The following is a 288358-nucleotide window of genomic DNA, read 5'->3' as shown; positions in this document are numbered from 1 at the left end:
GACTAAGGGCTTATCACACAGCATCTCTCTGTCTCCTGGAAAAATGGGGCATGGGAAGCCAAATAGGCCAGAAAGTAGTAGCTAATCCTAGCTGAACATCTGTATTATCGTTGACCCAGTGCAATTAGCTGAGAGGGACAAGTAAAGCACTGCCTGTTAAACAGAAGAATCCAGAGAACCCTTTTATTCTCCTTGTCCCTCTATCATGACTGGTGGACCTAACATGCCTCCATTCCTAATGCTGAGTAGTCTCTGCCTTCACTGAGCTGTACCACTGACTTTGTGAGGATGACAGAATCCCTCATTTTTCTGCTGAGCAAGACTTCACTCAGTTGGTGGCCCTACTGATTTCAGTGGATCATTTAGAGAGAAAAGTACTGGTCTTTGGGGTTTTTTTTTTGCTGCGTACAGGGGTGCAAGAAGCTAGTGTGCCAGGCCATCTGCACTGCTGCTTCATTAGCTTTGGTTGCAATGCAGGTTGCTATCCAGTCCTTTCTCCTTCACTGGAAGGATTGAGGAGAGCACCACCTGGGTCCCCATGCTCTTTAACCTCTCCTTGAGACCTTGGTAGTCACTCTTGATATACCCAAGGTTTCCTCTGGCACTGTCATCGGTGCCTACCCGGATGAGCAGCAAGGGGTACTAGGCAGAGGATGTGCCTTGAGTGAGTACTTGAGTGAGCCCAGGATCTCTGAACGGTCAGGATCTGCTGGGACCCTTCCGCCTTTAACTCAAAACCACGAAAGGGACAACATCACGAACCACCAGGAAAGCAGCAGTGCACAAAGGCCCTTCAGTACCTGCGAGCCTGAAAGAAGTGGAATTCACAGTCACTTGGAAGGTACTTGTATCCTCCGTGTCCCAGATTTGAAATTTGTACCCCACAGCACATTTATATATGATGCTCAGACCAAAAGGAAGTACTGAAAGTGCTTTATATGTCCTGGACTTTTCTGCATTTGTTGTCTTCTTGGGCAAGAATGAAAATTTCACATTTTAAAGATGTGTTTTCTGAACTACAGTAGAGTGTTCAGAGCACTTCATAAGAAATGGGGGTCCTGCTTTAGGGATTTAATGACTGGATGGCAGGGAAGATTGGGATGGAGAAATTTCACCCTGTTCTGTGACATTTTTGAGACAGACATGTTGAGAAAAGAGGGGACCGGGGGGGAGAAAAGGAGAGGAATACTGTAGAGCATGCGGTACATAAAATGTGTAACATTAATGAAAGAGAGAAAAAAAAGAAAGGGAACAAAAAAAGATGGAATTCACTTTTCATGTAAACAGAGAATTTCATTTGAACTATTCCATTATTAAATTTTAAGGCACAATTTCTATGTATGACTTCAGTACATTAATTTTACTTAAATGTTCCTCTTTACTCTTTCAAATTCTCCCCTAATAGCAAATGCTCCCCTGAACGGCATAGCTTCCAGTATGTTTTTCAGAGTGGGTTTGGGTGTGCCTGGCTGCCCAGCCGTTCTTGTACCACCCTTCCTAGAGTAAACATGACACATCATCTTCTTTCCCTCTGATCTTAATAGAGAATGGTCCTCAGATCAGCAAACAGTAACAATGCTTCCTTTAAAAACAAAACAAACCAAACAAAACAAAACAAAACAAAACAAAACAAAAAGCAGTCCCTGCAAACAACATTAAGCATTTCCTCATGAGAAGAAAAAAAGGTATTATTTTAAAAGCTAGAAGCGCAAACAAACATCCTCTACTTACAGATGCCGTAGGGTGGCAGGCAAAAGTTTTACCAAATTCACTATTCTTTCTCCACAGCGCCGACCAAATCAGTTGCCTAGGAGAGAGTATAAGAACAGGGTAAGTATATATGAAACTTCCTTTAATATTTTCCTAGCCTTCAAACATTTGCAGCCCAGAGACTTACTGGATTGGAGTCTCTCTGTATTTCATAGTTCAGTTGATTTCTCTTCCATATAAACTTTTAGCACTCACAGTATCCCCTAACAGAAAGCTCTGCAGGTTAATCGCACACTGTGAGGAACAACCTCTTTTTGTTTGAACTGTTAGGTCTAACGTCCTGAATTAAAAAAAAAAAAAAAGTCTTCTGTTTTTCTCACAATTAGTTTTACAAGGGCATCATAATCATAAATAATGTAATACTGCTTTTACCTTCTGACAAAAAAGAAGGATGCCCATATCATCTATGTTGCTCTTTTTAATTCCTATTCAAAAAAAGTTGTTTGATTTTATTTAGCTTTTCAACAGCTCATAGAAGGCCTTGCAAATTCCTGCCAGTGAAAAAAATGCATACTGTTCTTACAAAGACATTTGTATCAAATAATATAAATCCTGCAAATACTGATATATCAATGTCGTTATCTGTTATAATGGCTACTGTACATACCCCTTGTGTGAAAGCTATCAAAGATCAATTCATCTTTAAGCGTTTGCTTAAAATTAGCAATTGCCTTGTCTTTTAATAACACACAGTTACAGAACTAAGGGTAATTTACAGCTCATCACATACATGTTACCATAATGTTTACAATTCTAGTATAGAACCTTCTAACTAATTTATTTGTTAGAGTCAAGGGAAATGTTTCTAATATATCTGACCTATAGAAAGCAGATGATGATGATAATGGGTATGATACTTTCTCCATACTACAGTATCTATATATAGCTTTCATACTGCCTTACCTATTTATTGCCAGGGTCCAGTTATGGAAAATCAATTTGCTTTATCTTTGCCATTACTGGATTCAGTGCAAGCGATTTTGTTTTGTTTCGGAATGATAAATCAAGGATACGAGTTAATTTGCCTGTTCCACACACACTTTAAACTTTTACATACATCTTCAGCAAGTGACACTACATCAGACACCTGAATAGCTTATGCAGTCAGCATTAGGTGGAATGACTCAGACTCACTTTTTGCAAGAATACTTTATTCAATCTCTTCCAACCGAATTTGAAAAGACTTTCACTTTGTTACAAATTCTGTTTCCTTGAATATGTTTCTGAGGATAGAGCCAGGATGTGCGTGCAAAATATATCTACCCACAAAAATGTCAATAATCATATTTTTTAAATCCAGCCATACATGTGTACTAGAATGGTTGAGAGCAATTGTAAGTTACTCTTTGTCTAAAGCCTTCACCTCCACATTCCTCTTTCCTCAGGCCTTTCCAAAAGAAATAAAATAAAGGCAAAGCCATAGTTAGACTCCATAAATTCATCCTATGTGGACATATGGTCTAAAACTACACTGCTAAATAAAACTGGGCTAAGGCACAAGCCTGAACATTTGACCTCTGAATGTCCAGACTGCCTGTGAATTGACTTCCTGGCAGTTTTTGCCTGGGCCAAGTAGCACAGTTCAGGAACAGTTCCCACTGGGCACTATGGACCCAACCTGTTCCAAACCTGCTCCCCACAGACTCCTTCAATGCTATCACAGCAAGCTTTGCAACCTCAAATACTGCATGCTCTCAATAACTTGTCTTAATTGTACTCTTTTTGAAAAGGTGTGGGTAAGAAAACTACGGAGTTGAAAGTTTTAGACAAAAGGTAATAAATAGTCACTTTCAAACACAATGAACAGCAAAAAAAACCCAGACATAAATAACTACTGTGTCTGAAGGCCACAGGATGTTGAAGGGCCCAGAGGAGCTCCGAGGCCAAGTGCTATGTTGTGCAGATTGGCCAGTCTGATGTTAAGGGAAATACAGTCCTAAATAGTATGGACATGAGCTAGGCTAGGCCACGGGGCCTTAGGGCCAGAGTTTAGATCCAGGGCAGCTTCAGTCTAATACGGATATAGTCAAAAATGCCTAAGATCTTTGTGTGAAAGAGAATCAGAAATGAAATTTCTTGTCTTTTATCACTAAAGTCAATAGGTAACTCCAGCTATGGCAAAGGTGGTTCTGTGGAAGAAGAAAATGTATTTTGATAGACCAAAATTATTGAATATAATCTCATTTTAATAGTAGTTTGCAAAGACAATTTTACGGCTGTTCAGAAAGTGCCAAATTTCTTCTGACACCTTTTCAGGACAATTTCAGCACAAACTAGCATTGAACAATTAGATCCTACACGAAGTCTCACATCATCACATAAAGCTATTCTACAAACTTATTGAAATCATTAAGTCCGCAGCAGACAATGCTTTATGAGAAATATTGAGGAACTTCCGCCCTTCTGGGAATTCCTGGTTCCCATAATGCCTCAAGTGTTTTACTATTTCATTTATTGTTACAGACAAATTTAAAAGAAGGGAAATGAATCATATAAAATCTTGTATCACATTATAATCAAATGCCTACCTTTGTCTGAGGGGATGAGCACACTTAGCCAGATCACATATGTGTGTTAATTATAGTAAAGGAGACAAAATGACAATAGTGAAAACAAATCCTAACAACAGGAAATGGTTATCAAGCTGTGATAAAATGTTTATCAGGAAATGTTGTTGAGCTATCCAAAACATTTCCTGTCTGTAATATTTTTTTGTGGGGAAAAAAAATGTCTGTGGTGCTAGAAATAGCATCTTTGCAAGGAATTAAATAGAACTTTTAGAAAATTGCAATAGTTAAAGCTCTAGTTAGTGTCCTGTTTCTTAATTATTGTTCTTTATGCATATTACAAAGTAATTTAAAAAGAGAACTGCTTTCAGAATTTACATGGGCATTTGTTGAAGTTTGAGCTTCAAACATTGAAATTGATAGTAAAATATAATTTATGTTAGTATATTTTGAAAAGATTGAAAAGGTTGAATTAGATTGAAAAGCAATAGTTATCTTTAATGATATCAGAAGAGCTATGCTCAAGGGAAAGAGTCATGGATTTTCCATTGAAATGTTTATTCAAAACCAAAATTATGAAGAATTGTATCTTCATAACCGTAATTTTCAATAATACGAAAAACCTGATCGGTTGTAAAAATAACGGGTAATATCACAAAATAAGTGAGGAACCTCCTGGGAACAGTGCTCCTTTGAAGCTTTATCACTATCAAGGAAAGGGAAAGGGTTACTGCTCTGTCTTATTCCATATTCTTTTCATACATCCTAATATGTTGTTTCCTTGTTTTGCAATGACATGATGTTACTGTACTAGCTAAAATTTATCCATCTTCCAGTGCACTGGCAATCCTTCCCAGCTTCATATCAATTTAAAATGTAGTAAGTATCGTCCAGGTTATTAATGAAAATAATTGAAAGAATTGGACCCATGACAGACTTTACAGAGGCCTATTTAATACATTCATTTGGATAGAAAACCATTGCTAACTACAATGAACAAAGTTGTCACCACCATAAGGCAAAAAATTTTGCCCTTTTATTAATTCAGTAAAATATACAGCTATGAACCTCTGTAATGAAAAACATTTTGATGTGAAATGTCCAACCTGCTATGAAAGCTGGTGTAGCCATCAAATAATCTACATCTACCAGCAACAGCAGCCATATAGTAACATAGGCGAAATTATAACATTAGAAGCAAGGTTAAGAGCAAAAAGAACTCAAGAAAGGCTGGCATTACTAATTTCATGGATGCAAACTATTAAGATTTTTGCTAATCGTATTGTAATTTATAGTAGTAGCCTACTAATAAAGCATAGATTAACAAGGCAAGTAGCAGTGAACAAAGCAGGGTAGAACTAAGGTAATGTAATTAGAGTCTTAAGGATTCCTTGGATATTGACTGATTTCAGAAGAAAAAACATATCAAAAAGCAAATGGTCAAGATAAAGTTACTTAACCACTGTAAACTATTTTGTTACAACAAAGTGATCGTTAGATACACAGAGACCATAGGTACTCTTTGGTTATCACTGTCAACTTTTCCAGTTAAAGGTATTTTTTAGGCTTTAAGACAAGGTTAAATTTATAAATGCAGAAACAGATAGTAACTACCTTTTCTTCTTGCTAAATCTGATCAATGATTCTGCCTCAAATAAATTGTGTTGCTCAAATAGTCACACAATTCTATCCTGTGGGAGGAGAAGCTGTGGAAATAGGCTACGTGGCCTGAAGTATTTGTATGACAGGAGACTGATTTCTACCGTTACTGTACAGTTAGCTCTGGGAAACAGAACCAAAAAAAAAAAAAAAAAGTCTGTTTTGTGTCTACCTGCTGTGCGAAACAAGAAAGCTGATGGTGAGATTCTTGCCAATAGGCAGGCAAACATTAAATTAAGGGAAAAATCAACATTAAATTCAAAATGGATTTGGTGATTTATCTAACATTTTAGTACCTAAGTGAAATTGTTAAAATCTTTAGATAATACGAAAATAAGAACACAAGTTTATCTGAAAGTTATTGAAATTTGGACAGAAGTAAAGCAGCATTTTGCTGCTGATGCCGGTGAAGCCAAGATTTCCCTCTGTAATGATAAGACAGAGTTACTAGTGATAGCAGGTAGGTGAAGACTGTTAGAGGTAGCTGAACTGGCTGGCCTGACAGATGCGAGGGTGCTGCAGCTCTGTGTCCCCCCGTTCAGCCAGTAGCAAGGCTGAACGCATATTCCCCATAGGCATGTGCACAAACACGCATGTACACACGCAATACACACACATGGCCAACCACACAGACCAATCCAGCTGGTAAACAGGCAGCTCCCAGCACTCACACAAACACGAACAGCACAAACTGCCCAATCCTGTTGCTTCCTCTGGCTGATCAGGATTGAAGACCAGTAGTGTAACACATATATTTATATAGACTGTGGTCCTCTCCAGTAGCTGGCCTTGCATACCCAGTCTATGCAGTAGCTAGTCCCCAGACCTATGGTCTTTCTGGCAGCTGGCTCCCAGCTCTTACCCTACGTGTAGGCTACTAGGCTTGAAGTTCGCTAGCAAATTATACAGATGCACGCGCATGCGTGCACACACACACATACAGAGAAGACTGAAGCTCCCTAGGGAAACATGACATAGCCCCAGGCCCCCCTGCTGCTGGCCCTCAGGCCTATAGGCCCCTATAAGCCATGGTACCACCTAAAAAAGGCACCTAAATGATTCAACCAAAGACATCATTCTGTCAGAAGGTCCACCTATGATTTATCAATTTCAGCAAGTTTGCATAACTCTTTTCTTGGAATGATCCAGATTCCTAGATGCATGAATGTCTTTTAAGGGCAGCAGTTCTGTCCTTTCTTCATTTATGATGCCCATATTAGAAATGTAGACTCGGAAGCCAGTAATTTGGCTTTTTGTTGCTAGAGAAGAGAAGCTGAATTCCAGTCCTTACCTCCTAGGATGGGTTATCCTGTGAGAGATACTAGACCTAGTCCTTCCAGTACCTTAACCTGATGCTTTCCATTTCAAGCTGCGATTGACTGTAGCTATTAAAATTTCTCAAAAGATTTTTGCATCATTGAAGACTTGGGCAATTCAGACACACACAGCTATTTACAAGGGAATCAGATCAGTCCAGAATTCAAAGCCATTGCAAAACAAAATAATAAAATATTAATTGTTGAAATACGCACTAACAGAAAATAACATAGAAATAACCCCTCAATAGGTCAGCAGTACGGTGATGTACATCCTTCAACACCCTGTGTCTCATCACCTTCACTTTAAAAAAATTCACACTCAAATGGACAAATGCCCCTTACTTTTCCACATACAGTGACAATGTAATAAACTCACAGTAAGAAACTAATCCAGGCAGATCTGGCTATAGGTCATGAATTAAGTCCTTCACACTGTGCTTTCCATAACAGTCAGAAGCAGCTTATAAATTCTCAGATCATCTCAGAAATAAAAAATAAAAACTCCCTGCAACCGACAGAAAGTTGGTCCAAAGACATTTCTCGACACCCACTGGGGCCTGCTTGGTCCCAACATCACTTGAGGAACCAACTTCACAGCCACTCTTTCTCTAAATTGCCTGCTGATAAGAAAATGCTCCACAGTTTCCGTTACTTCAGGGCAAAAATCCTTGCTTGCTCATATGGCTTTGTGCTGTGAAGTATTCCAGTTACTCCTGAAGGCAAACCTTCCCTGAAACACCACCAAAGCTGCAGGGTTTCCTGTTTTCCAACAGACTCCTAAACAAAAACAGGCTTATATGCCTGGTATTCCACTATCTGCTCTGTTTTTGGCAGATACACTTCCACTTGCCACTATATTCATCTATACAGACAGTTATGCAGATCCACAGGTACTTTGGGGACTTTTTTATTCTCCTCTAGTTACTTTTCTGTGCTGATGCGCCTTACCACAATGTCTTCTTCTTTCTTAAGGGAAACCGTAATGTCAACATCTGGTGCATCTTGAGACTCACTGAGTCTGGTTATTGCTACTGCTCCCCTTAAAATCTTCAGCTAAGGTGACGCAAATGACAGACCACAGGACGATGCATGATCTTTATCAAGACACCACCCACTCCTTTTCAGAACTGCAGACCAATCTGGCTACTGTAAGCATTTAAGACAGTGAAAGCTCAGCATGAGCCAGCAATGTGCCCTTGTGGCCAAGAAGGCCAATGGCATCCTGGGGTGCATTAGGAAGAGTGTTGCCAGTAGGTCGAGGGAGGTGATCCTGCCGCTCTCCTCAGCCCTGGGGAGGCCACATCTGGAGTTCTGTGTCCAATTCTGGGCTCCTCACTATAAGAGAGACATGGCACTCCTGGAGAGAGTCCAGCAGAGGGCTATGAAGATGACTAGGGGACTGGAGCATCTCTTCTCTGAAGAAAGGCTGCAAGAGCTGGGCCTGTTCAGTCTGGGGAAGAGAAGACTGAGAGGGGATGTCATCAATGTGTACAAGTATCTGAAGGGAGGGTGTCAAGAGGATGGGGCCAGACTCTTCTCCGTGGTGCCCAGCGACAGGTCAAGAGGCAACGGGCACAAACTGAAACACAGGCAGTTCCATCTGAAGATGAGGAAGAACTTCTTGCCTGCGAGGGTGACAGAGCACTAGAACAGGTTGTCCAGAGAGGTAGTGGAGTCTCCCTCCCTGGAGATATTCAAAACCCAACTAGACGCGATCGTGGGCAATGCGTTCTAGAGGACCCTGCTTGAGGAGGGGGGTTGGACTAGATGATCTCCAGAGGTCTCTTCCAATCTCAACCATTCTGTGATTCTGTGAAAGGATAAATAAAGAAAAGCAGCTAAGGAAGCCCCTTTCCCAGACCATTGTGGCTACATCTGTACTGAGTATCAGGTGTACCTGCAGCACATTCCAGAATAACAATCTCCCTATTTTCCTGATCAAAGACTTGATCAGAGCAGGCTGCACTGCACTCTAGCCTACAGGCTATCCTGCTCTTCTAAACCGAGGCATGGAGTGGCAGGGAGAGAAAGTAAACCAAAAGGGATGCAGGTTCATGCCTAGGTCTTGCCTTGAAATGGAGTGTAGATGTGCTCAGGGTGCAAAACCAGACTTTGGGAGTTTGAAAATTCTTGGATCCACAAGTTTAACTGTTGCTTCTGGGATTTACCCACAAAGACTCTTTTTATGATCAAGAACATAATCTAACCCAAAACACATTAAAATGTTTTAATTGCTTTTTGGACCCTTGTGCGAAAGAAGAGGGCTCTTGTTAAGTATCTACTTTTTGGAAACCAGGACTCATTGATTTCTCTCCCTTTCCTAAAGTTGCTCTTTCATCTTCAGTTGTAATAGCTTCATATAAACCCAGTCCTTAATTTCTTTAACTTCCTCTTGCCTTGCATCTATTGACAGAACTTATCAGCCAACAGTTGCCTCCCACTCCCATTATTTTGCTTCCTCAAAAGTTAAAGTGGGCCTCTAGTGCTAATAACTCTGTAGATGAAAGTCATTTCCTCCAAAGTCATGATCATAACTGAAATGTCATTACCCAAAAGCATAACGCAGGTAATGGGAACCCTGTTATTGAGCTCAGAAGCTGATCTTAGTTTGACATGAAAGGACTCCTAGCTTTCTCACTTCCCTCCTACTGATAGATTCTCTAAGGGGAAACACAACAAAAGGCTTAGTGGGCATCTTTATTTTGCAACTGAGTTTAGCAAACACATCTCTATCTTTGGCAACCCAGCACACAGTAGTTGAGTTTAAATACAGAAATTGTACCTACTGAGTGACAATCTACAAAACCTCATGTTTCTCTAGTAAGTCCACAAATAAGCATATGACAGTCCAAAACTTTTTTGCCATCTAGGAAATATGGAAAGCCTTTCCAACGCTTCAAAAACTTCTGGAAGATCTGAGTGCAAGTTTAGTCTGCTTTTAACTATATTTGACTGAGCTGGATGGGTAACTGCAGGCAGCATTCGAGACGGTATGCTTTGAAGTACTCCAGAGTTGTAGCTGATTTTGAGCATCAGATTATCATGAGTTCAAGATGACGGGGGTGGTGGGGGGGAGCGAGATGGTGGTTCTGGATACTACTGTGGGAGGGCAGTTTGGAAGCGAAAAGAGAAAATATGGAAAGAAAATAGGAGCTACAATTCAGATGCTGCACTCATTCTATTAAATGAAAGTAATTTTGAAAGTAATATCATCACCTCAAATACCCCTAATCTTCACTGAGTCTTTAAAAAAGCCTGTTCCTCTCTCTATTTCCTCCTTTCAGCTTCCTCTGGCCCTCCACAATAATTCCTCCATCCTTCTCCTTGTGGTATCATGATTACACCAAGATGTAGCAGGTTGAGTACTATAAGCCAAGTGCTTGGATGCAAATTCTCTTTCGGCCTGAAGATGTATCTGAACTAAGCCCTTCCTTTTCTCCCCCAAGCTATATAGCCCCACAGAAGAACATAGCTATTACCTGTGCTGCTTCTGCATTTTGTAGTCATGGAAAAGCATAATTTCCAAAAGCACCTGCGATGTATCTGTAACCTCCCATCTAGGCCAGGCTAGCCTACAGCTAGCCTAGCCCCTATGTGACCCTTGGGTGGATGGCTTGAATAGCACACATTCGGTGTGCTATTTAGGTGGACCCTGCCTGGAGAACTTGCATCCCAATATGCAACTGCTGTATTGAACTGGCACTTAAATATCAAAAAAAAATTTTTTTTGAATAGAAGTAACTGAAATCTTGTGGCTTTGGAGTCCTTTGGTGCTTGAACTGTAAGTTAGTTCACTGACTAGCTACTCTATTTACAGTCCCTGCTACATTCTCATTTACTTTCTAATTACATTTTTTTAAGTGTACAAAATAATCCTGCTGAAGTAAAGTAAAATAAACATCTGATTCATCAGCTAATCAGATAATAAAATTAGGTCAAATTCTATCACGTATTATTCCTAAGACCAACTGGAAGAAAATGACATGCACAAATTCAAATGGTAAATAAAATAAGAAAGGATCCAAAGCTTAAATTGCAGACCTCAACAATATATTGGAAAAAAAGGAAAATACTAATAAGAGTGTTGTACGTGAGATGAGAGAGGTAGATATCCCTTTTCACTGAGTGCTGCTTAGTTCTAAATCTGGCTTCAGACATTATGTTTAGGAAAAAAAGAAAAACAAATTGGAGGCAGCCCAAATGAAAGAAAGAAAATGTGACAGCTGCAGAAACTCTGTCATATAAGAAAAACTTGAAACGGCTGGATCACTTTTTGATTTGAAGGCATCAATAAATGGAGACCACCTTCTACTTGCACTGTCAGGGATTTGCGTTCAATTTCTGAATTGAATTTCTGTGGCTTTAATTTCTCCCCAGTGCTGCTTGTTACAGCTCTCTCCGTTCAATTAAAATGCCACTCAGTATCTAATATTTTCTTCTTGTAAGGAGCCTACAAACTGCAACCATCTTTGAACTGGGTTTTTAATAAACTTAACAGATCATCTTTTTGCAGTTTATTCCATTTTCAGCTTCTCTATCAATACATACAATAGCATTACACGTAGTGTCCCACTAGATGTCTCATAACACTAATTACTAGAGGCAAATTATCTCTTAATTACTATTCATCACTCTTCTCTTTATACATTCAACAGTGGCTTTGGTGTTTTTCACTTTTCCATGCCTGGCATCACATTTTCAGTTATGTTGACTGACCTCTATGCTTCAGTAAGATTTTCCAGAAAGCAGTTTCTGTGCTTGTAGATCTACATTTATTGCTTCTAGATTTAAGCACTTCACTGTATTAAAGTGCACTTTGCTTGAATAGATGAAGTACACCACCTGTTTCACAGATTCTAAGCGTGACCTTCAGCCTAACACATAGCACTTCCTTGCATTAAATTGAGCGTTACTTTTTAGAAAAATATCCAATACTCTTTTAAAATGTGTACTGAAGAATCAGTAGCAGCTCACAGGCCAAGATGAAACTTGTTCTAAGGGACAATTACTCTTACTAAAAATATTTGTCTTATTGCTAGCCTGAAAATGAATAGCTTCAACTTCCACTGGGAATTGTTACACCACTGTCTGCAGAATTGAAATTTTCAGGCATATTGTTATGTTTACACACATATGTCTGAGATCCACCAATTTTTTCCCCCGTGGACTGGGTTTATTCAGTCAAGAAAACAGAAAACTGAGAAGGGAACACATTAGCAGAAAACAAATTTATTTGTGTTATACAATGATCATTTTACTTTACACAAAGAGAAAACCAAACTATAAGGCACAATATATTATCCTTATGAGTCAAGTGCCCCAAAATTTACTGTTCTCCTTCCAACGCTTTATACAAATCATTATGGGTATCTTTCAAACGAAGAAAACTTTCTTAGCTAAAAAGACTTTCTCTCAATTATTGTGAAAGAACCAACTGAATGAGCCAATAAATATACGTTTTGCACATTATAATGCATTTGGGGTGCATGCATGGGATACATTTCTTCACTTCCGACTGACAAGCTAAGAAGAGATAGTGACTCCACGGAGCATTACATAGTGCAAGCATTAGGGGAGCACTTTAGGAAGCAGCACCGGTAGTCAGTGCAGAGGTACAGGCACTTCATGCATTATATATTTGAAGAATGGGATGCAAGATAGGCTAAAAAAGCATGTGAAGTATATCATATGAGACTGTCAGACAATATGGCAAGTATACAGAATGTATTGTCTCTATTCCTTTCGTAGCTATAAAGAAAAGGTCCTACTACTTTATGTGCTTTTACAAACCTCATTTTTGGACATAATCTTGTATCTAGGTACATACAATTGTTAAAATAACGCAGTATCCTCATAAGACTGATTCCTACATGAAGACCTGCCCCAGGCGATAAAGGAAGATTGCTTTCAATAGAAAGCTACTTTCTTAGGCACAGGGCAAGCTTTCTTCTGAATAAGGTTCCCACAGCGATAACCTAACAATATAATTCAAGACAACAGCAAAAATCTCCGAATATGTATCACAGCAAGATGACAGGGCATTATCAGGCCCAAGGTAAGAGACATAACCTGACCAAACAGCAAGGTTCCTCAGCTGAATATTAGGAAAATGCTTTTCAAGGGTATCCTGTTTGGGAGGACTTAATTTTAAAGATTAAAGCATATGAGAAAAATACCAATGTCCTCTTCACTTCACTTTCAAAAAAAGCAGATTGCACATCGAAACAGCTCAGCAACATTGGACATTCCCATGGCAATCGTCTTTGAGCACGGGGCTCTCACTACGCAGTTTTGCCACCTGCCTTCAGGCCCAGCCATCAGCTTAGGGCTTGGTGGGAAGTGCTATTAGGCTGCCTCCCTCAGCACTATGCTCCCTATGAGCATGTGTGTCTTCCTGAGGTGGCCGTATCGTCAAAGGAGACGTGCCTCGGTGCAGGGGACACAGGTGCCGTCTCAGCCTCCCCCTGCTTGAACTCGGAGAGAACTGCTCTGCAGCTAGGGCCAAGCCCCGCGGGGCCAGCCGCCTCCAGAGCCCCGTCAGCCGGTGGCCCCCCGTTTTCCACGCTCTTTACGGCAGTAGGTGGATCCCTGGGAGGCTCTAACCCCCCTCCCTCCCTCCCTCTCCCTCTCTCTCTCCCGCCTCCCTCCCTCCCTCCCTTCGCGGTTGAGGAGGCGCCTGAGCGCGGCGGCATCTTCCCTCGCCTCATTGGCGGGAGGAGGAGCCGCCGCCGCCGCCGCCGCCGCCTGCGGGGAAGGTAAGCTGCGAAGGAAGGGGCTCGCCGCCGCAGTCGCCACCTTTTCCCTCCCTCTCCTCCAGGGCGGCGGCGGCGAGAGCCCCGCGCCCCTCTCCGCTGAGGAGAGCGGCGGCAACGCCGCGGCAGAGCCGCGCTCGGAGCCGTCACGCGCGGCTCTAACGGACGTTCCCGCCCCGCGCCGGCCCCACCGAGCCGGGCGGAGGGAGGGAAGGGGGGAGGGGCGCCCTGGGGCGCGCGCGCGCTTCCCGCCTCTGCGCCAGCGGCCGTTGGCCGTGCGCGTGCGCGGGGGGGCGGGGCGGGGCCGTGGCGTCGGCCGGCATTTTGCGTGCGGGGGAGCTGCGGAGCTGTGTGGGGGTTTGGTGTGCTCTTTTCCTCTTGCCCCGGTTTGGGGGCGTGGGGGCTGTCCCTCTCCCCCCGCAGCCTGCCTGTTAGCCGTCCCGCCTCGCGGCTGCCGGTGGGCAGCGCTGGGGGCGGGAGCCGTTGCCCGTTTTGCCTGCGCCAGGCGGGTTTTGCGTTTGCCTCCCCCTGGGGTCCGTTGGCAGGGCAGGGTGCGCGGTGTGTAGGCGCAGTTTCTGCTGCAGGGCGGGTTTGTAACCCGCGGCGCGATTTTAGTGGAGCAAGGGTTAAATTGGAGTAGCGCCGGCGAGCTCTGTCCTCCGGTGCGTAGAGGGAGTATGAAGCGTGCGGTGGGTCAGGCAGGCTTAGCTTGATGCCCAGCTACGGTTTAATGCAGGGAAAGCGACTAGCTGGGAAATTTAAGATTTAAGGATAGATAAAGGATTATCAGTGCTTGAGGGTTTGGGTGGTCGCACAGAGGGAAGTTCTAGTATTGATGGGACAGAAGGCAGGGCACAATGAGCAAAGGGACCTTTGTTCCTACCTTTGTTCCTAGGAGTGGAGTGAGGTGTGTGGGCAGTTACCTTTGTGCATCACTGTAATCCACCTGGGCAACGAACGAGATGGCGGGGAGCGTGCAAGCGGACACAGCTAAGGGAAGCACTGAGAAATCATGGCCCTGCTGAATAGCAGGGAGGAGAGCTAATGTTGTCCAGGCGTGAGAAATAAATATGATGGAGTAGCATTGGATGCTAATGATGCGATGAACTGTAAAGTAGTAGGGAGAAGTTGTGTGGGTAAAAAAAGAATTAGCTTAGCATTGCTTTGAGGAAGTAAAATTCTAAGAGCTTTTAATGCTATCTGCGCTAGACTACCAGAGTTGGATTTGGGTAAAGTTATCACTTACCACAAATTATGTCATGACTGGATTTTCTTTTTTTAGATACAGACAATGGCATCATTTGGGAAGGACATATAACAGTTATATTTACATACAACAACTCTGAGCTTACCAAACAGACGCTGAATTAGTAGACTTTAGACTTGCTTTCAATGAGGAGCGTGAGGAAATTCTGAGAAGAGCTGGTTTAATAAGTGGGTTACATTTTTAATTTGATTAAATAAATAGAAATTAAGTAGAAGGCTAAACAAAAATAAGTTTGAAATTCTTGGTTTTGGAGGGGCAACCTTTGAAAAACTGGGGAGATGAATGAGTGATGTCAGTTGTCCTGGAGTGCCAAGGGCTGTAGAAATGTAATGCAACTCAGTAATGCAACATTTTTACAGCTGAGACTTCTTACCTGTAGGTAGAAGCCCATATCATGGACCAAGGCTCCATTATGCAGAAAAACTGTACAAACTGTACAAAGTGATCAGGGAATGTAGAAAATAAGGCCGGATGTGATTTAGTAACGCTTATAGGCTTTTTTAGGTCTGTTATTAAAATTTTAGAAGATACACCTTATAAATTGTAGCTTTTAGCCAAAGTTAGGCTAGAAAGACCTTCCTTAAACATCTAAGGGTAGGATTATGGGTTAGAGCTGTAGAAACTGTGAATGTTTGTTAACAGCAAGAGTTGACTGAAGTAAAAGATCCATCAGTTAAGATATTATGTAAGGCACAGAATTTGGCTGAATCATATAGCTACAGACTAATAACAATTTAGCTTAGATCTGCTTAGAGGTGGCATAACAAAACTAGTACGTTTGCTTACTGGTTTTATGTTAATGTAATTTAATATTTATGATTACATGTTAAAAGAGCTAGGCTCTTGCCTAGCACGATGTTTTTATGGCATTGAACTGATGTCCATTTTGAGAACGGTTCCTGCTTGCAGGTGCAGTGCAGCTTAACATCTGAAGCTTACACACAATTTATCCTGAACAACCTGATAACCTGTTAGTGTTCCTTAAATTCTTAAGGCTTAAACGTTTCCATATTAAGATTCTATAAATGTGTAAAAATATAATATTCATCAACTTATTTCATATACTTACTCTATTATTATATATTACAGTATTAATTTGCTATGTTGTGTGGTTAATATTTTTAAATAAAGTTCTTCTAAAACCAGATCTTTGGAATACTTTTGTTTCCCTTAAGCTGGTTCCTTGAGCTCTCCTGTTTTATAGCTTATGTCTGAAGGTCAAAATGAAGAAAAAAGAATCAATATAAATTTCAGTTATACCAAATTAATTGCATTATATGGTATATTAAATTTTATCCAATGTTTAAAATAGGAAAGAGCTATTAAACTAAAAATGGAGTAAATGCCACAGTTGTTAATATTTTATTATGTTTACATGTATGTATGGATTACAGGAACAAAACACAAAGTATGTTTGGAATTTGGCTAGCAGTTCAGCGAAGAGAGAGCTTTTCAAGATGATTCTCTGAAAATCTGAGATCAGCCACACTGAAAGCAATGCTTTCCCTCAACAATAAGGTATTAGATTTAGGTGTAGGAATGACACTATTCCCAAAAAACTGTTTAACAAAATGTTTCCTTATGTTGATACACTGAAAGATCTGGAGAAAGTGCTCACAGTATTTTTTTTTTCTTTTACTGCAGAAGGAAACCACTAATTATGTGAAAATGACCCCAACATCCTACCATACTGCTTTTCAGCATTGCGAGTAGTTGCATTCAGCTTCCATCATCTGAAACACTTCATTGCTTTCAAAAGGTGTTTTTGCATCTGTAGGAAGAAATGTAAATATTTTGTAAGTGAAAATCTTTTTGATTGACGCTTTGTTTTGTGAAGTTTAATTCTTTTTATGCTGCTGACCTTGACATTTCAGTAAGTCTATTTAGGGATGCGTGTTTTTAATATAAACTTTATTACTACTTTCTAATCTTTGTACTTTTGCCTTTCATTAGTCTGTTATGCAGTTACTCTTTTTTATCAGTTGCTACTCACTTCATTCAAGACTATATTTTTTGCAATCAAGTAGATGGATACCCACAGCATTTAAATGATTTTTTTTTTCCAAAGTGACTGGAGAATTTGTAGAATGAGAGGAGAAAAAAAAAAGGGTGTTTTTTTTTCTTTTCCTTTAATGTTTTCCCTCTGGTAGATGATGCATTTTTTTGTAGTTAGTTCCACTCATGTTGCTTGCTAGCAAACAATACACCATTCTACAGCAGTGAGCGGTTCTCAGGGGGGGAAAAAGGCACTGGAATAGGGATGGAAGAAGCAGAGTAACTGAATGTGAGCTTTATGCCATACCACCTCTGTTTTTTATAGCACTTTTTATAAAAATCAAGTTATTCAATTATCTTACTCGCCTGGAGCCCCAAGGTTTTTCTCGCAGTGGCGGAAAGGTGTTCCAAGAGTCACTGTAGGATTTTTCAAAGCAATTTTGTCACTTCAAGCAGAAATTTCATACCAGATCCTGACACTTCTTTTTAAACCACAGAAAAGCTGAAAGAACAAAACCTAAACTTCCATAATGCTGAATTGCTTTCAAACCATATCCTCTGTTTTCTTTCCTGTCTTCTCACTTATTTCAGAACATTTTTCCCTGATGTATTTCTCTCTGTCACAGCAGTATTGAAGCTATATTAAGAGATAGTGCTGAGCATGAGTTACAAAATACTGTTCCCACTCTCTTCCTTGTTCTTGGTGTGCTAGTGTTTCCTTTTGTGTGTTCTCTCTTCCTTGTTCTTGGTGTGCTAGTGTTTCCTTTTGTGTGTTGTTTCCATCTTCTCCTTCTGTGCTTTAATTCTTCTTGGTAATTAATTTCTTTTTTGGGGGATGATGTTACTACTGAAAAAAGATCTTTGTGAATAGGTTTAAAACATTTAGCTCTAGTACAACATACTGCATATAGGATGAACCTCTGATTAACTTTGTTGGGGTCGTGCTCAGATAGAGGAGGTCCATCTCTGGAGCCAACAGTTGCGACTAAGCATCACCTTTTAAAGAGATCTGGCCTGCAACAAGATGTTTATGGCTGAAGTTTTGCCCCTGGAGAGTGAGCCAATAAGGCTGTCTTATCTGAGGTCATTTCAATTTGAACTTTTCTGTAGCACGTAGCAGCCTTGCAAGGTCAAAGATGAACATGCAGTTTTTCAACATGTCCTGGATCTAGCTTATAAACTGCCTGTACGTCTGATCTTGAAATAAGTAGGCAGCCACTAGAGCTTGCTTCTGGAGCCAAGAAGTCAGTCTGGTTTCAAGGAGCAAGTAAGGAAAGAGAAAAGAACCTTGATCTCTTACTGCATGATTAGTGTTTGAATACCTCTGTCAGAGGAGGATATTTTTCTTGTTAGTTTGTCAGGGCTTTTTCCTGCTCTTTCTTGTGCAACTTGATATGATTTAGTTTGAATAGCTGCTCTTCAAACAAGTATTTGCTGTTTTTCAGGGTCTGGTAATGAAAAAATGCTGCCTCAGTGGAGGAGTAAATGAAGAGCTGAGTTCCGTCAGTTTTACTGTCAGCACTGGATGGCATAATAAGATTTCGATGTTTGTTCAAGCTTTGTAATGACACATACTGAAGAAAGAATATAACATTAATGAGAGAAACCTCTATATGAGTCTTCCTAGAAAGGAAATGTGACCTTTGCGATTCCTCATAATCTGTTCAATAGGAATAATTGTAGCCAATATTACTGTTTTGTCCTCTCCTGCAAGATTGCTTGGACAAGTTAGCATCATTTCATGATCACTACTGTAGGAAACTGCTGAGAAATTAAGAAGATCAGAGAAGATTAGGACCTTTCCATAGAGGTGAGAGTAAGTCCTTTTTCTCTGTGACGTTTTCCTCCTGATTTTTCCTTAGCCAGTTGTTAGAGGCCTAGGAGGAAGAAGCTCCACACGTGCCTTTGGTTCAGTGGATGGGATTCATAAGCACTCAAAATAAGTGGGAGGAGATACTAAGTGGAATTAAAAAAAAAAAAAATTTACTTGCTTGCCAAGTTGCTAGAGAGAGAATCTACGAGAATGTTACATTCAAATGAACATTCAGTGAACCTGTTTAAATATTTATGATTAAATGGTCTTATTATCCTAATCAGACCTCAGTCGTATTTGTATTTCTTAGCTCAATCTTACCTGTACCACAGGAGCATACATTGCTTGTCGAAAGACAAAGCACCATCAGGGGCAAATCCAAGGTCAGAACTGAAAAACTCCGTAACCTAAACTCAGAATGCCAGAGTATGCTCTCCACATTTTTAAATTGCAATTGGATTCCAGATATGAGACCTGTAAAATATTAAATTTAATATAAATATTTTTATATTAAAATGCTGTATACTTCCTCAAAAAAATGGTTGTTTACAGTAGAGTTAGCTTTTTTTTTTAGATCTGTACTTCAGAATTTTTGGAAAAACAGCTAGTGAAAATATATATCAAGTTTTAATACATGAGAAATATCTCTTAGCTTTTTACTTTTTAAAGTAAGTGTCAAGATTTTTTTTTTTAATTAATGGATACCTATTTTAAAGTAAGATTCTTCAGCAATTATATGCCTGTGTTAAGATTTAGTAGATGAACAGCCCCAATAATTTATCTCTAATAGCTAAGGCTCTGTTTTTCTTCTATACTTGAAGTTCTCAAATATTCAGATTTTTCTTTTCAACCTCTGATGAAAATATTATTTTTTCTTTGCTTCAGGCAAATATGAATCATTGCTAGTATTTTAAAGCTATACAGATAAAAATAATTCTTAGGCTTAGTGATTTTTTTTTTTCTTTTTTTGTTTTCAGAATCCAAGAGTGCGTATGTACTCTTAAATCAATTATAGGTTTTTTGGAAACAACATATTTGCAGTTGCAGACATGTGGTAATTAGTATATATTTTTATTAGAATAAATGAATTTGAATAAATTAATAAACCTATGCAATTTGAAGCATTCCATGTATTCCTGTAAGGCTTCTCAAAAATAAGGTGTCTGTATTTGTAGAACAGGTTGCAGAACAGCTTTCTTAGTTGTATTTCAGATAAAACATGTTGTATCTTTTGAGTTGTGAAGACAGGTAAGTGTGTATTTTCTTGAAAAAAATCAGTGCAAAGCTGTCAGCGTGTTTCTTAGTCAAGCTCTTTGAAAAAGGAGAGGGATAGAGAATCACTGAAATGAGCCATGCTAAATTGGTATATGGGTTTGTATTAACAAGTATAACTGCCTTTAAAGACAAACTATGTGCTTCAGTCTAAAAAGAAGCAACTGAATTGAAATAATAGAACTTGAGGAGTTAAAAAATGTCAGCTGTATTTCAAAACTATTGAAGAAAAAATGTAGACTTCTGTGTTCACTTAAATCAGAAAATTCATAATTAATAACTGTTCTCCTGGGGAACCTCTCAGCAGTGCGTGGTTAGTGTTTAAGCTAAAGATGGCCAAGAAATGGGTTATAGCATATCAGCATTGCTAGGGAGCACTGGAAACTGATGCTGTGAAATACTTTAAGGCCTTGATATTGTACCTTACGGGAGGACGATTCACATACTTGAATGTAAACATTTCAAAACTACGGTCAAGTAGCATAGTCCTGCTCAGACTGTGGTTATACCAAAGGCCTTCATTATAGTAGTTATTTCAAATAGAGATGGATGCGCGTAAAATCAGCTGCTTGCATTCTTGTTGTTTAAACAAATAACTATAATTGAAGAAAATAAAACAGTAACAAATTGCATCACAGCAAGCAGCTTAACAAGTTACCCTGTTAAGTTGCAAACCTTGATTAACTGGCCATGTGTGCTCATTCAGGGCTCTCCAGTTGCACAGACATAACTGTAGTGCTGTGTGGTTCCTAGATGATGCTCCAGCACAGCGTGGATTCCCTATAGGTCCTGTATCCTGTCTGCCAGCTCCCTTGGTGTCTTGGATCCCTAAGACTATGTCAACTAGCACTAGGTGCCTGCATGTGGGCAACTGCAAGAATCCTTCAGTCCATCCTGGTTGAAAGGGAACATGACTTAAGTTCGAGTTCTTTCAGCTTGGTTGTGCGTTTCAGCCTTATACTCAAAATTAGCGCAGGCAGGAGAGTAGCTGGATTAGAAATGAGTTGAATTTCTTGTTTAGTGTCTCAGACTAACTGTATAAATTGCACTATGTGTACGTAGATTTGTGTTTTGTACTCAAGCATATACTTAATGTGCATATTCGGTATAGCTGAGCTGTAGTGACTGCTCAGTTTTTTTATTCATTTAAAGTAAATAAAAAGAACTCTTGTTTGATCGTTAGATTAAATCATATTTATTAAATCATAGAAATTGATAATATTTAAACCATACGAATTTCATGTGGTTTGGGTCCTTGGCCTAGATCATAGTGCCCAAAATTTAGTGAGAGGTTAGCTAGGTTTATAAAGCTACATTGGGTACTACTTCTAAAGTGCTGTAATCTTCTGAGAAGTAACTTAGTAAAATGGTAGCTTCTTGTTTTTTGGATGTTATTCTGCCTGTAGTCAGAATTTTACAGACATTTAATTTTCGGTGAAACGTGAATAGATTTTTAGTATTGCCTGAATCAGTGCATCGCCAAGAAAATGATGTGTACTGCTTTCTTGCTCGTTGAGTAAAATAAGCTTTCATAGCTTTAGAGCTGCTTATTCATCTGTTCATTCTTACTGAAAATGGATTTGCATGGCTTTATGTTTGGAAATAAGGATAGTAGAGTTGTGCATATTCTTCTGGGAAAACATCTGATTAGAAAATCTGTTTCTACTGATGATGCACATGTTGGAAATGACTTGAGTCATTTACAGGGCTGTCAGTCTTTTCTGTAATGAAGTGAATATTTTAAGAATTCTCAGTAAACCTGAAAAACTCAAGTGTTTTTTCTGTCATTGGTTTTTAGAACAGAACTGGAATAAGAAAATTTGAAGGCTTAAGCTGGAAATGGAAAGCTCTGTCCCAAGTGCTTTTTCTTTGCTCAAATAAATGCCTTGGAAAACTAAGTCAGCAAACTTCTAAATTTATTTTTATTCGAATAAAAAGACTTCAGAGTATAGTATTTAATAAAACTTTTTCCTTTTCTATTACAGTCTGATAAAAATTTTACTACTTGTTTAAAGAAAAAAAGTTTTATCCAAGAATTGCTCTTTTGAGTAAGAATACAGAAGAGCAGGGTCTCTGTCTGTTTGATCACTCTGTAACTCAGTGCAAAACCAAAATTGTTGGAGCTTCATGTTTTTTATTTTTCTCAACTCACACAAGCAAATAGTTCCAGTTTAATATGAAGCGTGTGTAGTTCCATAAAATATTGTTGCAGCAATACTATATGGTGATTTTAACCACGGTCTTCTCTCCGCAGAGGAACGCAGGCACAGATCCGTATGGAGGATGAATCTCCTCCTTCTCCAGGAGTCAGTGTTAAGGTCAGAACGTGAATTTTGTATGGAGAATTCTGTACTGCTGCCCTTCAAGAGGAAGAAGTTTGATTCCATTTAGTAGTAGCGTAGTCAAGGCTAGAAGATAAGCAGAGAATCAAAACTGTGGATAGAAAAGTAATAATTGCAGAAGAAATATTGCTTATGTAATCCACAAAAAATGGAAGAACAATAGATGCGTTTTAATTATGTTGATTTGCTTCTTTGACTTACAAGATGGATTTCATTTAGTATTAAGTTCCAAAGCTACGTGTTCCAGTTAAGGTTTCAAAAACATAAACTTGTAAGAATTTACTTCCATAGCACAATATGATGCAAAAATTTCCTCGCGTTTTTCTCTTTTGTTTTAACACTGAGTGTAAAACTTAATTGAACACTTCATTTAGATTTGGTGCTTAGTGATGGTGCCTTTTTAAGATAACCTGAATGACAAAGAAAACTGAGTAGCTGGCTATCACACTGGTTGCTGAGATCAGACAAAGCTGAGGGCTTTTAGGAATGCTTCAGGCATAAGTGATACACCTTTGGGATAGGTAGATGGGCAAATCTCAAATTCTTGTGCAACTCTGTCTTTCATGGTTCTATGCAATATGAGGGAACTGATCGCTTACGAGACAATAACTGTGAAAAATTTAGGTTAAAACATTGGCAGGCTGATAATTCAAGCAGTCTTAAATTTTGGGGCAAAATATGATGGAAAGTGTGGGAGTGGAGAAAATATTAATAAGTGAGAGAGCAAGTCTCTTACTGAGTTGAATATAACTGACAGTTCCAGAGAGAGGAGTTGGACTATGGATAGGTTTTAGTCGTATAAAGTTCTGTAACAGGCTGTATATTATATCATGCAATATGTAAGCAAAACTGTGTTCCGAAGGACATGGAAAGATAGGTTTGGGTGTCCTTCCTTCTTATTAGCTCTACTGTAAGTTTAGGAAAGAGTGGGTAGGTTGCATCAGTGACTATCATATAGAAAATCACCTTGTTATTAAGTGGTTACAAGTTGGCAGTAATTGATTATAGTCAAAAAACAGTATCCTTATGGTAGAAAAAATAATACTCTGTTAAAAATCACCTTGTAAATATGCCACTTGGTAGAAATAACGTAATGGCACAGTCCTCACTGTTACCTGGTGAGTTACGTACGCCTATGACAGGCAAAAATCTCTTATTTATCTCTTGAGCTGTCCATTGATGCTACAATTCTTTCACATCCCCAGAGCTTGTTTTAATTTTGCTAAAGAAATTTGATACATGATCCATGCAAAATTTGCTGTTAAATTTTGGTATGGCAACATTTTTTCTGACTTATACTGAAAAAATAGAAATGTTACATGAGATTCAGACATTAGCTTGGATTTAATGTCTGGAGAAAGCTGTTTTTCTTTAATCTTATTATTTGTCCTTGGGTAAACAGGAGACGTTTCAATTATGTTTTTATTATATGTCTACTTACATAAAATGAAAAATTCAAAGATTCGGTATTTAGGAAACTGATACACTGGTGAAACAGATACAATTTCAGAAGTAAACAATAAAGGAAAAAGAAGTTTCCATTTCCACTGCTTGAAAACAAATGTGTATATTTTTCAAGGACAGGTATATTCCTGGGCAGATTTTTTAAGGTCTCTTTCTTTAGCAATAATTTTGGCACCAGAGGGAAAGGCACAAATTATTTTCTGGTTTTGAGTATATACTTTACACCCTGTATTAGTGCATTTAATCCGACAAACTAGGAGTTACGCTATATGAATATAGTGAAAATATGACCTGAGCAATTAATTTCTTATATGGTACTTTACGTATACTCCTTTCTTTCTGGATCGTGGTATGGTTTTGTTCGTTTGTTATAACGGCTTCCTTCCAAGTGTCTTTCTGAAGTGAAATATTGTTTTGGCATTGAGAAAGGAGAGAATGCTGTTTCTATGAATTTATACTTCGCAAAGTTATACACATCCCTCTTTTTATGTATTTGGTATCTTTTAATAATACCAGGTTTTGGAGGCAACATTATTGTCAGCCCTGAAGATGCTGGATGTTGGGAAATGGCCAATTTTTTCTCTCTGTTCCCAAGAGGAGCTCAAATTAATTCGTCAAGCCTGTGTGTTTGGCAGTGCTGGTAATGAAGTCTTGTATGCAACTGAAAATGATGAGGTAATTGTCCAAAAGTGTGTGTGCGAGCATGGCATATTTGGTCATCCGTGTGTCAAGCTATAATGAAAGCCGGAACTATGATAGTATATCTATGAAAGGTAGTGCAGAGAGTCAGGAAAATATTTGACCAATTCATATTGAAAATATTTTAGTAGTAATAGTTTTCTACCATGATCGGAGGATAAAGAGAAAATTAATTTAGGCTTTTCTTGCAGGTGTGTGGTGACAGGATAAGAGGCAACAGACACAAATTGAAACATGAGAAATTCCAATTAGATAGTAGGAAAAAAAATTTACCATGAGAGTGGTTAACTCCTGGAACAGGTTGTCCAGAGTAGTTGAGGGGTCTCCATCCCTGGAGGTGTTCAGGACTCAATTGGATCTGGCCCTGAGCAACCTGATCTAAGTAGATCTGTTTTGAGCAGGTTGTTGGACTAGACGACCTCTGGAGGTCTCTTCCAACCTAAATTATGATTCTGTGATTCTTTTATAACAGGTTTTTGTGCTTGGCACAAACTGCAGTGGGTGTTTGGGAACAGGTGACATGCAGAGCACTATGGAACCAAGGAGATTAGATACTTTATGTGGCAAAAAGATAGCCTGTCTGAGTTATGGAAGTGGCCCTCATGTTGTTCTTGCTACAGAAGGTAAAGTATGATTGTTAAAGAATGTTACTTTTTCAGATAGGTCCACTTTAATTAGCGCAGCAGATTGTGAAAGATTTGTGCAGGAAAGATAAGAAATAGCCCAGAATGTCTGTACCAGTTCTATCAGGTTCAACATGTTTTCATGGGCCAATGTGTCAGCTAGCTCTTTTCATAGCCAGTTCTTTTCATAAGGCTTTCAACCTCAACTTTGTTCTTATTGCTGCTTCTGGAAAGTTTTTCTCAATTCAGTTTTGAGCTTCTGATTGCATTCAGAATGTCTCAGTGGCTACATTATTCCCATATGTTCTTGTGCTAACAAGAACATAATGCAACACAAGAACAAAAATGCATCTCTTTCGTATATTTACTTCTGGACGCGTTTCAGAGATTGGTTGTGTTGCCTCTTGGCTGTCAGGCTAAACAAGTCAAGCTCTTTTATTTTCCCTTGTCTCATTGGTGTTCTATCATCAACATCATGCTAGCAGCCTTTCTGTGTATCTATTCGTTACGTACGTTATCCTTGAAAACAGATGATTGTGCTCCCAATGAGGTTCCATCAGAGCCTGACTTATGGTATTATTATTTCTCTCACTCTCAACTGGAGAAAATCTGGCTGAGTAGTCTAGATTAGATGGTTAAAGGTAGGTGAGATGAGCTTTGTTATAAATGTGTGACTGCTCTTTATACTCAACTACATTCCACCATTTTCTCCAGTCTTCAAGGTCACCCATCATGGGTTCTTCTTAAATGTACCTCCATGTTTTATTCCCAGCTTTGTTGCTGGCAGGTTTCACTGACACACTCATATCTCTTATCCAGGTCATGAACTGAAGTATTGCACAAAACCAGATCCAGAGCTGATCCTTGATGATTTCTGCTAGTAACTCCGTTCTCATGAATAGTTTCCATTCAGCAAAGACTCTTTTAACCTACCTTTCAGACAGCCCTTACCTATTTCACAATTCTTAATTCCTGTCATTTCCAGCTTATGGTATATGGTTCTATATGGCTGTATTTCATGTATTTACTGAAGTTTGTATCCTCATGGTGGTGATACAAGAAGGAGGTTGTTTACTTTCGGCAGGATAAAGTCAGTGGATACAAGCTGTTGTAGAAAAATAGTGAGTTAGTGTAGCACATACTGCCTTTGCAGTTCTGAAGGAGAAATGGGCACCCTTCTTCTTAGTGAAAATATCGGATAAGGAGTTTGGTGGTCTCTTTAGAAATCTGAAGGAATTTTTGTCAAATGTTTGCCTCGTTCTCTTGGAATAACGGCATAATTTAGGTTTAGAAAATCATGATGGTGGTGGACAAGATGAATGTAGAACTGCTGTTCACCAAACACTGCGCTACTGTACCTAGAGGACACTTAATTTGAAACGGATGAAAGTAAGTTATTTTTTACATAGTGACTACAAAAAGGTGTTAGCTTCGTGGATAACAGGCCCGTATATGTACATTAAAGGGAATCAGAAGGATTGTACCTGATAATGTCTGTAATCCGATGACTGTAGATGCTTGGGAAGTACAAGGGAAGTGGACTGCAAAATGTGACCAGGCTCACGTTTCCTCTAAAGAGCATCTTTCTTATATTGCACAGTCAGAGACAGAATTCTGCATTAGATGGGCCATTGGTCTAACCCAGTCAGACATTTCTTACATTCTCAATAACGTGTTTCTTGAAGTGCAGGGTATGCACAGTACTTTTGAAAAACATTAGCATCATATAACTGCTTTTCATTTGAGCACCTTCATGTATATGGCAAATGAATGAAAAGTTTATTAGTGTTTCAAAAATAAGAAACACAAAGCAGAGAAATCTTGTTTGATTGGAGTCACAAGTTGGTTAGTAACGAAGATAGAAATTGAAATGGGGACTCCTGACAGTAATTTCATCTTTTGTTCTTCTGTACTGCACTATCTCCTTTCTTTTAGCTATCTAATTTGTTTTACTGAGATTATGGCATTGATATGTGAGATTAAGAACCAAAAAGGTAATATAAATACTTAACTGCATACTCTGTTATTGAATTTGACCTTTTAGTTTGTAATTTTATGTTTTGTAGCCATCGAAAAAGTAGATTTTAAAACAGCTTTTTACATTTTTATTATAGAAGGAGAAGTGTATACATGGGGTCATAATGCTTATAGTCAGTTGGGCAATGGTACAACAAATCATGGTTTCGTTCCCTGTCAAGTCTCTACTAACTTGGTGAACAAGAAAGTCATTGAAGTTGCCTGTGGCTCTCATCATTCTATGGTGTTAACGTCTGATGGAGAGGTGAGAAGAGCTAGCATAAATCTCTCTTTTCTCTTAATTAAATTCAAATATGTGAGAAACAGGAAAACATGCAACACCAAGTGCACCCTGCTTCTTGCTATCCTCACAATGCTGATGCAACACAAATGTTGAGTAAAACTAGAAAATCTGTTTGGGTCTATCCGCTTGGAAGTGCAGGACACCGATTTTTGTGTGGCATCTGCTTGTAATAAGGGAGTATTGTTTCTTTGTAGAGGCCAGCCAGTCACTTCCTACATTGTTACCCAGTGTCGTCTCTTAACGGCATTAAATCTGCCGTTAACTAAAACCGTGCTCGCGTAAGGAGTTCAGCCCCCTGAAGTGAAAAGTTTTTCTGTGACTTACTTTGAGGTGCCATTTGTGGCCAGTCAGCCATTCTACTTGGGGTTCTGGAAAACTAAAAATGTGGATTCTTCCAGTGCCTCTGTCAACAAATGTTTTAAAGCACACTCCCGGAGTGAAAAAGTGTTAATATAACTGTCCTTTTGCCTCTGACTGGAAGAGCATAACGGAGTGGAATATATAAATGTCATATTTCTGATAGAAACAATTAAATCATAAACCTATGTGTTTTCCCACATCTTTGAAAGATCCACACAAACTCAACATATAATTTTTTTGTGTATATAACTTCTTTCTCTCTTTGGACTAGTTAGAAGTGTATTATATGGCCTTTTTTATGATGATTCTTTTGCAACAGGTATATACGTGGGGGTATAATAACTCGGGCCAGGTTGGATCTGGTTCAACAGTTAATCAACCAATTCCTCGAAGAGTTACTGGCTGCCTACAAAATAAAATAGTCGTTAATATAGCCTGTGGACAAATGTGCTCTATGGCTGTAGTAGAAAATGGAGAGGTAAGAAATCTTAAGTGAATCTTTCCGATTTTGTTTTCTTTTATATAACATTGCAGGATGTACATTATTTTAGTACCTGCCAGTAATGTGCTACAATAGTAAAAACCACTGAAGAAAAGAAATATTATCTCCAGGTTCCCTCAAATCTACCTGCTTGTACTATTTGTAAAAATCTTTGTCGTAAATTGTCCTAAATATTCCTACATATATAAGCACATCTTCCTCTCCATATTTGTTATAGTTTCTTTAGAAAGAAGTCTGAGCAAAACAGGGAAAACTGTTCACTAATATTTGTTTTTTGAGAATGGTTTATGAGGTTGCACATGAAATTTATCAGCTATTACTTTAAATCAGCTACTGAAGTTGGCTTTTAAGCTGAAGAAATTCAAGTATTATACCCCAAATTTACTTGTAAATATAGTTCTCCTTTGAGAGGAAAAAAAGCATTGTGAAGTTCAGGAGACTTTTACGAATTTTGGGATTAAATCATATAGAAACTATCTTATGTAATTTATTTATTTATTTATTTTACTTAACTATCAGTCCTACTTCAAGTACAAGATATTTGGAAGTCGAATTTCCTAACTTGGCTTGTGCAACATTTCTAGCCATGGTTGCATTTGTGCTTCCAGTAAACTAAATAGGTACAGTGGATGACCAGTGATGAAGCACTAATACTTGCGAAGTTGTGTTTGTAGTAGTAGTAAATTCGTTGGACGTTTCATGTTAGCCTTATTTTCTCAAATGTAAAGAGAGAAACCACCTTCCTGGTGCTGGGAATATTATAAGGATATGAAAGTGAGGTAGTGTTCCTATGCTTTAGTTCATCTGAGCTGAAGATTTTAAGTAGACTAGATCCTCTTCAGATCCACTGCTCCAAGCATTTTAGTTTATACCTAGACTGTTTGCATTAGAACAGAAGATGTGTCACTGAAATTATTAGAGTTCAATATTTCCCTTTTTTCTTATATACAGTATAACTTTGTTAACAATCTACTCAAACTGCTTGACATAGTTTCCACTATATAGTTATTCTTCTGTTTACTTTTGTGTTAGAGGATTTTTGCATGAGAAACTAGCCCTTTGAAAAAGGGAAGTATTTGGCTGTTCCCCAGGACACAGAGCAAATTCAGCACCTGTGAGGCATTTATTGTCCACTCTTCATATTAAAGAATTGCAGTTTTAAATAATCTAACTTTTACAGAGGAAGCTGAACATGAAGGAATAGAATTTTAGTGGAGCACACAGTTTGTGTTATTAACAGATGCTGCATCAGAAATTTGTCATTTAAGTGCAGAAAAGACAAATATATATATATATTTACACACACACACAAATACATACGATATATCTGCATTTGAAGTGCAGTTTCTAAGGAAAGGGAACAAGGAGGCACTAAAGAGAGTTATTATTGCAACTATGAAGTACTTATATTTATTTCTAAATAAACTGATAATAGCAGATAGTTAAATCCTTGTCTTTGTTTTTAAGGTTTATGTCTGGGGTTACAATGGTAATGGCCAGCTTGGACTAGGCAGCAGTGGCAATCAGCCAACACCATGCAGAATAGCAGCTTTGCAAGGCATTCGTGTACAGCGGGTATGTGTGATATCTATACGTCAAACCCTTTATGAACAACTAAAAGTACAGGGTGTAGCTAGGGCATGTTTTCCATTTAAAGGAGGTAGTCCTTTATCTGTTTTTATTTTAAAGCACCACTTGTTGGAATAAAAATGCTTATCTTAAAATGAACCTCTGTTAGCAGGGGAGAAGTTGTGACCTGGTAAAATTCAGTGGGAGTTTTGCCGCTGGCTTCAGTGAGGCCAGTATTTTACCTAAACATGACTAAGGAATTGGAAAGGCTTGGTCTTTTTTTTTTTTTTTCTTCTCTGAAATTTAATAAATATTTTTATTCCTATTGATGTAATAAAAAGAAAGCAGTCTTTGACTATCCTACTCTTCATTAACCCCTGTCTTTTTCTGGGAAAATGTTGTAGTTTAGCATTTTGGCCTTCTGGCAGAACTGAGTATCATTTCTAGAACTGCATACTCCAACCACAGTGACTAACTGGTGTTTGGAGCCAGAATGAATTGTAAAATTGATACTAAAAGTTTTAGACTGGTTTATCCAGAATAGAGGATACAGTTAGGAAAATGACACATTCTGCTAGAAATCATTGTTTTTGTAATCTAGTGAAGATTTATAAGTGTTTTGAACTTTGAATCCTAATTAATACATTTACTCAGGTAAGCAAAGAATTTTTTTTTTTAATCTTTTGAAATAAACTAGGTGGTTTTATATTGTGTTTCCAGGATACGGGCAGTGGCTTTGCTGGGAACAATGGCTGTTGGAGATTAACATAATAAAGTGAATATCATTTTAACCTGTTCTTATTTTGCTATTTAGAGAATAGAAGTGCTCCAATAAGCCTGACTTAGATCCTGTTTCCATCCAGTTCGTTTGATGTTAACGGCTATCAAGCAAGCTGTAGACCGCCAGTTAGCAAATCACTTAGACACATGTTTCAATTAAAGCCCATCACATGCTTCATGGAAATCAGTGGAGCTATACACGTACTTAGGGTCTGCTTTGCAGATTATATAGAGATACATGAGCTAGTTTTGAACAAGCTAAATTGGCTGTTGATAGCCATTTAGCTCTAGTAGGTCACGTTAACTCATGCTGAGCAAGACTGCTGCTGATCATTTTGCTACTTTGTGCACCTCCATGAGGGGCGCTCTGCAGCATATATAGATTATGTAAAGTGACGATTTGGGCCACCTTACCCGGGGTACCTGAGGAGGTGTAGCTCAGCAGGGCAGAGTGTGGTTCCACAAGAGGGGATGAGCTGTCATCAAGATGGAGAGTTCTGTCTCTTTCTTCCCTGGCTGGCTGCTCCTGTTGCTGACAATGTTGTGCTGGTGCTGGTGGTCCTCAGGCCCAGCTGTCGAGAGGTTCCTTCCAGTGATGTAAATTGTCTCAGCAGGGGTCTGGTGAGCTCTGGCACAAGGGAAGGGGCACTTTGGTGTAGCTGGTGGTAAAGGAGGAGAGGAGCAGTCAGGGAGACTTTGCCTATTTTTACAGCTATAAGCTGTGTATGTTGGAGCAGTTGCCCTTAGAGCCGGCTTAACATAAGACTTACTCTCCCTTTTCCTCATTTTTCAACATACTGCTCCTATCTGTCATACAGATTTCCTTCTTTCTCAATTTCTAGCTATTTTTTTGCCATCCTCTTGAAATTATCTGATAGGTTTCCCCAGTGATACGTTTTTTCCTGAAAGTTGCTCATCTTCTTTGCTTCCCTTTTTAGTGAAGTTATTTGTATTTGTTAATTTTGTAATTTTTATCAGATGCTTTTGCACTGCTGTGGAACCAGTAATATTAATGTACAACCTCATGTATATCTGTCTATATTAACTTAATGTTACATAAAAATAAGATTTTTCTTTTTATTATTCATTATAGGTTGCCTGTGGCTATGCGCATACGTTAGTGCTAACAGATGAAGGTCAGATATATGCCTGGGGAGCCAATTCATATGGCCAGTTAGGAACTGGGAATAAAAGTAACCAGTCTTACCCCACAACAGTAATTGTGGATAAGGACAGGTAATACCTATGTTCTAGCGGTCAGATGTTGGTCAGTGTACTCTCAGAAGCGCTACGGAAAATTATGGCTCTGTTAATCTGGTTTTGGAAGAAATAGCCTGTAATTTTTTACAATAGTTCTTTCACAGAATTAAATGTGAACAGATTATAAATTTGTCTGACATATAAAATCAGTGAATTAAGGTTTGACTTTCCCTGAAAGTGCTTGAATCTGCCCCATAACCACCTTTGTGAAAGAGAAACTGAATGTTCTGAATGCTGTTTCCTGCTTCAGCTCGCACTGTATGTTACAAGTCTTAATTGCAGTTTCTCTTTGGTAGTATAGTTTCATTGTTTGAAGTCAGCAATAAAAGCTTTATTGTCTCTAATACAAACTATATTTAAATATGATGGTTTTGACAAGGAGTATACACAGAAAAAGTGAAGAGTGGTCACTGGCAATTTGTGATAGTTCTGCTATTGATCCTGCTCATAAAGTGAGGGGGAGAGAAGATGAGGTGTTCTGTCTTGGTATTGCTGTCTGAAATTGAAGCTTAGATTTTTACAAGTTAAATATTCTCTTGATAGGTAGTGGCACAGTTATTTCTGCTGCTAATGCAAAGCTGCATATTTATGTGGCCAGAAATTTAAATATGTTCCTTACTATTGAGGTCTCAATTTTGATGTCCTATTGTGAATAACTAGAAAAGTGTGATATCCTGTTACATTTGTGTCTGTATGCCTTATTTTAAGGAAAAGGCATCTCCTCTCTGGTGATGAGACATGGCCTGTTTTTGAATGTTGCTATTTCTTTGTGTGCGTTTGTACTTTTACTTAAGATGTAACTGAATTTTTTCCAGACACTTTGGCTGCAGTTGAAACGTGAGCACATTTTAATACAAATTGTACTATTTTATTTTGCCTTTCCCTTTTGTTGGCCCGAATATGCATTTCAGTGAAAATATTGCCTCACTAAAGCCTGCAATATTGGCATATGCAGCTTTAAAAAAGTTTCCCTGCTGTTTTCCCCAGGCAGCTAAGAAAACAAGTAAACAAGTAGTACTTCAGAATGCAAAACCGTGGATTGCGTAATGTTGTACACAGTGGGAATTTGGAAATCCTAAATCAGCTTTAGGATTAGTGAGCTGGCTTTAGTGAGCTAAAATATATTTAGAAATAACATTTAGTGCTCTATTTAGTTCTAATTTTTCGTTTTGAAAATGTTCTAAAAAGGTCAAGTCCATTAAGTACAAGTAATAATAATGGTATGGGTAACGACACGTCAGTATTTTAATTTAAGGAAATTGTTGGTTTATATTGTTGGTTGTTTAAATTGTTGGTTTATAACCATTACCAATAAATAAATAGGGGGGAAAAAAAAGCTTTTCGTTAATTTTCTATTGTAAGCCGAAATGCAAAATTACTTACCCAGCCCGTTCTACTTGATGTGCCACAGCAGGTGTAATGCTCTACTGCAGCAGTGTCTCCTCACTCCCAAGATGCTTTTTCACCAGTATACTTTCTGAGTGCACGCTATGTGGAGAAACATTGATAGCTGTTTTAATTTTGCCGCTTATGGTAGGAAAACATTGCTGCAATCTGAAGTGTTTGCATGCTTGCAAGCATGTTTTCTATGAGAGAAAGAGAGGAGGCAGTGAGATTCTTCATTGTATTTTGTTCTTATGACAGTGATTTGCTTTTGTTATTTGTTTGCTTGTGAATTCAGAGTCATAGAGATTGCAGCCTGCCACTCCGCTCACACTTCGGCTGCCAAGACCCAGAGTGGCCAGGTGTACATGTGGGGCCAGTGCCGTGGTCAGTCTGTGTTCCTTCCTCACCTCACGCACTTTGTCTGCACTGATGATGTATTTGCTTGCTTTGCTACCCCTGCCGTTATGTGGCGTCTTCTATCCATAGGTGAGCTTCAATATTTTTGATTGTAGCACTTTTAGCTGTGCTTGTATTTCAAGGAAAAACTTAGTTTATTGTAAAAATTTATACTGGGAAGCACAATTTTAAATATGTGTAAATAGTAATGTTAATGCAGAATTGTAAAATTTGCTAAGGCCTGATGGCAGTGCTAAATGACTGTCTGCTTTATATTGAAGGGATGTATTTCTATGGGGAAGTGCCTTCTTTTGTGTGGGAATGATGGTCTAAATAGCTAGTTCACACAATCCTCTCTGTAGCTGCTGAGTGTTATTGTACAATGGCCACGATGGGTGAAGAAACTGAATTGGAATTTGGAGACATGAGGGAAACATGAGGAACCATTTGATAACCTTTCTGAGATATCCTCAAGTAGACTAGTAAGAATGAGGGAGCCAAATTCCCATGTTCAGAAGCGACCGTGAATATTTAGAAGTCAGAGTCTCATCACGAGTGATCATGACCTGGGCTTCTGAGGAGACTGGTTACTGGATCTCAAATACTTGATCAACGTTAAGATCTGTCTTCCTGGCTTTGACTAGAATAAGTTAAGCATCATCACTAGAACAGGGCGTTTATAACATCCCTAACAGAGAGTTAATTCTTCAGCTACAAATTCTATTCCATTTTTGTGGCTAATAAAGTTATTAGCTTCTTTGGCCTAATCAAAGATGAGACTCCTGCGTTTGTCTGTAGATGTCACCTGGGAGCTTAAGCTAGGAGCTTGAATGCAGCAACTTGTTTATTTGTAATTTGAACTGCATTGAGTGCATCACAGTTCTATTCTGCTTCTGTTACTGTCTTTGTAATTGCTTTTTTGTTGCTATATGCTTTGCTCTGACAACTTTGTAGAACACTCTTTGCTCCCTAATGCCTTCCAAATGCTGAGGTAAGGCACTTTTGTTAATAGTGCTCGTATTTCAGTTTTTAGAGACTAGAGGACTAAATGGAGAGTCCTGCCCTTAGGAGTTTGTTTTGTCAAAATGCATGATTTAGGGCAAAGTCCCCCATTTGATCAAAATAATGTCTAGGAAGGATTATAGCACTGAGTTCGGAAGTCAGTAGTGTTTTCTAGAGTGTCTTGTTCAGAAACACAATTTATATGCTTAATTATTGTAGATATCTTAAAACACTATTTTACTTTTTTTCCCTAAAAAAGAAAAGCCTTTCCCCCCGTTATTGCCAAAACACCCTTGCTTGGTCTGCTCCTTTCCCCTAAAACTATTCCTTGATTGTTCTGCTCCACTTTTGATTAAAATAAATAAATAAATAAGCAAAATAGGTCAGGTTGCAAGACTGTTCTGTTATCTTATGGGCCTTACAAAGGAAAAATAAATCTTATAAACCCTTATGAAACTGTAAAATGTGTGTGACCCTAAGAGGAGCCATGTAGGACCAGAGAAGACCTGGGCCTTATCTTATGAAAAGGCTTTATAACTGCAAAAGTTTTCCTGGATAACCGCAGGGATACAGCTGGGCAGATTTGTATGTACAGTTCAATCTGTAGTGCTACTTGAAATTTGAAAAGCACCTAAAAGTGTCCTACACTAAGGTCTATACTGAGAACTACTGTGACTGTGTGATATTCATGGAGCAGATGTTGCATGTAGCAGTCAGCAGAGTCATCCTCTGCATGGGAGACTGCAATGGATGACAAGAGTCGGTGTGAGACTAGGGACTACACTGGGTGCTGTGCAGCGAGGATGTGGCTCACCTCTCTAAAAGGGGTGCTACAGGAACAGGGTGAACGTGAGCAGTCTAGGTCTGTTGGCCAAGGGGACAATCCCTACTCCCTGCACAGATCGTAAGGATAATATAAATGGGGCATATGCTCCCACTGTAATGCCGCATTAAAACTTGTAGTTCTAAGTTTCTCTACCTTTTTGCACTGTGGGTGTCTTGTCTGACAGAGTAGGAGAACAGCGTATCTTGCTTTCTATAAGTCTTCAGGTTTTATATTTACTTCTTTATCTACTACATCCTCTGCGTTTATAGGGTTAGATTTGGCTGACACAGCTTCAGGGGCTGACACTGTGAATGTGTTGCTCTGGATTAATCACTTTGCATTTTCTTTTGTAGTCAGCAGAGAGCAATAGCCAGTTCTTTGTTGTGATTCATCTGACTCGTTTTAGACTTCTAGTTTAGGTGAGATGGATCATACCCTAAAAGCATTAATTTCTTCCCATTAACCATACAGGGAGATGAGGGTGATAGGTTTGATAAAAGTGTCTTGAGTGGGATTGTCTATGATCGTGAATGTAATTATGATCGTTATGCTGAAGACTTGCGAGTATCCAGGTTATTAATGAGTGTATTGCTATATGCAGGCATCCATGCTCTCTCTTTAACACAGCCTTATCAAGACTAAGTTCGTAACTGTTTTCCAGCACATCTTTTATCTCCCCCTTGGTTGTCACCATGGACCGTTACAGTAACCGTTACATGTAACAACAATGTAGCAAAGCTTAAGGTGAACAACCTTACAGGAGGGAAAGATCGTTTTATTTTTAAACAAAGCCAGTTTCGCACACATTCTCAAACCCATGTACTCATATGCAGCAAGTGGTCCGAATAGTCTGAGCTGGAGTCCTTGTGATGATACAGAGGATAAAGGATGCTGGCTCTCAAGTCCTCGTCATGTCTTCGGGATTCCTTTTAGTTCGGTGAATATGTGCTGGTTTTGGATGTGCCTTTTTTGTACACTTTAGGAGCTGAGAGTCTCTCCATCCTTTCCCACCTTGGTGAGTCATCAGGATTTACTCACTGTCGTTTGTCTCCTGATATAAGTGTGCAGCTTCATGCCTAGGATCTTAATACCTGCTGATCTAAGGGCGACAGACACCTGCTTACAGCCCTTCTTTTATTTTCGGGTGCTTCCACACTCAGACATTCCCATCCATTCCCTATTCATGGCAGTTTTAACATTTCTATAAAAATTCTCAACACTGAATGCTGAAGAGTTTTCTTGGCTTCTTGCATTACCCATGTTAACTGCCTCTTCGTTTCCTTCCACTGGCTCCCCCTTGACTGCTATAACAAGTAAATGCACCTGTTTTCCCTCTGAGACTTTCATAACTTAACCCCACTTTATTCAGCAGACTTCTGATAGTAGAAGTCATCTGGTAATGCCCTAATGACGTATATCTGAATTGTCAGTTGACATTGAAGATAAGTTTCACAACAAAACAGTGCAGAATCCTTTGGCCTATTGCAGTCTTGCAGTAGAGCATAAATTTTCCATTGGTTGTTAAAATTACTGTACTTAACTCAGCAGAGGTCTGAATAAACAAACTATGTCATATGGAATAAGAACTAACGAAGTATTTTGCCATACCACTGTTTCAGAAGGATTTTTTTGTTAATATATTTTCATTAGGATTTGTTGTCCTCATCCTTTCACCTGAAATCCAAAACATTTCCATAATTATTTCCCTAACTGGGTATAATTGGATATAAATAACATTCTCTAAATGTATTTGAAAAAACTGTGCTAAACAAAGCATGGTAGTATCAAATGACATGTTTAAAGCTTTTCTTTAGCTTGTGATAGGGATCTTTCCGTTTCTAAGAGGATAGTATTCTTCCTTCTAGCTTGGTAGCCTGCAAAATGTCAGGACCTATCATTGGTGTAATTTTCGTAGAGAATGGCTTATTCCTGACCCACAAAAGTTGAATAAACCAATAATAGGTATTCATATGGTAAGGGGAAAAAATATTATCTGGATTACAAATGAGGTTTAAGGGTTTTAATTTTTTTTATTAATATTAAAGAAAATAGTTCTTTGAGGCTACCCAGTAAGATGAAGAATTGGAAACAATTCAGGAGATAAAATTTGAATGCAGACAATGGGTGACTTGTCAAGGCTGAGCGGTAACTTTATCATGCAGGTGTCATGTCCACTGTGGCATGTACGTATACGTGATACAAACAGGAAAGACATTCACACAAAGAATGCTGTTAACACCATAACCCTGGGGAGAACACTGCCAAACATACCTGTTACTGTTAGAATTTACCTTTGAGGGTAATGTACTGAACAATTTTACATGTATTGATTATGTAATCACTTTATTTTGGCTGTAAGATTGTTTCCTCATGGGAGTCTTTTAGCAAATCTTACTGTGATTTTTATTGAGCTTTTATGTGTTTTATAACAAGCAACATTTTTTAAATAATGATTTAGCCAGTAACAATTAATGGTATTTGCTACAAGATGCAGCGTTAAACTTCTGAGACTGACTTTTTTTTTTTTTTCTGGCCTCATCCAGAGGAGTTAGAGGAGTGAGACTTATTTTTAATAGGGATATTTGGAGTAGGAAACTAGCAAGACTGAAGAAAGCTGTGCTTTATTTGCTTTTCTAGAGGTTCATACTGAGCACAGTTTTTTTGTTACTGACCTTAAAGGGAAGCTGTATTTATTAAGAGTGTTAATTGCTGATATAAACCCAGGAAGTTATTGTAAGTGATACCTATACTTATTTATTAGTCACCATTCCTCTTTTTGTACTAGAGCCTGATGACCATCTAACAGTAGCCCAGTCACTGAAGAAGGAATTTGACAACCCTGAAACTGCAGACCTGAAGTTTCTAGTGGATGGAAAGTACATTCATGTTCATAAAGTTCTTCTCAAAATTAGGTAAGGCATAAACTATATAGTTTAGTCCACTGTGCTGAGTAATTACTGCCTAAAAATCTGGAGTTCAGCTTACAAACTCCCTTTTCTCCAAGTTATGAGATTAATTTGCTTTCTTAACTGTTAACCATTTTCCTGATTTCCTCACTGCTCAGAATTGCCAAACATGCTGCTTACTACCAGCCTCTTTCACGTTTTCCTCCATCTGATGTCTCTCTTCCTTCATACTACCTAAACTGTCCCAATTACTAATGACCTTTTCCTGATGAGGAAAAGGCTCAGTTACATATCTTCTTTCTGCTGCCTTCCCACTAGTTAAGCAGTTTCTCCTCTTTTCTTTTCTTGGCTTCCTCTACTGGTATCCTCAGTTCTATTGTTTTTCTATGTATTCTTGCCTGCCTTTCTTTACTACCACAGGGCCCTTCACTTGTTTAAGCAATTTCTGTAGATGCTCTTCAAATTATTTATGTTTCTTTTCTGTCAGATCTGTCCTTTTTGTTTTAAACCTCCTTATCAGTTAATTTGAATTTAAGATGGCTTCTCTTTTTGTTTTTACAGCTTTTTGCAAGTTAACACCACTTCGCAGTGAGATTTGACATATGCAGATCTACTGAGTAATCACTTTGTTATTAACATGCAGAGATCAGTTTGTTATTGCTGGCACAGTTTCTAAAAGGATATACTAGAAACACTGCTTCAGATCTCTTCTGTCTTGTGAATTGTTTCTGCTCTATCATCTTTATTACAATAACTTTTTCTTTTCACTATTTTCTTTGTCAAAATGTTTGGCTACCTCTTATTCTGAAGAGGTCCTGCTTTTGATCCTGAATCCCTTTAGTGACTTCTTGTATTTTACTGCATAACATTAAAGTTATGTGTTAATTCTTGCTTTTTTTTTTTTTTCCTTTTCTGCTCTCCTGTTACTGCTTCAATTGCCTGTATTTTCTTCCCTTTACTGTTTTCATCTCTTGTATGTCCCACGTACTGCTTATAGTCTGTCATTCTTGCTCGGACTGCCTTATTGCCTGTCTGCCAAGTGCCTTTCGTCAAATACCACTTCAAATCTTCTGTCTCCCCAAAGTGTTTGAGGTGGTTTTTCTTGATAATTAGATGACATGTAACTTAACCTTAATTCTTTATTATTGTTTCACTTTTCTTAGATTGTATGGCATTCTGGGAACAAAATGTGTCCAATTCTTTAAATGTATGGCAATATCAAAGAAATTTTCAGGAGTAATAGAGCATGAGGCATAGTCTGTAGAGTTAATGCCTTCTTTAAGCCTTACAGTCTCGTAATGCAACTGGTTGAGAGGATAATGTATTTAACATGGTATTTTGCAGGATTCATCCCTTCCCAGAGCATTGTCATGAGTCCCATGCTGGTAAAAGTTCCTTTTTTATTGTCCAGTCTTTTTTTTTTTTTTTTTTTTTTAACCACTTGAGAAGACTTTTTTGCCATCTTGTGCTATAGATATTGTTGAACTAGATAATATTGTCTGTGATTATTAGTTTGTAATGGTGCTGAAATGGGAGGGCAGCCCCCAACTCAAGAGTCTGGCTAGCAGCATACCGCCCGAGATGCGTATGGGTGTGTGGGTGGGATTCATCTGCTCTGCCTTTAGCCAGCCAAAATTAGGCATTCGATCTCCCTTTATTGAGGGAGAGAAAGGCCCTCCAAAGGATGAGTCACTCCAAGGTGCTTTGGAGATTGAAGGATGATACTCCTTATAAAAAGGAGCAATGTACACCACCCTCCTTATGTATTTTTTTACTTTCATGAGTAAAAAGGAGCTGAGGGGTCAATTGGCCATATCCAAGTTCTGTTCCACAGCTGGGTGGTAGCTGTGGTTGCCACCATCAATACAGGGCCTGGGGAAACAAAGCAGTTCTGTCTGCCCCTTCTGATTCCAGAATGCAATACAGGAATGTGGCAGAAGCTACATTATGACTTTTTACTTCTTTATGAATTTGACTTGATTTTTGTGTACTTCATTAGGAAAAAATAAAATATCAAGGAAAAATTCTATAAATAACAAAATTGAATGCAGAAAAGATGAAGTAAGTGGTAAAATAAATAATTACTTTTCATTTGTATCTAAGTTATGCTATCTTTATGATACAGACTCATCCCAGAGACATTAAAAGGAGAACAAGCAACCTGCTATAAAATATTTTCAGTAAAAGAAAAGCAAATTCAGGTGTGGGACAGTTATAGAGAAAGTAATAGAATATGAAAGTATTAAATTAAATTTTGGCTGTTCTAGGAAGTCATTATGTGAGGTGGTGATGTTCACTCCCATCTGCAAAAACTTCAAAAAGTATCAAATTCAAAGTTACGGAATATTTTTTGAGGGAGGAATAACTTAAAGTTACTATGAGCTTGAAGTTATAAAGTACAACTATCAAAGGCAAAGCTTTTTGCTTGTTTGTAGCTTGTCTGTCCTGAAAATATTCAGACTTGTAAGAAAAAGATGATGAATGATCTGGGTGGGAGTCTCTCTTAATTTTTAAGTATTTTCATACCCGAGAATAAAGATTAAATTTAATGCTAAGATGTGCGTAGCATTAAATGCTGCATAGCATTAAGTCCACATACACAGACTCTGACACTGACTGTGACATTTTTATCTAAAATATTATTGATTGTTTCCCTCCTTACTAGGTCATGTTGGAGAAAGAGGCTGAAGAGTGAGAATTGTCTAACTTAATTGTAAACTTTATCTTTTATGAGGCAGGTAATAAAATAGATTTAATAGTTAATATATAACTCATATGATATCAAAAAATGTGTGGACCATCCTTAAAGATATTACAAGCAGAATACAGAACCTGTTGTAAATGAGTGGTAACAGAAATAAAAGAAAATTCTGACGTGTGAAGCTTATATAGAAAGCTCTAAAAAATTTAACATGTACAAAACCAAGAACTCATCTGACTAGATTTTTTGGTTATGTTTTTTGTCTGTTATGACTTTTTTTTTTTTTCCTCTTTTAAATCAGCATCTTGCTGTGGCTCATTTGTCAAGTTTAACTCTTTACAGTATGCAGCCCTTGTTCTTGTTTTATAGGTGTGAACATTTTCGTTCCATACTGAATAGCGATGATGAAATTATAGAAATGAATGAATTTTCTTATCCTGTTTACCGAGCCTTCCTGGAATACCTGTACACAGACAACATTAGACTCCCTCCTGAAGATGCAATAGGTAATTGCCATAAATGCAATAACTCTAGGTTACTGTTTCTGAAGTTACAGTTGTGTGTCATAACAGGATGAGGAAAAAGCAGAGGTTGATCATATTTAGTTTTATTTTTATTAGCACGTAAATCTGAGTTACTGCTATATATTCCGGGTGTTAGGAAGAAGAGATGCAATAGCAGGAAACATGAGTGGTGGGGGGTGAAATAAGATCAAAAGTTAACGTTCAGGAAGGACCCCAATTTATTTTGCCTTAAAAAGTCACTAATGGCATCCTAAGACTTTTCTGTTTGAGTAACTGCGACAATTTGATCATGAATGAAAACGAAGCGGTTCCCCACACGAATTAGGAGGACTTAGGTCACTAACTGATAACTTGAATAAGATTCACTATAGTGAACAAGATGATTATATTAATAAAAGTGCCTCTTTTTGATAGAAACCTTTTTTGAGAACTTTTAAAAGTAAGCACTTCATCTGGAAAAAAAAAAAAAATTGATCACGCTTTCAATGAATTCAGCCTAAAATAATAGACTTGATCAATATGAATAGAAATGTATGTGTTTTGCACAAGGATAGTTAAATACATTTGCATTTTCACAGGGCTGCTAGATTTGGCAACACTGTATAGAGAGAACAGACTGAAAAAGCTTTGCCAGCAAACAATCAAGCAAGGTATTTGTGAAGAGAATGCGATTGCTCTTCTTTCAGCTGCTGTAAAATATGAAGCTCAGGTATGGAGATTTTTCTGTTTAGGCAAACAAGTGTTTTCTGAGAAATGCTGTTTAATATAATTATTCACTGCATTTAACTTGTGAGACATGAATACTCTTAATTGCCCTTTCTGGCTTCCAGACATGTACTTTCCCCCCTTTTAAGGCTATAAAAAATGAAGCTGTTAATGTTATCTCTCTGGCCTGTTGTCTTGCGTCTGTGAGTCAAGATTTTTAATTTGCTTCCTGCCTTGTCATCTGGCCCAACCTGGTATGGGAATTCCTCATCACCTTTCACTTCCCCACCTTTGGATCTTGCAGTGCCTCTTGACTTCCTGAAAAAGTTCTCCACCTTCTCAGGTCGTCTGTCAGTGTCTTGTACAGTCATCGTAGTACTGCCTTTTACAGGCAGTGGTGAATTTACCTGTAAAGTCTTTCCCTGTTCACATTTGTGCTCATATCAAAAAGCCATTTGCGCCATGTTGTTCACAATGAATCATGCTAACATGCAACAAATTACCTATTGTTACTCCTCCGTCCATATCCTGTCATCTGGGCTGCCGTTGCTTGGCTCAAGAGCTCCTAGCCATAGGGAATATCTGGAATGTCTGAATAGCACTCAACCTGTTACCAGCAGTACTGCAAGCACTTTATTTGTAAACAGGCAAATACCTTGAAAGATGTTTTCCTTTTCTCAACTTCTTAGTTCCGCTTAGTTTCCGCTGTTTGCGGAAATAATGATGCAGTCATTTCTGTTGCTTGAGAAATCCACATATATATTTTAGACTTAGCAGCCATTGTTATAACTGAGCAGCTAAGGAGCTAAGGAGAAGTCCTGATCTTGTGTTCTGGATTCCTTTTGCTGTATGAGAATAAAATTAACATTGCCAAAAAGAGAAGATGCCATATTAGAAGAGCTAAAAGAGTTTTTTTTTAAAATATTTGTTTTGTATTGCTTTTGCCTGGCTGTGAGATGTAGGACAAAGTTTTAAAGCAGGAGAGTCTGGGAACATAATGAGATGGATTGATAGACTGTTCCAGGCACAGGAAGCAGTAAGAAGGAAGGGACAGGAATAAAAGTAGAGTTACGAAATGTAGAAGTCATCTGTGCTGTATGGTAGCAGGATACTAAATGAGATGAATTTGTGTAGGGATTGCAAAGAGGAAACCAGAAGTATACAATGAGTATGATCAGTGAGAAGAGGGGATGACATCCGATTAATAAATGAAGAGTTTATTAGCTGGAAGTGGAGCAGTAAAGACAGAGAGTTGTAACCAAGCTATCAGGACTAATAATTAGTAATGAATGGCATGAACAATTGGGGAGCAAAAAATAGGAATTGCATTTCCAGTGTGTTGTGGAGGTAGAAGTCCAGCCTATCGGGGAAGATGGGACAAGGAAGGCGGATCAAATGATCTGCGTTTCTTGACAGTAGAAGTTTTCATTAAAAGCTTACATTGGAGTTTCTCCTTTTATAAACTTTTCAGCAGTTTTGAACATTTCAAGAACAGAAAGACCCTTGGTTGACCTATGTCAGATGGAGTTACTACAGATCCATTTAGTTGTATTGTGAAATTGTAAAACTAGTGTGAACAAAGTACTAGTGGATTATAGTGACAGAAACACAATAAAAGGGGTTGGCTAGATAAGCAAATATATGTTACCCCACTCTTCCTTCTGTGATTCAGTGTTTTAATTTGCATACACAGTATTCATTCAAAATGTATGTAATATTTTAGCATAATCATAAAAAGATGGCAGGTTCACCTGCCCCCAGTGCAATGCATGTCAAACTCACGAGCAGATTGTTGCCTTCCTCCTCACACCCGCAACTCAGAGGCATATAATAGAACTGCTTCAGAGAAGTGCAGGAAGGGCTTCTAGAAATAGTAAAGACATGGAATAGCCTCTGTCAAAGGAATCACCGAGTAAGACAGTGATCTTACACTATACTATGCTAATATAGTAAAAATTGTTCTGAGAACCATCTGCAGCATATCAGCACTTTAGCAGAAAACTGAGTCCAAAACTCCTTAGGATAGAAATGCGGAGCATAGTATGTCTCTAGAAATCATTGGATTATAAAAGAAGCCTGATATTTTGGAAGCTTGGAAAGATGCAATTAATTCAATTTTTTTTTTGTCATTAAATAGCGAGCGCTGTTAGTGAAAGATTACAGTGCTGTGTTAATCTGCCATTAACATAGAAAGTTAACTGAAAACTGACTCGACTATTTACACACATCTTAGTATTAAAAATGCTTCATGATAGTTTATCCTAACTTCAGCAAATAGAAAGATCTGCTGCTACAGTTTATTTTTTTAAGAGTATTTCTGATGTACACTGGGGAAAATTTTAGATTAATTATCTTCTATATAACAGAATTAAAAGCCACTGTTTCTTGAAACTGCAAAATTAGTGACCAGGATTCTTTGATATCTGTACTCCTTTTCACAGATCAGTACCAGAAAAGGCAGCTGCTTTTTTTTTTTTTTTTTTTTTTTTTTTGTAAAGTATAAAAGTTGGCATTGACTAATGCAATATATAATTACCCAGATTCTGGCAGTGGCATTGCAGAGGTGTATTGAATTCTACACTGTCAGTGCCTTTGCTGTTCTAATCCTCCATTTTTTATTCTTCAATTTTCATTCCTTTTCTTGCTTTTCCAACACTTTCTAATGAGAGATGCAATTTACTTCTGTGCCTTTTTACTGCTTTATTTCTTTTTAAAGGATATTTTTATGCTTCTTGGCTTCTGTTAGAGCTTTAGTTATGTCTTGGCAGGGGCAATAGACTCCAAACGTTCATTCTAAAGAAATTGCTTCAAAGGGAAATGCGTGGGTATTCTGCTAAATTTCTTCCTACTGTTCAGCCCCAGCTGCAGTGTTTATGTAGGTCACACAGAATAAAACTGACATGGATTAAGAGGCCTCTTTTTGCTGTAACCTTTAAAGAGTTTATAGATCAGGCTTATTATGGCCAAATGAAGCTTGCCTTGCTGTTGGCCCTCGCCCCGCTTGTTGCAGAAGACGATTCATTTTTCTTCAGTACAAGTTGTTACATAGGAGCCAACTGCAGAGGGCACTGACCTAGTACACAGAGAGAAGGATTGACAGTGTTGTGAGAAGTTTAAGTGGGCAAAACTGCGTGAAACCACTGTTGTATGGCCTGACGGCCTGCACCTGTCTTATGCTGAATATCTGAACATCCTTTTGCTTTAGCACCAGAGTCAGCAAGACTAGGACAAGACAAAACCATTTTTACTATCTAGGAATCCCAATTTCTAGATCTCTGCTGCTAGTCTCACTGAACACAATTGGATATTAGGATATATGCATCTTTAATGGCCAACCCAATGCTTTCACTGCGTTATATCTTTTTTGCATTTGTTTTCAGCAAGACTGGGGAAAGAAGGGTATCTGTTCGTGTTCATAGGACCACCGCTGAATTCAGTGCAGGGGAGAAAAGGAAGGAGTCTCTGATATAGTAGACATATGTGGGGAAAATTGATGGTTTCACTAATTAATAACTTTTCTAATGAGCTCAGTGTATATGAAGAAGTTCTAGAGCCATTTTAGGTTGCTGCTCCTGTTTCCTTTTAGGAGATTTATAAAACAGGATGAAATTTCTTGATACAAACTATCATTTGTGATCTAATCAAACTGTTCAGCAAAGGGATTAGTAACCGAGCAGCATGTTCTATTGTCTGCTAATTAAATGACAGATTTGAAACGGGAAAATAATGATAATGGTTTTGCTGTCAGTCATTCATATTACGGTTCAGCAAGTCTGCAGCTACAAGGCTTTTTAAATATTCAAGAAATGCCCTTCTCCTGACTACCTGTGGAATAAAAGCAGCCTGCGTACCTGCAGAATCCATATTTTGCAAGTATTTCTTTATCTGTCTCTATCTGTTGCTTTCTGGAGGAATAGCAGATTCTCCTTTTCCTTCCAATTATCTTTTGCCCTAGTTAGGTATTTTTTATTCCTCCTCCACTTCCTGTCACATCTTGATTCAGTATGGAATTAGTTACATTACAGTATTAGATTTGACCACAGAAGATTCCATTTTTTGATAGACGAGAGGGATTTGTATAGAGCTGGCCTCAAATTTGACTCTGGGAAGAAAGGTGAGCCAAAGATCCTCAAAAACTGCAAGGGCTTTGTTGGAAAGTGGTTTGCCTTGTGCTGTGGTGTTGCTGTTGGCATTGCTGCAAATAGTAAAATGGAGGTTGTTGGGAAGAAGTGCAGAGCCAATATATAATGACTCAGTGTATACTGAAACACAGTACTGCCAATTTAACTAATGACCTCAATTTGTTCCTAGGACTTGGAAGAATTTTGCTTCAGATTTTGCATAAACCACTTAACTGTTGTTACACAAACTCAAGGCTTTGCAGAAATGGACCATGACCTCCTGAAAAACTTCATTAGCAAAGCAAGCAGAGTAGGAGCGTTTCGCAACTGAGGCCTGACTGCTACTGAGCTGAAGAGCATGTCCTCTTCCATTCTGGAAATACTCCTTTGCAGACCTCATCCATGGTCTGAATGTACGAAGGTTTGAAAGCAAAGGGTCAGTGCACATTGTCATAGGAAATGTGGAAGTCCGCTAGTAAAAAGGTTTTGTAAAGATGGCTATAGCATAGATATGTGGTGAGAATCCGTTTGCGAACATTCAGAATTTAACAACAAAAATTTAATACAGTAACTAGCATTTCCCACTTTAAATCAAGCAAACTAATTTATCTTTTACTTGCCTGCCTGTTTTGGATTTTTTTTTTTGTTTTTTGTTTTTTTAACCCACCTGCATCTGTATTTATGAGACAGTGACCTGTTGGCTGCTAAAACTTTCATAGTACCCTTGTGTCACTAGACTAAGTTAATGATGTGCTACAGTAGACTTCTTTGTGCCTAGTTTATGATCCAGTGACGATATAAGCTTGTTTTTCTGAATACATGATCAAGTAATGTAAATTTTTTAGGGTGAGAAGTTTTCTGATTGGTAGGAAGGTGTATCTCACTAGGTATTTATTTGGAGTGTAAATACTTAAACCGTCAAGAACGTGCATTGGAGATAACATTCATTGCTCTAGACAGAATGAAAAATTCTTCCTTTGCATTATACTGGGCACGTTCCCTGGCACCCCAGTGGGGCAGTAAACATTCATCGTATTTCTCGGGACATGGATTATTTTGCTGTGTGATTTCATACTCGGCAAACCGTCTTGTTGCTTGTTACCAAGAAAAAAAACAAAACAAAAAATCTGAAGGGAAATTCCACTTGAGGTTTGTGTTTGTTCCTGTGGTAAGAAAAGTGGAGAAAGAAGATCGTTTCGAAATGATAAAATGGGTGTTATGATTAAATCACAGAAGTGAAACTCTCACACATCATTTTCCAGACGGCAGTAAGGATACCTTGTCCAAGTAAAGTGCAGTTCTGCTTTAGTCAGTCATGGCTCCGGAAGGTGACCATACCACTTACCTTACATGCCAGTTTTAGATGGGAGGAGTTGCCCTGTGCACATACCTCTCTCTCACCACTGAGGGGGACTGAATGGCAAACTTCTAATTGGCTAAAGTGAGTTAAGATTAAATCCCAGCATGTGCTGCACAGGACATTTGCCCTGTTATAAAGATGCTGAGCTAATGAAATGTTTACTTGAATTTTCTAGCAGGGACAATTGTAAATTGTCTGATATGTTATTTATTTCTTTTAAAAGAAGGGGTGAAGTAGGGGCTTTAAGTGCCTTCTGCAGTATTTTACAAACGGAGAAGGCAAGATGTTGGCTGGCCGCACTCGGTACACTAATATAATTAGTCATGTGACCTTCAGTCAAGTACTTGCTCTGCCACAGACTCCTTCAATGACTTACTCCTCTAGTTGTAGTCCTCAAAAGCTGTTTGGATGTACCTAATTCCCTAAAATGATCCTTAAATGTGGAAGTAACAGTTATTTCTTGTATCAGAGAAACAGTTCCCAAGCAATTGCGTTCCTTTGGAAGGAGGGAGACGTCAGTCCTGGGAAAAGAAGATGAGGAAAAGTGTTTTCATGTCTGTCTCTGCTGGTTATGAGTGGAAGGCTGGGGGAGGGGAGGGTGCAGTCAGTAGAATTAACTACCTAACTTACTTACTTTTGGCTCTTTTCCTAAGTAATTTTGGAAGATGCTGCATTAAAACATCATTTGAATTTGAGGCATTTGCCTCAAACCCTCACTAGAAATATGTTACATCATCTACTTCTTCTAGGCTTTTTTTGCCACTCCCCCTCCCCCCCCCCCACATGACTTCCTCTACCAGCAGAAGTCTGTACTTCAGCTGCTGTGTCAGTGTTTGTTTTGTATTCACAGAGGAGAACTGATCAAAAAAAAAAAAAAAAAACTTTCCACTACATAATGCCATTTCATCAAAACTCAACTCAAACTTCCTTAGGAAAGAGAATTGTTTTGATAATTCTGGGTTGAACAGCACTTACTTAACTCAGGATCACAGATAAAGTTTAATGCAGACAGTAAAACAATATCCAGGTAGTGCCCTGAGTCAATGCTCTGATATGATTTGTGCCAAGTTAGCTAGGCCATTCAGCCAGCTGCACACGGATGCTATTTATAATGGACTTTCAGCCACTCTGGCTTTCCCAAAAAGAGACTCTTTTACCTCTCTCTCCTCCCTCATGCAGGCAAGGTGCTGCCCAGCACCTCCTGCTGCACATGTAGGCTGATGGGCTGCAACTCTCTTTGCGATCCAGTCTGCACAGTGCAACTCCCACCTACAAGCCCTGTCCTGGTGGGGCAGTGGGTGCAGGGCACCCAGCAGCCTGGACCTTGGTTGTGGGTGGGAATCGAGGCTGCTTGCACTGAACTGGGACAAACCAAGAAATGCCAGCTCAGGTCAGGTTTGTAAAACCTGCTGGTGACATCAGTGAGCACAAAGGCCCCTGTGAGTGCAGAGGAAGGAGCGGAGGCAGACAGGCACCAGCACTTCACATGGGACAGCCCTGCCCTCGTCCCCCTAAATGGGGCAAAAGACACTCTGCAGCCGGTTAAGGTGTTTGAGAAATGCTGAGTAAGTTCCAAAAGATATCCCAGAATGGTCACTGCAAAAAAGTCCTAGTGCCAGTTCCTGTGAACAATGTGAAATGTTCAATGTTCAACAATGTGAAATGGTTTTTGGGGTTTGTTTGTTTGTTTGTGTTTAACTCAAAATTTGACTAAAAGCAGCCTCTGCTCACTGATAAGCCTTGGCCCCCATTACGTTCTCCTAAACTGGCTCAAGTTCATAATGCAGTCCTTCAACAAACTGAGACCCTCAAAGGGAAAGTATTGCAAGCAAAATGGTTTATTATTTCCTTTACGAGGCAGTTTTGGCTTAATGTAACCAAAGGTGCCCTTTTTTTTTTTTCCCTCCCCCCCCTCCAATTTATTTCCTTCCTGCTCATTATTTCCCACCCACTGTGCAGATTATAGCCTGGTTTGAACTTGAGTCATGTCAAAGCCTGTAAGTTTGAGAAAAATCATCTCTGGCCTGAAGGGTGCTCTACCGATCACCTCTGTCAATGATGTCTGTTTATTCATAGAATATGTATTGTTTGACCTGGATGTGATAGTATTACATTCATAGAGACATTTATTTATTTTTTTAGCTTTTGTTTTGCATGCACTGTCCTTGGCAGTTAAAGGTCAATGCTTAAAAAAAAAATAAAATGGTCAAAGCTTACTGGTCAAATTTGGATACATATGCGAAATCTAATTCTTCAAATAGGCATAGGGCATGTCAGCAGAAATTAGGGATGAATTTTAGCAGTGTGAGATGGTATGCAACAAAGCTGTGTTTCTGGATCTTGTATTTTAAATACTTGATAAGAAGGTATTTTTAATTATTTTTTAGGGCAACACAGACAAAAAGACAAACAAACAAAATCAAATAATATTAAGTGCAAAATATGTCTGGGGACCCAAATAAAGGGGGCTCTTCCATTTAAAAGAAACAGAAAAAATAAGTATAACTTTCTGAATTAAATGGAATTTGAAAGAAAAAAAGTAACAGAAGTAGGATCATTTAAATGCTCTCTTAAGTGATTTATGGTAAGCTCCAGCATTGCATTGTCATCTAGTACCAACCTCCAGCGTTTTATTACAATGCCTGATCACTGTGTACATCACTGACTGTTTCCATATCTAAGTTTTTATATGATCTGAACACTTTCAATAGGCTTGTCTCATAAAACAAAGCATTTAATTGCCTCATAGAGACAGGAGTCATTGGCTACCACCTAATGATGTTTAATGTTTACAGCCTGAACATAAAAATATCCAATTTCATGTTTCTGTATGAACTTACTTACCTGGTTTTAATAGACCATTAATAAAAATGCTATAATATTTAAAAGTCCGAGAATTTTTTTCTTTCTTTGCATTACAAGTGAAGCAAGTTCTACATATGTTTGCTCAAATTTATAAATGAAGTTGACTATATAATTTGATACTATGTGAAAAAATACTATGTGAAAAAATAAATAACAGTAGTAATTCAGGGAGGTATTTTCAAGATCATCTGTTTTCTTAAGGAAATAACTGTTACCAAATAACCCATTTGTAACCAGAATGAAGACTGAGTCTGCAAAAAAAACAGAGCTGGAAAATTTGCATAAGAAATGGGTTTCCACCTTTCAAAGACAAGCTCTAATGAATTTAAGATAATTAATAAAATTGTCCATGTCCTCAGAACACCAGGAAGTTACCCTAAAGCAGATCTACCTTATGCCCAGCTTGTTTACGTTTTAAGATATTTCAACTTGTACTTTGTCACCAGTATCATACAGCCAGAATCTTCTCCAGCTGTCATTTCACATTTGGCACACACCTTTCTGCAGCAACTCTTATACGCAAAAAACATGCAGTTTGCACACTGCCATGTATGGCTGTGCCAGTATGTGCAAGGAAACTTGCTACAGCCTCTCTGGACTAGTATTTTGTAAGCAAAAAATTCTTCACCTGCAAGTCTCATGCACCAAGGAAGCAACTGAAAGGAACTGGAGAGATTTTTCAATAATAAATTCCTGTGACTTGTAAGAAGAAACAGCATTCCGAAATGGAGGACAGCAGCAAAAGATTAAGGTATAAAACTGCAAAGAAAGAGGCTGGGAGTCAACTCGCTCATCCAGAGATACCTATCCAGGCAAGCTAATAGTCTAAGTTCCCTTTATAGCCAATAGAGACAAAAAAAGGCCTTCCTGAGATGCAATTCACCTAATCTAACTTGACATGTCTAGCTTAGGATAAGGGAAATGGCTTCTTTATCAGCACAGGCTTCTCCACATGGACTAAAGACGTTTTAAGCAGTGGTGCAACTCCTAGCATTAGACACCCAAAAAGCCTGTCACAATTTCTGTCTAATTCTTATACTTTGAATTCTGATTTTCTTTTTTTCTGGAATACAGTTTCAAAACCCCATGCCATTGTGAAGAAATCAATGTCTTGCTATAAGAATAATACTCTCAAACATAGTAAGAGTTCAGAGTCCAATAAAAAGTTTCAATTTGCATTTATTTGCATATGTTACTGCTTAAAAAATAAGACTCTTAACAAAGTGTTTTAGAAGGCTAACAACTGCATTTGGTGCTCTAAGCAGTACGTCATGAATGCTGATTCTATAAATAACACTGAAGCTCAGCACAGCTGTGAGTCACAGCCACCTCTGGACTCTCTCAGGGCAAAGACAGGAAGCATGCAAGGCCGAGTCTGAAGCCAGATACCTGCCTGTGACAGCAGCTATGACTTACGGAAGGGTTTTGAGATACTGGGCTTTCTTCAGTAGTTCTGAGAGCAAAAGAACCAATTGTGAAGATGAGGGTGGTGAAGTCATGTGGTGACTTTTAAATATGGACTAGAAATCCTTTGGAGGATTTCTACGAGGGCCATCACAGCGACCCAGACCACGATACTGGCCTGCATGTGCAAAAAAGCGTTACCAGTGGTAACCTTGGAACAAAAACTATGATTAGAAGAACCTTTTCAGATCGAGTTAAACTGTTCCCAGAATGAACTCTGGGAACTTCAAGATAACTGCAAGTCCAACTGTAGTTGCATCTGGACCTCAGCACCAGTACAGAATCACTGGAGATGCAGTAACCTCTGCTGGCACCAGCAGCAGGATCACAGTGGAAGGACAGAAGGACGTCATTCCATATGAAACCTCCTTCTTGTCTAATAAAATCAGATTATCAAAATAACTATATCTCTTTTAAAAGCTATTTTATTTATCTGGAAAAGAGTGAAACTGATTAGGTGTACAAAATATTATCATACATTTGATGTAAAGCCTTCAGTCTGTTTGAACAAAAATACATTGTCACAGTAAGGAAATAAGAAATCTGTTTAGGTACTGGACTCTGCAATGTTACCCCTGCAGTTCTCTAGCCAAAGGACTCGGTAAGATCACGGAAGAACTTCAGCTGTCGTAACAGAACTTAAGGCCAGTGTACCCCAATGTTTACCATATATTGTCTGTAAAACTCTGCAAAAAGTGAGAAAATAAACATAAGGTACTCTAACACTTCTGTACATTTTTTCCAAGAACAAAGTTGAAGCCATATTGAGACTTAAAAAAAAACCCAGTTTTATTTTAAAATCCATTGACAAATCAGTGTGCTGTATGTAGAATTTTTAGTAGCTCTAGGATTAGATTCTGATCAACATAAGAACTGTTCTTTAAAAGGTAATATTGTAAGTATACTAGGTTCAGCTAAGCAATTTCTAAATAAGCTACCCAGAGATGTTGTTTTAAAATGTGCAATGAATAGCATGCTTTTCTACTGTAACTGCTTTAATTTAGGCAGTTGAAAAAATTCATTTCATAAAAACAGTTAATTTTAAAAGAGGACCTCATTCATTTACTTATGTTTTAGTCCACTAGAAATAAAATGTGCTTCCTTAACTGGCTATTTTGCAATCTCTTTACCATTGCAAGAAAAAAATCCAGTATCTGAATCAGTAACTTACAAGCACGTAAGATGAGAAAACGATTTTGTTTGTTTTCAGTTGTGACAATTCACAAGGAGCCTATTAAATAGTTCCTTTTGGTAAAACAAAGCAGACAGATTTTCCCAAAGCGGGCTCACGAAGTCAGGCTTTTGTGCAGATGCTGCAATAAGACCAACGGGAGACGCGCTGTGTTTTCAGACACCAGTCTACTCTTACCTGGAACACGCAGCTTTCTGCTCTAGGAAACAGGTTGTGTGCCCATTTCTCTAGCTATTTGGTTTGGCTATAGCCAGATTTAAGATTGAAGTCACCTCAAGAACATTCTATTATCAGGATTTTGGTATCTTATGTATACCAAGTGGAGCTGGGGTTTTTGTTTAATAGAATTTTTCAGTATTAGAAAGTGCACTTTGAGTATTTTACATATGGGAAGAAGCCTCTGTTTCTGGGACTCACGTAACCTCCGAGTGATTTGTCTTCAGTGAAGTTCAAACGGATGGACAGCGTAACTGTCCTCTCAAATTGCAGAAGGGTGGGACCTGGGGAGGGAGTACTACCAGATGCTAAGTATCTGAGGTATGGATTATTGGTTTCAGTAGTATGGCTACATAAGGAATTCACTTTGCTGTTAGGTTGTACTTGCAATGAGAGGCCCTAACCCAGCAACTTCTGCAACTGCTGTGCAGTTTAAGTTAATGAGAATTTGATGTGGTAATTATATAGTTAAAAAACTTTGCAGTATCTGGCCTCCGCTTCTCAAAATTTGCAATTAATGCATCAAGTTCCAATATAAAATGAAATCTAACAGACAAAATTAGTGCATTTCAAATCATTCTAGCTAACGTTTTGTCTTTAGACAGAAGAATTCAATCCAAGACGACTGAATTGGCTGATACCAGCAATGCTGCAACAGGAAACGAAGACATTTTCCAAGTCTGTTTTTAAAATCCTCAAAAAAATGTATAAATTAACAAATTCAGTGGCTTACGTTGTATACACGCTACATCATAAGGCAAAGTATCATGAAAAATATTAAAAATTAAAAAATTCAAATGTTTTCAGCTAGTAGTTGGGAATAAAAAAGCAACTAAAAAAGCAACTCAATTAATGGAGGCTGATAGATAAAAACAAGCTAAAAGGAGCCTGCAGTACAGCCCCTGGTCCTGAGAAGAATCTCACTTTTCTTCACTGGCTGAGGTATCATTTCCATCATTCAGTTTCTGCTTCTGCATTCGTGTTCGAGTAGATGCTACACATACACACAAAAAAAGACAGTGAAATTAAATACTTTCAAAAAAATTATTTTGGACATGATAATTTACTGTAAAAGTGGATAATGACACAAGGAATAGAAGCATACGACTCTCCTAAATAACAATTATCCTGCATTCTATTGTAAATGCATAATTCTGAGCAAACCTAAGCAATTTTTGTTCAATTTTACACACTTCCAGGAATTCGTTCTACCTATTTACTGAAGTGTTTGTTGCTTCTGAACTGAATCCTAATTTCTGTCCATTTTCATGCTCACGACCAGCAGCATCACTTAGGGAGCTTCTCGCGGCCAGGCAGACGCTACAGCTTCTGAGAAGTGCCATCACCCCCAAGCCAGCTCACCACCTGCCTGCCCAGAAAATGCCTTTTTGCTCCATCACACCCTAACGCAACTACACAGAAATAGCATCTCTTCTTAACGTCCGCCACAAGCAAGCACTGAAACATTTCCTCATACCCTAAAACAAATGAGAGGTGTCTGGCTCCGTAGTTGTGGCCATCTTGAAGAACATCACTTGCTAGGCAAGAAATAAGGGGCAAATCTACTCAGCTACAGAACTCGGGCTCCACCAGAGCGAGGAAGTCTGGTCAGACCCAGCATGTTCATTCTCAGGAGTGGGGAAAAAAAGATGAGGGGGATGGAGTAGTTTTGTTTTTCATGAGCTAGACGAGAATTTTATTTGAAAAACAGAAGAGTGATTCCCACAAAAATCTGAAAGAAACGTTGATCCACAGGAGTGGAAAAAGCAGTCTCTGGCATTCTAGTATAAAAGACAAAGCGCCACACAAAATTTCACACATTTTTTCCTTTTCCTGACTCAAAAGGTGTTCAACTAAATACTGCTGCAGCTACCACTGATCTATAGCTGCGAGCTCTCAGCTAAGGGGCTCTCATTGCAATAAACAACAAATGAGAAAGCGTTGGCAAGCACTTAATTCCACTTTAAGAATTCTAGTATTTAGGAAGAATATAGCATGCTCATTTTCCTGTTTACAAGTAGTAGCATTGTCTATGTTGCTATGCCATTTAATAATCCAAAAAAAGCTTTTCCATTTTAATCTGCATTTTCAAGATTAGATGGAGCAAGTATAAAAAAGTAAGCAAGCTACTGAAATGACATCGATGTTGAGCAATGTTTTTATCCAAGTTGCCACAAACACTTAACCAAGGCATTTCTGACTGTGCAGTAACTGAAAAAAAAAAAAATACTCACTCATTTCTGCAAGCTTTTGTTGAAACTTGGACTCCTGGGGTAGGTGTTTGCTGCAGACAGAAAGCGTTCAATTAATAGAGAATAAAATAATATTTTAAGCTTTTTTTTTCCTAATAAACTTGTCTATAAATTGGGGTTACTCCATTTCAGTGCTATTGCTTTCTCTTATAAAGATGCAAAGACTGGACTTGGTTTTTTTTTTTTCCTTTGTAATAAAGATACTGGAGATAGTTACCACTAGAGATGCTCTCCACTCAAGAGATGCCAGATTTTTTTTTTTTTTTTTTAAAGCTGACCAAAGGAAACAGCATGGTTTAGTACTTTGTAGTAACAGTGGGATGCTGGATATATAGGCATCAAAGATAAATCCTCACTTCTGCCATGAAAGTGTCTGAGAAGTATTACACTACCATCTCATTTAATATATTTATGAATATTCACAAATTAACAGAAGTCAGGCTATATTTTAAAAGTCTTGAGAAAAAAATAGATATTTTGTTTGTTTTACTGGAAAGCCAAGCACAATAATCTCACCTTCCATCTGCTTCGTCTTGCCCTTCTATATCAAAGCGCAGCCTCTTCAGTGGCTTAGGAGCAGTGCTTACTTCTGCGCTGCGCTTCAGCTGACAGTCACTGTTGCACACCATCTGGTTTATTTTTTGAAATTTTTCAGAAGTCTGGAATTACAAGAAAAGAGTAAACAAAAACTGGCAACCAATCCTGAAACTGCTCCAGCTTTCTTGGATCATCCACTTAAAACGAGTTCTAAAACTGCCAGTCTAAGAACTCTACCTTCTCTCAAGGCAGCTAACAAAATACAAGATCTTTTAAAGTGAAGTCTGAATATTTGAAAGGAGTTAAAGCACCCCAGGGGCCTTTGTGCTCACAAATTCCAGAAACATTACATTAAATTAGAGATACTCACTGGCCAACTCTACAGCTGTCAGAAAGCTATTCCCCATCCCTCCAAAAGTTACATGTATATAAGACCAGACATTAAAAATCTTAAAACTCACCCCAAATGATTCACCAATTGACACCAAAATTCTGCCAAATGAAGAGGAGAAACATTTAGGAGTAAGCCACATTTAACCATGTGGGACAGAAACATCCACTAAGTTAAATATATGACATAGCATAAGCCATTAACAGAGTCTCTTCCCACCTCTCTCTGTTAACAGCACAAACCCAGGCAGCACTTCACCGTGTGCTCAATGTCTTCAGACAGATCATGTCTCCACAAGGGCCAGTGAATGCTGAAATCACCAAATCAACTGTCCCATATAGAGAGAAGAGAAACTGGCTTGGAAAGACTCAGAGGCCCACACAGTCCACCCCTTCCCCAGGAAGGCACTTCAGTGCTGGGTACCCAGATAATCATCCTTTAATCATTACCTTTAGATGTTTGCTAATGAAAATCATGCAAGACTTCAACCAAAACATATAACAATATTTGTAACTTTTTACACAGAGGGTCATTTGACCCTAGTTTGAAAAGCCCACTGGAAATTTGCACAGGCTCTTCAAGAGTGAGATGGAAATGCTGTTTACAGACAAATGACTTTCATTTGCCATCATCCTCGTCTGCTGAAAACTAGTGACAAAAAGTCTGAAGTGTTCTGCTAAGCAAATTAAATTTTCTGAACCATCTTTCCCAAAAATGTATTTTCTCTTTAAACCAGTATACAAAAATGATCCGTCTCTTATAGAGACAGAGTCAAAACCAACACAAAATTTAAATAGCTAGGTCAGAAAAAAATCCTCCTGGATGCAACTGTTCTATTAGAAGAATCTTGAGCACTGACTAAACTGAAAGAGAAAAGGGCTCAAGGGGTGAAAAGGGGTGAATAACGACTCTAAATACAGGACACAGACCTTTTAATGAGAAAAAGTACAATAACCACAGACTATTAACAAACTACGAAGTGCAGTTTTTCAAACTTGCTTCCATTAAATTCTTACCAATAACTTTAATTTACTCAAAGAAACATTTGTAACCAACCTAGACCTCGGAGTCATCTTTGTGGGTGACTGAAACCCATCAGAGAATTTGTATGGGCTCTTCAAGGGCGAGATGTAGATGTTATTTCCAGCAGGGACACGCCGAGGAGAATTGGAAAACTGGTAAGGGCTGCGAGGAATGTGTGGGATAGGTGACAGAGTGGGAGGCTATAAAGATAATAAAATAATGAGATTTTATTCTATATTTATTCCTATTCTATTAAATAATACTGGACACTGCTAACATAGCTTACCCTGTTGGAGGCATACTGCAAAATATTCGTTTTCAGTTTCTGCATAAACACTAAATTGTAGAAGACTATAATGGAGTCGTACTGTTCTTCTCTGATAAGAACACGTTTGAAAGTCTCCACAAGGTGAGAAGGTCATCCATTGGGGGTGAGGGGGGAGAAAAGAAAAGAAAAACTTACATTTCACAAACTCATAAAGCTGCTCGTAAGTCTGTGTTAGATAACGAATAAGATAGCATTTGCATTTTCTACTAGTCACCACAATTGTTACTTAGAGTTTTGCTATATTGTTTTTTCAAATACATACATACAATCAGTAGAAGCACCTGCTCAATTAACTGGCCCCTTAGTACAGATGCAGTTCATCACTACTATAACATTTTCCAAATTTAAGCTTCATCTACTTTCACACAAAAAGTTGTCATAAAAAGGTCTGGCGACTGTGCACTCTTTACAAGGCTAATCATCTTCCTTACTGACCTTATGTGGATAACATAGTTCTTCAGGTTCAAGGACAGAAGTCAGGGGTTTAGCCAAAACTCACAAATATACAATGAGATTCTGCTACTAGAAGGACTGCTACAGTTCTATTAACTATTTTTAACTACTTAAGAGAACTAGTTTTAACTAGTTAACTTTTTTTTCTATTGATTTAATATGTTGTGCAAAAACCTGAGTTCAGCAAGTCCCTTATAAACACAGGGGCATCTTTACATTAGAATTAAGGCAGCAATTTTAATAAGCCTCCAAATATATAAACATTTGATATACAACCTTATTTCTAGCGAAAGCATCTATACAAAGTAATCTAAGTCATCTGCTCATCTCCCCTCACCTTCCCCCTAGGTATCTCTCACAGCAAAGTAGATTGCTTTTGAAAAATCCTATTAACATCTCATCTGAATCTCTTAACTGTTTAAAAACCTGGCCCATAGTCTCCAAATAGAACCATAAACCATTATTTAGTATTTCTAAATAAAAAGGCAGAATCAAGTTTGCTTTCTGAGAAGAGTTACCACACAATTTGTGCCAGATGTTAAAAAGAGGTATTTAGTATTAGAGTCAATTTTCCCCTCCACAAACGGAGGCACTGTCAAGCCAGAGAGCTTTTCTTTTGTTTGTGCATGGAGACAGAGACAGATAGACACAGAAACAAGCATTATAACATTTTTATGGAATGATAATGCTAAAGAATTTCCATACCTCCTGATTTGTATTTGGAAGCTCCTTGTAGGCTGAAACTATTATTTTGAATCTAAGATCTACATTCTTTACTTTGCATATGGCATACATGGAGCACATCATGATCTATTAAAGAAACAAGAGAAAGACCACTGGAAATGCAACAAATGAATTCAGGTTCCTCATTTCAAGTTAAGACATCTCTCTCCTATGTCCTTCTGTGTTTACATGTTTTTCTTTTGACAAAGAATACATTTTCAGCCTCACTGAGAACAATGTGAGCTTTGCTGCTAACTTTAAATAAAGAGTTCACTCACGGTCATTACGAAACAAAAGTAAAAACTCAATTTATGAGCTTTATGTTACAGGGTTGCACTCTGCAAACCGAGGTGCAACTCAACATCACAAAAACTTCCAGAAAATGAAATACGTCAACTGTTCCTCAGTTTTTGAAAGACCATCAAGAGCTTGGAGCTAATAATATCTCCTCAAAATCATATTTAAAAGCCCATTTCAAACTGCAGTTTTATGGTAGAACACCACCACATTTTGCCTTCCTAAAGGAAATCAGTATTTTCTAATACAAATTAACAGAAACTTTTGTTTTGCTTTACTATTTTGAAAATATTCGTTATGTTATATTTTAAAGATTTCAGAGTAACTAACTTCCAGTACCTAAAAAAGAGAGAGAGAGACAGAGAGAGAGAGATGATCAAATATGGGCTTCACTCTATCGCATTAACATCTAAAGGGAAATATAAACTCAGATTATAATTTGTAATCACAGAATGGTTCAGGTTGGAAGGGACCTCTGGAGATCATCCAGTCCAACCCCCCCTCCTCAAACAGGGTCCTCTAGACCACATTGTCCAGGATTGCACCCAAGTGGGTTTTGAATATCTCCAGCGAAGGAGACTCCACTACCTCTCTGCGCAACCTCTTCCAGTGCTCTGTCACCCTCGCAGGCAAGAAGTTCTTCCTCACGTTCAGATGGAACTGCCTGTGTTTCATTTGGTGCCCGTTGCCTCTTGTCCTGTCGCTGGGCACCACGGAGAAGAGTCCGGCCCCATCCTCTCAACACTTCCCCCCCGCCCCCCTTTCAGATACTTGTACACATTGATGACATCCCCTCTCAGTCTTCTCTTCTCCAGACTGAACAGGCCCAGCTCTCGCAGCCTTTCCTCAGAGGAGACATGCTCCAGTCCCCTCCTCAGCTTTGGAGCCCTCCGCTGGACTCTCTCCAGTAGTGCCATGTCTCTCTCCTACTGGGGAGCCCACCACTGGAAACAGGACTCCAGGTGAGGCCTCCCCAGGGCTGAGGAGAGGGGCAGGATCACCTCCCTCCACCTGCTGGCAACACTCTGCCTAATGCACCCCAGGAGACCCTTGGCCTTCTGGGCCACAAGGCCACATTGCTGCCTCATGCTGAACTTGTTGTCCACCAGCACTCCCAGGTCCTTCTCCGCAGAGCTGCTTTCCAGCAGGTCAGCCCCCAGCCTGTCCTGGTGCCTGGGGTTCTTCCTCCCCAGGTGCAGGACCCTGCACTTGCCTTTGTTGAACTTCAGGAGGTCCCTCTCCGCCCAGTTCTCCAGCCTGTCCAGGTCCCTCTCAATGGCAGCACAGCCCTCTGGTGTGTCAGCCACTCCCCCCAGTTTAGTATCATCAGCAAACTTGCAGAGGGTGCACTCTGTCCCTTCCTCCAGGTCATCGATGGATACATTGAACAAGACTGGACCCAGGACTGACCCCTGGGGGACACCGCTAGCCACAGGCCTCCAACTTGACTCTGCGCCACTGACCACAACCCTCTGAGCTCTGCTATCTAGCCCGTTCTCAATGGTTAAAGAATTTACCATAAATATTTTGTTCAAAAGAAAGATCTGCACATTTTTCAAGTTATTTTAAAACTTTTGTAATGTTACCTGGTCTAAGTGCCTGTCTCTCATAAGCTCATACTCATTTTGCAGCGTATGCTGGAAGAGGGTCCAGATCAGCGGTTCCAGGTCGGGATGGTCAGACAGAAGCCGATAAAACAGGGTATGTAATCGAAGATAGGCCAGTCGATAAACTTGAGAAAAAACAGAAGAAAAGTAAACTGCATTGGTAATAAGAGGTATACAAAATAAGAGGAATGCAGAGAGGACAGACAAGTGAATATTCACTGTATCCCACTACAGGAACAAAAGCCATCAAATGGAAGGTATAAAAGCCAAGTTCAAAATAAAGAGAAAAATTCTTCATATAACAAGTCCACACTGAAAGATGCTGCACATGCGGAAATTTACGTCGAGCCAGAGAGCCTGAACGAGTATTTGGAAGACAAATCCATGACGATTACTATGCAGACAAATTACAACAGGCTCACGAAAACTCCTGAGCTGAAAAAAAGTTAAAGCTGGGAAAGCATTCAGGGGAAGCATATATACTTGCCCTGTTTCTAAGTTTCCCTTGGCACCTCTTTATGACCACTGCTGTAAACAGGACACTGGACTAGATCAACAGTTCTGAACCAATATGGCCTTTCTTATGATATGCAGATAAGTTCTTGCTTTGAATTCATGGTGTGTTGAGTGCATGCATTTACCTGCTGGTATCATTTTATTACTGTTTCTTTCAATGGCAGCTGAAGGTTTGTAAAGCATGTTTATTATGGATTTCTATTTTATTCTTTGAGGAGATTTTGGGTTCTAAAACCCAAAAAGGATACATAACAAGAGTTCTAAAACCCAAAAAGGATACATAACAAGAGTTAACTCCGTAATTTTAGGAAGCTACAAACCTTTTTTGTAAAACAGTGACAGGGAGGTAGATTTCTGTGGTTTCTGTGTTTGGGAAGTCACAGTGACCTGAGCATCTGGAGTGGAAGTAGCATTTAGAGGGGGTCCAGATGCTTTCTTCTTCGGAGATCTCACAGGAGAAAGATACCTGGAGATTCAACATGTATTAAGTACTTCAGCATCACAAGATGAATAAATAGTTTTGTATTAATAATACTTACAAACTATTCCCTCTCCCCCATTTAGAGGAAACAAATCGCTACTATAACTAGCTATTCCCACATCGTATAAAGTTAGAGGTACCGATTAAATACTGGTCTGCATTCCCTGCTGATACAGCTCTAAACAGCAAAAGAAATAGGACAAAACGCTAGTGACAACAGGAAGGAGGAGCTGCACCACCAATTTCTCTCACAAACACTCCTCCACCCACCCCTCTTTCAAATATACATTCAAGTTAAACATTTTTTTAGTTATTTTTAAATAAGAGGACTTATTCCTAGGCAAGTAAGATAATAGTTTGCAATTATAAATTTAATGGGGCTGGAAAAAATATGTCCATGTTTGATTTAGTAAGATTTACACATACTAAAAGCAGCAGCAGCAAATACAATGCACTGTTCAACGTAACTTGTACCACGCTTAACAAGTAGGAAAAGAGAATACAAGTCAGTGAATTTAAGTATTAAGGAGGATACTAACCTCACGCTTCGCTAGACTTCAAGCTTGCATGTTACTTACAGGTCTGCTGCAGTGTGGTTATGCTGCAGAGGCAGATTTAGGGTGGAAGCAGGCTCAGGCTGATCAGCTTGGCCTTCCCGTTCCTTTGACTGCTTGATAAGATCGAACAGAGGTGAATCCTAGAAAAATCATAGTAACAGTACATTATAATGAGAAGAGATAATCACTTCAGACTCCAAAACATCAGTTTGATACTAAAAGATGCATTAAAAACAAGAACAAAAATTCACACATTTTGATTTCAGGTCGATTATCAGTACTTTCAGCAACGCAGCTGGAATAAGTCTGAACCTATTAAACACTAGGAGGCACCGAGTGATGAAGAGGATACAAGTGAAATGGAGAAGGACCTGACTGAAGCAACAATAGTACTACGGCTAACATTAGTAATGAACAGCAGTCCCACAGAAACAAAATCTCAAGGCTTTTACCATTTATTTGTCACATAAGGAACAGAATTATGCTGAGACAGCAGAACTGTATGGGAAAATACGTTTGCATCACATCTAGAATTAGTTTTGAAATCACAGGGTTGCTGGTTTTACGTTTTCTTTAAAGAGGGATTCACATCCTTGACCATAATGTTGCCTTCCAGCAATACAGTACCAGAACTCAAGAGCTAACAGAAGAAAAACTTATTTAAAGACAGCTGCCTTCTGACAGCAGAAAGCAGTGTTAATATGACTGGGAATGAAGTAGGCAAAGGTAGATATTCAGCGTTTTTCTCCAAACGATCCTCTAAAAAGATAGCAGTAAAACCAATCAGCTCAACGCTTTATACATAAGGAATGTATCATCCGATTGCCCAAAATCTATTTTCTCCTACGTGTTACTAAAATATTAGTGCCAGAATGGCACAATTCTGTAGCTACAACAACAAGCAAGAATGCAGCATGCACATAAATCAAGCTGCAGGCTGAGGCAGTAAGAGAAGGTCTAGTAAAACTAGTATTACGACTTTTCTCATTTAATCTTATTTCTTAAAAAAGAAAAAACCGTAGCACTATAAATTCTCGCAAACTTGCTATATATATATATCTCAATATATTTGAACTTTTCTATAAAAGTCTCAGCTGCTGAGGTCATAGGATTATGACAAATTCTCAGATTCCACTTTTCTTCTAAAAAGTCTAGCTTCCATGAACATGAGCAGCAGCTTCAAAATTCATCAACTAAAAACATGAAAATGACTTGAGATTTACAGTTTCTCATATGGTGCAATATTTAAATTATAATTCTGGCACCACTGGAGCCGTTTCATCCCTAATAGAGAAACAACAGTTACTGACTCATAACCACATAGCTGTTCCTCCATCATTTCTCAATCAGATCAGCTTTTGGACTTGTTTGCATCATCTTTCTCTGTATTTAGGAGTGCACGCGCATCTCAATCGTTTTGTTCAGTGCTGCCCTTCCTGGAAACGTGCAGACATGACTTTCTCCATTTCCCATTCTTCCAGCCACTCTGCTTGTTCCTTTTTATTATTCCCATCAGTTTTTCACTGTACTCTGAAGAATCTGTTTCCTTCCTAGAGCAATCACTAACTCATCAAACATCTCCTGACTCCTTGACTAAGAGTTAATCCAGTTCCATAAACAGCTAAAATGTGAAATGAATTACGACTGGAAAAATATTCTTCTCAATGAAGCATCAGTAACAGGAAAGGGAATTGATATAGGGGGATGAGAAATCAAGAAATGGAAGCAAGAGTTTCAATTTTTCAAGTTCTCACTTGAAACCAGCAGTTCCAGGTCCTCTCTCAGCCTTGCTCCAATTTTCACTACGAAGTGTGTGATAAGGTGAGGGGATATAACAGCTCACTGCCTATGAAAGAGATCTGCATGCTTTTACACCATTTTGCCCTCCTCCTTCTCCCCTGTTTGCCAGCTTTGACAATTTTTCAGCCTCTGCATAAGTCAGTGTCATGCACTAAAACAGCAGAAAGTTAATAAAGTGCAGATCTGAGTTAAATCTGCTCTGCAGAGAATCAAGCAAACATCAGAGCCAGAACAAGCATTAGAAGACTGGGCAGCAACAAGACTACGATTGGGAGTAAAGTGAGAAGCGGGAAAGAGCAGAAAAGGGAGTATGAGCTCTCCCACATTTAGTGGCAACAACCTGTTAAATCAGCTGATTTGCACATGAAACTGTACCCTCAGGAATTTATGAAAAGGTCCTGCTTTCCATCAGTTTGACACACTAGCAAGAGGGTAATTCTAGCATAGAAAAGCTACTCAATAACTGAGTAGTAAGACATAGCAAGTCCAACACATCCTGGTTTTTTTGGCTCCCCAAAATTTTAATTGACACAGTGGTTAGGAAAAAACATATCACAATAAATGAGCCAGTTTCAGCACTCTGGCTCCCAGCAGCACCACCAGCAGCGCAGTCAGGCCAGCACTAGCGATGGCGAGATGTGTTAAAACTTTGACTCAACACATCACCACGGGCAAATCAAGGGCCACTGACCTCTGACTGCAGAAGCTGTATTAGGGCAGGGGGGGAACAACAAAAAACACACTGTTTAGCTTCTAGACCTGGTAAAATTTCAGGTGAGCGTTCTGACAATACAGTTTCCACCTTACAGTTGACAGTGCTTTAGATAAAGCCATTTCTGTTCTTCTGCCAGTGACACCTACCAATATCGCGCCCGGTCAAACTTTCAAATGCAGGGCTACATGTGGCAAAGGAGAAGCCTGTATTACTACACTGGCAGAGCTGGTACCTCACAAAAACCAAGAGCATGCCGTAAAGTAGAAATATAGTTTTCTCTCGAGTACCTCCTCCTTCCACCCTAAAGAACTGATCAGGTATTGATGGGTTTAATTATATACTTTCTTCCTTTCCTTTACCCTTTAAGCATAAAAAAAAAAAAAATACTTGGTGGATCTGAAGTGCATTCTGCAGCTTGCAGCTGTTTTTCAAAGCAACATAGTAACCACAGAGCTTATGAGTGCAAAATCTGTTCAACCTCAGCTACATTACTGGGTATTCAACAATCTACATCTCTCTCCCCTAAATGAGCAAAATATAATACAGTAACCAGACAGTTACCAGTTCCCCAAGTAACAGTCATAAAAGAACTTTAACCCCGGTGCAGTTTTATCTGGCAGGAATGTTTATTCAATAACTTGTTTCTGAAGTCACATTACTCACATTATCTTTTACAAATTATATATTGCTTTTTTAAAGCTTCCAGGAGGCATTTCAGGTCAACAGGTCACCTCCAATGCATTCCTTTCACACTGATTTTGCACAGTTTATATTTTAATTTAATACCAAGTGATTAATATTACTAGATCTAGCCACAGAACAAATTTTGCTAGTAAAATTAAATACTGCTTTTCATCTGAGATTTCCATGTGACAGCTAAAGAAGCCCCAGTTTATTAGTGTGAAAAGAGAGAGGCCAGTTCAGACCTAAAATTTCTCCGGGCCTATTAGCATGGCATGAGATATATATTGGCTATTGGCATGAGAATTAAGAATAAGGCTGAAATTTGACTCAATTCTCTCTTATGCTAACCAAGGCTAATCATGAGACTGCAGCAGTAAGCAGTTCTGTTAAACTTTGGTAAATTATGCAGGGGTTAAATCAGGGAGCCTCTGCAAAACATTTCCCTACAGCAATACCTTCATCGCAAACATTTGCGGAGATTTTTCCCCACAATCTGCAAGCTCCTTTTACAGGCAAGAGAGGCTGAATCTCTTGTTGGTTAATCTTTATTTGGCTATGATGAAACTACAGGATGCAGAAGTGCTTCCCAACTTCCTGATCTTTATATCAGCTGTGTCCCAACTCTGTGTTTAATTGGGCTTTGGTTTCCATGAGAAGATTAAGTGAAAAAGCCTTAAGCATGGAGAACAGCTAACCTAGGGTTAAGGGGTTGGCCACTTTGACTACACAGTAAGTCCCTGAGCAACTTTACTCCTAGGCAATGGAAAGTAAATCTCTTAAACACAGTATTATATGATAGTTTACAATATTTTAAACACTGCTTCTGTCTGTATTTTTTATTGCTTTACACTTCCATGCTCTACAATAATTTCCTAATTAATTTCCCGCTGTGTTTCCATAACGACTTTTCACAGAATGGTTCAGGTTGGAAGGGACCTCTGGAGATCATCCAGTCCAACCCCCCCTCCTCAAACAGGGTCCTCTAGACCACATTGCCCGGGATCGCACCCAAGTGGGTTTTGAATATCTCCAGCGAAGGAGACTCCACTACCTCTCTGCGCAACCTCTTCCAGTGCTCTGTCACCCTCGCAGGCAAGAAGTTCTTCCTCACGTTCAGATGGAACTGCCTGTGTTTCAGTTTGTGCCCGTTGCCTCTTGTCCTGTCGCTGGGCACCACGGAGAAGAGTCCGGCCCCATCCTCTCAACACTTCCCCCCCCCCCCCTTTCAGATACTTGTACACATTGATGACATCCCCTCTCAGTCTTCTCTTCTCCAGACTGAACAGGCCCAGCTCTCGCAGCCTTTCCTCAGAGGAGACATGCTCCAGTCCCCTCCTCAGCTTTGGAGCCCTCCGCTGGACTCTCTCCAGTAGTGCCATGTCTCTCTCCTACTGGGGAGCCCACCACTGGAAACAGGACTCCAGGTGAGGCCTCCCCAGGGATGAGGAGAGGGGCAGGATCACCTCCCTCCACCTGCTGGCAACACTCTGCCTCATGCACCCCAGGAGACCCTTGGCCTTCTGGGCCACAAGGCCACATTGCTGCCTCATGCTGAACTTGTTGTCCACCAGCACTCCCAGGTCCTTCTCCGCAGAGCTGCTTTCCAGCAGGTCAGCCCCCAGCCCTGTCCTGGTGCATGGGGTTCTTCCTCCCCAGGTGCAGGACCCTGCACTTGCCTTTGTTGAACTTCAGGAGGTCCCTCTCCGCCCAGCTCTCCAGCCTGTCCAGGTCCCTCTCAATGGCAGCACAGCCCTCTGGTGTGTCAGCCACTCCCCCAGTTTAGTATCATCAGCAAACTTGCTGAGAGTTATGCTATGTTTATCACTAAGCTATACATATACATACATATATATGTGTGTGTGTGTGCATATATATATATATATATATATATATTTATTTATCTATGCCTAGCTCCTTTTTGTTTTTCTTAACACCACTACAAATTATTGTATCTATCAATCTAATACATAATATTATGGTTTTTCCCCCCCCTTCTCAGTAATACCCTAAAAGCTGGATGTGATTTTGCAATGCACAACAAAACTGATTTGGAATTGAGAACTCAAATGAAACTGCAAGGCCTGGGTTGGAGCTATCTATTCACATCCCACTTTCTCATGACAGAATTAAACACAAAGAAAGTTGATTTTTGTTTGCAATTACATTTTCAGAAGCATCCCACAACAATTAATATCCATAATAGTGGAAGAATTTAGGCCTGCCAAAACAAAATATACTTCAGTCTATATGTAAACAATGTTTACCATGGAAAAAACCGTAAGTTTAAGCACAATGTTTTAACTTTGTATGTATGTTCATAGCTTCTACTCAATAAGTTGCATTATGTAAATTATGATCTTATTAGGGCTTATTTTTATAAAATTTATGAGAAAAGAAGTGACAACTATAGTATTAGAGGTTTAATTCGTTGAACAATACTGTCAGATCTGTTTTTAACTCCTTAGAGCAAATATATGTTTTTTAACACGAGCCCTACTCCTGCTTTTCTGGCAGGATCCTCTAAAATCAAATGTAATGGCGATTTATAGATTACAATACTATCATTAAAGCTTTGTGAGAGCCTCCTTTTATCTAAATACATAATATGTAGAGGAAAAAAGCAGACATAAAACAATGACTGTTGATTAGATCTGATCATATGCGAGTGATATTTCAAAGGGGTTTTTCTTCACAGGCAAGAGGCTAGGAAAGTCAAACTAAGACAGAAGTGACAAAAGCACAAACTGAAGGTGTTCACAAGCCATGAAAACTCCAACTGTTTGTTTGAAGTCTTTGCTACAAAACATGCAAACGGCTGATCTGAATATGGGTGTCCTAGCCTAAAGGCTATTAGGAATTTTCAAATTCAGTTGTCATGCTCCACTTTTCTTCTAAAATACAAAAATAGTTACTAAACTAGAAAAAGAGGAACTTCTCTCTGGTATGGCACTTGGGATCCATCACAGAAATGGGAAATTGAATTAGAGACTCTGTTTTAGTGAATATATACGTATATATTAATATGAAATCACATATCTCTAACAGGTGAAACAGACCCCCTACTGTATGTTATTTGAAAGCCTAGTGGAAAATGATTTCAAAAAGCCCCTTCAGTTGCAGAACAAAAGCCAGGTATCCCACAGCCTGGATACATATCTTAAGCTCACGTTGGTTTAAAGAAGGCTGCAAATCCATTACCTTTACAGTTTTGCAATAATCTAGCCTTCCCAGCGAGCCGCCACACAGAACTCGGTGAACTCTGGTAAGAATTCATAAATTATTTCAGAGTCATCAATGGCAGAATTTTCCTCCCTTCCACTTCCAAATATACTCTTCCCCAGATGGTCTTGCATTAACCAATTCTCTCTGTTTTGCAAGTTTTCTCAGCAAAGGTTCATGGAGCCACCAAATTATAGGCCATAACAGCACCATCAAGATATACTTCCTAGCAAAGGAGCAGGGTGCATGTCAAGGTAGTCATCAAACTTCCGAGAGGCCCACCTCACCTGCATCTTCCCTAAAGATTTGGGGGAAAGCAGCGGGAGAGAGAAAAACAAGTCAAGAAGCATATCGCAGTAAGAGAAACTGCTGCAGTGATATTTGTTTAAAAAAAAAAAAAAAAAGTGCAACAACCCAATCTTAGCTAAAATTAAAGAGTAAAACAAATTCGGAAAGCTTTAAGGAGCCCCATACTCCAGCAACCTCTTTTTTCTCCCCAGTTTTTAAACTTTAACCACAAAGATACTAGAGTTTTTGTGTTAAGATAGTGACTAATTCTATTGGTATGCTCAAAAATATTACAAGGACTGAAGATAATGCTCTGCAAATAGGTAAACTACTGACACAGCTATTGCTTTGAAGCGCTGTAAACCAACCACCAGGTGAATACTGAGAAGTGAACCATGGTACTCGGGATTCTTCTTTTTTGCCCAGGCTGTGAAAATAATTTTTGAAAAATGACTTTGAAAAGAGTTTTGAGAAACAGTTAAAAAAAACAGAGCTACCTTTTTATTCAACTATTTTGTTTAAACTACTCAAGATGACACCAGGAAGCATTCCACCACATGGCTTGAAGTATGCACTTCCACCACTGTCTTCTATAGTTTTCCTGCTCAAGACTTGCACAATTTGTAATACTTTTTAATAGGAGAAAGGTCTGATGAGTAACTAAGGAGTTAACATTCAGCACATTAAAACCTTAGCTACACACATACTCTAAGTCAGTATTCCACCAAAAGGCACAGTCTCAAATGCCCCCAACAACCTACTCCCTCCTCCTCACCATCCCCTGCTTCTCTCGTGTCAGCAGAAACGTCTGCATGGCTGCATGGAGAACTGGATCAGGGTTTTTTGTTTATTTTCTTTTTAAAATACATTTTGGGAGGGAAGGAAAAGGGAGGGCAGGTTAATTTTATATTCAGATCAGCTCTCCCATCTAGCTCACTTTATGGCTACGTAGATTTTTTAGCCACGGGAAGAGGAGACAGAAATGAGCAGCTGGAGGATGACTGAAAGCATCTTTGAGGGGCAGTACCAGGGTAAAGGAAGGCAAGTCAGGGCTCACAAATTCCAAGGTTTCTCCTCGAAAGCAGTCGACGCATCTCTGAATGGAGTGATCCTACAGACAGCGTTATGTTCTGATCTCCAAAAAGTTTCTGACAGGTTCCTGCAGGAAAAGCTCCCTAACAAAAATGCCATCACAAGACGGATAGGAATGCAGTAACTGGTTAAAGACAGATATCAAAGGTATGAATAAATGGTCCATTTTCACAGTGGGGAAAGGTTATCAGTGAAGTCTCGCAGTCTCTGCTGGGAGAGCTGCTGTTTAGCCTTCACAAATGACATGGAAAAAGGGGGGAGGCAGGGAAGGAAAGTTTGCTAGAGGCACAAAACTATTTAGTTTAAGTTAAGAAAACTAAAACCCGCTGCAAAAAGAGCTCATGAAACTCAGTGACTGGATGTTAAAATGCTGATAAAAGCAAAAATAACAGATAGGGGAAAAATGACACTAGCTTTACATAAATAAGGGCTCTAATGTCAGTATTACTCCAAAAAAAGAGATATCTAGTGCCTCTAAGTAATTTGGAAAATGCTAACTCAAACGCTCAAAAGTCAAGGTGAACTTACTAGTAAGAATTACTAGCAAAGAAATAAAGCAAAAAGTTATTATGATGCCACGGTATATCAAACTGTCAAACTCAATTATCAGGCAATAGGATTAAAAGTCAAAACCACATAGTTTTTCATACAACGTAAGAGTTCAGTTGAGGAACTAATTACTACAAGAGGTCACAGACATGGAAAATATACCTTGTTCAAAAAAACCACAAACACCCTGCACATGTAGATCCACAGAGCACTACAGAATAAACCAATGGACTGTGTATTTCTGGCTGACCGTTATCTAACTAAGATAGTTTTAGATAACTAAGAACATGTTATCTAAGTGTTAAGAAAGTAACACTGCAGGCTAGCCCTGCACATATTTTTTTCCCCCTAAGCAACTGCAGCAAGCCTCTTCCAGATGGATCCTTGGGCTGAACCGGCGGCGCTGACGGTGGAACAATCTTATCTGAAGCCATCAGCATGTTTACTGCCTAGCTCCCCACTGCCACCAGGCCTCCATATGACTAACTCTTGGACAAAGCCGACTCCTCAAGATTCCTAAACTCAAGCCAAAGGCCTCAAAGAACTGGAATCAAGACCAGTTTGTCCCCCTCAGCACAGGGAATCACGTACGATACCGAAGCTGAGTCCCATCCAATACCAGCCATCTGACTGACGGAAATGTTCATGCACCAGACGGCAACAAAATGTCCTGCCAAAACTCTTCAGTGGGTGAGAATTACAACAGCCACCTTAAGCTGTGAAAACGCTACACAGTGCAAAAATGTTTTCAGTAAAGGAAGTAAAGAAGAGATGTTTTAAAAGACCATCAGTTTAACTGACATCACAGCAGTATTAATAATACTTTATCATTATTTGCACACATGAAAAATAATTCAACCTGGGAGTAACATAGCACACCCAGGCTCCTGATTTCATTCTCTTTACCAAAATAGGTATTCCGTGACCCCAAAATTGTTCCCAAAAAATGTATGTAGTGACTACAGATAACAATCATATTGTTACAGTAACATTATCACGCTAAGAAGTTGACTCTTCCTTAGCACTTTCATTTCTAGTTGACTTACACAGTCGCAATTCTCAGAATAACGATTGAGAGGGGCAGTTCCTGGAATTACTTTTCCAAATACAAGCGCAGACATGACATTCTCCTCAGATCTCTGATCTTCTAGCTGGCAAAACACTCTGGTCTGATTACAGAGAAGCATTAAACATGCAGATGAAAATAAATTAGCAAAGTGACACGCTGATGAGAACATGCAACTTTGCTTGCCTCTACTTTAGCCAGAAAAATAAAAAGTCTTATCTCATCTTCATTGCTGCCTGGCTGGAAAGCAGCTAAGACAGTGCGTGACCTCAGATTTTGCACGATGCATTGCAAAACATGATCATATCAAAAATGCCAATTCTTTGAACAGCCAAAGTTATGACCGGTAATGTGCATCTTTCAAGTGAAAAAACTTTTAACAACAGTTTCCTTCCACTACTGAAGATGTGGCGCCTCTTTTAGATTTTCGGTTAAAGCTTTCTAACCAGTAATTCAGTTTCAAGCTTCTCATTCTTTTCCAGGTTCTCATTAGCAGGGCAAATTTAGGTACAACACAACACCAACAATTCTCTTAACCCAGCTAAAGCAGTAAGTATGCTGGAAAACTTTGTAGGCAGCAGTTCAAAACAAAAAAAAAAAAGCAGGACAGCATCTTTCACCAACAAAACCAATACCCAAGGATTCATTGAATCATGAATTGAACAAAAAAGGATACTACATAAGTAAGCTGTAGAGAAGGCAGATCTCTAAGATGAGCTACAGGGAGACTAATTCTCTAACAAATGGGCAAGCTTCTTCCCCTCCTAGCATTAGGTTAAGGAAGTTAGGTATTCCAAAACCATTAAAAGTAGACTTCTGTAAAAGCAAAAATTACTATAAATACTTTGCAATATGCTTCATAGAGTCTAAAACCATTAAAATAGTAGAAATTAAGTGGACTTCCAAAAATAATCTGATATAATGCCATGCTTTACATCAAAATATGGCAATTAAAGTACAAAAAGTGCTCTATGCAACAGTTTTACAGTGACCCCTTTTAGAAATATTTCTATCTTAAAAAATCACACATGAAAATGAAGAGACAGACAAAAGTGAAGTTATAACAAAAGCATCAGCACAGCAACATTTTAGACATAAACCCATCCCTTAAAAAGAGTCTTGATCTTAATTTGATCCAGTATTTCTGTGTCTAATACTACAGAATATGTCCAGCTTAGTTATGTCAGTCTACACTTAGGATTTGCTCACAGCAAACAAAAGCTGGCAGTCATCATGTTCTGATTAGCTTTCAAAGTAGAAACATACGCAGAGCTCCTGACTGCTTTGTTGACAGAATTCAACAACTTGTCTGCAATTAACCATTTTGCCTTACAAGCAGCTATTTAACCATCAGATAAAATATAACACAATAGAGCTAGGGCATAGTACAGTGCAAATTAGATTAACAAAAGAGAATGGAACAAAAAAAAACCCCAAGTCTTGGCCTGCGAAAATATTATTTAGTCTTCATTAAAAATACATTCCTCCCAGTTTGAAAATAAGAAACTGAATTGGGATAGTTTGATGCAGAATTGTAACACACTTATTGCAGTAAAACCCAAACTTTTCAGTAACTTAAATCTGAACAATTCTGAAGCTAAAAACCTGAAGATACAGGATATCTATACTTTTGATATTATACCCATTTCATACTTTCATTTTAGATTTTTTTTTTTCCCCTACCAGATTTAGTATTTTAACATTTACTAAATATCTTTCCTACGGCACTCTCTCAAAGTTTATATTAAATTCTCAGGTGGATATCACAGTGGTGCAGATGACTGTGTCATAGATCTTTTCTTGCAAACTGAACCTTCTCGCATTTTTTGCTTTCTTCAAGCACGTTAAAAATTACACTGAGTTACTTATTTTTAGTTAGTTGTCTGAGGTATGTATGACCTTCCAGAGTACAGGGTAAAGATAAGCGACTTTAGAAAAAGCATGTTTTTGGACAGAAACACCAGAGTGCTAAAGTTTTCAGAAAAAAGCAGGTAGATCGTAAGTCCTAGCGAAGCCCATGGAACCTGCAGAAGTGCAGAAGGCTTCACCACTTCTATTTGGATGATTTCATATGGATTTGGAAAAGCAATTTTAATCTTATTCAAGTCCGAGAATCAACAGTTACAGAATAACAAAGATCATCTTTTTTTCCTGAAATACCACATACCCCGTTATGCCTCAATTCAAACGTGAATAGCGCCAGGGCAAAAAACTCCCCTTATTCAACAGGTGAAACAGCCTTTGCGCTGTATCCAGTGAAGGACCTGCACACAACATCCAATTTTTGAGTGCGCAGTCCCCTTCCCCACCCCGTTATGGGATCTAAAAAGAAGAGTTTGATTTCTAGGCTCCTTGTAAGATACACGAGGACAACCAGCTGCCTCAGAAGCAAGACATAAAAGAGCCCTGCTGGCTGAGACGTACCTAGAGGCAGCCAGCACATGTGTAACAGGTGGACTTCGAAACACAGATACTTGGCTGAGAGGTGGGAGTGTTGCTCTTGGGTCCTTATATGGCTAAGGAGGAAACAACCTTGCTTGTATTCTAAATGACAAAATTAAAAAGTAGCATATCTTAGAAAAATTTCAAAAGTTTCTGAACACATTCGATTTTTTTTTTCATGTTTAGATGATCCGAGGTAGAGAGGGAGCAGATGTGTTTATAAAAATCAAAAGATTTGCATGGCCTCTGTCCACTCCTTCCTCTGTGCAACACTTGCTTATTACCTGTTTATCTTTTAGCTACATTTCTACTGCCATATAATCAAAAACTGCAACACATATAGAAAAGGATGCACGTGATTTCCCCTAAAGTATTAGATGAATGACGTTTATACTAATACAACAACAAAGTAGCAAGATACACTTTATCTGATAAGGTATATTAAATTACCAAACAATCAACACCTATCTGCTTCCTGTGATCTCATGAAATTACAGATAGAACAATGCAAAATATTCAAGTAACAATGTGTTTTTCTATCAAAACTGTTCAGCTCTCAAAATTTCTATTCTGTGAGAAATTCTCAGTCATTTGTAAGCAGAACAACAACAACAACAACAACGTAAAGTTTCAATGTTTCTGATGAAACAACTACATTTTACAAGTCTTATACTGAGAAAACTGAAGTGTTCTGCTCCAATTTTTACTTTCTGAAATTTAAGGAAAATGAGATAAATAATTTCTCTAAAGTTCAGCTGGCCTTATGAATATTTTTGACCTGCTTTTTGGAAGAAATTTCACTGAAACATAATTCCAGAGAAAGCTTTGATTTGCCAAAATAATGTTTTCCAAAAAAAGAAAAAAAGCATTTCAAAGCCTTTCTGCTGGTGCTAGAGTCAAGTTTTGGTATCCCTTTTAGAAGTTTAAAAACATACTGATCAGTGTTTTAAAAGGCGTTACACTGATTTTAAAACCTGGTCATACTGTGCGTCAGCACAGTGCATGATTAAAATAAAACATCTGAACACTGTGTTTTACTGGAGTCGCATACAATCACGGCAAACTTGGTACTGTTTACTTTCTACTGGTGGAGAAAATCCTGGGAGGTTTGCATGCCTTGGAAGCACTTCTCTCGCTCCAAAGTATTTTATACTGTCAAGCATACAGAAGCCCCCCCAAAACATTTCACTCCAGCTCTCAAACCCCAGAGTGTGTTAAGTTGCCACATTCTCTTCGTAACGTGTGAATTTGAAATCTGTTGAATTTTACAGCTTCTTTTATTGTTTGCACTTAGAAAAAAAGAATCTCAACTGCAGCCTAGCAATTTCTCCTAAACCTACCTTTCAGACACTTTCCATTTTGATCATTTCCTGCCATAAGCGTGCTGCTCATTGTTGAAACCTAGCATGCTCAAGCTGCACATGTGTGAGATAAAACTTACCTCTCACAGGCCTTAAGACTTCAGAACACCTACGGGTTCTGGCACAGTTAGCACAGCTATGACAAAGGCAACTAAAAGGCATTTTGATTGACACGTCTATGCAGGAAAAACAGTGCAGATACACAGCACTGTCAGGTAGATTAACTGAGCCATTTCCAATCCCAGGTATACAGCCACCCCACACGTTTTACCTTCTCGCCAGCAGCTACAACTCATTTTTAAGAAACGCTGGAGGATGGGAACAAAGTACTCAACTTCTTTGAACAAAAATTCAACTTTATTAACTCTGCTCTAAATAAGAGGGCTGAAAAAGTTATCCTAAAAGCAGTAAAGTGTCCATGGAAGCCTACCATAATATTTTGTTATATCATGCCTACCATAATATTTTGTTGCATTTAAATAGGTTAAAAAAAAAAGTCTGTTCCAGGAAAATAAAAGAATAAGGGCAACACTGAGGAACACAAGTTGACCTTGAAACCTCAACACACTGCTTCTGGTAAGGAAACAGACTGCTTTCATGCTGACTCACTCTTAGATACATACATTTAAGTTGCTTTCCACATCTACACATTCCACTGTTTCCCTATCTCAAAGGAAGACGGACAGAGAACACCCGGAAACGGCTCTGCCAGAAATTCAGAGAGGAATCACTTTGTTTTGGACACAGCTTTACCCTGCTCTTTGCTCTCGCTGTAGGCAGCATGCCTACTGCTGCTTTTGGTTAGCGCGGGACCTTGTTACTCCATGATACCAGTAGAAATATGCCAGCATAAAACTCGCATACAATCCAAAGCAAGTATGCAAGGTGCTACGGTCCACTGCGTGTCCACAAGTACAGGAATACAGTAGGGAGAAGCTCTACATAGAAATGACCTTGTTTTTAAAAAAAAAAAAAAAAAAAAAGCGGCATGTACAAGCCACCTCAATTCAGATGCAGCAGTCAATCAACAGCTATTCTACCAAGCAGGGTGCTTCATTTCTCTGAACTTAAATATTTAAGAAGGTCCTTTTCTGTCATGCAGTGTGTATTTTCTATATGTACTCTGAAGCAGATACATCAACAATTAAGCCATAGCAAAAGCAGCTGACCTGCTTTTCCATTAACTTCCAATGAAATTAAACGCTAACTCAAGGCATTCCCGAAGTTAGACCCCCAAAAGACAGTCTCAAAGAACCTGAGTTTCCTTCTCTGCTACTTGACTTTCTGTTCTTTCTGTTTTTCCTGCAGGCTAGAGGAGGGACCTGTAGCATATTTATCTGTGGCTTTCTAACACTGTGGATTCACTGATCTGAATCTTTTGACCTCAACATGACAGAGGAAGAAGAAATTGATAGCAGTACTGAAGACAGTCAACCCAAAACATCTACCCTTCTGAAGTCAGTAAGAACACTTGTAGCATCTTCAAAGAAATCTGGATCAGGTCTTTGGCATACCAAGCAGTTCTCTTATATCACCCAGATTCATCCCTTAATAGCAAAGCAAAGCATGATTAATGCACAATATGTCCTTATTACTGCTCATTTTTATACTCTTTTGAGGAAAAGTTAGGCAGGCATATGTTGCTGTTTTTTGTCGTGTCACTATTTCAAACCATTTATACGGAATTAAATTATAAGGTGGTACTACTGAAGCACAGATCCTGATGAACTTTGCAGAGGCTTCTAAACCTCACATGGCCAAAATTAAGTTAATGCCAGGACAAGAGTCAAAACAATAAAGACTCGAAAGTCTTATAAGTTGAACACACTACCACAACACTTACAGTGAAGTTTCACAATTGGTTTAAATCAATTGAAATGCATTAGTGCTTCCCTAAGCCGCACTTCCTCAGATGCACTTTTACTCCCTCTCTTGCTTTAACATTAGCCCAGCTACGGCTGGGGAAACTCTACGTTTGTCGGAATTAGTTTTCAACCACATCATTTTCCTCATTCAACTGACTGCCTGTATACATACAACACAAGGGAAGAAGCAGGAAGGGAGGCTGAAGGCAGGGCTGTGCTATTACTTTGAGCAACAGCCCACATTTAAACTTAAGTTAATCATAAAAATAATGTCCTTAGTTGCCTGGTATGCAGAAATATCAGAACTTAATGGATTCAAAAAGTACAGGTAGAGTTAAGAGAATGTTTATAGAGCAGAAGTAGAACATTTTTAGTCTTTCTTAAATAATGGGTACCTTAGCTGCTCCCTCCTCTTTCTCCTCACCACCACCACTCCCTGATACCAGCCAACCCTTCTCTTTTTTTCCTTTCACAGATGATATAACTGCTAAGTATTGAAACTTTGAGAAGTTGTTCTTAGAGCTACTGCCTTTCAAAACTACTGCTTCCATTTCAGATTCGAAGGACTTGTGCAACCAAAAGTTTGCAAGTTGTTTTCATCTGTATCAGTGGACCACTAGACCATCACAGAGACCACCTGAGAAAGTTTGAACAAAAACTGGAAACTTAACTGGGTTGCAGGACAGTACATGCTGCGTGCCGCTATCTGGATCACTAAAATGACAACACTGAAATACCTGGAGGAATCTATACCCTATTGCACAGATAGCTTACACAAAACTGCAGAGGAGAGCTTCTGTTCCCAACGCACCGCCTTTTTCTGAGGGTGAACAACTTTTCACTTGCTGAGAATGAGACACGCTTGGGGTCCAGCCTCCCCTCTTCCTAAACAGTCAAACCTACATCTCTCAGAATAATGCCTTAACTCCTGCAGGAAAGTTATTCACATAGATTCAAGTGAAAATGGGTCTTCCATGACAAATGTTCTTTCGACCAAGTGCGAGACCTCTGAAGAACCTTAGCTAAAGAACCCTCAACGTAAGACACGATTTTATGCGGGTTTTGGATTCTTTAGTACTGGAGGCACAAAAGAGGAGGTTTGGGAGGTGTTTTTTTTGTTTTTTTGTTTTAAAGTGAAAGTGCTTTGGATTGAAACATTTCTACATGTGGACTGCAAAGCCACTTGCAAACTTTCCAGGAGTCTGCTCAATGAAAAAGAAATTTTTGGGTTGAGAGTCTTGCTCAGTTCCTTCCAGGATTTCAGCAAAGAGAAACGGGGGGGAAAAAAAAAAGTCTGAAGCATCTCCTTTGCCCCTCCTCTTGAGTTTTGTTTTTTCACCTTTTAAGTTTCAGCTGTTTACTACACTGAAAATATAACTGCTAGAAGTGGTAAGCAATGTAACAAGAAGTTCATGAAATACTGAATTTGTTTCAAAAAACTTCACAGTACAGGCTGAAATGAAAGAGCAGTGGTGAGGGAAGTCAGCTGAAATACTTTCAATGCTATTTACCAGCACTAATGATATGCTAAATAATCACGTAAATGATCTTGCAATGCAGAAGTTAGAGGTTATTTGCTGACTTACACTTTTAGAAAGTAATAGTTCTTCACATTAATCTCAAGTCCCAAGTTCTGCTTTTTGGCATCTGTTCTCCCTAGACAAGCATTTTCATGTTAGCATTTTATCTACACTAATTACAGCTTACCAGTTTGAACAACTCTGTACAAAGATTTTTTTTCTCCCAACTTCTTACATTCCACTTTTGTGAAGGAAACCAAATTAATATCAGAGTTTTGGGCTTTTTAAATTATACAAATTCACATAAATCTCACTGAATGATGACAGTAAATTCTTTCTATAGCTTCATAACGTTATCCCTTATAAAACCAGAATGACTGCGGACTTGGTGCTGTCTGACAAGTATAAGGTAAAATCCTCTCCTATCAAGTCAGGGACCTCTCTTCTTTCTGTCAGAATTACAAGAGGCTGCAAGCACTTGATGTAGAGGCTGCAAACAATTTGGCTTGAAAGTGAAAAGCATCTTTAAGAACTAGGTGGATGTATACCAGTAATCCTGACACGGAACCAGCCTACCTCAATCCTGGCAAGAGAAGAATACCCATTGGGCAGAAACTTAAACTGAAGACCTGAAAAAATAACAAGTAATTACCTCAGAACTAAACAAATTTATAAGTTTCTTTCTATAAGTTCGTTCTGTCCCCTTCCCATTCATCCCGTATGTTTGGAATAGCTTCCAAAATAATTCATGAAGCTTCTTCCATTTCCTTCCTATCATTCCTAATGTCTGCTTACTATGGTAGCTGATTGTTTAAATTTTTTTCTTAAGATAGTCATGTTTTTCCATTTGCAAAGTGTTTTGAGTACGAATTTACAGTCATGAAACATTTTGAAAATTTCTGCCAAGTCCAATTAAGCTTTGAATTTCTAATCCTATAATTTACAAAGCATAAGCTCAAGTAGAGCCAGAATTTGCCACAGTCTTAGGGAAAGCCATTTTACTTATTTCCTGTATGCAAAGGGGAAAGACATTTCAAATACTGCAATTATGCAATATTTGCAAATCATATCTGCAAAGTGATTGAATAAATGCAAATTTTTTTAAAGTTCAAAAAATGCAAGTGATAGTTGAAGTCGTCATATATTTTGTTCCAGTTAAGGCACCTCTCTTCCTACCTCTGTTTCTTTAGAAATTCATTTGATCCTACTCCTATCCATCCAAGACAGTGTCGCTAAGGTTGCTTGCCTAATCCTTTCTTCATTTTGCTTCCCTCAGAACAACGTCAACCTCCACTTTTCAACTTTGCTTTTATGGTCCTTTACTTTTTAGCCCTTTCCCTGGTAAACCATTAATTCCAAAGACTAAAACTCAGGAAGATTTTGCGTCATCTCTCCCCTTACTAACCTCCTGTAAGACCAACTCTTCTGTCATGTCGCAACTCTCTGGTATCTAAAACATTCTTCCAAAGGAAGATTTCACACTGCCCCTTCTCCAGGGAATCTACTGCAGTATACATGAAATAGTTTTCCTGAATTAATCTATAAAGCACAGCTCTGAATAGCTCCTCATAATAGAAAAGCTGGGGCCGCTTTTTTAAATGCATCAGATAACAAATAGACACATTGACATTATTTTATCAAATTATTGCTTGCTTCCTCCCTATATCTTTATAATCACGTTGTTAAAAAAAACAGGTTGTACATCAGAATTGTTTTTAGAACATAAGCAAAAACTTCTGCTACAATTTTCCATAAGTTACATGAAAGACAGAACTCAAACTTCGTGCAAGTATTTATCAGTCATCTGTTAGTAGCCTAAACCACTCCTGTAACTGCTCATGTGTATTTACAATGCAAACCAATCTGCATACTCTCTTACTACCATTTACATAATTATAAGGTAAGCCTAATATGTTCATTAGTAGTCACTGGAAATGTGAGATCTCAGAGCTTCTTCCACCACTAGACACCGCACACTCCTGCTAGTGCTACTACAAAACCTCTTCTCAGACTTGCCGTGTTGTGCTTTAAAAATTTAATCCTATACTTTTATTAAGTGTCTCAACTATTCTGCTGAACAGAAACATCAAATAATGCCCAGAATAAGCTGTAAAGTGTAAGAAGAGAATGTGTTTTTGGAGTATTTCATTTCAGAAAATATTATATACATATATATCTCAGAACTCATATGAGATTCTCCAACAATTCTGCACTTTTCTCCATCACTGTGTACAGGAAACATTTCTCAAATCCCCGCTCCAAAACATGTTTTTATACAATATCGAAATGAAATAAGAAAAAATGTCAAATTCGTAGTATTTCAAAGATTCTCCAACTTTCTCATGACATTTCCTAAGAAGTTTCCCTGTAAATTAGAGCATTTAGAAAGCCTCAAGTAAAATCATAAGTATTATGAAGGATATTACGTTAATGGATATTACGATGACTGAACACAGTCCCCTGTAACAGCACTTTGGATTTGAAGTTCCTGTTTCAAAGGAGAGGGTTCTAACTAGGAGAACTAAGCAGAATATACTTACTTACATCTTTATTACTTAAAAAAATCTAATCCACATATATTGCTTTTCTTTTCTGCCTATATCAGTTTTTACATAGCATTCCTCAAATAAAAATATGCTCTTCATAGTTTACTTCTCTTTATTGCATACAAAGGACAGTCTAGGAAACAGCAAGGAAGAAGACTGTATAGAATTAGCTGAAGTGGTTCAAAGAAACTGCTTATTCATATATGGACATACAATAAATATTGGAAAAGTATATTTCAGAACTAAATATACAGCCCTATTGTCCTTGAATTTGACTAGAAATGGCATTTCTTAAGGCCTAGTGATTGCCTTATTCATTGCACATATCTTCTTTTAAGAACAAAGAACCAAAACTATCCATCGTGCTTAAGTTGTTTAGAGACACTGCAACAACAAAACACCCTAGCTATGTATTTATTTGGTTTTGGATTAAAAACAAAAACTCCCAGCCCACGAATCCAAGAGGTGGGAAAAACAGATTAAAAAAAAAGATTCTAGCAGCCTAAATCTATACAAAAGGAGATAAATTGGCTTTTTTTTTTTTTTGTAAGCAGGAAAGGAGAAGTTGTGTTTACTATAAAGGAAATTCAAACAATTTAAAGAGAAGAGAGGAGAGTTCTTCATTCCTCTGTATTTGAAACGCTTATTCTATTTGGAACTTCCTTCTTCTTTTTTTTTAAGCAGTTACACATATACAGAAATTATTTTAACTTAAAGAACATAAAAGACTTGCAGCACAAATACTTTAGCTTCCAACGCCTTAAAAAAATTTGAAAGATTTTTAGCATCTACATATTGGAATATAGCTAGTAAAACAAAAACAAATCAAGACAACTCGTTTACAGAAAGAGTTAAAGTTTCAGTAGGAAATATTTGGAGTTCTTCTAATTTTCATGAGTAAGAGGAGTCTTATTTGAGATCAAAACATTAAGCTAACCAGTTTCCCGACGCCAAGGAGTCTTGTACTCCTCTGCAGTAGTTAGGCAGAATTATAGCTTCCTTTTTAAATCTGAACGGCTAGATAAAACTAGTCTGCTGGCCAAAAAAATTCTTACAGTGCTCATTTTAAGACTCATCTACATTGGAGGTTTACTAAGGAAGTAAGAACGTGAATTTTCAGTGCACCAAGTACTTTGCACCGTCTCTGTAAGTGGACAGTTACTGCACTTCAAGAAAAAGCAAGCCACTTACCAAAAGCGGTTTTACATGAAAGTCTGAACAGGCAGTTACTGAATGGTAGCTGAGAAGGTAAAACTTCCTATCCCTGCTTTCTCCGCAGCTACTTCCCCATATAATTAGTCAGTTAAATCAAGTGAAGTCTTTTAACAGATCCTTTTGCTTGGCAGGAATCTAATTTAAAAACAAAACAAAAAAAGAATTTATCTTCTTAAATATTTATCCCATTCTCTAGGCATTGTAATTCTCCCAAATCCGTATTTAATAAAGGGCTCTCCTCCATCCAAGGACCTCAGACTGTTTTTAACAATTAAGATGGCTTCACATCTCAGTGAGGAAGTGAACAATCTTCTACACAGCGGGAAAGCACACAAAAATCATAGAAAACTTGACCATGGCTGGAACAGGAAATCTGCGGCAGAGTCATAATAAATTCCTTCCTGTACATACATACACATGCCGAAACAGAAGCTCCAAAAACCAGCTAGAGTAAAAAAAGTTTTAGAAGCCATCACTAACCTGTGAAAAGGATTAGATAAATGATAAACAACAGTTTGGGCAAATAAAACACTGTCCTGTCAGGGTCTGCCTTCATTACCACGGATAGCACAAGTTATTTTGCTTAAGCTTGCTTAGCTGAAGTGAGCACAAGCAACTGGCCTGGGCTACAGTCAAGCCTCTGCCAGCAGCAACATCAGCCGAGTTACGGACTGACAAAGAGTTTTTATATATGGCGCTGTGCGCATCCCTGGCAAACGTCGTTTAACAGCGCCTGCTCTAGCTACCGCAGAAGCGCTGTAATCACGTGGCTATAGTAAATTTTTAACGATGAAGTTGGTTCTTCTCTAAAATAAGGTCAGAATTCATGTCTTTGACGACAATTTCTTTATGATTTCGGCACTGATCATTAGAATAACACTAGAGGAACACGCAACACCAGCCAAAACAACTCCAAAATTTGGAAAGCCTTCAAATACTTGTTTTATTTCTGTAAAATATTTCCTTACCATTTAACTCGGACTCCTCAATTTAAGGGGTCCTGCCCTTGCGTCCTAAATGAGAGCAAGCATCCAGCTCTGTGACATCTAGGGCCAAGAAGAAGGAACCAGCAGCTGAAGCAGCAGCTGTTTTGGCAGACGGACTTCGAGCTGCTCTAGTAGCAATCTGCTAGGGTTATGAGGAGTTTTCCTTCCGACCCCCTGCTCCACTCTGGAATACATTCGCCACACAAATCCAAGATCACTGCAGAGCGTATGGAGCGCTAGATATCTAAACTCGGATTATCTAAAGCCACATAAGCAGAGCTAAGTTGTAACCAACAGGAGAAACATGCAAAATCTGTTCACTGAGGAAGCAGGAGATGATTTCAAGCATTTCATCAGTTCTCATCTTAAAGAGCCCGTGCTCATTCTCTCTTCATTGCCTCTTCAAGAGGAAGAGGAAACCTGCTGATAGAAATGCAGTTTTTGCTAACCTAGCACTAGCAGTAAAAGGTAGGTCCTAACTTATCCCTGTCTCTAATTTAGAAAGGCAGACTTGCATATGCGTCTCCCTTCAGTGCCAGCACCATTTCCTTTACAGAAGGAAACCTGTAAACACACACTGCCTTTCCCGCAGCTGTTTCCTCCAGCCCCTGGGGCCAAAGGAAAACCTGCCAGCAGTGAAGAAGCATAGGCAAGGTCATTACCGGGGGAATTCCCTCCCCAAAGAAAGAAGCACTGGGGCTTACTTAAAGGCTTTCCAAATCGGACCGTACAGAGCATCTTGAAACTTGATCCAATAAGAGGAAAGCGTGCAAAGTTTCCCTCTTAGCTAGCATGGGAACTTTGCCAAAATGAAGGCTCCTAAAGACTTTAACAGTTACTGATCTGCTAATTCAAATTCTTCAGCATAGAAAACTACGCTAATATACTAGCATGCAAATTAAAATAGTACTTAACTATTATTGGCCTAAGCTAATCAAAGAAAAGGGGTCTGGAATTCTCCATTGCCATTCAAACTTCTGCAATTAAGAGAAAATGAGTCAGATTACCGACTCAGTCATAACTAATCACTAAAATACGATACAAAATTAAAGGTTGTCAGCTTGGGGTTTTCACATTTTTCTTCTGCAGGTGGAAAACCTCTGCAGCTGAATGCTGTTTCTGGAACGATATAAAAATCACTTATTTCTTGGACTGAAAGCAAGTATAAGGTGTGCACACTGCGCTGGACAAACTGCAAGTCAACTGAAAAGCTGCAGGGGCTAGAAAGAGTCCCAGGCTTAGCCAGACAGCAGGAGCACAGACCCAAGCCCCTAAAACACAGCTCTCAGTAATGCTCTTAACAAGGGCAAGAACACAGCCCTTGGCCACAGCAGAGCAGGCAGCTGACAGACAAAGCGATGTTCAACTTTTGTACTTTAGGGATTTTTATTTCAGCCACTGAACCTGCCTCACACTGTATTTTTTGCTCAGGAAAAACTACCTGGGGAAACCGAGCTCAGAGCTCCCTAGAGCCTGCCCCAGAAGTCAGGGACTCTCACGGAAGGAGCTTCCTTTAACTGCGCTTGGCTGCCGGGAACAGCAACGCCAAACTGAACCACGCGTTACGGCTGCTTTTGCGAAGGAAAGCCAGGTAAGGCGACTTCATGTTAAGCTGCAAAATAAGTTAAGACACAAAAGAGACAGTCCGCAAAGTTCACATTTTCATCTCTTGACGACTTAGAAGCGGCAAACGCACTATGCTTTAGCGTGAAACTCCAGCATAACCTCAAAATCTATATAGTCCTTGCAGTTATGGCCTTCTAGATAGAATTGGAACACCTTGATTTCCCATTAAAATCAAGGGGAAAGAGCTTCACAGAAGAAATTTGTGAAGTAAATCTGAAATAAAGTAAGACTCATTCTTACATGTGTCTGAATTCTCTTTGACATATCCTACTTTATGAAATGATGCCTAAGTATTAGCACTTCACAGGGTTTTCTGTCTTCTACAACAGACTAGCAAACTTCTGCCTAACAGACCCTTGCTAATGTACAACTGATTAAAATCTAGTTCAGAAGAACCATGCCACCCAGCCAGATATAAAGAGACTTGTTATTCCAAAATTTTGAAATACACTGGTTTTAGTGCCAGAAGAAAAAGTCTATCCAAGCCAATGCTAAGTAAATGGGTTTGTATAAACTGAGATTTATCTCATGCCTTGCCCTAAAGGGAGCAAGAGCTCCTTTCTTAAATTCACTTAACTATTCAATTAGTTACAACATGTTTTCATTGCATTAATCAGTGACTAATGGGAATATTTTGTGCATGTGCGATAACTGGCTCCTTTAAATTATCAGAACCAGTTGCATAGTGCAGTATTTATTTTGGTAAGCTATATTCATTTTGTGCTTTCCAAACTGAAGATGATTCTTCAAAATTTCAAACAAAGTTGAAATATTATGCAAATAGTACCATCTAACTGACTAAAAAGTGTTTGGGGCACGATTTCTAATACTAAACACATTTAAAATTTCTCCTTCCAGTGCAACATCTCTCAGTTCTGGGAATACCCCAGAGCAACCCACAGACTCAAAATCTTTATGCTTCTCCCCTTGAGTAAGTCAAGTAATTTCAGAGCAAATAAAATAATGTCCATGTTAAACTGTCCCTCATAAGGTGTGTACTGGTGTATTGATGGAATCAAGACAGAACTACTTAGCCAATTCCTGGTGCTTACTGCGCATTATCTCTTAAAAGCAAAAACATCTTTTCCCAAAACTGTAAGGTAAGGTAAATTCAAATGTAAAATATAAAAGTCTGCAATTACTATATTACTCAAAGGGGAAAAGAAGGAATTTTCAGATGTGCAAGTTATTCAGACACTAAAATGTTGACAAGGATATTGCCGTCAAACTGGCAAACGCAAATAAAAGCGATGCTTGCAAAGCACCTTTAACTAGCACAGAAAGAGTTAACAGGGGGCTGCAGCAGCACGCCTGCAAGGTATAGTCCCAGCAGGCACATTATCAGATTAAAGGAAGGCAAACAAACCGAACTGGAGCCAGTCTTAGCAAGTCCAACCTCTCCTTCCTGTGATGTCATGCTACAAATTGAGGGAGCGCTTTTTTCGCCCGCTTCAGAATGAGCCGCCAGGCTCGCTCGCTCGCTCGACCGGCAGCGCTCGAGGAGAAGGGCTATATCCTGCAAGAACAAACACGCTCTGGAATTTTATTCCCGGGCTTTCCACCCCGTGGGCTGAGCAAAGAGCTAAGCTGAAGAGCTCGTTTTGCAGCAAGAAGGCTGAGAGAGCAATGGAAGCGCCTACAGCTCCCAGAGCCCAGGAAATCGTTCTCTAAAGCACACGCTCCCAGTCACTTATACAGCTTTGGACGGACAAGACTTCTCAACATCGTGATTCGCAGCCAAGAACAAGGCAGAAAGTTCTACAGCAGCTTCATCAATTTGAGGAAGAAAAAAAAAAAAAAGGAACTAAGCAAGCTTCAGGATGACCTCATCTGCCACAAGTAATATGTCTTTTATTTTCCAAGACTGGCTATGTGATTACAGTAGCATCTGGGAGAAAAGAATGATCTCCTGGTGATTACAGGAGATGTACCTGGCTACTACAAAGCTTGTGTTTCTTCTCAGAAGCTTAAAAGTGAAACAAAAAATTATCAAAGCACAGGGGTCAAATACATCTGCAAGTCTTCCTGGAATTTAAAAAGTTACAATAAAGACACCGGAGAAAGCTACAAAGTCACAGGAATTCAGACTTTTATTTTACACAGATCATTATGATGGTAAGCTCTAACTGTTCCACTGAGGACTCCTTTAAATATACTTTATATGGGTATATATTCAGTATGGTATTTGTTCTTGGCCTCATAGCCAACTGTGTTGCTATCTACATTTTTACTTTTACATTAAAAGTGCGAAATGAGACTACAACTTACATGCTTAATTTAGCAATATCTGATCTGCTCTTTGTGTTTACATTACCCTTCAGGATTTATTACTTCGTAGTAAGAAACTGGCCATTTGGAGACATTCTTTGCAAGATTTCAGTCACGCTGTTTTATACAAACATGTATGGAAGCATTTTATTTTTGACTTGCATAAGCGTAGATCGCTTTTTGGCTATAGTACACCCCTTTCAGTCTAAGACGCTGCGAACCAAAAGAAATGCAAAAATTGTCTGTGCTGCAGTTTGGATAACTGTGTTAGCAGGAAGCACGCCAGCAAGCTTTTTTCAATCTACAAACCGCCGTAATAACACAGAACAAAGAACATGTTTTGAAAACTTTTCTGAGGCCACATGGAAAACCTACCTATCCAGGATTGTTATCTTCATTGAAATTGTTGGATTTTTTATTCCACTGATCTTGAACGTGACCTGCTCCACTATGGTCCTGCGGACTTTGAATAAACCACTTACATTAAGTCGGAATAAATTAAGCAAGAAAAAGGTACTTAAAATGATTTTTGTCCATTTGGTGATATTCTGCTTCTGTTTTGTGCCATATAACATTACGTTAATACTTTACTCTCTTATGAGAACGCAGACGTTGATTAATTGCTCAGTGGTAACTGCAGTCAGGACGATGTATCCCATCACTCTATGCATTGCTGTTTCAAACTGTTGTTTTGACCCTATAGTGTATTACTTCACATCTGATACAATTCAAAATTCGATAAAAAAGAACAGGTCCACTAGAACACGCGATTTCAGATTCTCTGAAATGCAAGTTTCAGAAAACTTCATTCAGCACAGCCTTCAGACCATAAAAATGAAAATATTTGACAGTGACTCAACAATATAAACTGTATTAAAAAGACAATTGGGACTAAACTGGAATTAGAAGCCTGCACACTTCTTCAGCTGTGAAAATATATTCTGACATGTTAACTCTTCTTTCACATCAGAAAAGTTTATGACAAAACTGTAAATAGCAGTTGTAAAAGTGTTAACAGTATACAGAAGAAAAATATTGTAAGAATTCATGTCAAATGTCTTTTTTGACTGGCTGCATGCCAAAAACACCGAACCTTTGGTTTCGGCTTAGGTTGTCAAAGTCCACAGGTTATTTGTCAAGTCAAAACCAAATAAAAAAAGCTCTTTCCCAAAGTTAAAATAAATACGCCTTTTTAATCGTTGCATCTGTTTCCACACTGTTGTGGACGAGGGCGAAACTGGCTCTCGCTGCAGAACCCAGTCGCTGAGGAAAACGGCCCCATAATGATCCTATCGCCGCAGCCAGGGTGCCTGCTTCAGAGCTCCCTCTTCTCTCGCACTCCTACTCCTCCTTCCTCCTCCCTTTCTCCCTGCGTCTTCCTCCTTACGGCCATTACGTTTACAGGAGGTTGAGATGTAACACGCTACGAGAACTTACCTTCCCCCACACCTCCCTGTCCCCAGCTAAGCGTGTTACACGAGTGATAAGTTACCTTGCTGTCACCTTTCCCAACCAACGGGTTAGCTATCGCCTCCCTCACTGACATCCCTCTGCTCCGCTGGTAGAGGCCACGCTTTCTCCCGGCTCATCTCAGTGAGTCACACGTCTACTCAGACTCAAGAGCAACTATTCTCAGCGCGCTTAGCTTTAAAGACCATCGTTTCTGCTTCAAATCTGAAAAAGGGCTACTCCGTTTGTGTTGCTTATCTGCTTAAACATATTCTCTTGCCACAAGCCTCATTCCCTATGCCCCATAAAGAAATTAAATCTTCTCGCAGTTTAGCGCGCCTGGAAACAACTCTGAAAAACTGGTTTTTCTTCTCATCTGTCTCAGGTGTCTGTGTAATTATAACAAAATAACCTCTGATGAGTGAAGTTAGTGCTTTAGGTACTGTAACACTTTAATAAACTCTTTTCTGAGAAGTTCTTAAACTCAACAGAGGTCAAACAATGTCCTCCGAGTAAGACAATTGGATCTCAAAGGAGTAGTTTCTTGTCAGAAAAACATGACCTTTGTTAACTACCAATAAGCACATGCACCAACCAGAATATCTATGTTTATGGGACACAAAATACTTCCCTAAAAAAATTACAAGACATGGTAATTTTTATAATGAACCTTCCTCTCAATATTTGTGTCACAGAAGTATTTGGATTTTTAACTTTAGCATTTAAAATTGCAAATGCAAGTTTGTCAACTTCAGAAAGTATAAAAATTAATTACTTGAAGCTAAGTGCCAGCAAAATTGATGTAGACATCTTGAAAAGTCAAAACTGTGTGAAAAGCAAAATCTACATATATACACAGGAGTAACAATGATATATTCTTGTCTGTATTTTAAAGAGTCCTTCTACGTATATATTTCTCAGCTATAGTGTATATTTTCTTTAAAATAAATTAAGGATCACTGTAAAATTAAGTAAGTATTTAAAAGGTAAAATTAAGCAGCAACAGTTGGTTCCCCCCACCCAAATGATAATGGGGACAAGAGGAAAACTGAACTAAAACAAATTTGCATTTTGGACTTAGGGCATTTGGTTGTGACACACAGATACGCTACTACTAAACGAAGCACTTTTACTTCAGGCTAGTATGCAGAAGTACGAATTAATTTGGAGAAAATGCATATTGGGATATCAGAGTGTATGTTACAGTAGCTGACTCGGTTTACCTCCCTCTGTAAAGCTTTTGCTTAATTTTTAGAACTCAATTGTATATTAACAGCTAGGATTGAAAAAATGGAGTTACTCACAAAAACTACTACAATTTCATATTGATAGACTTAAAACGCTGTTAAATTAAAAATTCATTCTGCACAAACCTAACTTATGAAAGAAAAATGCAAGTAACTTGAACTAAACTATGACAAAGATGGCATAGATTTAAACATCTAATATCCAAAAAATGATCAATGACCACAATGATCTTAGCTGGCAATCCTAAACTCCGATTCATATCTGACTTCAGAAAAATGTAGGAAAAAACCATTGCGAGTACAACTTCTATATGTTTTCCATATTAAAAAAGTACAAATTTGAAGTTCAAAAACTTGCTGCAGAATTCTGTTCTGTTTTGAAATTAAATGACTCCCCTTGCTTTCCCCAAAAAACTTTGAGAATAAAGCTCTTTATCTCACTGTTGGGCTATGTTTCAGCAGGACTTCTTTTCCTGAGCACGCCAACGCTGTTACTTGGTTGAGTGAGAACTTGTTCAACCATACCAGTGTATTACACGAGCAAATGCCACTGCAGCCTCACCCTAGTCAAGGGAAACTGCTCTTTCTGAGATTATGAAACTACCAAAAAAAAAAAAAAAACCAAAACCAAAAACACCCCCTGACTTAAAAGCCGAGCAAGCAGATGAAGGCACATGCCCTGTAAATCACACCTTCCTTAGTTCAAATTCATTCTTTGTAAAGTACTCTATTTTCCTCATCTACAAAGCGCAGATACTGCCGATTTACCACAAAAATAGAAGTAGTGAGCATTAATGAGCAGTTCCAAAAGATAAGGGGAAAAAAGAGCAAACTTGCTATCAAACTTGTCTGATTTACACCACTCTAACCTTACTTGACATCAGAAAAGCAAAAGACTTCAATTTGAAATTAAAACTTTTTGGGCAAGGAACATCCTTCTTTCAGGATCTGAATAGCAAGCACCCTGTAAATGATGGTCCTACATCTCTTAAATGTTCCAAGTACTACCCACAATTAAAATAAATAGATTACCCAACCAACAGATGAGATACTGCTTGAAATATCTTTCTTGCTTGAAGAAAGCAGTGCTTGATACTACCAAATCTTAGCAAAACACAGTAGTTTTACAGAGCTCTGTTCATTTTGACATAAGTGCAGTTATACATTAGTACACAGGATAGCTATGACATCATTCTAATATATGACTGCTAAAGTCCTCCAAATTAAAACGCTTTTATGATCAAGTATAAGCATCTACATGAGATGAATGTATTTAGCAATAACCTATGAAAAATTTCCAAAATGACGTGAGAGAACCTCTGTTCAGAAATAGCCAGTTATAAAGAGAAAAATATGGAAGATCAACCATTTGTAGCAATTATCTTGTCTGCAGTAAGCAAGTTAAATAGTTTGTATTTTAATTAATATTTTCATAATCAGCATTTTAACAACAAATGCTATAATGTGGTACCTCACTGGATGCATGCATACAATGCTGAGAAAAAACAGACCTAACCATTATCTAAGGGGAGTGTCCGCTTTAAAAACTCTGTTCAGATAATCTGAGCTTGAGATCTGACTTTTGAACCTATTTAGAAACCTTCTAGGGTCAAAGGAGCTCTAGATGCACGCACAAGTATACCCAAGTGCGTGCAGTCACTGGATCAAGAATCTATTCAAAGGAATTTGGTACAAAGGGACTTTATATACTGTTTTTAAATTCAATTTGAAATTTGAATTTCTGGCTTTCTTCGGAACAGAATGCAAGGCAAAATTTGCTTCATTTGATATAGGTCTTTGAAATTTACAGAAATACAGTACCAATACCAAGCCACATATGTATGTTGTTCAATTAACAGTGCTTATAAAACCACAGTAGATATTTCAGAGAGGTTAAAAATCCTTATCTAGAATCAACATCTGAACTTTAATTTCTTAAGAAAGTAACTTCAGTCATCAAAACAAAGATTGAAAAGGAACTCAGGAGATGAGGTAGAAGATACAAGTGGCTGCAGTGGATCAGACCCCAAACGTTCACCTAACCTACAGGCCCAACAGTGTGGAGGTGAGAGGTTCAGTAATACTTCCATGAACTTATCCTGCCTCCTTCTAAACTCGAGCTTTTAATATCCATATCGTTCTGCAGTAAGAAGTTCAAGCTCTGCAGGAAAAAAAGAACCCTAGCCTCATTTGTTTCAAATCTACTCATTTCATTATTGTCCCCTCCTTTCTTTTGGAAGGGCAAATGAGCTTCTGATTGCCAGAGTTTTCACGTCACTCTCAGTTCTATCGTCCTCCATCCTCTGTATCAAATTACACAATGTTTTTCATTTGCCACTTTAACCAGCATCACAGCCAAAGACAAGATTTTCAGAATTAGATTAAGAATTCAGGTAAAATTCCAGCGAACTCAATGAGGTTTGTATTTTGAGACTGGTAAATTTGAAAATCCCACTCAAAGATATTAATTCATTGCATTATTTATTCTTCCAAGTTATTTTCTAGGAGTTTGACAGACTAAGTGCATTTCATTCATACTTTTGCAGCAGTAAGTATATCTTACGATTCATATGCCTGCGTAGACCTGTAAATCCTCACAAGCTCCCTTTTTCGCCAGATTCTGTTATATGTGCTGTACCTCAGGGCAGGTGGCATTTGAGATTACTGACAAAATGCAAGAGGATACACTTCAAAAGCTAGGGCAAAATATAAATCAAAAAACTGAAGTTAAAAATATAGAAGCTAGAAATGTCTGGGCTGAATTAGTTATCAAATTATCAAAGCACTGAAAAAATAAATATAAGTACAGTTGACAACTGCTGACCCAGAACATTTTCAGAGCTGGCTCAGTCAAGTTAATTTAAGATGAATGAAAATTTAGAAAGCCGCACTTGTACAGCCTCATATTTCTGGGAGAAACTAGATAACTATATGAAATAAAAGTATCATATTGACACCACGGATAAGTTTGTTTTTATCTTCCTTTGACATTGAAGCTACCTGTAGCCTTTCACATTTTTCATTCCTCTCCCACCTCCCAGTTCCTGTTATACAAATGCTTATTAAACCCACTGCCTTTCCTGTTAGAAAACTAGACTTATCACAATATTAAAAAAAAAAAAAAAGGCAAGAAAAAACACACCCCTGCGTACATCATTTGGTTTACTATAAAGCTTACCATTTTTGCTGGAAAAACTGAAAATTCACAAACTGAAAACTCAGATTTAAAATTATTTTTTCTGTTTAAAAAGCAGTGTACAATCAGCTCTAGTTGCAACAAAGCTAAAAGCTGTCCAGCACCAAGAAGGGTAAGATTGTTTTCCAGTTTAAACATGAAAAATCAATCCTTAAGCAATAACAAAGGAAAGTCTCTAACTATACATTCCTAGCTTTTTAATGAAGTGACAAATCTTTAAAAGGATAATTTTCCACATGCTTAACTAAGTTCCCCTCACCCCCATCTTTTTTTAAACAGCAAGTTGCTACCTTAAAGACAAAAGAAATCCTTAAATGACAATGCTAGTTACAGGAAGCACCAGAAATTAATTCCATTATCTTGGGAATACAACATCAAGTCTACTGCACATGAGAACACCTGCAGCTATGCTAACTCTTTTTCTTTCCAGATAAATTCTGCAAAATTGCTTCTTTTTGAAAGAAAGACAATTGTACATATTAGTTGCAAGTCTTTATGCTCCTGTAAAATTATGCAACGTTAAACCTACTTATTTTTGGAAGTTTGTCCTAGCAAGCTTTTTCTAAAAGCATACTACTCATCTAATAGAAACTGAAAGAACCGATCAGTAAGGAGCGCACTGGTTACAAATAATTTACCATTAGCTACTGCATCAAGAACTGCTCTTGACTACAGTTGCAGGCATCTATAATAAAACCTTGATACTTTCATTATACCCACAGCATTACATGTATTTCTTAACCTAGACGTTAGTTATTAAGTATATAACAAAACACGGCAATACACTTAAAATACTGATGACCAGACAAGTCCAGGAATATCTACGTTCTCAGCCTCAAGAGAAATATCTCTTAAGGAAACCACATTCAAAAACTTCTGGTTTACATGTTGTCGTAGGGACTACTTAAGTTATTTAACGTTTTCCAAATGCATGAGAAAGCTTTATCGTATCTACTGCATACTCAAGCAAGACAGAACCAGTGCTTCACATGCTCCCATACTGCGGATACACTGGAGGGGAAAATCAGCAGCTAATTCTGCCCAGAGAAGATCTGTGAGTTTCTCCAAGCTATTCAAAAGTCAGGAGCAGACAAGAGCATGGGTATGTAGACACCATGCCACGTGCAGGCTCTGTTTTGCTCAGGCTAACTCCAGAGCAGGACGCGCCAGCGTCCAGGCCAGGCAGGCATCCAAGCCAACTTCAGACCAGATACAGTCTAACTGGGTAAGACATTAGTCACCCTGCACCTGTACCACAGGCACTTACCAGCTTGGGCATAACCCATTCTGACAAGCAAACCCATCCCTAAACAAAAAGCTTGAACAAGAAAAATTGTGTTTCTGGAGGGCCATGAACACTAGAGCTGCTCCACAGTTCTGAACAAGCCAAAATCCTTTTGTGCTCTTGGCAAGTTACCATAAAACACACACACAGTATAGCTACCTAACTTAAATACCACTCATTTATATAGCATGAAGAAGTAGACATAATAGCACCTTTTTTTGGCCTACAGAAAAACTGAGCCAAAACGCGCACGTATGCATGCAACAATTCATAAAGAAAATGCGCAAGTAGAGGGGCAAAACCCCACTTGAATAGCATATAATTTGGTAGTTTGAGTTTGACTAGGTACTGTTACCCCCTTGAAAGCTTGAGAACTGCGCACGAGGTGGAAAAAAAAAAGTCACATTAAAACGTTTGGCACCATATTTGGCACCATAGTCAGCTTACTACTGGAAACAGTTTCCTTCCACCACAGCAAAGTTAACTACAGAATGGCTCAAATAAAATAGCTGTAAGGAAAGACAGTTATTTAGGACTGTAACTCAGATAAAGCAAGTAACACTGTCAAAAAATTCATCTTCACACTACCAGTTACACCAGCTACAAAGATTTACACCTCAGTAAGAGTATCCTGTTCCAAGAAGGGAGTAGCACGGATATGGCTGCAGCACTCAATCCAAGTATTATTTACCTTTCTATTTCAGGAGATTGCCATATTAAATTTGCCCCAAATTCAGCAAGATTTAAAAAAAAAAAAAAAATTAAAGAACTGCAAATACATCTCCATGATTTTTAATACATTTTTCCTCACTGGCAACCTTTAAAAAAAAATTCCTACAACATATTTATGATACAGATATTGCAATATTGAAAAATGAAAAGCTGAAGTTCAAACAATCTAAAAGCAGACTAGGACTGAAAATGAAAGTTCGATAGCCAGGGTCTGACTGCCAAAGCATTGAAAAATACATAAAATATACTGAAAAGCAAAGATACCCAGAAAATAGTTTTACTATTTCTTGTAAAGTGTTACTAATAAACAGGACAAACTAAAGGAAAAAAGATCAAACACCACAGTATCATGTTAACTAAGCCTTATTTCTATGGCTATATCCTTATTTGGGACCACTCTAGACACGGCTAGATACTGCAAAATACCAGTGTAGCAGCATGCTGCACATAACACAGGCTACAAAATCCATTTGCCATGCACAGCTGTAAATGTATAGTCAGAATATACCCCTGCTTCTGGTCCCATGCTGGTAACAGTACTCAGCTTAATTTTAGCTAGGTGACACCTACGTGAACAGAAACCGCAACAGCAACTATAAGTGAGCTGCATTATAAGCAGCCACCTCAAGTAAAGTTAGATGCAATTAAAAAACTGCATCTTGTTAAACATTCTCTTAATGTTGAGAGGAAGGGGAAAACATAGTTATGAAGACTAATACTAAAAATATGATTTATTTCCCCTAACCTTAACTGAAAACTATTATATAGCCAGTTTAGGCTGGTCCTTGAGATAGGTGTCCTCTATAGTCAGTGGAGAGTGGTACCTTTAGAAAAGTAAGTGATCCCATCCTAAAATGTGTTTTTTTAAGATAAATAAAATGAATTCCTTTCTGGAAGTGCCTCTGTCTCTCAAGTATTGAGATGCCTACATACATAGGTTTTAGGAGGCTAAGAACATAGGATTCGTATCCCTAATAAGGGAAACTCTACTTCATTTACTGCTTTAAAATGTAGGGAAGAGTTTAAACCTTAATCAAGAACAGCATCCAAATTTCAGAGAATGAAAACAACTGCATAGGTGCTGTCTCTTAAGTAATCCCTTTGGTCATGTTCGTACTTGAATTAAGAGAACATCTTAAGGGTTGGGTTAACTTGGTATACCTGCAATAAATGAATGTATTGATATTGCATTAAGCATGACCAGCATCTTACAACTCCAATGACTGTTTTGTACCCTTAGTAAGTACCTATCAAAAAGTGAACCAACTGCTAATACTGACAGAAACAGGAAATGCCGGACCTCAACTTTAAAAGTGTTCTGGTCTCTTTTCCAGTAGCCTAGAGGATTTGGTTGGATGGTAACGCCCAAGCATGAGTAACAGCTTTAGTCATCTTCACCGTAAACAGGAGTGGCAGGGGAGATTTTCAAAGTGATGGTGCAGACACTGGAGTGAAGACTACCGTTCAGTGTTCTTTCTGGTTTTTCAATTTGCCTTCAGCTATTGGCCAAAAAAGTGCTCAAAAAGCACAATATAATTCCTACAAAAGGAAAATCTTTGAAAGCACTAGGAAGGTAAAAAGCATACTCTTATATATGTGTGTATATATATATTTGTGCATTTATTAAAAATATTATGCATAAACTCAATTTAAAAAACATACAAACATATATACACACATATACAAAAAGCAACTATCTTAGGCCTATTTATAGATGTTTGTAATATCAAAAAGGCAGGAATTATAAAGCTGGCATTTGGTTTAAAATGCCTTAATTCAGAAGACTTTTCAACTACAGTTGTGACAACTGGAAGTGACAGAGCTAATTCTTAATCTTACCAAAAAAAAAAAAAAAAAGTACACGCAGCACAACCAGCGTGGTTCTTTAGCACTATCACACTAAGCAGTAGTGACGGCAGTGACCTCTCTCTAATCGTGCACACTTCTGGAACACAATCACAGTGTAAGCAGAAATATATTTAGTACAGACAGACAGAAAACCTCAAATGAACTCTCAGTTCCTTCTGTAAGGTTCAAGTTGCACCACTCCTAACGTAATATTTTAAAAAGGAGCATGGCGAGCACGTGGAATTACCAAGTTTGGTAAGACCTAGCACACCGTATTTTTCCCCTGTAAGAAAAGCCCTATGAAATTCTAAATTACAAATCATAGCCCATAGCATCCTACACAGAGACAGAATATTAGGTGCCTAAAATCCAAAAGGACAAATGCAGAAGATAGATGATGGCTACAATCATCTATCAAGAACAATCTGATGCCTATGACTCTTGAGGCACCCATCTTTACACTAGTGAAGTTCCCCAGATATTTCATATTCTGCTAGTGAGCGTGCTCAGAAATGCTGCCATTCTGGATAAGTCAAGCATTTTTTGTGCCTACGGCTGTCCCCGATTCACAAATTACATATCTAAGGTCTTTGAAAAGCAAAATTTATGAAGGCATGAAAAGAGCATGTTGGACAAACTAGTTTTGCAGAGGGAAACCAGCCGGAAACACGTATGATTCATGGAGCCCAAAGGGGAGACAGGAAGAGAAGGCGTGACTCCTTTGCCAGCGCCCAAGTCGCTCTCCTCGTGGATCCCACAACTACATCTGTAGTCATTACCAGAACAAGCCATGGCCTATCCTAAGGCCTGGGGCGGGGGGCAAGTGGCAAAGCACAGCTTGCATCACACAGCTAAACTTTCTCCACCTCTAGTCCACACAAGGAATTGAAAATAGTCCCGGATCTGCATTACGCCCCAAGGCTTGCCTAGGCATTGTCTGCAGGAGTGCTGACAAGGGCCAAAGTGTGCCAGGAAACCCATTACTAAGGAAATGGCACAGACGACAGTGGGGCAGTACTTGGGCCTGAACCGCAGTCCCTTTTAGGCTGTATAGATGTAGCCCCAAACTCCAGGCCTGGCTGCCTGGCCTTCCTTGGCAGCCTGTTAAGAAGGTTTTAGGATCAGTTTTCTACTACAGCAGTAAACGATTTATCCAGTGATCCACTGTGTAAAATATCGACGGAATGACCGTTCCTACTTCTCCTTCTAACTTTAAAAGTAATGACTTAGATACTTAAATCAGAGAGTGCTCAAACTGCATGTAACCACCTACCTCCAGAAGAGGTACATGACTTCAGACACACACCGAACAGAAAATGCTAGAGAAGGATACATACCACAAGACAATCTACTAATTTCCCCTTCACTTAATTATGGCTTAATTCTTCCATCCAAGGAGCACAGAAACAGGCACTGAAAACTTAAAACATGGTGAGCTCCACAAAAATCAAGTCCTTTTCTGGATTTGAGCATACGCTGACATAGTTACAGTCGAACAGTCAAAGATCAAGAGGCTGTATAGTTAAGCTTGCATTATAACAAGTACTAAGGAGTATTTAACCCTACTCGTTAACAGTTACACCCTGATCTGGATTTGCCTAACACTTTTTAACACTGCCACACAAGCCCTTTTAGTATTTTTGTCTTTACTACACCATCAAGTTGGTCTGTTGTCATTGCAGCTCAGTAAGTTTGTCATACTAGTGTAACAAAATATATTCTTAGGGAATACATCATTCTCTTCAGGAAGGTTTTTCCACCATAATGAGCTACATCATTTAAATGATGGGGATGAGGCTGCCAAGTACAAACAATAACTACCTATTTAGTTGACAAACATTTATGGCAAACATCGAGTTACATTAATCAGTGATACACTATGCAAAGCAGCACTGTAGCTTTCATTGCAAATGATTAACGGACAATACAAACTACAGAGAGGAAGCAGCAGCTGATACAGGAGATGTGTTATGAAGCACAGTTTAGACGCTGCCACACTGAAGAAGTTACACATCAGAATAAGAGGTTTACAGAGTCCGAGGATAAAGCAAAGTACAACTGCCTACTTTTGATCGTATTTTTCCCATTAAGGGAAATAACTTTGTACAGACATCTTCATCCTGTATCAGTCATTGAAATTCTAGATCACAACACACATCAATTTTGGTGTTCTCCCTTAAAAAATAAAAACATCTGTTAGGGTAGCAAGCGTTAGAAGAACAACCTAGTCAAAGCAGGCTACAGTTTCAACAGTTGTAGTGCAATGCACTGCTACCTCAGTTCATCATCCGGTTTTCTCTCACACGCACAGAACCCCACCAACAAACTCAAAGCTATCTGACCAAATCAGCCCACAGCACAGGGATATACACAGCACACTTCCTCACAGCCTTCTGGGCTGCTGTAGGGGGGTGTAAAAGCAACACAGCTGCCTCTGATCCCTGCTAACAGCAGAAGCAATTGGTACCTTTCAGAACTGCAGTCCTACAGGGAATAGCTTTTGGGCACCTCATCATCATGCAGATGCACGAAAGGGCAAGAGCGGAACCGCCTGCCATCTCTAGAGCTGACCAGCAGGGCACGGACATGCTTCTTTCCAACCTGCCTTACTGAGCTAGAGTGAATTACCGTATCTTTTGATAAGGCTGCAGCTGGCCTGCAACTCCAGCACACAACTAGACTCTTTCACTACCCAACGTGGGGCAGCTGAAGCTTAAAGGAGCAGCAGTGCTTCGCACTTCTCACCTCTGGCCCACCAGCATCTGGCTTACAGAAATAGTATTTTGTAGTGTGGCCCCAACTATTTTACTATGCCAAATATGATTTGAACCATGTATACACTCGATCCTCTTCACTTACCCTACATGTGACAAGGCATTTATAGGAACTACATTCCCTGAATAGAAGTATTAACAGTATGAAAAATCTAATAACTCGTCTGCTCCTCCCGCTTGACAGCCTCTGAACAAAATGCCAGCTGCAAGGCAGGGAAGTACAACCGCATTGCATTGTAGATACCTACAGAGAATCTCTTTGGCTTTTTTTGTTGTTTTTGTTGAGTCATTCAAGAAAGTACACAGACAACAATCTAACAGATCACGTAAGTCACGCTATTCCCTGAAAGTAAATGCATTTCAGACATTAAAAAAAAAAAAAAAATCACCACATATAGATGTTTCACTCCAGATAAAACCTGAAAATTGATAGACTTGGCATTTGATTTACTTGCACTGAAAACCTGCTCTTTCGAACACACTGCAGCAAGCAGCAGCACGGGAGTGAAATATTTGGCAGTGCAGCTGACAGGGCTTTCTCTAAGGGAAGTTCAGAGATTCTAGAATTTGTCCACACAACCTTAATTTGAGATATTAAAAACAATTACTTTCTTGGCTGGCTGCAAAAAAGATCAATTTAACAATTCTGCAAAAGGCTGAGCATGAACTCCCAGGCTGGCAGATAACACGCTATCCCCATTTCATGGGAAACAGATTTTAATTATGCCAGGGTTTAAGTCATATTTATATAAATACAATAAAAAACATTGTATGATATATTTCTGTTTTTACCAATAGAAGTTTTTCACCATTAGTAACAGATTCTAAACTGCGGTCTACGTGATTGTATTTGGAAGCATCATAAACTCATTTGTGGATAATATTCAGAGCGGATAAAAGTGGTTTCTCCTTTCAGGGTCCAATGGTGTTTTAAGGAAAAGCAAAGCATTTTTCAAATAAATTAGCCAGTATAGAGGCTAACTCCTTGTTAAAATCAAGAGGTATTGAGAACAAACTCCAAATTTTTTCCACTCTTTATTTTGTCTGGCTATGCTTTTTTGTTAAAAGAAAGGATGACCTAGAAAAGTCTCATCTCCTTCCTAAAGTACAGATGACTAAATCAGCTAGCTATGTAAAAGCAATAAGCATATTCACAATGACTAGCAAAGGAGTAATATATTATCTTCCAATACCACTAAGAAACAGAATCCTTCACATTCATTCTACACAGCTTCCAAAGTCAGACAAAGGGCAGGTGCACTCTTAAGATTTTTCTTCAGAGAAATTAAGCAAAGTGGTTTCCCTCATGAAAGCTTGGTGACAAGTACCTCTACAATAAATTCAGCTATTCGGTATTTAATTTCTCAGTCCCTTTAAAATCTCACCTTGAAGTCCTATTTCCAAAAGCAGTCAACAGAACAAGACAAGACAGCACATACACAGCTGATACACCTGACACTCCAGAGAGCAGACCAACCTCGAAACGAATTGTTTTGCCAGAACCACCATTCAAAAAACACACGGTGCATTATGGAGCATCAGAGTCAGATTATGCAAGTTTTTGCAAAAAAAAAAAAAAAAAAAAAAAATTCAATTGGTGCTATTCTTACTTATCAAGCTAGACTTTTTTTGCACAAGCTTAATTCAGTCCATACTTTTCTTTAGAGTATAACTTTTTTTCCCCCCCAAAAAAAATTTGTATTCTCTAGGCACATAAGGAAACTTTAACCTTCCTCAGTTTCCACTGTTTTTTTGATTATTAGGTAACTTGTTTAAAATTAAGTCTAAGCAAACACTTAAGATATTAGTTATAACTAAGCAGAAGTCATCTGGCTTTTCTCTACTCCTTTAGCATGTTTGGTGGTAAGACACATTTACTGGTATGAACTGTTTTCCAAATTACCTATTCCCTTGACAGAATTACTAATTAAGCACACTCTTTCTAAATCTTGCACATCATTACATGGAGACAATATCCAAGTAATTAACTGCAGAAGAACACGATAAATAACCCCTTTATTCACTAGCTGAACCTTTCCAGGACGCTTGGAACAACCTTTAACAGACAGTCTGCCACAGAAGCATTTGCCCCTTTTGCTAATAAGTTTCACTTTTTCAGACTGAAGAGTCAATATGTACATGCGAGGCAACAATAGATGATCCATGCTAGAAGTATCAAGACTTCAATTTCTTGTGTGTGTAGTCTTAACAGCGTACAGGTCTCATTCAGATCCTGCACTGCAATGCTCCAGAGATGTACCAAGGCGTTGTGGCATTGCTGATGTTTCCCTGCTTCCAGTTTCCCGAGCCACCACTACATAATCTGCTGGTTAAAACTTGCAGCCTTTCCCTCCTGCGCAGCAGCAGCACTTAACAGGGTTCAGACACAATTCCCTCTTTTCTTCCTCCCTACTCTTCAGATGCTTACAGCACTCTTTAAAGCTTACTGACAACTTCAGATCACTTTAAGCTAACACAATACCTGTAAGAATTACAATGTTTATTCAGACATTTTATATAACGGATGAAGAAGAAACAGTACGGATCGCCAGCAGCAACTACCCTCAACATTTGAGGGGACCCAGTGTGCCCTCTAGTGATGAGCCTCCCAGCCACTAGGAGGAGAAACATCAGAAAACTGCACACTGAGTGTCCTCCGCTCTTAGAGATCCAGATGAGACCAGACAAGCAAAAGAGCATTTGCATACGGGTACTGCACATTTCTTTTTACTCCTTCCTCTGCTCCACTGACCCAGAACTCTTTTTTTTGTTCCTACTTTTAAGTGGCAGCCAAGTACATATGGGAAGGGAATAAAGGGAGTGCTTCTCGAAATATCGGTTATTTTACAAATACTTACTGGCAGCCGCTCAAGTAAGTTTTATCAGCCACCCCAAAACATCACCAAACATATGCTTCTGGCAAGTCAAGAAGATAAATTTAATGCATTAAAAAACAAAGAAATATCCTGATCATTCAAACAGAGGTCTCTGAAAGCTTAAAACAATCCTGCGTTGGTTGTTAACGTTATGATTCGTATCACAAAAGCTTGCAACTACACCCATAATTTTGGCAAATACAACATTTTGAGTTTTCCAGTCTGAAAGCCCAAGTCCAAATCAGATTATCTGCATGCTGTGCTTGAATTACTGGGTAGAGATAGGTAGAAGTGACTTGCTGCTGATCAGTACACTGACTTCAAATTGGCTTGCCGAAAGTAACAGGAGTCACTTCTTGCTTGTGGCAGGCGAAACCTGGATATCTGTACTTCTGTCTTTGTCCTCTGACCGATAACGCACTCAAATAAGCAATCTTTAAATGTTGCCTGCATGCTTCTTGAAATACTGCCTTATTTTCCCTGTTACAAGTAAACTCTGCTAAAAGGTTAGCAACCTCAAGTGCCCTCAAACAGTTTTACTCAAAAAAAGATAAAATTGTGAAGAAATTTAAACAGCAGTGGAGAGAGGCCTTATGCAATTCTTAAGGTACCAAAAGAAACATGCAAAAGCATTATAAAGGAAAAAAATTTACACCCTGGCACAGCAGCTGTAGCACTGTACCAAAAATTCTGGGGCACGTACAACATCCTAGTGATGAACACGAAGTCGGAAGCACAAGGATGTTGTGTCACCTAATAGAAATGTCACCTTCATAACAGGGCATATTCAGGAAACGGCCTGACACGTGCCTGTTGGATTAGGAAATCAAGTGAGAGCTGGCATTAGAAGTTCTGCCAGATGCTGCTTGAAGCGTAATTGCTTCCGTATAACCCCGAGGCCAGTACGCGTCACCTGATTTAGAAATTTGAATACATATGCAGATACTGCTGCTCAGACAGCAACATTGTCTCTGTTCCCAGAACCTGGGAATACAACCCCAACAAGCTGATAAAGTACCACCATTATTAAAGTGCAAAATTTTTACTTTAACGACTATGCAAACCAAGCACAGATTAGTCAGAAAATAAAGCTTGCTATCAACCATGGTATATTGTGCTCTTTAGACTTCCCAAAACTACATAATATGTGAGGGGTTCTTAAACAGCGTTTTAAGTCTCTCTTGTCAAAATTAGCAGTTTTTAATATTCTCCTACTCCATGGCATTAATGGCATATTTTTAGTTCATAAGTAATACACAACACAGAAATAATGTTTTATTTGCCGATATCCAGCCTGAAAATGATTGAACCTCCCAGCATGCATCTACTTTAACGGCATCCCAAAATATCAAAGTAATTGAAGTGCAAAGGAGAATGGAAATCAATATTTTAAGTATCATTAACAACCATACCAGATGCACAGAACTACAGCTCTAATGCCAAGTGGGGATGAATAACAATTAACTCACAAATAAAACCATCAAATTTATTACCTTTTCTGTTGTCACAAAATACCATTTAAGGGTAATACCCTTAAAAAGATCCATGTGAGACTTGTAAAGATTATTTATACTGGTTTACAGTTATGTAGATCAGCAGAGCTATACTGATTTCTCTTTGAAAATCTTTCTATAGCTTTTCTTTTTGTTTTTTAATCTAAAGACACATCAAATCTAATCTGGTTTTGCTCTTGTTACTCCACTAGAAACAAATCTTAGTAAAACTGCTACCTGTTTTCTAGAGTGGGGTGTAATTTCTTTTTCTAGGTATACATGTTATACGAGGATAAATATCATTTTAAAGCACTACTTACTGATTGCCAAGCAAGAGATTCCATAATTCGATGTTCACAGCGTTCCAGATGCTTTATCATGTCCCTTGTTAAGCTTGGCTCTGCTTTAATAAAGCTTTCAATCACCTTGTAGAAGTCGAAAGCTTTTAAATCAAATACATTGAGAATCCATGGAAAAGACAAGTCTGTTTCAGCACTGGCACCATCATTTTGGGACACGTTTCCTGCAGAAAAGACAGACTAAAATTATCCAAGTGCTATTTTCTTCCACTTCAGTCATTCTTCCCTTTTATATTTATTGAATCAACGCTAGAAATTTAGTGAGCCCTTTTCTCTTGTGATTGACTACATTCTCTATATTAGAATACATAACAATAACTATCCATAAATAACAACGTCATTATTCAGCATGTCTTAGATTCAACTTACTGCCATATGTAGCCATGACAACCTCAACAGCACATGCCAGAAGAGATGTGTGGAAGATGTTATCATTCAAAAGTTTGCTAAGGGGGGGAAAAAAAAAAAAAGTTACTAACACTTGTCTTAGCACTAAAATAGCAGTCTTTGCTCATGATTTAGGAGCACATACCTAAAATTGTGAACTGAGAGGCGTTCTTCTTCCTGGAACGTATAAACCAAATTAAAGTTACGAATATTTTTAGTATTGAAAAATGCAATGCCAACACTAATCTACCATTACTAAAACTTACCGACTTTAGCATGGACTCCATTACTCTGTAATAGAGCCGTACTCCGAGCTTATATCTCTGTTGAAAAAAAGAAATTCAAAAATATTGCAAGATGCTTTAACAAGCTACAGCAGGCAGATTCTCATAGCTTAATGATTTAGAACATTTCTTTTCTTTGCGAGAGCCACTGTAAAGAAGTCATTGGCCCCAGTCATGTTTGCCAATAGTAGCAGAGAAGCCTCAAAAGCTACTAAGGCTGCAGTTGTAACAAAGCCATAAGACGACTGATTAATGAGCTGTCAATTTATAGCAAACAGGATAAAAGAACAGGGCTGACAGAGACAGGACGCTGTAGAGGACAAATTCGGCTGGATTGGTTTTGCAAAATCCTTGTAGAAAACACAGATGGCCTACTGATCTCATAAGGAAGCGAGTCACCTTCTAGTTTAATTTTAGGCTAAGTTACCTCAATGAGCAGGATACATAATGCACAGTCACTTGCAAGTATGTATTTTACTAATGGTATTTTACCCAGCAATTTTCTTATTCTTCATTAAAATATTTCCAGCATATACCTCTCCCCTTGCACTTCCTACTGCTCCACATATATTAAGAAACGTTTGTTAAACAGTGTCTTCACAGAGCATTAGAAAAAAGCAACATGTCTAGTTCCTCAAGTTGTAAAGAACATTGTTACTTTTTACTATTACTAATCTTCACTGAAGGAAGGCAGTCAGGTCTCACATCAACTAGTACTAACCGAGTTCAAATGAACAATACTGAACCAAAATGCTGGTTACCTGTGAGCCAATTTCAGCACATCCCTGTCCAACTGCTTCAGCAAATTTCTTTTTGAAGACGTGACCAAGGCTTTCCACTCTTTTCAGGATACTTTCTTTAGGGTTTACTGTGCAGTTCTATCAAAGTACAGTAAAGGGGATAGGGGAAGGAATGACAAGGAAAGGATATTTTATTTCAAAAATATTTTTAAATGATTTAATCAAATAAGTTCTGCTTCCCTTTGTAACATCTCTTTCCATCACCTCATCAGCATAAGAAAGTGGAGTATTTAAGAGAGACTGAATTACTGTTCATGTTCAGCCATTTCCAGTAACTAAAACTGTATTTCCAACGTGCAATTTAACTGGAACTAACCAAACATGCGAGAAGTAACAACCACATTAATAGGAACTGTGTCCTTCAAGTTAGGAACATGCTTAAATTGCTGAATCTGGACATGCGAGATCTTTTATGAGTACATTCTCCTCTTCCTTATCTCTCCTTCTTTGTCCATTCAACAAATACATACGGAAACCTTAACATTCAGTGCAGGAACAAAGATTTAAGTGCTTATATGGTTCTAGTCCATATCAGTTAGATAGAAGTGCTTTTTAATGTAAGACTAATTAAATTTAAATTCTAACTAAAATAAACTTTAAAAACTATAGTTTATAAAGGAGTTCCCAAAACATGTGTCAGATCTATATGTGCAAGTTTTACTTGAATGATAGTTCCAAGCGTTTTTCATAAGTGTTTCTTCCAGTCACTTACATTGAAATATGAGATGAGAGTATCTGAGGGTTTATCAGTTGCTGAGTTTAAAATCATCATTAATTGCTGAATAGTATTCATCGCAGCTCTGGAAAAATATAATAAGATATATAATAAACATGCAAGTTGACCTGACATTTTACTAAAGAAAAACAGTCTTTTTGCACAGATCCCCTGAAAAATATAATTTTTCAGAGGTACAGTTGTCAGCATTCCTATTGGCCAATGACATGAGAACACTGAAAGTCTTTCTATCCCCCCGGTACGAATCCAAAAGTTGCTCTAAAGTTTAACGCCTTATTTTAACTCCAGTCCCTTTTATTTCCAATGGGAAAGCTGTTTTTACCTGAAATCCTAATTTTCCCTTTTGTGTCTGTAATTAGATTAGAAGTATCTTAAATAAAAGGCTTCTTAACTGGAAGTAGTATGCATGGGGAAAAGGATGAGAAAGTTAAAAATTTTCAACATTACTGAGAAACATAACTAATACTATTCTTAAAAAGTAGAACCAAAAAAATTATTGTCTAGATGAAAAGTGGAAGATCAAAATTACAAACTACTTTTTAATCAAATTCGGTATACTGAAAAATATTGAAGTAAGTCTCTATATAAAATCTTATTGGAATTGCTTTTACAGGTACACAATAGCTAAAAAACAAGTGGTGCCAAGATTATTTGCGTTTCCACATTATGCCTAGAACTTTCTTGCTAAAACTGGATCCAAACCAACAAATAGCATTCACTAATTCATGACCACTGTCTTAGCTTAGAAAACTACTAAAGCTAACCCACATAACAGCAAGTCCTTCAGAAAGCCCGTAAAAATTTAAATAATTAAGGATATTCTTAAGACAAATGCATAGGATCCTGCTGTTTATTCCAGAGATGGAAAATTAAACATCTCATCAGGATGAGTGTGTCTTTCTCTCTCTAGCATTTCTCGGTCTCTCTTCTAGAACTGAAACCATGATGACAAACATTTGTCACAACTCTATCAGAAAGGTCACCAGTTTAGGATAGAGCATGGCCTCTTCTCAAATAGCATGAATTTATCCAGGAGGTGACTGAACTATCCATTAGTGAGGAAAATAAGAGAACTTGTCATACAAGACAAGACAATATGTGCATGTGCATAGTGTCTAAACCCACATTCCCAGCTTTTGGGAATATGAGATATCATTATTTGCACATACATAAAAACTAGTCATATATTCATTAAGTCTAGGAGTACTATTGTGGCCTCGTTTCTTATTTTTTAACATATTTCAAATTGTGCGTCAGCAATAGCATTACATTGTCCTCCCTAAAAAGAAAAGAAACATATTAGTTAAATTTTCTCTTAATATCTAAGAAACAATTTGATTCTTCCAGAAGTATTGTCACTTTCTGAATTTGTCATTGTTTTTTAATTTCTGATTAATATAATCTCTTAAATATATTGAAGAATACAATACCAAAATTACAGCCTTCAATAACAACTACTAGGATAGACTTTGACTTTCAAGGGAAAAAATGCTACAGCATGAAGTAATAACAGCTTGAGATAACCACAGCACTTTAGAAAAACAGTCTTCGATTTATAATGCATTGGAGAAGTCAGATAAACTATGATTCAAGAATCCGTTGCTAATCTGTACAGATGTCACACTATATAGTTAAGAAATGTTAGCAAATACAACTGAAACTTATGCCTTACTTACAGGCTAAAACATTCCAGCAATAAAATACCTTTTCATATAGTTTAAACTTAGGCAAAGCAATTTCCCTCTTATTTGCAGAAGTTTTCCTGCCAGAGTTAAATATCTGCACCTCACTGGTACTTGTACATGGAAATGAAAGAAAGAAGACAAACTGGGTTTGATGAGCTTCTGCATTTATATCAGAACTGCAACTGTAAAAGGGTTAAGCCAAGAGACTCTGTAAACTGAATCTCTACCTCTGCCATGGTTTCATCATTTTGGAGTGAAAAAAATCTATGTGCAAATAAGTACATTTTGTTTGCAAATCATTTTAGCCAACTGAAAATAGCTCAGAGGGACAAGATTAGATCACTTGCATAAAGAGACAGCAAGTGAACTGACTCCAAAAACACCAAGGCTGAAACTTAACCATCTAAACAATCCATTCTTAAGCATCCCTTCTCCCCTTACCGAATACATTAAAACACTGCATTTACTGGATAAAAGAAGGAGAGCACATCTCCTTCTATGCAAGAGATGCATAATAGCATTCCTCCTTCCAGTATTATTCAAATACTTTTAGCATCTGCATAAGCCAAAGTCTGAATTACTTTTCCTGTTCAGAAAGATGCTTCCTCTGGATGGCTTTTTCTGCACTTGTGCTGCCTTCTGAGATTTTCCTAGAGCCCTAGAATAATCTACATATTTGTTTCCTTACAACTTCAGTTTTCAAAAAAAACTTTTGGAGCTTACTGCACGCAACCAAAAGGCCAACTTCAAGCAGTTATTTTTTCTCAAAAATGTTGTTTAATCTCAATTTGATTCATATCACTCGGAAAATAAAGATAGAGATAAAAGCGCTTCTACCAAACCTTTACTAGCAATATGGAAAAGCATAAGGATAGTAGAAAAAACAGAATGAAAACGCACAATCCATTCTCATTATGCTCTGAACTAGTACTTACATCCATTTTATCTACCAATTTTTACATAAAGGGCCAGATATAAAGTCTACAGATGTCAATGATTAGGCTCTCATCAATTTCAAGGGACTTTAGAGCAGGTCCTAAATGCCTAGGTCCAGAAAGGAAACATTATAAGATTACATAAGCATGGTTCTTTCAACGTAGCTGGTAAGGGGCTCTACTTGGGGAGAGTTAATCTTGCACTTTCCACTCAATGCTGGTGATCAAAGGTTTACTGCCATCTAGTGACAGCTCTGTACTTTAAGAACAGTTGCTAAGAGCCAAAAATCACTGCTAGCGAGTAAGCTGTCACTTGGACTGTCTTAAATGGTATCGCTTCCGCACAGCTCAAAGAGCCCAAATCCTGAGGGAGACAATCTAAATATCTCTCTAGATATCTAGAGCAGCTCTCAAGACTTGAGAGGTTTCAGCACATTCTGGATTTTTAATGATGTAGAAGTACGCTACTCCTAGACTTTATACTAATAAAGACTTCAGCAGCAAGAATTTTTGTCAAACACCTTTCACAGTGTTATGGAAGGTTCTTTTAAATGCTATGGTAACCCAAAAAGAGTCTATAACAAGCTATTTGTTAAAAATGACATTTGTCAATCACCTTCTTTTTAAATATGTTTCACGTTAGATGGCCTAGCTCCCGATACAGCACATAAGGTCTGGGAACTGATAGTTAAGTTGTTGTTTTCATGGCTAAAAAGCATCCTTGCCAGTTAAAGATGAGAAGCTTAAAACTAAAAGAGATCATTAAAGCAATCATAGAAAGCCTTTCGCAGTCACAGGCGATTAAAAGCTCTTTTACATACTGATCAATGTCTACCTCAGTTGCATGTCTTCCTTTATTATTCTTATAAAGAAGCTTTTTAGAACCTTACTGCTCTCTAAACTAGAAACCAATTAGTTTCTGCAGATGGAATTTAGCAACTTTTACAGTGGATACACAAGCCCAGAGTCTAATTCATTCTTCCACAAGCATATAAAGTCCTACAGAAGTATTTTTAATAAAAAAAATATTACTCATTTGAGAAAATGCACGTAGTAAATAAGTATACAGTATTTTAACTTCTCCCACCTCTACAGAATGCTAAAGAGAAAGGGATTTATAAAGCAGGCATGGAAGAAGAACTTCATTGTCTGATTCCATTATGCCTGACAATTAAGAATGACTCCCGATGACAGCATTTCTCTGTCCATATAGCAGTTGGCAACATTTTAGTGACATAGCTGGTTCGTTCTCAAGCGTCCAGGACTGTTCTAAGCGCCACTGAGCAAAACCATACCAATTTTGTTGAAAACCAGTGCGTGCCACAGGGGAAAAATAGTGGATGCAAATTTCCTTTCCTTTGTTTAACTGAACAAAGCTTGAAGCATTTCTGCATTTGATTGTAGATCAAAGAACCTGCAATTAATACCACATTTCTACCATGTCTGTCCGTCTTCTCAATAGACTGGAATATAGTTGGCACTCTGAAATGTTAACCTTCCCAGAGAAGAAAAACAATGCTAAGAACAAAAAGATCATGGGAGAAGAAACGTGTGGACATACACAGCTTGACATCCAGAAAGAAAGGCATGAAGATACAGAGCTAGGAGTAAAAATGGGAAAGGAAGATGGGAGTACAGCTTACAGAAGTACTACCATGGGAGTATAAAGTCAATTCTCAAGAACAAATAGATTAATCTATTTTACAGACATTCTCAGTCATGTGCTTCTTACACAATCAAGTAAAAAGCCTTCTACTTTTTCAACAACTTCAGCAGGAACCAGGGGCACTCAGCATCCTTCAGCTTGTGTTCACTACTCAGAGACCAGAACAGGCATCAGTTTAAAAAAAAAAAAAAAAACAAAAAACCAAAAACGATTACTTTAAAAATCAAAACAGCTACTTTCAAGATGAACGTTTCTAATTAGGATATTAAACAAAAGAACACAATGGTAAAAAAAAATCATACCGAACAGGAGTTTGTGGAAGTATAATATTAAGTTCCTCCTCTGGACTGTTTTTTTGTGGTGTTCTCTCCAACTGCAAGCTACAGAAAAGTAAAACAAATGTATGTAGTACTGCACTAATTCAAAAGAAAAAGAACGTTTTCAATAAAGACTTGTTTAAATTGCAGAAAAATCTATGGGATGGATTGTTACAAGATCTAGGTGCCCAATCGTTCCAGGTATTAGAATGATATAATTTTCCAAGTAGATTTGCTTTGAGCAGGGGGTTGCACTAGATGACCTCCAAAGGTCCCATCCAACTTACTGTTTTCTAGAATTCTATTTACAACAAAAACTTAAACTATGCATACAGCTAGCAATAGCCCCATTTTAGTCCAATTTTAAATGAATATACTTTTCTAGCATAGATAAAGCCACAGATTCATACTGTGAATCAAGCTATGGAAATGTCTGACTAAAAAATTCAAATACTCCAAAATTTTGCTGTTTACTGATGATTCAACATCTGTGTTAGCAAACAGAACAAGGAAACGTGCCTGGGCGTTGGTACTCAACTGTTTATCCTGCTACATTGCCAAAGCACGTTTTTGTCCCACGTAAACTACCCTTCCCCAAACAATTTCTGGGTACAGTTCAAGAGTTAGAATGGTCTCGGGACTACTCCCAGCAGGCAGCTTGCATATACCACTATGCTGGTTTAGGAAGAAGCAGTAATTCAATTGTAAGGACATATGCCATTTACCACCACCCGGTCCCAGAGCCAGAATAGTCTCTCAGGCATGCCTAGTTTACTAACACGACGTAGCCTCCTTTTCCTCATGATTCCTCAGCTTACTTTGAGCTATGGGGGCTTGCACAGAGTAAGAATTAGAGTAGACTTCTATAGCACGTTACCTAGAGAAACATTAACATATTCCTCAATTTAAGCTGCAATGTAGAGCAAGGCCAGTGAGGTCAAAAATTTTAGTTGAACTGCAAACTTAAGAGATCAACAGGATACAGAGATCTCCGTTTAGAGCAGCGGGGGTGGGAGGGGGCAAAAAAGCACAATTTCACATTTTGTATTATAATATGAAACCAGCAAGTGGAAATATTACCCTGCTGTGAGATCAGGCTGTAAAGTTTCATCATGATCCAGAAACAATCTTGCGTCTATATCTTTGTTTTTGAGATAGAGCTCTTCATACTGCTTCGAGAGAACCTCAAACTCAAAAAAAAATTGAAAAATTATGTTTTACAGCAATAAGCTTGACAATTTACTGAATAACATAATCTAGTTCTATCTCATGAATACAATACTGAAACTCTAAGAGAATGACTTTAGAACTTACAAAGCAACTTCTCAAACAAGCAACACCAGCCTACCCAGAGGAAAATTATTGTTCCCATGTGCAAACAGAAGATAACCTTTTATAAGAGAAAACAATCCAAGATCATGAGACACTTCTGAAGAAGCATAGGCCCTGACACTGTAAAAGAGCTAAAAATAGCTGGAGTGCAAGTCAGACCTGCAAATCAAACTAATGCTTTCAAGGCTTTTACATACATGCTTCCAGAATAAAAAGGTGCCTCTAAGAGCAGGAAATTTTAAATGAGTATCTTCAGGACAGCTATTGGACAGCCTGCTAGGTCCCTTTCTCTGCTGGTTTGGAGATGAAAGACAAAATCCAAATTCCAACCTTCTTGTTTTGAGTGTAGGAAGAGTTTTCCTGTTCCATGTTAATATTCGTACTGGTGTAGTTTTTAAGAAACATACCTATTTCTACAAAAACAAAGACCATCATTTCATACCACATTATCTTTCCTTAAAAGTTTTAGTCAATTAGACTCCATGTTGATGGTACTTCATTTTGCATGGAAAAGTATTTATTTTTGAGTGACTAACATTGATTGGAAGTCTGGTATTTTTAATCAGGGCCAGATACTAGCCTCCACTTTAACTCTGCTACTGTGCTCCTGCAGAAGCAGACGGTCATCTGACAGCTACCTATTCCCTGAGCCCCTAAATACACTAGGTATTGCTGTGCTCTGGCAAATTCCAGCTACACAAATATGCAATGCTCGATATGAAAACAGGCTATCCCTAAACAGTCCCAAGAAAAAGCAAGCTGCAAGTATCTCATACAGAGCTTTCGCTCCTCTTCTTCTGCTTTATCTCTGAGAAACAAATTTGCACCAAAGTCCTCTCTTGGTTAAAACTCTAAGATAAGACTATCAAATCAAAGATGATCTTTAAAATTCCACTACTATAAATTTTTTTTTCAGTAAAAATGTTTATCATCTTCCTAATGGTTTAAGTGCGCTCTTCGTCTAAAATATTTCTGTATTTTATAAGCTGTAAACCTAAGATTCTCTCACTGCGAAAAAGCAGCAGATCCTAGACGAAATGGTTGCGCTCTGAATCATTCTATTCCTTAGGTCATTCTTCAACATTCTTCATCAAACATACACTGAAAACAGATGCAATACTGAAAACAGACGCAATACCAACATTAAGCCCCAGAAGCTTTTCTTGTTTTGAAAACAAAATTTAAATTTATTCAAAGCATAACGCTTTTTATGAAGATGAAAGTCAACTTCAGCGTCCCATATTATTAGCTGCTGTACTAATGATTTCAGCTATGGCTGATAGCTGGTTGGTTTACGTATCTGAATTAACTACCTATAATGTTTTGCTTTGCTTTAGAACGCACCCTGAGAGACTAAAGTTTCAGGAACAATAATCCCATGACAGGATTCTTCAAAAACATAAATCCATCAAATCTTTATTAGCAGAGTCTTGGACTGGTAACTTTGATACTATGCTTAGCAAATTGAGCAGCCTCAGTTGAGAACCCTCATTGATGTGAGGATTAATAACTATTATAATTACCTTTGCCTCAAAGGTCAAATAGGGCTTCCAAACAAGACAGCAGAACATGTGGCTATGTTACAGCTTTGTACATAAAATCTACCCTTTAAGAATGCTGATATAAACACCAATGTTACAGCAATCCAAAAATTCACATTGGAGGAGATAGAGATCTCTAGCGAGTCTTTGCGTTTTGTTCCCTCCACCCTCCTAACATATTAGTAAACTAAACAGAACATATACTTGGCTGAATCCTGCAGACTTTCAGTCTGATAAGCTTCAGCGGTTACGTATTTTTAGGTTACTATCTCTAATGCTAACGAATGGCTAAACCTAATGCTTTCAGAACGATGTATGTAAACACTTCACAGGAAGTTACCTATAAAGGCTTACTCTGGTATATGTTTGCATAAAGGTAAGACTGCTGCATCCAGGCTACAACTCAGTAAGATGAAAATAGTTCTACAACGACTCGGCAGTCCACACTGTCACTTGCAAAACTGAGCCTGATCTTGTAGATATTTTTCCTACATGACCAAAGTAACACAACTCAACTATATTTAAATTAAGACTGTATGCCTTTATAGATTGACTTTAGAGGCTTGATATTGTAATAGCTATCATCTAAATTAACATCCTCACCGAGATCATGGGTATGCAACACTATTTAATGCTGAATTGGGGAGGCAGGGAGGCCACTGGCTCAGCCTCAGAAAATAAGTTTATTAGGTTCAAATGTAAAAACTGCATATAAAAATACCCCATTATGAATTCCGGAATCCCTGTTAAGCCATATTCCTGAGAAACAATATACTTTACTAAATGATTTTAGAAGAGCCTACTAGAGCTTCATCAAATGTAAATGGAATCTTGAGAAATTTGGCATGAAGTAAAGCTCAGCTGAACTATGTTAAACTACTCTAATTACCTCTGGTAGCCCATTTGAAGCTACAACACCAACAGAATTCAAGAAGGGAATAAAGCTTGTGAAATACACATTCTTGACCTAGAAAAAAGAAAATAAAAACTACATAACATCAGCAAAGTACAGAGGCAAACATGCATACACTGCTCTTGCATGTTTAAGGCAAGGAACTAAATGAGATACTTTTGTAATGCACCATATTTTGGTTTTGATAAAGGACAAATGAAATCGCCTACATATCCAAAAGTTAATTATTTGTAAGCATGCACATATAAGCCATTGCTAGAATATTAAACGACTGCACTGTGAAAGCAATGACAGTGCTCCAAGCCCTCTTATGTTTCTGCTTCTATGGGCTCAGATACTATAAAAAACAAAACAAAAAACCAAAACCAAACACACACCCCCCCACCCACACAACCACACACAGAGAAATGAATTTATCAGCAGAGCAGAAAGACAATCAGGCCTTTAAGATGCCACCCATAAGCAAGGCCTTTGCAGTGTACATTTTCACATCGTGGGCTGCAGCCGTGAAACCCCATCTGCATCCCAGGGCTGCAGCCATGTGCTACATGATCTGATAGGCATACAACTTTGTACTGTATTCTTTACAGTGCATTCTCCCTGGTAAAGTCATTATCCATATTAAGTGCCTTTTTCTTTCTCTGTATTAGAGAAAGACCTTCACTACTGAACCTGAGGGAATAATTAAGCGTAAGTAGAGAGTTAAAAGACTCTTTGAATAAATGCATATTCCAGAAGGGGTTTAGCAGCAAGATATAACATCATACTTTAAAACACAGCCATTACCTCATCTAAATTACAATCATGCTCTTTACAAAGGACTTCAATAACTTTTGTATCTGTATCAATACGTATTTGCTTTGAAATATGTGTAGTCCTGTTCTGACCTCTCCTTGGAGTTCGAGATGAACCATTAACAGTCACTGCACTCACAGCAGATTCTGGAAAGAGTCAGAAGCATAACAAGGTTAGTCTTCTTAAGAAAAAAAAGAAAGCAAGTGCTTTAGAGATTTAAATTTTTATATGATTTTTTCAGGCACTTTTTTCTTAATTTTTTCCCTTTTCATCTGTTCAGCTGGGTAAGAAACCTTCATTACAGCAAATCCATAGAAACAGAAAATTAATTTTTAAATTCCTGCATCAGTATGTGGACATTTTGTTTTTAAAAGCTACTCAGCACAGAATTTAATAGCTCTTTTTGCATGCAGCTTTGAATAACCAGCTGTTTTGCAAAGCTAGGCAAGCCTTTTCACAGATGAGTCAGTATTTTTCTGGCTTTTTTTCCTGTGTTCTTTCTTTTTTTTTTTTTTTTCTTCTTTTTTTTTTTTTTTAGAAGCATGAAACAATAAACTAAAAGAGTAATTTAACACCACATTTCTGAAGGTTAATGAAGTCACATTGGGGCTAAGTACAGTTGGGAACCTGGAATATGGTTCTGCAGAGAAGTCTTCCCTTCCCCAAACACTCCCAAGTCAGACAAGTAATTAGAAGAGGGGAAAAAAAAAAAAAAAAAAAAAGTATCTCAAATTCACCTTGGAGAAGATATCAAAACCTTAATTTGGTGAGCTAAAAATGTTGTGTTAAGCTCAAAGTAGATGGCTTCAATATTTTCAATTTGAAATATCTTAATTATACTAATAGCATATGTTAATGTAATTAAGAGCTGCTCGTTTAAAAATTATATTTTAATCACACTGTTCTCATCTGCAACTTGTATTTGATAACTGTTCTATAAAAAAAATTGTTCTATAAAAAAATCTGACAAACTACAACTTCGATGGTTGCATCTTAATACCCTCAGTCATAGTCATGTCATAAGACATGACATCATTTAGCACAACACGAAGCCTCTCAGTCACGAGGACTTCAACAATACATTGTGGTATTTGCTAAAAGAATGAAGCAGCACTGAGTGATAGTTTAAACAGGACCTGTACACATACAGCTCTAGTGAGAAATCTATGCTTTACACTAATAACAGTGATATTCGTATCTGCAATTTAGTCTTACGTGACAAGTTTTCTCTTTCAAGATACAATGCACAAAATCTAACTTTTTTAATGAGTTGCTAGCCTTCGTAGTTTCACTGAAAAAGGTGTAAACACAGAGTTCAGAAACAAAACAGTTTGGTTCAACTCAGCATTCCATTAAACTTAAGCCTCACAATTTAAGCTAGACTAATGTCTTCTTAACATCTGAAATAAGCAGTAGCATGTCTGTCCTACTACAATGGACAAATTTCAATTCAAAGAAGTACTGAAGGGCAGGGATCTGCTAGTCACAAGCCCATCCTTTCCCAAACTTTTTATTTTAATTAGAATTATAGGAAATACATTTTTGTATAGAAAAGCAGATTATTTGTCCTTACCTACAACAACCAATTACTACATCAGATAAATACCCTCATTAAAAACACAGCTTTTAGAGACCAAATCTATTTTATGACATCGTGGATATTTGTGAACCAAAGTAGATTAGGCTATTAACTCCGGTGTCCTATCCAAACCCAGCAGAGGACAAACCTGATTAGCATCAAAAAATTGCTTTCCACATATTGTACCTCTGAATACTTTAGTAAGTATCAACTCTGTAGCCCGTGGAAGAAAATATTCAACAGAAATATAATTCTCTCTCTCAAAGTTACAAGTAAATATTTGCTAACTTTCTGTCTTCCTAGTGAGGTTTCCCAGGCTTTAGGTATAGAAGTTGAACATACAAAAAGTTATTGCTGGAAAAAGTTTTTACAGTTAAGATCTATTATATTTTCACTTAAAATAAGGAAAAGACACTTGCTAATATAAAGCAAACATAATAAAAGCATAAAACTACCTACACTTTGCCAACATTTCATTTTGAGCTACCATTGCTGTTACATTTTTTTAAATCCACCATATATTTCTTTTTAAATGTCTGTATAGTCCAGTATCTTGCACACTTAGGTTGTCATCATACTGCTATAAATCAATCAATAAAACAATACAAAGCCATAGCACCATCTTTTCCTTTTGTAATATGAAAGCAAGACTAAATAATAGTTCTCAGTCATCATCTGCCCAGAACCCCAATCTCTTTTACCAGTCAAATACAGCTGTTTGAACAAGCCCCTGAACTACTTGCAAGGGTACAACACATAGTAAAGGGATAGCAGGAATAGAAACAACTGAAATATTAAATACACTGCCACATTCAAATAATCTAATTCAAATTCATCATCATCTAGATTAAACCAAAATACCTTAAATTCCATTTTAACAAGTTTTAGAAGTTTTATATGAATTGTGGATGCTAGGAAGACTCTAATGGAAATGAAGCTAACTTACTTTCTGCTTTAACTTAGTGAATAAAGAAAACTTAAATCCTTACTATATGGTTCCTTGAGCATGGCAGGAGGTGACAGTTTGATAAAATAATCTAAGACACACAGCAACAACTGGAAAGAAATCACCAGGTCATCTTCCATCTGCAACACTTTCCCTGCAAACATTTAGAAGCAAAAGAAAAACCTTGTGAGAAGGTGTCTAAGTTGATTTTAAAGTCTTTTTGGAAAAACAAAGATGTGGAACTTCATAATAAAATATACCATAACTAGAATTCAGCAAGCATCAAACAGGATGCTAGTGTTATTTAAAGCCTAATGGTTTTAAAATTCGTGATTCTTCAAAGGTTTGTTGCTCTGGAGAAAGGATACATATAATTAAGTTTACTCTGCACAAAATTCCTGCCTCTCCTTCACTATTTCTTTTTCCATTTTACGAGACTGGAGTAATGGTATAGATTATTTTACCTACACACAAAACTTACTTCTGTGCAATTCTTGCTCATTTTTGGTAAGACCACAAAAACAAACTTTGTGAAAGCTAGTAAGTATTCAGAAAACGTAAATGAGTTACTAGTATAGAGTGAAGAGAAATTCAAAACATGGTGACTATCATGCTCAGTCTGTCCAATTTATATGAAGGGTAACTCGCTTACTAGTCGCAAAAGCGTTAGCATGAACATCACTAACACCTACTTTATTCCAGCTCTTACCAAATTATGATTCACAGTCCAGAAAAGATCCACAAGACTATTCCAAGACTGGGTGAAACACCATAAAATATTTGGAGAGCTGATACCGACTCAAAACACTTAGGGATCCCTCCGTGTGCTATATTTATTTAGGTAGTTTTTAATCATTGTTTGCTATTAGAATTAGCAAGCACCACCCAGGTTCTCCTGCAGCTTCAATTATTTGTCCGTAGCATTTTAATTTTCATCATCAGTCTCAATGAAACGGTAGGATAGAAAACTTCAATTTTTGGTTTATGCTTAGGCTAGAGAATTCTAGTTAAAAAGCTCCATCAGGATCAGATGCTCCAAGATAGATTTAAATAGCAGAGAGGTGTACACTTTCACTGATAATAACAGACCTGGAGTAAGTGGCAATTAAGATATACAACACATTCCTTTCTGTAGGAGTCATACAATGAGACAGGTCTTCAGACTTTCATAGTATATAGTTTTGTCACTTAACTTTAACTAGGTAGCCTTTTCAAGGAAGAACGTTAGTGTTCTAGGAAATAATTTCAGGGACTTACTAAAAAAATTATATCAGTCACTTCAGCTAAACAGCCTTTTACTAAGACACTGGCAGACTGTAAAGCATCTCAGAATGGACTCAAATGCAGAATATCAGCCTTCAAAGTAAAAAAACCTCTTAAGAACTTTATACAAAAGTATTCATACACTGCAAGTAACACCACCTTAAAAATAGCCAAATTGCACAGAAAGAAATATTTCTGAGTAGTTACAAAAGCTATGCAATCAGAACACTTTGGACCTGAACTATGGATATTTGTAACAAGGATGCTGTTCTCATATTGGACACGTAAAACAAACTTGTACGCTCCCTCCAACAACATTCATTAAAATAACTGTCCTTTAATCAAAATTCACCTTTTGCCAGCAAAAAAGTAATCCAGTAATTTTTTAGAACTAATACAGAACTGAGTTCAGCAGAAATCCTGTAAGGAGACACAAAATAAAGATTTCATATTAACAGATCTATAAAAATTTAAACAATTAAATTTTGGAAAATATGTTTCAGTCTCTGGAACAATTCAAGACAACATGCAACATTCCCCATATAGTTAAGGTTATTATTTCATTACATTCCCTATATAATTAAGACTATATATTTGAAAAAATATCAAGTCTTCTGTAAAACTGTTCAAGAAGCGGAAAATATCTGTAACATCCTTCGAAAAGAAAGTGAATGCAGATAATTCGCTTAACTGTGATGAGCTGTTTTCTCTTTCTTGTACCTTTGACTAATGCCCTATTCTCCAGTCACAGCATGAACTCAGCCCCATTTGGGAGGTGCTAAGGCATCTTTTCATCCATAATCATAGCAACAAATGAATGAAGCTCACTCTCCAAATGTTCGATTGCCAAAACACCCGCCATTGGGTGGCGATCCTTCATGGAGGAGTGATCAAATATATATCACTTCTGCAGCTTTCATCATCTGTCACTGAAATTCAAAGTCCCCACTAAATCTAAATTAAACACATGACATACTACAACTTAGGTCAATCTTAATGGGTTAAAAGACAGAGTACTAGCACATTTTAGTTCTTATCTCAACAAATACAATTTAGGAAAGGCAAACTTACTCACTACTGGGTTGCTCCACATAAATAAGGCCACAAGTCCTACAAAATAAAAATAAATTATTTTTAAGCATTCTTCCAAAAGCAAATGGTATAGTATCTTTGACCTCAATGTAGTATTTAAAAAAAAAAAAAAGTCAGTTCTCAAAACATTACTCTAACTTGAAAAGATTATTGGAAAATAGGTTAGCAGACTTGCTACAACTCTGCTAGAGCTGAAGTAATGCTATTACTTGAACACTGATGTCAAAGCCTGAATAAGAAAACAATTTAATTTGATATACTACATCACCATTATTTTGTTCCAGAAAGAAAGGATTTGTGTGTGTTATTCAGTGGTTTGTAAAGCATAACAAGTTTTGCTATAACTGCTCAGAACACTGTTTAAAAGACTATTTTAAAACATTTACTCTTTCTGTAACGTCACTGCAAGCCTTGTGATACCTGATGTTTCTAGGTGAATATCATTTCAAGCAATAAATTCAGTTTATTCAAAAACAAACAATTTCAAACCCTTCTAGTTGAAAAAACTGTTACTGCAATTCAACTGTAACAGTGCAGAAACAGGAAACAAGGGTATTTTTAAAAATAAAGATTTTTTGAAAACTAGATTCAAATTCCGAACAGCTGAAGTTGGCTATATTTTTTTAACATGCTCTTCACAATTTGCCTCACAACTCCTTCCCTCAGTGATATGATGGACAAAAAAAGGTTTTCAAAAAAACAAACTAGTGAAGAAGGGCTAAAAGAGGGAAAACAAACAAAACATGCATGTTTAAATACAGAATGACACCTCAATAGTCCAGAAAAGACTTGCAACAGGTAAAAAAATTAAGTATTTACAACTTTCATAAAACCTTGTAGCTTTAAGACAACTATAAACTTTACAAAATATTGCAATACACATTATTCAAGCTAACGGGAAGTGTGATTGGTCTTCCAAAAGAAAAACAAAACTGGCATTGCATTTGTGTCTTGATTCTACAAACTACCAAGCAGTGATCTGCTACTCGTATCAAGGGTCATTTCAGCAATATCTGAGAGCCCTTCCACAGTTTAGGAAACAAAATGTTACATTGACTCAAATCATAAAGCTGAAAAATGCCATAGCATTATGAAGCAACAGTACCAAATAACATAAGCATTATGGAATGATGCTCCAATGTTTAATAACATGAAACAGCTTTCCACAGACATACGTTATTGAGAACTTCGTAGACTGATTAAAATTGCTTCAGAGCGTGCTAGGTCTCACCAATGTGCATCTTTTGCTGGTACACATCAGCATGTTAAAGGATCAAAAGCCTTTATTATCTTTGTCTTTAGGTTCAAGCATAAAAGGCATGGCAACTTACCACCCTGGAGTAAAAAAGCATCCATTTGAGAATCTCATGATTTTTAAGTGACACGTAGAAAGCTCCTAGCACTCTGCCATAAGCATATTCAGTTTATCCCATAGGGAAAAGAAGGCCCCTCTGTTTTGATTATGTAATCCACTAAAGCACTTGGGAAGGTTTATCTTGGTTACAACTGAGAACTGCTAATAGAGCAGTCCTTAAAACACCCCTAGAGTCTGGAACATACATCCTGCAGTTCCAGGGCTGGCAGAGGGGAACTATCTTACTTGTTTGCACTTTTCTTTCCCAAGTTCCTTGCAAAGCAACTTTTGGATGAAAAATCTGGGGCAGGATGGAAATGGAAACGCCATTCAAGAAAAACAGTACTTAGATAGTAAAACAATCCTTCTTACCTCCGCGAAAAGCTTAACAAAGGGACTTGCAATCCTTTGTCATGCTACTCTTACTATTATTTATACTGCAACAATAGGATTGTTCAACAAAGCACTAACAACGTAGTGTGTTTATTCAACACGTGTACACAGTTCCACTTAACTGACTTGTGAATATTAGCACACAGTTTAAACGGGCATCTCTAACACATAATTTGAAAATCTAAATACATAAGTGTGGACAGGCACAAAAAATTCATTATTTCAAGATGAAAAGTACGTATACTACCTTTCAAACTTGTGATATAGTGCAAGTAATACATCATATTTCTTTTTCAGTCTTGACACAGTGCTATCAACTTTAGTGCTTACAGTATCCATGTTAACATCCACTTCTTTCAGGAACTGAAAAAACATGCATACACTGCAAAAAAAAAAAGAAAGAGAACAAAAAAGCTGACAGATCATAACTAAGAATGCCTATTCTGTAATATCTCTTTAAAAATGTCCTACCTGACTAAACTTCAGGATATTCTTACTAAAACTAATAGTGACTGAGACCCTTGCTTTGGGAAACACTCTTTTAGCCCCGTGTATCCATCACCTTTACATTTTACAGATGTAGGAATACTATTCACCGGAGGCACAGATCTCTAGCGATAGAGGTTCTATTGCAGACAGAATTTTTCTGGCTAGCACAGGTGTCTTTGGAAGCCACAACTTGCTAACTAGACACATCTTTCTCCCTTGCTCTGCCAGTAAAGCCACAAATAACCCACATGCCATTCTCGACTCTTCTGTTCTAGCTAAAAATTCTCCTTTAAAAACGTTCTCTTTACTCTAAGAGCATGAACATTGGCTGCACTCATGCTAAAAAGGGACCTAGGAATAAGATGAGATGAATACATTGAGTTCTGCAGAATTTCAAGTTTCGCGAACAAGTATTTCGGGCAAGACCGAAGGACGTTCTCCACCCTTAGAAAATACTATTGCACAGGGGACCAAAGTTTTCCCTCACTTGTGTAATACTATGGCCATAAACAAAGTATTTTGCTGTTTTTGTTCATTAGTAAAATAAGTAGATTACCAAAAATTAAGAAGGAGGAAGTGATCAAGTATATTTTGATCCTTAATCAGAATATGTAATTTTGAGAGCTATGTTTGTCAGATCTGAAACAGAACACATTCTCAAAAACACTCAGAAATTCTTTCACTGTGGAATTAAAAAACCTTTCCAATGTATCAGTGTTGCTCTAGAGTGTAAGGTGACTGCTAGAAATCTCTGCCAGATTGACTTTATAACTGATGAAAAGCCCAGGGCTAACAAGCAATGGAGCATTGCTAAAATCAAAATCATCAGAAGTAAGAGCTTGCTCTTCAAAATCCCAAGGGAAAAGTCTCCTTCAGTTTGCAGTATAAGTTGGTCTGGCTGAACATCTTCTGTACTAGAGTGGAACAAACTGGGCATCACTGCACACACAGTCAGATTTTGTCCAAGCAGTTCCAAGTCCGTCAAGTCTGAAGACGCTAAGTTCAAGTATAGGACCTGACCGTTCTTCTGGGAGACGATGCAAGGTAGAAGAGGCATGGAGAAGTCTGATCACTGATGACTTCAAGTAACAATTTTATGGCCCAAGTCTGGAATTATCAAGATGATGTGCCTTATTCTGCCTCAGCCTCCTTAGCATTCTCAGTATTATGTACAAAGAGAAAGGTAATCTGCACATGACCCTCTACAGCAGGATGTCTAGCCCCTGCTGTAGTTTTCCCACTTCTGTAATAGGGTCTACAGAAGTTAAGTGCCCCCTACCCCAAATTCCCTTGTACACTGGCTTACTCGGGTATTACAAAGACAAGGAAGGAATGAAATGGATTGGTATGATCTCATACAAAATGCCCAACTCCCACAGACACATGCAACAGCTTCAGCCATGGCAACACCACAGCAATGCACTAAGCTGCTGACAGATGCCAGGCAATGATATAATACTTCTCAGGTACAGGTAGAGCTATTAGACAGATGGTACCAGAATTGTGTTCCTTAGACAAATTTAAGCATACGCCTATTGTTATTGCCACCTACGCTTACATTAAAAATAGATATTTTCCAGTAGTCTTCATTTCTCTATTGTGCAGTATAAACTTAGTGAATATAAAAACACAGGAGTAACAATCACCTAGCAAAAAGCATTTAAAAGGATATTAACTTAGACTGGTTGTGTTAGAAATGAACGGCATGCTGGTAAACTCCTGAAGAGTAAGATTTTTTTTTTCAACTCTTGATTTAGCATAAGCCTAACACTGGCAAAAAGGTTTTGCAGAAAATCTTGATGCAGAGAAAGAAAGGAGACCATTTTAAGTGTAATTTATAACAAGTTAAATTGATGAAGACTTTAGATTTAATAAGAATCACAAAGTTAACACAACACAATCATAAACCAAGCAGTGGAAGCAAACTTAAAATATAATTGCTCCTTCAACTAAAATTTCCTAGTTTACTAGGATATTCAAGAAACTAATTCCCATAAGTAACCTTCACTTTAAATCAACTAGCCTAATACTGATGAAGATGCACACTGCTTCAAGAAAAAAAAAGAAAAAAGAAAAAGTGTGTTCTTTATAACAATGTTGACTATTTAATTGTTGAAATATCAAATCACCCGGAAAACTTACCTTATGCTTATACTCTTCAGAAGCTCTGTGAAAGTGAATGTCATTTCATCCAGGTCAATTGCTACAATAAAGATACAGACTCCCCAAGTTTCCTTTTTCTTTTTGTTATAAGCCTTTTAGAAAAAAAGAGAAAATGTATTATATCATAGAAATAGAAAACAAGCAGGTAGTACGTAGAGAACATTAATATGTCAAAACTAAACTAGAAACAGTAAAACAAAAGACCCTCAAGCTAACATTCAGCTATGATACCCAATTATCTGATAAGTGAAAACTGTTAGAAGTTTTACAGTGCAGATGAAAGGCCAAGCACTTACTTATTTCCACTGTACAGGGCCAATTTTACCTGTACACTTCAGTAACACTTTAAAACAGAAATTTTGTTCCCACTGAAAGTTTATAACAAGCAGAAGCCAAGTTTTTTTTTAAAATAACGTTCAGTAAAACTACACGTGAATCAAGCTTTCAAAATACAAGCTGTTTAAAGTGATAACATAGAAGTTGAGTCAATGCTCTCCAAGCTACCTGAGGGGAACCAAGATCTCTTTTCCTACATGGACCTCATGATTCAGCTGATCCTGCATCTTACAAAGAGCAGCAAAATTTGACCATAACAAGATACTGAAGATTAAGGAATCAGGAGAGATGGATTTGTTCTGAGAAAAAAAGGTAGCCATAAGACAGAGAAACATAAAAACATTAGAAGGGCAATAAAGAAATACTCACAAACTTTTTTCTACAGCTAGATCTCAATTAGTTATCACAGATGAACCACAATGACATATCTTTTTAGTAAAGCATGATAGCATAAACACCTCCAGGCATTTTTCTAACATACACGTACATTTAAGGTATCACAGAATCACAGAACGGTTGAGGTTAGAAGGGACCTCTGGAGATCATCCAGTCCAACCTCCCTGCTCAAACAGGGTCCTCTAGACCACGTTGCACAGGACCCTGTCCAGATGGCTTTTGAATATCTCCAGCGAAGGAGACTCCACTACCTCTCTGCGCAACCTCTTCCAGTGCTCTGTCACCCTCGCAGGCAAGAAGTTCTTCCTCATGTTCAGATGGAACTGCCTGTGTTTCAGTTTGTGCCCATTGCCTCTTGTCCTGTCGCTGGGCACCTCGGAGAAGAGTCCGGCCCCATCATCTCAACATCCCCCCTTCAGATACTTATACACGTTTATGAGATCCCCTCTCAGTCTTCTCTTCTCCAGACTGAACAGGCCCAGCTCTCACAGCCTTTCCTCAGAGGAGACATGCTCCAGTCCCCTCCTCAGCTTTGGAGCCCTCCGCTGGACTCTCTCCAGTAGTGCCATGTCTCTCTCCTACTGGGGAGCCCACCACTGGAAACAGGACTCCAGGTGAGGCCTCCCCAGGGATGAGGAGAGGGGCAGGATCACCTCCCTCCACCTGCTGGCAACACTCTGCCTAATGCACCCCAGGAGACCCTTGGCCTTCTGGGCCACAAGGCCACATTGCTGCCTCATGCTGAACTTGTTGTCCACCAGCACTCCCAGGTCCTTCTCCGCAGAGCTGCTTTCCAGCAGGTCAGCCCCCAGCCCTGTCCTGGTGCCTGGGGTTCTTCCTCCCCAGGTGCAGGACCCTGCACTTGCCTTTGTTGAACTTCAGGAGGTCCCTCTCCGCCCACCTCTCCAGCCTGTCCAGGTCCCTCTCAATGGCAGCACAGCCCTCTGGTGTGTCAGCCACTCCCCCCAGTTTAGTGTCATCAGCAAACTTGCTGACGGTGCACTCTGTCCCTTCCTCCAGGTCATCAATGGATACATTGAACAAGACTGGACCCAGGACTGACCCCCGGGGGACACCACTAGCTACAGGCCTCCAACTAACTCTGCGCTGCTGATCACAACCCTTTTGAGTTCTGTCTATATTATTATTTCTGCTGCTTCTAAGTACAGCGCACAAGTTGTAACTGATCATTCTTCACCATAGAAAAACAATATAATAAGATGTGTCATCCGAATGGAGTTTACTCCTAATGATTCACAAGCTAATCACTTTGAGATGGTCAGGAGTCAACTGCAATTACAGCACCTTTCCACTAAAACAGAACAGAAAATCCCTACCAAAAGCAATGTTTTGCAGAAGCATAGAAAAAAATTCCAAGTAGGTATTCTACAGGTTTTGGAAACAAAGCTGGTGCTTTTGAAGACCGGATCAGAGGTGGTTGGAGCCCTGGAACATACCTAAAACAGCTAAGTCATAAAATATTCTTAGAATGTTTTGCATCCTCGTTGATAAACTCTCCAACGATACCCAGGCCCATAAACTCTGTTCCTTTTCAGAAGAGGCTAAGTGTGTCTCTCAGTGGTTCTATCCAGTTTGGATATGTACATCTCCTAGCAAACAGATGTCACAAAACAGATTTTCCAGGGAATGAGTTAATCAATGCGTACAGAATACAGAAACAAACATAAAATCAATTCCCATTGGGCTTTCTGCAAACTTAAGCAATGTCTACAGTGTTAACCTAGAGTCAGGCAGAGAGAGAGCTGAAATACTGAACTTGTACTCTTCTATGCTGCTTAATTCTGGCCCACTCCCTGGCCTTCCCCCCGCCTCCTTTTTCCCCTTCCTCAATCACTCCATCTAGCTGCCTCCCAGTCGATGCCTACACAAAGCACAAGGGACAGGTCACTCTACAAAGTGCTCTCAAAGGGCAATACGAACGCAGTCGCACTGGACCTGGCTCCCTCAGTCTTGTGCGGTCTTCTAACACTATCTTCAAAGGCTTTGCATCCTCAAGCACCCATCCGGGCCCTTGACTGAGGCAGCACATACCCTCAGTTCCATGCTGTAAAAGCACTATTTTGGCAGTCGGCAACACAGCTCTCATGTTGTTTCTGCCACTTCAAACATAACCCTCTCTCAAGTAACAGTTTTCTGCCACTTCAAACTTAACCCTCTCTCAAGTAACAGTTATGTATTAATGTCATAAGAGCACCATATAGGACCCAGAGGAAAACTAAGACCATGTGCTAACTGATGTAGTAGTACAGCTAGTTTATCCTAAAGGGGGCTAAGCCCTAACGGTCCAGATATGAATCGGCCCACAAGACTTGGTCTTGGAGCAAGAGATCAGCCTCTCGCCCTCTTATTCAGCAACACAGTCACCACTAATAGCTTGCCATGCCCATACATGATACAAGAACGAATTCCTTAACATAAAACACTGGTCAATCATGGCCTGTCATGAAGACCTGACTCTCTTCTCCTTCCAAGCTGAAATAACAACTTTAAAAAGAAATCACCCTTCCTCAGCATGGCTTCAAGCTAACAAAGCTTTTACAATTGCTCTGCTCCCTTCTTGAGACCAGTGTTGACATATTAAAGATGACTGACTGGGGCCCTCCCTCAAAGAAGGAAAAGTTCCATTGGTTTGTGCAATGATTAGTTAAGAGTTATGGTCTAGACTGGGATGTTAAAACAACCAACCACAAAATACGGTGCTGAATATATAAAGCCACCTTCAACAATGTAGAAACTGTCAGTTACTTAGGTTACTATGTTCTCCCCATATTCTCCGACTTTTTCTATGAAAGGTGACATCTACAGCAGAAAGTAATTTTGAAAGAACCTCATAACAGACTGAGGTACATTTGATGATGCTTAAAGGAACGTATATCAAATAGTCTTTTTGTTGTTTATCAGAGATCCTCATCTTTTAGATGTTTTATGTACAACTGTGTACCACAAGCAACGTAAAGACGAGGCAGACAAATTTTTGTCCTTGAGGAGATTTTTACACAGTTCAAAGGCCTTAAGAGATAGATTCCCACAATTGGACAGTTTCAAAAACTGACAGGTACAACAAGCTACCAGGTGCATAAAGAAAATGTCCTGTAATATGGAAATTTTTTTTCCTGCAGTAATATGTCTGTGATTTAGAGGGGGAAAAAAAAAAAAAAACACCACACACCTTGGGACATCAAGGCTAACTAAACTACTGGGAAGAAGGACGACCATTCACTTACTGAGGTCAGTACTGCCACTGGAATTGATTGATCCTGTTTAATAAACAAGTGCCCCTCACTTCACACTTCTGCGCACCCAGACCATAACATTGTTCTATAAACAATGTCCCACAGGGCTGGAGGACTTGATGCTAAGAAGTCGTGCAATTTTTCTTAGTTTGTTGCCTATCCAAGCAAGCTCAATACAAGCTTAAGTCTATACAGGGAGGGTAAATGCCTGAAGGTTACAGCAGAGGTCTATTTGGTAAGAACAAGGTCTGTTTCTCCAAGAACAATCTTTAAGCCCCTTATCAAACCTGCACAGCTCCAGAAGGCAGCCTCAGAGGCAGCCTTTCAATCCACTGGATTCAAACCATTACAGTGAGTCGAAGTTCTAGTATTACGACTATCCTCATACCCACTACTGGTGCTACAAGCTGTTTGGGGCATCTTCTCCTCAGCTAGACAGAAAATGCTAATTAATTCTAGCCCCACTAGAACCCAAACTGAGTGAGAAACAAGAAAAAAACGCAAGAACACTGGACTGGGCCTACCCCACCAGATACTGCTGGTTAAAACAGTCAAAGATGCAGAAAAACTGCAGTTTCTCAGAAAGAAAGATTATCTGCACATACCTACGCATTGAGATTTTAATGAGGTTAATACCTAAAAATAAATACGGTGGGGTAGGTGAAGGATGGGAGAAGAGAGAAAAGAACTTCTTGTTACCTCACGTTCCTCAGTTCTTTCACAGAATCACAGAATCGTTTAGGTTGGAAGGGACCTCTGGAGATCATCTAGTCCAACCTCCCTGCTCAAGCAGGGACCTCTAGAGCATATTGCCCAGGATCACATCCAGACGGCTTTTGAATATCTCCAGGGAAGGAGACTCCACCACCTCTCTGGGCAACCTGTTCCAATGCTCTGTCACCCTCACAGGGAAGAAGTTTTTTCTCAGGTTCAGATGGAACTTCCTGTGGTTCAGTTTCTGCCCGTTGCCTCTTGTCCTGTTGCTGGGCACCACGGAGAAGAGGCTGGCCTCATCCTCTTGACACACCCCCTGCAGATACTTGTACACGTTGATGAGATCCCCTCTCAATCTTCTCTTCTCCAGGCTGAACAGGCCCAGCTCTTGCAGTCTTTCTTCATAGGAGAGGTGCTCCAGCCCTCTAATCATCTTGGTAGCCCTCCGCTGGACTCTCTCCAGGAGTGCCATGTCTTTCCTGTACTGGGGAGCCCAGAACTGGACACAGGACTCCAGGTGAGGCCTCACCAGGCCTGAGTAGAGGGGCAGGATCACCTCCCTCAACCTGCTGGCAACACTCTTTCCTCTCCATCTTCTTTCCCTCACAAAGTTTATAGACATTTTTCAAGTCATTTCCTATACAAAAGGGTTAAAGCTGACAGCAGAACAAAATGCAGCAGCATCACTCAATTCAAATATTCTGACAATGTCATACCTCTAGGGGAACTAATCCTGTGACACAAATAAATGATCTGTTTAGAATTAAAGCCAGATAATTCATCGCGAACAGACTTGAGGGCATGGAAGTGGATGCAACACAAATTTATTACCAGAAACCTATTTTCAAGAGTTTTATTACTGGCCACAGTCTGACCTAAGATCTTGTTGATAGAGCACCACTACAGAAAATGGGAGGGACAGTCACTCAGTGTTTCAATTCTTGGCTGTCAATTCAAATAAGGTGACTTCCAGTAGCCTTATTTCAATTCAACATGAATCAAAACCTATCAATCCCAAACTCAAACATTATTTAGCACCTAACATCCTATACAGACTTTTTTAAATTTATGTAGGACTTTGGAGAACCAATGTTCTAACCCCTGACAACACAGGTCAGTTCAGTTGAATCAATTTAGCTTTCTGTAGAACAAAATCTAAAACTCTTAGTAACTCTTCCAAAAATATTATTTATTCCTCATTCAAGAGTTACTAATATTATTTCACCTGTTTTTAGCAGATCATCAGCTTCCCTAGGTCTAGTGAAAACAACCTGAAGGAATTATAGGCTTGAAATGCTCATGAAACTGAATTATTGTGAAATAGAACCTTTGCCTCTCTTCTTTCCAGATATTCTTGCAAGGCACTAAAGGCACCAAAAGAAATAACTTCTCTAATGCAAGAGGTTTTCCAGTGCTAAACCAGATATAAGGAAGGGACAGTAACTGAAAATTTCAGTTCTAGTTTGCAAGTTAACAAAAGTTTATTACTCTGTCAATAGTTTTGATGATACAATACAAGACTGATCCAGTAACAGCAACTTAAATTAGCGTTGTGCAGAAGAAAGTCAAGAGAAAGGTACAGAAACAGAACTATAGGATGTCTAGAAAAACAAAGTGAAAAACGTACCTACTATCTACACATAAGCAGTTCCGTGTAAAGACCACTCTACTTTTCGAAAACGATAGCTTCAAATTTTCTACTGAATGCTATTTGGAATGGAAGATTACTACTATTATTAATATACTAAATTAAATTAGAATATAATACTAGCTAAAAGTATTCAGTTCAGTGGCTTCCACTGATTTCCAAAAACAGTTCTTCTGATATGAAAATTTCCCATTACGCTTCTCTTCTGTGTAGCTAGATTGGAGTCTTTTCCAAGATAGGCAGAACATGAGTAAAAGAGAAACTAAGTCAGCAAACTATGCTTTTAAAGTGCAAAGGCGCAATACACCCATGCAATGGATCTGCTGACAAGGCACTGAATACCACAAGCAAGGGGCCACACTGATGATTTGGGTTTGCTTCAGGACTTTCAGTAGCTTTCACTTTTTCTCTTGCTTAAACTAGAGTAAACGTTTATTCGTCTTTTTGCTGCCCAATAGCTCAGTTTGCATTCAGAGCTTTATCAATTTCTATAAGACCTGTAATTCTGCCCATCCAGTCACAGTATCAGTGGATTCAGGTTTGGTTTGACTGCAGCTACACAAATGTGAGATAAGGGTCTACTGAGAAAATACTTTTTATTAGTTCATGTGTGTTTAATGCTTTTGCCAAAAGCAAGAAGTCTCTGCATGCCTTTTAACATTAAGAGTAAGTGACTTACCAGCTAAAATGTTTGTTCATTTTCATAGAGAACTACAGCCAAAGGAACTGATTTAACTTAAATGTGAACGTTTACAGGTTTGGAACATTTGACCACCCATGTTTATGTCTATATAAAGCAAGCTGCTATATTTAAGAACTCATTGTTTCATTGCTCCATTTAAACTGCAGTTTGTAGAGTTTTGTTACTAAGAACATAGTACAATTCTTGCGTGAAACAAGCGTTCTACAGTATCTACATGCCAGCATAAGTCACCAGCTAGAGAGAATTTTAGAAATTGAGTAACATGAACAATCAGAAACAACTGATGGAACTTCCTGTGGTTCAGTTTGTGCCCGTTGCCTCTTGTCCTGTCACTGGGCACCACTGAGAAGAGTCTGGCCCCATTCTCTTGACACCCTCCGTTCAGATATTTGTCTACCTTGATGAGATCCCCTCTTAGTCTTTTCTCCAGGCTAAACAGGCCCAGCTCTCTTAGCCTTTTTTCATATGAGAGTTTTTTTTTCTTTTTTAATTAAGACTGTAAAAATTACAACTCTAAAACAAACATTTTGTTTACTTAAGTAGTTTGGTTTACTAACCAAGCAAAATGACAGAAGGAAAAAGGTCTCTATATGACACTAATGCAAAGGCTGTAATTCATATATACGCTTTCATGTTTACAATAAAGTTGTGCTGATGTTCACCAGCCATAAAAATAATTTAAAGATAAAAGATTCATCTGGTCACACATCAGATGCCTTCTTTCATACCATATACCAAACACTGACACAGTACTGCATTTCTGGAGCCAGTGTTTAGGATTTGGGTTGTTTTTTTTTTTTTTTTTTTTTTTGGTAAAATAAGTGTAATTAAGCTCTGGCTGTCATAGAAGAAAGCTTTAATGTTCTCCAACTAAGAAGGAAGACACTACCAAACTTAACAAACAGCTGTAATGTTTTAAACAATTTCTCTCTGTAGATTTCACTTTCCAAACTAAAAGCCAGCCTTATTTTTCAGAAAGACAGTGCAACCACCTCTCTGTCTGTAACAAGCTCTGAAAAACTTCTCCTCCTACACACCTCTCATAGGAGTTCAGCTATCTGTTTTAAGGATTCAAGGGTCAGCTCTGGTAGGACCCAGCTGCACAATCTTGGCTCAAATTGCTGAGGAAACTGATAAGCTGTAATAGAGCTGTATGAGAGTCTATAGCATGGAGCCGTGCAAGATAAGAAAGATAAAATTAGAGAGAGAAGTAGGATCATGAGTAGCTCAAGGACTCAAAAGAAAAAACATGAGCATGAAAAAGTGTAACATCTTAAAGGAAAAAAATAGCAACTCAGACAGTTTTGGTGCTGTTGGTGGATTCAGTGGATGATGGCACTGAAGATTCATTTCAGAGAGCAACAGCTACCAACCCTTCTCCTCCCAACAGGAAGAGATCAACAAAAATTCTTAAAGCTGTTAAAGTCACTAAATAATCATTGAGCATGGCTATACCAGGTGTTTAGACCAAGTCTAAGACCATGTTTGCACCCTGAATCTCTGCCAGTTCGCACAATATCCTATATCCGGGACACTACATCAAGTCCCCTCCGTATCATTGGAGACAAGGCAGGGAGGATTCGGAAATGAACCAGGGAGCACAGGCCAGTGTGCCAGGGAATATGAAGCGCTCAGGTCTTCATGCTCCATAAACAGGTTGAGAATCATGACAGCTCTGCTCCATCAATGGTCTGATGGTTTAACTTTCCTAAAGTCAAAACAGATACGAGGTGAAACAGGAGTGTTCTGGCAGGCATTTGTCTAGACTTATGTCCTGCTATTTCCCTTTTCACTTCAGAACAGAAAGCAGCTATGTATGCAACTTCTCCTATTGCAGAATTAAACAGGTTAGCACTGAACAGCTGGTGCTTGCAGGCCAAACACAGGGGCAGCCCCTTTAAGCACATTATCTTTCCCCTAGAGGAGAAAGGAGTGAGTGGTTTAGGCAACCTCCTCCAGAGTCCTCACAACCTGAACCAGAAAGCCAGTCTGTCATAGCGAGAGGCCCTGCTCCCCATGACAACAGCTTGACTTGGAAAGAGAAGCAGCTATCAGCCAAGCTGTTAATTTGACTTCACACTCAAATAAGGCCTGCACTGATCTCAGCTAGAAGTAGCAACCTCAGGGCCTGCCAGGCTCCCAGAAGAGACATACGCTTGCCAGTTTCCTTATTTTGACACCCTGATGACGTGTCAGAAACTTGAGGATAGTGTCCAGGATAGGTCCAAAATATAATGCAGACTTTTTCCCTATACATTGAAAGGCTCTTAGGCTAGGCCTCAATTGTACATTAATTACAGGACAATAAATACTAGTCAAATGTCTTAATGAAGATCTAGTCATTGCCCTGTTCTGAATCCTATATGAGATCATCTTCAGATACCAAACAGGAGGGTTTCAAATGCCCTGTGTCTTATCTAGCCACTGCCAGGCAGTGAACAGTAAGTGAAATATGCACAATTATACTGAAAATTGTCTTGGCTTTCTCACTGAATAGGACTAACTACTTCTGTTTCACTTCATAGAGAAGCTTGACTATGCTTTGGAGTATATGTACCCTGAGGACACCCAAGGCCAGAAATTGTATTTGTTACTGCAAGAGCCGTACACAGTCTCTCTCCAGCACCATTACTGTACTGTGTTCTAAAACTCACAAACACATCAAGAGCTAGTATACCATACTGCAATTTTAAAAGCACAGGAAATGAGATCTGACAGATCAGTTCAAGATACAGAAGAATAAACAGAAGTCGCAACAAAGACATAGATGTTAGCCTATGCTAGACCTCAGACTAGGGCTAGTTTCCAAGCTGGGTATTTTAAACTCTAACTCAGATCTGCATAACAAAGCTTCAGTCACGATTTAATTGTACTGTAGCTGTTGTCTGAGTCAACTTATTCAGCCAGCAGTAATTCACTGAGCAAAAAAATGAAGGGAGGGCATAACATTTACACATGCCCAATGACTAACTTTGAAGATACCTCAGTCACAACTGCATCCAGATTAACATTAGCGTGCAGTGAAAAAAGAAAAGGCAGTTAAATATACCAACATCACTTTTCTGTAACACTTTTGTCCAGACCCTTTCGGCAACCTCATTAAGGGCAGTGGGTGGTGAGAAACAGATGATCTGTATAAAAATGACTCAGACATATTTGAAATAGCTTGTGGTCTGAAGAATTAAATGATCACATGGTATTGTTTTCTACTGTCATTTATTGTTAAGCTGAAAGAATTCACCATTCCCTACTTTTATTAGGCTATATTAACAAAAAGGTAAAGGTATATAAACTATTTTGTGCAGATATGTACACAGTAACATCTGACTTCAGTTAGGCTGCCCAGGGGGGTGGGGGGGGGAGGTAGGGGAGTGACACTGCACGAGCATCAGCTGCAAGTCACCAAGCCCTCAGTCAAGCAAAGCTACAGTTTAATATTTGAACTCAAATACAGGGCAGTTATTACAATATAATTATGAGCTACAGATACCAGGTACTCACTAGAGATCCATCTACAGATGATAAGCTCTCATATGTCTTCCAAGCTTTCTCTTTCACATTGTTTGATACTTTCAGAACATCACAGAGTACAACAAAGTCACTTTCTCCAATTTCAAGCCTAAGAAAAAGGGGAAAATATTACTCGTAGCATCCCAGTGCAACACACCAATTTACCGGACTACACACCTCAACAGGGGTTACAGAACATTAAAGTGCAACTCTGATGCAGCCTGACTTGACGCATCACTCTCTGGCAAGGCCATTCTGCTCTGCAAGCCACACAGGAGCTAAGGAAGAAAAATAACCCCCGGGCACGTATACAGAGAGCTCAAGACAGCACAACAACAGGCAGCCGGAGCCACGCAGATGTACAGGGAGGCACCTGAGCCACGCTAACGGCTTGCTAAAGTTTCTCTCTCCCCCCCTCCCGCCCCCACGAACGCCCCGCTGAGGAGGACGCGCTACTCGGAGCGCCAGCCCCCGCCGCTACCGCCCGACCCTCCCCGCAGCAGGTGCCCGGCGGCGCTTACCGGGGGGCGGCAGCGGCGGCGGCAGGCGGCGGCGGGGCGCTGCTGGAGCCGCTCTCCGGGCTGGCCCGCTGGCTCCTGGCGGCGGCGCCCCCCCGGCGGGGGGGCTTGGGCGGCATGGCGGCGGCGCCGCGCGCGCGAGGGCGGCCGTTGGGCCCCGCCGTTTAAACGCCCGCCGAGGGCTGCAGTAACGACCGATCGGTCGACCGACCGACGGCCGGTTCGGCGCCCCTCCCCCCTCCGCGCACAGCCGCCACTCAAACCGCGGCAACCCTCGCGTCACCGCCAGCCGCTCCGTCGTCACTTCCGGGCCGGCGGCGGCCGCCGCTCTATCCCCCCCCCTTCCTCCTCCTCCTTTCACTGCCGGGCGGCGGCGGGGACGCGCGCCTTCGAAACGCAGACCGGCACGACGACGGCGGCGGCGGTCTGCGCTCGGAAACCCGGAAGCAGAAGCCGCCCGCGCAGGGGGCTCAGCCAATGAGCGCGCTTCCTGCCTCACGCTAGCCAATAGGAGCTGCCTTTGCTTCGTGCGTCCCGGCAACTAGAGCGAGGGCTCGCCAAGGCGGGCCCCGCCCCCGCCCCGCCCCGCCGTGCCGGGTGGGGGCGGGGCGCGGCCCGCTGAGGCGGTGCCGGCCGCCCCGCAGGTACCGCAGGGGCGGGCGCGGTGGCAGCCGGCGCTCAGCCCCTGCTCGGCAGCGGGACACCGCTACAAATCCCGCCTGAAGCTTTTTTTTTTCAGCAGTTGCAGCATAACCCCTCCCTCTTTTGTCCCGTTTCTTGCTGTCTTAGGGCCGCTGCCGTCGAGGAAAACTTCCCACCTCACAAATGGCAAATCACAGGATCACAGAACGGTTGAGGTTGGAAGGGACCTCTGGAGATCATCCAGTCCAACCCCCCTCCTCAAACAGGGTCCTCTAGACCACGTTGCACAGGACCCTGTCCAGAAGGCTTTTGAATATCTCCAGTGAAGGAGACTCCACTACCTCTCTGGGCAACCTCTTCCAGTGCTCTGTCACCCTCGCAGGCAAGAAGTTCTTCCTCACGTTCAGATGGAACTGCCTGTGGTTCATTTGGTGCCCGTTGCCTCTTGTCCTGTCACTGCACACCACAGAGAAGAGTCCAGCCTCATCCTCTTGACACCCCCCCCCTTTCAGATACTTGTACACATTGATGACATCCCCTCTCAGTCTTCTCTTCTCCAGACTGAACAGGCCCAGCTCTCACAGCCTTTCCTCAGAGGAGACATGCTCCAGTCCCCTCCTCAGCTTTGGAGCCCTCCGCTGGACTCTCTCCAGTAGTGCCATGTCTCTCTCCTACTGGGGAGCCCACCACTGAAAACAGGACTCCAGGTGAGGCCTCCCCAGGGATGAGGAGAGGGGCAGGATCACCTCCCTCCACCTGCTGGCAACACTCTGCCTAATGCACCCCAGGAGACCCTTGGCCTTCTGGGCCACAGGGCCACATTGCTGCCTCATGCTGAACTTGTTGTCCACCAGCACTCCCAGGTCCTTCTCCGCAGAGCTGCTTTCCAGCAGGTCAGCCCCCAGCCCTGTCCTGGTGCATGGGGTTCTTCCTCCCCAGGTGCAGGACCCTGCACTTGCCTTTGTTGAACTTCAGGAGGTCCCTCTCCGCCCACCTCTCCAGCCTGTCCAGGTCCCTCTCAATGGCAGCACAGCCCTCTGGTGTGTCAGCCACTCCCCCCAGTTTAGTGTCATCAGCAAACTTGCTGACGGTGCACTCTGTCCCTTCCTCCAGGTCATCGATGGATACATTGAACAAGACTGGACCCAGGACTGACCCCCGGGGGACACCGCTAGCTACAGGCCTCCAACTAGACTCTGTGCCACTGAGCACAACTCTTCACGACCACGTCCTTCATGACAATCTCTGAATTGGATATTCATCCGAGTCCCACCTAAAATACTACTTTTAACAGTGTGCGTTGCAGTTATGTTTGGTTTAAAAAAAAAAAAAAAAGTCCTCAGTCTTTGATCCACGGATTTAAGAATTAACCCTGTTGTCCGCAGTCGCCCACCCGCTGGGAGATGGCCCATTTCTGCTGCCAGTTAGCACATTTTCTGTCAGGCTTCTGCGGTGGCAACTTGTTCCAAAAAGTAAAACATATTTGAGGACATGGATATGGAAGGACTCTTACATGTCTGCATTGATCATTCATCTGTAAAGCAAGCAGTTTTAAATCCAAAAGTTTAATAGCAATCTGACTAACAAAATGTGAGCACTACCAGTAAACGATTAAAAAAAAGCAGTATTTTAAGGGTCACAGGTTTTATTGATTTGCATGGCTTTTTCTTTATTAACTTTTCACTTAAAAATAGCAGAACAGGCCATTTTTCTGATTCATATTAGAATTAAACAAGTTACAGTAAAGTGAATACAGAACCAATGGGATTTCTGAGGCAAGTCAAGGTTCATAAACTTCAAATGAAATGTTTCATTCGTAAACTGCAGTAGGACATTCCTTACCATAATTCCAGCAAAACTGTAACTTTACCCTTCTAAGCATATTTAAGGAATTTCTTGTAATCAGATGACACCAGATGCTGTCAAAGGTTCAGAGGCTAGGACTACAGATGTCACCTACAGCTGAAGATTTGTAGGCAACTAGGCAGATAAGGTTAGCTAAACCTCCACGTGTGGTTAGCTAAACCTCCATGTGTGGTTAGCTAAACCACACGAGTCTCTTGCCCTTCCGTCACGACGGGCTTTATGAGCTCAAAAGAGCAAAGCAACCCGAAACGCGGTCACAGCCAGCGCAGACCCTCCCAGCTGTCCACAAGAGGAAAACCTGCCCTCCTGGGCAGCTTCCCTCCTAGCTGCTTCCACACACTTTCATAGCCAAGCCCAAGATCATCCGAGCAACGGGCAAGGAATGTGTGTTGCTCTCGTAACCCCTTGTGCGTTACCACTTGGTGAACATCGGGCCCTGTTAAAGGGCTGCCAACCAATGCCAGGGCAAATACTAACTTTCTAGAATTGTCCGTGTGTCAAACACCCTCTTGAATCAAGTTTTATGCGCCTTCTCCTCAAGCGACGAGAGCTCAGGACTCTCCATAAGCAGGAGCAACCAAAAATATCTCGTAGATGCTTAAATTTGCAGCTTATGAGAACAGGAGGAGCAGCAGCAGCAGCAGCGGGGAGGCAGCAGATGAATCAAGCTACAGTAACCTTCACTCCATCCCAGAGCCTCAGCTGTATTAACTTTACATCTAAACTGCAATAAGATCGCATGTGTACATGTATGTACCTCCTAAAAAAAGCACATGCATATGTAAGATTAGATGTAAATTGCTGCTTTTTTTTCCTTGTTAGATACATTGATTTGATAGTTTTAACCTTGGGTTTTAAGTCATTTAACCTTGTATTTTAAGTCATTTTCTTTTAAATGGAGCCTTTGGACTCTTGAATAAAATGACAAAGGAAGGAAAAAAGCAGCTCTTCTCGAAAAAAAAAAAAGTTAAAAGACTGCAAGGTCACAGCATTAATCATAATTTCTCATCTGGCCTGACAATATCTTTGTTCTAAATATCTTGCTACAACAGCTTTTAAAGAGCAGGTCATAGCCAGATGGAAGTCTGAAACATAGCCCAGTCAGGCAGCCCTGACTCATTGTTTCCAGCTGCTAAACAATCTTAAGTAATGTTATCATCTTAATTCTTTTTTTCAACTTAAAAACTGTTGCTATAGTTTCACAGTAATTGCCAGTGGGAATGGAAACCATGCGTTCATTATAAGCAAAACCAACCCTTTTTATTCTGACCCTTAATGCTCAGGCATGTTAGTAACTTGCAACTTCTTTAGTTTTCAGAAATCAAGTTTTCCCTCTACCAGAAATATTTCATTTTTATTTCATCCAACTTCATGGTCTATCAGGACTAGCTGCTTGTTTCTGCATTAGTACAGATCGACATCCACCACCTAAGCTAGAGTTCTGATAAAGTCATTTCTTCTTGGAGATACATGAAATTAATGTATTTCTACTAAAATCACTAGACTGCGATCTTCTGGATATTAGTGCTAGTATTGATTAATGACAGAATTTTTGCTTGAATAATGGCTATACAGTTAGGCTGTAAAATTCACAGATTATGAAAATATTGTTCAAGAATTATCCTAGACAAAAGCAATGGCAAATTAGAGGAAGAAAATGATTGAGATTGCATTACCTGGGGATAAATAGTGTCTTTTTTTTCCCCTAGGAAACCAAAGGGAGTTTTGCGCAGATCACAAATGGGAGAAGGAGTTTCTTGGTGCCGCGTGCGTTGTCTGCTACCAGTTGCTGCTGTGCAGCTTGCCGTTCTCCACAGGAATGGTACCCTAGCCATTTTAAATGACCTTTGGTATTTGAGAAGGCTTCAGCTTGGATTGTATCTCTGTTTGTTATTTCTAGGGCTAGTGACAGCACAGGGTCCAGAGCACCCACTTACATGTAGCCAGGGCACTCTTCAGCCTGCCTTGGTTTCCTCCATCTTCCACGTTCAGCAGCCACCCCGGGGAGTACAACCCTGTGGCCATTTACCCACCTGAATCACACTGCATTTCCCTTCCTGTCACAGGCAGGCTTTACCAGGGTGAGCAACAAGGGGGGCTGTGACCAACTCCATCAGCCATTTTGGTGGAGGCCCTACATCTCTAGCTCTAGCTCTAGCTGGGCCTTTAGCACTCACTAGCACATCCCTTTCCAGGTGACGCTGCCTCACAACTGCGCTGACCTCAGCTCTGCCTTGCAAGCCTGAACCTGACTTGCAGGTGTGGTGGGGTGAAACGAGCTCAGCTCGCAGGCTGTTGTAGCCCCCTTTTTGATGAACAGGTGGTTTTTACATGCCCTCGCAGTAATAACGATGTTGTGTGGGCTAAACTGGCTGCTTAGGAGACAGTAGCAAGGCTGAAGGGAAAATCTGAATGAACGTTTAAGACTCAGAGGATGCTTCCTTATACCATACCTAGGCTGGCCCCTAGTATCATTGATTTATACATAAAGACTCAGTTCAAAACATGAGGGATAGAAAACATTTCTCAAATGAAAATTTATACAGTGATGTAAAACCCACAGGGGCCATGACCTGTAAACCCCATAGGGGACCATTTATGCCTGAATGGAAAGGTATGTTAGACATTGCCTTCTATGCAGTTCAAAGCCTCTATGTACATACACGGTCTAAATAAAAACATTTTTGCTCCCCATTTATACATTCATCCGTGGCTTGCTCTTCTCAGAGCGTTACTTAGTGCACTGCTGGGATCTCAGATGTTACAGTAATGAGTCTAAGAAAATAATATGTACCAATAAAGTGTTTAACCAAGTTCTTAAGAAGGGGGGGGGGCTCCAAGTAAGCCTAGACACTTAGATGCCTATGTGCCTATGGGCACTGACCACCACTGCCTCAGAGATCTGAAAGGACAGCATGGCTCTTGTTCCTGGATGGAGCAACTTTTATATATGATGCTGATATGCAAACTCACAAGCCAGGCCATTCCACAGATCCTTCCAGCTCTCTCCGTTTCAGAGGAGTTTGCAGAGGTTTTGTACTGATCAAAGGATTTTGACTTGAGTGTGACTTTTTTATTTTTACTCACAGATAATTGTATGTATCTATTTATAGAAAAACATAGCTACTTATAACTGTAGAAGAACCTTATACCAGTATTGCATATTCTCCATAACTGAAAGCAGCTAATTGAATCAAGTCTGTTTTACAGATTTGTGCTAGCACCAAGGACCAGGGTACTGAAAAGTAAAATCCCTGGCTGGTGTAATTTATCAAAAGAAGCCTAGAGCATGTGCAATTACATCAGAAAAACTAATTGTTCCTGGTAGAGCTTTCCTTGCTTGGAGACGGTTTCATGACGTTAGCATAAAACATACCCTTGCATTCATAGCCACATCATACTATACATGTTGCTGGTAGGGCCTATCAGTCCTTACCTGGGTTAAGTGCTTCTAACCCCACATACATTCTACCCTTGAGGAGCACGAGGAACGAGCCCAGGTGCCCTGGGCTCCCCCTAGAGCACGGTTCACTTTGATCGGTACTCTCAACTGGTAATTAAATAAAAATGAAGGTCAAACAAACCAACCAACTACAACCCTATTGTTGTTTGCAGCTATAAGGCAGCATTAATAACCCTATTCCGAGAACTCCCTTCCCTTCCCATCCTGCGCTGTCCCCGATTCAGCTTCCTCTCTTGTGAGAAAAGCGGCATCCGTCGGAGGGAACATCCTGTCCTGCTGTGCACAATCTCTGCAGCAAGGATGTTTCTCATGCCGCCTCTTCCAAGGTTTCCTAAACCCACAAGAATCAGAATACACTGTACTGGAAAGAGTACTCTGGAATCAAATTAATTTCAACTGAAAATCTGAAAACCATTTAAATTATCAACCATAGCCCACAGTCAACAGACAGAAGCATTTCTCTGAATTAAATCCACCTGTGATCTTGTTTTTTTTTTTTTTTATCTTTTTTAAGAGTGGACCTAAGATAATTAAGTTCTTTATTAAGGCATTGCAGTTGAACACCTTTATTAGCTGAAAACATTTTACCAGTGTGTAACATTTCAGAAGAACTCTTAGCATGACAACAGCTCTATAGGCTGTTCTATGTTGTTTTGGGGTTTTTTTTGGCCAGAATAGTAAAATACCCTCCCACAACTAGAACAAACTATGCCAGTAAGAGTACAGCTCTGATAGTATTTTTAAACTACAGGCTTCTACTAACACAGCCACGTCAGACTTACCTCCTCCCACCCAGCTCACAAGGTGATGGTGACAGAAGGATGCACCCACCCTACCAGAAGACAACGCTACTCTCAGTTAAGCACACATATAAACCACCGTTGGCTTCCACAGTACTGATTCAGCTGGAAATAATCTTCAAACAAATGAATCCAGCCCTTACTTTTTGTCTCTGCAAGTACAACACATCTGTGCTCATTGCACCACATGACCAGACTCTTGCATTTTCTGTCAGTCAGGCTTTTTTTTTTCATGCCCTTTGGCTCTTTGTAAAGCTGCAAGACTTCACCTACAGAACAAGGGAAGACCTGGGACTTTTATCACACTTTGCAAGCCCAGGTCATACACATTGACCGGTGACAATAACCTTCCCCAGGCAAAGGCCTACTGAATGTCAGAGGCTGCTTAGCACACATTAGAGAGCAACACAGCCCTCTCTGCCAACTAAACAGAGTGGCACACGATAGTGACGCTTCCTTGGTTTTGCTCTTGTGATGACAAAAGGTGTGTCCTGGGATTAGGATTCATTTCCTTTTTTTAAAGGAGTGTTCAAAATATTTGCACAGATAATTGTCAAAAAAGGTCATCTTTACACTATCCCTTTTCTGGGATCTATTAGACTATTTACTGGAGTTCAGCAGAGCTTTGTTTGCTTATTATACTCTTTATTAAAAAGCAAAACAAAACAAGCAGCTTCTAGAGTTAGTTTTTCCTTTGGATTTGTGTCCCGTGGTTCATAACTTTGTCAAAGACAGCAGAAGTTCTAAGAGAAGATTTTCCTTCACTTGGGGTGTTCTGGGTCTCTGTCACCTTCCCATACACACTGCCTAGCATTTAATAAAATGTGAGCACATGCTGCAACATTTCCCTCAGTGTGGTGCTGCTTCTTCCCCAACACTTATTTTCATGCTGCTGATGGAAATTTCCCTCCATCAGTCAACAAGTTCAAAAGTGATTAGGGACACAGGCATGCGGCATGATCATATAAACCTTGTTTCTCTAAGACCAGTCTTTTTTTTTTCCCCCCCATCAGCAGCCTCATTTGCTGGTATCTCTGTTTAAGGACACACCACAGATCAAAGTTTCTCACCGAGTTTTATTTTGAAAACAAGTTAAAGACAGTGCCAGGCTTATAAAAAAATAACAAGATTAATGTTTAGCTTGTGGAAAAATAGGAACAGTATGCGCATGAACAGGTAGGAAACACACTTTAAAGTACTTCAGCATGAGTCTCGTGACATAGAGAGTTCCAAAGAATGAACTGGTAACCATGTCCTGACACATATTTGACCTTTATTGCAAACACACAGTTTCAACATCCTGAATGTCTGTAGCTAAAGTTTTCCCAGTGGATTTTTCAATTTGCTTAGGTCTATACCAAAGTGTAGCTACATAAATGTAATTTCTCCCTAAGTGTCTAACCAATATCTACATGTGGATTTATTTGATGTTGTTCAAGGTTGCCATATAGCATCAAAAATGGATCAAATAAGCACAGCTTTCTGAAAGCAACAACTATATTTTCATCTTATACATACCACACCTATCCTAAGACTAAACTATAAATTAAACCAAATGCAGAAGAAGGAAAATAATACAGTGTGTATTTAAGAAACTTCCTTTAAAACAAAATGCTTTATCCTGATCCAAATAGTCACAATAGCAGGAAGTTGGATGATAGCATGTTTACAATTGTAAAATAGTTCCAAAACTAGTGAAGTATCCTCCCACTATATTAATAAAAGATCCTTTAAAAGATGAAAAATAAGATTAGTGCAAAGCCAGAATTATACAAAGACTGAATTCATATAAGAGAAGTAAGAGATTTGGACTCCTATGGTGCACATTATTTAAAAATAGGTTTAATCAGGGTATCTTTTTGCAAACAAATATGCAAGTATTCTATTAAACAGTCCTACTTTCCTGATAAAACAATACTCAAAATTCTGTGGGAAATATAGGTTAGTTCCCATACCACAGAAGTTTAGAAGTAGATTCTGGAGAGATTTTCCAGCCTTGTTTTGAGTGTTACTCCCTTTTTTCCCCCTCCCATGTTTTTTTTTTTTTTTTTTTTCAACTAGCTTTAAACAGCAGGTACTCAGATACATCTTATCTTGTACTCTCCCCCACAAAAGCTTCCATGCAAAAATCCCTATCACATCAACATTTCAAACTTGCATTCAAAACAGTAGTTTAAGTCTACTTGACAAGATATAGAATGCTATTAGGGATATTTGAGCTAGCTCCAAACTAACAAGCAAAGGTCAATGGCACAGCCCAGCACTGTGCAGTAGTACTTCAGGTCCCAGAACTGGATGCCCCACTTACATGGCTTATATTGGTTCTGGATACAAGGTTGGCTTTGGCTGTTTCCAGACAGGGTTGCCTTCCAATACCAGCAATATCCCTACATTTCATTTCCTGACTGGTCTCACTGGGAGCTGTAACTGCAACATATATGACTAGCGAGAAATATCAGGCATTTAATGTAGAAGCCTCATCATGAGTTTATGGCCCCATTGTTCAGCTGAAAGGAATTGCTATTTCCTCAGTAGAACAGTACCAATGTATATCCAAGCGTGAGTATACAGCTACATTTGGACTTGTAAATCTGAAAGTATGGGTAGTTTCTGGACTCAGTGAGTTATAATTCCATTTATAAGTGATAGAGGCAAAATTGTCCTTTATGTGAGAGAGCAGCTGGAATGGATGGAGCTTTGCCATGGCACACACGATAAGCCAGCAGAGAGTTTATGGGTTAGGACTGGAGGGCAAACCAACATGGGTGACACTAGTATGTATCTGCTACAGACCGCCTGATCGGGAAGTAAATGAGACAGACAGCTGGAAGAACTAGAAGAAGCCCCATGTTCACAGGCCTCGGTCCTTATGGGAGAGTTTAACCACAACAATATCTGCTGGAGGGAGAACATAGCAAGGCACAAATGATCAAAGGCATTTCTGGAGTGCACTGATAATAACTTCCTGAAAGAAGTGATCAAGGAGCCAACAAGGAGAGGTGCTCTGCTGGACCTCATACTCACAAATAAGGAAGAATCGGTTACAGATATGGAGATTGGGGACAGCCTTGGCTGCAGTGACTGTGAGATGTAGAGTTCAGGAACCTGGGGGAAGGAAACAAGGCAAATAGCAGGATCACCTCCCTGGACTCAGCAGAGCAGACTTTGGCCTGTTCAAGGATCTGCTTGGAAGAACCGCATAGCAGACAGTCCTGGAGGGAAGAGGGTCCAGGGAAGCCAGTTGATTTTCAAGGATCATGTCCTCCAAACTCAAGAATTGTCCCTCCTCATGTGCAGGAAGGCAAGCAAAGGTGGCAGGAGGCCTACATGGATGAACAAGGAGCTCCTGGAAAAACTCAAACATAAAAAGGAAGCACATAAGAAGTGAAAGCAGGGACAGGTGACCCAGGAGAAACAAGGAGACACCGTCCAAGCACACAGGGATAGGGTTAGAAAAGCCAAAGCCCACCCTGAGTTAATCTGTCAAGGGATGCGAAGGGCAACGAGGACGGTTTCTACAGCTCTATCACCAACCAGTGGATAACTAGGGAAAATGGGGGCCCACTGCTGAATGGGGCAGGGGACCTGGTGACAGGGGACATGAAGAAGGCGGAGGTAATCAATTCCTCCTTTACTTCGGTCTTTACTGGTAAGACTTGCCTTAAGGAATTACAGGTCCTTGAGACCAGTAGGAAGTCCTGGAGCAAGGAAGACTTACCCTCAGTGGAGGTGGATCAGGTCAGGGCACATTTAAACAAACTAGGCACAAATCCATTGGACCTGACGGGATGCATCCATGGGTGCTGAGGGAGCTGGCCAATGTCATTGTGAAGCCACTTTCAATTATCTTTGAAAGGTCACGGTGATCAAGGGATGTTCCCAAGGACTGGAAGAGAGCAAGCGTCACTATTATCTTCAAGAAGGCCACGAAGGAGGATCTGGGGAACTACAGGCCTCACTTCGATCCCTGGGAAGGTGATGGAGCAAATCCTCCTGGAAGTAATTTCCAAACACGTGAAGGACAAGAAGGTGATTGGGAGTAATAAGCATGAATTCATGAAGGAGAAAACATGCCTGATCAACCTGATAGCCTTTTACAATAAAAGGCTTGGTGGGCGAGGGCGGAAGATATTGTTTATGTTGACTTTGGCAAGAATTTGAGCACTCGGACAAAACCGATGGAAGTACAGGCTAGATAAGTGGACAGTGCGGTATACTGAAAATTGTCTGAACTTCGAGTCTCAAAAGGGTTGTGATCAGCAGCACGAAGCCCAGGTAAAGACCAGACCCTAGCGGTGTCCCCCAGGGGTTGTGACCCTGGGGGCCAATACTGTTTAATGTCTTCATTAAACACCTGGATGACAGGGCAGAGTGCACCGTGAGCAAGTTCGCAGACGATACAAAACTGGAAAGAGTGGCTAATACACCAGATGATTGTGCTGCCGTTCAGATGGACCTCGACAGGCTGGAGAAATGGGCTTATGGGAATCTCATGAAGTTCAATAACGGGAAGTACAAAGTCCTTCACCTGGGGAGGAAAAACCCCATGCACCAGTACAGGCTCAGTAACAACCACCTGGAAAGCTGCTTTGCAGAGAAGGATCTGAGGATTCAGGTGGACAACAAATTGAACACGAGCCAGCACCACTCCCTTTTGGCAGACAAGGCTGACAGCCTCCTGAGCTGCATCAGAAGAGCCTTGCCTTCCGGTCAAGAAGGTCAAGAGAGGTGATCCTTCCCGTCTACTTCCCAGCACTGGTTAGGCCACATCTGGAGTGCAGGGTCCAGTTCTGGGAAAGACATGGACAAGAAAGACATGGACATACTGGAACTGAGTCCAGTAATGGGCCACGGAGATGACTGGAGCCTCTGTCATCTGAGGAAGGGCTGAGAGAGCTGGGACTATTCAGCTTAGAGAAGAGAAGACTCAGGGGGAAACTTATCCATATGAGTGGATAGTATCCATATGAGTGGATAAGTGGATAGTATCCCCCCCCAAGGGAGGAACTATCCTGATGAGGAGGAGTAATGAAGACAGAGCCTGACTCTTCTCAGTGGTGCCCAGTTAAAGGGCAAGAGATAATGGGCACAAACTGAAACAGAAGAAGTTCTGTCTGAACATAAGAAAAAACTTTTTTAGTGTGAGGTTGGTTGAACACTGGCACAGGTTGCCCAGAGAGGCTGTGGTTACTCCATCCCCGGAGATCTCCAAAACCCAACTGGACACAGCCCTAAGCAACGTTCTGTAGCTGAAGCTGCTTTGAGCAGGGCTGTTGGACTAGACTGTCTCCAGAGATCCCTTCCGACCTCAGCAATTTCTATGAAAATACGTACAGACTCCATAATTTAAGGCTGTCCTTTCCCAAGACATTTGTATAGGATGGAATAGTTGTAAACTGGCTGCTTTAGTCAGGAGTCTGCACTTTCTTAGAAATACATACTTCAAGAGTTTAACATACTCACACAACGATCACATAACACTCCTGGCTCTCAGCTGGGTCAATCTGACAGTTAGTACAGTGTAGCTTATGGAGCTCTTCAATGATGTATGTAATTTTACAAATGCTCATGACAAGTATTTCAGGCATTAATAAGTTTTCAACAAAATAAGGGAAGGTCAGCTTTCCTGACACGAAAGTCAGCTTTGGATCTTCATAGTGGTTGTATGTATTGTGAAAATATCAACTCAGAATTTAAATAAACAGCACAATGTTGCCTCTAAACAAAAAACAAAACAGAAAAACATGCTGCTTCTGTTTATATTTCATTCCTCAACTATCATCTATTCTATCTTCTCCCTTTTAAAAACAGAACAGAGGGTAAAAAGCATTAATTTTAACTTTAAATTTAACTATAGTTTCCTCCCCTTCTCCTTTAAACAAAAGTAATAATGGTGAGAGAAAATACAAGACTTTTAGACAAACAGGTTTATAAGATTTATTTTCCATTGCACATACATGGATTATATACAAGTTAGTAACATAAGTTACTTCTCAGTTTTCTAAAAGATTGTTACAGCAAACACTTGCCATTTTAAAACATCAAGTCAGAAATCAATCTAGAAAGGTAACTATGACAATATTTTAAAAATGAAACAAATTGCACTTTGTTAGGGAGAGTCAAATAAAGGTTTGTCTATATGCTGTAACAAACTCTATAGCAAGTAATATTACAGTCAGAAGTAGCTCTTGCAGTCCATTTGTACATTAATAATTCTTTTCAATTCTACTTAATTAAAAACTGGTGGCTATTTCAAAGACTCTCTCTTCTTCCTAATATTTAAGATTCATCACATGAAATGCACTAGCAACTAAGTCTTTATACAATTGCTATTCAAATATAAGAACACCACACCTGAAAATAAGGAAAAACTAAAACATACTGATTTTACATGTATCATGAGATGAAAAGTATGGAAGGTGTTCAGCAATAAAGCCCTGTCCACTACTTACATAAAAGAAGATTTAAAAAAAATAATCACTGCACACAATACAAAGGGTGGGGTCATACTGTAGGGTTTTAGTCTCCTGTAACAGTAATATTCCTCATTACTGTTCACAGATGAGAGTTTCCATAGCAAACCTGTTCTCAAAGTGTCGAATCTTTCGACAGTTGATGGCTTCACGCTTCTGAATTCCTGTTTGCATTAGAAAAGGACAACAGAAGGTAAACAGAAGATAAAGATATATATTTGAGAGACACCATAATTTTTACATTTACTATAAGATATCACCAGAAGTTAGATCCACCTCTTCTCAGCTCCCAAAGACAGAATACACATACACACACACACACACATTCATACTTGGAAAAAAAAAAATTAATATGCAGGCAATGATCCTAGAAGAGGTGTGGTGAACCAAACTCAGTTCTGATTTCGTTAAAACCAACCTACTAAAACCCCTCTAGTGGTTAGTTTTAACCCAGATCAGTTTCCCATCTCCCTCATTGTGTGGCTGTAAAAGTGCTTGGGGAGAGGCAAAGAGCAAAGGAGTAAGCTGCTAAAGGCAAAGAGTGGAATAGCCTCTTTTCACAGCGGTAGCTGTTTAAACAGCAGCATCACGGAATCAGAGAAAGACTGAATTTAACCAAGTTTTAGTCAAAGTAATGCTCGTTACCGTACCTGTGCTCATCTTTTACCACAGGACCAACATAATGACTTTTGAATTTGATTTTGCAATTAAGACCTTTTCACTTTTAAACATCATTTAAAATTATTTTATAAAATAATTTTCTCTTCCTCAGTTTCCCAAGCAATCAGGCTCAGCAATATGACTACAGTCCTTAAGTGTACATTTGTATATCTCTTCTTTAGAGTTGAAAAAAAATTTTTTTTTAAGTGACTGAAAATAAAGTGAAAGTGAAGTATTAAGGCAGTACTTAATATTATGCTTGTCGAGGCTCTTCCAAACGATCTTTTTCAAACATTTTCCGCGTACCAAGCACTAGTACTTTCCTGTGAAGACAACACTTAAACACGTTTCACTGATGCAAATGTGAAGGCCTAGACTCATTATAAATAACTCTGGTGACAAGAAAAGCCTGCAATTCTGCCTTTGGACTATGAGGCTTTTGTTCCAAAATTGTGAAGTATCTTTTCACTAGAAAAAAGGGTTTTTGCCTTTTCTTGGTCTGGAAACAAGACTGAAGAAAAGCAGCAATGAAAACTTGAACCACAGAAAACATACCCGTGCATGCACACAAACTTTAACAGTTCCTAGCTCAGTGGGGCCTTGAGCACTCTAGCACAATAAAAACAACCGATTTCCATATTTACATGGAAAATATCAGATACACTTAAGCCTGCAGAGCCAGTTACTGCAATAAGCAACCTTTGCTTTAATAAAAGTCATCCCTTGCAATACAATCAAGCCTATTTATTAAATTCAGGCAGCACTGAACCTTCCTCAAACACAACAGCTCGCACTGAGGAACATTTACCTTTCATGGCTTCTTTGCGCTGTAGTTTATAGGTTTCCTTGCCACGGCAGAGGCGGTAAATAAAGAATCCCAGCTGATCCACATTTTCAATGCGATCAGTAACAATCATTTGTTCATGAATCAGATAGGACTGAGGCAAATACGTTCCAGCCTGTGGAACAAAAATACAACAGCTATGTCAAAAACCATCACTTCCTACTCTGCGTACACAAGGAACACTCTGCATTGTGTTTCTTTGACATGGCTGCCGTTCCACAGAAAACATTTTCTTTCAATTCTTTCAAAATGCGTTTTACCTACAGAGTTTTATTATAAACATGCAAACATGACTGCACTGCATTCCAGAAAGACATAATGAGTATATCAAAAAAGGTCACAAAACTTTCACTGATACATATATCCACCACCCTCCTGTTGCAGTAACACTAGTCTTGAGCAGAGGAGGGAGGTCTTCTTCCTGGAGCACAGATTATCACAGATCAAATCCTGCAGTTCTCGTACAAAATTTTCACTTAATTAACAATAGTCCAACGGACCTCAATGGGAACTTTTCCCAAATAAGCGTTGCAGAAGCATGTTCTAGATTAATAACTTATTGCTGCTGATACATGCCAGCTGCAGTCCACGGGGTTTCAGAAACCCTAAACATTTCCATAGGATGGATCACAAGTCAGATTCTAAATGGACGGAGAGACTGTCTAGTCCTGTAAGGTATTACAATAACCTCCTACAGTTGTTTAAATAGAAAAGTATTAGAAAACCATTGCGGTACACCAGGTGTTTTAAGGCAATAAATTGAAAATGGGAAGAGACAGGATCATGCAGGCTTCCCAAGCCTTTTCTAGCCACAACTGAAATGACAAAAGAATCAGGCTCTGTGCACACTTCACTCAGAACACAGCGCCCCCAACAGACAATACAAAGCTGAAGATGCACATACTTACATATCAGCTGATATCCTAATACTGCTACTGGTAACTAATGGTCAATGTTTCTGAAATGTTTTTTTATTTAAAGAGTCCTTGTAGGGCGATTCTGAATTATGACACTACAGAAAGTGTTATTTGCTTTCTAAAAGTAAAAAAATGGGTTACTATGAAAATAAATTTAGCTTTTGTGGCCAAAGATCATGGTACTTTTTATTGCCAATAAACAAGTTTGACATTTTCATTACAAAATAAGACTGTCTTTTCAGTCTAAACAACATATTCAGAAGTTGTCGATTAAATACTATTCCTTTCAACAGAAAGGTAAGGATTGTATAACATTTGCTTTCAATTGGGAAACTTTTCCTTGCTATGTCCTACGAGGAAAGCCAGGGCAAATATTTTCTTTGCACAGGAACTTGGAAGATTTCACCCTCCTCAATGATCCCGTTCATTATTTGGTTATGAAATTTCTGGATCTTAATCCTCGCTCTCCAGAATTTGAGGCGAGCGCCCCAAGGGAGCGCCGGAGCAAAGAGGCAGCGCAGACCACAGCGCTGAGGGCTCCTGCTAGCCTACGCCCTCCAAACCGCGGGGCCTCTTCACCCTCCCGTGGGGCTGCAAGCAAAGGGGCACCTCGGCAGCAATTTCCTGTGCCCAGCTCCTGGAGGAGCAATTACCCACAAATGCCACCTTTGAGATGCCTTCTGCATCACACATGGGTAAAATCAGCCAGTTGGCTCCACAGCGCAAACAAGACCTATGGGCAAACATATCTGGGTTTTAGCCCTTCTCTGTTTGCCCACCCAAGCAAACTGCACCAATACATGGAAACGTGGTTCTTCAAGCTAAAAATGTATCTTTCTTAAAACGCAAAACAACCCAGAGCACCTCCATCCTCATAAAATTCCCTCTGCTCATTTTAAATGAGCTGAGCGTTTTAACTTGGTATTTTTTGCCTTGTGCAGCCAACGTGACTGCAGGACAGGGAGCAAGATTTTGTTCGCTTTGTGCATGTGAACAACAGTTTCACAGATTTCACTTACAAAGCATTTAAATTGATATTCTGAGACATCAAGTGCCCACAGCATTTTGTTAATACAATGGGAATTAAACAGATGTCTCGTAAAATTAGGGCACTCACTGTTGGGGACAATGATCAAAACAGTTTGTTTTTGCACAGATTTTCAGTTAAATGCATGATGCCTGGTTATCCTCTTACTTGTAAACCAAGCATGTTTGATTTAGTACAACTGACAAACTAGGAAATTAACAGATTTTACCACTGGAATTTGCGTGGAATAAAAAACAAAACAAAACAAAACAGCATACACAGAATACAAAACATATTGGGTCACTCAGTTTTACAGACACCACCTCCTCTTTACGTACAGGAAATGAAAGTGTAGTTATGTAGCCAGTCTCAAAAAAGAGATCAAAAAAGATGCAGAGGACCCATTTGTGAACTCATTTTCCACATGAAATTTGGTTATATACTGGAACTAGTCAGAAATGGCTAATATGATTCCTGGAGTCCTAAGCTCAAAGCCTTGTTTGAAAGATGCAAAACCAAATATAACATTATGAATTATAAAACTATAAATATTTCAAATATTTTTTAAAAATCCAGTAAAATTAACCCCCCCCGACCACAGATAAAAGTTAACTTGTCAATTCTCTCCCCCTCCCCAGGTATTTCCTTGTTCTGCACAGAAACCAGAAGGCTGAAAAACAACGTAAATACTTCTTAAGTCTGCATTAAAAACATACATATATATGTGGAAGATAAAAGAAAAAATATGATAAATATAATCCATATTCAATTAGCAAGGGACCATATTAGATTATCTACTCTGGCCTCCTCAATTTCACAGGCCATTACGTTTCACCCAGTTACTACTACTAACAGAAGAGCATGTCTCCATAGTGGTGACAAGGCAGCCAGCACCACTGTTCAACTATCAAACCCTGCTGGGAAGCAATCAGGAGCTCTTACAACATTACACTGAAAACTCCTGTAATCTCCCTAGAAATATTACGATCCATCTTAAGGCTGCCGGAAGCCTCGGGGACTTCGCATGCAGTGCCATTTCATCGCAGCTGGCGCAGCATCTAATTCCATTGCGTGCGTACAGCAGGCACCCCGTAACCTGGCATAACACACACCACACTAGCCACTGGATCATTTCAAAGTAGGGGCCAACCCTATGGACTTATGCTTTAAACAACGCCCACATTAAACAACTTCCCAGCACATCTACTTCAAGTTTCTCAGCTAACCTGTTTAAATCCATTGTATACGTGCTTTATGGAAACTATAGTCCTAATGGATTTTAAATTGAAAAAGTATAGTACTAAAGTCAGACTCCTCTCCAGGAGTCTAGGCACACCACATGTACAGTTAACTTTGACGACCGGATTTGTAGCATCAGATTTGCTTGTCTTCCTCTGAATTCATTCATTCACATTTGTAGTTAATTAACCAAGAAAGTTACAGCCTTTTTCCCCTCTTTGCAAAGATCTCTAGTGATCAGTTAATTTCGTAACACATTTGTCAAGCGCGAACATCAGAGTTCTGGTGAAGAAAAAGGAAAAAAAAAAAATCTTTGTCTTCTGTCTTAAGAACAAATTACTTACGATTTAACCATACCTTGATGTTGATGAGCAGCTCCAAGAAATTTTTTGGTGGCATAACAACTGAAGTGTTCAGAGGAATCACATAGCACTTATCCAGGCTAAGGTCAAGATAGGCAGTGAGTCTCTGATGAGAAAATATTTATTTTAATCAAAATAACTAGAACATCAGAACATTCACATAAAGACTTTGCTAAGCTGCTATTGCTGAATTGTTTTTCAAGTTATTGTTTTGTTCAATATAAAGTCTGTCCAACAAACTACAATTTGAGAGTAGGTAAAAGAAGAAACCAAAGGCAGTCTTGAAGAGAGTTTAAATCCATGACAGCAATTTGTTCAAGACAGCAGGCGATAAGTAGTTTCAATGCACTACAGTAATGGAACTACAAAGGTGTATCGCTTACTCCTGCTGCCTGCATTTTAAAATAGCCAAGCAAAAGCCCTGTTCTCCATGTTTTTTATATTTTGTTATGTTTTTATTTTTTTTTATATTGTAAAGAGAAAAAGCTGCTGGGAAAAACAAAATATAGGAGGAAAAATACTGTATGTTATAAATAACACAAAGAAAAATCCCTTATTTTTTTTCCAAAATACTACTGAATTGAAATGTTATTGATTATTCATAGCTGAATTATTATCTTCATATTACCTGAACTGTAATAGCTGCCATTACTTGAATAAAAAACAGATGTAAAAGCCCTGGGAATCATACTGATGAATCCTATGGCTCTGTTCACTGAGCTGTGTTTTGCTGCATCTGTTCTTGCTAAAGAAGACATTATCTCAAGCTGCTATAAGCTCTAAGGCTGAGGACATATGTAAAATACTGAGCACCGAGAGCCCAATAGTCAAAAGAGTACCAGGACAGCAACCATCAGTGCAACTCATTTTGTTATATGGGAGTAAATGCTGTTCCTATGGCAAGTGTTTGTGCACTGACCTCAAGAGCAAAGCATCAAAGATACTTAGTTAATTTTGACCCATTAAATTCAGAAAACAAGGTTTCTACAATAATATTATATTTTTCCTATTCGCTTCTGACATACTGTTTAACTTTTCTGATTTTCTCTAGAGGCTCTGATTTTCTCTACTTAGAGGCTCTGCTCTAACTCTTAAATGCAAGCTTCCTAATACATTCAAGATTATTTTTAAATGACGTACGTAGCTTAAGCAAGCAATGTTTTTCTCCAAATCTGGTTATGCATATTTGATAGATAGCACTCTTTTTGCCTGGAAAACTTAAAAGTTTGCATAAAATATAGGACACTTTCCCTATTCTTCTTTTCCAGCCTGACTTTAAAAAAGCAATTGAGAAAGCAGTCTTCAAACGTTCACAGTAATGTAGCTTCCAGAAAACCAGGAACAAAACATTTTATTACTATCAAACAGTTTTCACCAAGCCGATACAGAAAAGAAGGGCTTCTAATTGTTTTCCAGTTCCTGTCATTACTACCAAGAGCTACAGGCCCATCAATGGGCTTACTAAAAATTACTATCAAGATTTTAATCAACTTGTTTCTATGACAAAGGAAGAAACAGCTTCAGTAGCCTGATTCAGTGCCTTTAGGAAACACAGTGGCCTGCGGTGCACGAGGAAAATTTAGCTTCTGCCAGACTGCTTATGACAAGTAGGGAATGATCTCTTTTCCAAAAGCAGCCAGTCAGCTGCTTGTTTCCTTTGCTTTCTGCAGCTGCTTTGGGGCTTCTGAGCTACTAGGACAGTACCTCTCGGGTGCTCGAGCACGGCTAGCGACTTCAGACGCAGAAGTTGAGATCAAAGATATGAAAGCCCTTTCCCAGCTTCCCTTATCACCACAGCAGTGGGTCAAATTCTGGCTTGGTGCACTTATCACAATAAGGACTAATTCTCCCCACTTTCTTATACTGGGGAAAGGAAATGGCTCCGAGATTTTTCCCTTTTTAAAAACAGAATTGTATCTGCACATGGTGGTTTACATACTGCGTCAGGATGATTGTATAACACTGTACTTTGTATGCCAGGTTAATAATTGCTTCCAGCTTGCTGATGCTCAAAACGTTTCTGCTGCCAAATCAGTCGAGGGCCCTCCCTACCCTTCGCTTTTCCCCACCAAAATAATTAAGGAGTACGTTTATCAGGATGACTGAGAAGGAGCATTTTCAAGGTTTAAATACTTTCAGCTTCTCCCGAGATCTCTCTTACCCGATGGAAGTCATGGACGATATCGGCAGGATCGCTATCAGCGAATTCAGGGACTGGCACACTGATAAATTCAACATCCTCCTCCTCCAGTATCTGAATATTTTGCTCAATTGTGTGGTAGCGAGCACTCTGAGCCTCTGCCCCAGACTCAGGTAAACTTAAGCCATCTTCAATGTACTTTATTCCGCAGAAGTACACACCGCCCTGCTGAAAGCAGTAAACAAAAACATCAGAAACCTTATTAGAAGTGTAAAACTAATATGCTCAAGTGACCATGAAGAAGAAAATCTTGCCAGACTAGATGCAATGTTTTCCCTTTAATTGGATTTACACATAGACTAAACGAGGAGACAGCTGCTCTCTACAGCAACAGGAACATGGGTAAACATCTTGATTCTTCTGAAGCCAGTGGGGGTTCTTCCCTTGAATTCAAGGAAAACAGGATCCCAAAAGCAAGTTCTAAAAATCCGGTCTCCTATTCTGCACCCGCTATCTGTGGCACATTATATTCTTTTTACAAATGAGACAAAGTTCTTAAAACTCTATATGCATGCATATTATTACTATTATTAAATTGTGGTTTAACTACAGTCAATAATTACAATTTAAGACATTGAAATTGATCACCCCAAACACCTTTAAAAAGCAAATCTAACTTTGAACTTGGTCCTGCTTTGAGCAGAGGGTTGAACCAGACAACTTCCAGAGATTCCTTCCAGACTAAATTATTCTGTGATCCTGTGAAGTTCCTTAGGAGTGTTACATGGCTTCAGAAGTTTTGAAAGTTGGTTTCTAAAATAAAGTCTTTTCTGTTTCGTGCATTTTTAGAAGACAAAAAGGTACCCAAAAGAAAATAAAATAACTAGTTCATGTCTTTTCGTCACAGTATACAGGGCAGGTTATCTAAGCAAAGTGTAAAACAGACCTTGGTTATATACCAAATTTATAAGCCAGACAGTTTTAGAAGTGTATACCTTATTGCTGAGCATATGCACATGGCATCAATTTAGAATTTCTCCCTGAAAACATGTCTTCAGTGCAATGGTAGCTCAGTTACTGAAGGTTTCCTTTCACTCAGCTCCTCTCGCTCATACAAGTACTGCAAGTTTAAGTTAACTGGTACTTTCAATTTCAGCTAGCTGCCTCGCGAAAGGTAGAGCCAGCGCTAAGCAGGAAACACGAATACAGCAAACCTTCAGCTACTCTGAGCTTGTTAATCCATCACAGTGTGCTATGCTGTTGCAACACTACCGTTCTCCTGTAAATTAGCTTAACTTGATAGCTAAAGAGACTATAAAGTACAAGTTCAATTAGAACTTCTCATGTTACATTAGTTTGCCTTCTACATTAGCAGCCACTAAAATGAGGGAAAAAAGTCCTGGTAGCAAGGAAAAGAACCCAGAACTTCTGTCTTTTAACTTATGTGCTCCAACCAGTGGACTAGACTCCAGTTTGGCTTACACTCTCTCGTTCTGACTTTGAACCTTGCAACCCAGCCACAGCTTCTGCGGGAGGGAGGGTGCACTCACGCCACTCTGTGATAGCCCAGCAAGTCCAGCGCTATCCAGTGACAAGTCCCCCAGAGGAACACAATATTTAACTTGGATCTCCCATACTCCAGGTAAATGCTCCACTTCCCTCGCACCCACTACCTTCCCAGGGCTGCTTCTGCAGTGGTGCCATTTCTTAAGGCATTAAAAAAAAAAAAAAAAAAAAAAAAAGACATTTTGTCAGAGGTCTCATCTTGTCAGTGTGGATTACGCTTGACAGAGCATGTTTAACCATGTAGGCTGTCCTTCTCCAAAGTCTGCCCTGCAGGGCCTGTTTTTTTAATCGCAGTAGGAGTTAGGAAGGAGAGAGTCATTGCACTACTCCGACAAGCAGTCCCTTTCCCGTGCAGCAGTAGTATTATGGGCATCTAGGAAACCTGGGGTCAAGCAAGAAGGCCTTCAAGGAGTTAAGCCACCTTCAGTATTTGGCAACTGTTCAACAACAGGGAAACAGATGACACTGCTGAGGTTCCTAAACCCAAGTCCTATTTGGATATAGTCCCTTCTCGCTAAAGTGAGCTTTGCAGAAGTGCTACTCCTTTTAATCTGCCAGCTTTGTTTCTATTCTCCTCTGCTGACAGGTAACTTTAGAACAGGCCATACACTTTGCCTTTAAAAAGGCTGAAGTTTTAGAAAGATACAAATGCGAGTAGAAAGGCTAGTTAGTTTAGTCTGCTGCTCTCTTTCCCTATTCTAAACAGAAGACACAACGGAGAAAAACACAACCCTCCCATAACAAAATGTATTCGACTTACCTGGAATGCAAAATATTTGTACAGATAGGCACCGCCCAGGATCACACCAGCCAGCATAAAGGCCAATCCAAAGCACATGCACCAGCACCAAGCCCTCCTCTGCCCAACAGGCACAACATCATCAGGGTCCTAAGGATACATCAGAGAGAGACCTTCAACACAGTGTTCCCAAGACAAGTAAGATAGCGGATAGCACAGGCCCAGCAAGTACAAACACTGCCTACGCTGAAAAAGGGTAACGAGCACTTTATCAGAATTATTTGGAAATGCTTTTCTGTTTTGTTTTGGTTTGTTTTTTTTGGTAAAATTTAAGGCAATCTATTCAAGCTGAGGTTAGGATAACCTGCACTAACAATAACTTTTCAATGGCATCATCGTGGACTAAAGCAGTAGACCGAAATCTTAAGGAAGAGGAAGACATATGGAATCTCCCAAGAAACACACAGTAAGCCATTTTACAGACTGACTGAGAACAGATAATTTTCTGTCTGCAATCTCCACGCAGCAATAGCATACAGAGGAAGCTAATTCAGAAAGGTCAGATTCTTTTATAGCTCGATACATACAATTTAAGTGAACCTGAAGAACAAACAAAAGGTCAAAGGTAATAACAAAGGCAAAATATATCCTTTCCTATGTTGCTCCATCAGGAAGAAAGATACTTTACCACATCTGCTGGCAAAACAGTAAGAGTAGGATTGAAAAAATAAGAAAAAAAGATGCTTTAAGAAGTTCTAGTTTAGGCAACTTTGTGCTCTAAGATAGCATTGGCCATGCCCCACTCTCTCTGCTGCATGTGTTACACTGAAGGAATGACAGGATGTTTCCCTTTCGGGGCACTAGTTTGCATAACCATGCAATCCCCACAGGCATCCTAAGCAATAGACGGCTGCTTGCAAAATCTTTCCTCCATCAACCACATTACAATGCTCTTTCCTCCCTCAAGAGTTTGCATAACTCAAAACAAAGCAAAAAACCCTCAACGCTCTTTGACTCACCCTCTTCAAAACCACGACAATCCTGGAAAAATATCAGAATTTGAATAAATACAGAGGAATTCATAATCCCTTTCCAACCAGAGAAACAATAGGATAGCATGACAACCAGGATGAAATCATGATAACCAAGGGGGGAGGAGGGGGAGAGGAGGAACCACTACCAACACACACCAAAACCTCCCCTAAAACTAGAAAACAGAAGAGCAAGAGGCAAGAAGGTGCTTATAGCTGTAGTGGTCAGTGGCTGTTCTCCCCCACCCAATACTGTAGAATTATCATCATCACAGTTTGCAGTATTTGCTAACTAAGATGATTTCCCACTTAAAGTTTCAGGTGTAGTCCCCACACTGCAGCGTCCTAGTTAGGATGGGACTCCTCTCGTCTGGCCGCAGCCATCTCCAAAAGGTGGACACCACAAGGAAACGGGGACCTTCCTATAGAGAGTGGGGAGACACACAGCATGACTCATCCCAACTATCTCTGACTGGGATAAGTAGTCTTTTGGAGGTACGTATTTCTTTTCACTCACTACAGACGGAGATTCCTTGGTTAACAGACTAGGTAACCTAATTCACAGGTAGCTAAAATTCAGTGAGGTAAAACCCATCTTTGCAGCACCGTGCAGTTATCTTCTGTACGTGAGCGGTAGTGCAGTGTCCTTGCCAGGCAACAGTTGCCAAAATCTGATTCAGAAATCTTTCCAGTCAAACTCTGAAGATAATTCACAGATTATACTTGACATTACCTTGCAAAGTGCTGCAGTAAATCAGATTGCGAAATCTCCACCTTTGGAGGTTTTTCAAGACTCAACTAGACAAAGCCATGGCTGATCTTGTTTTGGCAGCCATCCCGTTTCTAGAGGGAGGATGGACTAGATGACCTCCAGAGATCCCTTCCAACTGGCATTTCTGCGATTCATTGCAAAACAAAGCAAGTGGCCTGAGAACGGTGACCATGGATGGATGGAACAGAATGAAAAAGAACTGCCGACAACTTTTAAAAGTTTCCACATAGCTAATTATTTATGGAATTCAGTATAAAGAATTACTAGCTACGTGTTTTTTAACCTGGCTGTTTGTAAAGGCTGAGAATAGAACATAATACCCAGGGTAATCTAATTAACTTTCAGGTCAGGTTAAGATTCACTGTGGACTCTTTTATAAATCATCTCAATTATAAATCTAAACCAGGTAAAACAAGGATTTTTATGTTGCCCCTGTACCATTAGGTAAGTATTTCCCTAGATACTTCAAGGCATAAAGGACATCTAACTGAAACCTTTTAAAAAGAGTTGTCATTTAACTGGTTACAAGTTGGTGTGAGAAAATGGATGGAAAACTGGCTTTAGGACAGAATGACAAAATATTCCCTAGCAAAGAAGGTAAAGAATATTTTTATGTTTTCCCAATGCTGTTTTTACTTCCTCGCTTTATTTTTTCCCAACCAGAATTATCCTTTTGTGAAATAGTAATAATAATCGCCTCTTCCACTGATTCTTGCATCGTTTTTTAAGTTTGGAAAGACTTACAAAATATATATCTGGCATAGGCCACAAAAGCAGAAATGGGAAAGTGACTTCTACACTTTTACCATGCTAGGAGGAACCCGAAGGACAAGTTTATCAGTATTCTACCCTAGATACTTTTGCTTTGGTATACTAGAGGACAAGTGTAAACTATGGGTTTTAAGATATAAACTATGGGTTTAATATGATTCTTTAATCCTCTACCAGCAGCTAAAGTTTATCATTACCATTTGTGAAGGCATCTCTAACTGCAGCACATGAAGATATTTTGCATTTATGTAGCTGCCTCTTGCAGCTATTTGCTCACATCCTACTGAAACAGCACACCAAATTCTCAAGACAGCTTGTTTAGCCTCTTACATCAAAGTACCGCATCTCAAGAGAGAGGAACCACAAGCATTAGGTAACAGTGAAAACATTTTATGCTGCTGAAGAACGTAGAATTGATTTCCTCTTCTGAATTTGAAGACTAAGTACATCACCAAGCAGTTAGTACCACCTTCAATTTTATAAATGATCTACTGAAGCTAAATTATACTCACATTAGCAGCTGTCCTGTGGCTAAGCTTTTGTATTGTTGCCATGACAGCTTAGTTTGGACTGAATTGACCCAAAAGAATAATTTGTCCCTCACTATAGAAATCTGACCCTCTGCACTACAAGAGAAGAAAGCGTGACTGATGTTCATCCTCTTTCCAGGTGACTTCTGCTCTGAAAGAAAAACCATTAACTGAAAGCGGATCCCCACTAATAAGAGACGGTGCTGAATTAGTGCCGCTCTTTGTCGGCGCGACTGCACTTTGTGCCGAGACAGCGCCGTGGGCTTCTGGAGCCGGAAGGCAACACAAGGTTGCGGCCTCACTCGCTAATTTTTCTCTCAGTCAGCTTTCCACTGCCAGAGATATCTGACAGCAGAAAGTATCATGTATTTGAGGTGAAGGTTGACCTTTAAAAAAAATGCCTCTTTCCGATCTTTTATAAGCAGCAATAACCAGTCAATTGCTGTTGGAGTCCTTTTGCTTCGTCTCTTCTACTTCCTCCCTGTCCCGTGTACTTCCAGCTCCTCGCTGAACCCTCGACGTTAGGGTGACGCCATAGAGCTAATCCTCTTTGATGTGAAGTGCCGTAAGAGCAACTGGATATAAGCCTGAGACTGGCCTGTTTCCCTTGGTGAGCTGACTGGTCTAATTGGAAAATTTCTGATTAGCCTATTTCCCATGGACAAGATATGAAACAGAAGCACCTCTCAGAAGCTTTCCTTAACTTGTATACAAAATCCTACAGTGTTCAACTTCAAACAGTTCAGAATTTCACAACCTGAATAGTTTAAGCTCTAGGGGAACAATTTTCTCGTAGCTAGAAAACGAGATGTACTAAATTATGTCTCATTTGGGATTTCAAGATTCGGGCTAGGTTCTCTTAAGCCTGTCTTTTTGTCACAGAGAAGTTTCACAACAACTGTAGGTTTCAGCAAAGATTCCTTCATCAGGTGACCTTAGCAGGTAATGCAAAACTGCACTCTGTCTTGCTACTGGAACTATAAAACACTTTCAAGTTGGACAAACGGTATCAGAAACTATTTGTCAAAGCACTTCATTACATCTAGGGAGATCTTCACAAGAACCTATATCGAGAACAATTAGCTTTAACTGGTCTGAACTGGATTAAAAGATAAACAACAACAAAAAAAAAAGGTATTCATCCCTAAACATGCAAACATCTGCAGTTAAGAATGGCTACTGGCCATACAGTCTCTTGCTCTTTTCAGTTCGGTGTTTAAAAAAAAAAAAAGTAGCCTTAAAGTACTGATTTTCAGAGGGACGAAATTCATGTGTGGGGTAACATCACAAAAATCTGGTAACAAATTCTAACACTGAGCCACAAATGTGTATAATTAAACTTGGTAATTACACAAACTTTCCCCTTGTGGCTTTTTGAACATAGTGGAATATAATTGTTTTAAAACTGTAACAGTAAAGCAGTCTAAAAAATTGTAAGGCATATGTCTAGTTCATATCAAAAAGGGCGAGAGGAAGGAGAGTATCAGATATTCTTCCTTTGCCTGAATTATGGACAGATCAAATTATATAATTAAAAACTTAGGTATGATTCAATTAGATATGAATTAATCTAAACCTGTTGTGATGGATGTGCTGTGTGCTGTGTCTAAGTATTTTGTGACTATTGGGCACCTATGCAAAAGATAATGGCCTGACTTTAAAAACAGGACCAGTAGAGATAAAAATAACTTGGTAAAAAAAAAAAAAAAAAAATCATTTTCAGAAATGCCACACTGTCTTTGATCCACAGAGAAACTGGATGTAAAATACTACTAAATAGTACAAATATTACTAAAAACATGTCTACAGCATAATACACAAATAGCCCACAATTACGCATCTGAGAATAACATCTAACCTATACATACAGGCGTTTAAAATCCATGCGGGTAGAAATGGTTGGAAGCTGTTCAGAACTGTTTTCTTTGGAGTCCTTTTTGTCCCAGTCAGCTCGCATGGGCAGAATAGAAATTAATGACGGATAGTAGTCCCTAAAAGTGTTTGTTAATGAAGGAAGCTAAAAAGTCTTGAAATAAAATAGTGACCAATGGCTGTATAGACTCCATTCTGTTGATCAAGCTTACCTGTTCCGACTTGAAAATCTGACATCTTTACAAAAACCCTCTCAAACGACAGTCAATTTAAAATGGACTTAATTTAGAAGGAGCTCTGCATTCCTCCCATGGTATTCCTGCCTGAAGACTGCTCCGAGCTGGTGTCTACTTATTACATATTGCAGATGGGAAGTTAAGGCAGGCTTTTGCACAAAACTCCTCACTTAGTTGGCATATGCTGCTAGTCTGGAAGGCCATCCTACTGATCTGCCACTCAAGCAGCAATTTTACGTTTCCTTATAAAATTAAATAGAAATTTTAAGCACAATGATCTTTTAACTAGCTACTGGGAAAAACAAACTTCATATACAAGAGATGCTCCAGAGATCTCTCACTTATCACAAGGAGCGATGTATTCTTTCTACTCTCGGGCGCTAGAGTCTAAAAACATGTTATGGTTGTTTATGTGCAGCTGGTATCTGAACACTGCAACCCTTCCGTGGTAGCACAGTCAGTTCCTCTTCTCTCAAGACGGACAGGGACTTGTCCATCTGGCCCAAGGCTGTCTGCCTAAAGGCTGGCATGAAAACCAGACCATAATTCTGGCTTGGCTTGCTGCAGTCATGCAGTTTGGATAACCATGTAAATTAATTAAGTAGAACTATCTATCAGGTAGTTGCTACTATTAATCCTTTGCTCTATTTCTAATATCTCTATGATCTTTTCTATACCATACATACATCACAAATGCAAAATTTGTTGTAGAGCACTGGGAAATGCAGCAGTATCAAAGAAACACATTCCAGGAGCCTTCCAAAGACAAAGGTCTTTTTGATAAGGGTTGCGTGCTACCATACACCAAATTCTGAGGGTATTTTATTAAAAAATTAGGTATCCAACAAACAAATCATTTCACGGTTAAAAACACTGCAACCATCAGGGAATAAAAACACTAATGTAAGCAGTCGGCTGAAGATCATGTTAAAAAGAGAAAGAAAGATTAAGAGATCAGTGCTGGTGAATGGGAAAGGAGTTGGGACGTACCGGGGAAAACGGTGGTGAAGGCAGAACGAAAAAAAGAAAATGAAGAAAAGGAGAGCAGGAAATAAAACTAGAGAAAAACACGGCAGAACATAGAGTTCAATTTCTCTGCAGGAAGTAAAGAAAAATTACAACTGTAAAGTGAATGTAAAGTATCTGAACCAGCAGTTCACCCACAGCTATGTAATGGAGGGATGATTTAAAAAAAAAAAAAAAAAAAAAAAAAAGCTTTGTCTTGGAAGAGTAATCCTGCACTCTTACCTGCTGTGAGTAATCCTGATTTACCTAAGCATTCCCTTGAACTTCTGAGAAAGGTTACAGAACCTGCTAACAGCCAACAATTAAAGAGGACACTTAAAAGGGATTCAGAGGGAGATACTGGGGAAGCCTGCAACTCTTTGGTCTGCTGCTTTGATTAAATTTAGGAGCAGTATTGTTAAGAGCGGTAATTTTTATTGTTAGTTTTGGCCTTATATAGACTAGAAAGTGCAAAATCAAAACAAAAACAAAAAACCCCACACTTATTTAAACATCCCAAAAGTTCTCTCTATAGACGAGGCAAATGATTTATTCAGGTAATTCCTACGTACAGCTTTTGGCTATATCCTCATCCCAGGCTGTTCACCGCAACTGTAAAACGAACCACGTTATGTATTCCCCAAATTGTTCCTTCTGTCTCTGTCCAGTTCCAAGATCCCCCAATTCCTTTCTCACACCACCAAAACCAGTGGTTTCATGTCTTCCTGCAATTTTCTTCCTATCCTGGGTCTGTGCTCCCCGTATCTTTCCGCCTCCCAAAGTAGAGGGTTCTCCATTCTCTGCCACATGCCAAGTACCAGTCACACCTCATTTCCATTTCCTCCCTTAATTACTGCTCTACAAGGTAAGTTGTTCATGGCGTCGCTGTGCTACACTTTCTTGGAAAGATGAGCCAGGCTACGGCTACAGAAGTGCTACACCTTTTGCCTGCCATGCTGACCAACACTTCTGTGCCGTAAATGCTTAAGGTCAAGAACCACTCTCTCTTTTTCTGTACAGTGGTCAGCACAACAGGATCTTAATACACATACAGAGTTTCTATATAGCACTAATACTATATAGCAAGAAGATTAATGAATACCCCTAACAGCTTCATCTTAAAAAAAAAAAAAAAAAAAAAAAAAACACACTCCAGAAGTGCTAGGTCTGTGCTAGATAAATATCAAGACTCTGCACATCCTGTATTTCCTTTGCTTTAAGGCTCCATGATTCTTCCTCTTCTTCTTTCCCATCTCCCTGCCCCTCATCACAAAACCTCGCAAAAGCATTCTTGCCCATGAATACCTATAACATTCTCAAAAACACTCTGGTGTCTTTAAATGTCCGGATACTGAATTCAGGAAGTTCTCCTGTCGCCGACATCCACACAGCCGTGCAATTGCCATCATATTGAATGTAAGAAGCTTTCGTATGCATAGCCAGTGAAGACGTACTAGAAGCCAGTTCTTATATGATGTATAAATGTGTAACAATCTAATTATATATTCTCATAAGTTAAAACTATGAGTATTTGTTCTGCATTCTACATCATTTTTTCCTCAAGTATTTTCAGAAAAGACACACGCCCTGGTGCAATAGTTTGCAAGGCGTAGACCAAAACACGTAGATATCTTGCACAGATATCTTGTCAGAAGTGCCTGATATACGTTTATTTTGTCAAACCAGAAACGCCAAAACCAGGAAGTTACACCACGCATCCTTTAGAATAAATTTTGCTTTCAGAAAATAAAATCACTTCACTCTCTATGGAAGGCTATATACTGCATGTCAAGCATGACTCTTCTATAAAGTGTCCAATTTCGAAAAATGCTTCATTTTTACACTGCCAAAATAAACCCTTCTCCCACTCACACTTATTTGACTTGAAATTGACTTGTGTTCTACCATACTTAAAACTACGCTAAATAAATCTATCATTTTAAAAATGAAATATTTAATGTTTTTCCCAATCAGCACCAGTGTTTTAGAACGGGCACTTAGGAGGCACCTTTTTCACTTTAAAAAAGATCAATACTAAATTATGTTTTTGACCTTGATTGTTCCCAGTCCCTGTCTCTTCCTTATTCTGCTCATTTCTTTATCTCTGCATATTTCTCTGCTTTTTTCCTATGACTGCCTGAATCTCAGACATTAGTATGATGGAAGGCTATGTGGATTTAACCTAGATTTCTCTCAAAAGACTTGTTTCCCAAACGGCGATGGCTCTTTCACCCAAGAGATCTCATTAGCATGCACATATGCACCACTGAGCCTCAGAATTTAATAACTCTATTCCCAGTTCAGCCACAGATGGTAAATCATCTCAAGCAAGTTACTAACATTGTGTCTCAGTTTCTCTGAAATAAAAGTAAGCTAACCTACAATCACAGAATCACTCGCGTTAGAAAGGACCACAGGAGGTCCCTAGTTCAACTTCCTGCTGCAAAGGAGGGTGAACGCTGACTTCAGACCAGGTTGCTTGGGACTCTTGTCCAGTCAGGTCTTGAAACCCTCCAAGGACTGAGACTCCACAGCCTCTCTGGGCAATCTGCTCAATGTTTAATTCTCCTCAGAGTGCTTTCCCCCCCCCCCCCCCTTATACCCAGGTGGAACCTCTCCAGTTTCAATTTATGACCTTTTTTTTTTTTTGTCTTCCTGCTGCGCACCTCAGTAAAGAGCCTGGCTTCACCTCGTCAGTAGACTCCCTGGAGGTGCTAGGAAACTGCCGTGAGGTCCTCCCAAAGCCAACCCTTCTCCAGGCTGAACAAGCCCAGCTTCCTAGGCCTCTCCTCACCAGGGCTCCAACCCCGATCATCCTGGTGGCCCTGCTGAAATATCTCCAGTCGGCTGATGTCTTTTTTGTACTGGAAGGCTCTCAGGCTTCATCACTGCCAGGGCACAGTGGTGGCTTGTGCCCAACCTGCTGCCTACCAGGTCCCCAGGTCTTTCTCAGCAGAGCTTCTTCCTAGCCAGGTGGTTCCCAGTCTGTACCAATGCAGCCGTTAGTCTATGCCGGGTATAGGACTTTACACTCATCCTTGCTGAAACTCATTTGGTTTCGTTCAACCCATTCCTCTAGCCTGTCGAGGAGGTCCCTCTGAAAGGCAGCCCTGCCCTCAAATGAACATACCTTACTAATGTATGTATTATTGAATTAAGGTGTGTAATATCTCTACAGCAAGCCGAGTTCTCTGAACAGGAAGTGTTTTACCAGCAAACACAGAACAGCATTTAATTATAGCACTTAAAAGTATCAACACAGAAGAGCTGACCTTGAAAAGCTCACATTTAATTACACTCTTTTTCTAAAAGAAACTATTGTAATAGTCTAAAGGGCTTCACTGCAATTAGACTATTCAAAGCTTGAAGTGGAGCATATGCTCCAGTATTCAGTTCCTCGCTCCATCACACCTTCCAGAAATGCAAAAGCTGGCAGGTATTCAAACACCTTGCCAGTTACCAAGGGAGAACTTCCTATAACTGCAAACTTCAGACAAGACAACTCACTGCTATATGTGGCAGCCTTGAAAAGTCACATTCAGCCTCCCACCCTGCAGAGAATACTGCCTTTTCAAATATGTAACTGCAAGGGCTTTCTGGCAGACAGCATCTTTGGGGGAAAAAAACAACCAAAAAAACATACAACTTTGTGATTCAGCAGTCACATGAAATTCAGGAGACATGGGACTAAATCTGTGCATGGGCCATGCAGGGGTAAACTCACTCCAGAGATCACTGCCCTCTTCCAGTCATGATCCCCCCAGGTGTACTCTTTTCCCACAGTCATCCCACCATCTCCTTCAGTCACCCACTAACCTACCCCCAAAATAGCAGAAAGCCACCATCAAAAGAAGAGGAGTCTGCTGAATCTTTGAGCGCCTCAGGAGGAAGCAGACAAGGATTTACATGCAAGGAACTCTCCTCTTAAAATATATGTGGGTTTATATATATATTTTAAACTATTTGGAAAGGGCAAACAAAATGTCAATTTAATTTTTTCCATGACCTTCATCATAACAGTTGGGCAAACACTACTTGCTTGTTTTTTAAGGATAAATTTTGTAAGGCTGTTGCACAAAGGATGCTGCTTGTTGATGCAGCGTATATCATTCAGATAGGAGGTGGAGTCTTTTTATGTCTGTTAACTCCTAGACCATGTGATGTCTGCTGCAAAACCATTTTTGATTTTTATTGCAGAGCTCAGTCTTATTAATTCTCTCATTCCTTTGGTTTACCATATCTCTAAAACTGGGGCAGATATCCCAGTTTTATGAATTAGCATTCTTTTCATCTGTAGATTCAAAGTAATTTCCACTGAGGATAAAAAGCAGTACATAAATAGTAAGAAAATGAATGTTGTATTATTCATACGGACCAGGAGACGGAAACAGATAATGCTAACCTTTGTCCATCATTACAGAAATGGAAAAAAGGAACCTATGCAATAGCAAATACAACACATCATTATACTTCCAAATGTAGTTCTTACATTTGAAATACATCATGTTTTCAGAAGCACAGAATAAAGAACATTTAAAATGATGAAGACTTAATAATGCAAGATTTGCTCTGGAAGATACTTTCTGAGAGTCACAGAAAGAATTATTTTTCTCATGTACAAGTTATTCAGTATCTGTAGCTAGAGGCTACCGAATAGAAAATACGTATAATGCAGACAAATAATCCAAAATGCTACTTCAAAAGGGTTAACTGAAACCATTACTAGGATAAAAGCAATTATGCTTACCATTCTATTAGCCCTCCCCCAAATCACTATTAGCATACATCAACAAATAATAAACTGCTGACAGGGGGAAAAAAAAAAAAAAGGAAAACATTTCGTTAAATAACGAACAAAATTTTAGACTATAAGAAAACTGTTAGAACATATTTACTATTGTGAACATTTTCATTAAAATACATAATAGGAAAATATATCTACATTATATTTCAAAATTAAACTGTTATTGAAATAGACATTTATATGCTGTATTAAACATTCATTATAATGGAAAGAAGTCTAAACCATTTGGACATTTCCTTTGAAAATATCTGACCATTCAAAGAACATTTCTTTTGAATGTTTGTTTTTATAGGAAAGTTTAGCTTTTCATCTTGATCCACATTTTCAGAAATGAACAAAGTTTCTAAACTTTAGCAGTTCCCACTGAACAGAACTTTTGGTTCCAACAGCCTCTACTTAAATAGTATTTTATACTGCTATTCAATGCAAGTATCTAAGCTAGTTTCTTGGAGCTTATCAGAAACGAAAGAATATTTTATCACAGAGGATATTTGAAGATATAACTGAAAATAAGAAAACTCTAATTTATGGTATCAACTATAACAAAACATTACAGTGCAGGATAGCTTTTCTACATAATGCACTGTACAAAGATATATGTAATTATTGACTTCAGTACACAACAACGCTATACAAACAAAATTTTCTAAATAAATTTTTTGAATTTTTTGGGTGGGGGATATCAGCCAAGTGTAAGTTAGTTAATCTGAAACAGAAATTATTTAAAACTGTCCGTGTAAAATAATATTCTCCTTCTCTGCATGCTCATCCCTGTACTGAATTCAGGTAAACTATAGTGATATTTATGGACATCAACTCTCGTTTGGACAGACAAAAATGTAAAAAAGATACAAACAACTGAACAAGGAGTTATCACAAAGGTCTGGTAGAATATATCCTGTTTAAAATATTAAATATAATTCTCCTGAAAAACAGAGGAAACGGTTGCATTTCCAAACCAACACTTTGTATTTGTTACTCAAGTTGGGAGGTGATAAGAAACAAAAAAAAGGAAGTGAGATATGGACCACTGACAGAAATCTTCTGTCCCATAAGTTCATTTCTACTGCTTGAAAATTTAAAAAAAAAAAAAAAAACCCACCACCACCAACAAAAACCTCTTCCAAGATTCCTTTTTGAACTTCCTAACCTCCAATTACAAATTTCTAAGCTAGTTTCCAAACTGGCAGAGATTTTCAGAGGTGCCTGGAGAGCTCAGTTGTTTTTTGCCTATCGTTCTCTCAATTGCTGGCAATGCCTTTGGAGTAGCTTTAGGAGGGAGCCATCTCAAAACCACAGTGGATCTTGTTTTTAGGAAGCTGCACTACCTAATCAGTAGCACAGATCACAGATTCAAGGAGGATGCAGGGGATAACATCAGCTGCAAGGCTTCTCTCTACTTGTGAGACGAACAATCCCTGCCACAAGTTTTGTTGATGTAAAGTCAACTTCCTTGACTTTATGCTTGCTCATACCCATGAAACCAGGTAAGTAACAGAGTGGGTGCTCTTATACCTGAAAGTGGTAGGGTTTGATTCTGAGGTTCAGGGTATCTTCATTGAAAATTCTCCAAAAACAAGGAAGGTGAAGGGGGAAAGAATTCAATCGGCTGAATTTTTTTACTTCGGGTCCTCTTCTGAATAACCACACCTCAGTCCACAACGCTCCAACAGACAGCAGAAGCTGGCCGGTTTAACCACCTAGCGGCATCATGGAAAATACAAAAGGAAGTCCCACAAAGGCTGCTCTTTCCCTGCTAGGGAGTGATGAAAGACCAATAGAAAACTTTAGCTGGAAGAATTGCAACTGTGAAGGAAATATGCCCTTCCAGTAAAGAACAAAGAAACAAACAAAAAGCCCCTCACGACTACAGACATGTCACGTATTAAGTGGAAAATCCAATTTTCCCAATAGCAAAACAATAAGAAAATGACTATTTACTAGTATAAAACAGCAACTACAAAGCTAACACCTGTGTTTTAGAAACATCTAAAATCAATTACGAAAAATCTAGGGGCTTTTCTACATGGAAGAAAGGGCTCACTAGTTGCTCAGCAATATTTCTGAGGTAGGTCCTCTTATTCTGAATTAAAAGTGCCTGATTTAGTATGCACAAAGATCAAGCTAAACTGAAGGAAAAAAACAGATTAATTTTATATTGAGGAGTAAAAAGAAATAAACGCAGAAATACGAATAAACACAGGAGTAAAAAGGAATAAATGCAGAAAGATGCTGCGTTTTGAATTCTTAATGTTTATGCTTTCACATTACAATCTCTCTATAAATATGGCTATCCAAAGGTCAGCTATAATACATAAATGTGAATCCACAGCTTCCTTCCACAAAGCTATTATCTGGTAAAGACATGCCAAGTTGAGTATCCTGGGAAAAAACAGGTTATTACCTCCTCCTGGTGGAAAATAGCAGCTGCCTGAGGGTTACTCAGGGCCCAAAGACCTTTAGGGAGGACTTAAGCTACTAAATATGCCTGCCAAACATCTGAAGGCTTCAACCATGCCCAGAGCCATCTTTGGCACTCCAAAGATCTATTGTAGGAAGAAATGTGAAAATACCACGCATTGTTTGTGTGTTGAGAAAGTGGGTCATAAAATATCCTGTTGTACTGAAGATGAGCAAAGCGGAAATTTAAATGTAGCCTGGGAACCGTCACTAAGAATATTCTGCATTTTAGCCAAGAATTATTGCATTGAAGCATCATCCCAAAATGAGTAGCATACTTGTAAGTGTTGCCTACAGCAACTGTAAGTAAAGAGACCCTTTCACAATGCAAAATCATAGGTGATTTATGCAGAGAATGGATTAGCAGTTTTGATCTTTAAACACTCTTAAGTAGCAAATTCTAACGCATAAGACCATTGCCTTCTGCAAAAGCTCTTTTTAAGCTGTTGTTCATGCGATACATCCTCTAGTCTCTTCCCCTCTTGCTCTCCCTCTTCCCCATTTACATTTCTTGCATGAGAGGTTATTACTCTCTGCCTGAGAGGTTAGTGGGCAAATTTCAGAGAGGTCAGAATCACTTCTATGCCACATCATCACCGTAACTTGGCTGCAAACTCTAACAAGCCCAAGGAAAATTATCTGTTTGAGAGTAATCCTGCAACAGCAAACAGAGTTGTGGTCTTCATGACACCGCCCTGGAAAAAAGCTGCGAAACTGCTTTTCACTGTCTTTCACAAGACAGTGAAAGAACTAGCCCAAAAGCTCCTTCCGCGAATCTTTATTTTCTGGACATTTCAGAGTCTTTGGCTTTTTTCATGAACATCATCTGGTTTACTGCTATCTCTTTCTGAAATCTCTGGAAGTTCTTGATAATCAAATTACAGAAGTCCAACTCTGCTGATCCTCTTAAGTTTTTCCATTTGCTTTAAAACAAAATGCCTCCCAGGACCTTCTTCATAAAAAGCAATCTTAATAAAATGTTAATTTGTGCACCTTTCACATTTACACTTGCGACCTAGATTCTGTCCTACAGAAACTCAACGTCTGTAAAGGTACCGCAGAGGGGAAAACAAATGTCTCATATGCTGTTTTGGAAATGTGACTTTTTCCGATCTATCAGAACTCACTCTTCTAAAAACGTTCTCATGTTGCCTTCAAATCCAACCTGAAGCTAAGCATCATACAGTGATGAAATAAGTGATACGAATAACACAGTTGTCAGAGGTGGTTTATTTTTCCTTTTCTCAAAAGGACTGTGTATGCAGTGGAAGTTCCTTGTGGAAAGGGGAAAGAAGATTTGGCTTTTAATGTACTCGTATTAGAGAAGGCAAAGTTCAAGGAGCATACCTTGCACTTATCTTGAAGGTATCAAGTTTTGCAATGGCATCAGTTCTTTTGTCTGCCATCAGAGAATAAATTCCCCAGAACTCAAGAGATTCAAATATCTCCACAGCTACATCATTTGTTTGAATACTGCTAAAACAGCTTCAATACTGCTATGCATTGCTTAGCCTCCCCTACTAAAGCTACAGAAGACTCTACTGTACTCTGATATGCTTTTGTTTATGCCCCAAAATGCACACGCTCAAAAAAAGCCTTACTCAAGAGAGTTTTGCACGTCAATAGGTGTAGGTCTGCAGTTCTGCTAACAAAGGATGGAAACGTGTCAAGGAGAAAGTCAAAGCCTTGCTGTCCCTCAAGAGCGCTCATTTGCTGCTGGAATTTTCATCTGTACAGAGCATCCGCTCCTCGCATGCTATTTTGGGATCGTTTTAAGCCTTGTTCAGGCATGTTCATCCCCTGATAACCATGCAAGATTCCAAAGAACTTGTAAGTAGCTACTGCGAAACTAGACAGCCTTTTGACTCGTTTAACAAACGTTTGTAATTCTCATTTCTGGGTAGGCAAAGCAGTAATAAGACCTGGGCAAAGTCAAGGTAGATCCTGTTATCTCTTCCTCAGCTGAAACAATTTACAGCTCTGCATTACGGAAATCATAATCAAATAGCCTGCTTCCGCCAGTGTCTGGACAGGGTCAGGAGGATTTTCTCCCCAGCGTACAATTAGCCAGCTGTATTTTCTTTGTTTAGCGGTAGGAATAACAAACCCAATTTAGTAGTCTATCTGGAAACAACATCACCTAGAGGAGATATGAGTTCCAAGGTAATATAAAAAACCTTTTTTTTTTCCCCCTCCTCCAGGCGCTTGTCATCTTTGTCCTGCTTACATGGCTCAGGGTCAAACTGATCACCAAACCCAGGATGAGGAAGGAGCTCCACAGCTCAGGGTGGACTTGGGGAATGTATGATCTTCCAGGAGCCAGAGAACGGCTCTACTGCTGGAACAACTAGGCATACAGATCGCCTAACGGATTCCCCATAATTGCTGGGAATTTGAGCAATGACAGTGACTCTTCTGTTGCGGTACATCACATTTAACTGTTCTCAGGTCTTAAGTGTTTTTTGTCCAAGTTTTATAAATTCGGTATAAAACTCGGTATAAATTCGGTGAAACTTAACCTTTTCCTGGAGCCAGTGGGCTGTCACTTAAAAAAAAAAAAAAAATTGTGATCCCTTTTGGCTTTGAACTGACACCAGACTCCGTGTGTCAGAAACCTCAGTCCAATTAAAATCAACAGCAAAACCTACACTGGGGCAGAATTTTGTGCTAGAACTTCTGCCTGAGAAGCTAGTATCTGTTGAATTTTATCACAAAGGTTTAGGAAATTAATGAACAGTATCTCTTTCGCAGATGCAACTCTGCGATTTGGAGGTCTAACGCACAAAAAGATTATGAAAGCAAGGCATGCGTTTATCTGCAGCTGGCCGTTTTTCAAGCTTTCATTCTCTTTTCCAAAGAGCTTAGACCACATTACGGCAGTTCGAATCAAAAACTGGTTTTGACCACGGGAGCACCGCACCAAAAAATAAAATAAAATAAAATAAAAAGCAACCAAAACCTTTATATCTTGTGCAGTTCTGCCCTTCAGAAACTTGAAAACTGGTTGTTGGTTTGTTCCTTGCTGCCGTTCGGGGCCGGGGAAGGAAGGTGATAAGCCATTAGAGTTTGGGTGCTGTTTGGGGGGGGGGGCAGCTCTTTGTTCCTTCATTTCAAGCAACGCGCCAAGTTTCCACACAAAGTTAGCTGCAGCACGCAGTCACCGGGCTCTGCAAACAAGCTGCGGCACAGCCACATCGTCGATTTCCCCACCGTAAAAAAAAAAAAAAGGGGGGGGGGAGGAGGGAGAAAGAAGCGTTGCTAGCTTAAAGCAGTGCAAGTTACCGGATTCACTAGCCGTTTGCTAGGATTCACCCGGGCCACCGATGGGGATTCAAGCGCTGCCTGAACCCTCCCCGCTCGATCCGTCCCCTCCGCGCAAGCCAACTTGCGCCGCCGCCCGCGGGCGGCAGCGGCCCCCCCCGCCCCGGCCCCCCCAGCGCCGTCTAACGGCAGCGACGCGGGCCAAGGCCAGGGGGCTCCCCGGGGGCTGCCCGCCGCCCCGATCCCGTCAGGACACCGCGCAAAGCCCAGAAAGCCTCCGGAAAAGCCAAGCTGGACGCAGTCCAAGCGCTGTGGGGCTCCAAAAAGGAGAGGAAAAATTAAAAAATGAAAATAAAAAAAGGGGAAAAAAATACTACCCCGAAGTACGAAGAAACGGAGCTTTAAAGCTAGTCCTCACGTCAGCCATTTTAGGAGGACGAGCCGCGCGGGGCACACGGCTTTGCAGCGCTGCCCTCCGGCCCGTCCGCCTTTCACTCCGCTTAAAAAGACTAAAACTGTCCCCGGCATCCCCCTGCCACCACCGTGAGCCTCCGGTTTGTCCGCACGGCGGCGGCGGGGGGGGGGGGAAGGAGGGAGGGAGAGGGGCGCGGAGCCCCCCAGCGCCCCGCGGAGGCAGCGGGCCCGGCCGCCGCCGCCCTCACCTTGGCGTCCGGCGGCAGGATCAACACCTGGCTGTTGTCCTCCTCCTTCTTGGCCGCCTCCTTCTGCGCCAACGCCGAGTTGAACGACACCTTCACCATGGCCGCGGCTCCAGCAAACAGCAGGAGGAGGAGGAGGAGGAGGAGGAGGCCGGCAGGAGGAAGCCGCGGCGCGGCCGAGCTTCGCGGGCTGCCTCTCGCCTGCCTCGGCCCCCCCCGCTGCCGCCTCGCCTCGCCGCGACTGCTGCCCCCTTCGCCGTCCCCTCGTCAGGCGGCGGCGGAGGGGAGAGAGGGGGCGGGCCGCTGCCTGCGGCGGGGCGGGCAGAGCAAGGGGAGGCGCCGGCCACGGGCGGGCGGAGCCCGGCTCCGCCGCGGCCCCCCAACCAGCCGGGCGTCGGGGCTCCGCCTGCCCTCCGTCTGCCCCACCGGCGGCCCCGAGGCCCCGGGGACGGGCTTGCCGCCGGGGAGGTGGGAAGGGTGAGCGGGGGCCCTCGCGCCTGGCACTCCCGGGGTCGCCGTCTTAATTAGGTTAAAAGCTTAGGGATGGGGGGAAAAAACGCCTCCGAGAGGCTGTAAGCGGCGCGGGGATGAGCCCGTGGGTTGTTACATCCCTGCGGAGGGACAGGACTCGCCCAGAGGCGTGTGCGTGGGGGGGAGCAGAGAAAAGGGTGAACTTCTCCCTTTCCGCGAGGCCGTGGGCGTCAGATGACAAGGGCCCAAAACGTGCCGAGTTGGGTCGGCTGTGCCTGCGTGGGACTAGGCGATGCGCGCAGCCCCGCTCGCGCTATCGCTAGTCTGCTCGGAGCAGGATTTCCCTGCAGTGCCTCACCTGGGGAAGAAGAGCTTTTATTTCCTGGCCAGGGCTCGCTTGGCAGGGTGACGTTCCTTGTCGCTGAGCGAGACACCTGGCGAGCCAAGTTCAACCCGTGTTGCTCAACGGGCACCCTCCTGCTGACGCCAGCAAAGTCCGCTCTGTCGCTCGGGGACGTTGGATGGCACCGCGGCTGAACCGTCCTCTCGCTGCACGCCCGGTCGTCGGCGCCCTTGGAAGTTTCCACCTCGAGTGGTTGACAAAAAAAGCAGCCCCACCTGGTTCATCCCATCGTCATAAAGTATCGTCACCCGAAGCTCTATGGACGATTTACGGAACTTGTTTTTTTATTATTTTCCGATAAAAATGTAAAGCCCACTGAGCATAACCTGCTAATTAGACATGATGGCTCAGGGTAAAAGAGCTGATCGCACGGCTTGCACCCAAGCCTGTAAATTGTCCCAGGTGATCCAAGGAATCTGTCTAACTCTCAAAACTCAGCAGCGGTTAACTGAATCATTCGCGGATACTTACACTGAGGTGTAAAAAGTCACTCTTACAAAGAGCAGGTGGAATACAGGGATTTCTCTAGGCCCTTCACAACCGCATTTAGTGTGCTCCTGAAGGTTTTGCTCAGCTCTAGCAGAAACTTTCATTACAAAATATTCAAGCGTTCTCCGTCAAAACCATACAATATTTTAATAATAAGCTATGATAAACTACAGTCTGCTAGGCCACTACTGTGGCATTCTTTCGTAAGGGACAAACGGTGAAGTCCCACTCCCGCACTGAGAAATACGCCAGGTGACACCTTTGCTCCCATTGCAGTGGGAATCTGTGCAGGCGCAGATGTGGATTCATGACAATATTTAGCATGCCAGGGCTACAGCTCTGAATTTTGCTTTGCTTTGTTCTCTTTAATGGTATCTTCAGCTCTTCTTCACAGAAAGATGGGTATGCAAAAGGCAGTTGAAGACTGAGGTATGGTATTTTATTATCTAAGTCAAAGTAAGTCTAACTCTTTCCCGGGGCTGCATGCGCTCTTATCTTTCGAGATCAAATGCGCTCCTGTCTGCCTTTTGAAATATGTTTACAAATAATATTGGCTTACCACAGGTAGATAAGAGCAGCGCTTTTAGGATGTTGGTACTTCTGATCTTTTGATTAATAAGAATTTAGGATATTTGAGGTCTTTCTATTCGAGAGAGAGACTGATAATGGAATTTTGTTGATAGTCCAGTTTTGTTACCAAGAATGCTTGTTTCCATGAACAGAGTAAGAATAAAGCAACCTGAGAACCTCTCTGCTTACTTCCAGACTGTGCTTTGCATCTCAGATCTCAGCACTTTCTCTCAGGCTGTGGTTTCACAGACAGCTGAGCCCATCTGATGGCTCAGATTTTTCCAAAAGGAAATCTTACCACATCTTGCCCTTCATATTCCTCTGCTTCCACCAGCAGTCCCCCTTGCTTATGCTACATGTGTGACCCACGCATGAGCCAAATCAATTTACTAATCCAGCAAAAAATTATCTGAGTTTTTCTTCTGGGTTAGTTTTCTGCTGGGCTGGTGAGTTATGTCAGTTCAGAGATACAAGAACCGTTACTAAGGTAAACAGTGGGACCATGTAGCCGAAAACCCAGAGGAAGAAGAAAGAGGGGAGAAAGACATCCCCACTTCTGCGCAGATGAAGTGTTAATCAGCCCATCATATCTCTCAAAACCACAGTCTCAGTTTTTCTCAGGCAAGCAAGTGCATCGCGGTTTATCTCCGGACGACTTGCTCATTCTCTTGTGCTTCTGCTGCTTCTTTCTCACGTACAAGGCTTCAGTTCAATCAATCCCCTGCCCCATCATTTATCAGATCTTGGAAACCCCCTTGGAATGGATGACCCACACTGTTTAGACTTACGAGTTTGTGTCCTTGGGCACAGGTTTTCTATTGTTTCAGCTGTCACTAAAAGGGGGCATTGGACTGATTCCTTGTTTACCCTCAATGGAAAATGCCTATCACATCCATCAGGACTGGAGTTGCTTTCTCTTTCAGATACCTCTCTTAAAATGCCGTGATGCTAGCTCCAAGCCTTACTGCTGCTTGGCCATGTGCAATTCAAAACGGGCCTATGTGCTGTCTCTTACAGCAGGATCATAGGTTTCTGATGCCGGTGCTAGACAATCTTTGGATTCAAACATGTAAAACTGGGGGGGTAGGGGGGGTTAAGTAACAATATAGTCTTCCAAGGAAGGACACTATTTCAGGATGAGGAAAATGTAGTTGTTTTTAAGGTTTCTTTTATAAAACTTCTAAGTACAACTGAAGGTTTAAAGTTCCATATGGTATCATGGCATTTTTTAATTGTTTCTTCTGCTCCTCGTTTCTCGGTAACTGCTTGGCATTTTGATACAGTATGTCTTATTTCTCTTCTCCCTTAACCACTGTTCCCAGTTTTGTATCTATACATATATATACATATATCTTATCTTTGTATGTCTAACTGTATATATCACTCTTCTTTCCTGGGGCAGGGGGAGGGAGGAGACAACTACAAGTTGTTTCTACGGCAGACATTTCCTCCTGTTTCCATTCTTATTCGGAAGTGGAAATCCATGCATGCTTTTTCAAGGCTCTTCACACTGACTTTTTCTAATTGCCCTGCTCTGCCTCCCACCTCCTATTCTCCTTTTCACAGCCCCCTCAGCTCCACCTGTGATAGCAATCTCCTCTGCCAGCTTCATGCACAAATGGCCCTCCCAAAACTTTTTGTCATGCTCTCCTTCTGTATGATATTTGAATTGATTCACAAGGACTTGTTCTAAGAATAGACTTAATCTCAGATAGGTTAAGTCTAGTACGCAGGTAAGGCTAGTAGTTTTACTTGTGTAATTCGACTGACAAAACACCCTCCTGGAAATGCCACTATTACCAGTAAAAGGATTTTTTTTTTTTTTGGCCACTGTATGTGTTGGTCTGGGATTTTTTTTTCCCAAGTTATTTATTTCAGTTAGATGGCTTGATTCTTTTGGGGGAAGACAGTCACAGCACCAATTTTTTAGCTTTGACCTTAGTTAAATCTGCTGCCATCTCCAAATCTACCTCCGCTATGACAAGTCAAAACAAAATGACAATGGAAAAACAGTAGCTAAATGTCTAAAGCAGAAGAGAAAAGATGGTACTTACTATTATAAATAGTTTATATTATAAACAGTATAGGATAGAAAAAAAAAAAAACATGTATCAAAATGCATGAGTCTGTTTATCACCCCCCTCTATGCCCTTTTTACTCTCCCAGTGCCCAATGAAATCAGCCAACCAAATGGTACATAAATATTTGCCTTTCTTGCAGATGGTTGAGAATACAAACTGTTCATGTTCTCACATATTTTGGGGCCTAACCATTACAGCACAATCCCCCATCTTTATTAGTCTCTAGGCAGTCCTGTAATCTAAGTCTTAAAAATAACGTAATTTTTGCAATCTGTTTACAATGTAGCCACTACTACAAAGCATGAAGTAAGTCTGACAAATCTATTTTGGCTTGGCTTGTGCCTTCTGGCACCTTAGCCCTCCCTGCTGCGAATAAAGCCAATTAGAGTGTGTAAGTGGCACCAGGGCAATGAATTATGCCACAATCCAGCACGCTGCTTTGCATGGCCAGTTCCTGCGCCCACGTGGCACCCCAGGGTCCGGTGAGACACAGCAGCTTGCCTGACTGGGTCTCTAGTTTGTCTGGTGGAAAATTACCATATATAATATGCAGAAGCTTACCTGTATGTGCAGTACCCAATTGCATGCTCTTAATTTCAAAGAATTGTTTGCAACATGAACCAGATCCTGCCTCATTTGAAGTCATGGAAGGACTCTCATAGCCGTCACTTAAAGTCGACCCTGTGCTCAGGGTCAATACAAATGTTGTTACTTCGATTCTAACTGGGTGTCATCTAGTAAGTGCCAGACTGCAGGAAGGCAACCTTTAAATTACTTTATCAGCATTTTATTTGCTCATTAAGCATCAGTGATTTGGCCAGTAGTGAAGAAGACACACATTAAAGACTATTGCTGCCCCAGGGATTTTATAATCTAAATCAGATACAGAAAGAGAGAGAATACTCAGGGAAACTAAGGACGCAGAATCACTTGAAGGCTCTCTCTCTTTTCCCTTAAGCTTTTCTCCTTCTCCGATTTCTGTTCACAGACATAAAAATTGTGTGCAAGTGCTTGTCCTTAGTATCCTAGCAGCTGCCACCTCCTCCTTCCTGGCCCAACAAATGCCATTTTCTCCCTTTCTATACATTAAATACCTGCTGCAAAGATCATTCATCTTTTAGGCTTTATTGAGCTGATATTCTCTCTCCTTTTTGCTTTGGCCATTTGCACCCAAGACTACCTGCACTGTCAAGAGCAAGTAGGTAATTTACCCCAAAACACCCGCTGTGGGAGGTTAAAGAACAACCCTATCTCAATATATCCTAATATAGAGTGTCATAGTCTCAAATTTCTATTTGGGCCTCAGGAGTTTTTTGTACCTGTCTTGATGTTTCCTTTTCTGCTGCATCAAACACAAACTTCCTCACTTGGTCTTCTAGGTCTTTCATAGCTGGAGCATTGCCCTATCCATGTAAGTTGTTAGATGCCACTGCCTGGTCCTACAAGTCATTACTGATGCCAGTACAGTTGATGACTAGTGCAAACTTTTCTTAAACTCTTTGGCCCTGGGTCATACACACGTGGAAGGAGCTATCCTCTCTGCCAAAATCCATAACATTACTGAAGTTGTACACCGTCATAGCTCAACAAAAGAATAACATCTGTGGCAGCTGGGTCACCACAGATCTGTAGTTTCCCGTATTGCCTGCTTTCCAGCCAGAGCACTAGGAACTCACACATTAGCACTCAGTGCTTCTCTCTTCCTTGGGGTGAACAGTGTCTATACAGAGGGGAAGACTATGGCACTGTGCCAGCTGGATGGACACCACGCTCTGCGGGGCCCACTACCACTCGTCCTCTCCAGTCCTGGTACTTGGGATGTGGCCTCCCATGCACTGATAGCAGGTAAGCTGAGAGATGTGCTGATGTGAAGTGACAGGTTGCTCGCCTTGCTAGTCCCAATTATCTCACTACCGCTCTGCACCCTTTTTTTTCTCTTCCTCTCCTGCCATTTCCTGTATAACCCTATGTTCCTTTGGCTCCTCTGGATCTGCCACTGCCTTTTCATCCACCCTGTGTATGTGTGAGCGTGCAATGAGCTAACTAGCCCAATGCCTCTGGGGACACTTGTGATACATACCATTCAGATAGCATCCTCATCTGGCTCTGTGCATTCAGGAGTCTTAAGCAAGCAGGATGGTAGAATGTCAGGGATGGGGGTTTGGAACAAAATTCTCGTTTAATACATTGGTCAAAATTTCTACAAGTTAATTTTTTTCTTTTTTTCTTTTTTTCCTAAAGTTTTTGTTGTTCCTTGATCTTCAGAGCTCTTCTGGGCTTATCAGCATTTGGCAAAAAAGTGGGGAAGTGACCTTTCCAGCCTGATGCTGTAAGATTAATTCTACCTAGCAACTGTTGTTTTTTAGGATAAACTTCTGCAAAGCTGCGTGAGTTACACAATAGGAGACATTAAAGACTCTATCCTGTTTAAACAGGTTTCAGTGCAGTTGGCTCACAACCCTGCTCACAGAACAGCAAGCATTACATCTTATACTGAAGGATTAATATCCCTGCTAGCTGCTCTGCCACACCTAAGACAAACCTCCTTCCCAAACAGCAGGAGTCAGAGGCTGCACCCAGAAGTGCCTGTTTAAAACATCACCTGATATCTTCAGCTGGAGTTTCATGTTACACTGAATTCAGGACAACTGCATGCATCTGCCCAATGGCGGCACAATGCTTCCTGTGAGTCGGTCCTTGTGTGGTTGTAGGACAAACCAGATGCAACAGAAAAGTGCTTCTTCTTATTATTGCACTTGCTTGGTGGATGAGTTTGCACTGGATCAGCTCTCTGCACCGCTCACCACTCAGCCCCGCAATTCCTAGCCTTGCCTCCAGGCAAGCAGCCAGGGCACTTGGTGAGGGAGGAGGGGGAAGGAGCAGAGAAAGGGCTCCTTGTAGGCAGCAGCCCACAGTCATTTTGCTTTAGATGTAACATGAAACTTCACTCTTAATGTCAGAACAACTGCCATTGTCAGCCTGGTAACAAAAGATGTTTAAGTGGGTTAAAACGGCTCAATGCTGAGATCTCTATGTTCATGCTCTTTTTTTCTCTTCTTTTCCTGACAGTGTGGACATCCTGGAAAGATAGTGAAGGAATAGCAACAGAAAATAAGAGGGGCAGAAGGAGAAGAGTAGTAATAAAGGACTGGATCCCCTAGTTGTCCCATGGAAGTAGTAAGGAGTTCCCTTGCTTGTGCATTGCAGATAAAATATATTTTAAAGATGCTTGGACATTTAATTACCTTTTTACTAATTACCTTTTGCTTTGCAGACACTGCCCACTAGTAAAAAAAGCCCATTCCATTTTGTATTTTCTTTAAAACATCTGTAAGTTCAATAAGATCACTGGCTTTATAAAAATAAGCAAAGTCATTTCCTTGGAAATGCTGTTGCACAAGGGAGATTTCTTCTGTGATATGGTAATTCTGGTAAAGGAGAGCAGTATGTGTGGGTCCCCAGTTGCCTTGTCAGTATAGCACAGCCCAGAAGATTTTCCAGCATTGCTCACAATCTCAAAAATAAATAAATAAATAAAGCACCCAGAAGTTAAACCCATGGTTTACAAGGAGAACAAAATTTGGAGTGGGCTGCAGCATACCACTTGTTCCATATTGTTGTCCCTGCTCCACAGAAAGTTAGGCACCTGGCAGTGATTTATACCTGTGTTAAAACTTCCTTCAAGAAAATTTACTAAAAGACCACTTTCTCAGAGATTGAACCCTCTTTCCTGGATAGATTTGTGGAAAGATATCTAGTCCCCAGAAGGCCTTATCTTTTGGCTGATTATAGAGACAAAAAAAATCAATAACAGGCAATCTCTCACCACCATTTTCCTCGTCAGGATTATTTAAAGCTCCAATGCTAACAAATAGAGTTTTCTTTATTATATTTTTGAGGCAGGTTAGTGGGGTAGTGATGTGATTATAGTGAGGGAACATTGCAGAAGCTGAAAGAAATATAAGAAATACTTTCCAGTTTCTCTTCAGGAAATCCCTGTGGCCCCCATTGTTATGAACTTTTCTGTGTCCAACATAACACAGTATTGGCTGCACCCAGAAAGGGTAGAACAACTGAGCTATAGAAAGGTGACTATGTACACGTTCAGGATGGTTCAGTTTTTCCACCAAGGAAATACATTCTGCCAGAAAAATAAAAGTAATTTGTCGAGAAATGCAAAGACTTAGACAGAAAACAGTAGTCTCAGTCGAAGAAAGATTCTCAGCTATCTCTTCTGGGAAAGGTAAGACAAAAAGAAATCTGTCTTGACTTCATCCTCCAGTTATTGAAGTCAAAAGCAATATTTCCATTGACTGAAGCTGTGCAGTTTTGAGTCCTGACTGCCTTATAGATAGATATCAATCTTGACCGTGCCTAAAAAGGAGCTTACAATCCCCTTTTAAGATTAATACAGTTAAGGTACTAAGAAACACCTGGCCATTTCTAGCAGCAGCAGAGAAGAATGCAAAGGTTTTTGGACAAAATGCATCACTCAAACGATGTGACTAGAAGGCATGGGTCACGGGTTTGTATATATGTACCCTGCCAGCAAACCAGTCAGTTTTATGTTGGTCTTCATTAATTCACAGCACAAGAACTAGCCTGAATACTGCCCCTTCCTAGTGGCAACTATTTTAAAAATCGGCTAAAAAAACTTATACTTTATGAACAATAAATTCCATATAAAGATTGTAAATGTAAACAATAATGTATTTAACTGGTCATCTCTGATCAAATCAGAGGATACTCGTGTATGAGTGAATATCTGTACCGGCACTCAGCTTGTAACAGAAGCAAGATCTTAGTATGAAAATCATGAATCATTTCCGTTGTCTTTTCTCCAGTAAGACTGCCATTTGCTTTCAATAAAAGATTGTCTGAGTGAAGACAATAGAAGCAGGTCCCATATTCAAAAAATGAGAACAAACACAAGTAAATAGGAACCAGAGATGAAGGAGAAGGGGCCAAAAAAAAAAAAAAAAGAAGAAGAGGAAAAAGAGCAAGAGAAATAGACAGTTTGATGAGACTGGGAGCTTGGAGATTTTCATGCTGGTTTGAAAGCCAAATTAGGAATAAAGCAATAAGTATTTTATAAAAAAACGGGAGGACATGTTTTGGCATATCATTCTTTCCTCAGTATGCACAGGGGGCTATTGCCTGGCTTTGGTTTAGGAGGCCTAAAGAGATGTTCCTCAGTGTGAAAACCTCTTTGAATAAATCACATTATCATATTTGCTAGACTGACTGTGCTTTTTCTCCTCTGTTTTGTGTTATGGGCTGAGTTTCAGCCTCATGATATGTCTATCTCCTATAAAGCATTAACTTCTGAATACAATTTCCATTTATTTCTGGAGTTTCGGGGAATATTCTGGGCATGGGTGGGCACAACTCTCTTGATTAGGATAAATATATGATAATGAAGAAGGAAGGAAAAATGAGGAGGATGCAGAGCCTGTTCCCTATGTTTATCAGAGCTACAGCCTCAGGCACCTTGCTAAATGTATACTGAACCAAAAATCTATTAAGGACAGACATTAACACCTCCCAAGACAACAGTGCCCATCAACCCTCCCTGCTTGTCCTTCCAGCAGAGCTGAACACACCCACACTCTGCATGATTCCTCTCCTGGGCAGAAAGAAAACATAACGATGGGGCAATGGGTCTGAACCCAGCTCTGGAGGTAGGAAGGAAAGGAGATGAGGGAAGCCTAAAATGAAATTAAAGAAAGAACGTAAAGGCCTTAGCACACGGAAATTAGGGCCAGATGAGCCATGAGCAGGAGGAATGGGAAGAAGAAAAAATCCTTTCCAAAGATAGATGGCAAAGGAAAATGGTATGGACGGAGAACTATTGGCATGGGAAAAGAATTTGGGACCTAGCAGAAAAATTGGGAGACACTGATGCTTGTGTCTCCACAGAGGATGAGAGGTGGAGAGGGGTTATGATATCTGGTAAGCCGGTAATGGTAGAAAGGGACGCTGAGCTATCAGCAAAGTAGTAAAATAAGGACTGCAGAATGTCTTAGGTACGAAATATGGGCCTGAGGGATATGGAGAACCCTGAAACTGAACATGAAGGTGTCACATAGATTTTTTGTGTACAATACGAAACATAGCTTTAAAAATAACAAATCTTACAGCTGTATAGAGTGAAGCAAGTGAAAGAGGGATTCCAGTCCGGCTGTGTCGTGAATTCCCCCACACTTCCATTAGGTGGCTGGGGACAGGAACCTGCTATCCTCAAGGACTCTACAGTCACTGGGGTGGAGAACTGGTTTCAGACAGACCCTCATGGAAGAAAACTTAACCCCCACCACTTCTGCAGCCACCATGAACATCAATTTGCCTTCTGGCTGTCAATCTCCTCAGGGAAGAAAAGCGTTGCTTGGGTAGAAGGTGAGCAAGGACACACTGTCTGGGAGTTGGCCTTCCTGATGGCCAGAATGGAAATTTTTTATGAGCAATGGCATGTCCTGTGCAGTCTGTGCAACACTTCAGGCAACGACAGAATGAAGAGATGCTTGAAAGACAGTTTACAGGGGCAATTTTTCAGTAGTCTACCAAACCAGGAAACCCTCCACACATGGCCTATCCATCCAGACTCCAGTACTGCACTGTTTTTGTCTCTGACAATATAAAGGCGTTAGTATCTTTTTCAGTTTCTTTCGCAACGTTACATTATCATCACACAGCACTTCTGTGTATTCTTCTACTTCAACACATCCAGTCTGAGTAAATACTCGCTCTGTTACTGAAATATGTCCTAAGCTGCACAGCTTCAGACAGCTTTCCCTCCACTAGTGAGCAGCCACCAAATACACAGCAATACAGGGTCTTTTTTAACACTGTGGTTATACCTTCTGACTTTATCTACTTAACAGATTCATACTTGCCACTGAGCTATAGAATGACAGACTGAGGCAACAGCAGCATAGATGTGGGACTATGCTCTCAGGACCATCTCAAGCTGGCTGTTACGTGCTTAGGAAAAGATACAAGAACGGCAGATCTTGCTGGGAACTTTTACTACCTTTATGTGCTATAGTCAGAGACTCCACCTCTTTGGGGGCACCCAAACGCCACCTTTTAGCATCTTTTGGAGAGGCAGGTTTGAGGAGCCACACATGGTGTGGCCATAGTGCTAGGGGCAGAAAAGTCCCATGCAGAAGCCCTTGAAAAGGTGGCATGCTAGAGTCCCCCAAACTAATGAGAAGTCGAGGAAATAGATTTTGTTCATACCCATGTGGGCAGAGGGGGAAGGATTGCACAAAATAGGATGAAACATTAGGAATAGAGAAGAGCATCTCTCAGAACTGACCAGTTAAGAATAAAACTAGAGACAACAGACCAGAACAGAAAAACCAGACAGGACAACAGCTCTGCCATTATAGCCGGCCTGTGTGACAGTCTGAGCACCACTATCAACTGTTTGCAGTGCTCACCAAAAAGGACAGTTTCGAGGAGGGTAGTGGAGTGTTTGGGGACAATGTAAGATGACTTGCTGTTGTTCATGGAGAGAGTTTTCCCCAGAGAGAGAGGCAGACTGGGGGGAAAAACACAGAGATCCCGGTTTAATGGAGCCAGGGTATCATGCAGATTCAGTGCATATGTTTGTTATGGAAGTAGAGCCTCTTAAAAGGACATCTGAACTCACTCTTGGTTGGGCTGATCAGTTCAGCTGATTAAAAAAAAAAATGGTTGGATGGGGGGAAGAAGGAGAAAAAAGAAAGGAGACAACCCACATCTGCTATGCAGTGAGGGCCATGCCATGGGCTGTTAGGAAATGGGGCAGCCTACTGCAAATGGACTCTACTCCCCACTTTGAAGCAGTCCCATTTTTTCCTCTCTAGCTGAACTGAAGACTGATGGGGAGAGGGGAAGGGGCTTCTGCAAAGCGGCAGTGCTTTGCTTGTCCTGTGGCTAGGCACATATGTAGCTCTGCGTAGTTTTAGTCAGTGAAGGAGGATGTGTCAGTAAACTCCCCCTGGAATTGCTTTTATTCTATCCTATTCTGTTCAAATAATACCCATTAACTTGCAGCTGAGTGGCTGTGTGGTAAATGAAGCTTTTTGCATTTCCAACTTGGGACATGGCAGAAAATACACAGATCTTCTACTTACAAAAAATGTAACCTTGTGAAGGAAGGAAGGACATGCTGAGCATTGCTTTCACAAAATCTCCCACCCATTTTTTGTCCCTCAGCACTTTCTCTCTCAGAGCTGCATACCAGCTTTGACCAATGTGAGCCCCTTTTAGTTGCTAATTGTTGATTAAACTTGGAGGGACTTTTCCTTCCCCATTTTTTCGGGATGCCATGTTGGCAACTACATGTGTATTGCCCACTTGTTATGAATAAGGGCAAAAACTGGAGACACTTGTGAGCCAAAGGTGATGTGTGAAGTACAAAAGAAATGGCAAATATGTCTACATAGCACATACAGAGTATACAAACATTTTGAGTGTCCATGATGGATCACCTTAAAGCAGTTTGCTTATATAAATTAGCTCTCCTTGAAATATCCTGCAGAAAATGCTAGTCTGCTGAAGGAAAGTTGAAATATTTATCACAGAAAAACACTAATAATGGAAACACTGAACAAACTGTGATCTGTAGGCAAATATTAGGGACAGGAAAGATGTGGTTGTAAAAAGGGGTCATAGATGAACTGATTATAGGAAGGAAATTTGTTCTTCTCATATATTTAGTAGCACGAGTTACTTTCTAAAATAACCTGCAAAAGCAAAATTAATTTGTACTTTTCACTTGCTTGCTTTCTTATTAAACACTCGTATTTTTATCTCCTCTCCTTGCATCACAAGAGCTCTAAAGGTAATTCTATGTGTAAAATTATGACTTCTTTGTCTCATTTAAAGTTTCATTCCTTTAAATTCCTTCATTCCTTTAACTAGGCTCAAGATAGTTTAAACTGCTCAGAGTGTAATTTTTGCAATTGTACCATGACTAAGTAGTATCATAGTATATACAGCTGTTCTGTAGTAGCAAAAAGCAAAAACGAGGGAAAGAATGATGCTGGAATAAGAACAAAACCATTAGTCAAAAAACTGTGCCCTAGTTCCATCTTTGTCAGGAAGTTCCGTTATCTGGACCCTGAAGCTAATGGGAATTTTTCGCCTTACATATCTACTATCTTTGGTAACAGGCAGTATGTGGGGTACTACGAAGTAGGGTTTCATGGTGTGTCCCTCCACTGTCCTTCCCCTTCCCTATCCTTCCCCCGGCTGTTGTCCTCTACTTGTCCAACAGGGACCTTTTGGAGCGCACTGTAGATCCTTCCTTTCCCATATACCTGAATTTCTTTCCAGTGGAAATGGAGCAGAAGAGGAAATAGCGAACATCAGAGCCTCGAGCCTCATCCCAATATGCATTTACAATGTGGCCAGTGTACATTTTGGGAGCTGAGAAGCAATCTCTGTCCCCACAATTTAGATCCCCCCGGAGGGTATAAGTTGCCTGATAATAGCTTATCTGAAAGCATTTGATTCATAAGCAGCTTCAAAAGTGTCAACAAAAAGTTGCGTTATTATAGCTATTCTGTCCACCTAAACATTAAATGGCTGCAGACACAATTAAAAGAGCAAAGGAGTCTAAAATCCTATGTAAAATTGATAGGTAAATGTGTGGCTGGGATTTATGTTAATTAAAAGATGTAATTAATTAAAAAAAAACAAAACACAATGAACTGATTCAGGACCATCTATTCATGGTAGTCATAAGCTCTAATACATATTCTCAGTACTGCATCATTTGAGTAATACCCATAAGGGAATGAACAATTTGAAGGAAAGATAACTAGTTAAACATAAGTTCTTGGGGTGAGCAAATTGAAGACCCATTACTCATTCAGGACTAAGCCTCTAGATGCTTTGACCATACAGAGAAATAGCAGTAAGGAAAAGGAGTGATGTGTAATTGAGGACTAAACAGGAGGAGGTAGCACTTTAAAAACTGTTGACTAGTACACACCTACGGCTAAGAGAAAAGAATATATCAACTTCTCAATTACTCAAACTTTGCCCTTTTAAAACAATATTTTATTATTTTTAGTAGTCCTCCACAAGCTTTTATCATTAGCAGAATAATAATGATCAAAATATTCACTGGAATCTGTTCCTTTATTGTAATGAAGAAGAAGAAGAAGAAAACTAAAAGAAGAAAAGCATGTCTTTCTTATGGCAGTGTTTGGATTTTAATGTAAAATGCATTCTGAACTAATCCACTCTTATACAGGCTTGTTTTTCCGTAGATGGCTGACAGGCTTTTAAATCTGCCGAAGCTGAGTTTAGGCCTCTCTTTCTGGTTTCTGTATTGCTTCTGCAATGCTTGCTGACGCCATTGCTTCTTGGGAGAGCATAAGGGGTCTACCTTGGTGTAAGGGTGAGCTGTAGAAATGGGAAACGCTGACAGCTGGGCCTCAAAAGTAAGCAGAGAAGTGAAGGAGGGACTGATGTTAAAACTATCTGTGAAAGAACAAAATGGATAAACAGGAGTTGCAAATAAATAGTCAGACTGTAAAGTAGATTCTTTATATGCTGTAAACCTCATTAAGTCACATCAGCTATATACATGGTAGTGACTGCAAGACGCTAAGGCTATGTTTATATTAGTAAATCAAATGTGCTCATGATCCCACTGAGGCCAGCTGCAATAGAATGACCCATACCCTTTCTGTTAAACTCTCTTTCCTCCCAAAATAGCAAGGCTGTATCCAAACGGCTTACTGGGAACGGTTGCCTGGCTAATTACCAAGCAGCATCCATTTCTGCTCTCCTAAGTACAGAAGTAGTTCCATATACCACATAACAAATGACACCTGGTGTCCAATTGATTTTCTTCTCAAGGTGGAATTCTCTGATTTCTGATAAGGTGTCAGCTCTGGCTAAAGCTTCTCCTGTGTTTGGGACATGTAACACTGCTCTCCTCTGTGCATTCTTTCATGCCTAGTCTGGCTTGGGTTGATGCTACACATCTTCTTCAGTGTAAGGCGGTAGCCTTTCTCTCTGCTATATTCACCTGTCTGTTTTCATGAAATGTGTAGGGACCTAATATCTTTGAAACCATTAGCCTTAAGTGAAACTGGACTGAAAAAGGCCAAAATTTATTTGCAAAGGGAAGGCTGGCAGACACACAAAAGCACACATACACTCAAGAGCGTGACTGTATCATTGTAATTTCCATAGAACCTAAAAATAAATAAATACAAAAGTATGATATCACTGCACAGCATCTTCCCTAATTGTAAAATTTCAGTTTGGTTAAAAACCGAGTTAACCACATCTTAATGCTAAGCATATCTGGAGATTCATGCTGCAGGCCTAAAGCGAGCATATTCACAGAAAGCAGGCAGCGCACCAAACATGAATGTGACCGCAAGTCACCTTTCAGACTTGATGCATCTCCGTTTGCACAAAAATGGGGTGCACAGCCCATGCACACCGTGGCTTAACGGCAGAAGAGCAGAAAATGGAACTTGCATGAAACTGTGGAAACTCTGTTGCACGAAAGGTGAGCCAGACCTGCTTCCTTCACCCCCGCCCAAGAGACTCTGGACACCTCCTCTTCAGAAATTCCTGTCCACGTCAGTGAAACACATGTACTTCCCATATTCTGGCAGAAAGTGCACACATCTTCTTTCTAAATCTTGGCAGCCTAGAAACACAGAAGTTGAATGATTCTGTGAGGAATAATCTGGAGTTCCCATGGCTCCGTTACACACTCAACAATAGCTCAGCAACAGATGCTGTCAGTAGGAATTCAGCTATCCTGCACAGAGAGGAGTTTTCACTGGAAGCAAACTGACTTCAGTGTGAAGGACGTTGGAAAGCTCACGTTGTTCATGTGTGAGAGAGGAAGAAAGGTTCCCTTGTTTCCAGCACAGCTTCTACAAAATCACAGTAGGTCTCAGCTCCTCTGAGTGGATCCTGCTCTGTCTGAGTTTCTTACATCCAGGGCCAGAGCTGATTGTTTTTCAGTCTGAGGAATGTCAATGACTTTGCAGATAATAATCACTCAAACTAGATCGTGCTGCTCCTCAGGGGCAAAAGCACTCTCCTTTGTGCCTGACTTTTGGTCAACTGAAATCACTTTTGTTTGAGGAACAGGGAAGGGCTGAAGCTGTGACTTGTGAAACAGATCTGTGAATCTCTTGGTTCATAAACGCCATCAAGAGAGGCTGGGCCCCTTCTGAGGGCTGCTTGTAAAGGCTGTGGCCTAACAGTGAGCAAAACGTCAACTCCTCTTAACAAAGGACTTGCTAGACTGTTGTTCAAAGAGAGGAAGTTCTCAAGTAGGTATTTTGTCATTTAAGTGACATCCTTTCCCACTACATGCAGGCTTCATCACAGCATTTCCTACTATTGTTGCCTAGCATCTGGATTACTGCAGTTCCCCTCCAGGGGGCTGGCGTTCGAAATTCTCCAAAAGCTTCAAGCACATAATTAAGATTGCTCCTTTAGCAAGCAGAATTTCCCAGAGGGGAAGCACATTGCACCACTGTTCCATAACTTGCCTGAGCTGCCAGCAAGTGCCGAGTACAAAGCTGGTTGTTGAGTCTATAAGGATCTGCAGATTCACTTGTCCCATAATCTGTAGCAGTAAAAGTTTGGCGGGGCTCTGACGCCAGAGTTGCATGCATTTCATAATGTGCTTTGGATAGCAAAGTCCAAGAATTGCTGGGCTGCAGTGTGGCAGGAAACTGAGCCAAGCTAGCAGCTCACTGCTACTGACAGGCTGTGATCCAGCTTCCACCTCTCCCACATGCTCTCCTGCTCCTGGCTGGGCTCATGTCCCTTCCCTGGTATCAGCAAGGTGCTGGTGGTCATCAGTCCAAGCCAAGTGACCAAACATGCTGGCTTAGCTCATATGCCCAGTAGACCGCAACTCACTTTTTCTGGCTCATTTCTGATGAGATTAGCAAGATAAACTGGCCCACTTGCTAAGCGTAAGATGAATGCTGGAGCTGGTGCAAAGGAAGCATTAATGGCATGCGGCTGTGGGGGAGGAAATGCAGGGGAAAAAAGATGAACAGCCCCCTTTCAGCAGCAGCAAGCTGTTAGATTTAGTTCAGTATCACATGAAACCCTACCCCTGGGCCTTGTTCATTGCCAAGTCTTTTTTTTTTCTTTCTTTTTTTTTTTTTTTGTAGCACAAAACCCTACAGTGAGTGATATCTAATCTATTTTGGGACTCAGTGTGCAGTTCAAACAGATTTAATTTACAGGAGGTATGAATGATGGCAACCCACTGGGCAGATAACATCCCAAACGGTACGGTACCTTAGAGTATGTTTCCAGCTCAGCATAAGCTGCTCTAAATTTAGGCTACTGCTGCCTGATCCCCTCCCTCCTCACACACACACGCTTCTTCCTTTCCTGCACATTTTGGCCTCCTCTCTTGCATAGGCATTGGTGCCAGTGCAACCAGAAGATGAACCAAACTCAGGGAGCTGATCTAGCCTGAATATCACCTGACAATAAAGTGCTTTGTTTCCTCGGGGATCTGTCTGCTGAACTTGACCACTGCACAAGTCTATCTCATGCAAGGGAAGGGGCAGGAACATTTAGCTGATGACAGGGGGCAGGCTGAGACCATGGCAGCTCAAGTCTAGAGCAGCTTGAACAGGCGGAACCCTTTTAGTGTCCCTCCTCCTTTTTAACTTGAATGCAAAGAAAATGTGAAACAAATCAAAGCTCTTGATAAGAGTAACCATAGTAATTTCCAGTTTTCTTCAAGGAAACAATGACGAGGAAGCTACTTTAACTTCCTTAACAGCCTCCCCTTTGCTTTTGGCTATCCTACAAATGATAGGCTTGTTTTCAAGCTCAGGCAGCAGGAAGGAAAGGGAAAATCCACAACGGGACTCAGGCTGAGCATTTTATCTGTAGGCAAAGTCTCAAGGACTGAATGTAATTCATGAGCTTGATTTTGGCTTCTTTGTCCCCCTCCAGGGGACATCCCTTTCCTAACAACAAAACCTCTGAATAGAGGGGTGCGGCATCTGTTGAAACCAGCCAGTAGGAAATGAGAAGGATAAGATGAGAGCTGAGATTCTGTCTCTTCCCAGATTTAGATTCTTGCGTGTGTGAGACTGCAATGCATTTTGAACCCTCTTTCCTTTCATTCCCTTCTTCATTTAAGTAGCTAACTCTTGCCTTTGGGTACGTATGCATGTGTCACTGAAACATGGTCTCTGAGGAGAAAGCAGTGCTTATCTATTACTTAAACATCGAGCGGTTTGAATATCCATGCGGGAAAGAAGGAATTGGGGTTCTAGGCAGGACATCCTCAAAGGGATGATGTTCAAACCTGCACCTCCCTTCTTCTCAAAGGAAGAGGGCTCCTTAAGCAGGAGCTAAGAGGCTGCGCTGCACCAACTAGCCCTACCCCTCGCAGCAGAGCCCATTGGACAGGAAAGAACCAAAGAATCATGGAGCCAAGAAGAGCATAAACCCAATTCCGTGTCTTAATTATAGAGGTGCTCCCCAGAGAGATGGACATACTGAGTGCCAGTCCTTAATTCCAGCACAGATTAGGTTTTTTTTTTTAATCCAGTGACTCCTTAAAACAAAATACATAAGCAAATCCTGGGGCAGGGCTATAGGGAATGCTTTAATCCTACTTTCCTACTAATTCCTCTGATTTTTCAAAACAAAAGACATTTGTACAGTGGCTAATAACACACTGTAAGTGCCCAACAGCTCCAAGCAGGAGATAGAATGAATGCTTTTATTATTCTAAGAAAATATATGAGTATTTTTACTGTAGTCGTGAGAAAGGAAGCTTCAAGCATTCCTCTACATGCCAGTTAGGTTGTTTTTTCCTCATCACAGATATTCATCTCCCTGCAGCCTGTAACATCTTTCTGTGTTCATATGTGATGCATTCTGACAGTTTATTTACAGTTAAAATTTGAAATTTCCAGAAATCCATTCACAGTCTGGCTTTGAGTATGGCACGTGGAGTAACTTTAACTTCCACATCACTTTCCATTTTATTTTTGGCAAACTTTGGCTTGCGTACTTATGTAAATGTGTGAAATTTCAAATTGGAAAGGAGCTGTTTCAGTTCTCCTTCTGTTAATAAAAGTTTGTCATCCCTCCAAAAGATAGATGCAGTCAGGTACGACTGAGAGTTAGATCCGTTTGCAACATACTGTTACGTCTAGAAAATTAGTGCTTGTGAGGTATTTGGAAGCGCACAGATGATGCTGTTGTTCTGTCAGGAGGTAGGATTGCCAGAGGTCAATCTGAAACTAAGGACATTGCATGGCTTCTCTAACTAACACATCTCTGATACTCAGATGTTGAAACAAGCATTTTGTTCTGATAAAAACAAGCCGTGAGGTAATCAGGCATATGAGATTAACAGCAAATACTTGTATGAGGACTGCAACAGTCACTAAAATCATGTGAAAAAAAACCCAAACTAAAATCCCTCTGCAGAAATTTTTAAGATGAGGACAGAATTTATCTAAGCCCGAAACCCTTTACTAGTTGCATATTTTAGAACAGAATTTCTGTATCATTTCTTTGCAAAAATAATCTTAAAAACCTGAACTGAATCCTTGTTTACAAAACTTTGTCGCATTAGGCTACCATTTACAAAGCACTTCTCCCTCCTTTAGAATTCTGCACTTCTTGTCCTCCTTGGCACCTGCTTTCAGGCCAGGAAGAGGAGTTGGCAGAAGGAGGGACTTAGGATTTTATCTTTGCAGAGACTGGCATGGTCCTGTGTTGTGAGATTGCGCTTTGGTTCTTAGGCTGTGTGTTTTGGTGGGGAAGAGGCATCTATTTTTCTGGGATATGAGAGAACCAAAGGCAAGTATGAATTCACAAGATGGGAGTTTTATGTGGGTCCCTAACAAGCAGGCACAACTTTACAAGACACCTGATAGTCTGAGAGAAGTAGAAATCCCATGCTGGGAATGTGCCAGAGGGGTGGGATAACCTTTGCACTGAGAGAAAAGTGAGGTTGTTTTTGAAATACCTATTTTTCATGAAAAATAAGCTTTAAAAACTGTATTCCAAGACGGGTAGTGTGAGTTACAAGAAAGAGAAGACCATAGGTCTCTAAAACAACACAGGGCATGGGGCTATGTCTAGAATGTAGGGCAGGAAGACTCCAGTCTGACCCCTGCTTACCCAAACTGAGAGTCTTGAAGAATGTGTCACATTTGTCTTTTGGCCTGAGTTTATTCCCCAGGAAACCAAGGCGCGTAGAAGCAGGTGAGGTAAAAGGATAGGCTAATGCACACTCAAAGCTCACCCTGATGTGGAGGTGGGGTATACCGGAGACAAGTGCCTAGATTTGGGACCACAGAAGCACTCTTGGGTGATGAAGTTTAGACATAACGCATAAGATGCTTTGAATGCTTGTAGCTACATGTACTAGAACAGCATAGTCAGGGCTGACATGGAAAGTACAGTATATTGCCATCTACAGTGCTAATGTCCCACCTATACTGGCTGTATAGGGAGTTTGAGCTGTTGGGTGACTAGGAAAGGATTCTCTACTGTGGCAGTGGGGTGGTCTCATCAGAAGCTTACAACTTATCAGTCCATACAACTGCCCGCACTTCTGCCGCCATCCTCCATGCATCCGCAGTGCATGGAATTTCCCTTTGTGGAAATGCTTTGAGAACAGTAGAAAAATGCCATACTTTACAGGACAAAATGTCACCGCTTGGAAGGCAGGGAATGCAGGAGCACTTGGCAGAGTTCTCAGCATCTGGAATACATGTGCTTGTATAGCCCCAGTACAAATGTGCTCCTGAGTACTCTGTCCTGGAAGACCGGAATCTGCCAAGTGCTGCATACTCAGGCCACAATCTACAAAACAGCTTAAATATAAGCCAATTTTGAGCAATTAGTTAGAAGCTAAACACAGGGACAGGCATGCTGTTGAACGGAGGGCAGAATGCTCAGTACTTCATCAGGTCAGCCCTTGGCAAAATCAAGCCTTGCTTGAAGTACCATAACATGACTTACGTCTTTGAGGCTTAAATTTGGAAATGAACATCTGACTATCATTTCAAAGTGCATAACCCAGGGGGGTATCAAGCAACCAGAACCAAATCAGAGGCAAGGGAGAATAAGAGGCATAAGGAGTACTGTGCGGGAGGAAGCAGACTACTAAGAAGGTTCTCTGAGGTGAACTTGCTGCCACACTACCTGCAAATGCACAAAACACGCCCTGCTTCAGCATCCTCTTTATTGCCAAGTTTATTATCAGATAAGCTAAGTGTGAAAATGCAATTCATGCAGAACGTCAGGCCAAGATTTACATAGGATCCCAACCTGGCCACCTCCCCTCCTGTTGAATGAATATATTTCCTACCAGGGCATGAGGGATGAAGAAAGGAATTTTGTGAGGTCAAGAGAAAACAACAAAATGTAAACGATTGTCCTGTCATGAAACTTCACTGGGTCTATAAAAAAGTGACAGCTTGTGCTGGTTGCTTTTCATGTTTTGTATTCCAGTGTGCATTTTGCATATATATTTTATGTGCCCAAGTTCATGCCTGCAAAGTGGCTCTTAAAGAAGCCTTTGCCAACGGTAGTGTTGTCAGATGACATACGAAATTCTGACAAGCAGCTTGTATCTAATCAAGATTCTGGGTCCTTACCAGGCACAAGAGACAACTTCTGGTACAAGAGGCTTACTATCTAAAGGTAAAGAAAAAGCCACTATAACTTCAAAATGCCCTAGATATCAGTGATACAATTATTTTAATTGCATATGAACTCTTAGCAGACTATTTTCATTGTCTACCACCTGAATAGCACAGAGAGATCTGATAAGACTACATGGCTTTTAATGACCTAATGCCAATACTATGTTGCAGTTTGAGCTAAAATGGGGACATGACACAAATAAACATCAACTCTATGATTTGTCCACTTGAGGGAGCTTGGTGTGAACTTGAGACATGCCCTGATTCCGCATTGAGAATGCTGCTGAATGGTTTAATCCATTTTGGAAGTAGATGAGGTGAATCTCTAAAGGCCTCTCTTAGACAGCTAAAAGCATCCCTATAGGTCACTACTGAAGAATAACTGTTCCACGTGCTCTTGATGCCCATATTTGTAGACGATCAAAACTACGGAAGTAACGCCTCACCTGGCCCTACCGCTAACTCTTGAACAACTCATCGACAGACACAATAAATATGCCATCTCCTAAATGAAGAGCAGCGTTTCTTTCTAAATGGTATGTTGTAATTCAAGTATGTGCCACAGTCCTGAAGTAGAGATGCCTGCATGTAATTGTATGGCCTGCTTTACACAGCATAGACTACTACTGATAGTAATAGTCTTTCTCAGACTTAGTATCTATGATCTCTTCTCTCGTTTCACATGGAAGCAGCATTGTTAGTACTTAGTTGAGATTTCACAATCTCCCTTGGGATCCTACTTGGCTGTTCAGTAAAACTCATTCTGTAATTGCTTTCGGGATACTTTATCAAATTGTTTTCTCAGCTGCCAATAGAAGCTTGCCTCATTTCTCCCAAGACTCATCTTTCAAAAGGAATTTTACCTCTACCCATCTCCAATTGCTAGGAAAGAAATCACTGTTTTCATTTTTGCTCTTGTAGATTTCTAAATAAATCTTCATTTTATCTTCACCCAACAGCTCAATCCTCACAGCTGATTTATGCCAGATACCCCTATTTAGGGCCATTGTTCTGCTCTTTCTGAATCTCATGGGTAGAAGCTAGTGTCAGCTGCAGATATTTGAAAAGATGTCTGGAAGTTGCATGACTGTGAACAAGGTGAAAATTTGAATAGCATCTTGGAGATCAGAAGATAAGACTCACCTAGTTAAAAGATAGGTGACCTAGTCTAAATGTAAGAGATGACAGCTTTATCTTTAGCAGGCAATGGGGCACAATAAACGGATGAGGGAGGTGTGGGAAGAGGTTCATCATAAGTAAATTACAACCTCTTCTATCAGCCTAGTTGGAATTCAGCATGTGGGAGAGCAGGGACTGTTGCTGTCATCACTGCCCTTGGATTTTTTTTGAGGGGAAGTAAACAACTCTAAATTTCAGCCTGGTTTCTATAGAAGCTTGTGTGGGTGTCTCAGTAGTGTTTGGTAAACAGGCTATAGCAGAAGCTGCAAGGAAAATAAGATTTTTTCCAAATAGACAAGTTTAACTTAATGAAGACTCAAAATTAATATGTGTTGGGGGCCTACCCCAGGAGTCTCACTATCCCTAATTGGATGGTTTTTTTCATGAAATAGTCAGCATTAACTTTTGGCTTAGCGAGGGAAAAGATCTCACATTTAGTTTGCCCCTATATCTTCCCCTACTCCTGGGAATTCTTGGCAGAATTGCCAACATCTCTAGTGGCCAGGCAAAAAAAGCTCTCCCTTGTCATAAGGACTTTTTTTTTTTTTTAATCACCATCCAGGGCCAATTCTGGTTCTTTCTCTCTCCCACTCAACACCTCCTACTCCAGAGGCAGCACTGGTCCCAACAAGCCCTCCAGCAGACTGAAAGTTGCGGCAGCTTTCTGCCTGGGTGACTTCCTGTCTTGAGGGCTCTGTGCCTAGATTTATACCAGCAGAAATCAGTGTAACTTAGGTTTAATATAGCTCAAAGCGGAGCTAATTTTGTGCTGGAACACTCTGGAATGGCATATCAAACTCTGGTTTTGACCATATGCAGTAGTGTTTCACACTACTTCCACAAAAAATAAGCTTTGGCTCATAGTATTATCTATTTTTGTCTCATCTTTAACCTATTTTAGAATTACACCGGCTAAGCAAAACCACCTTTTTCTTTTTTCTCTCATCTCACTGGTCTAAAGTGCTACCCAACATATGTAAGCATGGAAAAAAAAAGATGTCTTTTAAAATAGCAATAAGATACAGATGATTTTTCAGAGGCATTTAAAAATATTAATGGTGTAAAGACAGCTTGACAAACACGGGATGATTATTCTCTTCTCCACAGGCCAAAGTACAACGGTGGCATCCTTCCAAACAGCGCTCAAGATGTTTGATTTCTATTTCAGTTGATATTTGACAGAAAGGACTTTATTTTTACATTATCGAGGGGAAGTGGATAGGAGTACTTTTTCTGTTGTTTTTCCTACTTGCTTCCCTTGATTACCCTACTGCCTTTCTACTTGTACTGTTTGAAGTGTTTTATTATCCATGGTCAGACACCTGAGGGCCTTCAGGATTTAAGTTATCTTCAATAGTCCATTGTTATTTTAAGGTGTGGTATCCAAACATCTACCAGCTAAACACTTGATGGTTAGTGTCTGCAACATATAAATAACAAGCTAGATGAAGAGCACAGTGGCCTGGAAAAGACGCAGACTGAAATTAAAACATATATCTGCTCTGAAGTTCTCTGTGGTTCAACATCTAAGTTTTAAGACAAACTTCTACTTCATGATTAGCTAAGGTAATAAGATGAGGAATTAGGAAATCCCAATGGTAGCCTGAAAAAAAAAGGCTTTGCATCAGATGAATCCTACGCTTGAATTTCACTTAACTAGAAATAAGAGTAGCATCCTGCTTTCCTTCCTCTGGCCACACATTCCCTTGTGTCTAGTGATCTAGCGATGGTTAGCCTTGAAGTCAGTTGCTCCAATGAGCTCATCTGACAGAAGACAAATCCACCAAAAAATATGAAGCATTTTCCATTGAACTGGTTTGCCCAGCTGTTTCATTCCGCAGTCTCACTTGTACAGGATCTCATGTAAGAGGGAGGAAGACAGAATACATGGCTGAAGAGAGATGGAGAAGACTGCACTTTTCAGCATTAGCCTCCAGTCATACTGTATTAGGTGCACCCTAAAACTGTACTCAGAAGGTATGGTTCCACAAGTTGAGGTTAGGTGACCTAACACTTATGTGGGGAACACCCCCTCTTCCTCTTCTCCTCTCTGCTCCTGACTGTTAAGACCCTCCACGATCAGATTTCACTCATTAACCCAGAAGGAAATGAACCCAACAAAAACATTAGGTATTTTTCTGTCTTGTTATTAAGTAGCTCATGGAAGCATATGATGATGAAGGATGTAAGGGAGGGCAACCATCTGCGATTGGGAGATGAGGAGTGAGCAACATATCTGCTTTTCAGAGCTGGTGAACTCTTAGATCAGATCAGCTCTTCATAGATCTGCAGCTGTAGAAATCAGTTTGCTCAGCAGATCATCACCGAAAGGTTGATTCTAGAACAGATAAAACTCAGTTGAGCAGGATGAAGCAAGCTATTTTTGCTTGTGCTAACAGATTCTTAATACTGTGATCAATGTGCCATTAAAAAGACAATCTGAAATCAAAGAGAATCTGAAACGTCTCATAATCTCACTGTGAATGGAAAGATATAGTCACGGCTGCACAACTTAAAATGTTCTCAGACTACTAAAAGCAAATTAGGCAACAATGCTTAGTTATTCAGGAAGGGCATAGGCTTTTAAGGCGTATATCTGGCTCAAAACCAACCCATCTATGACAAAGTTTACCCAGGGGAAAGAAAACCAAAAGCACTGAAGAACCGAGGAAACAGAGGTTCTGTTGCTTTGTCCGGGTAAGTGTTTCAAAAGTCAATTCAGCAAATCAGCCACTCAATCTTACCCCAATGGGCCCATGAGCCAAGTTTGGGGCACAAGCCTATTTGACCCAGCCTCTCCCTTAGTCCTAAAGGAGACGACCGCTCCGACATAGTCTGAAGGATTTTCTGTGTCTCTGCACAGCCAGGCATTCCCTGAGGCCTTGAGGCTCATCCTATCCTCCTACACAGAAGTAGGAGCATCAATTTGGACAAATAAGTCTCTGCCAAGGGGCCTGCACTTCACAGCCACTGCTGCATCTCCAGGGGAATGAGTGGGGATGGACTCCAGACTTTATAAGAAGCAGTCAGATGTCCATGCTGCATAGATGAAGGTCAGCAGTTTGTGAAGGGGAAAGAAGAGGGCAGCTGCTGCACTGAAAGATTGTGGGGTATTGGCATGGTTGGGTGGGAAAAGCACTGTTGTCAAAAGGAACGAGAGAGCAGCTCCTTGGACATAAGGAGTGGGAGGCAAAGATCAGCCTCCAGCAACCTCCTACAACCGATATTTACCCTTTGGGCTGTTAAGTTTGGGTATCCCGCTGATGCCATAAATTTTTAACTAGTGAAACTAGTAGTACAGCCCTGAAATATTTTAGAAGTACTCCAATACTTCTGACCAATTCAGATGTTAAAAAATGAATGTGAGGGAAGAAAATAATTCAGCAGAGGGATTGTTTTATTTTCAACTCTAGAGGATTGCTTTATTTTCCAAAGTTGTTATTTCTGTTTACACACCCATGGAGACATTGTAACAAATCAGTGAATTGGAGGCACAACCAGACAGCTTCACTGATTACATCTTTTCTTGAACAAAATCAGGGAAATAATACTGTATTTTTGAAAAAAAAAAAAGGGCAAGCAAAAAAGTGTAGAACTATTTGATGAGATTTTCTCTGCTCCATAGTTTAAAGAGAGTTCCCAAACTATCTACAGATTGGAACTTTGAATGCTGTTGTATACTGTAAATGAATTTTAAGAAACTCCTGTTGGCAGACTTTTCTTCTTCTTGGGGTTGCCAAATCTCATTACTTTATTACAAATCCCGTAATGTTCAATTGATTTCTTAAACCACAATTCAAAGAATCATTGATTAACGAGCATCTTGCCTTTCCTTTTTTTTTTTTAATAAGTAAATTTCTCAGGGACAAACTTATTGCAGTAGGTAAAAAGATAATCAGAGTAAACACCAGAGCAGTCAGAGATGTTATCATCTATCTACTACTTTCTCTAATCAAGAGTGATGAGAATCACTGTTTGCTAGGGGTTTTTGCAGCTGCCTGCTGACAACAGAAGATGGCGGAGTCTGGGGACTCCACGTTTTTCAGTGGAAGTGCTCACAGAATTATAAACCTCGGTCCCTGATTAGCTTTCTCTCTGTGCTCTCCGATCTTGCCCTCCACCTTAGCTTCAGCCTCTATCTCTTCACATTACTGCCAGTTTCATGAATTTCAGAAATTCCACTGGCTTCACTGTGACCCCACCCAGAGCTAGGGGTCGGTTTGCAGTTATCAGACCATATACAGCAACATTTAAAAATAAATGGTATTTTTAAAATATAGCTCGATTGTCTGCAGGTTCAAGGGCAGGGTTTGCATCTGTTAACTGCCCCACCAGCTGATCGCTGCATGCAGCACCCTGTAATTCATGCAAAGCCACCTTTAGGTTGCACCTAGAGGTCTGCACATGCAAGTCATGCTTCTGGTTGGCCATTGTGAGGCCTCGTTGCTTGCCTGACACAAAACCCAGGTAGGAGCTCAGGGTTCTGCCCGATTTAAAGCTTAGGGTTTTGTTACGTTTTCGTTATCACTTAGTTTTCTTAAGTCATTAGGAAAACGCGATTCCTGCCTCCAACTAAAAAAAGCACCTAAGGGATTTTTGGGTGTCAGAGAGCATAGAGTTAACAAAGTTATGACGCTGTTCAATGGCAAGCCCTCTCTCTGGGTTCGTTTTCCCCGTCTGCAGGGTACATCTGAGTCTCACCGAGAGGCTCTTCGGTCAAAACCCGGGGACTGGAAACGCATGTAAAACAACAAGTCCTGACCCTTGAGTAACGGCCCAGCTCCAGCAGGGGGTCGTTTACAAACACTGCCTCGGGGGCAGACGGGGGAGACGAGACCACCTCTCCTTCACACCCACACGCCCTTCCCAGCCAGCCCCGCTGAACTCCTTCCCCCCTCCCGGCCCTTCCTCAGCGCCCGCCTCAGCGCCAGCGCCGCCCTCCCGCCTCGCCTCACGGCAGCCGTTACCCACCCCTCAGCCCCGCCCCGCCCGCCGCGCTTGGGGGAGGAGGGGGAGGGGGAAGGAACCGCCCTCCCCACCCTTCCCCGCACTGCGCATGCGCTGGCCGGGGAGGCGGTGGGGGTGGGGCGGCTGCAGTTCGCACCTCCGCTGAGGGGGGCGCTGCCGCCTCGCCTAGCGCGGGCCTGGTGCCGCCGCCGGTTCTCGCTCGGGTCCGCAGCCGGGATCATGATGGCGGCGGCGACGGCCGGGGGAGGCGGGGACCGAAGCAGCACCCGGGACCGGCTCCTGGCGGCGCTGGAGGATCTCGAGCTCCTGGCCAGGTACCGCGCTCCCGCCGCGCGCCGGCTGAGACGGCGCCAAGCTCGGGCGGCGGCCGATGGGCCAGAGGGTGCTCGGCGCTGTACGGGCGCGGAGCCTCGGACGGCGCCGGCGAGCCGAAGCCGGGGCGGGTGCCGCCGGGGGCTGAGGGGGCCCGGGAGGGGGGAGATCAGCCCGACCCCAACGCCGGGGCGGCACGGGGCCCTGCGTTTTCCTGCTGCCGCCGCCCCGGCACCGCCTCCAGGCCGGCTCCTGGGGCAGCGGGGTGCGTGCTGCGTCTGCTGCAGGGCCCCTGCCCCGCCGGGGCGCCGCCGGAGACGCTTCCTCGTATTCCGTGTTCTCAGAGCAGAACGGGCAGCTTCCTTATTCTTCGGCTTGCCTTCCTTTCTTGGTTGTCACCTGCGTTTCCTGTTGAGACAGTCTCCCCACCCCCCCTTCACAGAAGAGGTTTGAAGCGTTTTATTATTCACTGAAAAACGGCGCATATGTCAGAGCTCTGTAGATGGTATTGCACGACTTAAGCCGTTCTGGTCATTACCAGTTCAACTCTGTCAAAGCAGGCTGTAAAGCGTGTCCTTGGAGTGATGCAAATGCTCAAGTAGGTAGCCCGCGCTCTTCAGGCTGGACTGCAGCTCCCCATCCAAGCTGTCCACCATGTTGTGGGAGTCCCAGCTAGCAGTGCAGTGAAACTGGTTGCTAATTATCTTCTTCCTCGCAAGGAGAGCAGGAGCTTAGGAAAACTTTTTCACAGGGAGCAATCTAAAGTGTTCATGTGGCTGGTTCGCTCTTTCTGATTACCCCAGGTAGGACAAGGACAGTATACTGTCCAGTTGCTCTTCTTCTTTCTAGTTAGGTTTTATTTTCAGTTTTAGATTTTGTTGTGACTTTTGGGTTGCTGGAATGGGGGAGAACATCTGCTGTTTTAGGAAAAAACATTTTGCTCTTTATCTAAATGTTTACTGATTTTTAGGGGGACTAAGATTCCATCATAATGAATCCAGAGCATCCCTCAGCAATATTTTTGTGAATCTTCCTGTTAATCAGCAAAGTGTTGAAGCACCATGGCATTAGACCTTTCACAGTCATGATATTGCCTTGGTGGTAGGAGCAAAGGAGCCTGCTTCAGATAAACTTATACATGCACAGCACTGAACTTCAGCCCATGTCATTAGAAGCCAAACATATTTGCCCCATTTACACCAAGTGCCTTTTTGCATCATGGTGTTGTTGTTTAGCAAGTCCCTTTAGAGGTTACTGACAGGTTTTCATAATGGTGGCAAAGTAAACGGGTATATGGAGGCACAATCAAGAGGTTTAGTTGAGATGCCCTTCTAACCTAGTCCCAGAATATTATTAGTTTATTCATATTTTTGTATGTATTTGATATACAGCTGATATACCATTGTGAGAATACTTGTTTTTATAATAATAATAGTTTCACAACAAACTCTTTAAATGTTTGAAAGCGTAGGTTTAATTGCTCTAAACCCAAGTGTGAAACTTGCTCTGTTGTAAAAACAGAGAAAAAGTAGAGAAGTAAAATAATGATAACAACTTATACTTTCATGTTCTCTTGCAATAAACAAGGGTGATAAAACTAGAGCACGAATGTATTTCATTGTCTTTTTTCTTCTCCCAGCTTCTATTTATGTCTCTTTCAGTTTGGCACGTTTCTTGCTCATGTGCATTTGTGCTCGCTTTGTGAGCTCAAAGGAGAAAAAATAATTATGTGAATAGTCTCATGATTTGAGCACATTTTTTTCTTTCTAAGTTGAGAAATCCCTGACACAGCTATGCTACAAAACTACAAAATGCTCAAGCATGTGAGTACTTTTGTAATGCTGTCAGTACTCTGAAAATTTTGGGATGACTTAGTCTGATTTGTAAATAGCATAGAAAAAATAGCATAGCAAGTTGTATAAATACACAGTTTTCTTTTCAGAGAACTAATTGAAATACTGGCAATTTCAAGAAACCAGAAGCTTCCGCAACCAGGAGAAGAAAGCCAGGTAAACTAACTTTCTTAACAGTATTTCTTTGTGTGGTCAGATGTTCTACTTTACTTCTTTCTTTTTTTTTTCCTCTCTTGTCCCTGCGTATGTTTAGACTAATGATGATGATGAGTTTTTGGCCACACTAAAATGATATTCCTGGTCCTTGTGGTGCTTTTTTGTTTATTTTCTTTACTGCATGCTTCATAGGTTGTTTCTGCAAACAGAGCGAGAAGTTTGTTTCATTTGGCATGCAAACAGAAATACTCATGTAGATATCAGTTGTTCTTCCTTGCTGCATAATTGTGGGTATGCTGTTACTCTGACTAAATTAAAAGTTCTATGAAACTCTTGTCTGACAGATCCTGGAGCTGCTGATTCAGAGGGATGGAGAGTTTCAAGAGCTAATGAAGCTGGCAGTTGATCAGGGGAAAATTCATCATGAAATGCAGCTTTTAGAAAAGGTAGTAGAAAAGAGGGATAGTGATATTCAGCAGCTGCAGAAGCAACTAAAAGAAGCAGAGCACATACTGGTAAGTTCAAAGGTGCTGTGCTTGCTTTTAAGCACCTACTTCTGAAAAAGGTGGTTCTGGAGAAAACAGTGTTGTGTTAGTTTGAAAAGATTCAATATTTAAAACTTCACAACCGCTTAGCGGAGTTTTTCTTTTCAGTAGGCAAACGCTTTTTAGTTATCGGGGCATTCAGTTTTGTTTTACAATGTTAATTTTCTTCCAAAGCTAGTTTACTTTTATATATTTTGAAAATGTTCCCTGAATGGTTTATCCATCAAAATGCAATTAAATGCAAGGATCTATTCACAGAGCCATTTTTATGCGTAAGTTTACAAATGAATGATTCATTGGAGGTTGGGTTTTTTTTTTTGTTTTTTACAACTAGGCAACAGCTGTTTATCAAGCAAAGGAGAAGCTGAAATCAATTGAAAAGGCAAGAAAAGGTGAGTATCCATGCTTGTACATACTACACAAAAGCAGTTATAAGGAGGGTTCACAGAATCACAGAATGGTTGAGGTTGGAAGGGATCTAGACCATCATCTAGTCCAACCCTCCTGCTCAGGCAGGGCCACCTAGAGCATGTTGCACAGGATCGTGTCCAGATGGCTTTTGAACATCTCCAAGGAAGGAGACTCCACCACCTCTCTGGGCAACCTGTTCCAGTGCTCTGTCACCCTCATAGTCAAGAAGTTTTTCCTCAGGTTCAGATGGAACTTCCTCCGTTTCAGTTTGTGCCCGTTGCCTCTCCTCCTATCGCTGGGCACCACAGAGAAGAGGGGCTGGTCCCATCCTCTTCCGTCCTTACGCCCTCCCTTCAGATGCTTACACACATTGATCAGATTCCCCCCTCAGTCTTCTCCTCTCCAGGCTAAACAGGCCCAGCTCTCGCAGCCTTTCCTCATAGAAGAGATACTTCAGTCCCTTCATCATCTTTGTAGCCCTTTGCTGGACTCTCTCCAGCAGCTCCATGTCTCCAAGAGCCCAGAACTGGACACAGGACTCCAGGTGAGGCCTCCCCGGGGCTGAGGAGAGGGGCAGGATCACCTCCCTCCACCTGCTGGCAACACTCTGCCTAATGCACCCCAGGAGACCATTGGCCTTCTTGGCCACCAGGGCACACTGCTGGCTCATGGTTAACTTGTTGTCCACCACAACTCCCAGGTCCTTCTCCGCAGAGCTACTTTCCAGCAGGTCAGCCCCCAGCCTGTCCTGGTGCATGAGCTTATTCCACCCTAGGTGCAGGTGCACTTGCCTCTGTTGAACTTCAGGAGGTTCCTCTCCGCCCAGCTCTCCAGCCTACCCAGGTCCCTCTCAATGGCAGCGCAGCCTTCTGGTGTGTCAGTCACTTCCCCCAGTTTAGTATCATCAGCAAACTTGCTGAGACTGCACTCTGTCCCTTCATCCGTTGATGAATAAGTTAAAAAATACTGGACCCAGTATTGACTGCTGGGGGACACCGCTAGTGACTGGCCTCCAACTAGACTTTGCACCACAGATCACAAAAGTTGCTAGTGAGCTTATATTTTAAAAAGTTTTCCTAATTCTAAAATCACAAATTTCTGATGCTTTCTGTGTAAGTACATTTCCATTTAATTATGAACTTGTAACCCGTTTCATCATAACAAAGGCTGAATGTATGTTTCAGGAGTGATTATATATGTGGCAAACATATGTTAATATCCACTGTCTCAAAGGTCTTCTTGCACTGGTAATAGTCTCTCACCAAAGACAATTGTCTCAGTAGGTATACTGACAAAACGGAGAGTGTGTTTCTGTGCATGTACAATAACATTGTATACGGAAGACTGACTAGCTGGTGATACTGGTTTGTATTTATAGCAATTACAGCTACTCTATGGCACTTGCCAAGCTAAACGGGTTGTTTTTTTTTTTTAGTGGGCATGCATTTTATTTATGTTCAGTATAGTATCTTTTATTGTTTTATCATAAATTTTTCATCTAAAGCATTAAGGAATGTCACAAAGATTGTATCGCTTGCAATACAGCTACCTATGTAGTAGGAAAGGGTTGCTACATGCATGCTCAACAACTACTAAGAAAAGAGAAGTTTCAGCTATGTGTGCTAGGGCAAATTCTACAGTGAAGCTGGTGCTGAAGTTTTCTCATAGATTGTGCTTGTGAAGTATGCTGCTTAAGAGATTGGTTTGTGTATTTCACAAGGTTGAACAATTGTTGACATCGAAGGTAGATGGAATCCATGGCTGTAGAGCCAGTTCACTGCAAAGCTTGTCCTTGTAGAATCTAAGATCCTCTAAGCAGTCACTGCATTTGGAGCATGCCTGTTATGTCTGACAAAATGGCATTTCCAATCTTTTCAGTGTGAGAAAGCACTCAATAATCTGAAATGATTGAATGATGTAATCTCTTGAAAATCTAGTAATTTTTCTTCACTTGTTCCAGGTGCCATTTCCTCTGAAGAAATAATTAAATATGCCCATAGGATCAGTGCTAGCAATGCTGTTTGTGCTCCTCTGACATGGGTACCAGGTAGCTATCATTTTATGACAATTTCCTTTTTTTTTTTTTTGTTGGTAATAAAGTGTGGCAAGTCTGGTCTTCCAATGCTCTTACATAATGCAAAACATCTTATTGGGGGCATGTGTTGTTTTCAGGTGCCATACCTGCAAACAATAGCAGGTATGCAAAAACAAACAAACAACGCAGGTAATAGCAAAACTAAATATCTAAAGTCCTGTAGCCTCAAAGCTTTAAAAGGCTACAAAACTGCAGGCTTCCATTAATTGACTGTCATTCTCTGCTGTGCTTTGCTCACTTCTTTCCTGAATGTTGAATATAAGATAGAGCCAAGAATGTTAAAGACTTTTTCCATGTGCTTGATTGTGTCCCCCCTTCATCTATTCTTTTCGGAGAAAGTTAGTAATCAATGGAATTGGAAGTAGGGATTTTCTTACGCCAGGCCTCAATTTTGTGAATTGTCCCACTTGTCTGGATGAGACTGTGTTCCTTCCAATTCCTGCCTATGGTGTTTAGCTGTGAAGTGGCAGGGAGAACAAAGAGATCTTCTGAACATGGATTTCTTGAGTTCTTCTTCTGCAAAGTGTTTATGAACAAGGACAGTCGAAATGAAGGATGCACACTTGGATTTTTAATGGAACAGGTGTGTTGCTCATTGATGTCATGGATGCAAAAAATATGAGTAGCTCTTTTTTTTTTAAGCCAGTAAACTAAGCACTGAAGAAAAAGATACAATCTGCAAAGCAATTGTTAATTATTGAAAAACAATTCCTTTTTAAGGGGACCCACGTAGGCCATATCCTACCGATCTGGAAATGAGGAGTGGCCTCTTGGGTCAGATGAACAACCCATCCACCAATGGAGTTAATGGACACTTACCAGGGGATGCACTTGCAGCGGGCAGACTGCCAGGTAAGGGAATCTCAGCTGTGTATTGCTTTTCTTTATTCACTGTATAATTGTAACAGTTGTAAGTGTCCCTTAGCAATGGCAAATCAGTGCTAAAATAATGAAAATTATGGCCAATGTTGTTCCCTAGCAGTGAAGAACTAGTAAATGAAGTAATCGGTTAGAAATAGTCATACTGCAGAAACTAGACCATAAGTCAATACAAACAAAAATCACGTTAGTTACCCTTCAGGTAATTTCTTTTAAATTGCTCTAAATTAAATGATATTAAATCATATTAAAAAGAAGCATTTCCCTAGCAAACTTTTCTTGTAGTGACAATAGAAAGTACAGAATTGTGAAAGGTGTATTCAGAAGAGGTTTGTTGTTCTCCCTACTTCAAGTCTGTACTCTATATAGCAAGACTGGTTAGAAGTTCCAGGTTGAAACGGCATTGACAAGGACAGCTGATGAGGTAGGGCCTTGAGTGTAGGAGTTAAGGTTAGTTAAATCCCTAATTGATTAATGAAATGGATACTTCCCCTGACTTTAATGGGGTTCATTCATTAATGCTAAAATATAATTTAGCGGTAAATTGCAGTAACTGATTGAAAAATTCAGCGAATTAGTTCTGTGGCTGGGCAGCTGTAATCTTACCAAGGTTAGTCTAAAGTATGGCAAAATTCTTAGTTTGGGTTTGGAGAAGATCTGTAACAGTGCTTACCTGTCTGTTTAGCCACTTGCAGTAGTTATGAAAAGCTTGTTTTCACAAATTACACTGAATGCATTAAAAAGCTTTATTGGAAGTATATTAAATAAAATTGGGTCTCCAGTCATATGTCTAATCCTAATGCCACTTCTTGAAAAGTCAGTTAAAGTTCTGTGTCATCTCCCTTTCTAAACCTCTGGCCCTGGATAAAATGGAGAAACCTGTGTCAGGTACCTCCAAAATAGGATTGAGCTCAGTGAGCTGCATAGCAGGGGTGGAAGCCTGAAAATTGCCCACAGCAACACAGTGGGGAAATGCTGCAGACGGGTCCGTATGTCTTTCTGTTGCTGTGGAATATTGTCAGAGATGTTAAGGTAATCTCTTCTTCTTGTAGCGTAGTGGAGTTTGAGCGTTTGCCTGAGGCTTGGGAGAGTGGATTCAGGGCAGCTCGTCTGCCTTAGAGGATTCAGACTTGCCTCTTTCACTTTTGAGTGCTGCCTCGCTAAGAACAGAAAGCTCACTGTTTAGGGCTTTTCCTAGATGCTGGAAAATATGGGATTTAAACTCTTAAAGCAAATGAGTTAGTTGAACCTCGGTCCCCTATGTCAGATCCTCTAATTACTAGACTGACAGGTAAGAGGGAGACATCACAAGTTCATTTAAAAGAAAGTAGAGGCTGCCATGGCATTTTATGTAGGGATCCTGGATCTGTTGGTGTGTGGCAGGCATATCCTGAGAATGCTTATTTCGAGATCTAGTCCTTTTAGAGACTTCCACAGATAAAATGTCTAGTTTATTGAGTCCTATTGTGAGCCAGGCACTGGTCTGCTTGATGGCCCCAAGACTGAGGCTTTTCCGTACATTCTCGCTCTGGTTTAATAATGCAGTGACTGAAGTGCTGAAGCATGGCCATAGGATCTAAAACACTCAGCTGGTTCAAATAGAATTGGCTGACTTTACCTCAGCAGGAATAAAACCACCCACTACTATTCTTGGTTTTCCTGAAGCGGGCATGAAACTGGCATAAAGGCTGCCTTGTGTCCTCACATCTGCTGGTGGGTCAGATTTGTACAACTAGATAATGCAGTAATGTACACAGTTGGTATTAAGGGGCTGAGTCTGGGTGCTTCTGAGTCAGGCAGCAGCCGAGGGAGACTTAAGTCAACCCTACGTGATCCTCCCCAGACCCTGGCAGTACCCTCCCCTTCTGCCCTCAAAGTCTTATGTGGGTGGGTTTTTGTTAAGTTCAGACTCTTGGTTATTTTTAATTCTTGGTGTAAGCAGGAGGTAGCTGGTTTCTTCTACAGATGGAGCATAGCCACAGTGGCTGGTAAAAAGAGGGAAGTATCTGAAGCACAGCAGTAGGACCATAGTTCAGAAAGAAGAGAGCAGAAATGGATATATATATATGTCTACACACTGTGGCTGTGAAGTGGGAGATGTTTTGGGGACAAGAAAGGAAAGAAGGGACGAGGAAGCGTTGGAGGGCTGAGGGGTTTCCAGTAGGTTGGTGGGGAGATACAGGATGAGAGGGCTTTGGACATAGGAGCTTGGAAGAAATAAGGAGAGGGCCGTTGAGACTGGCCTGGCTAGGGCACTGCAGGGCATTTCCCTCCCTCCCAAGTATCTCTGACTGGGACCATGCTTTTGTTGTGCGATTGTCTTTTGCACTCGGTGCACTGTATTTGCTCTTGGAAATACGATAACCAAGATTTTTCAGCCAAATTCAGGCAAGACCTTTAAGTTCGAATTTCTATGGCCTTAACTATTTATTTTCTCATCTAATGTTTTTATCTGTTTTTGCATACTGACAGAGGGTGACCATTTTCACTACTGTCTGTGGTTGTGAAAGTGAGTCAGTTCAAACGGTGCTTTGAAGATGAAAAGCTCGGTATGAATATATACTGTTTTGAAGTGGAGCGATTAAGAGCCACCTGTATCATTGGGCCTGTGGCAGAAGAGACTTTTACAGTGATGGAATGGCTCCATTAATGAGATGTTTTCCAGCTGTTACTGCAGGGTTTCAGCTGTCCAAAACTCAGTGAGAATTTTACAGTTTGTTTTCGTTTTAAACTGGAGTTCTGTTTGAGCAGTCCCATTGAGTTTGTGAACATAAAAAGCTGATGCCTCATTGATTATATCCTTTTTTTCCAGATGTGCTTGCTCCTCAGTATCCTTGGCAGTCAAGTGATATGTCAATGAACATGCTACCTCCTAATCATAGTAATGACTTTATGTTGGAGCCTCCAGGACACAATAAAGAGAATGAAGATGATGTAGAAGTTATGTCAACAGACTCCTCAAGCAGCAGCAGTGACTCAGACTAGGTACAAGAGGGACAGTATCCCTAGTAGACCTTTCCTGTGGTGAAGGCAGGTTGGATGCTGTTCGTCACAAACTGCAATACCCGCTTGTTATGCTGGTGGCCCTGTGTAGGGAGAAGATACAGCTGGCTCAGAAATAGGGTGACTAATTTAAAACCATGGACTTTGTTTTAGATTTTTTTTTCCATTAGATGCTCAAGCAAAATGACTGGGAGCCTTCTGCTGGAGGAGAGATGTCAAATTTCCAGTGATTATGTAAATGTGTGTGTGTGTGTGTGTATGTTTGCAAGAGACGTGTGTGTGTGTGTATATATATATATATATTTACTATACGTTAGATGACAAAAGTTCCTGGGAAAAAAAGGTGTAAGGGGAATCCCCTTGTATGTTTGTTAGTAACTTCACTCTTTTGATGATAGCCTTTTCTATGGCACAGAAATGAGGCATGAAATTTGTAATTTTAATATTTTTGTTACTGTCAAAATCCATGTTCTTGATCATCTTGTGTGTTCTGAGAACAAAAATATGGCAATAAGGTGTAATAAAAATGTTTGTAATTATTGTAATATATAATAAATGATTTGTCATAAATAAACTTGGCTTTTTGTAACTACATTTCAATTTGCAAACTTAAATCTTAGATGAGTTGTTGTATAACTTCATTCCTCACCACGTTTTATCCCCAGTATGTGGTTGATGGCGCAAGTTTCAGAAGTTTATTCTCTGTTTTCCCTCTTCCAAAGTGCTGTCAGGATTTGAAGGAGCTGAGCTGTCAGCTACTGAAACTGCGTCTGTGCTTACAGCAGTTGAGCTTTACTGGATAGCCACAAAACTGTGCAAAGCTTGAGGCAGCTATGTGTAGTGCTGGTTCACAAGACCTCACGCATGTGTTGGCCAGATATCCTGGGACATGGGAGAGGGCACACTTTGGGACACACTGAGGGTTCAGTTCCTTTCAGTTCAAAACGTTCACAAGTTCTTTATTCTTGTCACCTGCATCTTTCTCAGTTCTCTGAAACTGCTAATTTGTTTACTTAAGCAGTTGCATTTCCTGTCTCAGCTAAAATATTCTTTCATCTTTCCAAAGATGCTTCTCTTGGTTTTCCTTACCTCATTCTGTTTTGTTTAAGGAGTCATATGATGACAGCTATTCCTCTCTTTATTTTTCTGATTTGATCAGAGGTTATTTAAGCTAACTGTTGGTCACGTGAATTACAGGTTTCTGCCCTGCAATTAGCTTTCTTGATCAGAACTCTCTCCGCTTTTCTGTCTTCTGTAGAAGTTCTTCATTTGCTCAGACGATCCTTCAAATATGGATGTCAGTATTCAGCCCATAACACTATCACCCATGACCAACATGTGAGTCCTGTACAGATGCAGAAATGAAAAGGACCTCTTCAATAAGGTTCAATCACATGATAACAGGCAGTGGATTTTGTTTTAAGAGGGAGCTGCTGGGTAATTTGTTTTTGCTTCAACTGTTCCTTTTTGAAGTATGTTCAGAACGTTATTCTTAAGATTTCACCTTTCCAGTTTGCAGCGTAAAGTGATTCATCCTTTTTTTTTTTTTTTTTTTTAACTTTTGTGCCAGAATTATCTTTTCCTTTTTGGTGTTTACCCTAAATGTCTTTATGGAGCAACTGTATTTCCCCCTTAATTATATGTTAGTCCAAATGAGCCTGGCCTCTCAGAACAACCATTCTAGTTGCCTTTGCGTACCCTATTCTAGTTCACATTGTTTTTCTTAAACATGAGCTATCAGAATCATACATAATATTGCAAACTGCAGTTTCTTAATGCTTTGTACCATGACATTAGTATTTTCTTCCCTGAAAGCCCCTTCCTTGACACATTTTATGACACAGCCACAGCTCACCGGTCTCTTTTTCATTTGTAAGTACAGGTTTTTCTAGGAATGAAGTTCAAATAGAAATAATTTGAAATTGTAACGTTAAGTCAACTGAAAACTCTGATATGACTACATCGTTTGACTCGCTAATTGAAATATTGTGAAGGTGATTGTTTTCAGATACAAGTAAGAATGAACAGAGGCAAGAGCTCTGTGAAATGACCGCATTTTTCCTGAGGTTGTTTGCTCGTCTATTAAAGGATTCTAGGGGAACAAAATGTTACTTCTGAGAAATAGGTTAGAAGAGAGACAGCTCTGCCCACTGTTCGCTTTGCTACTTTAGTATATAAAATCAGACTGGGGGCACAAGGTGCAGCCTAACTAGTGAGTTTCTGTGCATCAGAGCTCCGGACTATATACTCTTCAGCAGTACTTTTCTGAATATAGGGTAGTTGTATTGCCATTTATAGGTGGATTCTACTATGTATTACAAGCAATTTAGCAAGTCACAAAGCTTTAAGTGCATAATCAGTTACTTAGATGTGTATCTAATGTATTTTCCTATTTAGCAAAAGTACTAAAAATCAAAGTAAATGTAACATTTAGTTGAACAGGTCTTAACAGCTAAAAACTGCTGAGAATCCAATTTTCTGGAAAAAAAAAAGAAACGCAAGATACATTCAAAACAAGTTATTTAAGTCACAGATTGCTGTTAGCTGTAATGCAGCACTGTAGTCATTTAATCAGTCCACTTAGACTGGATAAAATAACCCTGACATATGGAGATACTGTCTGTGTCCTTATTTCAGTAACTTCACTTGTGTGTTTACAGCAGACAGAATGAATATAACCAATAAATGTAATAAAGTATTTATTGTATTGCAAACCATTTTAAAGTGATTCGGGTTTTCCTATCAAGCACTTAGCTGCCTTCTGAAATTTAAAATAGCACTAAATCATCTGAATTACTATTTTTTTTTCATTATTCTTTGGGACAGATGGGTTGGACATCTGTCAACTCCTCTTACAGCCTCTTTGTTGACAGCTGAATGGAATATTTTCAATGTGGGTAATATCGCTTATGCAAAGAAAATCTCCACTTTTTGGATAGAAGAAAAAGTTTTGTACAGAGATACTGTAGTAAGGTAAAATTCAGTCAGGTCTTCCATTTCAAAAATGCTTTTTAGCAGGATCTACTTTTTCCACTTCAGAGAAAGAATGTCCATCCCATGGGAAGTTGTACGTAGTTAATGTAGTGGTATGTAAAATTTTAAGTGGGAGGCTTGATATCAACAGCATCCTTATATCTTGTACCACCCTGCCTGCTTCTCAACAAAAAATGCCATCTCCATTTAAGAAGTTTATGTGCAAAGCAAGCAAGCGCTTTAAACCCTTCAATTTTTTTTAGAACTGGCAGGTCAATTTGTAATTTCAGACAAATTCAATCTTTCAAGGTTGTATTTGTATTTTATTTAAAAATTAAAGGGTATCACAGAATGCTTTCTACAATGTGTGTGCATAAAGGAAACAAACAGAAAATGTGTTTTAAAAAAACATTGAAGAGAAAAACCAGGCAATTTTGTGAAATTCTTTTAGAGTCATAATCCATTCTGATCCTAAAATTCATAGCAGAAGTCCTAATGACTGCAGCTGAAAAAGAATCAAATTCACTTGCAAATTCTAGAAAAATGACAAATTGTAAACTCATTGTTTTACATATATCTTTGCGTTCTGTGATATCATTCGCTGGTAATTAAACTATTCAGTCACATCAAACTGAAGATTAAGAATTCTATCAAATCCTAGTAGCCATAAAGAACTACATCCATCTGTGGTTAATGCTGACTACCCTCTTTAGGGAAAAGGTATGATAGCCTGCCGTAGAGCTACAACTGTAAATAACATTAGTTTGTACAATGTTTATTTTGTCAGTCTAATAGAACACTGTAGGCACCTCTCCATTAAACTATTAAGAGCTATAGTAACACATGAAGATCAGCTGCAGAGATCTGAAACACTTCTGCAGATGAATTTTCAAAATTAAGTTAAAGGAACTCCTTTTTCAATTTAAGTTGATTATTAGGTTAGGAACCATAAAATATTTTGAAGATAGCATGACACAGTTTACAGTAATATTCTTACTATTAACCATATATTAAAGAGACATATTCTCTCCTTAAACGCTTGCTGCTCTCACCTATGCTTATGAAAATTGTGTGTGTACATTCACTGGAGACAAACAATATACCTTTGTTTGTTGCATGTCATATTTTGTGTTAATCTAACAGTTCTAATGTAATTGAGGTTGCAAAGAAAGCATCTGTAATGAAAGTGGGTGGTAGGCAGGGTCATAGAATTTCCGTTCCCTCTGACAGGCCAGAGCAATCTTTCCATGTTTATAATACCCTGCTTTTCCAGTACATACCACTGTCTGCAAGAATACAAGGCATTCTCTGGAAAATGTGACTTTTGTTCAGCACAGATGTTGACAGCTATGAGGCAAGGCAATTTAACAACTGGTGCAAGATTCATAGTTACAGGAAAGGAGCACGATATACAAAGCAGCTTTACATAAAAAGCAGGAGGGTGCCTTTAAAAAACTCAGTTTCCCTTGGGCCTGATGCTAACAACCCTTTCCAAGTGAGTAAACTTCTGTGAGTAGCTCCGTTGAATTCCAAAGGGATATTCAGCTATATGAAGATTTTTCAGATAAAACACTATGACTTGTCTATTAAAAAAAAAAATTAATTGTTTAACAGCAGGAAAATATGCTTGTTGTTGAATAGCTATAAAGGAAGGCCCATCTAGCCCTGGAATGAGAGACAACCGTTACGTGAAGTATTTGGCATTGTTTGACTTTGGTAGGGGTAATATTTTCACATGGCAGAGGGAGCATGATATATCTTTTTATCTTTTACACCAGAAAAGCAGGTTTGTCCATGGAACAGATCATTATACAATATAAAATTATTTTTACGCTAGTTGATGACTTCCTGTGTACCCCTTTAGGTGATCAAGATCTTCTGTAAAAGGATTGTACCCTTGTTCTCTTAAACAGCGTAAGGGCCAAAACAGCTGATTTGCTGGAGGAAATTCATCCCATTTAACCCATTCCCAACCTGAAAAAAAGCCAGAGTATAAAAATTAATAATGTAACAATACTGCCTCTGCAAATCTAGATGGATTGTACTTGTGCAGAAATCACCAATAACACAATCAAACTTTCTGTTCCCTATGTGGTTAGTCTAAATTTATTACTTTCTTGCCCCTATGCCTCGTCCCTACTGAAAATTCCTGACGTCTCAGATCTGCAGAAGGAACGTACCTGTAACACTTGCCTATCTGGTTATGTTAAAGTGATGCGTATTAAAGAAAAAAGTGCTCAAAATTAAACTGCATACTGACAAAACTGAGTAAGGAAACAGCTGCCCCTGCAGTTTTTTATGCTGAGAAATCTGAGGAGTGGTATTGAGACATCTACCACAGCCATAACAACGCCTCTCACTTTAACAGTACGAGACATTATACTGTGAACAATGAGAAAATCTCCTTTATAAAATCCAAACTGCCTCCTAGAACATATATATCATTTAGTAAAGAAATGTGTTTCTAACGTGCAGTGAGTGCATGTATTGGCTCAGGGTTTGTTGGTTTTTTTTTTCCCCCCAGTTCAGCACAAATGGATGATATAGGGTAATGAGGGGGGGTCCACTTTAATATCCATAAATGACATATAACGCGCATCGTTCGCTCCAGAGTATATGTGCATCCATTTTACATACAAAGCCCAGTGAAAGCAGGGCAACATTCGTGTTGTATTTACTGCAGTGTTTTCCCATCACCACACAGCAGGTTCCTGTGCAGTTCCTGAGCCAGGAGCATCAAAACCGCTGAGACAGCTCTGCCTAGGGACTGCGTTCTTCTTGCAGAGCCGGGCACACGCACTTCTGAGGGCTCGCGGCCCCAGCCTCGCGCTCGCCACTCCGGCATTTCGTTAACGAGCGTTAACCTGAGGCAGCCCTCCCTCCGCTACCGCCGACCTCCGTTACGACACTCCCCACGCCCGGCTGCAGCGCGAGCGGGCTCTCCTCAGCGGGGCTGCAACCGTCACGGCCGCCCGCCTCGCAGCTCCCGCCCTCCGCAACCTCATCCCCGCGCTCTGCCGTCAACCTCCCGGCCCTCCCAAACCTCGCCAGTCCTGCGCAGGCGGGGCGGGGGAGCCGGGGCCCGACCAGCCCGGCCTTCCCCAGGCGGCAGAACTGACTTTTTCCCCCCCTCACACACCCCGAGCGCAACGGTCGCAACGGCCGCAGCGCCACGCGAACGCGCGCCGCTCTCACCCTCGTTCTTCTCGGGCTCCCGGTTGCGCGGCTCCGCCCCCGGCTCCGCCTCGCCCTTCATGAGGACGGTGACGTAGTGGTAGCGCGCGGCGGCGCACGCCGAGTTCACGGCCGAGGCGAAGCGCACGTTGCGCAGCCGCAGCGCCGCCTCCTCCAGCGTCTCGCGCGCGGCGCAGGCGGCCAGGCTCTCCCTGTGCGGAGGGGGGGGGGACGTCACCGCGTGAGGAGCGCGGCGGGGGCGGGAGGGGGGAGGGGAAGGGAGGGAGGCTCCTACCCGAACTCCAGGTGGCCTCCGGGCAGCTGGTAGGTGCCGGTCCCCAACGAGCCTTTCCTCTTGCCCAGGAGGACGCAGTGGGGGTGCTCGGGGCTGGTGACCACCACCCCCACGCCGATGCCGGGCCGCGGGGGCCGCTCTTGCTCCGCCAGCCGGGAGTCCTCCATGGCGACCACGGCGGCCGGGCCGCTCGCCCCGCCCCTCCCCCCCCCCCCTCCCGGGGCTCCGCGGCCGTTACCGGCGGGGGCGAGGTATCGGTTACGACGCTGCCGACCGCAGAAAACACATACGTGCTCCGCCTGTTGAGTAATCCTTCAGGCAGGCAGGCCTCGCAACGCTTGCCTTTGGGTCCGTTTTTTTAGCTTTCTCACCACGGTGGGGAATCAGCGTGCCTTGCCTCTCTCTATGGGGAAAAAAAAAAAGCCATAGACACAGGTTGTTAGCGGAGTCTGGGCCCAGTATCCAGTGCTTCTGCTCTGTGCGGCTACCTGCAATATAAGTACAACGGTAACTTCTGCACGAAACCAGAGGATGAACTTCCCAGGCAGGCTCATGAGAGGAAGAAACACCAGCATGTAAAAATGGCTTAATTTTGGATTCCTCTTCGGCTGTTTGCCTCTGGATACTAGAGGCCTAGTGAAGTCAACAAGAGGTAAATACATCTGTGAAAGCGAGTGGCACCTAAAGCAAAAAGCAGATTCAACTCATTTTTTTTTTTTGAGATTGGGATGCCAACTGATCTCTGACTCTGGATTTCATTCATTTTCAGAACTAAAAAGCAGCTCCTCCTATTTTAGCCCACAGTTCATCTATAGCATCACCTAGAAATCATAAAAAATCACAGCCTTAATTAAGCAAAAATCAAGAGGCAGAGGAACACTTCCTTACTAATAGTTTGGTTTACGAAAGGTCCCTTAACTTGGCATTTTGGCCAAGAATGTTCTTTTTTAATTGTTAGTAACTTAGGGTGTGGGCTGACGTTGCAGCTAAACTGGTACAACAGCCAAGTACTGTCAAAGGGCAGCCTTGCTTCTAGTACTCCCAGCCACACACTCCTGACATTTCCTTCATACCAGCACTCATCTGATTCTGTACTAAGCCAGTTAGGCAATTAACACACAGAAAACTAATTCTCCCAGAAACATTAATTTTAAGCCAATTTGGCCCTGTGACCTTTATCATCAGCAAGATTCGCAAGAATCACAGAATGGTTGAGGTTGGAAGGGACCTCTGGAGATCATCTAGTCCAACTGTCCTGCTCAGGCAGGACCACCTAGAGCACATTGCTCGGGACCATGTCCGGACAGCTTTTGAGTATCTGCAGAGAAGGAGACTCCACAATCTCTCTGGGCAACCTCTTCCAGTGCTCTGTCACCCTCACAGTGAAGAAGTTTTTCCTCATGTTCAGATGGAACGTCCTGTGGTTTAGTTTGTGCCCGTTGCCTCTTGTCCTGTCACTGGGCACCACAGAAGAGACTGGCCCCATCCTCTTAACACCTTCCCTTCACATACTTGTACACATTGATGACATTCCCCCTCAGCCTTCTCTTCTCCAGGCTGAACGGTCCCAGCTCTCTCAGCCTTTCCTCATAGGAGAGATGCTCCAGTCCCTTCATCACCTTCGTAGCTGGACTCCTTCCAGTAGTTCCATGTCTCTCTTGTACTGGGGAGCCCAGAATTGGACATAAGACTCCACATGTGGCCTCACCACATGGCTGAGTAGAGGGGCAGGATCACCTCCCTCGACCTGCCGGCAACGGTGTTCTTAAATCTGGTTCAAAGGGAACAAGAATCTATCAGCGCAGATAGGAGAGAAGGAGATCAGCATCTAGCAATTAGATTGTTGCAACATTAGACTGCGCTTTTATTTTGCCATGCCACAAAGAGTTGCAAAAATGAAGGGAAACAAATTTGCTAGCAGAGATTTTCATTGTTTCCTCAATTTTAGCACGTTCCTTGGTATCTCTTTCACTGCAGCTGGAGTATCATTCTCCAGGTTAAACACCAGTTAGTTATATTACTTCTGCATTTACAATTAAGATTACAGTGATATTATAAAAATCTTATTAAAGACTCTCTCACTCACTAAACTCGTTTTGGCCCAATATATTGAAACATCACAAAGCTGGTTGCTTGATCAGCAGCAAAAACAGTTCTACTTCCTATGTCAAATGTAAACCATTTTTCTGTTCCTCACAGCAAACAGCACAAGTTTGAGCATGGCCCACTTTGTATTCATACCATTTAAAATACAAAAAGTATTCATATGGTTATTATACTTGTTAGGATGGTAGCAGGATGCCATTTCTCACAACATTTATGTCTTCTTCTATATCTTATCTTGATATATCTTTATATAAAGATATTTATGTAAAATATAATTGTAATTACTAAGTGTAAAAATGTTATTTCTTACAAACAACTATAACATTTGTCAGTAGGCTAAGATTTTCTCTTTCCCTCTACCAGCCTATTGAGCAATGAAGATATGAAATACTCTTCTTTTGTAAGACTTTTTAAGATACCTTTTTTGTAAGGTTTTGAAGTATACTTTTATACAAATGTCTTTAATTGCTTACTCTGAGGTAAATCATTTCAGAATAGTTAGAATACTTATCTCTTTAGAATACTCTCAGAGGGAAAGGTTTAGTCGAAAGTGAATGAGGAGACATTGTATTTTCACTTCTTATTTATCTGTATAGGTGAACTTGCCTACTCTTTTCTGTTATCACTTCACTACTGCTCAAGTTTTATTCTCTTTCATAATCTTTTTGGCAAGTCTAACCTGAACGCTGTAAGAAGGTACCCAGAATTTGTCCTTATCCAGGTTTGTCTGGTAAAACTCATGTCTGTCCACTGGCAGATTCCCGCTGTTAGTTGCGGTTCTTTCTGTGGACGTCACACGTCCCCACTCAGTCCTTTGGCTTCAGGGCCTTGCTAAACTGTAACTGTGCTGTTCTCATTCCGAAGGTGAGACCACATAATTTTGTCTTTATCATTACTTTTGGTGGTGATCAGAATCTGTTCATGTTTTTCTTGGTTTTCAAGAATCTTCAGAGAACTATTTTTGTTAAGCGTCTTTATCTTCTCAAAACTATTAATATAACTTGTTCACTGCCCGCTATGTTTGCTTCTGCTGCTCTCAGCTCATGCTCATTTAAAACAGACTTCAGAAGATTTTTTGACGTCCTCAGGATCAGCTCTAAAATATTAATGCTTTTGGAAAATGCCTTTGAACACAAAGTGAAAAGGCTGGTTACAGAAAAGTGCAATGATTAGGGCCTACCCTTTATTAAGGGTCAAGAAGGTCATTTGTCACTTTTTAAATTTTTTTAAGAGATATTCAAAAGTATGAAAGAGTGTGTTAGTAGCAACTAATAGGGAAAGGCCAGCCTCCTCACAGCTGGGAGGTGGTCTATCTCTTGCAGCGCATTAAACAATTTATTTCACTGCTACCTTTAAAATCTTCCTTTTTCTTCATCTTATATTTGTGGTCATTACTATAAAGGATGCAGTATGAAAATAAAACATCGTTGGCTGAATCTGTCCTAATCAGCTTGTTTTTAAAACTTACCTACACACATGGGCATGCACTCAGAAGTTTTGCACAGATCATGAAGTAAATGTAGGCCCGCATTTCTGAGTGTGATGGAGAACAGGCATCCACTGAAGAAAAGAGATGAAAAAATGCAAGAATAAAAAAGGAAAAATGCATCTTCTGCCATGGTCGTACACAGAAAAACTTGCAAGGCTATGGTTCATGCAGTCTTGTAAACTTAGTTGTTAATGTTTCACATGACAAAGTATTTCTATGAAATAAACAGCTAAAGCAGTCTATTTAATCCAGCATGTGTCCGGGCTCCTATTGAACAAGAGAGGCATACTTTTCAGGCCCAGTGCTTGTACCCTTGTTCCTCTCGCTAGCACTATTGTTGAAGTGGCCATGCAGTGAACTGGATGAGGGAACTGATCTGACTGAAAAAAAAAAAAAGTTTTTGGTGAATTTGTCTTCCAGCATGCTGTGGACAAAACAAGAAGCAGATAGGACAAAGTTAGATCAGATTAAGGGTAGCGTGAAACCAAACCTAACTCAGCAAACTGAGAAAAAATTAATTTTGAATAGGACCAATTCCCTGCTACGATTTACAGCTCAGGTGCATGAGTGATTGAGTTGGCACAAGGGAGCAGGTGAGTATGAGCAGCTGGGGACAAGAATGACAGGACTAATGTTGTTAGTGATAGGCCAGATTTATGTCATTTTAAAATGACTGTGCAGCCATTCCTTAGAAAGATCAAATATACAGATACTTGGTCAGAAAAGCAAATGTTGTGCAAAAGCTGTTTGAAAAAACTACACAGAAAATGCCTGTCTCTCTGAAAATCTCATTCGTGTGGTTCCCTCACTCTGGAGCTTACTGTATTTTCACATTCACTTAGCAGAAGTATGAACCAGAAGATGTAAGAGGTTTTTTTTTGTATGGCAAAGCTGGCATTCAGAAGCTGGGTCGAATGTTAAAGCAATGCATTACATCAAAGTTATCCCAGCAGACTGACTGACACAGGAGCTTGAAAGACATGTGAAATCTCCCTCACTTGCATTCAAGCAGCTAGTTGTCATTCTGAAACCTAATACAAAAAACTTAAATTTTAACATTAGTGGCTGTTTCCTCACTTGTCATTTTAGCAGAAACAGCTCAATGTTTCTTCCATAGTCGCAACACTTCCTGCCTCCATTAAATTGCCAAATATTTTAGCTTTTCAGTATTCCTGATGTATTAGAGGGAAATAAAACAGCCAAATAACATACATGAAAGCAGGACATATTAGTTTTATTATGTTAGCCATTCCCACAATTTTTTCTTTCCATTGTCTACTTTGCCTGCAGACGTCACAAAATTTCCGATCTGTTACAACTGTATGCTGCAGAAAGCAAGGGACTGGACTGCAAAATTTGAGTGCAGTTTAAGGTAGCTTGCATTTATATATGCATCTGACTTCCCACTAATGTGTATGTGGAATAGATAATAGAAGTGCTGGCATTCTGAAAGCGTACATGAATGTTACTTCCTGTAAAGCATGTAAGCTTTAACTTGGCTATAAAAGTGAATTTTCTTAAGTTGCTGCTAATCCCAAAAGGAAGCTATATTAAGAAGTCAGTTATAAGGTCACTTACAGGGATGCAGCCTGCGCAGCACGTAACAGGAGGAGATACAAGAAGTCCATTTTAAAATAGCTCAGTTCATGTCTAGGACTAGCCCTGTCTTTATGGAAATAAATAATCCTTCGCTGCAATATTACAGGTTGATAGAAATCAGTAGCAGAAGTTAAGACATTTGGGATATGTTGTTATTATGTTGAAACACAGATAAGCTCTGACAATGTATAAATAATAAAACCCTGGAGTACTTTTTCTTTAAGGAAATGGATAATATTCTGCTACAATTGTAAATGGATACAATGTGCTTCTCTACCTAAGACCATGAAGAGAGCTCTCTTACCTATAAAGCAGTTCCAGAACTCCTTGGATTTGAGAACCAAAGTGGGTCTCCTAGAAACTTACTTTGCTCTGCTAGTGCGCAGTGTTAGAAGCAATGGGGACAAGTTGCAAAAGAGAAAATTCCAGTTAGGAAAAGAAATTTTGCAATGAAAGTGGTTGACCACTGGAACAGGTTGCGCCGAGAGGTTGTGGAATCTCCATCCTTGAAGATACGCAGATCTCGACTGGACACGGCCCTGAGCGAGGTACTCAGAGTTGACCGTGCTTTGAGAAGGGTATGGCATGAGGTGCGGAGGAGTTTTTTTAGTTGATGCCTTCAGAGGTCTCTTCCAACCTAATTTATTCTGTGATTCTGTTCTGGCAACAGAGAAGATTTCTTCCGATAAACCATAACCGTACACTCACTATCTGAAAAAGTACAGAAATTCATTGAAAGGTTTACACCTTTTTGTTGAAATAATAATTGTACTTTTTAATTTCATTGAAAAAAAGAGTAGTTCCTAACTCTGATGCGAGCAGTTCCACTGATTTGAGTATCATTGGTCTCCTTAAAGCCAAGAAAGGCTGACAAAGCTTGTACGATCACAAAAGCCTAGGTCTGTGAAATCCTTTGGGATCTCCTGGGAAGTACAGCGCTACAGAAATATGAACACGTCTGGATAATTTTTATTTGTTGTGGAGCTACTAGGTGTAGTTGAAGTCTTGTATTTCCTAATTCCTTAGTTTTAGTTTTTTAAAGTTTACAAAACTATAAATTTTACTCCCATCAATTTCTAGAATGTCTGCTCTCTGCCTCAGTTTTTGGAGGGAAGATATCAGCACACCCAATTCAATTGCTTCTAAGAGATAAATTGGGGAAATATAACCTGGGCTGGGATGGGGAGGGGGTGACTTTCAGGAGAATAAAAGAGGTTCAATGGTCAAAGGATGAAAATCTGTTCAAGTTAGTCTCAGTAAATCCCTGTGCCATTTGTGCGCAGAACTTTTCAAAGGCTTACTGTTATTGTCTGAGTATTTCACCTCACCAGGCATACTCCAGTACCTCCAGCTTAAACGTACACATATCTCTCCTTGAGATGCTGTCAGCTGGAACTGGGAGGTGGTTTTGCCTCACAGCTGAGAAACAAGGACTAGCTGCCCTTGTCACTTTCAGTATAGGCAGATGAGTTCAAGTCACCTTCAGGAGTGAATGTTTAGTCAAAAAAATGCTCACATAGTAATAAAGCTGGGGCCTAATCTAATAAGCTGTCAGTGACCGTCTCTGAGACATGGTGATGGCAAAAGAGTATCTAGTCTCCGTATCTCTGGGAGAAAATCTGGGCCTTTTAACCAGGGTAGGATGCTGCATGGTAAGACAGGAGCTCGTCCCCTTTCTCTGCAAAGCTATTTCATTGACATCCAGCTTTTGTTTAATCATGTGCCAGAGCCTTTTTCATGAGGATGCCCAGCGTTCTTTATGCACCTGTGGTCCCTGAGTTAAACATGTAAATATAACTAGAGTAGCAAATGCCACTTTTAAAATTAAGAAAGATGGTAATTAAGAGAAGTTGGTAATCCAGAGCTACCTCCTTCTATGGGGATGGTATAACTCCATGACTGAATTTTTTGCTTTTTTCCCCTCAAGCTTGCTGTCTTAAAAACTTATGAAATTGCACTGAAGATATATATTATACTAATAGGATTAGAAAGCTATACACTTGACAGTGCCAATATCAATGTTATCTACACATTTAATTTGTTCTCTTTGTGTGTATGGCAGTCCCTACATAAATAGCAACTACTATTGGTAGGGAAGTAGAAGAAAAGACGGAAGGGTTTTCTCGGCTGGGTCACTAGTTAGGCTCTCTGTGGCCTGACTTTCTTTCCAGGCTTTTCCTCTAAACTTAGTCTCTTCCTTTTCCAGAGCTGTAAAATGGGATAATACTGGAGAACTTCTTTGCTATGGAATCTGTGGACAAAATATAGGTGATGGTTCACACTATCTTCAGTTTGCCACTGGCCTGTCAGTCAGAGTAATTAGTGGTTTGATGGAGAGACCAAGATTAAAGCTATGGAGAATACTGAATAATTAAAAGAAATAACAATCTGCCACCTGCAGCTGAAACTGTTCCACAGACAATCCTTCTACTTAAGAAAGAGTTTCCAAAGTAATAAGTAATTTTACCTTTGCCTATGCCCTGACCTTACCTTTATTATAAATTTATGTTCTGCATAGTTCTCCACAATCCTGGCTTCATATTAAACTCCAAACAGTGTTTTTTCATTATCTTTTTTTATTGGATTTTGAGAGCTGTAAGATTTTCTGCACTGCCTAGATCCTTATCACAGAACAGAAAATCCTTGCTTTTAATATTGTAGTTTAGAAAGGGCCTAGCTGAGCAAAAATAAAAGTTGAGTCTTATAACCTTCACTGACTATCATGAACTACTGCACTTTTTTGAGACTAGAATTTTCTTTTTTATAGTAGTGCTAGAATTAACATTAGTGCTGGTTCCATTAAGAGTACCCTTTTTCATCGAGATATACTCCTGTCCCTACAGCGGTCACAATCTTTACAGTGGCTCATAGAGAATAATGGTGTGCATATGCAAGAGCAGTAAAGTAACAAGGACAAATTGGAGCCATGCTGTGTCGAGGGAAGGTGTGTTCATTGCTTGTCCATTATTTCTTTGCTCTGGTGTGAACAGATAAGACTGTGTCATCAGAACGACTGTAGGTGGTGAGACAGCTCCCTGTTTAATTTCCAGCTCTGCCACTAGCTTTTAAGTGACCTTGGGCAACTCATAGGCTGGCAAAGATGGATTGCTTCCCAGCCTCTATAAACCTCCTGTGTGTACTCAATTCCAGGGCACTTAGGAACAGAAGAATATGAAAACAGCTATAGTAGTTCAGGACAAAAATCCGTCTAGGTCAGTGCCTTGTGATCAAAAGTGGAGAAAGTAATAGGCAAGAAAACATGATGTAGCTCTTGACTACTCTCCTATCCTCTAACTATTTGTGTCTCAGTGACTTCTCAAGGCAAGTATGGTGTCTGTGTATTCACTAACTCTCGTTTGATTTCTCTTCTTTGAACTTATTAAGACTCCTCTTGGGCCCATGTAAACTTCCATGATTTGCAGGAGGTCTGCAAGGCACTTTACAGCCTAACTATACACTGCATGAAGAATCACCTCCTTTTGCTTGCTTTGACCCTTTCACCTACTAGCCTCCCTTGATGTTTCCTGCTTCTTGTATTGGCAGAGATGGTGAGCTGGTGCTTAATGTTTGCATTGTCTCCTGTAGACAATTGTGCTCATCCAGACCTCAGACTGCTTACAAAGGCCTGTTGCAAGGACAGGTGAAAATGACAGAATCCTTTTAGGGAAGACTCGAGCGTCTTCAAGGAAGGACACTGGATTGTCTTTTCTATATGACAGTCATTGCAAGGACGGGTAGAATAACTGGAACCTGCTCAGAGGGAGTTGGAGGCCCCTGTCTGCTGACCTGCCCTGCCATCTAGGGAAGTTTGCTGCTTGCTAGGAGCTTGCTTTCAGGATGTTGTGGAGAGGTTTCTGAGGCTTATCCTGCCCTCCGACTATTGCCCTCTGCTACTCTTCCATGTGAGCACCAACGATACAACCAGGGGAGACCTGAAAAGTATCAAATATGGCTACATGGCTCTGGGGGTAATGGTCAAGGGCATGGGGGCCAGGTGATGTTCTCCTCAGTCCTGTCAGTGAGGGGGAAGGGTCTGAGGAGGGTGCAACAGATCTTACAGGTCAACAATTGCTTGCATAGCTGGTTTTGCATAGAAACCAAGATTTCCGTTTCTATGACCATGGGGTCCTCTTCAAGCACAGACAACTGTACATAAGCGGAAGGGACCTCTTAATCAACAAAAGAAGACTAAACTAGAATCACCTCAATGTATGTAAATAAGGAAGTGCCTATGATCTCATTGGGATCATAGAGACATCGTGGGATAGCTCACATGACTGGAATGCTGTGATGGATGGATACAGGCTCTTTCAGAGGAGGGGGAGTTGCCCTGTGCATGGGAGTGCAAGGAGGTCTGCCTGGGGATGGTTGAGGGGCTAGCTCAGAGCTTATGGGTCAGGATTAGCAGGCAGACCAGCATGAGTGAATACTCTGGCTGCAAGACCTGCTCTGTAAAGGAACGTAGACACCACTGCAGGATTTTCTCCCTTTGCTTCAGGTCAGTTTTTTCCCCCTGACCTTGGCTGGTCTTGCAGCTAAACCAGTTTATTCACCTACCATGCTAAGAAAGTGAGCTCCTTCTTCCTATCTCCCTTGAACTAAAGGGATCTTAGAAACACAGTACAGCTTCATCCACAGTTGTTGGGATGCTTTTGAAGGCCCTATTCAATCCCTCCTTTCATTCTTGGAAATTTTCTGCCCTCTAAACTCATGGCCTTAGCAAAGGCTTTGGCTTTCTCACATAGATGACCTCCTTGGCAAGACCCACTGTCATAATGTTTTTCCACTTAAACGGTGCCTGGTGGGGCTTACGAGGTGGATGGTGTTTCTATGAAGGGAAGCATGTCAGAGTGTACCAGTTTTTCACGGCAGACATAGTAAATCCATAATAAAGCAAATGCATATCTAGTTCGTAACACCTGAGCCTCTGGGATGATTTATTTGGTTTCAGACAGCTGGACCTCTGTTAAAACTTCTGTGTTCCTTCTGCTTTATTTGCATCTTGGATTTTCCCTTCTTCTTTATAGATTTCAATGCATCTTCAGAAAGGGCTTATGAAGGCCTTAGTCCTGTGTTAAAAATCCTTGTTCTTTCTGAGTTTAGCAAGAAATCTCAACATTTTAAACTTAGAATAAGAAGGAAGGAATCTATATTTAAATGTTTCTGGGGATGTGGCCAAATATATGGATACCTATCACAATCCTACAATACATTCACCTGTCCTGAAATTGTACATTCTCCATGGGTGTGGGCCAGGTATTGAACTTGGCTGAGCCTGTGCAAATCTGAGTTACTTTAACTGGAGTTACTAGCAATTCACCTGGTCGTACTCAAGATCATTATCTTTCCCTATTTCTCTAAGGAAGCAAAGAAAAGGTGGATTTGTAATTTCCAAGAACTGATGTTTTTATGGTTTGAACTGCCTAACTCCAGACCACCTTGTACTGGCGGTCTGGCCCAGATGGTGGCACTGGTGATCAGGCAGAAAGCAAAGACACAAATTCTTGCATTCTTAGAACAAATCCTGGTTAGACTAGATCTGACAGCTAACAAGGAAAAAAGACAGTGCGATGTCCAAATAGTTGGAGCTCTCCATGCGGCTGTTTATCATACTATGGAAAATGGCAGCAGCTGCCATGACCTTTATAGAAATCCTGTAATATTGTAAGAAAATGTAACGTTTCTTCTTCTGATGTACGAGACAAAACCCTTATTTTCATCTTAAAGCAACGTAACTGGAAAAATAAGTTCACTGTACGTCCCTAGTGAAAATAATAACGTACTTCATATAGGTAGTTATTGTACTCTGAGTGTCTTGTAACTTTTTAAAGGTAAGTACGAAGTACCAGCTCGGTGAGATTTGTCTGACTTTCTTGCAGCAGCAAAGGAGTCAGGACGTAAGCCCAGTTTCCTGATCTCCAGTCTCCATAGCTCTGTAGCTCTGGGTGGCCCTCTTTATGTTTTAAGTTTTGCCAAAGTCTGTTCCACTGTCTTTGCAACTTTGTTTCATTGTTACCTAGGCTTTCTTTTTATTTCCAGGAGGGGGAGCCATTTTGGAGAGTCTCCGGATGCGAGATTCCTAGTACGAGTTGTGAAATTTCCTGGAGCTTATAGGAGGGAATGACATATAAGCGCTACCCTGTGAGAGAGCCACTGGCAAGCCTGGTGTTCTGAGAAGAGCCACGTTGTGTACAGCCGAGAGGTGTTTTGGCATAGAAAGAGCACGAAGTTGGAATGGTGGTGGTTGTTTTTTTTTTTTCTGGCACAGAGAAGTTGTTTACCAAGGAAATGTCTCAGATTTTACCAGCTACAGTGGGAAATTTTGGAGGGTCTATCAAAATTTTGCATTTATTGCAGGTTCAATAAATGTGCTCATACCAGGAATGTCTGAACAGAGCGGGTGGATATCTAAGCGCTCTACCGAGTTCGCTGCAATCTTAACAAATAATGACATATCCAAGCATATCCAAGACAGCGGGGGACCAGAAGCAAAATAACTGAACTATAGTTACCATATCTTTTCCAGCACTTGCCTAATGGAAAGCTATTGTAGCACGCTTTCAGTTTCAGAACAAAAAATGTAACCTAACCAGTTGTTGGGTGATTCCAATTACAACACCCGTTAAAATTACAACTTCTGCATTGCTTTCCTTAAGATTAGATCTAGCTTTAAAATTCATTATGTGTATAAATAACTGCATTATTCCTGCTTATTTACTGTCAGTAGAGAAGTTTTCTCATTCTGGCTTCCCAGGCCACTAGTTTGCCTTAAATAATGTTTTCTTTTAAAGAAAAAGCATTGTTTCCTTGTGAGTCACAAACTTATTCCCTAGGTTCTGCGGAGAGTTCTGTCTTCTGCATTAGCGTGTTAGTGAAATGACTCAAGGTCACCGGGGTAAATATATGCACGCTGATTTGCAAAAGCGGACACACACCTTTAAGCTGTGTGAGGCAGAAATTATTTTTTGGCACCATTGTACCAAGACCGGGGGGAGTAAACATGGTTTTCAAAATAATAGTTATGTATTAAAAAATTGGGTCTTCAGTTTAGCCGTTGATTTGTTTGATTTATTGTATGAAGACACCCTAAAATATGGGGGGGGGGGAAGGAGTGTTTTCAGAGTAAACACGGTCACCCCCATGTCCCCTCCCCATCCCCGCTGTCTGCCGCAGTCCTCCCCGCCAGGGGGCAGCACGGCCGCCGAGGCGGACCATAGAGTCCCCACCCCGGGCGGTTGTTATTGAGGAAAGGAGCGGCACGAGCGCTTCCTCCTCCGCCCCGTTCGCGTTCCCTCTGCTCCCGCCACCTTCTCGATGATAGCGCATGCGCGCTGAGAGGGGCAGCTGAGGGCGAAGGGGGCTCAGCCATGGCGGCCTCCATGATCTGCAGCCGGGTGTCGGCCGGGCTCAGGGGCAACGGCCTCCGCGCCGCCGCGCTGGGCACCGCCACGGCGAAGGTAGCGGGCGCTCGGGAGCGGCGGGGAGACGGGGCGGGGCGGGGTGGAGCGGGAGAGGAGGGCGGGAGCGGGGCCGGCGGGGCCGGGCCGGGCCGGGCCGGGCCGCCGTTGGGGTCGCCGCCGGTGAGGGGTGGCGGGGAGCGGCCGTTGGGGGCGGCTCGCCGCGCTCCCGCCGCCGCCCTGCCGCGGCGCAGGGCTGGCTGCCCGCTCCTTCCCCTCCCCTCCCTGCTGCCGTCCGTCCATCCGTCCGTCTTTGATCTACGTGCCCCCGCTGCTGCCCCGTGCTGGCTTGCGGCAGGTCTTCCCCGGGTGGTTCCCGTTTCCTTCCCCCCCCCCCCTTTTTTTTTTTTCCTAACTTATTTTAAATTCCCGATATTTCTATCTCTGCCGTCACGCGAGTCACACGCGAAACCGGGGTGTGCCAGTAAACGCACTTCTCCCAGCTCGCCTCTGCCTAGCAGTCCTCTTGGTCTTGGCCTGGTCTTGTTTCCCGTGAATCCTTCTTCGGAGTGTGGTCTCGTTCTTGGCTACAGCACCCGTGGCAAATAATACAAGAGAGCTAGTGAGTCTAAAGCGTATAACCCTCTGTGCGACTCTCTCCACCTTGCCCCTACGGCAGGGGAGGAAGGTCACTGTGAGTTGCCTTCTCGTGTTACGCTGCAGTCTTTGAGGGCTCGGCCAGTCAGTCAGCTCCAGAAACAGCAGCTACAGCAGTCAGCACCTCTCGTTTGGGTTTGATGCCAAGAAAAGAGCCTGCTGCTTGCAGAAGGAATCCTTCGGAGGTTAAATAGGTTCTGATGATTTGCTAGCCTGAAATGCCATAGTAAGGATCTTGTGTTGTCTGCATACTTATTATATTTAAAATGAAATAAAATCTAGTCTACTAGAAATTTGCTAGTAGAGATTGATTTTTTTTTTTGGTGATCCTCCTACCCAATAATATTTTTTTTAATCAGAGATAAAGCCTTACTTGTATTCAGGTCTGTTTTATACTCTTTATACCTTTAATCTTTCGGCTCTAATCAGTGTAGAAAAATTGGTTGAATTCAATAAGTTTAATGTTTTGTATATATGTAAAGTTAAGTCATATTCTTTTACAATGAAATATAAAATGCCACACAGATCTGTGACTGTTGTGGTTGGTAATTTTTTTGTTATGAAATACAGTTACTTTACAAAGTATGTTTTGGAAATCTCTCTCTTAAAGTCCATGAGCAGTTGTTCTTTTAAGAGGCATTGTGCATATAGTACTATAGTATGTTCTGGTGTTTTATAATCAAAATTGATTTCTCCTTGGATTTGCTCTACACGAAGTACCCAGTCAAAAATTCTGACAGTCCTGTACATCAGTTTTGTAGAAGAAGTTAACAATCACTTATTCCACACTGGAGTTTCCTGGACTGAATATTTGGCATGTTTTCTTTTACTTAGTATTTGAATTCTTCTGTTCTCTTATGCTTCTGCACTTGCTGAAGATTTTTTTCCCTATAGATATATTCATTGAAGTACTCAAATAGTAACTAAACACTCAAGGGTGTGTTAACCCTGCCAGCTCTTGCTGCTGCTAGCAACTGCCCCAGCTCTGCCCCAGCGAAAACATAGACCTAACGTGAATGACTAACGTGGAAGGATAATGTACAAGAAACATAGGACTAAGTGTTCAGATGTTTGCGCTGGTACACTAAACTGTACTTGTTTAATACATAGACTTTTTTTTTTTTTTAATCTAAAGAAAGAGAATGATTTGTTTAAAATACAATCATGGTGTTTGATTCTTTTCTTTCCCCCCTTCAGGTACTTGGTGGAAGTCCAGGAATACTCAATAATCATGGGTTTCAAGTGCAACAGCAGCAACAAAGGAGGCTGTCACTACATGAATACTTGAGCATGGGACTGTTGCAGGAGGCTGGCATTTCTGTTCCACATGGAGTAGTTGCAAGGACACCAGAAGAAGCTTACAGCATAGCAAAAGAAATAGGTATTATACTAAAGAGAACATATACAATATAGGTATGGGAGTTGATACAAGGTGTGACTACTTTTTATGTCTTTCCTGGTAAGACGTTTCTTGGAGTTCTGAATATACCTTCTGTTAAAGAGAGCCTTCCCTGTGCATAAACTGCCTTGCACATCTGAGTATTTACATACTGACATTTTCCTAATCTGAAGTATTCTAACGCCTAAGATAGCACAGTGCACAAGCAAACAATGAAATCAGTTAAGCAACCTAGGTGTAAGTGCACTCTTCGTTTTGCATCGAGAATGGCTTATCAGCTCTTCTCCATCCCTGATGGTCAGGTTGGGAGACACTTGACCCTCCTTCCAGAGAAGGATGTGAAGATATATTAGAGGCACCGTCATTCCCATACCCCAAACTTTGCAAATGCTTTTTCTGTAACTTTTGATTCTTGTTTAGAAGGAATGTATTCTGAGAGAATGGGGCGAGTATAAATTGTTCTATGTACCAAGACTTCTTTGAGATGTGTAATGCGCTTTAGTTTGGGCAAATCCTACATTTGCCATCTCAGGCTAGATTACAGGAAATCTTGTGTGACTAGTTTCAATGGTGGTGGTAGGTAAGGCCTCTCTAGTCCAGAACTCCCACAGATCAGAGGATGCAAAGGATACCTACGTTTACACTGCAGAAGGACAAAATCCTTTTGTTTTGTGAATGTGCTGTCCTGGCAGAGTACAACTCCCCTCTTGCAGGAGGGAAGAACTTTGGCTTGTAGTTATATGCTAAATTCCTGATTTGCTGATGAAAAAGCATCCCGTCTCCTTTGCCTAATGCTTAAATACTTACTTAGATTTGAGCTTTAATTTAGGACGTGACTCGGTCCATTGATTTGCCACTTCATCTACTACGTGTCTCAAAATTTTTGATTTTAATTTGGGTCCAATATATAAATTGATTTCTATTCTTTATAACTTCAATACTAATTTCTATGGTTTACTTTAGAGCTTTTTTTCTTCTGGGAAATATAAAACGTCTGGGGCTTGTCACATGGTTTTAATGGAGGACGTTACTTGTCATATTCTGTTCCCATAGGTAAAAGCCTAAACCTCTTTAGACCTTCAAATTGATTCAAATTTGTCATAATTCATGAGGTTATGTATTTTGTTAGATTTGTTTCTGCTTTATGTGTAGATTTAATGCAAGGAGTAAGATCTGGAAAAGAAATTCTTTTCTAGGACAAGTTATGCTGCTTTGTAACGTAAAAAAAGAATTGAAAAGTTTTTTTCCTTACAGATCTGGTGTCCTAGAAATTCAGGAATTGTCTGCTTATCTTCTTTACCTTGTTCAAAGTAACTGCACAAACAAAATTATAATTTCATGAGCGTAAAGGAAACTTGTTAAAGTACTTTTCTTCCAGCTACTCTGAGAATAGTTTAAAAATTCAATCTCTCACCTTTAATTACGGATAAGCTTGTAGTATGATCTAAACGTCACAAATATGACATACCCTTCTGCTGGTGTTAATATCTGCATAGACTTTCCACTAGTGACAGAGGAGATGAGCCTATGGCTCTTTGCTAGGCAGTAGGAGAATGTTATGGGTCAGGATTCCTTTGTTTGTTCCTTTTTCTGAGCGGAGACCTATAGTAAAGTAGATATATCTGTGATAGCTGTCATATAGCTCTGTATCATCCATGTGGCCTCACAAGTATGCCTTGTATCTGGTGTATGGAGGCTGTGCAACTTCTCGGTTAGGGGTGGAGAAAGTAAAGTTATGAAGTATGTGAGTTAACATTCTTATATAAGCAAAAATTAAGGAAAGTTGGTATTTGGTACAGACTGTGGCTTTGTTTGGTACTAGACAAGAGAAAAGAAGACTGTCCAAATGGAGAACGTGCTGCAGGAGCTTGGGTTTTGAGGCATTGCTTAAATGTTGTCCAGAACTTGTTCTGGATAGTGACAGGTTTTCCTTTGCTATAGTGTTTGGGTTTTCTTTGTTATTATAGCCATTTCTCCATTTGCTTTCCTTTAGTATGTACATAAATAAAATCTCAGAGAGAATGAAAAAAATAGCTATTGTCCACCTGCTCATTGTTTACTTTTATTGTGTAAGAGTTGTTGCAAGTAGATAATGAGATTATCTTTTGGTTCACTTTGTGTGCTAAACTGGTTTTTCAAATGTTTGCCTAAAACATTACAAAGATAGTTGGTAATACTGCTTGCTTTCTCTGTCTAGTGCTTATCCAAATGCTCCTGATAACCTTTTGTCAGAAGTCTGCTCTCTGTAAACTTGAATTTTTGGCCCTGTTTTTCTTTCCTTATGCAAATACCTAATTCCAGTTAGAAATCCTACTGTAGGTTCATAACAAATGCACCTTTTCCACTAACAGAGATTATCATGGCTTAGCTGTATCAGTGTAGCTAAATCAGTGTAACCCTGTTGTGTAAACACAGCTGAAGCTCAGCCATACCAAGGATTATTATCACTGCAAGTTAGCTGGCGTGTGGTAGAATCAAGCTGATGCATAGAGCCTGACTGAAAGAGGGCACGCTTAAATAATCAAGTTAATAACATTTGTTAGAATTTCATACAAAGGTATGTTTATCTTGAGGTGTGAAGCAAGTTGAAATAGTCTGGATACCAGAAAGCGTTCCTCCCCACCCTCATTTCTTCAGATTCCTGTACGAAATTTTTTTTTTTCCACTAAAGTCCAGAGTGTCCTAAAATAGCAAATTGCTTCCCTATATGAAAAGTAATTTTGAAACTTATTTGAAATAAAATGCCATATTTGAATTTGCATTGTGTTATTCCCTCTAACATGAGATGAGATTAGATGCTGGAGAAGCTTTTGAGCAATGATGACAGATCACTTATGAGTTGAGTCTTAAGCAAGCAACTTTCTTTCTTTTTGAAATGTTTCAAAAAAAAAAAAACTTTGCTTAACTTCTGCTTCTGGTACTAGGTTTCTTAAAATGCTTTCTTCAACTCAGTTTCCTCTTCTGGCTGTGATTCTGCAGCTGATTTTTTTTTTCCTCACCTCCTAACAAAAGTTAAAAAACAAGCTTTTTTTGTTGTGTAGTGGGAAGGTTGGACACTGTAATTATTACAACATTGATTTGCATATAGCTTTTTCTTATCCTGTTTGGCTGCCTGCTGAGAATCATCATCAGAATTTATTATTTGTCGCAAAGAACTTTTCCCTATAAAAAGCCCTCCATCTCATTTGAAGGGAAGTATTATCGTGTGCTATTCATAGAACTCTCTTCCTTCAAAACAACTATCATTGAGTAATTCAGTCACTGGAGACAGTTTTGGACCTCCTGTAAATGTCAGTGCTCACTTAATTTTCCCCCAGTAGTTCACTGTCTCCATTCACTGTCTTAGAACCCAGATCTGAATTGTCCCACTGGAAGAATCTTACCTACTCAGAGCTGAGAAGAGTTGTATCTGATGCAATTTTTAAAGATCTTATGAATTAAAAAAAAAAAAATTCCTGGTCATTTGTGGGCTTACAATATGTGGCTCTTCGTATGTTACACAGGTGTAGTACTTAAATGTTAAAGTAGTGAGCTGAATAACTTCTGTGCCAGAGCGTTCATAAGACACTGAAGTATGTTTTGACGAATGCCTCTAAGTTTATGGTTTCCTCTCAGCCTGTCTGTGCCTTCTAGCTAACGCTTGTCATGACTGGTGCTGATTTAGGAGGTGATGGGCATTTTCAAGAACATGTCTAATAAACTCCATGACTATTGCTTGAAGGACAGGTGCTTCATCAGTGCGATAGCTTATAGCTCAGCAAGAGCATGCTCTTTGAAACTACAGGCTTATGGTGTTGCGATTTGTTGAGATAGCAGCTATGGAAGTTAATGTATCCCTGTAACTGAAGTCTTGATGCCTCCTAATACCTTCCTCTATTAACAGTTGTTTGGGCAGAAGGGAGTGACTGCTGCATGCCTGTAGAAAAGCCTACTTTTCTGCTGATGTAAAGCATAAATTTCTATTCTTGATGATTTGAGAGGTAGGACTGAAATGATTAGTATCTTGAAGCATCTTTGGTATTCTGGCAGTGTTATAGGATTTTAAGATAGTAAGTCCTAGACCTTCATGTTCGTGGCTGCCTTTCAAATTTTAGTAAATAAAATAGACTCTATAGAATGGGAAGCATTGTGAAACTGGGTGCATAACATTCTTACACTTTTCTGAACCAGAGTTTTTGAAAGGCAGCTTAAAGCAATGGAGTCCTCTCTACTACTACTCTTGCTTCTGCAGTTTAAAAGATCTAGTCCATCTCTTTATCAGTGATTTATAAGGAGTGATTTCTTGTTGTATATTTTTTTTTATAAAATGACTCAAATAATTGGCTTGACTGTGTTCCTGCAGAAAGTTCCATAATTAATAGATCTTTCTCTTAAGAGCTTTAAATTCTCTTGAGTGTTTTTTTTATCCTTTTTCTGACTATTACCTAAATGTACACTCTGTACCCATTAAAAAAAAAAAAACAGCTTATAAATCTACACAGGTTTATGCATTATTTAATTTGTTGATCTCAGACTTGATTTAGTCAGAAACCAAAGTTTACTAAAACGTATGTAATGATTCTGTTAGGCAAAGTACAAGCTTTTTCTTCATTTGTGCTTCAAAAGATTTGGTATACCAGGCACAGTTACCTAGAAGCTTGTGGTGGTGTTTCCTCAGAGTATGCCATGTCTTCCTTGGTAGTTTGTGATTCATTTTTGTTCTTTTATGTCACACTGAAAAGCTCACATTTGATTTATTGTTCCTAGTACTTCTTGGTTGTTTCACCATTATCTGTTTTCCTTGTTTGGGAAGTATCTCCTTGCATGTGTTAACTGATTGTCTTTTAGATTGTCTTTAGAATCTGAAACTCCAGACAGAGGAGTTTATTCAGTCGTTATAGGACATAGATGGTGTTCTAAGAGACAAACTTGTGCAGAAATCCCTGATCACTGAAATATTCAAATAAATCTCCTGTAGTGATCAGATTTATTAAGGACGTTAAGTATTTTTTTCGAGTATGTACCTACTCACCTTGCTAAAGTCTCTAGATAACCAACAGTAGTAGTCTAGGAAGTCAAAATGTGCTGCGTTTCTGGCAAACGCTGTTTTTTTGACATCTGAAGGTTGCATTTTGCTTCAGTCTTTGCTTGCCTGCATAACACTGTGCTCCTTTGAAGTCCTAATATCAAATCACATTGATGATGATAATTCCTTAATTCAAGTAATTCATCTAACCAGCAGATTCAAATTTTGACTGCCATATTTTAATTGCTTGACTTAAGTTATCGCCAAAACAAACCTGTCTTGTAGGTTGGTTAAAAATTTGATGCAATTATTTAATTAATGTCAGGATGCGTTTGCGTAGAAAATAATATTTTGTAATAGGCATGAAACATCTTGTTCCCTCTGCTGACTGGTATGATTCGTTCAGTGGAAGTATGAAAATTCCTGGCATATAATTATCTCAGTAATCATCCTTTTAGTTTGCATGTAATGATTCATCTAGCACTTGAAAGTTGCAAATGCTGAAAAAAATGGTGAAATGCAATTCTAAATAGTTATTACTTATTTCCAAAACAAAATACAGACAGTACGCTCCTAAGAGATTCTCTGCGCGTGTATTCAGAGGAAGGGTTGGCATGCTGTTTATAGTGAGACTTCTGTTAATAAAGCATTGTTAGTTGCCAAGCCTAACTTTTCTTTCCCTGATTCCAGTAAATACAACGACGTTGTACAAACTTAGAATTTTTGTTATATCTCTACAACAGGAAAAGGTTGGTTTGTATTACATTTGGAGAGAGAGTCTTCCTGGAGCTAAAAGCTTTTAAATGCAGAATTACTGAGGCAAGAGATATGGGTCTCTGTTTCTCTCCCAGGGTAAGTTTGCAGTTGATTGGCAGCTGAGGACTTGATTAGCACAAGTGTCAATTACCTATCTCTGCCTCTTACTGTTTTGGTTACTGACACAAACCTATTGCTTGTTTTATCAGAACATATTAGTCTTGTATACTTATGAGGGTGTCATGGTCCTAACCATCAGACTTTCTACTTGCACAGAAAAGTTCAGAGATATAATGGAACAACAATCCGTCTTGCCTCTTAAATAGTCTTATCATAAGATTGTATTGTTCTTCTTAGATCGATATGTGTACGGAGAGGGTGCCTTTCTCCTAATTTGAAAGCTCAGGTTGTGAATTCAGAAATTATTCCTTCCAATAACAAAAAATCAATATTGCTTGAAATAGAATCAGGCTGTTTCCTGGTTGCATTTCCTCTCTTTCGCTGCCTAGTTAATAAACCATTGCTATGGATGAAACCTGTATTACTATATGTATTTGGTTGTCCTGAATAGATGCTAACTCAGTGTTTGCTGATTTCAGGCACTCGTTCTTCTCGTTGGTATCTACTCTAATTTTCTGAACGCTTCCCGATTCTTTTCGGTCTGTTTTACTTATGTAAGCTTTTAGCGCTAACTCCCATTAATACGGAAATGTTATTGCTCTTAACAAATGCCTTCCGAGTTTTGTGTTGCATCTGTAGGTTGCTTGTGTGAGACTTTAGCTGTACTGAAAAGTTTGTTGATTTGATCTAGCGCCCAGGGTTAGCGCCAAAGCTTTACCCTTTGCCACCACTCCTGAAAAGCAGTGGTCCAGCTTTCTGTCCTGTGCACTTCTGTGTCCTTGTGCTTATGAGAGGACTGTTACAGGTTGCACAGGCTTGTGGAAGTTTGCTAGATTAGCTTTTGCTTTAAGTTGTTACTTTTTCTGATACTCTTGAGGACACGATCACATGAGTGCTGGTATAAGCAAGTAAACTGGAGTGAAAGGCTGAGAACAGGAAGCAGGATAGGTGTTGTGTTAGAGTAGTGCTAAACTGTTTTTAACTTCTTATGTGGATACCTGCTCCTGTGCAGAGACTGCTATTTTTTCAATATTTGAAAGCAGGGTAAATAGGGAAGGGCACAACTATTCACACTAAGTTGAAAATGGTGCAAGTTTCTACTTTCCACTTTTTTTTCTGGTGCTCCTATATAGCAACAGTTTTCTCTACTGTGGGAACGACAGTGTCAGGTTGTGTGGTAGTGCTGCAGTTGTTGCACTGGAGATAGTGTGTGACCAAACATTTCTGTCATCTGTGGTTTTAGGGCCACTTTAAATAGGAGCTATAGGAAAAAATGTTTATTGAGTAATAACCATAACGCAGCCCCCGCAAAAAGTTTCTCTCAGGTTATGATATCTTTAATTTAATTTCAGCTACATCTGTGAAGTTTAATTGCTTGTAATTGCTTGAACCTAGAGGATCAGGCCAGTGGTGCATCCTACCCAGTATTCTGTCTCATGGTGGCAAAAGAACGTGCTATTCAGGGAGAATGTGAGCCTGGCTATTTCCTGCAGTCCATACCCCTCGTGTTCCCTCTAATATTCCTAATACAATTATAGATGCTGGGGTTACATCTCTGCCTAATCTTTTTAGTATATGCTTATGGAGATGCTGTCCAAGAATTTGGTCTAATTCCTTTTTGAATCTCTGAGTTCTGCCTCCATGTCATCTTCTCATGCCTTCCGCTATCACCTGTGTAAAGAAGCATCTTTCTTCTTTCATCTTGCTTAAGCTGATATCACTTAGTGGGAGGTGTATGTTTTCAGCTGACATACAGCATGAAATAGAGTGTATTGATATACCTGTAGAAGTTTTTTCCTCTTTTGTTCAGTCCCTCACCAGGTATAGTTAACAACAGCGATCAGGTTCCTGCTTCAGTCTCCTTTGCTAGATTAAAAGAAGTGCCAGGCTCTTTTAGTCCCTTCTTGTACGAGAAACTCTTCAGTTCACTGATCGTCTTGGTAACCATTCTTTCCAGTTGAAGATTACTTTTACGATCATGCCCAGAGCTGAATGGAAAGTTCCAGATCAGATCTCATCAGAGCTTTAGTTCGCATCTGGTTCGGACTTGTTCAGGTTTTGGTATTTATCGCTGGGAGGAATAAACCGTACCAAGAAGGTGCTTATGGACGAATTTAAGACTTCTGAAAACTTCTCTGTAGAAGCAGCTTTTGCATTCTAGACTTAGTGTAGAAGATGAAAAGTAGGATGGAGAGAGAAGATCCTATCTTCTCAACTTCCTCAGGGTCTGTAAGTTGAATCTCTTGGTCTTGGTTGCTGAGTATATACATTCTGAATCTTTTTCCGATGCAAAACTTCTATAGAAAGCTCAAAATAATAAATAATGCTCCAAATATTTTGAATCTTAAAATATTTGAGTGACTTCAAATCCTTGTAGAGGTTACCAGATAGATCCTCTGTGAGCAGGGGAGCAAATGTATTTTTGAATCTCCTCACAGAGAAGAAGTATTTCCCTCCGTTTCATGCTAATTCTCAAAAGTCATGTGCCTCCAGATATTGTATTTGTGCATATGCAGAAGCTAAGTTGTGTTTAAATGAGTGGAACATTATTTTTTAGCTCGCGTACTGGAGTATGTGGCTTTCATTTGTCCATCACGCTACTGTTCATAATCCTGTTCATGATGACATGTAGTCTTTCTTAAAGCAAACAAACTTTGTACTTAAGTAATTGCATAAAGTTTGATCTCATGGATAAAAAACCAAATGTTTTGCGTGGCTTCCATCAAACGTGTTAATCTACTTGATTCCCACTAATGAGTAGCTATAAAAATAGTTATCTTCAAGAACTGAGTTAAATCTTAGATAATAAGAGAACATAGTAAACCTACATGTAACTTGCATGTATATAACCTTCATGCTTCTCATGCCAAAGAGCTTCATATCAGTTGAAAATTTAGTGATCTCTATTAGTTCATCTCGACAACAAAACAAAATCTACAAGTAGCTAATTGGGAGCAGTAACTTGAGCGTTTCCTTTGCTCGTAACCACCTTAACTTCTGATATTTTGCATATTTAATTCCATCTGGGCTTACAGTGTGCAGGTTAAAGTTTGAATTAGTACAACTTCTTGTTGTCTGACATTACTCTTCTCAGTATGCAGAGGCTAGTTTTGCTCAAATACTGTAATTTCTTTGATGCTTTTCCAAGGTTCCTTTTCCCCTCTGAGAGGACAGCAAGCTCTTTCTTTGCCCCAAAAGACCAGAATGGCTCAGCGAACTGCAGCATGAAACAAGATGGGATGTGCCACCCAAATGTGAATGGGGCAGCTGCTCTTGTATCTTGCAGTCTAGCTGCTCTCTGCAGTGTATTCACAATGTAATTAAACTTCAGTAATATCTCAGAGCTTTGTTTTTCCTCCTTTATCACCGTAAATGACTTGATATACTTTATTTGCTTTTTATTTTTCAGTGACAGTAGAATATCCCAGGTGATCATGATTTTGTTCTTAAATTTTACTTTTTAAAATCCAAGTGCACAGCCTGCCCTACCTAGAAGAGTATATTGGAAAGGAATTTTAAAACAGTTAAGGACAATTAACTAAAAGGCTTACTCTGACTCTTCTGGGAAAAATAGTGGATTTGCTTAGGCCTCTGACTTCTGCAAAGCACTCAAGCTTACGCATCAGTGCTCTGCTGAATGGGAGCCATAGTGGACGTGCAGTTAATTTGGGTAAGTGCTAGAGTTACACATCATTGCTGAGAATGTAATGGTTAAAGTGAAAACACAGAGTATTCTTATTTGTCTGAGAAAAATAAACAATCTTGTTGATAGTCTGTGAGATACCAACCTTTTCTTACTGAATACTTAATCACTTGTGATTCAGTCAAATATGTTAACTAAATAAATCGGAACGCTCGAAGATGGAAGATGTGTTTTGGATACTAACTTGCCGAGGTTTGTTCACAGAACAGCCTAAACTGCAGTTTGTGGATGGTTTGAAATTTTCAGGATAACCTATGTGAGTTATGATACAGTTCGATTTGCATATTTGTGTTTTGAATCTGGGGAAGAGGGAATAAAATGAAAAGAGCCTTTATTGTTCTACCTGGGGCAAATCGTTTTAGGAGTCACAGATGACAAATTGTGGGTTTTCTTTCATTCTAGGTTCAAAGGACCTTGTGATAAAAGCACAGGTTTTAGCTGGTGGTAGAGGAAAAGGAACATTTGAAGGTGGCCTCAAAGGAGGAGTGAAAATAGTTTTTTCGTAAGTTGCTTCTAAATTATCCAGCGAAGTGGAAAAACTTCAAAATTTTATGTCAAGAATGAGCTGAAGCTGTTGATTAGTTTAAAGCCAATGTTTTAATTATTAAGCTTAAAAATAACCAAAACTAGGTAAGATTTTCTTTTAATGCTGCTTTTGTTTTTCTAGTGGTTTCTTTGTCACATTCTGAGCTTCTTGTATTCTAGTCCAGAAGAAGCAAAAGATATCTCCTCCAAAATGATTGGAAAGAAGTTGTTTACCAAGCAGACAGGAGAAAAGGGCAGGATATGCAATCAAGTATTTATCTGTGAGCGCAGATATCCCAGGAGAGAATACTATTTTGCGATAACAATGGAAAGGTCATTTCAAGTGAGTAATACTAGAAATAGAACTCAATTAACTTGCTATAGCTACATTAAAAAACAACAACAACAACAAAAAACCTGTTCACTGTAGAGGTCACTTGTATGTGAAACTCAGAAATATACATGAGCTGAACTGAATTTGCTAGCATCTCTGACTATATGATTGCCTTAGCATTTTGAATGTTTTAACAATGTTGTGCCACAGTTTAAATTTAGGAAATATTAAATGAGTGTAAACCAGATGCTTTTACTACAGTTCGCTTAAAAAATACAGCTATCCACACACATGCATGCTTGCACACTATTTAAGTGTGTGAGGAACAGGATGCGTAAAAGTATTTCGGAAGAGCCAATGATTCTGGATAAATCAAACATCCTAGTCCTCAAGCATGTAAAAATTCATGGAGATGTACAGGAGAATCCCTTGTAGTTCTAGCAGTGCTGGTAGCTTTCCTATGCTAATACTCCTCAGAAACTGGTAAAATGATTTGGGCATGGTGATCTGTCTTCAGAGCTTCCGGAATGAGGAAAGCCAGTCTTTCATGTCCTTATGATCTGTATGGTGGATTTTAGGTTACGATGCAAAACCCGTTCCTGAACCCTGTCAGTGTATGATCTGGCTGAATGCTGTTCTGTTGTCATGCTCAGAGAATAAATTACTAAATCACTTTACCGAAACCGCGGAAAAGTAGATCTTGAAACTTTGTCTTTGGATGCTCTACAAGCTGATTTTAGTCTGCCCAGATGCTTAAGAGTTTATGGAGGCCTAGCTCTTTGTAGTTTAAGAGGAGTTTCTCTGCCATGCATATGAAATCATTTTGTAGGAGGAATGAAATAATTTTTGGAGGAATAAGGAAGCTAGTCTTACTCTTTTAATTGCAAAACTAGAAGTTAAATATTGTGTTTGATCCTTCCTCTTCCTTCACAGTGTTCTTTCTGATAAGAAAATATCTTATTTCTTGTATTTTAGTACAGTTAAGAGCTTGCGCATCTGTATTCTGTCATACTATATAAAAGCTGGGAAGATCAGAATGTTACAGTATCCATGCCAGACTTACCACAAGGTGGCATTAAAATACTATGAATGGTTGGATTTTGTAATCTGAAATTTTGTACTATTCAAGCGAGCATACTTATGGAAAGAAAATTTACTTAACTGATGTAAGCAAATTAGGGAGAGAATGCAAATATATTTTCCTGACTTGCTCTTGTTCTCGTATTAAAAAAATTGTATTAGTGTATATTGAGCATAATTTTGGAGGTTATTGTTTTTTGATAGGGATGTTCCTTATTTTTACTGTTCAGTTTTTAATTCTTATTTTTAGATGCGCTTATAGTTGCTATAACTTGTCTAGGATGATGATGATTAGGAAATACCTTTCAAAAGAAGCAAATGTGAAGACTGAGTAGCATACATGGTGTATTTCTTTTGCTACAAACCTCTCCCATTGAAGGGGGAAAAGACCTCTAAGAAGAGTCAGTTGAAAGCGGAACTTGGTGTCTCAGATGCTATTCATCAGTGTGGCGAGACTTCTTATGTCTTAAGCAAAACTGTTCACTTTGGTTAACTGTACCAAATGATGAGTTGAATTATTTTTATATCGTGCTTGCAACTTTCTGACTGCATTCAGGATGTGAATATTCTGAAACGTTCATTGTGTTGACCCTTGCTGCTTGGTACAGGATAATTCACCATCTCTGTGCTTCTGTTTGGAAGGATGGGAAGGGAGTGGTGTGGTTGTTAAGCATGTTCTGTGAACCACCGTCACTCTTTCTGCAATTAATTGTCAACAGCTATAAGGCTATTTAATGTTTAAAATCTGTGCTAATAGGAAATGCTGTCTTAATGCTCCAGCTGTCATAATGCATGCATGGCTGGTGATAAAGGAAGGTAGTTGAGATGACACAAATGACTGTATCTTGACTGTAAACTGGAGACGTGGTCCCTCTGGGAGAGATTTTCAGATATCATGGTAGTGAGTCCTTGATGCTTCTGGTGAGGTGGAGATAGAAGCTTTTTTGTTTTTTCCCTGCTAAGAATGTTGTCAGTTTCAGCTATCTAATTTCTTTTATCATTGAATAATGTGTGAACAGCGTGCTGTTTTGTCAGAACTCTTGGACCGTTTTCAGTGACGGCTGTAGTTAGTGAGCTTTATGATCCTACCGAATAGGAATAGTCTGTGGTGACTTTGCACTAGGTTGTGCATATCTAGATTTGTCCTTGGAGCTGGAGCATGACAGGGTGAATGAATGAGTGCCTCGACTTTGATGTGTGTTTGCGTAGGTGTGAGTGGAGAAGGGGGAAAAAAGGTTGTTCCTTCTCTGGTGATAGTTTAACCTAGAAGATAAAACACATGACTACTAATTTGAACCTTTTTATCACAATTTAAAACCAGTATCTTTATGTTAATTCCTCTGTTGGTATGGGATGTACAAAGGATAGAATTTTCCTTGTTAAGAGAAATTGGACCCAAGATACACCTTACAATTTGGAAAGTATTATTAAAAGGGTTTGTATGGATGTATTGAGTAGGAAAGAGAGTAATGGTCCCTTCAGTAAGAACATACAAGTAAATTGTCCACATCCAAAATTTCCAACTAACAGCAGGCTTTTATTGTTGTGAGGTGTCTTATGAGAAGAACTAAGTTTCAATGGTATGGTATAAAATTATTTATGCTCTTTTTTTTTTTTTTTTTTTCCCCTTTCTTGTTCTAGGGTCCTGTGCTGATAGGCAGTTCTCAGGGTGGTGTTAATATTGAAGATGTTGCTGCAGAGAATCCTGATGCGATAATTAAGGAACCCATTGACATAGTAGAAGGCATAAAAAAGGAGCAAGCTGTTAGGGTAATTGTTAATGTGGAAAAGTACACATTAGTGGGGATGCTTCTAAATTTTATCAAGTGTACATGCATTGAGCCTGCTGAGTTGTCTTAAACTCTTTTTGACACTTTGAACCATTTGTAGTAGATATTTGAATATTTTCAGTTTGGTAGTTAATATAAATCTAACTGCACAGCAATACTTTTGTAAAGTTATATAATGCTGATCTTATCTTTAATTGTGCTATCTCTCTTTTTAGATAAGAGCAGTCTTTAATATTAAAGAAAATCGTTTCAAACCCAGGAGTTACTTCCTTTCTGGAAGATAGGAGAAGTTCTACTTCCACAAATTCTGTTGACACTGAAATAATAGCTAAACTGGGAGATTCCTAATTTGTAACTGTAAATCAAAACCTGAATATCAGTTAACAGATAACCATTCTTTTACTTTCAGCTTGCCCAGAAAATGGGATTTCCTCCTAATCTGGTGGATGAAGCAGCTGAAAATATGATCAAATTATATAATCTTTTTCTGAAATATGATGCTACCATGATAGAAATAAACCCTATGGTGGAAGATGCATCAGGAGTTGGTAATGTTTCTTCTCTTCATATTCTTCTTTTAACAGGTTACATTTTTGCAAATCTAAGGTAGTTGCTACACACTGAACTTCTGCTAAAAGTTTAGCTGAATGCAGCAGGAGGACTTGGCATTAACTTTGAGAAATGAATTTAATATAGCAAATAAATTTGGGAATCTAAGCGTAGTAGGTATCTGTTCTTAGCTGCTATGTATCATCTAAAATTTAAATAGATTTTTTTTTAAAGCCGCATCTTTTACTTTTGAGTCTTTGCGTACACATTTGGGTACCCAGCATAAGACATTCCTGGAAGCTGGGTCTTTCAAAGGTCGTGATTTGAAACTTGAGCCCTCTTGGGTATTCACGGTTGGTACTGTAAAGGTAATCAGGATAGCAGCAACTTCTAAAAATCTCCTCCCTTTGCTAGTCAAGCTGCAGAATGACTGAGTTTGACAATATATTTGAAGGCCAGTAGGTGTTCAAGTGGTCTCTTGTTTTTTATCAGATTTTTAGCATAGCTAGTTGTAGAGAAGTTTGCTAATATGCAGTCGCAGCCAATTTCCCTCTCAACAACAATAAAAAAAATCTATGGAGAATGTTTGTACTTGAATTCAGGTGTAACAATTTTAAATTTAATCGTGAATGTAGCTCCTTCATCCAAGTTTACAATTACTCCACCTTTACTATGTTTTTTCAGTAACACCACTTAAATGAATGTGTTACTCTTGGAAGAATGCTCCTTGGTGGGGCTTTAGACCATATGGAGCAGTATCTCGGCTTTGTTTCTCTTGCTTTGTCATTTTTATGTCATCTGTAGTGAGGGGTGGAAATGAAGTCTTTCGTTTGTACAGACAGAAAAACAGTAGTTAGTATTGTCCATGAAAAACCATATAATGTTGTAAGAGAGCGGATACTCTGCTCCAGCACTAATTTTGCTGTGTAGATATTAGTTTTGTATAGACAGTTTAGTACACGTACAAGAGTTATGCTAAAGAGGACATTGTACCAAACAGTGAGATATATGCATCAATGAATGCATGGTTAATATTCTGAAGTTGGCTAAGCCAGGGGAAGTAGGAGGATTCTCCCCTGTGCTCACTAACTATGTTCTGATGTGAAGAATACTCTAGATTTTCCATTTCAGCTGCTATATCTAAGTGAAACTTTTTTGTTTGTGTTCTTCTGACACCTTTTCTTCCAGCTTGGCTAGCTTTTTCTGTTATGTGTATGTGTGTGCACATTTAATCTAGAAGCAGAAATCTAAGAGGAATAAAAAAGAAAAGAACTCAAAAAACTGAAAGACTTCTGTAGGCATTAATCTCGTGCTAACTATTTAAGCATAATTTGCCCAGATTTATCAAACAGCTTGTTGTGAAGTTCTTTCTCTTTAGTGTCTCAAGAAATATAGCTATCTTCCCTGTTTGCGCAGGACTTAACTGGTTGCCTGTGTGGGTAACTGGAGAGCATCTGGCAGTCATACCTACTGTGAAATGTGTTATTTCAGCAAAACTTAAGTTTGCACTGCATGAGCTAGCCACCAGTTTTGACTTCACACACTCTTAACACTGTTCATGTTAACAATTGACCTATTATTTTAGTAGCAATAGCAATGGATGACATATTTTTTTTTCTTCTTTCAGTGATGTGTATGGATGCAAAGATTAATTTTGACAGTAATTCAGCTTATCGTCAGAAGAAGATCTTTGATATGCAAGACTGGACACAGGAAGATCAGAGAGACAGGGATGCAGCAAAAGCGAATCTCAACTATATAGGATTAGATGGAAACATAGGTTGTTTAGGTATGTCCAGTTTAATGAATGTTAAATGACTTTTAATGGATTTATAAAAATGAATTCCTAAATGTCATCTTTATTTTCTTACAGTCAATGGCGCTGGTTTAGCTATGGCCACAATGGATATAATTAAACTTCATGGAGGAACTCCAGCAAACTTCCTTGATGTCGGTGGTGGTGCTACAGTGCAGCAAGTAACAGAAGCCTTTAAGCTTATTACCTCCGATAAAAAGGTGAGGGAAGAGTTGCCATATCAAGGTCCTATACGGTGGAAAAACAAGCTATGCTTCAAAATAAAATACTTAGTACATGTTCTCTAGAAAAGAGGTTTTACAAGTGTAGAGTTAAAAAGGGAGGAAAATGGAGATATTAGCTAAATCTTGATACAGATGAAGACTTGAAAATGTTTTGAAATTTTTTCTTGCCTTTTTAAAAGATGTTCTTCTGTTGAATACAGAGTAGGCCATTTGTGTCACTGCACTGAAGTGACAGCTGTATTTGAATCTTTCCCAGAAGTCCTTTTGAGCTTTTGAGTCTGAAACTCCCTCCACCTGTTGTTTTAAGCAGAAACAATTCAGATGGACCTTTTTTTTTTTTTTTTTTTTTTTTTCCCCCTTTTGGCACTTGGGTGCCAGTTTTGCAGCTGGTTCTGATTTGCACATAGAGTTGCAGGGTGGATATTCTGTGCTGTACACAAACAATAAGATTCTAAGGTACTAATTATATGATAATATAAGATAAAATAACTTCACAATGGGCTTGGAAGGGCATTAATGCTTTGTCTTATTCAAAATTTCCCAGAGATGCTTGAACATTATTAGAACCATAAATTGGTTGTAACCGGGGGAAGAACTTTACTATCTCAGAACGATAATGGGAGGACTGGCTTTATTGTCTATGTAAGAGTTGACTATTCTAAGTGGGAACTGGATGAGAGTTTGGGACTCTCTAGAAACAAACAAGCAAAGAAGGAGGTAACTAGGTGGGAGTGCCTTGCAGGAACTGGTAATGATATGTTACTTTTGCACCAGAATTTAGTGCAGCTCTTGCTCTCCTTTTAAGGAAGGTGGCAGAAACGAATAGAGGCGGCTGCTGCTGCTGCTGTGTGCACAAAGGCAATGCTTAGTCTCTTCAGCTTTGGAAAGATTCTTATTAAATGCAAGGTCTAACATGTTTTCCTAGCGTGTTCTTACTTCACCTGTTTTCAGTGAACTGGAGAGAAAGTGAGGGACACAGGCACAGAGCACCTGAGGGAAAAGGAAGGTGGTCCTCAGGCAAGCAGAAATAAGGGGGAAAAGGTTGGGGACTGACGATTTGGAAGACAAGCTCTTGCAATGCCACGTTGTCTGCTGACTCATGAGATGATGTTCAAGCACAGTTCCTATTATATCTTTTCCTTTCTGTCTTCAGCTTCTCGCTTTTTTAACAAAAAGGTGACTAGCTGGGATCCTGGTGCTGAAAGTCAAGCAGCAGTATAGCCCACTGGTGGCAGGGACTGGATTCTAGCTGGATCTACTTCAGGGATTGTTTGGAAAAGCCTTGTAGGTGCCAGTCTAGATTGCTTCTACCCCTCAGGAACAGGAACAAGAGCAATGTGACACAGATGAGCCAGTCTAATTGCAAGAAAATGAGAACCAAGCTACTGTTTGTTGCCAACTGCACAGTATCTTGTCTTGCTAAGTTTGTTCTGTGTTCTAAGGCTGTCCATTTTTGCTCCTACTTTTTTCCACGTTTTACCCACTGACTGCAGTCTGTTCACCCCTCCTTTCCACCACTTAAGTAGGAAAAGTCTTTTCCTTAAGCTCAGACTTGGTCCTTCTGAATGAAAAATACTTCAGATATCTTACCTCTAAACATGCTAGCTGTTGGTGTAAACTGTATAAACAGTGTCTTGCAATGTATTTTGTGTTCTTCAGGGTGGTTTCTTCAATATGCTATGGGACTAGTATGGGAAATACTTCTGCTTGGATAAAGTTAGAAAGGGGAAAATTAAACTGTTGACAAACTGAGCAGTTAAATAACTTCAGCTGCTGAGGTTTCATCTGTTGATTTGCTTGAATAAAAGCAATTCTCTTTAGAATATTCTGTGCGTAACTTCAGAGCATGATTAGTAATGTGCAGTGATGGGTTAGTACAGAAAATGTTTGTGTTTCTTTTAAAGTAATTACTTACAGTTTATATTCTGTGCAAGGGAAATGGCTATTGCCTGCATCTCATGCTGAGCTGAAGGACAAATGTGGAAATTGCCAAGGACAGGTATTTTTGCAACAGCATTTTCCTGAAGTATATGTCCTGCTCTATTCTACTTTATAGAACTCTACTTTTGCTACTGATGTTCTCTAGAACACAAATGTTTGCTTCCTTGAGCTGAGGCCCTCATTGCACTTCTAGAACTTGAATTTTCCCTAAGTTGAAAAGCTGAGTGCTACTTTTATCTGCTGTGCCTCTGGCCATTTTTAATCGGAATATTGTCATTTATTCTGTAGGTACTGGCTATTCTGGTAAATATATTTGGTGGCATTATGCGGTGTGATGTGATAGCACAAGGTATCATTATGGCAGTAAAGGATTTGGACCTAAAAATACCTATTGTGGTACGGTTGCAAGGTGAGTATGCTTCAGTGGGTGGTAAGTGTATTTCTGTCTTGTAAGTGTATTGACAAATGTTCTCGAGCTTATATTTTGCACGGCAAGTTGTCTGGAAGTTGAAGACTATGGAAAAATAAGACCGATAATTTAGGAGTTAAGGACTGACAACTTTAGAGATTTCCTATTCTTATAACTACAGAAATAGTTATCTTTAGATTTATCTACCACCTTACTTTTGGAAGACCTTCATTAGAAAATATAAGCATACTCTGGAAGTAGTAGTATGCTGTTCAATAAGAGTTGCATTTTTATCTATTTTTAAGGTACACGAGTTGATGATGCCAAAGCTTTAATAACAGCTAGCGGGCTCAAAATACTTGCCTGTGATGACTTGGATGAAGCTGCTAAAATGGTAAGAAAGAGAGCTGTTTACATTCAGAACACAGCATGTATAACAGAATATTCAAAAGTGAAACTCTTTCAGTCAAGTAAAGGTATCCTAGGATAAATCACAGTGTCGGTTATGATCAAGGCCTTGCAGCAGATGTTTTACAAACTAAAAGGTACATAATTTATAAAGCAAAGAACTATGTAAACAGCAGCTATTACATTCTAAAAGTTTCTCTATTTGGGACTTTGATCTCCGCCCCCACCCAAATAAAAGTAGGATAAAAAATGTTTATTTTATTTAAAAAAGCAAACAAAAAAAACCCCCAGGTAAATTGCCAGATCAGTCCTCCTCCTTGGCAGGGAATGGGTAAAAATTTAGTTTTATAAATTGGAAGAAAACACTTAAAGCCAGATTGCTGAAAAGCTGAAAAATGCAAGGTGACACTTCCTTTGATAGACCACTGTATTTCAGTGTACATAATTAAGACTGTATATATTTGATTGCCCTGTAGCCTCATAAGATAGATATGCCCAGACAGGTTGCTTGTTAGTTTGCTTCCTAGGGATGAAACTCCAGAAAGAGCTGTGGATCACTTGGAGAAAGAATCTGCTTGGTCTGACAGTGTGGCCACCCATTTTAGAGAATAGTGTTAAGTCCTACTAGGCTGATCAGGCTCTTATTCAGTCAACAGAAAGCTTCCTTAACAGCATTTGCGGGTCTCTATGCTGTACTGCATCTGTGCAATGCGTCTCTTAAAGCTACTGATGTTCTGGCAATTAAATGCATTGGTCCATGCAAGTGGAGTTTTGTAATCTTAAATTATCTGTAGAGGCCCTTTTTGAAACGGTTACAGTTGTATTTGTATGTTGTACATAGGTAATTCCTTAAACAGCTTTATGTAAGGTGATGGAATGTGTGGGATAAACAAACAGAATCAGCGTAATGAGTTGAGCATTCTAAGCAGTGATTATAACCAGACATGTTGAAAGTGTGTGTGTGTATATGTGTGTGTATATATATATGTGTGTGTGTGTATATAAAAAAAATATTTTTGCCCTAAATATTCAATAGATGTTCATAAATGATTTTGGTTAACTAGGTTTTTAGATGCTTTTGAAGTTAGGTGATGTGGAGAAGGAAACACGCTACAAATGTGTAGCAACAAAAAAGGTGATTCATCTGCAAAAAAATTAGAAGGGGTCTGGTGGATTTTGTATCACGGGGAAACTTACCGTTCTGACTCTCTTCTTTCCTAATGATCCTCCTGTTTAATTGTAATATTTGATTCTAAGCAGGAATTAATCCGTAGAAGTTTTGACTAGTTATGCAAGAGGAATTGAGACTCTGTAATGTATTGAAATATGGTCCAGAAGTGCTTGCAACAAAAGCTTATAGGAGGAAAAGGATCCTAGATATCTAAAATCCCTTGTAAGTAGGCAGCCCTGCAGCCCTTCCCTACCCACGCCTCCCAGCATGGTAGATTAAGTGGTAAACTTGCAGCATTTAGCTTAATATTTGCTTGGATGTAAATGAGAACTAGACAACGTGTAACTGTGAGATGGTTTGGACTTTCTTTTCCAAAAGACTTGGCTGATTCTTCAATTAAAGGTGGTTAAAAAGCCACACTAGATCGGTGTGTTGAGCGGTGATGGTGGTTGCAGTTGTTTTTAAACACTGAGAATATTATTCTCTGGTACTGCTTTGTTTAAAATGATTATCTAGTCCAACTCAGTCAAATTAGGATTGTTTTAAAATGAAGCCTTTATTTTTCTCTTTTCCAGGTGGTGAAACTCTCTGAAATAGTAAACCTAGCAAAACAAGCTCAGGTGGATGTAAAATTTCAGTTGCCAATTTGATCTGAGAACTGTCATGCCACTGTCTAATATGTTCTCTGAAATACTGTGTTCTGTGGGTTATCTTTCTTTTTTTTTTTGTGTGGAGGTTGTAATCGTTTGGCAGGCGCACAAACTTAAAAGTACCCGGTCTTTAATGTTAACATTCAGAATGGTCAGAATTCTTGTAAAAGTGTGTATTGCTGATATTTAGTCCTTAGTTGCTGTTTGCAAGCCTCCAGCTTCTGCTGCAGGATGCCGCTTGCAATATACTTCTACATTGTCCAAAGCAAAGCTTCTGGTTGGAAAATAATTATTCTGAATAAATTCTAAAACTACTTTACTTGTAAATTTGTATTAGCCTTGGTTAAAAATAAATATGGTAAGATTCTAGTTGTCCATGTGGAGAAATGTATTGAAACGGTATTTTATATTGGAGACAGTTGTACTTAGCAGTATAATGGACTTGAGCAAACCAATCATTATTTATGAACAGGTGCATTTGAACTCGCCCAGAAACATTTTTAGAAGTGCTTCACTGAAGTGGCTGGTTACTCTTCTGGACAACATGTTTAATCACTACAAAATATACTGTAGCACTTAAATTTTCACGATTTCTGGTCGTTTTAAGAAAGTATCATGTAGTTTTGTATATGAACAAGCATTTACCATGCTTCAAGGAGACGAAACACATGGAGAACTAGAATGTCTATTGTACATCTCTAATAAAACTGTACATTAATAAAAGGTCTCCCAAAACTTTTACTGTGTTTTTCTTTATACGTCACCATTTTGATCAGTTGCATAAGCTCATTGACTAATTTGTGATTTAAGTTGGTAAACTAAGAGCTTTTTAGAAGTAAATTTATAATATCACATCTGTTCAGTTGTTTTTCCCTTCAATTGCATTGCCTGATCAAAACATGAACTTGCGCTGTGTTGAAAAGCTTGGACAGATATTATGCGTTTAGTGTCTTACTAAAGTGACCAAAACTGATCTAGGCGTGAACAAAGATACAGGGAAAATACTCCCTTTATGAGAAATGGTACTTCTACCTACAGATCTAATATTCAGCACTAGTTTTTCTCCCCTTGCAATGCTGTTGATTTTGGTATTACATAGAACTGGAGTGCTGATACTGTTGTCACTTGGTTTCCAAACTTGATTCTAAATTGCTATTACTCATTTTTTGTTTGCTGTTTGTGTTGTTTCTTTGCTTAAAATCCCATTTTCTTTTCACTCTGAACTTGGACTGGATTATTTTGGATCCTAGTTGACTGGCATCTGCTGTCAGTGTGGCATGCTAAATTGGGCTTGTGGGCATACTTGGAATTGCTTTTAATCAGTGGCCTTTAATGCATTTGCAGAGATAACTAGTTTGAACAGACTTGTTAAGCATTGAATAATTCAGAGAATACAATTCATTTCTAGCTTATGGTTATGCTCCTAGTCTTATATTTTACTTTAAAAATCTATGTGGGATGATAATGTTTCAGGTACATAAGTAATTTTTTTAAGTATACTTCTATTCTAAATCCCTTTAAACAAAGGGGAGGGAGAATAAGACGGAAGTGACTTGATGTGTCTAGAAGTGACAGATTGAAATGGTCTGTCACTAACAATGGTTAGTGCAAATGATGGAATAGAATGGAGACAAAACTAGATTCTGCTATTAATCAAGAGAGTCCTTGTAAACTAATTGGACTGTTAAGTGTAGTTGAATGGGGAGAGGTAGACAAACAGGAAAGGAAGAGCAGTACTATAAATCATTTCTCTCTTTAAAAGAGGAAAGTAAAATCCTGGAATGCTCAGTAAAGTATTCATAAGTAATAGACTTGTCAGAAAATAGTCTTTTGCCATTAGAGTAAATCTAAACCCTGAAGAATCCCTTTAAAATAGAGTGAGGAATAGATGCAGAGTAGGAAGATGGCTGCATACAGGTAGCTGACTGGAGCGTTCATAATGGGCTGAATCACTCTGTAACTTTAAAACAGCAATATGAGGAATTGAAGGTAGTTGCTTTATGTGACTTCAGCAGTGGTTATAGCTTTGCAATCCAAATATAACTGCCTAACTGTAAATAAAGTCGAGCGTCTCTTGGAAATAGCAGTGTGCAAGGGGCTGAGTATGGTGTCACAGGTGGGGTGGGAGGCAGGGAGGAAACTGAAACAGTAGTGCCATTGATGGTGGGCCTGGGAAGGATATTTAGATGCCAGGATGTCCCTTTCCAAGATAGGGGTCTGGAAAATTTATTTCCTGTCACTTCACTTGATGAAATAGAACTAGTGATTGGCTGACTTGAGTGTCTTGAAACTAAATAGGCATATGGAATTTGATTTAATTGACAAGGTGCAAGAGTGCTATGGGACCTTTTAATTCTATGCGTGTTTTAATCGTTCTTCAGATTGTTTTGCCTGGATCAAAGTACATTACAACCGAGAAGGGTTACTCCATTTTGGTGTGTAGTTGAACACCATGGAAGTTACATGGCAGGCAATTGAAAAATGGAGTACCTGAGGAAGAAAGAGGAGAACAGCTTATTACTCTCACTAGATTTAATTAGAAGCTTTGCTGTTCCATCCAGCCAGGCTAGATATCAGCAGCCTTGCTGTACGGTTTCTGGAAAAGCTACTTAATATGAACTGTAAATACCGTTGAAATCCAGTTACTGCCATTTTACATAACAGGCACTGCATGGGGTCAGGTAAAATGTTTGCCTATTAGGAGATGTCTGGGGAAAGGTATTAGATCTGAGTAAGCAATAGTGATACTTTGCAAGTATTCTCTCCCAGTTACCAGCAATTTGAAGATGAGGATATTGTGAGTCAGAGGTAGATATGACTGAGGCAAAACTCTTCAAGAACAGGTAGAGATGGCTGGACTCTGGAATTTGCAGTCTGCAGATGAGCTTTAACATGTCAGGTGCATTTAACTGAATTTGAAGTGAATAGCTGAAACTTCCTATGAGCTAAGTTGCCGTCTTTCTTTTGGTCAGTTGATATGGTTATTTTTGGAAGGTGGTAAGTCATAATCTAGGTAGCAACTCTTAAAATGTAATGACAGATTTTATTCAAGTGTATGTTAAATGTAAGAAGGTAAGTGAAGGGTCTATACACACAGGTGTCCACCAACCGCTTAGTTTGTCCTCTCCCCGCCCTCATTTACAACCAGTGGATATGTCTGTTTTCATAAGCAGGGAATTTTGAGGCAGAATCAAGCCTTTTTTAAACTGGGAATGGTGAACACAAAGGATTAAAGTCGCTCGAGTGTTGGTAGATGATACAAAGCCAATAAACAGCCATAGAGGACGTAAATGGGGAGTTTTGTTCTGGAAACAGATCCAGTAGTCAAGAATTATGGCTGAAAGGAGAAATGATACCGAAAAAAGAAATGGTAGAGAGCTGCTCTGCTGAAAGTCAGGATAGTCACTGTGAACAAGAGTCCAGCATAACTTAAAACGTTACGGAGAACGGTAACTAGCTATTGAACTACTAAATAGAAAAGAATAGACAGAATTAGGGACAGTTGTTTACAGAAATAAAACCTTAAAAAAAAAGCTTTACTTGAGAACTGATTTCCTTTAAAAAAATATATATATATTTTTTTGTTGGCCAGGTGTCTTTCATTTTGCCTTAAGCCTCTGAGTCTAGGTCTAGTTGAGCTAAGAAAGAAATTTGCATATCTTAGTTGTTCCCAGGTCAAGTAAGGGTTGTTGTACTTAAGTTTTGTCTCATGCTATCATCAAACTGCATCTGCAGTAGGCAGGGTGTCCAAGTCTGTTTCAGGCTGAAGCATTACTGTACTTGTACTTCCTGCAATAATGCAGGAAAATCACTGGTACCTGGGAGCTCAAAACTACTTTGAGATAGTAAGATCCTTTCGGGGAGAAAATATTTTCTGCTTCTGTTTGCCAATTATTTTGTAACTTTTGATTTAAGAAAAGGTGTTCTCTGAAGAGCAATTTTGCAGCATCCCAGTAAAACTCGGTACTCTTTCAAAATCTTCTTATTGTCAGAATTCGTGTGCAACATGTTCAGTCTGACTCAACATTTCCGGGTAGAATTTTGACAAAAATCTTACCTAAACCTGGCTGCAAATTTGATATGTAAAAAACAAAAAACTCTGTATACAGACTCCTTATAGAGCGAGAGCTAGTGGTATGTGAAGAACAGGTACACAGTGCTTGGGATGGTTTGTTCCTAATATGAAGTTATGGTGTTTTGTGATGACGGGACAGATGATTTCTGGAATTCTGTCTTTGGTTTCACAAACAGGAATTAGTTCCTCGGCTGCAGGAGAGCTGAAGTTTGAAGAGCAGTAGGAGAACCTGAGGTGCTGTGCATTTGACTTTCCAGAGATTCTGGTAATAGGATTTCCTTAAAGGAAATTCAGTAATAGTTCTGTATGGGGTTTTTTTATGTGTTTGTGGTTCCCCCCACCCCCACTATCTTCTGACCTAGTATCAGCTACTGCTGCAAACTAAAATGAGCTTGACTCTTTGGTCTCCTTCTGCCCTGAAATTCCAAATTGCTGTGAGGGGCCTTATCTGTGTTTCCGTTTCTCAGTTCCTTTCTTCCACTCTAGCTTTTGCCTCTGCTTGAAATAGTCACCATTTTGTCATCGTCTTCCCTTCACAATCAGTACTGATTTCTGCAAATATCCAGGGGAATGTACAGAGGGAGATAAAAAAGGATCGGAATGGATATATCCTGAGTGAAAGGCTTCACTACAAATAACATGACACTACTCCTTTTAATTGTCTTTTTACACTTCACCTAGATTTTGAGAGAGAATATGGGAATAGCTTTTTATATATAAATGTATTTGTATGTATGCATGTGTCTATGTATGTGTGTATATATAAGTTTATTGGGAATGCTGTATGTTTTTTATATATATCTACGTGTATGTAACTTAATTGGGAATGGTGTTTATCTGTTTACTGTGTACATGGTCCACTGTATTGAGGGTAGGTGACAGAGAAGGCATATCGGGTTGGTGGAGATGGACCGTATTGCCTCTTTTGTTCTGAGCATTAGCTAATGATGTGGTGTATAGTTACCACGCTGTGCATTTCTCTGCTGCTTCTAACTTTGTTATCCATTCAAATGATGCTCCTAGGAGGCCTGGGTGGGCAGAGCTGTCGGTGTCTTTCGGAGCTAGCTGTGTGCTCACCATTTGAGAAATTAAGGCTGTAGATGGAATGAAGTTGTGTTCACAGAAAAATAATGCCATAGCTAAAGGACAAAACCAGTACTTAGGGGTCCTCAGTCTTAGGAACTTTTAAGGAAGTTGTTGTTTTTTTTTCTCACTTCTGACCTTTCTTGCACTGGGCAATATCAACCCTTTTCCCCAAAAAGAGCTTTACCAGGTATTGGGTGTGAGCTGAGCCCATGGCTCTAATTTAGAAGTAGCCATTCAGGGTAGCGGAAGGACCGCTGAAACTCAGCAGGTAGATGGCACTCACAGTGCTCTCAAGATGTAGGCTGAGGATGGAAGATACTGGATCATGCCAACATTGCTATCACCAGACTAATGTGCCCTTCATCCTCCTGGTCCCTCTGCACGTCGCCAGACTGTCATTGCCATCACGTGCCTATTCAATTTGGAGCAACCCTGAACCAGTACGTGCTGCAATCAGACACGATTAACCACATGCCACCTGTGATTTCCTTAGACAGCATTTGCAGTGGTGACCTCTTCTCAGACAGGACCCTTAAAACACCAAATTACTTAGAACAAATGCATTTCAAAGAAAATTGATTTAACACAGCGCTTGTGCTTGCCTGCTTCCCACCAAAGGTTGCTGCTCCCAAAGGTTGGAAAGAATCTGGTGCCAGTACAGAACAGCTCGCTCCATCAGACCCGCTCCCTGAGAGCTTGATACTTCCCTTCTTTCAAACAAACAACAACAAAAAAACCCCAACCTAAAACTCCCAGACTTTTTAACCATTTTTTTTTTTTCTTGCATCTGGAGCAGATTCGCTGTATGTTTAAAGTTAACAGTGTTCCTTCACTTCCCCATTTCCTTTGACTTCCCCTTCACTGCCTGTTTGGAGGCTGCCTATCCGTTGTGTTACTTTCCTGCTTGTTTTTCTTCCTCACCACTCTCTGTCAAGTAATGCGTTCCTGCAGCAAGTCTTATACAAGTAATGCCGTAACCCCACTTTGCTGACCAAGGCACCGTTTGCCATTCAGAGAATCCTCGTCTGTATGTTCTTGGTTCCGCATTTACTGCTGTTTTATGCAAAGGGTTTGGTTTTTTTTTTTCCTTCTCTAATTTGAAACTCCTGTTACCAAGGGCTCAGAGTTGCTACTGTTGCAATTGGATTGGGTGTAGTAGTGCAGAAAGAAACAGCCTGGAGAGCTGCAGGGAGAAGGACAAGGTCTCAAGCATTAGAGTGGAAATTTAATGCTGAAGAATGCCAAGGAGTAATTTGTGACCTGGTTGTTTTAGTGGTGTGTGTTGTTGTTTTTTATTATTATTATTTGTATTCTATTTAAGCACAGTGGGAAGATGTGTTGATTTTTAAAAGGATCTAGGTGAAGGAATTGAAATGTTATCAGGCTGTCAGAACCATTGAAGAATGAGATCTAGCAGTTAGGACAATGTTGTGCAGTTATAGTAAGGTCCTACTTGAAATGCTTTGTATCCCCATTGGAAATGCTGTATTTTTTTTTTCTCCCAAAGATAGGATGGAATAGGTGGATTATGAAGAGCCAGTTAAGGCTAAGTTACAAGATAATGGTTTTCTCCTAGATCTGTACAGCCATTCCTTAAAGCAAAGGTTCCCAGTTAATAAGTTATTGCAGCGGGTACTGGAGTGATCCTCAGGTCAAGAGAAGAATGACTGTTTCCTACTTACCTTTTTTTTTTTTTTTTGGTTTTGCAGATGGCTAAGCTGCTAGAGTGCTGCCTGTTTTGAAGTTATAGGCTGAATGTTTCACATGCAAGTGATCACATAACTCCTCTAACCATAGGACTTAACCCAAACAGTGCTACTGTAAGATGAATTGCTTATTTTTATAGCAAGTGCCTTACTCTTGAACATGACCTACCTGTCTCAGTGAGTTCTTGAGTTTTGCACATCTAGATGGCATGCTGTTAGGGGGGTGGTTCCTCTCTCCTTTTTCATATGCTCAACCTCACCACCTCATACCAATTTCTTTGGCACCTGGGTGATGAAGGTGCTTGGATGTCCTAATTAGGATCAGGGCTGTATTGTACTTAACCAAAAAAAAAAAACAGGTGGGAGGACACAGTTCCTGCCCAATTCCTTCTAGTTTAACTGGAAGAAAGGCAGTAGGGAAAGATGGATGATGGTAGCGACAAGGGAGGGAAATGTTCTCCCTAGCCCCTTCCTTTTAGCTATTTGCTCTCTTCATCTTTCATTGCAGATGACTTTTCTTTCATATTTAGCGTTCATCTTTGTAAGCCGAAGGATCTCTCAGCCACCTGTCATTTGTTTTTTGACCTCCTTTGTGTCCTTTTCTAAAAGTAAAGCTAAAACAACCTCATTCACCTTTGGTTCTGAAGTGCCATTTCAGCCAAAATCACACCTGGCCTCCCTTGCTGCTACGAAACGGCACCAAGCAGTTGTGGAGCTTGTCGCTTTGCAGAAGACAGTCCTGCTGAAGAGCTGAGACTTCTATCAGTGTGCTGGCTTTTGAGGCAGGACTGCTTAAACACTCTACCTTCATGAGATGTGCAAATAATGTGATAAGTGGTGCTTGAAAATAAGCCCTCTTGGCTTTTGATGTTCTTAGATGACTTGCATCAAACCATCTGATTTCCTTCTGTAGCAGAGTAATAGGCCCCCTAGATAAAAGGGAAGTGGTGGGTGTTACACTGCTTGAGTTTTGTGAAGCTTCTGGCACCTTCCAATGCACCATTTTCCTATGCAATCTAGAGAGCTTGGTTTGATGAAACCACAGTCAGGAAGTAGTGGTTCACTGCAGAGTGGAAGGATCCAAGGAGAGAAATTATGCTGTGATCTGTCCTGGGCCTGATTTTATTTTATATTTTTCTTAATAGCATGTGTGATGAAGGAGAGAATGTGTTTATTACATTTTTACACAGCGTAAAGCTAGGAGGAGCTGCAAGTGTATTGGAGGACAGGAATAGAAGTCAAAATTATTTTTGACAGACTACAGAAGGAGTCTGCAGAAAACTGTAATTTAAGAGGAAAAAAAAAATGAGGTGCTTCACCTAGACTGTAATAACTGCCTGCATAAACACCAGGAAACAAGGGGCCAGAGAGCAATTTTGCAGAAGGAGGTCTAAAGAGGAAGGGGTGATAGCTAAGGCATGTTACTGCAGAAAAGGAATACCTTCTACGGGGGTGAATAAAAAGGCTTGCTCCTCTCAGCATCCTCAGTGGAATAACATGTATGATTTTGAGTACTGTGTTCCTGGAAAGAGGTATTGCATGCACACGAGGCCGAGACGAGTGATCAGAGATCTAGAAAACATGGCCTTGGAGAAGAAAGAGAAAAACGCTGGAGCTGTTTAGGTTAGGGAAGAGATGGCTGAAGGCAGATAAGGCAGTCTGACTGAAGGCAGTCTTCAAAAGGCTGTTGGAAAGAGAGTTAAGGAATAATCTGTGCTCCCTATCTGTGGCAGATAGGACAAGGAACAGGCTTAAGTAGTTCTAGTTCTGGCTAGATGCTAGGAAAAGCTTTCTAACGGTAAGGATTTCTAGTAGTAAGCACTGGAGTAGCTTCCCTGGGACACTGCCAGGTCTTGCCTGTGGAGGCTTTTGGAAACAGAGTAGAGAGGAGCCTGTCGTGATGAGGTGTGTGCTGACCTGCCTCAAGAGGGGAGGTAGGTTAGACCCCTCACCACAGTGAGGGAGTTCCAGCCCTGCTTTTCTATGGTTAACTACAATGCGAAATTGTTTCCTTGCTGGCAGTCATGAGGCCATGAAAGAGTTCCCCTAACTCCTGATTTACCTACACCTGTCATCAATTTTTATGTACTTTGATCTGACCGACTTTCACCTCCATTAGTACTGTTGGTCCACTAGCAGCCACCTTGTTTAGTATGAATGAGAGATTTTGAATGAGTCAGACTTTGATACCTCTCTGGGAAGGACCAGTTTCTCGTCAGGCTTCCCAGGGAATCTTAATCACTCTCTTAAAACATGTGAATCTGGGCTAAACTGTCTTATCTGAAGGATCAGGGCCCTTGCAGAATCCAGGGCAGTACTTAGGGAGGGTTCGATATATTCGCTGTCTTGGATCTCTACCCCACTGTTCCTTAGCTTCTTTCCTTCATATGGGACATAGAGAATATTTTTAGCTAATGGGATGGATTTGTCTGCATCTTCCAGGTGAAGCCTGCAGCACAGGTTTATCTTCACACTCCCAAGGCTGAGATGCTCCTGAGGAGTCTCCTGAGGAAACTATGTTTATTGCATCCTGTGCTGGCTTTGTTCTCTCTTACTGGTATCACTCAAAACAGCTGGGCCTCTACAGTTATGTCTATACTCATAAATAAAGTTGAGGGACAGGATCACGTCTACCCTTCTTTGGGCCAGCTCCCTCCAGGGCAGGTATATCTTGGAGAAAGCTGATTGGAGCAGTCCAAAACAGAGAAACACAGTAAACTAACAAGTAAGTGGTGTGGGCTATGAAGGATCCTCGGCCCCCTTGTGTCTAGCAGAGTAGACATGTAGATCTGTATTCTCCCTTGAACTACCTACCTCATTCCTGGGAAATGCTTCCTTGTTTCTAGCCATTGGTGAAAAGCCGTTGCCTCTCTCGAATTTTCAGCTGTAATATCAGAAATTAAATTCTTTTGTTTCAAGTCCCCCAAGACTGCTGCTCTCAAAAACCTAGTCTGCACCGCCTAATTACAGAGGATTTGAGTGGAGAGGGAACTGTGTTGGCAAAAAAAGAAAATAATATGCAGACTATGAAGAGGAGGAGGCTTTGTGCTGAAGCAATCGAGGAACTGTTACTAGGTAATTTTTAGGTATAATTAAAGCAAATTTGGCTTGCACTGTCTGAAAGTTTTACGGCAGTCTCCCAGTTCACGTTGCGATGTGCAGCTCTGCTGTCCTTCACTGTGGGAAGCTACGTCCTTTTCCGAGGGCTGTTGGCTGTCTGAGAGGTCTGCTTGTCCTGCCAGCCAGAGTCCTTGCTCTCCCTGGGCACCAACTCAGCTGGATGGCACAACTGTAGGGCTCAGATTTCCCTCATTCAAGCATTGTGTCTAGCAGCAGAGCACTGGCATGTTGAATGCAAGCAAGAGCTGGGGCAGGGAGAACATGGCATCGTGTCAGCTAATGGTCCAAAAGCGGAGAGCTTTGGCTCCCCTTTTATACAGTTTATATTGCATTGCTCTGTATTATGCATGCAGTAATTTGCCCTCTCATTGATTCAAGTATGTCACAGAGGCTAATCTGTCTTTGTGACAGATCTGTCCATTAACAATGCTTGGAAAATTGCAAGTCAGTTGCAAGTATCTGGGTTTTACTAGTCCCTGCCCGTAATTACTCAGTCTCATCAGTACTATCAGTATCAGTACAGCTTCTCATACCAGATCCAGTAATGAGCTGTACAGAGTACTTTCTCTATTTAAGGATTGTCACCAATTGACACACGTACTCAGAGGGAGTTAGATTAGCCCACAGCTACAGGGGTGGTGTGGCTTTGTGTTGAACATTCAGAAGTGCCTTATAGTTGTCTCATCCATTGGACCCCACATTAATATACAGCCTCTATTTGAGGCTCTTATCTGTTTTCATGTCCTCTGCCTTCAGTATCTTTTAATGTTCAGTAATTTGCATAAGTTCATATTAGATCGTTCTGAAGAAATTTTCCCCATTTCAAGAGGGGCAGTGGATGCAGCACTTGCTAAAGGCAAAGTGGTAGGGAGCCACCAGAGACTGGAGCTTTTCAGTGGTTTCAGGAGCCATCTCCTGCCTCCAGTGTGAGCTATAGGGCCTTGATTCCTTGGAATAAATAGGCTATCTTGTTTTTTAGTTGGATGCAGCCTGGAAAGTTAAAATCCCAACAAAGCATTTGGCAGATGGAAAGCAGGCTGCAGAGAATGGTTTTGACAATCCCAGTCCACACCTTGTAAGAGCTCTCCTTAATCTACTCACTTGTGTTTGCAGCACAAGCTACCTCAGAAGACAGCCTTTGCACACGTGAATATGAAGCAACTGAGCAGCGCTGTGGCTGCCATTGGGAACCAAAAATTGGCTCAGAAGAAATCAAGTGAGCTAAGAGGGAAGTCTCTTGCCCCGGTACTGGAGCTGAGAGTAGATGATGGATGCTGAGTGACTGAAAACATAGCACTGCCCAGACGAATTTTTAATCCATTAGAGAATATAAGTGCTCTAACCGATTAAGGTCAAAAGCAGTAATGCACAGTAGTTTTGACACTTGCCTTCATCTCCATGTCCTTTTGTCTGTTCAAATACCTGAAACCTTTACTGAATCTAAGATTGAGCTCCTGTTCACTTTCTAAAGTCAGATTTTCTTCAGCAAATTCCTTTTCTTGACGCTTTAAATCTGTCTCCTGCATAGAGGCATTCACATGTATGAGCACATGCTGAGCAAGTGGATTATCTTTGGAGTGATAATGAAAATAAACCAAGCGCCCCAAGTTCACACAAATGCTAGGCTGCAATTGAACAAGCGGAGACGTATCTTGTCCCTGTTTGCTCTATCTGAACAGCAAACAAGTGCAGCACACATCTATGCTTGCTCCAGGGAAACTCTTCCCTAAGAGCAAACCATAAACCATTGTGGCTACATATCTACTACTCAGTTAAATGCTACGAGACTTCTCACTGGCTCTGAGGCCAACTGGCATGGCATAGTCCGTGCCCATACCATTCAGTCCTCTCACCCTCCAAAACAGAGGGAGCACAGTCAAGAAATCATGCTTGGCCAGCCAGCCAGCCTCCTATGATAAAAGGATGATGTGAGCATGGTGGACAAGGGGAGAGTAGTGGATATTGTTCTTCTTGACTTTAGCAAGGCTTCTGATACTCTGTCGCACATAAAATCCTTATAGAGAAACTGATGAAATATGGACTAGATTAAGTAGACTGTGAGGTGAATTGAGAACTGGCTGAATGGCAGAGCTCAGAGGGTTATCATCAGTGGCACAGAGTCTAGTAGGAGGCCTGTAGCTAGCATGGTCCCCTAGGGGTCAGTACTGGGTCCAGTCTTGTTCAACTTACTCCTCAGTGACCTGGATGAAGGTCACTTGCCTCCTCAGCAAGTTTGCCAATGATTCAAAACTGGGAGAAGTGGCTGATACCGCAGAAGGCTGTGCTGCCGTTCAGAGGGACCTGGACATGCTGGGGAGATGGACAGAGGGGAACCCCATGAAGTTCAACAGAGGCAAGTGCAGGGTCCTGCGCCTGGGAAGGAAGAACCCCATGCACTAGTACAGTCTGGGGACTGACTGGTTGATAAGCAGCTCTGCGGAGAAAAGGACCTGGGGGTCCTGGTGGATATCAAGCTGACCATGGGCCAGCAATATACACTTGCAGTAAAGAAGGCCAAAGGCATCCTGGGCTGCGTTAGATAGTGTTGCTGGCAGATTGAGGGAGGTGATCATTCCCCTCTACTCAGCTTTGGTAAGGCCACACCTGGAGTGCTCTGCCTGGTTCTGAGCTTCTTGGTACAAGAGAGACATGGACATGCAGGACTGAGTTCAGCGAAAGGCCACGAAAATAACGGAGGGACTGAAACATCTGACATACAAGGAGAGGCTGAGAGAGCTGGGACTGATCAGCTTGGAGAAGAGAAGGCTCAGGGATATCTTATCAGTGTGTATAAATCCCTGATGGAGGGGAGTAAAGAAGATAGAGCTAGACTCTTTTCATTGGTGCCCAGTGACAGAACAAAAGGCAATAGGCACAAACTGAAACATAGGAAATTCCATCTGAACATGAGAAAATTTTTTACTGTGAGGTGATCAAACACTGAGACAGGTTGTCCAGGGAGGCTGTGGAGTCTCCATCCTTGTAGATGCTCAAAGTCTGACTGGACAATGTCCCAAGCAACCTGCTTTAGCTGACCTGGACTGAGTAAGGGTATTGCACTAGACGCTCTCCAGCTGTACCTTTCAACCTCGTGACTCTGTGATTCTGTTACATCCAACCTGCCTATTGGGAACGTTTCCTCACCTGCACTAACTCATAGATAAGGCCTGTGAATTGCTCTGGAGAGTAGGAATTAGTGGGTCAAAAGCATGAAAAGGAGCAGTTATGACAGTTTAATAGTGCAGGCGATCAGGTTGCCGTGCCCAGGAACGTTCCCTGCACTGTTGACTTTACCAGCATAGCCATAGCCAGTCTGACCAGGACAGAGACACTTTCCTTACAGTCTTCTGTACAGTACCACCTGGGACACTGTCAGACTACCAGGGCTGATCTGCATGTCTCTCGCAGGCTGGGCGAGCTTTCTAGCTGCTGGATTGTTGGGTGAAAGGAGTCTTTTTGAAAAAGACTTACTTGTGTTTTGGTAAATTCAGCTTGAATCAAAAAATACTTTTCCAGTGAAATAAACTTCATTTTTAGGTCTATCTTTTATTTATCATATCTATTTTACCAGTATTTCCTACTGGACCAGGAGGAGCTAGTTTGAAGCCTGGGGTTCTCACACATCTGATATCTGTAACATCAGTTTTCACTGGGTGGAAGTTTTCAAAATGAGAGACAGAAAAAAATATTGCAATGACATTTTTATTTTAAACATATTCTTAGCTTTTTTTTTTTTTGCCAACTAAGAGACCTGCTCTCCTTCTCCAAACTTCCAAACTGTTGAATGATCATTTTTTCCTGCTTCTGTTGTACTTGAACAGGAGGGAGGGAAAGTCTACAGCTTGAATAATTGCTCTCCTGGGCTCTGTTTTGGGTTCATAATCCAGCTGCTGGGTCATAAGGAGCAATTTGAATCACAGAACAGAAAGAGGGACTCCCAAGGGAACTGTCAGGTACGCTTTTCCTCCAGATAAGGAACTGAATGGGGCACTTGAGGGAGCTGTTCACCTTCCCGCAGAAGCAATGAGGAGAAGGAATACCTATCAGCATCCAGAAAAAAGGAACTAAATTAAGAGAATAAATTAAAAAAAAGTAACAATCATTTATTTTAAGGAAAAACAGTGCTATTGTAACTCTGCAAATAGAATTGTTTGAAATGCATAAGTCAAAGCCATGCTATAGGTAGGTTTTGTGTTGCGTATGACAGAGCAAGCTTAAATGTTGCTGAGTTAAAATATATTCACTATAAAGATTTTCAAATTCTGCTGAGGGCATTTCAGACAGGACTGTAATGCATTTAGCTGCCTATGCCTGCAAGTAAATGCCATACTGGGAGGGGGAAGGGATAGAAAGCTAACTTCGGCTGCAGAAGGCAAGCTAATCAGAGGGGAAAACTGAGTTTGATCAAAGGGTAATTCAGAGGAAGGCTCTCGCTCCAGGTTTTCCAAAGGTGTCTGAGATCTCCCAAGTTAGGCCCCTGTCCTCAGAGAGACACATCTCCACTAGGGCTATAACCAGCCCTTCTAGCCAGGTGGAGATGTGATGCCTGTAGCTGCCTGGAAGAGATCATGTTTTGCATGAATACCCTCAAAATTTCAGTTATAAATGTCCCTGTGCTGGTGAAAACTGAAGGAAATCGCCCAAAAGTCAAGCCAGGTTCTAGTGAAAGCAACGAAAAGTAGCTAGGTATTGGACCCAAACTGGAGAAGTCAATTATACAGGTTTATAAAGATACAAGTTATGGAAGTAAAAGAAAAATACATTTTGCTGACTTTTTAAAGATCATTTCTCCTTCCTACTCTGTGTTTTGCCCTGCTTGCTTGCCCAGTTCACCCTTTGCAGTCCCGGGCTGTTTAAATATGCTTGTTTTCAAGCCCTTCTTGGAAGTCTCCACGGGGTCCCCTTCAGATTCAAACCTTCTTCAGGTCCTTTCTTCGCCCCATTTCTGATGGATCCTTAATCCACAGTGAAGGTTGTGCCTTCTCCATAGGGAGCCTATGTGCTCCTGTGGCAGATCAGATACCCTGTCATGTACTCGAAGAGTTTATTAACAAATCATTAATCCACCGAGAGTTAAAAGGTTCTTTCCTCCTTGATGAAGCAAGGTGGAAATCTCAAAGTGAAACTTGTCTATGTACATGACCTTATGTTTCCTATCACTGTATCAGCTCTCAATCACACCTGATACAGTAAGTAGAATTAATGCAAGTGGTTTATCACTAGTTCCTAGTTGAGACCAGGCATGCTGGTAATCACTTGCCTTATGGAAATAATCCCCAGGCTGGGGCTAAATAACTTCTTGCCAAGCCAGCCCAGTCTTTAAGGGATATACTGTGACAGGGTAACAGGGAGGCTGGGGTGGCTTTTCTCCTTCACAGTGCAACTGCGCTCTCCAGAGGACCTTGGTAACAGGGGCCCACCATCCAACTGCAGGCCGGGACCAGTCATCTTTTTCTGATGTTGGAAGAATGAAGTCTGGGAATCAAAACCCACCAAGGCAGATGTGTGCTAGGATGGTGGAACTGTGCTCCACTGGTGTGGAAAACCAGGGCAAGAGGGCTGGTTCCCTGAAGAACCGACTGTGCTATTTTTCAGACAAAAGTCTTTTCTCTGCTGTCAGTGACAGCTCCTATTTAGAAGGATCCTGTTTTGTGGTTGCAAATGAAAAGAACTGCTTGGCAGCTGGCCAGCAGCACAGCTACTTAATTTACCAACGGAAACTTTGAGGAAATGGGGAAAGTCTTCTAGAAAGCAGATCTGCAAGACAGCCGTGCAGACTATGTTTCTCATTCACGCAACAGAAAATCCAGGAAAAAAATTGCATGATGCACAGTGGTATATTTTATGCATTCAGATTTACTGAACTGTTCAACAACTAGCTGTGGCTAGACAGAGTTATTCTGTGTTTGCCTTGGTCTCTCCTGTCTTTGGTGCCTTTGTCCATGACTGACAGCCGTTTGACCACCTCGGGGCTCTTTTGATTCAAGACAGTCAGGCTCTAGCCCTTTGTGTAAGGGTAAACTGGCTCCAGCCCGCTACACTTGGGGCACTGCCAAATAAATATACAGAAAAAAGGTAATTTCCTGGATGTTTCTACCTGGGATGCATCTCACTGCCTGGAGAAAGAATGAAAATCTTCCCCCAGTAGATCTACAGCAGCTTGACATAGGTACACCAGGACTCCAGAGCCAGCTATAGGTTTATGAACGCAACCCTATGGCCAAATCATCCATGAAATAAAACCTGTAAGGTCACTGCATCACTCTAAGCTCAGAGAACACATCAGAGGGACACTCACATTTGATCAGCTGGAAGGAAACCATTTCATTAATGAGGATCCTTGCTGCTAGACCATGGTTTCTTTTGGAGATTCTACTCATTAAAAATGCCATTCATGCTGCCTGTTTATACCTGTCGGGTTTACAGACTTTATGATCAGTCATCCACCAAAATGGGCTCAGAAATGTAAATTTTCAGTGGAACAATAATTATTATATGACCCCAATGACATATGTCTCAGTCTGAACCTGCCTGAGGCAAAAGGTTGTGGAATACCGTGTATTGCCCCAATACACCTCAACTTACTTCAGCTCCTAGAAGAAAGAAATCCTGATTATTTTCAGTGACAGTCTTGTGTGTTGTTTTATAACTGGCTATTTTGGAATATCCAGGAGACCAAAGTTCCTACTCCAATCTGCTGCATAGTCACCCATATCTTACAATTCCCAAGAACCCCAGCCATCTCCTGTTCACCTGCAGAAACACCCAGTGATTTCTTTAAAACTTCTGTAATGCCCTTTGGCATTTCTATTCTGAGATTTTGCAGCACATGAAAAATTAAAATTTAGGACAGCATTAAGTTAATTAAACTTATCATCAGATTAATAGCACAAGGAATACTGTTCTGACGGCATTATTCGTTTCATATTTTATTAAGTAAAAACTCCATTTTTAATGCACTTAGTGTTACTGGAAGTTTTCTAAGCTGCTCTGCTAGAGTTTCACAGAAACCTTTGTCACACAGAGCTTGTGGGGCCCTGTATATAAAATCAATGCAATTTTCACTCAAGTGTTAAAAGATTCACAGTTAATAATTGAAATGAGAAATCTCTAGTTTCTAGGAAAGAAAAAATGGGCAAAAAACTTGGGTCAAATTCTTGTAGGGTTAAATAAATTAATTTTAATTCATCATCGTTCCTGTTATCACTTATTTCTTAGAACTCCCATTATTGTCCCCAACACCAACTTCCATCAGCAACGTGCAAGTTCATCCCTAAAAGCTTCTTCTAAGGGTCTTGGTGATGAGGACTCTGTGCTATACTTCATGCACCAGTATGGTAGATCTAAGAGTTATCTACTGGCTTCAGACTACGCTGCAGGAGGTAATTATTTATGAATAATAAAATAAGGTGCTAAATGGTATGAGGACTGGACTGCACGACTATATGCACTTTCAGGCTGATTTTCTCTTTAAGAGCAGCCAAGCAACAACTGTCCAATATGGTGATTGAAAGCTATGGCTCTTCTGTTCCAAGGAGGCTGTGGGTTATCATCTGAAAGAGCTAATGCAAACTGAAATTATTAGCCCAATATTCTAATGTGGGTCTTGGAAAAAGGCAGAGGGAATGTAACTTCTCTTGGAAAAAAGAAAGAAATAATGAAACCTGAAGCCAATGCACAGAGGCAGCATTATTAAGAAGGACTTAATAATGAAGGAATTGTTAGGAAATGTGTGGCTATTGTAGGGGAGGCAACACAGCACATGAGAGAGAAAGCACACATGAGCATATTAGGTGCTTCCTCTATTAATTGCTATTTTTATTAAAGATTTTTGTTGATACAAGAATGCGTGGCACTTAAAGGAAAAGCTGCTGCTGGATGACAGCAGTGAGTTTCACACTATTGTTCAGTCAGCGCCCTGCCTGGTGCAACATGCAGAGGTGCAGTCAAGCTAGCAAGATGTTTTTCTTTCTAAATCCCTCTGCTCAGAGGAAGAAGAACCCAGGGAACTGAAGGCAGATCAGTTTGTGTGGAAAACTACCCATCAAAACTCTTCAGAATTGCTACATGTCCCTGTGAAACTTGAGAATTTCCTATATATGAATCCTAATCCATTTGTCTGAGTATTTCTGGATACCACCTAGAAGGTTAGACAGCAGGAAAAAAATATCACTCATTTAATAGTGCTAGAAATATTCAGATGCCTTATTATGAAAATACAAGAATTTTCAAGTAGAGCTGCAGATCCAAACTTTCCAGCTGGAAACTTCCATGCTGGAAGAAGCTGAGCATGCTTGGGGAAGACATGGCTGTGGGGACAGATCCCCAGCATCTAGGAAGAGTGAAGCTGGAGAAGGAGGAGAAAATATTGTATCTTCTGTGCTTGCTTCCCTCCTGGGAAGCTGTACTTGGTATCAGTGCAACTGAGGAACCGTGATGGCACTCAAAGATCCCTGGGCATGGTGGAGCTTCTTCAAGCTGCTTGCCAAAGAGAGGGTCTTACAATATTGATCTTCTGTCTTCAATCTGCTCCCTCCACTGGGACCAGAGCACCCAGATTTCAGGCCATTTGTGTCTGTGGAGAAGTGCAAAGCTGCTGTGGACAGTCGGGCAGGATTGGATGGTTTTAGGCGTGAGGCTACATCAGATGTCAGCTTTGCCAGAGCCAGAGAAGAGCTTTTGGCTGCAATGCATATCCATGTGAGTGCATGTGCATGGAGTCTCCCTGGGCAAGAAGACCTCATGTTTAGCTCAACTCTTTGTCTTTTTCTTCCTTCCTTCCTTCCTTCTTCTCGTCCCTGCCCCCCATTCACTTTCAGCAAAGTCCTTACCTTTACAGTATTCTTTTTCTCACAGCTGAAAACAATATCTAAAATGTGCGTGAGTTTTTTTTTTTTATGAACAAGAACCCAACCACCCAGGAGAGCCAAAGGTTATCTTCCAGATCACCTTCTTTATTAACTTTTGAAGCAGATTCTTGTCTATTTCTCAGACGCTTTATGAGTTCTTATCCTCTGTACTGGCATCCCTGTAGCACGAAGCTCTCTAGACCTTGGCAACATGCTTCAAACCAGAAGCCTGGGGAGCATCTTTAGCAGCAAAAGTAAAATTCTGTTCTTGTCACTGTTTGAGGAAAGGTGCAAAAAACCCAAACTTTGGCAGCGTGATGTTCCCGTGCTGCGCTGCCCAGAGCATAGCTGCTGGCTCCAGGAGGGCAGTTTGCAAGGGTGAGTAATATTTACCCCCTGAAGGAGGGACACCTGGGATACCTCAGGATGGGATTAGCATCCTTCATCAAATTGAGTGGGGAGATGAGAAAAAATCAAGGGTATTCCTGAAATAACTGTCCACCTGCTACCCTGGATTTCAAGTGATGGAGGGAGGCCTGTGGCACCATGAGACAGATCCAACAAGTAAGAAAGTGCCTTCAGGAGATCTCCCCAGTCCTGTGTTCCCAACCAAACCGAGACTCTGCCTCAACACTTCCGTCCCGTTAGGATGTGTCTCCCAAAAAGTGAGGGCTTCTTAATCCGAAAGGGCTAGAGACAGGACTACTAAGCCATGGAATATGGTACTGGGTACTGTGCCCCCAAACCGGTGCTTTGGTTCAGGAGCTGTTGGGGGCTGAACAGGAGCTGTTGACTTGTGTGCTAGCAAGCCAGACCTTTGCATAGAAGTGGGATACTGCTGATAGCTGGTTGGAGGTATTGACCCCAGTGCTGATTCCTGCTGAGAGCAGAAGGCAGCAGGAGCTGGGAGGTTCTTCTGCATTTGTAGCTCTCATGGCCTTTCCTGGCTGGTCAACCTTGCAAGGCTTATGTGTACAAGGCAACTGTTGTCTTCCTTCTAGTACTGAGCTCCCTCTGAGCATAGAGCACTAGCCTCACTCCCTGGCAAGACTGCTTGCCAGAAAAGGTGCAACTAGTTGTGGGTAATACAAGAAAGTGGTGGTACAGCATGAGCCCATATGCTGGTCCACTTTGCGCACTACTTACACAAACACAAAATTTGCCATTAAAAGGTAGGATGGATGTAGCTAATGAAATATTGATATATTTCATTATTTGAGAGCCCTGGGCTTCTCAAAATGTTATGCTTGAAAGTGTTTGCACCACCGTGCCTTCAAAACAGTGACATATAACACAATGATGACACAAAGTGAGGATAAGACCAGGCTTACTTTACAGTTTGCTGTGTGGGGTCATTGACCAGTTACCCAGGAAGATATTTTTCATTTGTTGGCTTTGTAGCGTGTCTTGTTTCACAACATGCTGCTTCGTGCAACCAGTGTGGAGTGGTCAGAAAATCCAGCAACGTTGTATGGCAGGAAAATGGGTGTTTTTCTTTGGACAAAGGGCCCAACGGTCAGGTGGCTCTTGCAAGGAGCTGAGCACCTTCAGTTTCCATGTGCTCATTCTTTAACATGGGTTCAGTCAGAGCTCGGTGCCTTCTGGATCAAACCCAGAGACGAGGCTCTTGTAATAGTAACTGCATTGCATTTTGCACTGCTGTCTGACTAGTGTCCTCAGGAGAAAATTCCAAGCGGAGACAGCTCGTAGTCATAAATTATACAATTCCCTACTTTCATATTAGCAGTCTATGGCAAGTGTTTGAAGCCATGGAAATGCAGGGCTGACAGCTCAGAGGAGCTCTCCTGTGTCTCTTTTACTGCAAAAGCAGGAAGAGAGGCCATGTCACATACTTGAGTGTGCTGTTGGGCTGAATAAATAGATGCTTTTAGATGCAAAGTTCACACAATGGCATTTGAGGATGCTATTTAGTAATTAATTCTGTGAATAATAAAGCATCACTGAAAGCATTCAAGTCTGCAGAAAAACTCTGGATAAGGGCTTTGAGAGAAACTTGCAGTAGTAATCATAAATGTCAGCACTGTTTCAGAGTGGCAGGGAATGGAGACGTGCCAGCTGATAAGCTGTGGCTTCGCTTTGGAAATGTTTGTTACCTTGTTTGTTTGGGTTGCAAAATCAATCAGCAGGCTATCATAGACTTATTTTCATTATGGCACAAGGACCTCAAGTGTCTTTCTCTCATGTATTATTCACACAAATGGATGAACAAATAAGTGATCTACGTACAGCACACAAATCCCAGGATAACTCCACAGCTTAAAATTACGCCAAGGTCCAGGCAAAGTCTCTGTTAGCCTGCCATTGCCAAAGCAAATTTTGGAATATTGGACGAGCGCAACCGCTTGCAATATTCCTTTTTGTTCGGCCCCAAATTGGAGATGTGACTGGGGAAAGGTGAGTATTTTGGTTTGAATAGTTCACACCTTGCCAGAGACATGGATTGCTGAGCGGGGCGGCTCAGGTGGAACCATCAGCAATGGCCGGACACTGACATTACCCTGGCTCTGTTTAGCAAGTGGCAGAGAAAATCAGATGCAGATAATTCACCTGGCATGTCACCTCCTGAGAGCTGGACCAACCCATGGGAGATTGTGCAAGGGGCAAAGTTATACGGGCAAGATAAAAACAACACGCACAGACTTGGCAGCTGATGCGCAGAGGCTGGGGGAGCAGGTCAGCCGCAAGGGCTGAGGCTCCAAGCCCGTACTTCTTTCAATAACATGATTAACTCAAGTGCCAAAAGACTGCCAAATATGGAGGTGCCAAAGGTCCATTTGCTGAGAGGCTTTTGAAGTGTTTTCAGGATGATGGTTAACATCCTTTCAGACTGTAAACAGTTCAGGGGATGTGGTCACACTATAAGGACTGAGCAGACACCACTTAAAGAGAGAGGGACACTTACGTTTGTCTACCAAAGTAAAGGAAAATAGGTGTTATGCTGAAATTTTGCATCTGTTTGTGTAACAGCAGTTGGGGCAAATGTTAGATGAGGAAACCTGGTAGATTTACTTCCAATTAGTCACATAGTTTCCAAATATTATTAGAGGTGTTTCCCCATTTATGTTTTCTCTGCATATTAAACATCTTTTTTACTATGAAACTGTATATTTGCATTCTTTGAGGGTTAACTAGGAATGATTTATACCTATTTTCCAGGATTTCATGTATAAAAGCCTGAAGATAAATTCTCTGTAGTGCTTTCTGAAAAGACCATAAAGACAGGACCGTAAGCTGGACTTCCACATCAGTGTGGGAGAAGTTGGCAGGTATGCAATGGGCAAAGCAGGGGGCACACAGGAATGGCGGCGCTGCTTCCTTGGAAAGCTGGATCCATGCCCTGACCCTGCTGCAGACGCAACACATGGGTGTTGCGCATCTCGCTAATCACATGTTCCTTATTTTCTGGATAGCTGAACTGTGACTCAGGGCCTGGACGCTAAGAACTGAAACTTTGGTCAGTGGAAGCAGTATTTTTTTTGGGCTGTGCATGTGAAATGCTATTTAACTACTCAAAGACTCTTGGTGTCCAAAACTGGGGACTCAGAATTAGCAAACATGCCTCAGGATCTTATCTTGGTGCTTCTCTTCCCAGCTCTGAAATGGGACAATGTTCACCTGACACAAAGGGCCTTCATGAGCTGAATATGATGATGATGGTCCCATACAGATGAGTATGATAATGACGAGCCCACACAAATATTTTGGCGGTCAGAGCAGGACTGAATACCCTGCTGTAAATCAAGGGACAAATACTGTGCAACAAAAAGAGAGCATCGCGTTGACTTGCTGCTCATGAGGTGGACTCCATCCAGAACATACAGTGAATGAGGTGGATGTTGTCTGGAGAAAAAAAAACAGCCATAAAATTGTATGATTAAAGACTAGCATGACACAGGTAAGCAGAAGGAGTAAAATGACAGCCTGCACAGGGCTACCTTTATTTAGTTATCTGCTAGCTTGTAAGGGCTTTATTTTGCAGTCTTGATCTTCTTCACTGTACACAAGCCACGCTCCTTCCACCTGCCTTTTGTAACAAATGTGTAGTGACATGCACATGTATTAACCCCTGTGGCCCCAGAACAAAACCTCTCCGTGGTGCACACAACTCCCTGCCTTGGGACACAATGAGCCGCGAGTGACAGGAGCAGTCACTTTGTTTAATTGCGCTCAGATGCTGCGGTGACTAGGGCAGTGACCAAACCTACAGCCAACGGGGCCAGCACTTCCCCAGGATGTTGCTGTTGGGGGTTGCTGGATCCAGCAGCCAAATAGAGGTGAGGTGCCACAGCTCTGAGTCCCCAGGTCCAACCAGGAGCAAGGCTGAGCGCATGTTCCCCATAGTCACACACACAGACATGCACATACAACATATATATACATAGATACACACAGATCAGGCCACACAGATCAGCATGGAGACACACACAGCCCTCAAACAAGCAGCACTGATGGCTTCATCCTGTCCCCCCCTCTATCTGATCATGATGAAGGTCTGTTAGTGGGAAACAAATATATCCAGGAGCTGGATCTCTGATCACCCCAGTTGCTGCAGCCCCACTCCAGTTGCTGGATCAGACCCCCTTGCTCTTACGCACGCACACACACACATGAGTATTAGTTGACCCCAGCAGCTGGCCTGGACTCCCTGGTTCCTCCAGTAGCCAGCTTCCCTGTGGTCCCACTAGAGACACACACACATGCCTGGCTCCCAGACACTTAACCTACTTGCTGGCTAGTCAAGATTGAAATTTGCTAGTGATCACAGCTGGTGTATGCACCCTCACTCGCTCCAGTTGCTGGCACCGACACACAGCCCCGATGGCCCCTGTGGTCTGCCTCCAGTTGCTGGCACTTAGGCCTCCGCACACACTCCTGCAGACACCGAAGAGGCCCTCACCCGGGAAAATATGTAGAAATGGAGTTTAATGAGAAGACAGGAGAGACTGCACTGATCAGGTGCAGAGCACGGCCAGACAAACATACTAACTAGCAGCCTTTTTATACATGACCAGCTCCTTTTATCCCCTTAGCCCTTTCTTCTTCCATGCTTGTTCCTCACCAAACCACCTTGATTCTTCCTTTTCCCTACCTTTGCTTTGGTTCCTCCCTGAAACATCCCATAAGAAGTCTGGTGCAATCCCAAAATGCTCTTCCCCTGCGTCCCACACCAGGAAGCAGTAAGTCCTTCAGTGTGCAGGGTGGTCCGGAGAGCCTCTCCCATTGACTCATGGTGATGTGTGTCCCTCCCACCCCAGCACCTGGGGCTGATATTCCCCTGGCAGAGCCCTGGGAAGCCTAGGGTATTATCTGGGTTCCTCCTCCTGCTGTTGTGCCTCTGTGCTCCTTTGTATGTGTAGAGATGAGCTTTTTATCACGAAACTTGAGAGCTGCTGCAGGTTCCCCAGTTGTTCTCTCTGAGGGCAGCAGTAGGTACTTGAGGATACGCACCCTGAAATTAGTTCTTGGGGTTATTTATTTTGTGTCAGCTGCAGCTGTGTTCTTAGGGCTTCAGATAGGTCAGTGAGCGACTGTGCATGCCTGTCTTCATTTTTTTTGGACTCATCCCCATCTTAAAGCTTTTTTCCACTAAAACTATTAACAGGATTTTTTTTTTTTTTTGGAAAAACACTCTATATTTGCTCACATCACTGAAATTTGTCACTCTTTCCTTTTTCCAGTCACCGTGACGGCTTGAGGTTAAACCTTGCAGAATTATTGTTTTCTTTGTATTTTACAGCAGGCCTCTTGAACTCTCCAAATATGGAAATGGTAAGGGGAAAGAGCTCTTGGTTTCCATCTATTTTAAGAGTTCTTACTGAAATTGCTGCTCCATAAAGCTGTATCATTCTACTGCTTGCTCTGAAGCGTTGCTTACAAGAGAAGGAGGAAATGGATTGAGTTAACAGTGTGTCTTTTGGGAAAAAGAAAAAAAGACAGATATTGTTACAGTCAGATTTGAAGATTTGACCCTGTTTAAGGATGGAGTAGAAAAGTCCACAGGATCTTTATGTTTCAGCCCTTACAAACTGAACTGTTTTCTTTTTGAAATGTATGCTGTACAATGCAGCTCTTGTGATTTGAGTGCTTTAGAAATTTCAAGTTATTTCTAACTATTTTTAATGCATCTTTTTAAGGTTACTTGAGGAGCATTGTAAGTATTAAGAAAAAAAGGCAGCATCAGCCTCAGTTCAACAGTACTGTTCGTTCCTCTCTAGTAAAGAAATAACTGGCTTTAACTGTCATATTGGTAACGTGTTGGGAATTATAGTCAGGAAATGATTGTGAAACTCATTGACAACCACACCAAGAGACACTGGGAAAGGATGCCAGGCTGTAACTGCGACATTCCCATCAGAGCAATGACAGTTGGGGAGAAGTGGGTGGTGTTGATAGACCTGCAATTCAAAGGGTGAGTAAACCCCTTGCTGTGGGAAGTTTATTTAAATTGCAGCTTTGTGACTATGAAGAAGTAACTGCTTCTGAGCTTTCTGGGCAAGCAGAGGGTGAAGCACCAGAGTTGTCCCTTGATGTCACCAGCAGATTGGGACGTGTCACTACCACTGCTGGATAAGTCAGACATGCACTGCACTTGCAGGTGCCTTTCTGGAATGAACATCTTTTCAAAAAGATGCTGGAAGAAGATATCAGAAAAGAGTCTCCTTGTAGATTGTCATTTGGTTAGCAACTAGTGGACTCTGCCACTAGACCAAATTCAAGGGCAGATTGGACTGTCTAGAAAACCCACAATAAAATGGACATAAATCTAATGATAATGCAGAAAAAGAAGAGGCAGAAAGAAATCTAAGATAATACAAGACCCAGATTCTTTTCCATCTTTCTGTCTGTTGTCTGCAGTGACAAAGGATATGCAGCAGCTGAAGCATCCATTGCTACTTCAAAACATGCATCCAAGTGAGTTTCATAGTCTAAACAGGTATTCCTCAAACTTTTTGCAAGCCTAACACCCTTCTTGGGAGCTGTCCTCTTGAAATAACCCCCTCCCCAGATGCCCCTTCCACTTTTAATTGCTGTGGCAGCTCAGTTCCTCAGAATGAGGTAAGAGAAGCAGTTGCAGGTATAAACACCTCTTTCCTGCTCTAGAGCTGCTACTGGTGATTAATCGGCATAGTGTGTTTTTGCTGGTTTTCTTCTTAAACAAAAATATTTTAATAACTAATATGCATACATTTTTATGACATTCAGAAGTTTTTATTAAGTGTTTTTAATCTTTCCTTTGACCTTTCCTGTGATTCTTTGGCTTGAGAAACACTGGGAAAGGCAGTAGGTTATACTAATTAAGAAGGTCCTCTGTTCTATCAGTCCCCAAACTCGTCAAAAGATTTAATGTGTTCTGAAAGATCTTTGGTTCTCATGGGCTGGAATATTGCTAATTGGGGCTGCCTAGAAAGCACGGTGCCCATCGATCCATAAATTAGCTCCCTCCCTTTCTACCATATTTAGTGTTTGACATAAGCAAAGGTATCCTGTGGTTATCTAACGCCTGCACTGATGGCTTCAGGAGCTTTCTTTAAGGCCTTAGTCTCAGATGTTTCATTTCCATTCCTTCCTGAAAGCAGTTTATATGTCCTTTCTGCATTTCCTAGAATGGCAGAGCATGGTGCATCTATCTCTTATAGTCTAGATGCAAAGACAGATTTGGTAAAATAAGAGAAACCATTCAAAGTTTGATTTTTTTTTTTAAACCATTCTGACCACTCAGAAAGTTCTCTGCAGTAATATTTCCAAGAAAAGACTACAAGAGCCTCCCTCAGGCCACCTGTGGCATTTGGGAGCCAGACCAGATAGTTTGTTTTCACATATTTCATTTTGAAAGGCTTCTCACCAGCAATATTCACAAAAAATATTTCCATTTCAGATCGCCTGAAACCAATTCAGGAGCTACTTCATTGTTTTAAAATCATTAGTTTAATTTCCATCTCATTCAAAGCACATGTTTTCTCTCCAATGGATAGATCTCAAGCAAATATAATGGGGCTTGAGGTGTAAGGGCAGCATGAAGGCAGAAGTGAAGTCATACTAATTTTGTGGGATTATCTTTTTGTCCATGGAGATAGTTTGCGTTCAAATAAGGAGAATAAGGGTATCTATTGTTTTTCTCTTTTAAAAGGAGCTGCAGCACTAGTTCTTACTGATATATGAATCACCTATCTTTTAAGGAGTTTAGTATTGCAGAGAAGGGTCGTATTAAGACAAAGCACTTGTGTTTCATGGGGAAAACCTAGAGGTAGGTGTCAATTACTCTATCAGACTTTGAAGCACTGCCTAGAGCTGCTCTGAGCTGATTTGAGATTAACTTCCTCCATCCCAGTCCTTGCCACCACGTGAGTTGAGCACTACGTACTGTACACAGGACCACAGGATGACACAGACTGAAAGGGAATGCAGGAGGTATCTAGTCCAATCTCCTCCTCAAAGCACGGTCAACGCTGAATTCAGACCAGACATGGTTTAGCTTATTCTTAATCTCTTCCTCCCCTGACTAGTCCTTGAAAACAATTCTTTGTTACTGCTACAGCTGGTCATCTCCTCCTTTGCCTAAGTACAGACAAGCATTCAGGACAGCAGCAATTGCCATTCATTAGCTATTTCCGTTGCAAGGGGTTAGGTTTCCTACCTGTGAACTGCTGGAGGGGCTGACTTCCAAAGCAAAATGTTCCCATCACAGCTGTAAGGAATGTCCCAAGTAGGCCATAAAGAATTGAGGCAGCTGCGATAATTACCTGCTCTTGAAAATTTTGCACATCTCCACAATAAAACTCCAATCCTCCGAGTTGCCAGAAAAAAAAATGCAGCAGTTTGTGTCAAGTCTTTCATTTGTTATACTCCCACACAGAGTGTTCAGAGATGGCTGATAAATGGAGAGACAACTGTGCCTTGCCAGGTACAGATATAGATGGTAACTGTCATGAGAACAGGTAGCTGATTTGATTCTGGATCCCAACTGCTTCACAAATTGTGTATCTGAAGTGAAGGATTTCTGCAAATCTTGCAAGAGGCAGCAGCTTTGAGGATATACTGTCATGAACAGTGCCCAGTAAAAAAAGCAGTCCTGATGTATTACATTGTCTCTAGCATGCAATATCCCTCTTTTCATAACCCCAAGACATCTATGTAATGAGGTCATCTTCGAGTATATGACCCTGTCGATTCTGCAAATAACCGACAAATCCTATGCACACCTCTGCTATATCTAGCTTACTAGGGAGCACTCCAATTTTAACTAACCTAAAACTTAAGCACTACTGTCTCTGGGACTATTTTTGCTATTTTTATTAGGGACTTTTCATTATAGATAGTAGCTTGTCAAAAAAAGTCATTCTAAGGAAAAGAGAGGTGTTATCTTTCTTTCTTTTCTGTGTAAACTTTCCAGAGAGCACAATTACACCCTTAGCTATACCATTCCTTGCTGTGAGCCATTGCTAAGAGAGATGTTTCCAAAGGACGTTGCCTACGAAACAAAAAAGAATATGACAAACTTGGTGTAAGACAATTCTACATATTTTTGGTGTAACAACTTTGAAAAATAAGTCACAAAGAAAACCTGCCAGCATGCAGTTGGTCCTTTTCTTGTAACATCTGCCAAGGTTCCATGATTAAAGCAATTAAAATGAAGATGTTTTATCTTTCTGATTCAGAAAAATTACCCTCATTTCAAGTACTCAGATGCCTCTCCTCATGGTATCTTGTTGAGTTTTCACTGACATTGGTTGCCTAATGAAGTATACTAGAGGTCAAATGCAGTGATTTCGTGAGTGGGTGGCTAAATCCCCTCTGAAGCTGACCACAGGTGTCAGAGCTGAATGTCACCTTGTAAACTCACCTTGCTTTTCCTGGGCTTGCACCCTGATCTCCTAGCCTGCTGGCCAGGTCCTTTCTGCTTTTGGAAGGATGACTCATCAAGACAACACTCTTGCCACAAAGCCATGATAGTCTTATAGCACGTTCTGAGATATTAGAAATGGCAATAGAGGTGTTCTGGGCAAAGGCAAGTTAGGTTAAGTGTGAGTTTCCAGTGTGATCCCACTCAGATATGTGTGATCTCCACATATTTTTTGTAACTCTAGAACATATTTCATGTGCATGCTTGTGAACTGCTGAGAGATTTTAAGAAGCAATTCTTCACGGTAAGCACATTTGATGTGTACCTAAATACTAAGTCATCTATATTCACATCTGCATTTTGTAGATGTTCTTATGCTGTGTTTGGTGGCTATGACTGTCCTCCCAGCCATTAGTCCCAGGCCCAGTACAGCAGCTCAAATCTCCCTTGTTCTGCCATCTTTTACCATCTGAAAACTTTCTTCATTTTTGACTGGTTACACAACTACCTCACCCCTGCTGACAAGAGCCCTTCACCAGTTTTCCCTGAGGAGCTCTGCAGGTCTTTTTCTGGTTCCTAGCCCTTTTCTGCTTTGGAATATGCCCAATGTCTCTGTCCATCTATCTGTTCTTCCTGGCCTGCTGGCTGGAGGACAACCCACAAGCCCCGCTCTCCCAGGCACCCCAAGGAAGTCCTCATGCCACTCTCAGGGATCCTCCTGCAGGATCCAAACTTTCTCTGAGAAGGGGAAGTTCAGAGTTCGGCAACATCTACAAATGTTCCTCTATGCCTTCTTTCGCTGTGTATTAGTCTCAGGTGTTCTCCATTATTTAACTGAAGATTTACACAATGCTGTTAAATTCTCATTGTATCATTTTTTTATTAATGGTGTTTCATGGTGTGTAGATGTGAGAATAAAGGTGGAGAATAGCGGAAGGGTCTTGGTCAGACCAGTTAGGCTTGGAGTCAGACAGACGAGAGCAGGGCTGAGAGGACGAGATTGCTTTCTTACTTCTCTGATCTGGGAAGCCAGTAAGCCAGAAGAATGGGACAAAGCCAAGGCAAGCAAGACTGGGGACAGCCCTGGTAACTTGCTAACTAGCTGCAGTATGGATTCCTGGGTACTACCACTGTAGAGCTGGACGTACAGAATTAATGCTAGAGGTGTGACCTACTACCATTATATGCATCAAATGTGCATATAATGTCTCTATACAATAAGCTCATCAGAACAAAGGCATCACTTGCTTTTCTCTTTGCCCAATACAATCTGGTTAGCATGACTGAGAACAAATGTCATGTTTTAATACATATGAAATTCTTCAGGAGGAAACTTTCTGCACAAATGCACAATGTTACAATAGCTGGAGAAAGAGGTGGAGAGTTTCAGACCTCATCTGCATTGCTAACAAGTGACCTTCTTTGTTAGCTGGTTTAATAAGACTGACGAGAAGAATCTGTGCAACTTCCTTGTTGATAAAGGCAGGGGAAAAATGTCGGTGGTTGCTGTGTCATGGCAAAACGTATTCATCTGCTTCAGAAGCCTAGAGCTGCCAGTCTTTTTCATTCGTAGCTTACAAGAACAGATTTGATTAAGTGATCCAAAAGGCATGAGCTGCTATATTATTTCCCTATTCATAAACCTTACTGAAGTCCCTCTGCTCAGCAATAAACAATCAAGGTGCCTCTTGAAAGACCTGTGTCGCCAGGGTCAAATAAGTGATGTCTGGCTACAAGAACAAAAACAAAGTAAAAACATGCAATTTCCCATGTATTGTGTAACCCCTTGGATGGGCCCTCTTCAACTTTCATTATGAAGAGCTTTATTCTGACTTATGACAGTCATTCTTCTACATTTAGGATTATTCTTTTTTTTTCTTTTTTTTTTTTTTCCCCTGAGAACAGAACACCCAGAAAGCATATTTATTTTCTATTTAAAGTTTCTGCATGTTTCTGCCAGTGGAAATCTGTTAAAAGTGAACTGAAGGCTTCTGTAAAAGTTCAAGTTCATAATTTCATCATTTGCCTCATGTGGATGTTCCTGTAGGATTCCTGGTTCCATTACACAAGGGGCTACCTAAAATCAAAGGAATACAAAGCTGTCTTCCTAAATTTACAACATAAAAATTATGAGCAGCTTGTGAAGCAAACCAGCTTTTAGATACCTTGTGTACATGTTGACTTAGTAGTAATTGCATTCTTCTAAACAAACACCTTTCTCTCCCTTTGCCACCGGTAATTCCTGGATGTTTCACAGTATCCCAAGGTAGAGCGCATCAGAGATAGTAGGAGGCTTTTCAGGCAGTCCACTTGTGTAGAGAAGCTATGTTCTCTGTCTACCAGAGAGAGACTATACCAAAATACTGTTACAAAAGGATGGGAAAAGCCCCAAAGGTTAGGCAGTATTTCAATCTGGGGATCTCTAGAGGGATATTCTCTCTGCCTTGAGGTAGGAGCTTGATAAGATGGATGTGGACAAACAGATGACTCGTCTTCCTCTGAAGACTTTGAAGACACCTGCCTCATTCTCTGTGCTCTAGGTAGGGAGCTCTGGCACTTATTTTAAGGAAATAGTTCAAGGACAAACAATCTGGGTGTGAAATGGATCCCACCTCTGCTTTCATATTTATAGCCAAGGGCAGCAGGAAGGAACCAGCTGGGCCATATCCCAGTGATTTGAACTCTGTTTCTACCTGGCAGGCTATCTTGTTGGTGTTTTGAAGTAGGTCAGATCTTCCAGGTAGTATTTATATGGCATCAGTCATTATACAATTCAGAGAGCAAAAACCTCAAAGGGAACATTGTAATGCACCAACTACCATGATTTTTTTTAATCTCATGTCAAATAAAAAATGTTCTATTTAAACAAGATAATGTTTTTTTGGTCTAGTATGCTACTCTCTTTGGAAACCATGTACTATACAAGTCTTTGCTTTGATTTAATTTTGGTACCTCATTAAGGATTTCAGACCAGTTCATTAAAGAACTCTGTTTTTATCTGAAATGATGTAAGAAAATATTCGGTTCTTGCTGAGGAAATAGGAAAGAAAATAAACCATTTTCCTGTTTTCCTAGTTTGGATAGGTCTTTGATTAAAGTGGCATGCCTTGGGCAAAACTTAATTAATGCATCATCTCTTCTATAACTAAAATTAATGGAAAGCTTATGATCGCTGAGTTGCAAAAGGGCCTGAAAAGTCCTTTCCGGACTTTTTACTTTTTCATCTGGCCATTAGTCATTATTTTCTCGTTGAAAGAGGGAAGCTTTACGTCCGATCATTCAATTTTAATATGTACTGATATATAATTCCCTGATAGCTCTGCTACTCCATCAACTTTTCCATTTTGATCATTTCCATTATAACTTGTAACCTAAGCAAATGCTACATTAATGCCTTGAAGTGAAGGTAATAAAGGCCCCGTTCAGCAAATGCTTCTTCGCACAGGTAGTTTTACTTGTGCAGGCAGTCTTTGATGCAACTATTTTAGTGAGGA

The 288358-nt window shown here is 40.2% G+C and overlaps 7 protein-coding genes across 25 annotated transcripts; 4 read left to right on the top strand and 3 right to left on the bottom strand.

The window, feature by feature from the left end:
- The first annotated feature begins 13837 nt into the window (after window positions 1-13837).
- Window positions 13838-48818, top strand: RCBTB2 (RCC1 and BTB domain containing protein 2). Of its 18 annotated transcripts, XR_011138618.1 has the most exons (18): window positions 14330-15441; window positions 16669-16792; window positions 16919-17070; window positions 18715-19079; window positions 22609-22672; window positions 24677-24835; window positions 25332-25482; window positions 27597-27763; window positions 28482-28640; window positions 30132-30239; window positions 32107-32249; window positions 33955-34145; window positions 38669-38795; window positions 40134-40174; window positions 41455-41527; window positions 41860-41996; window positions 42593-42723; window positions 47031-48818. XR_011138618.1 is itself a non-coding variant. In XM_068929821.1 (17 exons), exons 6-17 carry the CDS (start codon window positions 22631-22633, stop codon window positions 47169-47171), a joined length of 1656 nt encoding a protein of 551 aa, XP_068785922.1. In that variant the 5' UTR covers window positions 13912-14010; window positions 15290-15441; window positions 16669-16792; window positions 16919-17070; window positions 18715-19079; window positions 22609-22630; the 3' UTR covers window positions 47172-48818. The 18 variants fall into 18 exon arrangements, 16 of the variants coding, with proteins under 16 accessions (XP_068785921.1, XP_068785934.1, XP_068785928.1 ...); XM_068929821.1 differs by lacking the exons at window positions 40134-40174; window positions 41455-41527 and adding an exon at window positions 13912-14010 and having other exon boundaries at window positions 15290-15441; XM_068929823.1 differs by lacking the exons at window positions 40134-40174; window positions 41455-41527 and having other exon boundaries at window positions 14308-14364; window positions 15290-15441.
- Window positions 48819-52936: 4118 nt separating this feature from the next.
- RB1 (RB transcriptional corepressor 1) lies at window positions 52937-137586 on the bottom strand. The gene is made up of 27 exons (XM_068929818.1): window positions 137356-137586; window positions 136826-136943; window positions 126253-126365; window positions 123869-124003; window positions 121854-121892; window positions 121135-121202; window positions 119563-119673; window positions 116986-117140; window positions 116176-116253; window positions 113494-113603; window positions 112399-112476; window positions 107787-107874; window positions 107036-107152; window positions 106257-106313; window positions 106136-106167; window positions 105973-106049; window positions 105565-105767; window positions 63124-63242; window positions 62385-62530; window positions 61528-61673; window positions 59627-59731; window positions 58427-58540; window positions 58174-58340; window positions 57188-57218; window positions 56706-56848; window positions 56172-56221; window positions 52937-54931 (listed from the first exon to the last, which is right to left on the bottom strand). The coding sequence occupies exons 1-27, from the start codon at window positions 137469-137471 to the stop codon at window positions 54858-54860; spliced, it is 2790 nt and encodes a 929-aa protein (XP_068785919.1). The 5' UTR covers window positions 137472-137586; the 3' UTR covers window positions 52937-54857.
- LPAR6 (lysophosphatidic acid receptor 6) lies at window positions 85778-89546 on the top strand. The gene is made up of 2 exons (XM_068929819.1): window positions 85778-86041; window positions 86935-89546. Exon 2 carries the CDS (start codon window positions 88186-88188, stop codon window positions 89209-89211), a length of 1026 nt encoding a protein of 341 aa, XP_068785920.1. The 5' UTR covers window positions 85778-86041; window positions 86935-88185; the 3' UTR covers window positions 89212-89546.
- Window positions 137587-145181: 7595 nt separating the features above from the next.
- ITM2B (integral membrane protein 2B) lies at window positions 145182-177829 on the bottom strand. 2 transcript variants are annotated; one of them, XM_068929816.1, is made up of 6 exons: window positions 177495-177829; window positions 160112-160240; window positions 157807-158013; window positions 155641-155751; window positions 152065-152215; window positions 145182-150760 (listed from the first exon to the last, which is right to left on the bottom strand). In XM_068929816.1, the coding sequence occupies exons 1-6, from the start codon at window positions 177591-177593 to the stop codon at window positions 150672-150674; spliced, it is 786 nt and encodes a 261-aa protein (XP_068785917.1). In that variant the 5' UTR covers window positions 177594-177829; the 3' UTR covers window positions 145182-150671. The 2 variants fall into 2 exon arrangements, with proteins under 2 accessions (XP_068785917.1, XP_068785918.1); XM_068929817.1 differs by having other exon boundaries at window positions 157807-158010; window positions 177495-177814.
- A 27598-nt stretch (window positions 177830-205427) lies between these two features.
- On the top strand, window positions 205428-215170 carry MED4 (mediator complex subunit 4). Its single transcript, XM_068929815.1, has 7 exons — window positions 205428-205656; window positions 207597-207663; window positions 208008-208178; window positions 208543-208600; window positions 210580-210666; window positions 211435-211566; window positions 214406-215170. The coding sequence occupies exons 1-7, from the start codon at window positions 205562-205564 to the stop codon at window positions 214576-214578; spliced, it is 783 nt and encodes a 260-aa protein (XP_068785916.1). The 5' UTR covers window positions 205428-205561; the 3' UTR covers window positions 214579-215170.
- Window positions 215171-216159: 989 nt separating this feature from the next.
- On the bottom strand, window positions 216160-221272 carry NUDT15 (nudix hydrolase 15). Its single transcript, XM_068929814.1, has 3 exons — window positions 221039-221272; window positions 220765-220955; window positions 216160-219543 (listed from the first exon to the last, which is right to left on the bottom strand). Exons 1-3 carry the CDS (start codon window positions 221203-221205, stop codon window positions 219398-219400), a joined length of 504 nt encoding a protein of 167 aa, XP_068785915.1. The 5' UTR covers window positions 221206-221272; the 3' UTR covers window positions 216160-219397.
- Window positions 221273-233440: 12168 nt separating this feature from the next.
- SUCLA2 (succinate-CoA ligase ADP-forming subunit beta) lies at window positions 233441-256904 on the top strand. The gene is made up of 11 exons (XM_068929813.1): window positions 233441-233689; window positions 235484-235667; window positions 245672-245771; window positions 245975-246137; window positions 248850-248978; window positions 249408-249546; window positions 251175-251336; window positions 251421-251563; window positions 253817-253937; window positions 254243-254331; window positions 256092-256904. Exons 1-11 carry the CDS (start codon window positions 233600-233602, stop codon window positions 256164-256166), a joined length of 1395 nt encoding a protein of 464 aa, XP_068785914.1. The 5' UTR covers window positions 233441-233599; the 3' UTR covers window positions 256167-256904.
- The last annotated feature ends 31454 nt before the right edge of the window (window positions 256905-288358 follow it).

This window comes from Struthio camelus, chromosome 1, assembly GCF_040807025.1.
Source record: "Struthio camelus isolate bStrCam1 chromosome 1, bStrCam1.hap1, whole genome shotgun sequence".
NCBI lineage: Eukaryota > Metazoa > Chordata > Aves > Struthioniformes > Struthionidae > Struthio > Struthio camelus.
The sequence above is the reverse complement of the archived record's forward strand: the minus strand, read 5'-3'. Positions and strand labels throughout refer to the sequence as shown.

Bases quoted from the DNA above. Each gene is read 5' to 3' on its own strand.
- RCBTB2 (XM_068929820.1), top strand. From the start codon at position 22,631: ATGGAGGATGAATCTCCTCCTTCTCCAGGAGTCAGTGTTAAG. The intron at 22,673-24,676 runs GTCAGAACGTGA...TAATAATACCAG, and splicing joins CTCCAGGAGTCAGTGTTAAG to GTTTTGGAGGCAACATTATT. The intron at 38,796-41,859 runs GTAAGGCATAAA...CTTGTTTTATAG, and splicing joins AAAGTTCTTCTCAAAATTAG to GTGTGAACATTTTCGTTCCA.
- LPAR6 (XM_068929819.1), top strand. From the start codon at position 88,186: ATGATGGTAAGCTCTAACTGTTCCACTGAGGACTCCTTTAAATATACT.
- RB1 (XM_068929818.1), bottom strand. From the start codon at position 137,471: ATGCCGCCCAAGCCCCCCCGCCGGGGGGGCGCCGCCGCCAGGAGCCAG. The intron at 106,050-106,135 runs GTATGTGCTCCT...TCCCCCCCTTAG, and splicing joins CTCTCAGTTCACAATTTTAG to CAAACTTTTGAATGATAACA. The intron at 56,222-56,705 runs GTGAGATTATTG...TTCTGTCTGCAG, and splicing joins CAAGACGAAGCAGATGGAAG to CAAACACCTACCCCAGGAGT.
- ITM2B (XM_068929816.1), bottom strand. From the start codon at position 177,593: ATGGTGAAGGTGTCGTTCAACTCGGCGTTGGCGCAGAAGGAGGCGGCC. The intron at 158,014-160,111 runs GTAAGTCGAATA...TACTGCTTTCAG, and splicing joins ACAAATATTTTGCATTCCAG to CAGGGCGGTGTGTACTTCTG. The intron at 155,752-157,806 runs GTAAGAGAGATC...TTTTCTCATCAG, and splicing joins TCGTCCATGACTTCCATCGG to AGACTCACTGCCTATCTTGA.
- MED4 (XM_068929815.1), top strand. From the start codon at position 205,562: ATGATGGCGGCGGCGACGGCCGGGGGAGGCGGGGACCGAAGCAGCACC. The intron at 205,657-207,596 runs GTACCGCGCTCC...TTTTCTTTTCAG, and splicing joins GATCTCGAGCTCCTGGCCAG to AGAACTAATTGAAATACTGG. The intron at 210,667-211,434 runs GTAGCTATCATT...TTCCTTTTTAAG, and splicing joins TCCTCTGACATGGGTACCAG to GGGACCCACGTAGGCCATAT.
- NUDT15 (XM_068929814.1), bottom strand. From the start codon at position 221,205: ATGGAGGACTCCCGGCTGGCGGAGCAAGAGCGGCCCCCGCGGCCCGGC. The intron at 220,956-221,038 runs GTAGGAGCCTCC...CCCTCCGCACAG, and splicing joins GGAGGCCACCTGGAGTTCGG to GGAGAGCCTGGCCGCCTGCG. The intron at 219,544-220,764 runs GTGAGAGCGGCG...GCTTTTTTTCAG, and splicing joins GGAGCCCGAGAAGAACGAGG to GTTGGGAATGGGTTAAATGG.
- SUCLA2 (XM_068929813.1), top strand. From the start codon at position 233,600: ATGGCGGCCTCCATGATCTGCAGCCGGGTGTCGGCCGGGCTCAGGGGC. The intron at 246,138-248,849 runs GTGAGTAATACT...TTCTTGTTCTAG, and splicing joins CAATGGAAAGGTCATTTCAA to GGTCCTGTGCTGATAGGCAG. The intron at 253,938-254,242 runs GTGAGTATGCTT...TCTATTTTTAAG, and splicing joins TATTGTGGTACGGTTGCAAG to GTACACGAGTTGATGATGCC.